The 225,003-nt window shown below is 33.8% G+C and overlaps 18 protein-coding genes across 32 annotated transcripts; 8 read left to right on the top strand and 10 right to left on the bottom strand.

Annotated features, from left to right (window-relative positions):
• Positions 1–6,953: 6,953 nt before the first annotated feature.
• LOC106710641 (facilitated trehalose transporter Tret1) lies at positions 6,954–29,305 on the top strand. 2 transcript variants are annotated; one of them, XM_014502763.2, is made up of 7 exons: positions 6,954–6,990; positions 17,886–18,069; positions 21,563–21,698; positions 25,997–26,205; positions 26,475–26,741; positions 27,771–27,992; positions 28,102–29,305. In XM_014502763.2, the coding sequence occupies exons 1-7, from the start codon at positions 6,971–6,973 to the stop codon at positions 28,627–28,629; spliced, it is 1,566 nt and encodes a 521-aa protein (XP_014358249.2). In that variant the 5' UTR covers positions 6,954–6,970; the 3' UTR covers positions 28,630–29,305. The 2 variants fall into 2 exon arrangements, with proteins under 2 accessions (XP_014358249.2, XP_014358248.2); XM_014502762.2 differs by lacking the exon at positions 6,954–6,990 and adding an exon at positions 14,373–14,495.
• A 919-nt stretch (positions 29,306–30,224) lies between these two features.
• LOC106710527 (general transcription factor IIH subunit 2) lies at positions 30,225–34,178 on the bottom strand. The gene is made up of 8 exons (XM_045680650.1): positions 33,989–34,178; positions 33,713–33,914; positions 33,493–33,632; positions 32,520–32,682; positions 31,848–32,122; positions 31,363–31,494; positions 30,751–30,859; positions 30,225–30,410 (listed from the first exon to the last, which is right to left on the bottom strand). The coding sequence occupies exons 1-8, from the start codon at positions 34,048–34,050 to the stop codon at positions 30,279–30,281; spliced, it is 1,215 nt and encodes a 404-aa protein (XP_045536606.1). The 5' UTR covers positions 34,051–34,178; the 3' UTR covers positions 30,225–30,278.
• A 1,789-nt stretch (positions 34,179–35,967) lies between these two features.
• LOC106710574 (SUMO-conjugating enzyme UBC9-A) lies at positions 35,968–37,750 on the bottom strand. Of its 2 annotated transcripts, none has more exons than XM_014502662.2 (5): positions 37,660–37,750; positions 37,497–37,565; positions 37,342–37,425; positions 36,740–37,002; positions 35,968–36,075 (listed from the first exon to the last, which is right to left on the bottom strand). In XM_014502662.2, exons 2-5 carry the CDS (start codon positions 37,560–37,562, stop codon positions 36,009–36,011), a joined length of 480 nt encoding a protein of 159 aa, XP_014358148.1. In that variant the 5' UTR covers positions 37,563–37,565; positions 37,660–37,750; the 3' UTR covers positions 35,968–36,008. The 2 variants fall into 2 exon arrangements, with proteins under 2 accessions (XP_014358148.1, XP_014358146.1); XM_014502660.2 differs by having other exon boundaries at positions 37,630–37,736.
• Positions 37,751–44,495: 6,745 nt separating this feature from the next.
• LOC106710642 lies at positions 44,496–53,348 on the top strand. 3 transcript variants are annotated; one of them, XM_045680552.1, is made up of 21 exons: positions 44,496–44,574; positions 44,982–45,089; positions 45,194–45,327; positions 45,608–45,802; positions 46,017–46,109; positions 46,367–46,474; positions 46,826–47,022; positions 47,236–47,368; positions 47,525–47,607; positions 47,717–47,871; positions 48,147–48,302; positions 48,587–48,765; positions 48,923–49,078; positions 49,210–49,335; positions 49,482–49,712; positions 50,012–50,101; positions 50,207–50,347; positions 50,597–50,746; positions 50,948–51,107; positions 51,564–52,002; positions 53,318–53,348. In XM_045680552.1, the coding sequence occupies exons 2-20, from the start codon at positions 44,999–45,001 to the stop codon at positions 51,668–51,670; spliced, it is 2,685 nt and encodes an 894-aa protein (XP_045536508.1). In that variant the 5' UTR covers positions 44,496–44,574; positions 44,982–44,998; the 3' UTR covers positions 51,671–52,002; positions 53,318–53,348. The 3 variants fall into 3 exon arrangements, with proteins under 3 accessions (XP_045536508.1, XP_045536510.1, XP_045536509.1); XM_045680553.1 differs by lacking the exon at positions 44,496–44,574 and adding an exon at positions 44,811–44,907; XM_045680554.1 differs by lacking the exon at positions 48,147–48,302.
• Positions 53,349–58,349: 5,001 nt separating this feature from the next.
• Positions 58,350–59,008, top strand: LOC106710602 (BET1 homolog). The gene is made up of 2 exons (XM_014502694.2): positions 58,350–58,478; positions 58,580–59,008. The coding sequence occupies exon 2, from the start codon at positions 58,616–58,618 to the stop codon at positions 58,952–58,954; it is 339 nt and encodes a 112-aa protein (XP_014358180.1). The 5' UTR covers positions 58,350–58,478; positions 58,580–58,615; the 3' UTR covers positions 58,955–59,008.
• Positions 59,009–61,904: 2,896 nt separating this feature from the next.
• LOC106707353 (zinc finger protein 358) lies at positions 61,905–71,785 on the bottom strand. Of its 2 annotated transcripts, XM_045680534.1 has the most exons (17): positions 71,633–71,785; positions 70,732–70,806; positions 70,196–70,261; positions 67,506–67,678; positions 67,042–67,129; positions 66,146–66,359; positions 65,795–65,874; positions 65,318–65,548; positions 64,995–65,142; positions 64,515–64,665; positions 64,021–64,194; positions 63,768–63,844; positions 63,504–63,641; positions 63,310–63,417; positions 63,069–63,184; positions 62,709–62,993; positions 61,905–62,625 (listed from the first exon to the last, which is right to left on the bottom strand). In XM_045680534.1, exons 2-17 carry the CDS (start codon positions 70,783–70,785, stop codon positions 62,383–62,385), a joined length of 2,346 nt encoding a protein of 781 aa, XP_045536490.1. In that variant the 5' UTR covers positions 70,786–70,806; positions 71,633–71,785; the 3' UTR covers positions 61,905–62,382. The 2 variants fall into 2 exon arrangements, with proteins under 2 accessions (XP_045536490.1, XP_045536491.1); XM_045680535.1 differs by lacking the exon at positions 70,196–70,261.
• A 316-nt stretch (positions 71,786–72,101) lies between these two features.
• LOC106710580 (conserved oligomeric Golgi complex subunit 8) lies at positions 72,102–75,287 on the top strand. The gene is made up of 7 exons (XM_045680637.1): positions 72,102–72,275; positions 72,641–72,947; positions 73,057–73,222; positions 73,595–73,690; positions 73,780–73,963; positions 74,053–74,216; positions 74,586–75,287. The coding sequence occupies exons 1-7, from the start codon at positions 72,221–72,223 to the stop codon at positions 75,276–75,278; spliced, it is 1,665 nt and encodes a 554-aa protein (XP_045536593.1). The 5' UTR covers positions 72,102–72,220; the 3' UTR covers positions 75,279–75,287.
• A 253-nt stretch (positions 75,288–75,540) lies between these two features.
• Positions 75,541–87,126, bottom strand: LOC106710525 (DNA repair protein RAD50). The gene is made up of 22 exons (XM_045680815.1): positions 86,714–87,126; positions 86,222–86,405; positions 84,404–84,589; positions 84,089–84,302; positions 83,922–84,013; positions 83,550–83,759; positions 82,990–83,156; positions 82,491–82,639; positions 82,180–82,294; positions 81,697–81,933; positions 81,087–81,245; positions 80,796–80,909; positions 80,325–80,522; positions 79,471–79,617; positions 78,842–79,057; positions 78,256–78,416; positions 77,798–78,032; positions 77,096–77,302; positions 76,632–76,828; positions 76,430–76,534; positions 76,186–76,302; positions 75,541–75,895 (listed from the first exon to the last, which is right to left on the bottom strand). Exons 1-22 carry the CDS (start codon positions 86,966–86,968, stop codon positions 75,649–75,651), a joined length of 3,912 nt encoding a protein of 1,303 aa, XP_045536771.1. The 5' UTR covers positions 86,969–87,126; the 3' UTR covers positions 75,541–75,648.
• A 344-nt stretch (positions 87,127–87,470) lies between these two features.
• LOC106710633 (transmembrane protein 47) lies at positions 87,471–108,610 on the top strand. Of its 4 annotated transcripts, none has more exons than XM_014502753.2 (7): positions 87,471–87,630; positions 89,102–89,172; positions 102,574–102,770; positions 103,581–103,720; positions 104,080–104,142; positions 104,262–104,392; positions 107,792–108,610. In XM_014502753.2, exons 2-7 carry the CDS (start codon positions 89,104–89,106, stop codon positions 107,822–107,824), a joined length of 633 nt encoding a protein of 210 aa, XP_014358239.1. In that variant the 5' UTR covers positions 87,471–87,630; positions 89,102–89,103; the 3' UTR covers positions 107,825–108,610. The 4 variants fall into 4 exon arrangements, with proteins under 4 accessions (XP_014358239.1, XP_045536549.1, XP_014358238.1 ...); XM_045680593.1 differs by lacking the exon at positions 107,792–108,610 and adding an exon at positions 105,410–105,486; XM_014502752.2 differs by lacking the exon at positions 107,792–108,610 and having other exon boundaries at positions 104,262–104,607.
• LOC106710524 lies at positions 89,614–90,489 on the top strand. The gene has a single exon (XM_014502606.2). The coding sequence runs from the start codon at positions 89,674–89,676 to the stop codon at positions 90,379–90,381; it is 708 nt and encodes a 235-aa protein (XP_014358092.2). The 5' UTR covers positions 89,614–89,673; the 3' UTR covers positions 90,382–90,489.
• A 1,556-nt stretch (positions 108,611–110,166) lies between the features above and the next one.
• Positions 110,167–117,681, bottom strand: LOC106710569 (replication protein A 70 kDa DNA-binding subunit). Of its 3 annotated transcripts, XM_045680572.1 has the most exons (11): positions 117,483–117,681; positions 117,110–117,351; positions 116,260–116,508; positions 115,399–115,561; positions 114,742–114,946; positions 113,989–114,101; positions 113,263–113,334; positions 111,792–111,946; positions 111,069–111,327; positions 110,628–110,822; positions 110,167–110,286 (listed from the first exon to the last, which is right to left on the bottom strand). In XM_045680572.1, the coding sequence occupies exons 1-11, from the start codon at positions 117,513–117,515 to the stop codon at positions 110,176–110,178; spliced, it is 1,797 nt and encodes a 598-aa protein (XP_045536528.1). In that variant the 5' UTR covers positions 117,516–117,681; the 3' UTR covers positions 110,167–110,175. The 3 variants fall into 3 exon arrangements, with proteins under 3 accessions (XP_045536528.1, XP_045536529.1, XP_045536530.1); XM_045680573.1 differs by lacking the exons at positions 117,110–117,351; positions 117,483–117,681 and adding an exon at positions 116,836–116,911; XM_045680574.1 differs by lacking the exons at positions 117,110–117,351; positions 117,483–117,681 and adding an exon at positions 116,686–116,729.
• Positions 117,682–118,311: 630 nt separating this feature from the next.
• Positions 118,312–129,102, bottom strand: LOC106710637 (glutathione hydrolase 1 proenzyme). 2 transcript variants are annotated; one of them, XM_014502757.2, is made up of 9 exons: positions 129,027–129,102; positions 122,674–122,844; positions 122,006–122,413; positions 121,143–121,343; positions 120,667–120,922; positions 120,058–120,248; positions 119,520–119,760; positions 119,082–119,195; positions 118,312–118,806 (listed from the first exon to the last, which is right to left on the bottom strand). In XM_014502757.2, exons 1-9 carry the CDS (start codon positions 129,032–129,034, stop codon positions 118,651–118,653), a joined length of 1,746 nt encoding a protein of 581 aa, XP_014358243.1. In that variant the 5' UTR covers positions 129,035–129,102; the 3' UTR covers positions 118,312–118,650. The 2 variants fall into 2 exon arrangements, with proteins under 2 accessions (XP_014358243.1, XP_014358244.1); XM_014502758.2 differs by having other exon boundaries at positions 129,032–129,052.
• Positions 129,103–130,284: 1,182 nt separating this feature from the next.
• LOC106717962 (protein singed wings 2) lies at positions 130,285–178,403 on the top strand. 3 transcript variants are annotated; one of them, XM_045680783.1, is made up of 9 exons: positions 130,285–130,443; positions 168,940–169,129; positions 169,540–169,699; positions 172,321–172,483; positions 173,218–173,375; positions 176,227–176,400; positions 176,845–177,003; positions 177,686–177,886; positions 178,112–178,403. In XM_045680783.1, exons 2-9 carry the CDS (start codon positions 168,993–168,995, stop codon positions 178,298–178,300), a joined length of 1,341 nt encoding a protein of 446 aa, XP_045536739.1. In that variant the 5' UTR covers positions 130,285–130,443; positions 168,940–168,992; the 3' UTR covers positions 178,301–178,403. The 3 variants fall into 3 exon arrangements, with proteins under 3 accessions (XP_045536739.1, XP_014367436.2, XP_014367437.2); XM_014511950.2 differs by lacking the exon at positions 130,285–130,443 and adding an exon at positions 163,641–163,734; XM_014511951.2 differs by lacking the exon at positions 130,285–130,443 and adding an exon at positions 166,769–166,946.
• On the bottom strand, positions 131,544–133,401 carry LOC106710599 (SREBP regulating gene protein). Its single transcript, XM_014502691.2, has 4 exons — positions 133,148–133,401; positions 132,911–133,058; positions 132,652–132,803; positions 131,544–131,881 (listed from the first exon to the last, which is right to left on the bottom strand). The coding sequence occupies exons 1-4, from the start codon at positions 133,325–133,327 to the stop codon at positions 131,681–131,683; spliced, it is 681 nt and encodes a 226-aa protein (XP_014358177.1). The 5' UTR covers positions 133,328–133,401; the 3' UTR covers positions 131,544–131,680.
• Positions 135,291–147,172, bottom strand: LOC106710575 (GATA zinc finger domain-containing protein 14). Its single transcript, XM_045680782.1, has 6 exons — positions 146,983–147,172; positions 142,698–142,743; positions 141,497–142,620; positions 140,924–141,409; positions 140,729–140,844; positions 135,291–135,413 (listed from the first exon to the last, which is right to left on the bottom strand). Exons 2-5 carry the CDS (start codon positions 142,723–142,725, stop codon positions 140,800–140,802), a joined length of 1,683 nt encoding a protein of 560 aa, XP_045536738.1. The 5' UTR covers positions 142,726–142,743; positions 146,983–147,172; the 3' UTR covers positions 135,291–135,413; positions 140,729–140,799.
• Positions 135,920–139,121, top strand: LOC123721588. Its single transcript, XM_045680701.1, has 2 exons — positions 135,920–136,166; positions 138,331–139,121. Exons 1-2 carry the CDS (start codon positions 135,944–135,946, stop codon positions 139,119–139,121), a joined length of 1,014 nt encoding a protein of 337 aa, XP_045536657.1. The 5' UTR covers positions 135,920–135,943.
• Positions 157,414–163,622, bottom strand: LOC106717963. Its single transcript, XM_014511952.2, has 4 exons — positions 163,471–163,622; positions 158,121–159,194; positions 157,865–158,038; positions 157,414–157,539 (listed from the first exon to the last, which is right to left on the bottom strand). Exons 2-4 carry the CDS (start codon positions 159,186–159,188, stop codon positions 157,453–157,455), a joined length of 1,329 nt encoding a protein of 442 aa, XP_014367438.2. The 5' UTR covers positions 159,189–159,194; positions 163,471–163,622; the 3' UTR covers positions 157,414–157,452.
• Positions 178,404–185,591: 7,188 nt separating the features above from the next.
• LOC106717828 lies at positions 185,592–189,297 on the bottom strand. 2 transcript variants are annotated; one of them, XM_014511750.2, is made up of 4 exons: positions 189,047–189,297; positions 188,477–188,655; positions 187,409–187,636; positions 185,592–186,693 (listed from the first exon to the last, which is right to left on the bottom strand). In XM_014511750.2, exons 1-4 carry the CDS (start codon positions 189,145–189,147, stop codon positions 185,624–185,626), a joined length of 1,578 nt encoding a protein of 525 aa, XP_014367236.2. In that variant the 5' UTR covers positions 189,148–189,297; the 3' UTR covers positions 185,592–185,623. The 2 variants fall into 2 exon arrangements, with proteins under 2 accessions (XP_014367236.2, XP_014367237.2); XM_014511751.2 differs by having other exon boundaries at positions 188,477–188,587.
• Positions 189,298–225,003: the final 35,706 nt, after the last annotated feature.

The raw sequence follows: 225,003 nt of genomic DNA, 5'->3' as shown, positions 1-225,003 counted from the left end.
ACAACTTATATAACAAAGAGTTGTAATATGCCATATTCCAGGCGCCGTGTCAATTAGCTTCCAGCTGTTTGGGGTCGTTCGATGCCGTTATTGATACTTGTATATTTCGGGGAAGTAGGCCAGACGAGTACTAAAGCATTCTTTATTAATGACGATACCTTTATTCTTTTGTTTACTGTTAACCATATGTTTCCTCAAAACCGCCACAACTGTCTTTCCATGCAAATCAATATTTGTATGTTACTTCTCTCGTTCCTAAACCTTTGATTTGAATATAGCTACATTTTTGTAGGGAGTTCTGCACTCAGACCGTGATCTCGCCTTATTATGGTGGGTCTCAGTAGCTGTGGTTTGGTGTCGCACGGTGAAGCTAAAAGGAAACCAGGGCCGGTCCTTGATGCAGGGCGTACCGACGTGGGTTTTGCTAAGTCCGCTTTGGTAGAGTGCTGTGGTCTATTCCAACATAACATGTTAATACATTTTTGAAAACAAATTACTGATATGGATCTGAATACCCAAAAGAACTAGATGCAAATTATATTCACTTTAACAATAGCGCTGTCCTCAAAATAAAACTCATCAATAAAACAGCAAAACATTCTCGATACGAATTGATTCGAAACAGTCAAGTGCGGGTTCACGCAGCTTCCAGAATGTTCTAACTACTAACAGACAACAAAGGTCTGTTGTTAAGGTATTATACGAGTATATTCTTTATCGCATCAAATTACAATAAATGTATATTAAAATACTGTAGTCATTATATGTTTTTAAACTTTTATTTTTAGTAATATGTTTCTTGGTTCTTTAAAAAAACACAGTTAAAATTCTACACATATCTGAATTGTAGAATTCCCAAGATTTTGGGTGTTTAAGGAATTGCATTTCGAAATAAACGACCTAAAAAAAATATCTAGTATTTCCCTACTTATTTAAAGTCAAATAATACTTCAACATCTTATAATAATTTTTGTAAGAAATAAATGGAAATAAGTGTCAACGTCTCAAGGTTCACAAGTGACGGCATCTGGAGAATCGATACGTCTAGAAACCTGCTATGAATTTTATATTCTGTTGTGTTGGGACTTTAGTAATTCGAGACGTCGTTCATTTATCGAATTCTCTCGAAGTTCAAAGCTCACACACACTACACTCTTTAAAGTTATTGTGTGTTGTGTAAGTTACATTACAAAGCTTTCTTCAAAGAATTCTTTTCTAGTATAATTTTATACATTAATTTAAATAATATCAAACAAATAAAATTAATAACATACGTTAAGAATTGTAAAGCGCCTGTTGCAATATAAATTGCAATGTAAAAACAAAGAAAAATTAAACGCAACTAATCCTAAAGGGCAGTTCAGAATCGCATCAGCATGTGACCAACTTAATACAATACAACTCACGCTTTGATCCCGAAGGGTAGGCGAAAATTACGGATTTTAATTAGGCGCAATCCTAACATTTACATTGTGATTCTATGAAATTCGTTGTGCAGGTACTAATTTAGTAGGTTAGACTTGATAAACTACGAGACATAAAGCAGTCCTTGGCGTATAGGAAGACAATTAGCTTATCTGACGTGCATTTATTTCAAATTACGAGTTATCTCGGCGTTTGGTATTCCGACGCAGTTTTCTGAAAGAGAAATGAGTTGAGTCGTTATTCCACGCGAACTGGCTAAACAGCCCTAGTGCAAGCGGACCGCAGATTTTATACGAGAAAGTTCTCGTAGCTTCGCCGACTGCACAGGAGGATAACCGGATATATGAGAAGGCGTTTCCACAAATTAAACCATTAGCTTTATTCATTAGATGTGTCATATAACATCTATGTTAATCTAGTGTCAACACTAGATTAACAATTAAAATGAAAATCCCATAATATAGTTTTTTATAACAAAGTATGCCAAAGGATTTCTAGCTTTGTGGCGCCCGTGTGTAAATATTATTTCATGCATTAAAATATATGAAACATTGAGATGTTAACCTACTTTTAAAACGATCTCATGTTTATTTTTTAAGATGATAATATTTTAGGCCAAACTGTCGTAATTATCTTTACTTCCGTAATACACGTGTATTAAATACTAAACAAACGATTGAATTTTAACCGTTAAGAAAAACATTTAACTAATAATAGTTATAAAAATAAAATATGTCATATCAGTATAGTAAAGTCAATGTACTAGCGGAGAACTCTAATCACCTTGAGATTTAAATATTGCGTATTGCTGACCCAGTATTAAACTAGCCTCCAACCGGACCGCAGTAATATTTTCACGAACCAACTTCGTGGTTGTTAGACGGTGGTTATTAGACAACTGGTTTCTGAGCTGACTGTTCGATAAACTAGCAAAAGCACACACTAGTAATGAAATTCGATAGTAACACCTTGTTAAATTACTTTTTAAGGAAACAAAGAAGTCGTAAAAGAAGTTATATAACCGTGTTAACATCAATGTGCCGAAATATACCGATCAAATAATTGCACTTTGAGTCGCCATACACGGATTGTTTCAACAGTCGGTAGCTTCAATTGTTCGAGGTACGGACGGCAGCAGATTTTATCAGCAACTGCAGACTGCGGTCCGTGTATGACAAACGTCCACTGTTGATCGTCCAAAACCAACCGCTTTAAGATGTCAGTGTCGAAAACGAGAAGCAGTTCATATATAGGAAACCTTATAATAGAAAAAATAATGAATAGTTTAATTAATTTATTCATATACCCTGGAAAATTCGTTTCTATTGGCTCAGCTATCATCAATAGCTGAAAGAAATAGACATTGAATAAAAAATCTGTAGATCGGACCTCGGTTTTTGTTGCAGTGGGCTATTAGTCCGTTGCGGATGTCTATCAAACTTCAATTATTTATTTTCTTCTTTGCAGTTTTATCAATTGTGCGTTAAGAGCGAATCGACTGCTTCCCAGTAATCTACAACTGTAGACTACATCTGTGACAAATTACCGAGGCGTTATAAGTTAAATTGATAAGATCCTGTTAACCTTACTATATTAAAGAACAACATAAAAGTAACCAGTACATACTTTCAGAAAAAAACCTTGACAAGCTTGTTATTATATCCTAGATAATAGGCAACGAAAGCCGACAAGCAGCAAAATACTGTTTCTATTCCTTCCGAGTTCCCCCTACCAACGTGCAACGCGGAAACAATACAAGTAAAAATGCATAGGCAGGTATAAATTAAGAGAGGTTGTAGTCTATATAATATTTACCATTCACTTCATTGTATTATATGATTCATAATTTATAACAGCTTGTCATTAACTATGAGCCCATGTTTTTGCTGATCGTTGCTGGGTGGGCCCACTGCCGATGAAGGTAAGTGTGCGCAAAAGTCGGCCTCTCCCACCGATACCTAAAATTGTATTGTTTGAGCATGTTGTATAAAATTGTGATGTACAATGATGTTTGGATAGCACTGTATCCAACTTATAGCTACATCAATCAAGTTAATTCGCAAGACCAGGATTATTTCTTGTATAAATAAAGTCATCACTTCTGACATTAAAAACTGCATTAGAATATTTTAAATAACCACAAAAACATGTACAATATATATAATTATAAGCATGGAATCCATTCTCTTAGAAAGGAAGAGGTTACACATTAGATGTGGTACAGGTATTTTGACAGCGAAGTGGGTAAGAATGTGTGTTGTGGTAAGAAAAACTCTAAAAATTGATACGTACATAAGTCTACATAAATGTAACAAAAACGATGTTTTCTAGTACAATTCCGGCATTAGAGGTCGATCTTGCAACATCCTTAACAATCGATCCATGTCTAAATCAATCAAATTGATTCGTTTCCGGAATAAACTTACTGTCTACACTTCTGGTTGTCAACACAATGTTTGAGATGTGCTATCATACACATGTAGAGTGTTTAATGATGTTTGTTTTCCTATCTTGTGTAGTTTTTATTTTTATGAATGATAACTGAGGTGTAAATAAAGTAAACAGTTACAATTAAAGGTAACAAACCTTGCAGTAGTTAGATTTGTTAAATTAATTGATTGCTTCATTGTTACTTTGACCTAAAGGAGATAAATAAAAATAAGGCAATAAAATATTCATTTCGTTGTTTCTGGGTGAAATTTCTAAATCTTTATTAAAAATTTAATTTTACATATACATTTTTGGTTCATGTTCATTTCATCTTTTCATAAATATTAAGGTTAACGCGCATTCGTCCACTCCTCGTCCACCAGGCACCGCCCCACCGACGGCACGGCAGCGAGGCGGTGCGGTACGGTACCGTGCATGGTAGACGAAGAAGAGACGAATGAGCATTTACCTTTAATTTATTACAAAAAATAGGTATATCAATAAACATAGACACACACAGAGCCAAGTTACTAATTGTAGTCTGCGTCAATGTGAGTGTATTATACTTTTTTTACTGATTTACATTCAGTTCATTTTAATATATCAAATAAGATTCATTTATTTATTGCGACATAAATTTTTGAAATAAAACGAGTAAAGTTGTATTATACTGAATACCTAACATGTTGTAAACAAGTATGTAATAAACAACAACATGTTTTCAAAGTTTATTGAAATGTTATAGGCAGAATATTGAAGTACATTAAAATAAGAATATTTTATAAATTTTACATAATGTTTATGCGGAACAGCAATGTTAACGCAGGCCTACTACGCAATTAGAAACAGATTTTACCTGGTTAATATTGTAAGTTGGTTTAGGAAAACTAAAGGAGAGTCGCTAGAGGGATTGTGCGGAGAATCACATGCTGGGACATATATGTTCAACAGTAGACTAACACAAACTGATGATGTATGTGTACAAAGAAAAATGTTTTCTAGATTATTTGCCTCTTTTGTGACATAAAATATTTTGTTTGTAACTATGATCACTTCATGGTCGAATGATATTTCAAATGCCCATCTGCAATCTGCGGATAGTACAAGATGACCTTTAAAAACGCATTACACGTGGTGTTTGCGAGTTCTAATGATACATACAAATGTAGGGACCGTATAGATTAGGTTACAGTTTTCCTACATCTTTAAATATTATAAATTTTGGATAAGGTAAACTCGGTAAGTACTGTACGGAAGTCCTTCTACAGATCTCGTTCAATTTTTACTTCGTTATCTTTGTGGAAAAACAACAAAAAATAGATTTTTTTGTAACTTCCGTCATATTTGATACAATGTTAATTACTCTTCGTAGCATTGCCTAAACTCCAGTCTAGGATTGGTAGGTAATTAGATAATAAATTGGAAATCAGTTATCGTCGACAGTTTAAGACCATGAACGTTCTGTACATTTGCATAATTATATTGTAGGGAAAGTTGCTTTTGCTACCGTTTTTAGTGCCTACGAAATGTTTAATGAAACTCGCGTTATCGCAGCTGCGGGTTGAATGAATTATTTGGATTACAACTCTAATAAGCAATTGTTTAAAATGAACGTTTTACTTTTACAATTGCAATTCCATAGATTTCGTTTGTATCGAGATAATAAGAGATTTTAAATACGAAGGTCCCCTTTAGGTAGTAACAAAAGAAAACTTAAGGCCGAGACTTTTCTTACAAAAGGCTCGGCCTTTATTCAATCATCTCTTTATTTTAGAGTCAACTATAAACATTGCCAACTGCTTATGTTCCGTCAGAAGACAAAAAAGCCTTGTTTAACTACCGGTATAACTAAATACATAATTTCTTAATAAAAGTTAACTCCAGGCCATAGATATAGAAAGCTACTACATTACACTAACCTTTAAGTAAACACCCGTGATATTGTCGTATTATTTATATTAGAAAGTAACTTATAAATGCATATAAACCTAAAAAAAAAAAAAATGAACTTTTAAGAAAGTAATATTCATGTTTTATCTTGTGTTTTGATGCACCTTGGAATGTTATTACAAATGTGGTTCGTTTAACTTTCATCTTTTATGTGACTAATGTTTGCTGCTTGTATTGATAAGTTTTTAAGGTGCAATATCTCTTATCGTTTTGCTAACCCATTACACTTGCGAACAATGTTCATTGAAAGATTTATATACATACATTACTGTTTTGAAACAAGGATAAAGGCGCAGCGAATGTTAAATATTATTGATCGACAACATAGTAAATAATCTAATTTGTACGCTAATTATTAGAGAAACTATAAAGGTACCTACATTGTGCATGAATTTTTAATATGTAGACCACATACATTTTATCTCATTTTGGCCTCGATCTCACAACCCGAACCGTACTAGATAAATGCCGTTCAGTAATATGTAGGTAATAATTTAGATTTTTTAATGAATAAGCAGAAAGCAGACAATCAAGCAAATGATACAATATTAAAGAGACCTAAGTTAGCCATACAATCCACAAAAAAAAACAGAACACTTGTTTTCCTTTAACTTGCATTCATTTCAATGTTTGGTAGAGAAAATTTGTTCAGGTTTAACCACAGCTCACTTACCAGACAACATTCAATTTTTTTCCATATTCTAGTGTGTATGAGATAGTGGTAAGTTCTCAAAAAATATAAAGAGCAAATGTGCCTTTACCACTTGAGGAAGTAAAATAGTTTTATTCAAGCTAAAAATTTCATAGTTGCGTGTTATCAATATTAGGGCCATACAGATGTCGATAATATCCCAGTCTGGCAGTTCAAGGTCTCTGGAAGTACGAATGACGTCACAAAACCTAACCCGCGACGAACCGCCGCTTCAACCGACGTACGGTCGCATCGCACTACACGCCTTCAGCCAGTCGCTTTTGCCGCTCCTCAGCAGTACTACACGAACCAAACATAACCTAGAACAATGTTTTAATAAATCGTGAATTTACTTTTAATAGATTTATTATTTAAATTATTAGTAAAATAATTTGATAATAGTTAATTCAAAGTGGAAGAACGTGTGTCTATTTATTGTATTTATAACCCATAAAACCAGTGTTTTAAACTAAAATGAAGGATAAGAATATGAGGTGAGTTGCTTTGCAATTTTACATTTTGTTTTTTGACATTTAAAGTAACAAAGTGATTGACCTTCGAAGACGATTTCAATTTAATTATACATTGCCTCTACACTGCATTTTTTACGATAAGAATTTCTATAATATGTTAATTTAAAACCACTTGGCTAACTATAACACCATCGCTGTTGCTTTGTTGAAGTAATTAGGTCAATTAAAAATAGTGCCTGTATCTAGCAGATTAATAACGTTAGTTTAAAATAAATAATTAACTACTTTTCAATAAATTAAATACGAACTAGGCAGGTAATTATAATGATATGTTTAAATCATAATGCAAAACGATTAAAAAGTAAAATTAAATAAACGTGAACATATTTAAAAATAAAATAATATGTCTCAATACCTACGGACGCAAAGTATGACAAGAGGAAAACTCGACTAGTCGGAAGATAAATAAGTTAAATGCAGACCTCGGATCGAATCCCAGGTAAAACCAGCTTAATTTTTTTTTACAGTTACTTATCTTTCTTATTCTTCAAAGTAAAAAGTTGCAAATTATGATCGAAGTGTTTCTGAAGTGCCTGCCGCCACTTCTCTCCAGTTCAAGCGCTTTACGGAGAGGTTGCAATATTGATAAAGTGAACACGCGAATTAATACCATAGAATTTCATCAGTTTTGATCAAATCTAATTACATTACGACCGAATTTAAGGAGTAAGGTGTTATCCACTTTATATTCCTCATGTCATGCATTTCGTCTGGTTTATAACATTGTTAATTACCTGTCGCTTTTTATATAAGCATTTGTGTCAAGGCACATTTGCTTTAGATTAGTGCAATCATGTGTTGAGGTATCGAGATGTTGATTTTTGTTGAAGCCAGCTGAGCGACGGACAAAAATTATGAGCGCATTGCCATTGTCGTATACTGTAGAGCCGGCATTTGAATACATCCTTTCATAACAACTATACACTCAAGAGATGTAAGAAGATTAATCATAAAACGGTCAGCAATTTTGTTCATACAGTAAGCTAGTTAATTTATTTATTTTTAGCCGACTTCAAAAAGAAGGTTATCAATTCGACTCTTTTTTTTCTATGTGTGTTACCGCGAAACTCCGCCCCCGGTGGTCCGATTTTGATAAAAATTATTTTAATCGAAAGGAAGTGCTTGCAGATGGGTCCCATTTTTTTTTTTAATAACTAGAAGACTAGTAGATTTTTTAGTAAATACATAATTTTAATAATTGAAATTTAATATAAAACGTTATAAATACTTAAAATCTTTTCTATAAAGTCAGCTGAATGCTAGTTATGTATAAAGTAGTGAAAGAAGTTTGTTTTAGATGATACAGGTCTAATCCACTTTCTCTCGTTTCTATTTTATATCGGACAATATTACCCATATTTTTGGCGGGTAATTCTGTATGTTTATATGTATGACCAACAACAGCCAACACGGCGTGACAGATTTTAATGTTGTATGAAGGGTGTTCTTTTCTTCATTCTATTCGTATACTCCAAATAATGCAGTGAAAAAGTCAATCTGGCTTGTGGGTTTTCAAATTGATGGTGTGTTATTTTAAATTGCTGTTGATGATCACTACATCAGTTATTACATCATATTATGAAATCGTGTCTAAACTATGTCACAATTGCTCTTGCAATTTTTGAAGACCTAGTTCTATGACGGAGATGTTCTCACGCTTACGTTTAATCAATTTTTTTTCGAGTTCAAGGAAACATCGATTGATAACTTATCAGTTAGAATCAATACGAAATCACTTATATCCATATGACAGATATTAAACGGTTTTTGTTCCGTCATTTTAAAAGTTAAATGCCAAGGATTTTTGGTACATAAAATTACTTTATTCCTATTATTATTCCAAATATATTTTTACATCAAACTGACTCGATGTTTTCAAAATTAGATCAACAAAACGCTCTTAAGTACTAAAAATTTATTCTTATTTTCAGAGAATGGCCTATTTCTCGATAAGCTAAACTCGATACAAATCTAAATTCTTCGCCTATGCCTATTTATTGAAGCATCATACACGTAATTTTAATAAGTCACGTGTTTATTTAATTATCACTGTCAAATTTTTTGTATTCTTTTCACTTAACTGCGGCAAAATAAAAAATATACACAGACCAAGTCAACTTGTCTTTTCTTAGTACGATGAAGGCGCGATAAGATAGTAGGTTGTGATGTTTTGGTTTGTGCCCGTGTATCGTCAAGTACTCGTACAGTGTCAAGGATGACCGGAGGTTAGAATACAAAAATATGTTATTATTTTCCTTTTCATGGATAATGAGAAAAATAGAAATAAGTTTTGTTAATTATCAGCTATGACAATTCACAGTAAAACAAATAATTATATTTGATACCGTAAGATACCGTTGTAATTAAAAAAAAAACATTATATTTACCTTGAAAGAGTCAACCACAAGTAAAAATTCGGCAGGTGAACCCTTATATCGATCCAAAAACTTATGCATGTAATTTACATTCGGTACAAATGAACTTGTCACACTGATGTATATTATGCATAAAACTTTTAAAAACAATTAACATGTCATAATTGTACAATTTAAGTTTAACATAAGAACTAAACGAATTACTTCTAGTTTTCCTACCTCTCCTAGCTAGAAAATTATTTTTTAATTAATTCACAGCTATGCAGGATTGTTTGCTAAGTTTTCCTTCACTGCCGAGATATGTAAGAACTGTAAACTGTATAAAAGATAATTGACATTGAAACAGTTGATGAAAAGTAAACTAATAAATCTTCATATAAGTAAAATACTAATAAATCTAAGTTAAGGAATAGCTTCTTTTTGATTTAATAAAATAGCAAGCCTTTTTACGTAAGATTAGAAAGTCTCAGCGGCAATATTGTGACCTACATCCTGCCTCTCACACCACAAATAAACTCATATTGATCGCTTCAAAATTGCTCCAATTCTTGTATAAATCATCGATCCTGATTCAAGAATGCAATATATATGTACTGTTTAACAATGGAATCGCCATAGCCAGGGTCATTCATTTTAAAAGACGTACAAAATGAAAATAAAATATTCAATGTTTTTTATTTTCCACATATTCTTCAGTTTTTTGTTAATGTCATTGACAATACTTGGTTTTTAAGCAACCCCAAAGACATATGTCTTTCGGAATTTACGAGTTTCAAGCAAAAGTGGTACTTAATTGCGAATTGTCTGGCAAATTCGCATTCAAACCTAGTTTATTCATGTGTCAATATTTTAGCCTATTCCTTCATATTTTACGACAAAAATATTGATACTGAATGTGACTACATACATTTTCAATTAACTAACTTGAATATTACTAGGATATAAGCTCGATTTCGACGGTCGAAATAACTGCAATTCACCACAATAAGTTAAGATAAAGAAAACGGCAAAGAAATTCCAAATCATTTCTATTGAGTCATTTCCATTTGTGAAGAAAATATTTGAGTAACTTTTTGTTCATAATGTTTGCTATTTAGAACGTTGGTATGCATTGCTTATACTCGTAATTTAACACTTCGTATACCGTTGATTGCACACTATCGAATGCCATGTGAAAGTCACGTTTTGTGTTATCTTTACTCATCCTTATCTTTTTATTTATAGTCTTATAGCTGTCGCACGCGACTCCGTCTGCGCGGAATTTAAAAAAAAACATAGTAGGCTATGTATTCTTCCAGACTATGTTCTACATCTACATCTATGCCAAATTTCATCAAGATCCGTTCAGCCGTTTCGGATATACCTTCAACCAAACATCCTTCCATCCATCCAAACATTCGCATTTATAATATTAGTAAGATCCATCCATGGTAAAGTAATATTAATTTTCTTTTTTTTTATCAAAAGTGTTTTAAAACATTGGCACGGCACGTATCTACAAAAGTAACATAATATCATATACGTTATCGCTTACTGTTGCCATCGTAAATTGAAATGAATGTTTTACTTCTACATCTCATTATAATTACGAAAACTCAAATCGAAAACGATCTTTGTCTATCTGTTCTATATAAACGAGTTAGTTAGTCTTCTTAGTTATAAACGAGTCTACTTTTTTGTCTGTCAAAGTCACAATTTTAACTTTTTTTTAGCTTTATATCTTTTCACATTCTTAATCCTTTCTGTAACCTCCCACGACGGTTACAAAATCAATAATTGTATACATATTATCACTGCCACATTTTATTTCGATTCGACCTCGCCTTTACCTAAAATGTACAACGTTACACAATGAAGAATACGACATTACCAAATTCGATTATTGTCTCATTTAGCGTGAGTTTCCACTGCGAAACACATGTACAAAAACATATTGCCATCGCGTTCAATCTCTTCGACAAAATAGAGCTAATAATAAAAAAAAATAGGATGACCAAATTAGTAAACTGTCCCGTCCCAGCTTCGCGTTGGTAGATAGACTTAAAACATATTCGATTGTTGAAAGAAGGACATTTTGATTTATTTCAATATTGTTAAAATTCAAATCTTTTCTTCTTATATAGTATATAAGTATAAAAGTCATGAGATTCTATTTTTTTTTATTTGGACAGGTCTGTTCCACCTTTAGAGAAACGACAATAGGCTATTATGTATTCACTGAGTCGAGTCGAATACAAACCGCCACTTACGTATGTAATTCATTGTGATTCTGTATGTCATATATATTTTAAAATTCTGTTAGGTACACTTTGTGCTGTGTCATGGTACGAAGTTTTTCCATTTTTACGAAAAATATCTAATATATAAAATTCTCGTGTCACAGTTTTCGTTCCCGTACTCCTCCGAAACGGCTTGACCGATTCTCATGAAATTTTGTGAGCATATTCAGTAGGTCTGAGAATCGGCCAACATCTATTTTTCATTTTGTTTTTTTTTGTTTTTTTAACTGCGCGCGGACGGAGTCGCGGGCGACGGCTAGTGTAATATAAAATTAATAAATATCAGTTAAAATAGTACACTAAAAAGTAACAGATAAAAATACAATAAAAATTTTTGCATATGTATTAAAACTTAATAACTTTTCATAATTTGTGTTGACAAACGGGTTCTGATTTATATAAATGTCATCCTCACCGTGCTATAAAATCTTACTTCTTACAAATATCAATGCAAAAGTTTGGATGTATCGTTTGTTACAAGGTTATTACAGGTATCAGAATGGTTCAACTTCCTAAAATTTGACACAGATTAAGCACATAGTCTGGTAGAACAAACATTGGCTCGTTTTCTTTTGAATACCGCGCGACAACTAGTATGAAATAAAAAAAGTAGCTAATAAATTCTTCATGGTCGTTACAAAATCAACAGTCTAGCTTCCCAATACTTATTGCCATTTAAGGTTATTTCCTAATCAATTCCACACGGTCATTCTAACTTCGAAAGTTTCAAACTTGTAAAAAAAGTGTAAACTTTTTTTTAATTATTCGCCTAACAAAAACTGTTTTAACAAATAATTAAATAAAATGATAATCAAAAAATAAATGTTTTTGGGAATTAAATGTTATATAGTTAAGGATGACTGCATCTGGTTAGCAACCTCCGTCTAATGATGAATAATGATAAGGCATTTTTAGGATCAAAGTCCAAAAGGAAAACTCGCGACTAGTATAAACGACTCATGCTAGGGTTGCCACCTTTTTGATTCGTTCTACGGACTTGAAATTTACATGTTTTGGGTCAGAGAAGGTGTAATGACTCCACTGAATGTTTTTTTTCGATGTCCGCCTAGATATCAAGGATTGACAAGTCATTGGTTCTTGTTTTTTGCTTACTGTTTTCGCTATATTTATTAAAAGTTACCCTAATGACAAGTCCTGAGTCTGATGATGTCTAAACTTGTGCTTGTAAGAAAAATTCATGATTGAAAAACATAACAGTTAATCTATTTATAGTAGTTAGTCGTCGTTTAACTTATGAGTGGAATTTAATCACTGTCAGCGCTTTTTTTATAATTTGCAATATGTTTGCTCATTTATAATTGCAATAAAGCACGTTGTAAATTAAATGCATAAACCATTTATTATTAAAATGAACAAAGAATTTACTCATAAATATTTTTAAAATTCACTTAGCAGGAATAAGTAAACTAAAGAAGCAAATATATAGTCTAGGACTATCTATTTATAGATTCTATTAAGAAATTGAGTGTCAATATAAAATAGGGACTTAGGACTCTTGGAACATTATGATAATCAATTTGGTATTGCACTAAAAGAGGGTAATGTTAATAATGTTAATGTAACCAAATACAACAATCACAAATTCACAATTCACATTAAAAAAAACTATATAAGAAACCTCCTTCCCTATTAGCTATCTTCAGCAGTAAAACATTGTTACGGACTAGGATATTTATTTAAAAAACAAATATTCACTGGGGATTTAGATTAGATGGTACTCATAGATATTTAGGAATATCAAGAGCGGACATCGTGAACTAAGCTTATCTTCTCGTACGCAGAAACCACTAGTTCTATCTTTGTTGTCTAGTTTGACACGCCGTCTCGCCACTTTATATTGTTGTTATTAAACATTTCACACAATTGTTATGAGCTTCTGTTAATTAATGTTATAAAACAAAAAAAAAATAAAACTTATATTTTATTTACATACATATTTTAATGATTTATTTTAAATAACGTGTATCTTAAATATATAAGCCACATATAGAAAATTAATTTCGGTTTTATCGATGTCTTTATTACCATTTATATTCTATCCAAATAATGTTTTACAGATTTTATAATACTTTTAAGTCACCATTTATATTATTTGACTATTTTCACAATAGATATCTAATGTTGAAATGATTAAACTGTCTAAGGAAAAGTAGGCCTCATGTTCTCTTTAAATCTACATCTATCTATATATATAAATATGTAGTAGGAGTCGATAATACTTTGCTATCGTAACTTAAGCTACGACAAGCAGAACCTGAACAAAATGTAATAACTAGAAAAAAACAACAAAACAACTGCTACTCGCTAATGAGTTACGAATAATAAAAAAACTAATTAAAACTGTAATGAGAAAAATTATTACGACTTCGAAACGTGTGGTTTGCCTCCATACGTAATTAGATATACAGGTAAATAGTTTAGTTTTAACAATGTTAATAATTGAATGTTACAATATTCGTCCTTCTAAAAACCAAATTATTTCACACAGCTGTTTTAAATATCATTAATATTAAAACTTATTCAATAATCAGAGTGAATCAGAGTAACTTATATAGGGCAAGTCCACACTTTACATTGTCATAATTATATGTAAACAAACAGATTTACCGATGCATTGGGTTAAGGGTTACTCTGATAGTCACACTTTACTCGTCAGTCACTCTGTGGGTCCCTAAGGAGTACGTAGGGTTCGGTTTTTTAGAAATTAATAAGCTTGTGTAAACATGGTGTTATTGATATTTGGCTATGCGTTATCTTATCAACGGAGACTTCGAATCGAGAAGATTCAAAGGTAAGGGGATACATTTGGTTTAAATTATTTGCATTTACTTATAAAACGTGGTAACCGCTGACTCGTTGCGTTGTTGTGTCAATTTGATCTGAAAAATATGTCATATGGGTATTGTTCTTTATAAATTTAAGGCATTGCACTCTTCATAAACCTTGTAGTAAGGAGCAGTGAATACCAGATGCCGATAGCATTCTGACAAAATTTGTCCTTAAATTAACATTACATGAGTTTTCCTTAAGCAATTCAAGACAGTTCAAGTTAATTTTTGCATTATTGCTTACATCAACCTTGCAAAAGTTTTTCCCCCTGGTCTGCAATTGTAAAGTTTTAACCAAACTAAAGAGCACCTTGATATAACTGACTCTACAGTTAAAAACCCTCTTTTTCCTTGTTAAAATAGACAAATACAGATCCAGTTGAGTGTCAACAAAGTAGATGAGGATAACAGGATTTCCTTGTGGTGACAAATTTTTGCATCTTTGAGTCAAATATATAAACAAACATATTTAGAACTGTAACAACTGTATACTTAAAAGTCACCAAAGTCTACTTATGTAAGTCGCCGGCATTCTTTATTTAATACTAGCTTTTACCCGCGACTCCGTCCGCGCAGAATAAAAAACAGAAAACGGGGTAAAAATTATCCTATGTCCGTTTCCTGGTTCTAAGCTACCTGCTCACCAATTTTCAGTCAAATCGATTCAGCCGTTCTTGAGTTATAAATAGTGTAACTAACATAACTTTCTTTTATATATAGATAGATTGTTGTCATAAATTGTTTAATTGAATTAATATTATATAATTTACTAGCTGTAGCTCATACCTTAGCATGCGCTTTTACGAAGGGAAAGGATCTTTGAATAAAAAAAAATGGGGACAATATTTAAACCCAAGATTCAACAACAGTAGCGTGAAAAGAATGTACCAGAAATTTTATGTAATCAAAAAAAAACACTAACAATAATAAAAACGTTTTTTTAATTAACATGGCTTAAGTTAACCTTTTTTTGATTTCAAGGTCTTTATTTTCATGTACGTTGTTTCTTATATCGAACAAAAACCGTAACTTTTTTGTATCTTATATTAAATATAGGACATTATACGATATTCGCAAGACGTCTTTCACAGGATGCTATCAGCAAGCTTCCTTATCACAGCGAAAATAACCTCTACCAACTGATAGCGGGGTAATAATAAAATCAGTCAATGTACTTCTCTTGAGACCTTCTGAAAACTTTCAAGGACTTTTTCATATACAAGATGTTCACACAACATTTAAATGTAACTGTAAAATATTTAAAAAAAAATCAATTGAGTAAGAAATCCAAAAACATTTCCAACACTTGTATTGCTGTAACCCATTTCAAATCATCACAATTCTTACTTGACTAAGTTGTTACTAGTAAATTTTTGACATAACCGTGTTTTTTGAGATACAATATTTTCGAATTTCAAGGTGACAAAGGCACATTCAGTAAAATTCTAATCTTATTACGCAAATACGATTAGAATTGGGGATCATAAGAAAACATCATTGGAAAAAATGCTCAAGCATTGCCAAGCGTATTGGAGTTATTTAAAGATTTGGCTCGTCTAACTCAAGGTCAATGGCAGAATACATAATACACTGAAATAGTTGAAAAAGTTGCTCCGAGGACGTACGTGTAACTGATAAAAACAACCGTTTCCGTTTAGATTTAATATTTATATTTTTATATATTATATTTTATATTTTCACACTGTATTGTTGACTAAAGGATCGATTAATCACTGTATTGATTGAAAACGTATAATTTGATACTTAATTTATTATTAAAACTTTACACCATTTCAATAGCTACACCATATTCATGTTTGCTGACAACTGGACCAAAGTTCATAATTTAAATTGAGACATCAGTTTACACATGTAATACTAGTGTGAGCATTTGTGTTTAAACGTTTTCAAATTTGTACAGTCATGCTCGAACGTTTTGATGCGGAGGCGTTATTGATTACTCCCATTGCATAAATTGGCATCACCACAATGAATTAACAACTTTCTTGTGGCTGTTTACTGTTAGCATGCTGACGCAACTAAAGTTACATTGTGAGATAAGACAGCAAAGTTTGTACTGTTAATTTTGTGCTCGTAGTTTCAAGAAAATAAAGACTATAGTAACCTTGTAGAAGTAAATTATTGTAACGTTCGCCAAAATCGTCTGCGAACGGTCGGAAAAAACCTACATAAACTTTATAAGTAAATTACCCCAACATATAGGACTCTTGTACTTTAAATTATACTTTAAAGCTATATGTTTTTTTGTAAATTAGCGTAAATTACCTAACATTAATACAAAGGACCAGAATAAAAAGTATTATAATATTTTTTTCACAACATTACAAATAGGTACATTTATTAACGTCTAGTTTAACCTTGCAAGCACGTTATTAATTTGGATATGGTAACATTACCTAAGAAATTTATTTTTCCTTAATTTTTACAATTTGTCACTAACTTTCAGTCGTGACTTGCAAAAAACACCAAAAAAACTCTTTCTCGAAACTACCTCTTCAACTAAAACAAGAAATTGCAAAATTTATTCCTTAATTACAAGATTTTTAAACATGATAATAGACAAAGTAGAAGTAATTTTTTTAATGTTATTTTATGGGTATGCATTACAAGACGTGTTAAGAAGAATATTTTTTGACTCTTGTTTACTATAGGTATATTATCGGAGGCCAGCTTTAGGTCGAAGCGGCACTCTAATTAGTTTTCCATTTGTGTAATAATTAAAATAACTTATATATGCTTATCCCTAAGGTTTATGTGCTTTAGCGTAAAGTTTGTACTACGAACTACAAGTAAGGTTCGTATATTTTTCCATAACAAAGAACTTTCAGAGAGGGCATTGCACTTTAGCTGAATCGAGTGATCAAGTTTTTGTATAAACGGTTATTCACCTTAAACTGTATTTTAACTCCGCGAGTCAATTTCGCTCCGTAGTAGGTACGATAAGTGAACTACTTTCGTACTCTGATACATTGCAGGAGTTAAATAAGGGTTTCACGGCAAAAACATTTAATTTAAAGGGTTAACTTGATGTTTTATGATCGACAGTAAACAAACCGCCTAGGCACTTGTGGCAATGTGCAATGTGCTACTAATAAAAATATTTGGTCTTAGGTTTCAAATAAAACAATGAGTAGGGTCAATGAAACAGCTTTTTTCCGAACTTTTATCTGCAATCAGTCTTTTTAGTTTAAGTAGATGTGAGGAATGATTAATATTTTTAAAACAAAAATTATATTTAGGTAATCTGAATCGAAAAAATAATGTTTACGCAAATATTTTTTGTAAATTTTATTATATGTCGATTTTAAATTTACATGTTATTTTTTGTTCAGCGATGGAGCTCACGAAGCGATGTTGGCGGAGAGTCGGAAGCCGCAAGTCAAGAGCAAACAGACCCACAGTCAGGAAGAATATGAGGCACTACAGAGTTTTCTACGCAGTATTAGTTCCACCGCAACACTACCGCCCTATGTCAAAGGAGAAACTTACTCTTCTATGCGAGGCGTCTTCAACCAGGTATGATTCCACAAGTAAATATATTTATTGATATCTTCTTCTTCAGCCTATCTCCTACTTCTATGCTGAGTGTAAGGCTCCTTATTAGTACTATCCGTCTTACTGCTTATTCGACCTTTTTATTTCTTTTAAGTTAAGAGCCCTACAATCTTTGTTCACATTCCATTCTCATAGTTAATTACACGTGCAACTTGATCCTGTAAGTCAAGGCGACTTCTATTTAGCCTCACCAATTTAGTTTAGTGTTCGTTCTGCTGCCGCTATACAATCAATTCTAATAGAACAACTACTATTCTAGAATTGAGACAAATGATTCCTTTAAAAAAATAATAATACTCGTTTTTAATTATTCACGCGTTGTAATTCTTTGGACTGAAATGCGATAGACACTTTTCTTAACTTTTTATACTACGCCTTGGTTTCCACAGCCCAAAAGAACATTCTCTTTCCTCTTATTCCCTTTGTTATCAATATATTCTGATACGAATGTTTCGGTAGTGGAAACCTACGGTTAGGTTAACCTTATGCTATACGTAAAACATAAACCACTTTCTTTTCCGTGTTTCGAACTCTTCTACGAAAATCTCATTTATCTGTCCGTCGTCTTGCACCTCGAACAACGAAGAGAATAAACAAAAGTAAATATAGTGTTTCAAGAGAAGATTGTATACGTGAATTTGCTGAGGTCATCAGCGTATGAAACAATGTTTATAGCTATTACTAGCTTTTGTTCGCGACTTCGTCTGAGTAGAATGAAAAAAATGTGAAATGTGTGCAAAATTTCAATAAAATAAGTTGAACCGTTGCGGAGTTACCGAGTAAATAAATGAATCAAACATATCCGACGGGAACCATACACATTCCCGGGATCGTAGGTAGCTTATATGTTCTTTCACACTGTCTACATCTATAACAAATTTCATCGAGATCCGTTGAGCCGTTCTGGATCCAAGCATTCGTATTTATAATATTAGTAAGATTAGTAAAATATACGTATATATATGATATACATGAGATTTGTAAGTTTGACTGATCAAGAAAACAAATGACAAACGTAGCGTGACAATTGAATATTTTATCGGCACAAATGACGTGGGCAGATTTGTAATATGTATTATTTCGCAATATTGAACAATAGCAGTCTATTTTGTGATCATTGATAACCTAATGACAAAAAATAATGATGAAAACGACCCTAATTCTTGCAATCAAAATTCATAACTCAAGTTGTTGAGCATTTTTTTTTTTACTTTTTAACTTTACTTTTTTTAAGGAATTTGTAGTTTCATATAACAGTGTTTATAAATTTATTACAAACTATAGATTGCATTCAAGCATTGAACTCTTAAATAATACAAAAAAAAAACTTGAGAGGTGTCAAGGGACACCCGGATGGAACGAAGTTCCTTTCGATTAATTAGTGAAGGAACCAATGTTTATTCTATGAATAAAAAACTTAAGTCTTCACAAGAAGTACATTTTATTTCTATGAATTTTCGTTATATATTGTCACGTCGTTGCCATGGTGAAGTAGCGCTCATTCGTCGTTAACATACTTACTATAGCAAAAAGTGTCGTGACAACTTTTCGTAAGAATTTTTTCCGTCAAGCCCCCTTTCACAACGCGCGATAAGGAACTACGTTCCAAAAGTCAAAGAACACTAACTTTATGGACGTGTATGGCATCAATATTATCCATCACCAATGTCATATTTTTAAATTATCTTAAGATGACATAGAATTATTTATTACTATTGGACCATATGACAAAATGCATGGTTTTCTGGGTATTATTCATATTGCCCTTTTCAATTAAATTAACCTTAACACATGAAGCCTTCCACTTGACTTTATCAGCTTAATCTTGACATTCAGCATACGCCATGCTCACAGCGCGTCAATGTTCTAAGTAATAAATCATATTATGTGAATCATTTTTTATCTGTGCATCTATGTTAAGAATCGAAAAGTATTGCAAGTAATGATTAAATTAAGTGTTGTTGTATTAATTACTAGGTTTTTAAGTGCAAATGCCTTCTATTTAATTAAATTCCTCTTTTACAAAACAAATCCACACTAGTAAAGTGCTAATCGGTTGGTGAAATGCTCAAATTGGTCGATTAAGTCCATATTTTAAATTATAACAAATCTATATAAAACTGTTATTGTATGTTATTTCTTTCAAGAAAGAATTTATTTCATTTATTTAATTTATTTCAAAGACTTCCGCAATCACATACTGTCTTGTTTTACTATTTAATTCATCTGAAGGGCATTACAATTAAGTGTTAAAACACTTGGTTTATATTATATTTCCTACAGCTATATTTACAGGAATTCATTGACCGGTTGGCAAATTAATGAATACAAACTTGACCCTCTTGAGGTTCTTGGCCGATATCGAAATAAATGGAAATCACATTAAAATTATCGTACCGTACCGTTGAATGTTTTAAAATTTTATTTTCGTACTTCGATTGAGTTTTTTTTTAAACATTTTTAATGATTTTTTTTATAAAATTTCTAGAGATAATTCAGTTTTATACGATCTTATAATTCTAAAGTCATAGTGACCTAAGTTTAATTGCTTGTCATTGTTCCTATTATTATAAAAGGGGTATATGAAAACTCTCAGCTGCTAAAATGACGTCTATCCGTAAAAAAATTATAATTGTTTATTATATTATACTTACAATATCATCAACAAGAAAGTTCTCTTTTTAATATTAGGTTAATACGATTTAATTAAACTTTGATCAACAATTGAGGCAGGTTAGTTTTAATAAAAAACAGTTCCTTGTAATTAAGCTTATCACAAAAAAATAATAAAAACTGGTCTGATGTTATCTCTTAAAATGTTTCTTTTATTTACATTGGCCGGGGGCCGTGAAACAATGGCATGATTAATGTAGCACTGAATCAACCTTTGCGAATCGAATTGGAAACTAAACATACTGCTTACATGGTTCTCTCAAAGTAGTTATGTAACTAACTTGTCTTAGAATCGGTTTCGTTCCACTGGTTCTTCTCATAATAAAGATACACACATTCAAGTGGCAATGGCCTAGCTGCTTCGTAACATGAAACATTATTACCTCTACAAGTATTCCCTTTGTTTTTGCCAAACGTGCAATCTGTGATTGTAATAAATTTAAAAAAAAGTTTAACACTTTCCGCTCCATAAACGATCGGATCGGGGAAATACAGCGATCTTAAAAACAATCGGCTCTACTACTGTCTTGTCGACTACTAGCTACTACAATCAGTACTATATTTTGTGTAGCCTTATCTAATAGAATAAAAATAATATATCTATTCTCTTTGTTCTTTGATATGGTCATCTCTGCATCATCTTTCATCTCTCTTCTCCAATTCGCACGGTCGACACAGATGTTTTGATTATGCTTACTACAAATTACATTAGTCAAGAGTTTACTAAATGATATTTCTTGAAATTCTTTTAAAACCATATAAAGCAGCGTATATTTTTCAGTGCCTCATCACATGCGCAGTATTAGTGCTGGCGGCCGGCGCTGGTCATCCGATCGGTTTCTCCGCGGTGGCGCTGCCGCAGCTTCAAAATGAGAACTCCAGCATGAGGATAGACGAGGAAATGGGCTCGTGGATTGGTAAGTACACAACTCTCATTAATTATTAAGCCAAGAAAGGTGACTGTCAAATTCTTAATGGTCACAAATAGGACCCTTGATCCAAACTTTATATGAGAAATCTACATGCACTAAGGCACTGGCAAAGAAGTGGCAGTAACAATAATAAAATATTGCTTATAAATCTGAACATAATTTGGTATGACAAGATTAAATCGAGCCTAAGTAAAAGTTTTATAGGAAAACCTGTTTGGCACAACATCAGGCTTAGCAATATATAATTGCCTCCGACCGTTAGTTGCTATACGAATAACATACAAAAACATTTTCGCAAGAATGGTAATTCCATAATCTTACTTCTTACTAATATTATAAATGCAAATGTTTAGATGGATGGATGGATGGATATTTGTTTCAAGGTATCTCCGGAATGCCTCAACGAATCTTGATGAAATTTGGCACACATGTAGATCATAGTCTGGAAGAATATATAACTTATTACATTTTGTTTTTATAATTCCTCGCGTACGACGTTGCGGGCGACAGCTAGCACGTAAATAAAACAGTCGCTAAGGGAAACCTAGTGTTGTCGATAAATTACGATTCGATTATGTTGAATTTTACATACGTTACGTGCAAATAACTCTTTACTTTATTCCTTACAAAAAGGAGACATAAATAAAGCAATTCTATTGTTTGAACTATAATGACAAAGTTACAATTTATTAAAATTACGCTGACTATCAACTTTATTTGCAAATAACAATTTAATTTGCAATAAATTTAATACAAAAATTGTAGTCTTTATAACTGTTAAAATTTATATCTAGATTAAACTTTAACATACATAGATTTAAATCAAAACATGATAATAAAATGTTTATGAAAATAAAGTTTACACATATAATTAACTAGCTGTGCCCGCGACTTCGTCTTGACTCTTCGGGTAGCATTTTAATTATTTAGGCCAATTTTTTTTACTTAAAATTATAAAACAATTCAACAAAACATATTAAAATTACAAACCATTCACACAAACCTTACATATTCCCATACAAATTTTCATCCCCTATTCCCTGTTATTGTTTTGCACCCGTGAGGGAAAAACTTTTCCAAACTTTTAATGTCATATTTATTTATATGAAATTAACAGCATTATAAATAAGTTATCTGTATAAATAATGATACATCCATACAACTTTTTATTCTCCCCTTTCAACCCATTACAACACGTTTTTCGCATAAAAAGTAGCCTTTGTATGTCCTTTCTCAGTGTTTTTTCTCAGGCTCTAGACTATCTGTGTATCAAATTTTATTTCGCATTAATAATATTAGGTCCTTACATATGAAATTGGCGTTTTGTATGGGAGGAACAAAAAGTCGAATATTTTTTAATATAATATATTTAATTAATCAAAGTATGAACCATTATTTTCTATGCACTGTTGCCATCTCATAGGTAGTTCATTGATCCCTTTACTAAAAAAAACCAGTCGGACGGGAATCAATAAAATCTTTGAAGGCGATTTGGACTGCCCCATCGGAGTTGAATTTTTTCCCTTGCAAGAAGTTATCCAAATTTCGAAAAAAATGGTAAGCTGTTGGAGCAAGGTCCGGGGAGTACGGAGGATGTCTTAGACTTTCCAATTGAAGCTCTTCTAATTTAGTAGCCGTCTGTTGCGCTGTGTGTGGTCTAGCGTTGTCGTGAAGCAGCAGTGGCGTGGAGCGATTGACCAGCCTAGGTTGTTTAGCCGCTAGCTTTTCCATCATGGTTTTCAATTGCTGACAATAGATATCAGCCGTAATAGTCTGGCCAGATTTGAGAAAACTGTAATGAACAATACCGGCACTAGTCCACCAAACGCTTACAAGTAACTTTTTTGGGGTTAATTTTCGCTTGGGGCAGGATTTGGCTGGCTGGCCAGGATCCAACCATTGCGATGAGCGCTTCCGATTATCGTAAAGAACCCATTTTTCATCACAGGTAATGATTCGGTTTAAAATACCTTCATTATTGTGCCGGTTTAGTAATGTAACGCAACAGTCGACGCGCGTTTGCCGGTTTGCTTCAGTCAATTCGCGAGGTACCCACCTTTCAAGCTTTTTAATCTTCCCAATTTGCTTCAAGTGAATTAAAACAGTTTTATCACTAACATCGCAGCCTGCAGCAAACTCGGACGTGGTTTGCGATGGATCCGCTTCCACAATAGCCTTCAACTCTTCATTATCAACTTGAGTCTCAGGCCGTCCACGGGGTTTGTTCTGCAGATCGAAATTTCCAGAACGAAAACGTTGGAACCAAAAACGAACTGTGTTTTCTTTTGCAACACGACCGCCATACACATCATTCACCCTTCGAGTCGTTTCCGCAGCACTAGTGCCACGGCGGAACTCGTACTCGTAAATAATGCGATATTTTAAGTTTTCCATTTTGTAAAATTAGTGACGCAAACAGAAAAAAGCAGAAGAAAAAAAACAAATGAATGACGGTCATCGAACCACAAATACATGAGTCTATAGCTGTACAAATTTGAATTTGGAATTCCTTACCAAAGAGGAGAAATTCGTGATTAAAGTGGCCAGTACGAAAAACGCCAATTTCATATGTAAGGACCTAATATTAGTAAGGATTTTACAAACTATATTCATCGAATTTAATTTGTTTGGGCCTTGGAAACTTTGTTTGGACAAGAATAAAGCCACTTGTTATGAAAATGTTTCTCGAACAAGCCATGAACGCGAAGTCCTTTCAGGACCATTAAAATAATTAACACTGATTAAGACGGTCGTTTGAAACCAAACACTATTCATACGAGAACATTATGAATAACAAATAGCTCTGCAGAATACAGTCACAAGCTTTATAGAGCAAAGCTTCCTATTAAATTTATCTTTATTGTTATTTAAGATAACTATTTTCTTCGTATGTATGAGATAAGGATAAGTTATCTATACTTAATATTATAAAGAGGTAAGATTTGATTGTTTATTTGCATTGTTAAGGCTCCGAAACTATTGAACCTGTTTGAATTCTTAGTTTAGTTTCGTTATTAGATTTTTTTTATTTCACGCGGACGAAGTCGTAAGCAACTGCTAGTGTTTTACAAATATTCTGTCTTTTTCTTTTATTTGCAGCCCCATATTAGAATCGGATCTACTATCGAAATAACTATATTTATATTGTTGTGTTTTTTTTTAATGTTAAAATTATCAATTTTATCTGAATATAAACTTGGTTTAGGTGATTATTAAATCTAACTGTATTTTAACATCAATTTAGTGTGAACAGTTTTGTTATTATCTGTTTGCAAATATGTGTAGACAAAATATGTAATTAGTTTAATCTAAATAAATATGTATTAAACGTAAGATAAATAAATAAATACCTGTGTACAGTATTTGCTTGGATCTAAACGATTGCATCTTTTTTTTTTTTTTATTAACTTTTAAAAAGATGTTGTCATGTTCATATTCTGACTTTCTATAGTTTTACATAATTATTTAAATTCAACAAGTAACAATGGACTTTGAATTCTAACCACAAAGCATGTTACAACAAAAGGTTTGCGATTCAATATAAATTTATTGCCTTTTAAAGGTGTAACATAAAAGTACAAATCCACGTACGTAACGTACAAGTTAATTTGAGACTTATGTCAATTTCAATTCTATTTATATACATTTATGTTATTATTTATTTGTAGTTGCCCGCAGCTTCGCCCGCGGAATATAAAAATCTAGTAAAAAATAAAACGTATGTCACCCGGATATAGTATAGCTTCATAATAGTGGAAGAGTTTTTCATATGGGTTCAGTAGTTTCGGGGCCTATTCAATGCATATACTCAAATCTCTCTTCTTTATAATATTAAATACACAAATTTTACTTCAAAATGACCAGTTTTAATACAAAATACTTTAGTATTACGAATAAAATTACATTACTAAATATTTATTCGCGTTACACAATACGTACTCGTAGGTAACAAGTAACCGTAAATAATTACAATTTTCCGCCATTTTCCGCTATTCTGGTTTCACCGATAAGTTGTTAAAACGAATTAAGAATATTTATAATAATATTTTTATACCATTTAAGGATTATCTTACAAAACATTAACACTAAGAGTTCAATCAAGTCTAGCTAGTTTAGTTTTAAGACTTAAAATGTAGATTTCTCAATTCATCTCTATTAACTATAAAACAGAATATTGGGTGTCTTAACAAATCTCAAAACATAGAGAACATATGATTCCAAGGCATTACATTACGAAACCATGGGTAAAAGTAATTTGATTCAATTATTCTATTTTGTTGCAGCTAGTATACATTCTGCGGCGACACCACTGGGGTCAATGTTATCTGGGCCCATCATGGAGGCGATAGGGCGGCGGCGCACGCTGCAGGCCTCCACTTTCCCGCTGGTGCTGGGCTGGATACTAATCGGTACCGCAATGCACCACGCGTTGCTGCTACTCGGCAGGATCGTGTGCGGCTTCGCTGTTGGCATCATGGCGGCCCCCTCGCAGGTTTGTTGAAATATAAAGACTTGAACACAACTAACTATTATCTGTCTGCTTTAAAGAAATTTGGGTTTAAAATAATTAAAATACACTATTAAAGGTTTTTTTCATTATTTACTTTCAACTCAATTTCTTTAGATCATGTGTCGTATTATCACGAATACATAATTACGAGGTACTTGATTACTGATTTATTTTACTCGTATGGAATTCCTTCGTCTTTCACGATAACCCTACATCTTCATTGAACCTGCATATATTGTCCTTACTTTCAGGTGTATTTAGGAGAAATATCAGAACCTCGTTTACGTGGTTTGCTGATTGGCACACCATTCGTGGCGTACTCTCTCGGAGTACTATATGTGTATGCTCTGGGCGGCGCGCTACCCTGGCGTTCTGTGTCCTTCCTCTGCATCGTGTTGCCATCGCTCGCCTTCGTCGTGCTTTGTCTTTCCCCTGAGAGTCCCACCTGGCTCGCCAGGAAGGGACGCTTCCACGAAGCCATGGCCGCTATGGGCAGACTACGTGGAAACCCAGAGATCGTAAGTAACAGTCGATGTATCTACAGTAAATTTATGCAGCAATGAAAAGTTATATATTTTTAAAGATGCAACACATTGATTAACTATGAATTCTAGTTGCCGTAATTAATCGAATGTGTTTACCCTTAGTTTTAGTTATAATTAAAATGTAATTTAGTAGCTTTTACTGTGTGATTATAAAGTAACAATAGAACCTATATGTTGGAACCAAGTTGCATCATGATTTTAATATTCAAAAAAATGAACAGGTTGGAATTTATACACCCGTACCGTCTCCAATTACCACTCGTCCTCTACTGTGCCTCTTCGTTATAACTATATCCTATTACCAGTGAAACACCATTCAAGACAATGTATTAAGTTCAAATTTCATAACTAAAGTGTAAACATTGTAATTTCGAGAACATATTTCAATGAGCGACGTAATATCTTGTGTTTACTGAGCATGCATTGGTTCGCGTTGCTCCGCCAATCTGCCTTAACGAGCTCAATAGGAGGTCACTTGACAGCTGAGGTGAAGATGCGAACGCACGCGCTTCGTTCAACGGTCATTTGTTCACGAACATTAATCATTCTTCATTCTTTATTGTCTCTGCATTTGAATACTAACGATTGTATATTGTATCAATTATATAAAAAAAACTCGTACATTTACATTGTTTTTAAATCATTTTATATCTCGGCTCTTAAAAACATGAACAACATTACTAAATTACTTAATTAATTAATTATGATGTCTCACGAAAGTTTAAACAATTTAACATTACTAAAGTAAGAGCTAGAATGGTTAAAATATCAGCCTAACTATGATATCTGACTTTTAGATTCCCTTTTTTGTTGTCCTTTTAAGTTGTAATTCTTGTAGTTCCAAACTGTTTGACAGATTTTAAAGAAATAGGTGTCATTGAATTATTCTTATTCTTATTATAATTATACTCTCGAACGGATTTATTTGTCTCTACAACTTCCAAGTACTAAAAGTGGACTCGCTACGAGATACCATTGAACTTTGCTCTTTGTACGATTCAGGCGCAAAGGGAGCTCCACGAACTGATATCGGCGCGGGAGAAAGAGAAGGCATGTGGCGAGGAGACTATTCGGTTCTTCGCGACAGTGTCGAGGGCGCCCGTGCTCAAGCCGCTGCTGCTCATCAACGCGTTCAACATGCTGCAGATCCTGTCCGGTAGCTACATCGTCATATTCTACGCCGTCGACATCGTCAAAGAGGCTGGCGGCTCACTCAGCCCTCACGTAAGTTACCTACAAAGAATTGTTGTCTTTGATCTCTATATTAAAAATAATTTTCTGTCTCAGTCTACTATTAATATGTAATAACGCATGTATTGTTTTGTAATTATAGATGGTAGCAAACGCGAGCGCATGTACAAGACTCGGCGTGACCGTGATAGCCTGCATCTTGCTGCTGAAGATAACGCGTCGCTCCCTCGTGATGGTGTCCGGCGTTGGCACAGCGGTGTGCACTCTCGCCCTCGCCTTCCTGCTGTACCAGGACGCGGGTTCCGGCATCATAACGCCCGTACTCATCCTGGGCTACGTAGCCTTTAATACTCTAGGCTTCTTCTTACTTCCCGGCCTCATGATCGGAGAACTCCTCCCCACCAAAGTCCGTGGTCTCTGTGGCGGTTACATATTCTGCGTGTTCAATGCGGTCCTTTTCGGTTTTACCAAACTTTATCCAGTTATGAAGAACTCGGTCGGTATGTCAGGTGTATTCGCGCTCTTCGGGTTCGCCGCGACTCTGGCCACGGTCGTTCTATTCCTCCTCCTTCCAGAAACCAAAGGAAAATCCCTTCTCCAAATAGAACAGTATTACCAGAAACCCAACATACTTTGGGTGACGCGCAAAAAAACAACCGACGGTCAATAAGTTTAAGTATTAAGTTATAATAAGTATAATAAGTGTGTTAGGCTAACACAAAGCGTTGTCTCACCGCCCTGTTGCAACTTAGATTAAATAGTTCAAATTAAAAGGGCAAAATAGCTATTCAATAGTCCATATAGTGTAACGTAGTCTTCTATGAGTACAAACAGTTTTTTTACTTCCAAACTGTAACAAACAGAAACTAAACTGAAGCCGACAGTTATGTGGTTTTCAATACCTAATGTTTACCAAACTATTTATTACTTCACACGATTTTCTAAGAAAGGAACTGAGATATGGTGCTTTTAATAACACTTTGGCGATTTTAATTTTGGATTGTTATACCTTTATTATATATTAAAAAAATCTTGGTCAAAAAAAGCGACATTAACAAAACTAAATTTTTCATATTCCCGATACCGAAAATATGGCGGCAAAAATAATTGTTGTTATACTATGAACAGGACCAGTTTGTTAAAACGAATGAAAAATATTTTAGATTGCATTTTTTTACCGTTATTTACAACTCAATATATAAAATGTTTTAAATTATTAAAGTCGCAAAATATTAGGCCAATTTTAATGAGTGTCAATGCAAATTAATTAACAATATAGTTCTTAATGATAAACTAGAAATCGGATTACAGAAAAAAGATACTTTGAATATACGGATGTTATTTATCACACTTGGAAAGAATCTTGTCTAATTCAAGTGTTGAAATTGGCCTAGCATATTGATACAGAAATATTCATAACGTGTATATAATAGATATTCACGATTTTTTGTCAAAATGTTACAATAATATTGTTATTTTATTATCATGTTGTAACAAATATATTGTTATTGTAGTGATCTACAATTTTAGGCGAATTGCAATTGTTGCAATGAGATTTTTATCTGTGATTTTTACGATGACCATAGACATAGACAAATCAGTGTAGGTGCTTTTCGAACCGTGCATTTTGTGTAATAAGCTAATATTTTTATAGGCACGCATTGACCTTACAAATTGTGATATAAATAAATAACTAAAATAAATATATTATTTTTATTTCTCTCAGTCCAATACATTCAATAACCAAATAAAAAAAAATTCATCGTCGCACAGATGGCATAATCTACCGCATCTCTGAAGAAACTCTAGAATTTTCTAGACTTTTACACAGGTTGTCAACCTTTGTATAATATTTTTTTTATATCAAACGGTGGCAAACGAGCAAACGGTCACCTGGATTCGCCGAAATAGCGAGGCGACGGTTGCCCATAGACATCCGCAAATGCAGATGCGTTGCCTACCTTTAATCAAGGGTGAAGGGGACGCACAAAAAGAGAATAGTTCCCCTTCCTATGCGTCCCCTCTGTCATCAAATCCACTTCCTCTTCCCATTCTTTCCTTATAAGAAAAGGGTGGGACTAAGAATATGCCTCCGGCACCACACTCATCAGACTGTACTTGGAATTACTTCCACTTGAGGTCTGTCTTCTGTGTGGTCGTGTATTACACTGAGCGAGGCTAATTCGTGCAACTGAAGTTGTGGCTGGCGTCTACCACTGCTAAAATATTTATGATAATTACAAATAAGAAACATATTTAGCAGTTTATATTATTTATTTATCTATTAACATAATGAGTTGTCAATGTGGTGAAGTGTGGTCACCGCTGTTCTGGCAAACGCTGGTAGAGATGCGGTCTGGAGGCGCAGCCGGGGCACACGTGTAGTGAGCTCGCCACCACGCCCTCGCACTCCCAGCAGTAGTACTCACTGCAGCGCTTGCAGCGGAATATCTGAACAATGATAACCTTTTAAATGCTAATGATAAATAATTTCGGCAATTTTTTTTAAGTATCCAAGTTGACATCTAACCGATAAGAAAGCTGTGTTCCTTGTTATAACTACTCATGAGGTTTTTTTTTTTGCTTGTCTGTGGGTTTGTATGTATGTGTATACTTTATGACACCCTATGGTTTAAACAACGGAACCGATTTTGTCGTGTGAGGTGTCATTAGATTCCTCTACTTCCCTGGAGTGTCGTAGAAATACAACGGTTTATGTAACAAATTAGGTTTTTTATTTATTTTTTTAGTTTAAATTAATTTTATGGAATAAGGTAAAAAATTATCAAACCTGTTTATCAAGATCGGTGAAACTTCTTATACAAGCAAAACAAGATTGTGCTTGACCTTCGTTAATCAATTCTTCATATGGCTCCACAGGGAATAGATGGTGATAAGATCTGGTGGTAACGAAAACATTTATTTCATAAAATTTACTAATCTATACGCAATATTTACAAAAAAATATGTGCAATAGTTAATCTATAAGTAGTCATGTTCTTTAACTGTGGCAGTTGCAAGGTTAAGTCATATATACCTGGTATCAGACAAAACATTGAAGTGTCAATTCCTTCTTGGCAAATAAGGCTGTATGGCTTATTTCCTTAGCCTGCTCTGTCGAGCGAATAATAAAAATAACTTCGTGTCAAATAAATTTCTTTCTTTTAATGTGTTTCCTCATCCATGAAGATTATTGCCTCAAATTACCTTCTCTAACATACAATATGCATAATTTACACTTCCAACATTCACCTTAATTAGGTCCCTAAACTGTGACACTATTTTGGTCTATCATAATACCAATAGAAAATACATATATAAACTATGCAATTACACTATCAATCTTTACATTGATTTCGTCCTCCAAATGTGACAGTAAACAAAAATGTGTCAAATGTTGTACCTGGCTAAATGCGGTGCAGAGGCGAGTGTGAGTCCGCAGGTGCGGCACTGTGCCGGCAGCGAGCAGTACTTACTGCGGCACTGCGGGCAAAGGTGCCCCTCCCCGCCCACACCTTCCCCCTCTTCCAAATGACTGATGAACAATAAGAAAAATTACGATAACTCTACATCCTATGATTGCAAATACATAAAAAACCCCTATATTCTTAATCATATCTCGTCAACACATATGTACAAACTATTTGGCAATTTGGATCTACATTGATACTACAAGAAATTTGAACTAATCGCTAAGTGATTCCATCTCTGATTATGCTGAAGAATACAATAACATACTTTTAAAAGAAGAATAATTTAGTCCAACAGGTACATAAAATCAGTCAATACAAGTCTGTTATTATCATAATTGACGAAAAAAGTATTATTTGTTGAATATATTTTACCGCAATTTTAACGCAAGGTTATTAGTTAAAGTAAGAAACATACCACATACAAACTGTTATCGGTGGGTCAGCATTACCACTCGGATCAGACTGAGTGTTAGGTGGAGGTGTGTGTGGAAATCCCATTTTGACAAGTCCTGCGTCAAGCGCTCGCGCCCGTGGAGGTGGCGACGTATGCTCTAACAGTAGTGAACGATAGTGTACATCATCTAATACAACACCATACTCCCCTCCAGTGTCTTGACACAACTTTTTGCATATCCTTACTTCAGCTGCCAAACCTATCACTGAACATCTTATTCCATCTGTTTTTAGACCCTGTAAACATTATAATAAGGAAATATGATATAAAATCTAATATATAAAATTCTCGTGTCACAGTTTTCGTTCCCATACTCCTCCGAAACGGCTTGACCGATTCTCATGAAATTTTGTGAGCATATTCAGTAGGTCTGAGAATCGGCCAACATCTATTTTTCATTTTTTTTTTTTAACTGCGCGCGGACGGAGTCGCGGGCGACAGCTAGTTAACCTATAATAATAGATGATAATTCAGGTTTGATAATTAACACATTCCACAACATTAACTCATGGCAAGTTCACTTATATACAAAAAAATATAGTGGCACAAAGTGTGTTAAGAGAACTGCTAGCTAGTTAATTTCCTTTAACTACAAAATTATATATTGTGACAATAAATATAAATAGGATGCACCTGTATAGTAGGTACAATGTCTCCTGGATCACATGTGGTGAGAGATGCAAACAAAACAAGTAATTCCCTAGAGGCATGGCCGGGCAACGGCCTGAGGATTCTGCCAGCTAACTCCAGTGTGTTTTGTAAGGATGGTTCTCCCACCAGTGCCAAATTTGACAAGCTGTAATAAGAAGATTCTTAAACAATATATAATTTTTATAAATAAAAAAAATAAATTACAACTTATGACAATGAAAGTTAATTTGTGAGTGCAAAAAGATTACTTTTAGAATACACTATTACAGTCATTTATTATTAACTAGCGACCCGCCCCGGCTTCGCACGGGTGCAATGCAAAATATACCTACTACATAAATACCTACTACTACAGAATAAATGCACAATTTATTTAAGGTACTTAAATGGATAAGGATTAATGCTGTATTGTTTAAAATCACTTCGTAAAAGAATAAAAATGGTTATGCTGGGTTATCCCTAAGAGATAGACATATACCATCGCGGACTTTTTTGTTGAACTTTTTAAGGTGAACAATACTGTAGTACATTATTTTGGTCTATCTCGTAGGGTTCAGCCAGCGTTTGCAATATAAGCGCAAAAAAACGTGCTTATTTACGACATCACATTAGAAAACTTTAAATTTATCAGTGTTTCTCTACTATATTATGAATTTATTATACATACAAACCTTCCTTAAGAATCACTCTATCTATTAAAAAAAACCGCGTCAAAATCCGTTGCGTAGTTTTAAAGATCTAAGCATACATATGGACATACAGCTAAAGCGACTTTGTTTTATACTATGTATTGATGATGAAAGCATAATTTTATTTTTAAATTGTGAAAAAAAATATACAAAATTTTATGATATTAACAACTGAAATTAAATAATTATAATATTCTGTTATATTTGTACACTAAATAATAATTTTGTTAGACTAAATCATGAAATGAACTTTTGTATTAATTTACCTCTGCACAGCTTTAATATGCTTCCTAATGTTTCCTGATAGTTCTGTTATTCTATCGGCTCTTTTATTCTTCATTGCTATTATTCCTAACTGACTTAATGGATTTTGGTCAAAGAATTCTTCAACAAACTTTTCAAGAAGCTGTAATACAAGAATGCTTCATCGTAGTTTTAAACAGATACTGTTTGGCCTGTGCAAAGTCCAGAAAATAAAATTTATACCTTCAATGTGCACAGAAATCGTATAGGTTTGAGATCAGGGCAATTCATAGCCTCCGAACAATCAATCGCCACAAGTAAATGCCTCATCATACCCAGTCGTACCGGGCCTTTTCTGGGCACTGCAGATTTGCGGGCAGCTTTCTGCGCGAATTCCGCCACAAGACCCTCCACCAAGCCATCTTCGTCTTCCTTAATAGCCTCCCTTTATACACAAGAAACATTATAAGCATTTAACAATAAAGATTTTATTTGTATATCAGCTAAAGTTATACATACCAAGTTTTCTCATAACCTGTTTCCCATCTGTATTCTTTTGGATCTTGCTCATCATCAGCCATGATCTTTACTATTTATATTATTGGTATAGGTTTTCTTTGTATTTCTATCTATAAAGTCACATAGATTTATAAATTATTGCTTATTCAAATAAATTATTTTGCAGTACGTCCCAATCTCAAACCAAACATTGAATTGACATTTGACTTTTTTTTTAATTTATTAAGGCATTTTTGACATTTGACAACAAGCAGTGTTGCCGATGAAAATTTTTGTCCGGTCGTGTACATTTAGTAAATAACGCCGTTTGTGAATGAAAGATCAACGGGCCGTAGCACTACTTCAAAAGAATACATTTTTCAAAATTCGTCAAATCGCGGTATTTGAACTTTTTCACTTCACAGTCCTAACGATTTAAAATTAAATTTCTAAAACAAAATCAATTGATTATTGCAAATATCTAAAAGCCGTAAATTTTACTACGGCCATAGGGTTGCGGCTGTAGGCAGTAGATTTTGTTGGCCTGCAAGCTGTAAAACTTGTGCATAGAATACGGCAGTTGCCGTAGCATTGGCAACATTGTCTGACCCTAAAAACCTAAAAAAAGCAACCAATGCCTTAAAAAAAAGCATCTTGTCAAATATGTAAAACATGATAGATATGACTAAAAGCCTACTATCAAAGAACAAAAAAACATAATGCATAAAACAAAGGAGAAGTAGATTTGACGGCGGAGGGTACGCATAGGAAAGGGAAACATGTATTCTCTTCCTGTGCTTCCCCTCCTCCGTCAATTTAAGGTGGGCAACGCATCTGAATTTGTCTATGGGCAGCGATCGCTTCGATATTTCGGCAAATTCAAGTGGCCGCTTACTCGTTTCCCACCTAATATAAAAAGATTCAAATACCAACGTATTAGTTTTAAAGAGATCTTTTCAAAAAGCTTTTTACTTAAAGTAAAGAATACGCCTTAGAAGGACGCGAATTATAGTTAAGTTCAGAAAAAAAATTTCAGCAGTAACCTGATGGCAGAACCTCCCTCTACCCTTTGTCTGCAGCCCATGCGCAATTGTATAGGTAGGCACTGGTCATAAACATATGATTAACTCTATTCTTGTTTGGATCATTGTATTGTAAAATCAGGATGGAAATAGGGAAAGTTTTACATCTCATACTTAAGGGTCATTCCAAATCAGGACCTAAGTATTGACATAAGAATGGATAATAATTTTGTCTCTTAATAGAGCTTACAAGCAAAAATGTTTTAAAATTGCACAAGTCAAAAGGAATCTTCATTAGTGGCGATTGTTTAATAAAAAAAAAATGTATCATTAAAAATTTATTGATTGATGACATTACTAACATAAAATACAAAAATAGTATTAAGATAATGATGCAGATTCTTAATGTTTATTTCAATGTTAATATATGTTGACATAACTGTTTACAATTTTAAAATAACTAGTGTTGAGTTAAATATAAATTTTGTTTAATCCCCACATACAAGTTTCATAAACTTACAATTTATTTTATCAATGCTTTTTAGATCACAAATGCAAAATGTAGACATTTAACAAGCCTATATCTGGTCAAATCATGTTTTGTGAACATCAAGTAGTACTTACAAATTAAACAAGATCCTTACAATTGGAATTTTTTAATTTTTTTAAGGATAATATGTCAAACTATTTACTGTAGCTTGTTAATATTCTATCAACTTCAATAAATATTTCAACAAATTAACCTATATTATACCTATGGTTACATTTTTGCAAGAAGATTTGAGAAAATTATTTCTATATTCTAAGAAATGATTTCTACACTGAGAGTTTTTGGTTCGGGTTGATGTTCCACATTAACCAATTATTAATTTTAAATTATGAACCTTAAACCTAACTTAAACCATAGGCAGACATCTTTATATTAACCATTATCTTGGTGATGTTTTACAACCTTCTCAAACCTCTTGTGGTGTTTTCTTCTAGTAACCGTAGTGCCTAAGTTTACAAAAATACTTCATTTATTCCGTGGCAGCCATAGCACGCGCCTGCGCTCGCACACGTTTGTCGTATTCTAGCCGATTTTGACTGCAAATACAAGAAAAGGATGTATGAGACACTGATAGTAAAAATTCAGACTTTCCCCAAATTTTAACTAAAGAAAAGTATTATTGATTTGTTTATTTTATATTAACACTTTATTGACCGGTCATGAGTTAACTCGTGTTTTTATAGCCGAATGTTGCTGACCGGCCACAAATAAACTCGTGATGCGCTTTGTTTTTCGCATCACTGTTGTTTTCACTGTTGGCGACCATACAGTGCAATTGTTAGCCAGTATAACACAAACTGATTCTGTCGCTTATAAGACCCGCCAAAGCTTTTGGTGTTAAACATATTTAATTATTAAAAAAACGATGACGGAACATAGTGAAGAAACTTTCAATGAATTATACGCGTATTCTTTATCTGATTGATTTTCAGTATAATTGCTGGTCAACAATGTGTTAAAATGCAGTAATTATCACAGCTTAATTTCAGATGATTGTTAACCTCCATTGATTAGAATTGTATATAAACAAATGGCACCACAGAGCTCTATTAATCTTGCTTAAAATCTGAAGAGTTATTCTTAAACATATCAAGTTTAAGCCTATGTGGCCTATCATTTCTTTAGCATATATAGTTCACTCAATTACCTTGCCTAGTACTTCAAGATCTAAATATTTACATATAGATTCAAAGCACTTACCAATAAATTGTATATGCTTCAGCTTGTGCAGGATCTTTTACATTAGGTTCATTTAACAGATCTTGAATACCAAGCAATATTTGTTTAATTGTAATAGCAGGACGCCAATCTTTTTCTTCATCAAGTAATGAAAGACACACTGTGCCTGAGGGGTACACATTTGGGTGAAACAGAGGAGGTTCAAATTTGCACTTTGGAGGAGTGGAAGGATAATCATCTTTGAAGATCATCCTTAATTTGTATAAACCTCCTTCCCAGGGTGTCTGAAAATAGCATTTTCACTGTAATGTTGCAAAAATCTTGACTTTAGATTTTCAATTTCACTTCTAGATCATTTTAATTTAAGTTAATATTACTTTAATTTATAATTGCAAATTACATTAAATAATGAAATGAAGCAGTGTTTATGAACAATTGACAATTTCTTAAATATTTAATTACAATTCTATGATGAATTAAGTTATTTATTTCCAAGAAAGTGTTATTGGAAGGTATTTTCGAAATGTTAGCATATGCATGCAATCAATTCGAACCAAGCCTTCAAAAGCATACGTAGTATTGTAATTACTGCGGAATGTTTCTAGAACCATTAAGTTACAAACCCCTTTTTTTCCGGGGATCGCACATTCCCAAGTCATGAGATTTAAAGACCCATCGGGATTTTTCATAGGCCTTGCCACAAACCCCTGCAAGCGAATAATAGTATTAAGGTCAGACACTAAATTAAAATAACACACTAAGTTATGACTGCACATACAAAGGGATGGTCCTTGCGCCAAGCTTTTCTTTCCTCAGCTAACCGTGCACTGGCTATGCCCGACATTATCTGAAACAGAGACGAATAGATAAATAAGAAGTAATGTAAAAACTAGGTATAATATTTTTCTAACCGGTACAATATTATGAGAAAAGACACCAACGAGTCAATAAGTATTAAAAATAATTTGCAAAGGACGAATAAAATAAAGCGTCCCACGATGCGTCAAAGCAACAAAGATACAGAATAAAAATGGTACATTTGCTATTAAAAGTATGGTAACATTTTTTACCAGTGAAAAATGTATGAAAAATGAGAAAGCACCTCGTTTATACAGATAACAAAACTAAAAATGAAAGAATGGAATGGACATGATAAGGATGAAATTGCTTAAATTAGAAACAATTAAAACTAAGCTTTCGTTCAAGTAGCGATATTAAAAAACCCACTCTGACAGAAAAAATCTATAATTTTTTTTATTTAATTAATAAAGGTATTTAATTAGGGAATTATCTAACAATACTATCATACTTACCTAATTTTATTTTATATCAATTTAAATTTAAATTAAATTTTTTGATCCCACAGACAAATTATGTTATATAATTTTGTGGGACATAGTTCTATTTTAGGTTTTTATTGTATTCTAAATAAATAAGTAAATAAATAAATAAATAAATAATAAATAATAAAACATAAATGTAACTTTTGGCAGTATATTCGATCGAAGTTCGTCAAAACGGCCATATCTTGTCTTAGCCAAAATGTAAGTCAGCTTCGCGCATTTTATGTTTTTTTTTTCTTATTTAACTTAAAAGTATTAGTCTGACCAGAAATATAAAAATCCTCGTAATATTTTAAGGGGCAGCGGTTATTGACCACCAACAGAGGGCGTTCATTAGCAATGAAATTGCAACATGCATCATAGCATGAAAGGACATCCGCTAGAGGGCGCTATTATCGATCGAAACGAAGTAAAACATAATCCGCCTTATTACAAAAAATCTCAACAACTCTGGTTTAAACCCGAACTACGTAGTCTAGCTTAATCTCTAAAACCATGGTCTAAATGAATCCGTATTACACAAGTCTATGACACGGTAATAATAATACCGTAAGTGAGAGAGATACAGTTATACACAATTCCTGTGACGTGACAAAGACAGGGATAACTATCTTCCGTCCCTTTCTGCGTACCAGGGTTTGGGCTTTGTTTGGAACAAAGGTTGTCCCCTACAAACAACCTAGGTTGTCCCTAACAAAGTTTGACATTCGTGCTATTTTTCGAAAATTGTGAGTACTTAGTCGCTGTAATTGTGCAAAAATATTTTGATATTACAGTTTTAGTAAGGTAAAGTTTATAAAACATGGTATACTGCTGTATCGTCGGTTGTAAAAGCCGTAGTGAGCGAAAAGAGAAAAACATAACCTTTCACTCGTAAGTACTGAAACTACGCACTTATTCACATGTATTCATACAAAATAAGGAAGAAAATACAAACTAGTTGTTCTTTACAGTCTTTGTAATAACTAATATGTTAAAATACGGGTAAAATCAGCTAAAATAAAATAGTATTTTTCGAACATTATGCGCCCAAACGCAGATGTCATTTGTGTCAAATAATATACTGTAGATCTGGGAAACAAGCGGCCATATTAAACTTCTTTTCAAATTGGTTGGTTATTACCCGTAAAAATAATACCACCATCTTGTTGTAAAAATTACCCTGAATTTAGGGGAAATAAATTATAGTATGTATAATGTATATAAATGAAACAATTCACATTTTTTATACTATTTTCAACAGATTTCAAAAGGAGTTTTTAATTCTGGTATATGCTGTGTTTTTAAATATTTGATACTTTCTTATCCCGTTGATTTTAAAGAGTATGCTTTTTAATTTGTCCCATGTAAATTTTGTTTCTTAGAAATTACAATCAAAATAGTTTAATATTAAGTAGTTTTACATGTAGTGTTCACTGTAATGATATACAGAGTAATTTAAAATTATATGACTATAATATTGGTATGTTTTTTGTAGCTTTTTATGAAGACTTAGGGCTTCGTGCATATCGAAGAAAAATAGGACATCGTTTGAATGCTCGTCTAATGGACCTAAGACTGAAGAGATGCCGCGCTTTGTTGAAGCGGTACGCGGGAAAAAAATATCGGGAAATTCTTTTTTTGGAGTCACTCAAGACATCCTTGATTAAGGCAGCCGCCGATATTGACATGGACCTCGTTCGTGCTGTGATAGACGACTGGCCGAGCAGATTGAAGGCCTGTATTCAAAATCACGGATGTCATTTTGAATAAACTTTAGTGTCATAAGAATCTATGTTTTGTTAAGTTCATTTTGGTATATAAATGGTCACATAATGAATAAACTTGTTTCAATTATTTTATATTAAACATGTAACAGAATTTATGACCTGACTAAGTATTACTAAAAAAATCTGTTTATGTAATCTTAGTCACATAAACAAAAATTACGCATTGTTTTTTATATTTATTACAATTATTAATTACAATATAATTGGGAATAGATAAATTGGTATATATTAAATTATATCGTAATTATTCATTTTCGGGACAAAACAAATAACTGGTAACCCCAATCCTTTTACTTATATATAGGTATAGTCTATAGTACTCTCTATCTGTCCCTTACGGGTGAACGCGCATGCCATATCTATATAATTCTTCATCTGAGGTATTACACAAGTCTATGACACGGTAATAATAATACCGTGAGTGAGAGAGATACAGTTATACACAATTCCTGTGACGTGACAAAGACAGGGATAACTATCTTCCGTCCCTTTCTGCGTACCAGGGTTTGGGCTTTGTTTGGAACAAAGGTTGTCCCCTACAAACAACCTAGGTTGTCCCTAACAAAGTTTGACATTCGTGCTATTTTTCGAAAATTGTGAGTACTTAGTGGCTGTAATTGTGCAAAAATATTTTGATATTACAGTTTTAGTAAGGTAAAGTTTATAAAACATGGTATACTGCTGTATCGTCGGTTGTAAAAGCCGTAGTGAGCGAAAAGAGAAAAACATAACCTTTCACTCGTAAGTACTGAAACTACGCACTTATTCACATGTATTCATACAAAATAAGGAAGAAAATACAAACTAGTTGTTCTTTACAGTCTTTGTAATAACTAATATGTTAAAATACGGGTAAAATCAGCTAAAATAAAATAGTATTTTTCGAACATTATGCGCCCAAACGCAGATGTCATTTGTGTCAAATAATATACTGTAGATCTGGGAAACAAGCGGCCATATTAAACTTCTTTTCAAATTGGTTGGTTATTACCCGTAAAAATAATACCACCATCTTGTTGTAAAAATTACCCTGAATTTAGGGGAAATAAATTATAGTATGTATAATGTATATAAATGAAACAATTCACATTTTTTATACTATTTTCAACAGATTTCAAAAGGAGTTTTTAATTCTGGTATATGCTGTGTTTTTAAATATTTGATACTTTCTTATCCCGTTGATTTTAAAGAGTATGCTTTTTAATTTGTCCCATGTAAATTTTGTTTCTTAGAAATTACAATCAAAATAGTTTAATATTAAGTAGTTTTACATGTAGTGTTCACTGTAATGATATACAGAGTAATTTAAAATTATATGACTATAATATTGGTATGTTTTTTGTAGCTTTTTATGAAGACTTAGGGCTTCGTGCATATCGAAGAAAAATAGGACATCGTTTGAATGCTCGTCTAATGGACCTAAGACTGAAGAGATGCCGCGCTTTGTTGAAGCGGTACGCGGGAAAAAAATATCGGGAAATTCTTTTTTTGGAGTCACTCAAGACATCCTTGATTAAGGCAGCCGCCGATATTGACATGGACCTCGTTCGTGCTGTGATAGACAACTGGCCGAGCAGATTGAAGGCCTGTATTCAAAATCACGGATGTCATTTTGAATAAACTTTAGTGTCATAAGAATCTATGTTTTGTTAAGTTCATTTTGGTAAATAAATGGTCACATAATGAATAAACTTGTTTCAATTATTTTATATTAAACATGTGACAGAATTTATGACCTGACTAAGTATTACTAAAAAAAATCTGTTTACGTAATCTTAGTCACATAAACAAAAATTACGCATTGTTTTTATATTTATTACGTTTATTAATAACAATTTAATTGGGAATATATAAATTGGTCTATATTAAATTATATCGTAATTATTCATTTTCGGGACAAAACAAATAACTGGTAACCCCAATCCTTTTACTTATATATAGGTATAGTCTATAGTACTCTCTATCTGTCCCTTACGGGTGAACGCGCATGTCATATCTATATAATTCTTCATCTGAGGTATTACAAAACGTAGACCAAACCAGAACTTCATAAACTAAGAATTTGAACCACGGACAATCGCTTATGACAGATAATCATTCGCTCACTAAATGTCATTCGATAATAAACGTTCCGTTTCTGCGAAAGTTGTAACATCTGGCTATCTTTTATCGGGTATGTATATAAAATGGAATAGAATAAAGCACGTCAAACGGAATTCTTTTGAAAGTGCCCGCCCCACGCGATCTTTGTTTTTACGTGTGTAATTAATTGTCAATAAACTAATTGAAAATGGATCAACGATATGCAAAATGATCTGCAAATTGGACTTCTGAGAAGAAAGTAAATAATTAATTACCTACTACTTAATTTACTACTACGTTTAAAAACTATCTTTGATCCGGAAGAATTATTTTATTTTTAATATTTTAGGAAATATTGCGTCAATTAGTCGCGTTACTTTTTCCATCCACTATTTTTTCCGCAAAACGTTTGGTAAATCGGTACTTTTGTCTTAAATCTTCATTCGACAATTCGACGAAAGGATCCAAACGAACTCGACGTTTATTAGGTTGACGTGACATTTCTAATATCTCCATTGTTTCAATATCTTCAATGTCTTCCATGTCCATTAAATTAACCAAATCAGATTTTTAACAAAAACCCGATAAGGCACAAAACTCGTAACTAAGCGGATAGCAAATTCAAATGAATAACCTTTAATTTGACACTTCTGACATAAGTCTAAATCTGTGGTCTAAATAGTTAAACCTGGGAACGCAATGGTTTAAAGTTGTTACCATAGATAGTCCAGGTTTAACGTTAAACTACGTTTTGTAATATGAATTTTAAATAAACCACTTCGAATGTAGGTTTAAACCAGGTTTTATAGTTAGACCACGTTTTGTAATAAGGCGGAATATGTATGCAAAACGTTTTTACTTACGAATATATTAATATTCTACAATCATTTAGCTATAGATATATCAAATGTAAATACAAAAATATAAGACCTACACTTTTCGAGCGACATAACTTCGCTTTCCTTTACATATTTGTAAAGCAATTAAAACTCTAAACTGTTGCATGAAAGCTTAAAATCGCTTGAACTATACGCTAATATGTTTTAATTCGTTAATTTTATTTTTGTGTGGCAATTAACATTTATTCTGTAATAATAACAAATTTTCTATTTCAGACCCTCAAAACAGACGAATAGCACTTAGACTTCCCGGGACTATTTTCACTCCCCTTAACTGATCAGCAGTTGTTATAGAAAAAGTCTTTTCAAGAAAGTGATAATTTAGTCGCTACGTTGTTGCCTTTTTAACGGTATTACAGGCACAACGCGTGAGGTGTGGGATATTATTACTGATCATTCAGAGTTAATCGGATGAAGTTCTGCTAAAAATAATTTAAACTTTGTTGTATGTAGTACTTGCATCACAATACAGCACGCGTATTCATATCATACTACGCTGTAATCGACGGCATTCAAGTCTTTGTGATATTAAAAACCTTGAAGAGAAAAGGAAGTTTAAGAATGAGTGATCATTGCCTGCCCCACTGAGTTTCGGGCGTGATTAATTTCTAAATTTTTTCTTTAACAACTAGGTATTAAAAATCGTATACAAAAATATGACTGAGGTACGCATAGGCTATGACAAAAATTGCGACCTTAATGTCTGTATCGTTTACAAATGTACGGAAGAAATAAGACACTTCGTATTTAGTCTTATAACCACAACCAAATCTATGACACATAAATACATAAATGGCCAGCTGTCATGTAATATTGGAAGACATAGTTACATTAAAGCGCTTTTTATGATAATCGATATGGTTATTTATATATTTAAATCGTATACATTTTTTTATATTTTATCTAAATTATAATGTCTGACCATTAATCTAACCAATGTGACAAAACTATATAGGTATCGATGGTCGGTAATGTCTAAGTTACGAGACATTGATATAACAAATCCCAAAAGTACTTGGGTATCGGTAATGGTATAATTATAACACCGTATATGTTTTTTTTAAATTTTCAACCAAAAAAGAGATTTCTGTTTCATAAACATAGCGTAATATAATTGGCATATATTATATAAATTTAGCGACAATGAGCAATTTTTTCGCCAATATCTGATCTTCGATAAGTGATCGAAATAACGCCTAAGAAGAAGAAGTCAGAATTTGCTTATCAGTTTCTAATTATTAAAATTTTTGATAAAGAGTTTCTATAAATAGTATTTTTCTACATTCAATCAACCAAATATATAAAAATCTTTTAATAAAAACAACTTTTGTAACATATGTCAAATATCTTAAGCCGTAGAATAGAAAACTAATGAATTGAATTTGTTTTTACCGAATAAAACGGTAAATAAAGCTTTTCTACAAAGAAATTTTACATGTCGGCATAAAATGTCGGCTTAATCGAATAGCGGTGAACTGCTTCGGCAAACCATTAACAGCAAGTCTGTTACGATATGCCTAATTGGTTGCTATTTTGTCATTGGTAGAAAACAAGCAACTTTCATCACCTATTGGCTGGTTAGCACATGTGATGCAAAGAGAACAAGAATTGTCGGCGTTCGCTAGAGGGCGTAATGATTTTGACGGTGAATGCTTTTTTTCTCTCATAAAGTATTTGGTGCTTGCATTAGGTGTTCCGTTTTTCGTTGTGTTTGCGAAGTGATATAATTTATTTAAAAAAAATATAATTTTGACATTGTTTTGGTAAGTCCTAAATGTAACTAAATAGGAAGAATGACTTTAGCGTGGTTTATTAAGACATCGATAAGTAGCATCTAAATTTATAACAGCTTGTTATAATGTAAAGCATAATGCTAAGCGTCGCTGCCTTGTGTCACAGATAGAAATTTCAATTAAATGAGTGAATTGTTTTAAGTTATTGGAATGTTTATGTCTGAGGTGGAATGATCTTATTTTTTTAAAATTTTTAAATATTGAATATCGTAGGTTTAAATTTTCCTTTATAAATAAATTGGTATGTTGAACAATACACGCATTTAATGAGTTGGCGGGAAGTTGCCGGCCAAGATTAGCAAGGTTATATTTGTGATATCTATCAACAATAATATTCTGATTTCATTCCATTATTTGACTCATTGAAACTTTTATAGGTTATCAGAATAGTAAAATGACAACCGTAGAAGAAGGCGAATCGCCTTCTGCAGAAGTTGCGGCGGGAAATCCTGACGAATTAGCAAAAAATCCGACTGCGTTGAAAGGTGATTACTAGCGAATGACCTAATTAAAATAATGAAAATCTAAATGGAAGTTTTAAATGTAATTTTAAGCTTTAATTTGTTAATTGATACATTACATATTACAGAGGCTCATGAGGAGATGGCCACTCTTGATGTACTGGTTTGTGGACAGTGTCACTCTGCATTCCACTTTTATGAAGAGTTCAAAGAGCATAAAGATGCTAATAATTGTGTTGGGAAGTCTCCAGTAAGAGATAGTGTAAGTGTATAGCATTTATCTCATCTTTAGTAGTTTCAGTAGCTATATATTTCTTCATGATCAATATTTGTTGTTGCTATTTCAATGATAAACAAAATATAAGAATAGGCAAAGAATACTTTGGGTAATGATAAAATAATGATGTATTAAACATGTTAATATTATATGTTATTGTTATAAATTTTAATTTTTTACTAATGAAAGAAATAGTTGAATTGATAACTAGGAAATTTGATTTATGTATTGATAGTGATTGTCATAATAAAAATTATTTTTTTAGAATGAAAGCAAAGCTCAAGTATGGGCTTTTCTATTGTGGAAGTGTTCTTCGGCAAGGGATGGATCCACATCAAATGCGGACAACAGCTGGAAACTATATCAGCAGTGGTGTCGCATGCCGGAGGCTCAACGAACAGCATGGATCACAGCTGGCTCTAATGTGCAGGCTTTGTCTAAGTTTGCACACGCTAAAGTTGTAAGTTATTGCAAAAACTTCAATGTTTTCTTATGACTAGTTAGACATTCAAATTTGGATAAATGTGTTTTATAAACAATAAAATTGTGGGTTTCTTCAGCATAAAAATAATGTCCACTCTCTCATTAGCTCTGAAAAAACTAAGTTTTTTTTGGCATTGAATGTGTTAAGCTAATGGATACAACTATCAATAAATAACTTGTTTATATTTTAGATGGAAGTAAAGACTGAAGATCAACTAGTGCCAGTCCAAACTCCCACCACAGAAGTTAAAAAAAGAGGTAGACCAAGAAAAATACCTAAAGTGGTAAGACCATTTAAATCCAAAAATTGATATAGTATCACAAGTCACAATTTAGCCAACTTATTTTTATAGTTTTTTACAAAGCATAATTTTGAAGATTTTCTGCATAATATTTATAAATTCCAAAATGTTTAGATGTAAAATTTGAAGATTATAATTTTTTTATTTTAGGTTCTTTGTTTCTAATTTATTAAATTAACATATAATCAAATTGGGTGTTATTTTGCGATGAAAAATTTGTATCATAATGAAACTTGCAGGAAGACTCTGAAGCGCTGCCATCTGGTGAAGAAAGTGATGACTTTAAATCTAACCCCGCTCACAGAGCCATGAATAAATCAGTTACATTCCAAACACCAAGGCCAAAGGTTAAATCATTTTTGTAACATCCCAGTCATACAAATGCACAACACCACAGCTTCATGAGATTACCAAGACTATAACCAGTACACTACAATTTTCTTCACCATTTAAATTTAATACAGCTTAATACAAATGTGGTTGGAAATGTGAAATAAAAATGATTATTTTCAATACAATATGTCTTAGAACTTTATACACAATTTTGTGATGTTAAACAGGAATTTGTAGGACCACCAAGTATTGTCGATTTTCGATATGTAATGCATTATTCATAAAGAAATAGATGCTCATGCATTAATTTCATCTTTATATTAAAGTATTTTAACTAAACTATTTATGATTTTTTGTTTTTTTAGGACTTCTCAGACAAAGAGTCTGTACGTAACGCGCAGGAGCGAGTGCCACCAGAGGAGAGGATAGCGCGGCGCACGGAGCGCGAGGGAGCAGATCCCGCGGAGGCTGGCGAGTACGTTGTAGAGAAGATCCTCGCCAAACGATTCAACCCGCGCCGGAAACAGTATGAATACTTACTCAAGTGGGAAGGATATCCACAGTAAGTACAAATTTATTTACACACAAACTGCTATTTCCTACGTAAAAGCTAAGTGCTACTGTTAATGTTTGTAAAAAAATTCGATCATTCAATTAGAAGAATGAGTTTATTTCTCCTAATAAAAGGTAGATATTTGATGTACTATGGCATTATACCCTACATAAACATTGAACATGTTTTTCCTAAGTATGATATTTGTTTTAATAAATATAGTGAGCAAAACACATGGGAGCCAGTAGAGAATATGGAGACATGTAAACATCTTCTGGAAGCGTTTGAGAAGCAGCTCGCGAGACAGAAGGAACTGAAGGCCCTCAGGGCTCAACAGCAACAGCATCCTGTGCAGGTAAATTAAAAGTGTAACTCTGCGTTTCATTAAAAAACTGACAAAGTTTATCAGTGACGTTTTAGTTTACATTTGTGTATAAAATATTTAAGATACTTGTAACATTTTTAATATCAATTTTTAAATCAAGATCAACTAATTTTATATTTTTTTTAGGTTAAACAAATTAGCACACCTTTGCCACAAATTGTCAAGCAGGTTGTTAAAAAATCTGACAGCCCCATGATTTCTTCTTCTGGGTAAGAAATAAAATATTTATTAAACATAATATCTACACATATTTACTTTGTGGTAATTATTGTGTAAAGTGCAAATATTATTGGTATCTTTATCAATTATACTTTTCAGTCGCCTACAAAGAACAAGTAAAGTGCGTGCACTGGATCAGGTGAAGGCGTGGTGCGGCGCAGAGGACGAGCCCGCCGCTAAGAAGATAAAGAAGGAACTGTCCAGCGAAGAGGAGGACTATTCCGACGCAGAATCGCCCAGGAGTAACATGCAAAGTAATTAATATTTATCCTTATAAATATTAACATTGGTAGTTGCCTGTAATTCTATTTCAGTTCTGTACAGTCAAAGAATTAAATTCGCTTCCCATTTAAGATCGAATATCTTAAAACAAACTGTCACACAAAAGCTATAATTAGGAACATACATTTGTTCCTATGATAAGTTTGATTTCATTGTAATGGGTATGGAATTAATTTCCTCGACTGTACACAACATGAAATAAGATTAGAGATAGAACGAGGTTGTATATGATTCTCGGCGATTTCAGCTGAGAAGAGAGTACTGAATGGGAATGGTATGGAATCACCAAAGTCATCATTAGACCCTGAACTTGTGAAGTCACTCGGGCTCAGTGGCAAGGGCATGCCGAATATAAAGGGGGTTATACAAGTTGATCCGAAACATATGCCGAATCTTACCACAGGTAAATACGGCACTTTTATTGTTTTAACTGTGTGGTTTGACATTTAGAAATGTTCATAGTACACAATACAATTGAATAAGTAATAATATTCAAGCAGAAAAGAATTGAGCGTGTCTATCTGGGAAATATGTACTTCTTTAATATCATTTAATTCGTGTTTTTGTTTTATTTTGCACTCAATTTTCTTGTAATAATCTGCCCCCCCTAAAAAGGTGACTATTGTTCTTGGTTTTCCACACAAGTTATGTTCACACACATAAGTTAAACACCACTCTTCTTTTTAGGTATTTACATAATGTCGAAAAGTTCAGGCATAATGAAGATTGATTCACCTGGAAAACTAGGTCCCGGCCTGAACATTGACCAAGATGTGATCCGAAAACAAATATTAGCAGCTAAGCAGAAAAAGCTTGAAGAAAGTAAAAAGAATGCGTCACCGATGAGAACACCTCTCTCTGCACAGGCATGTTCAGTGTTAATTATATCAACAAAAATAATTTTAACATTTCGTCTCATTGCAAAAGAAATTACCTAAATATCTTATATTGCTATGTCCATCCCTTAGAAACTAAAATATGGCAGTATTTTATTTATTTACGGAGCGATGTTTCTCTTCTTAGCCTAAACGAACATACTCAGCAAGCGGACAACAAGTTACAGAAAAGACCATTATTACACCGTCAGGACAGAAGATTATTCAGCGCACAATACAGCGGCCGTTCGGACAGTCTGAGGGCAAATCGCCCGTCACTATCCTTAACAAAAAGCTGGCGCAGGTAACAATAACTTCTTAAAATGAAACTTTATTTAATGTTGACACAACTAAGCCTAAGTTAGGTGTTTACAAAAAAATTAGTATTTCCGACAGTCTGTATTCTAATAATGATGTTTTTGTGTGCTATGACAGGGTGACAGTTTGTTGCGGCGCGGCGGGTCTATGCGTGGTCGCGGTCGGGGCGGGTATTCTGTGTCTACGGCCGGTGGCAACATCGTGCGTATTCGTGATAAAACTACGTCCTTTGACTTTGACAAGGTGTCTATTTATTTCACTAAATAAATTAATAGTGGTAGAGCTTCACTTCTCTATGATAGTTGAATTGTTAATCATGAAATCTTGGGAAATTGCCTTGATTTTACTTGTTTATCATTCTTCATTACTTTACTTACATTATTTTTCAGTCGGACGCATCTTCGGAATCATCGGACGGCATAGAGGATCCGTTCCCAAGTGATCTTGGTCCCTTACCATCGCCGAGTCCGGAGCGCGAGTTGACCCTTTGTCCATTAACGGGCAAACGATTGGCGCGCGCAGAAGGCGAGCCTACACCTCCGCCGACACCACCCCCACCGCCCACCCCGCCGCCCGCCACCACTCCGCCACCCCATCATAATGCTACTATGCTTATGAAGGTTAGAATACTTACTATACATATTCTGTTTATTTAAAAAGTTATAATTCATTAGCCCCGCTCACTAACATCTCTTCGCGACGACTAACAACTCTTTGTCGATGTACTTTGACCTCGCCAATCTTTAACAGCTGCCTTTGCTACATGCTAATGTTACAAAGGCGTTCCTTGCTGTTCCCGCAAATTGTTTGCCCCCTTATCTTATAAAAAAACTCGAGACATTTTTAAGAGTGATTTTTACCAATACATACTTGTAATTAGCGACAATAAATCATAGCAATGTTTATGTTGTATATGCAGGTGGAGATGTCTCCGGGAGGCACGACAGGGATGTTGGTGCAAGGAGACGGAGCACAGCCATCCTTACCTGTGCTCACAGATGAAGATGGAGTAAGTTATATGTACTAATTAAATTAAACAACCTATATAAAACAAAAGTTATCTTACAAATAATATTAGACTATGTGATTGTATAATATATGCGTGTATTAACAGACAGAAGTAAAGATCGAGGCGAGTGCGGTGAAACAACTTCTAGAAGAAGGCGTGGGTGTTGACGACGGCGAGGAAGTGGGCCTGCTGCACGCTGGACACCCACCAATCATGATCCGCGGTGAAGATGGGGTTCTCTATCAAGTAAGTTAATCATTTGAAATTATTTTGGTTTGTTCTTAGTATTAAGATTGGTAATAAAATTTAGAACTCAAGTTTTCGTTAAATATTTTTAAAGTATACAAATTATTTTGGTTCATAACAGTAAATAAAACTTTTAGTGCATATCTATAATGTAACTGTAAGGGAAACTTACTCAACAAGTTGAAAAGCAATTCAAAACAAGAAAAAAGTTAAATATTTAGCTATGAAAATTCTTTTATTATGTAATAGGTCGCCGGTGAGAACGAGGACGGGCAAACAGTGCTGGTGGCGGCGCAGGGGGTAGAGGGTGTGGAGGGTGTGGAAGGCGCAGTTGAGGGCGAGGAGCGCGGGGACGGCGAGGGCGAGGGTGTCATGTATGTCACCAGGGAAGAGGGACAGGTCAGATACATTCAAACTCTATTTTCTCTTAATAATAACTCAATTTGTAAATTAGAAGAGTTACAACTAATCTAATATTTCAGCTAAATATGCTCAATTTCTTAATGAGCGTTTCCGGTTATAGTAAATTTGGAGTAAAATTCTATGTTTTTTATGTTTAATAATTTATTTGATAAATACAATGTGAGTGTATGTATGCAGGACATGCTGTCGATTGACTCGAGTCAGTTGGCGCAGCTGCTGCCGGGAGGCGAGGCGGGCGGCGCGCTGCAGCAAGTTGCCGTGCAGATGGAGAGCGAGTCGGGCGAGGACTCCACGCAAGTCATCGCGCAGCTCGTGCAGGCCGACCTGCCTTCGCCAGGTAAGTACACAGTTCCCACTGACGTTGAATAGATATTCACAGCCCAGAACATTTTTTATCTTACATAAACATAAAAAATAAAACTATTATTATTATATAACAATATTTTCAACTTCCAGTTTTTTTTGTTAGGTTGTCCTTCGACATAGGCCTCTCCTAGATTCCTCCTCACTTCCCTGTCCCGGGCTAATCTTCTCCACCCCTTCGGTTGATCATCTTCCCATCTCTTGTCTTTTCCCCACTGACGTTAGCTACAAATAGATTGTTGTTGACCCATAATATGCACCATGGCTCTATATTGTGACATCTCATAGCTCCCAAATGGAACAAACGTGTCCTTTCGACAAGAGATATTTATACTGGTGACCATTTGAACCACCAATCAGTGCCTGACTTTTAAGTAACTTCATAACATATTTAATTGATATACCATATTTTTCTATCTATTGTTATTAGGTGGCACACGGCGTGTAGTTTTGTTATTACCTGACGGCACACTCACAATGGCGGAGCTGGACAAGGAACAGTACGAGACTATAACGGGGGCCAGCAAGCCGGAATGAGGTTCGGATGACATTATGAAATGTTTCCTAATGGCCTAGTGTCCCTCAGTGCATAATGTGTTTACTGTGTGTGAACATGGATAAGATGTTTTTAAGTGGACGGAGTTTGGAATAATTGTAATTGTGCTATAGATGGTTCAACTTAATTTGGCGCGCTGTGTTTGACGATTGACAGGTATGACTTTGTGGTTTATATTTTGGTCATATTTAGCACCACGCGACAATATGACTTAAACTATCTATACGACTGTTTGGTTTGTAAGAATAATTTAATTTAAATTTTTAATATAAATGACTAAAACTTAACTCGGTACACTCATATTTTTATGAGTGTACCTAGTCTTGCCATATATTCTGTCCCTAGCTAAAACATGTCTATCTCAAAAATAAATTAGCTAAAAGTAATGAAATACAACACAGTTATTCTTTATTAACTATTTAAAGGAACAAATAAGAAATTAACTCAATATGACTAGTTTTGGCTTCACACATGTCTTCAATCAATCCGGACACTTGTCTATCGCCGCACGCACCGTTTCCAAAGGTATCGAAGCCTCTCCTGCCAGCAAATAACGTTTCAACAACTTGATACTGTGGTGAGGTTTCGAGCAGGCTATCTCTCTAAAACTGTCCACAGTTGTTAATCCCTAGGGCTGAGGTCTGAACTGCCCGAGGGCAATCTTCACACGCGATAAAACCCGGCAAATTGTCCTTTAGCCACTGCTGAGTGGTTCGTGCTTTATGTGCCGGGGCCGAGTCCTGTTGAAAGATCCAATGCTCATTGGAAAACATTGTTTGAGTGAGTAGCTTCACAACAGGCTCCAAAATGTCACTCAGGTAGTTTGCCATCTTCGTTTTTATGCCATTTTGGCAAAAATGGAGGTCAGTGACCCCTTCGTACGACACGCCCCACCAAACCATGACTGATGCCGGGTGATGGCCTCTTTTCACCTTGGCAACCTTCTCCAAAGCCTCCTGAGAGCTGTGAGCATAGACCCTGTCATTTTGACGGTTGTATTTCTCTTCTACCGTGAAAATTTTCTCATCGGAAAACAGGATTCTTCGGTACCTGCCTTTAGCGTGCTGTTGAAACGGCTATTTCGCTCTGGTCGCTCTTATGATTCGTAAAGCAACTGTCAAGCGATATCGTGTACTTCATAGATAAGCGACAAGTCTAAGGTCTTCTTTAGTCATGCGAGAGATGGTTCTCGGTGGAATTTTCATCTCCCTAGACAAGATTTTCTGCTTGCGGAGAGGATTTCTTCAGATTCGCTCAGCGACAGCTTTGATCACCGCTGGCGTCCTGGAATTACGCTGGCTGCCGCTCCTGGGCCTGTCATCGATAGAGGACATCTCACTGAACCTTTTGATAGTAAGGTACACGAATTTCATTGAGATTCGAAGCGATTGTAACAGATTGAATATCTCGCTCGAAGTTTTACTGCACTTATGTAGAGCTGTTACAGCGATTTGATTGTCTTTGCCACCCCACTCCATGATGATTTCTTGGATGAATACCATCAAGTGAGGGTTTTCTAGGAGAATGAAACCTGCTAATGTCACATGAAAAAAAAAAAATTGAAATGACATTCCATTTTCGAAAAATTTTAATACAAAACTTTGGGACAGTATTTATGGCTAGACTAGGTAAATTTAATGTTATATTTATTAAAAACAGCACTAGAAATGTGTTAACAACAATATAAAAGGACTTAAATTCATGTATCAATTTTTATGACAGATATTTTGTAGTGCAAATATAATCCTGACAAGTGCTCATGTTTCGATGTATAAGTAATGAACTTGTACACTTATGTGTTTAAAAATTTTGAGTTTCCATAGCCAAACACTCGTAAAAAAACATAATGTTCTTGTTTGAGTGTGACAATGATGGTAACTCACAAAAGTAGTTTTTCTTTTAGTGAATCTTTAAAAACTATGTCGGTGTTGGTGATTGAGAATACAATTCGATGGGTACCGGGAATAAAGCCGCAATCGTAAAAATGAAAATGTTCAGGAAAAAATATTTAATGAAATTATGGAATAACTATAAAACCACTGAATATCTTAAAATAAATTATATGTCACCTTGTTCGTTATTTTTTGCCTAAAGTACTGTTGCAGTTACAAGATTGTATATTTTATCCAAATAGGAAAAAATCGGTAAAGATCATATTGCTACTATTTATGTCGAAAGGTTGTTCCCATAATAGTCACTTACAGCTTTGTTCCACGAAAAAAAAAATTAATGTTGATACAGTAATAATATGTTACAGCTTTTTTCAGTGTATTATAGGATACACGATGGATACAGTAACCATAGTTTGTGTTCTTATTCCTTGAACTTGATGAGCGTTTTGTGGACGGTATTCATATTTTACTGTATATTCATCGTTGTATGTTTTTTTTTAATCTTTTATATTTGCGTGAATATCTTATTTTTATTGACAGTGCTTTTATTATTATTATTTTTTTACTAGAAATATAAGAATGGATCATTTAAAGTGGTAGAAATAAAGAGCATTATGTTATTATTAAACAATCATTTTTTATTGAATCAAAGTAGCATAATTAAAATGACAAATTCGTGACTTTATAAGACTTTTTTACTTATATTATCCATGAAAATTAAGAATTCCTAATAAAAAAGGTACTTATGCTTAACTTTAAAACTTGTGCTATTTAAATTAAATTATTTTATAAAATGTACCTACTCTAATTATAATAAACTAAGACTAGTTTATTAGGAACTGTAGGAAATAAACTCATCTAAACCAACATTCGTATTATCTTAACATAATAAAAAATTGGGTACCAAAATATTTAAAGCAAAATCACGTCTAAAGACTTGACTCTTGTAGCGGATCCTGTACCTCAGCAGCTTCGTGGGTTCCACATGCCAAAGATTTATAGAAATCGTGATAATATTGTGGAATATCATGACTGTTACAAAGACTCAGTAGATCAGAGTACAGAGCTTTCAACACAGGAACCGGTTCGTTGTAAGCTACTTGTAATTCAGGAAGAGTTGCAGATTCAGCTGTAGAATACGTAGAAACAACGTCTAAACGTGTAAATTTCTCTAAGATGTCACCATTATGTTTTACTCGTATTTCGGTGTTAATAAATATATATTATCTGCGACATTTAAGTACATGTCATTTACTAAGAAAGCCATCGCAACTGCTAAGGCACAGGCACAAGATAAATTATATGAATCCCTGAACAGCCCGCCGGGACAAAAACGCCTGTTCCGTATAGCAAGAGAGAGAGAAAGGAATGCAAGAGATGTAAACCACATCAAGTGTATTAAAGACGATGAAGGAAATGTATTGGCGGATGATAATGATATTAAAAAGCATACGATAGGGTTCCGAGGAAGGTTTTGTGGTGGGCTTTGAAAGTGAAAGGAGTGCCTGGGAAATACCTGCAGCTTATTCGTGCTATGTATTGTCGAGCCAATACACACATCCAGTCCGCTGTTGGCGATAGTGACAGGTTTGGTGTCTCGGTAGGCCTACACCAGGGTTCGGCTTTAAGTCCGTATCTCTTCCTCCTGGTAATGGATGCGCTAACATCAGACATACAGGAGGAAGCACCCTGGTGTATGCTTTATGCTGATGACATCGTGCTTGTCGGGGAGGATGAATGCGAGGTGCAGAGCAGGTTGGAAAAATGGCGAGATAAATTGGAGAGAGCTGGTCTTAAAATCAGCAGAACCAAAACTGGACATTTGTTCTGCGATTTTGGTGGTCCGACCAGCTTTTCTCCAATCGCTTTAAATGGTGTTGACCTACCAACCTGCTCCGATTTTAAGTACCTCGGTTCACTCGTCCAATACGATGGTGGTGTTGACCGGGATGTGAAAAGCCGAATAAATGCAGATTGGATGAAATGGCGACATGTCACCGGTGTGACTTGTGATCCAAGAATGCCAACCAAGCTTAAGGGACAGATCTACAAGTCAATCGTAAGACCTGTCTTATTGTACGGATCTGAATGTTGGGCCACCAAGGTTTCGGATGAAAGAAGATTGCATGTAGCTGAGATGCGTATGCTAAGATGGATGTGTGGTGTGACAAGAAAAGATAAAGTTAAGAATGTGCATATCAGAGGAAGTTTGAAAGTAGCGCCAGTTATCGAGAAATTGAGGAGCAGAAGGTTAGCGTGGTTTGGACATGTTATGCGGAGGGATGATAATCATATAAACAAAAAAGTAATGAGATTGAATGTGGATGGCTATAAAGGTAGAGGAAGACCAAAGAAAGTATGGATGGATTGTGTGAAAGAGGATATGCGTAAGAAGGGGGTAAATTCAGATATGACGTCTGATAGAGATGTATGGAGGAGTAGTACATACTGTGCCAACCCTCCATAGGGATAAGGGCAGGTTGATGATGATGATGATTTAAGTACATGTCATTTGTAAAATATCAGAAAACAAAAATTTTGACACAGGTACATTAATTCGAATCATGAACAGATGACTATAAAATTGTAAAATAATTATTGTAGATTATTATCTTCAGTAATACAAATAAAATAACTATAGTTTGGTAGTCTTGTGCGTGAATTAATATTTGCTGCCATTGAGTAACGACTCAACGATAGTTTAGTAGGTACAGCAATGTTTAGTGCGAATCTGTTAACATCAAAGTAGGTACAGTAATGTATAGTGCGTTTAATGTTTACATGTTTTATTCCCTGGAAGAAAGCCGTAATTACAATTGCTGGTCTAAAATTGAAACAAAAATTTCACTTTCAACATAACCGTATTGTTCCAGTAATATTTTTCTAAACGTTTACCAGGAACAAACAATTAATGTACAAAGTGATTTTTCTATTTTTGTCATTTTTCATCAGAATTAAGTAAAAAAAATATATAAGGTGTATTTAGGTCCGTAGATACCGAATCTGACTTAACCCGAAGACTGTCGCAATATCCATTGCGACATTATTCCAACTACCCATCGAATTGTATATATGATAGTATTCATTTAGTTTTTAATAACATTTTCAATAGTGACTTGAATCACACTTTGTGTAAACAGTCAGTGTTGCAAGTAGTAGCATTTTTTTTTTGTTATTTACATAATAGTAATAGACAAGGTGTAATAAAACACCTCTACATACAAACATATCTTGGTACATCTTGAACATGTTGTTAAATGTCATTTTTTATCTCGAGGGGTGAAAGGCTATTTGTTTTAAGCGACATTTTTTGAGATATTGACATATATATATATATTCAAAATCAGAAAAATTCCCTGATTCTGAATATATATATAAGTCAATATCGCAAAAAATGTCGCTTAAAACAAATAGCCTTTCACCCCTCGATCTAGTTTTGTGGTTTTTACTTGCATTATTGTGTATGATGTTTCAAATCAAGACTTATTTCCAAAATATGTGTGAAATTCAAATTTTTTACAAGGAAATAAAGCTGTATGTATTATATAGATCAAAAGTACTGATTGTTAAATATGTTTGCGATGAAATAAATTATTCTAATGGCGTTATTTACCTGCGTTATTTTCTTTACAATAACTTTGTAAGTCTTGATTTGAAATAAACTAAGGATTCAAATTACTTGTCACGCCGACTGTAAAATACGACATGTGTATTATATAATTAGTTTATCACAATAGGATATAATTAGTTTAACATTGTCTATATTATGAGCAAAATATTGTAAATATTAAAACTGCACATTTTATCTTTCGTGTTCGATCTTTTATTTAATGCTATAAGTTGGAAACACTCGTTAAATACAATCATAACAGGTAACACTGAACCACTCACGTGGGATTGGCAAACAAGATTTTGTAAACCTTAAAATTTTGGCTTTAAAAGTTTACGGCCGGCCGCCTACCTGTCACCAACCCTACTTCGGAGGAATTTCATAAAATTAAATACAATATAAACTAAATAATTCAATATTCTAAAAAAACATCTCGAGTAAAAATGAGTAAGATAGCATTATAAATAGAAAAAACATTAAGCCCTTGTCGCTAGTAGTTGCTGATCACCACATACTTCAAAGGTACTGTTATTCTTTACTACCTCTATATTGATAATCGTCTTGCATTGACTTTTCAAAACATAAATTCAAAGTCTAAGCCCCCTTTTGTCCACTTTGTTATTTTTTTTTATTGGATGACTCCACCATACCTACCATTAAAGTGTGACTACACATGCCCATAAAATGGAGCAGTAGCTGGCATAGGCATGTTACTGGTACGTGTCTGTCACTGGTGCAATACGGATACTTTTTCAAGTTACTTGCACAACTGTTACTTTGAAGATTGATAACATTTGAAGTTCGTTTTTGTAGCCCCCTCGTGTTCTTTACTTGCATGCCAGTTAGCGTTTATACATGCCTGAAGCTTACACGCAAGTATGCCATCTACAGGCATGTGTATTCGCGGCTTTACTTTTTAAAGAAAAAAAAGGTCAGAAGAAGTAATTTAACTTAAAAGATTAAATCTATGAATTATAGTTATAGATGAGCATTACAAATGTCGAATAGCAAAATATTTTGACGATTTAAATCCTAAAACACTAATAATTAGTTTTGCACAAAAAAATTACTAGTGGCAAAAAGTTTTCGTTTCTTGGTGTATGTAAAAATAAGCGTGAATCTTTGCCACTTATCATTATCAGATGACTTTGACAGTGACAATTTGACAGTTTACGATTTCGTGTGTCGTGTCATATTTGTCTTAATTTTAAAGTGAAATTTTAATAAAAACATTTATTTATCAGTCTTTAGTCTCGCTTACCATTTAACTATCTGTGGCTATATTTTGTAAGTTTTTCTAAGTCATGAAATTGGCGTTTCCTGTACAAAATATTACTAAATCAATTAGGCGTATTAGCTAACACAACAATTTTTCACTTGCACAACAGTTTCATCAATCTTTCAATACGGCGGGGCGAAGCAATATGAGAAGAGCACGGGACGGCTATCAATATCAGCCCATACCAAGGGTTGCGACTGAAGATGTCTTGGAACATGAAAATGAAAGAATGGCAGAGGAACTTAGCGGAAAAATCAGTACATTAAAACATATGTCTATAGAAATTGGTAATGAAGTGAGAATACAAGATAAGATTTTACGCGGACTCGACGATGATGTTGATAGAAGTTCGGGGTTCTTGGGCAAAACTATGGGCAGAGTATTAAAAATGGGAAAGGGAAATCATAATTATTATATATTTTATTTATTTTTATTCTCCATATTTGTGTTTTTCTTGCTTTATATTGTTTTGAAATTTAGATGATTTCCTTAATCCATTTCATTCTGTACTATGTATAAATGTTTTTACTTTGAAATCAGATTGTTCATTCCGGTTAAAAAGATGTATTGTACATAATTCATATTTTTTTAAAATTGATGTCGGAGGTGTTGATTAAATTGACAATTTATTTGTAAGTGCAAATTGTCTTATTATTATCTTCGATGTTTTTTTTTACCAATTACCTACTTAACTATAAACATAAATCATTAACATTTACATAATTTGGAAAGCCAGGAATATAAAACATCAAGTTAATGTAACCAATTTATGTAGTTATATAAATAAGGAAATTATCATGTTTCTGTCACAAATAAATTCCAATAGTTTTTAATAGTTGTATTATGTACTGAAATACATTTGACCTTGGTTGGAATTAATACATTAAATAAAACAAGGATAGTACAAAATTACATTTTTATAAGATTGAAAGTTTTTACATTCACAACTTTAAACCATACATATCTTTTAAAACACTACAGTAATCATTACCTACAGCTTGTCTATCTACTGAGATGTATAAATTACAGGATCTGTTAAGGGATTTAGAGCAACTTCGAGCTGTGTCTATGAGAAATGCAACAATGCCACAAGCTTTCTGCAAACTATTTTTATTACAGTATCCATTTAAATTATCCAAAATTATTGTATTAGGAATGCTTTGCCATTCTGGTAAAGTCGAAATGCTTTCGATAAGTGATTCTATAGTTTTTGTGTAGAGAAAACTTATCATTTTCATATAATGCCGATTCACAGAATTGAGATCTTGTGATAATTCAGGTAATTCATTTAATTCTTCTTGCAGTATGTAAAACACTTTTCCATTTTTTGCATTTGATAATGCTACTTCGAAAAGTTTTTTTCGATTTGTCTGTAATTGTTCAAAAATAAATTCACAGTTAACATCTGTCATAGTTGTTGTTAACCACTCATTTCCATAATTTTATATTATATAGTTATTTAATGAATAGAACTTGTTATTGTTTACTCATTGTTATTGTGCCGAATTATTGTCAATTATTATGCTGTGAATGCTGATTGAAAAACTTCGCAATAATTTGAAGGGAAGGTCGTTTAAATTTTGGTCTCTGATTATTCAAGGTATGTGTTTAATTAAAAACTTAAAATGATTACTTAAACTTGTAACATAACCTCTTTGACAACAAATCCAGCTACTCACCTTTCGCAGTGTTGTCATATCATAAAAACAAGTCAGTGACAAGAGTAACATCATGTCACAAAAATGCTTGGAGCACAAAAGTAATACCCGCCCAAAAAGAAATTTTCTTAAAGAAAGCAATATGCATATTATGCGTCTATTTCTACGATTAAAAAACAAATGATCTCTCCTGTTATTCCAAGCAAGTAGTCACAATGGAGTGGACAAAATGTAGTCGCGTTCGTTCTCGATAATATAGTTTTCCGTATCTTTACAAAATAAACAAGTAGGGAGCTCTAACTGTTCACGATTACTAGTAACAGTGTCACCGAGTGCGAATGATCCACACACAATACTTATCGCAAACATGTCACTGTTTTTTTCTATATTTCGACAGTGGAATATCAATAAAACTATTCAATTTAACGATAGATCTGTTTATTATTATTAAATATAGAGAAATTTACATTTGGTTACAGCTAGCTACATTATGAAAATAAACTACAAATCATATAATTTTTAGTAATAAATGTCGATATTTATACTGAATATATAAAATACTGCCAAAACAAAGATTCGGAACTTAATAAAGGTCATCATTTAAAACCTTGAACAAGTATTAGGGAATGTCGTATTAAACTTTTTAGTAATAGCCATTTTTTTAACTTCTGCCTTCTGTAAAAATATGGCACAAATTAACTTGATAGTTTTTTATCTTGTTGCATTTTTTACGTTAGTGGAAATTTCAAGGTATTTTCGAAGAACTGCTTTCTCAGTTTTCATGCAAATGACTTCATCAAAATTTAGTTGCAAACTTGCACTTTTCCCGTCGAAATACTACAAATGTTTCTTTGCTTTTTTTACAAACTTTAAAATCTAAATACCTTACAGCCCAATATTTACAAACAATACTTTGCTTTCAGTATGGTTTTCAACTGCAGTTGCAGTATTGACACATTATCCATATTATGCAAGTACAGTAAGATAGTAGCGGTATAATAAACACTTACTGGCGCCAGTGAGCCAAAACATGCAATACCTGGACAGATCTAGTGTCCTACTGTACTGGCATAAATCGGGCATCTTCAGATAACCAGAGACAATATGTGTCGCAAGTGTCACAGACCCACATTCACATTAAAATATATCCAAAACACACAAGCTACAACAATGCATTGTTTCTTTATTATAAAATAATATTATTTATAAAGTTTATTTACATGTTTACATTAAACTTTTATCTTTACAATGAACTAATCGATAAATCAGTCAATTAGCGTATTACAACAGAATAACCACCTTTCAAAGGACAGCAATAACAATTATTATTATTTTCATAATTATATTATTTAATATAAATACATAGTTGGCTCAAAGATCAACAAAGTCAATTAAATGATTTCTCAGTAAAATTTGTATCGATTTTTTGCCAATTTTATCTATTTCTTTAGAATTTTAACTTTTTTTATCAAAATAATAAAATTAACAGGAGAAGAAAGGGTCACTTGCAAAATATTTGTTTTTGTTTATTTTACAAGATTCTCGCACGATGTGTATAGGATTATTTTTGTTTGGTTCATAGAATACATAAAAAAACCGGCTATTTATAAATTTCTAAAGTTTAAACCCAGAATACTAGAACTCATTAGATTGTAATATTATGTTAAATATAGTTTAACCGATGGTTAGACAGTTACGGTTAAAATTATAATTTGATTCCTAATTTTTTACAAAATCATTTATTTACACGAATTAAAAGTTTTTAATTGCATATTATATTCAAATATGTACATTTATATAAGAACCATCTTAAATACTGTCTTAATACAAATTTTGCGATTGAACGATTCGAGTAATTATTACCACATTCACATGACCATGTTCTCTAAAAAAAAAAAATTAAATAAGCGTCCAAATTAGGTAAGTGTATTAACAAAATTAAAATGCGTGTCTTATTCGTATAAATACCCGAGTGAGATGTATTTACACCACACACTAATACAGGGATAGCGAACCAAGGACACGAGGCACAATGACGAGCCAACACAAATAACCCGTACGCTGCGGAATGTTCCTTATAATAGTAAAAATTACTTGATGGCACGTCTCTGACAAACAAACATTCCTTGATAAAGTACTCGACACGTAAAGGTTCGCCATCACTGCACTATTATATTAAGATATGTACCCACAAGTGTGTTTAAACACCGGCGAGATTTCTACAATTCCGTGTGCGTAGTCGAGAGCTCGTGCGTCAAATGTGTACGGGCACGTGAAGCAGCAGCGCATCGCGGTCTTCAAATTCCAGGGAGCACATCTCGCACTTGTACGGTCCGGCCGGGGAGTTGGGAGAGTGCTGTGAGCGCGGGGACAACGTGTCGGGGGAGGCGGGGGACGCGTGCGCCATGCCCGGCGAGGGGGGTGACGGCGGCGAGGCGGGCATGGCGATTGCACGCAGGTCGTCAGCCGGCTGCCTTGGCGATTTGCGACCGCGCACCTGTCACAATCAAGAATATTTATTAATAAAGAATCGAAATCTAATTTGTTTTAACAAATTATTAAATTATATTATATACTAACTTGTTTAGTCCTGGGTCTGGCTTCTTCGGTGTGTATCATGCGGGGGCGGGGAGGGGGTTGGGCCGCGCGGCGACGTCGACGACGCGGAGGGGGTGGGACGCGACGCGGCGGGGAGGCGAGACGACGCGGTGGTGGTGAGGGTGGGGGCGAGGTCCGCGACGGAGAGCGGGATGCACCCGAGGCGGCGGAGGGGGAGGAAGCACGCTCCTGCTCCTCCCACTCGCGTTTCGGCGACACCAGTTCAGTTTTCAATTTCCGCCGCCGCTTGTACTTCCGAGGTCCGTTCTGTGAATATTTAATTACAATTATCATACAATCAAACTTAGACGTTGAAAATCAACAAGTGATGTAAATGCTCGCCTGCGGCTGCCGCTTGAGGGCGGTGTTGGCGTCGCAGTGCTGTATGAGATGCTGCACCAGCTCCACGCTGGAATGGAGAGTGCGATCACAAACCACGCACATGTACACGTTGCTGCCTATCAACCAAAAAATATTTTTAACACGAATTATGTGATTAAAAAAATTATTATGTGATTAAAAAAAATTATTATGTGATTAAAATATTTTATGTGTCGTGTTAGTTTGTGCGATGTATTAGTACCGTTGGTTCGTTTGTTGGGAGCGGAGTGGTGGGAGCGAACATGTTCTCGCAACACGACGCGTTGGTTGAAAGCGCGCGGGCAGACCGCACATCCGTATGGCTTCTCACCTGCAATATAAAAGCATAATATTATTTTAAAGGAAGGCGCATATAAAGATGCGTTTAAGTCATTGAGATGTGTATTTATGTAATACCGGTGTGTATACGCTCGTGTTTGCGCAGAGTGCCGCCGTCCGCGAAAGCCTTCCAGCAGAAGCGGCAGGCGTACGGCCGCTCTCCTGTGTGAATACGCACGTGGATCTGTTGCGAGCTGCGCGAACCGAACACCTTGCCTGAAAACATACAAATAAATCAACTGAATCAATCAACTAATCAAATGAAATAAGCAAAAGTAATTCACTTTTGCTTATTTCATTAAACTCGAGTGAATATGCAATATAAATATGTTACTTGCTTACCGCACTCTTTACAGGGAAACTGTCTCGAGTTATTAGATGATGCCGTACTAGTTTTGCCGCGACCCATTCTTTTTAATCTGAAAAGGGACCAAAATTCAAAATTCTATTGACAATTTAAAAAATAAATTTTACTTAACGGAAAATCCACCACTGAATATGTGAATAAATGTAAAAGCAATCGTAAGAAATTCTCTATCTATATGGGAAGATAGTGATCTCGATAAGTTTCTGTAAGAATGCTTGGACCTTATACCTGGTGGCATTGGGCCGGTGTCGCTCCGCATGGCCCTCGGCATGAGCCAGCAGCTGCAGAGGATCGGCGAAGGTCTCTCCGCACACATCGCACGCGTGCTCGCCCCACCCCCAAGCGCCCCCTCCCCCTCCCCCACCACCACCAGCACTGCTCGTACTATCGTGCCGCTTGTAACTGTCAAATTTGTACATATTATTCATCCTTACATTATTGTAACAGTTGACTTCGTACATAAAGATTTATAAAAATATCTAGTAATAAACATAGCCCATGTCACTTGGAGATAGTGTAAGCTTCCTAACAAGCCTTAAAGGTAAAGAAATAAAGATAAACCCGCACCCCAGGACCCAAAAATAATTAGGGGGAACGAGAGGGCGGCATAGAGCCACCCAAAAAAAAAAACAAGCTTTAAAGGACACTTATTTCTTTCTCTGTTGTACAAGAAACTTTTTTGGCAAAGACCTCTTACTGTCTTCTTTCTTAAAACTACATACTTATGAGCGGCAGCAACGTGACGGCGTAACAAGTCGACACGTTGGAAGGCGACTCCGCAGTCCTGGCAGCGCAGCTCTGGCCCGCGAGCTTCGTACCCAGTGCGCTCCCCACTTGACTCCATTGACGACATGCGGTAGTCGTAGTCATCGTCTACACAAAAATATAACCTTGTTAAATACAAACTTAATTCAAGATGTCATTGTGAATCCAAGATGGCAGCTTTTAGAAAATGGCGTACGACATAGATGTACAATCCCTCACCATGAGTATCAAATAAAATGCCTTGACTAATAGAACAAACTGGTCCGATACAAAACAAGAAAATTAATCTTTAAAAATAAATTGCTAAAAGTAGGTATTTAAATAAAAAATATATTTTCATTTTACTTGCATATATATACCACAATAGTATTTCACTAATTTGGTGGAAGTCTTTTTTCGGACAATTCTCTTTAAAAGATATATTAAGGTAGGTGTACCTGAGTTGGAAAGTTCGTATGAGGGATCACGTCGTGCGCGAGGTGCAGCGTGCGGGTGTTTGTGAGCGGCGTGAGCGGCGAGTGCCTCTCGGGACCAGTACAGTTCGCCGCAATCTCCGCACTCCACTGGTGAATCGCCGCCGTGGATCTGCAGAATACATTGTATTAACCACATTAATCTTACTAATATTATAAATGAGAATATTTGGATGGATGGATGGATGTTTGTTTGAAGGTATCTCTAAAACGGCTTAACGGATCTCGATGAAATTTGTTTTTTAATTCAGCAAGAAAAAGCTAGTAATATGTATAAAAGAACTTACTCTAGAATGTGACTGTAGCGCTTTTTCTCTCGCGAAGCCGACCCCACAATGGCGACATACAAAGGGTCGCGAAGGGTCGGTGGGTGGTAGTGGCGAGGGTGGGGAGGGCGGTGAGGGCTCTGGGGGTGGGTCCGGCTCCGAGGGCGGGGAGGGGGAGCGCCGTACGGGAGTGCGCGCGCGTCTCTGCCATTGCTGTGTCCTCGCTGACGTCATGTTTTCCCACACACCATTCTACAACATAAGGTCTGAATTATAAGGTAAATATTAGACAACTTCAGCTGTAACATTGTCAAGCAATAAAAAACGTCACGTCACAGTAATATCATGTTATGACACGAGACTCCGTTTCTTTATGCTGACTTGGATACTAGACTTTCATTAGTCTCTAACAGTTTGCAACAATAGCTATGATCAAGCAATGTCACTGTTAATGGTAAAATTTTTGGAGTTATTATGCGAAAAAAAATTAAGATTTACCTCTTCTGGTTCTGGATTTTTTTTTCGTCGTCCCCTTTTTTTCTTTGGCTTTAATAGTGGACTGTTATTAATAACATCATCTGGAAAAGAAAACTTAAATACTTTATTTATATTAAACAACTTTATGAGGACAACTTAAGTAATATAACAATACCCGTAAAACACTTTCTGAAATGAATAAGTCTAGCATCACAGTTAGCTTTGTTTTATGAAACAAACAGTATTAAAGTATATAAAATACGAGGTACAAAAACTATAAAACATTTTCAATCTTTCAAGTTGTTAAGGGGCCGTACTCAGTGTAGATTAAACGACCAAACCAAACGACCTTGAGTTATTAGGTTTACTCACCATAATCCATAGTGTCGTGGTTGTCAGGCACAAAGGCATGCACCTTCAGATGGTTCATGAGGTCACACTTGCGCACATACCGCACACCGCACAGGTTACACGCATGCGGCCGGTCGTTCTGGTGCGCCACCATGTGGTTCATCAAGGCCGCCTTCTTGCGGAACCGGCGCGAACAGAAGTCGCAAGGCCAGGGCCGCATCGCTGTGTATTGGTCCTATACAACACATACAAATTACTATAATCATATAGAAGGATATGCTGTTATCCAGTCATAAACTCCAATATTGTATTTCTCTAAAAAATACAGAGAAATGTTCTTTTATTAATAGATTTTAACCCTTTGACCGATGGTGATTGATAGTATGGATGTAATAATGGTTTTAAAAAGTATGGTTTAATAGGTATTGTTGTTATTTATTTGTCAAGGTTTATTTGAAGTTTTTTTTTAATTCTTATTTTCCACTCAAGAGTACACCCTCCCAAGGTTGGAATATATTCTTGTGTTCCACAATTTAAAAGTTTTTCTTATACGCTAGAAGTACATACATAATTGTAAGACCCAGACAGCAGTCATCTAAAGTGATATGATACTATTGTCTGACCGCTGCCTGGAGATTTTAATGGTTAGACCCATAGTTAGTGTTTATATGTGATATCTTGTATCTTTTATTACGCAGTATTAGTAGCTTTCAGACATCTCTATAGCTGTAGAATCTGAACATCTACCTATATGACTATTTTCATATCTGATTTGTTGCAAATGCACAGCTTCCTATCGTTAAGTTTATGTCTTAAAATAAGATAAATTTATCACTAAAAGTACTATTCTATTTATTACATCAAATATCATTTACTAAAAATAATATTGATTGTTTTGTTAAAACAATTGTGCTCACCTGATCAGTTGGTAACGGAACATCAATGTCATTTTCAACTTTCACATCTGACACATTATGTACTAATTGCTCCATAGGGACTTCCACTCTGAAAATATAACACAAATATACAGTTACATTGTATTTAAATTAGAAATATATCATTAAAAATCACAGCCATGACCATAGTTACATATAAATAACAACAATAAGAGAGGCATTGGTGTTGATGACAAAGGAGTAGTAAGGAATAAAATTGTTTACAATAAAAAAAACATAACAGGAAAGTCTACAAAAGATCACAACAATGTGAAAAAGTCAGACAATTTGGATTTAGGTTCTGCAGTACTAAGAAATCATAGAAACTACCCTTAAGCATTTGCAGTATATGACAGTAACACCTTATTGCCTTTTCAGATAATTTTACACTATACATGGTCCCCCCCATCTCAAAAGAAAGTTTTGTTGATGATTTGGAAATTTACCGTTCCTGTCCTCCAGCTAGAACCCAGTCATCAGTTATAACCTCTTCAGTAACACATTCAACATTCAATTCATCTGGCAATACTGGTTCTGCATAACCAACTACATCTTGTGATAGATACATAAGATTTTCTGCCGCCATTTGATCTGTATCAGCTATTATCTCTTCTGATGTCTGGAAATAAAAAAATGGTATGTTCATGTTTTGAGAAATTTAGATTAAACAAATTTGGTGTTAATGGTGGTATAACAAATATTAGATTTATGTGTTTTATTTCTGTTATGTAGCATTGATATGCTATCAGGCTTTTTACTTTTTGCTTTTCTAGTTGTTGCATAGCATTGTAAGGTGAGTTACACTATTTATAACTCACGAACGGCTGAATCGATTAGACTGAAAATAGGTGGGCAGGTAGCTTAGGCTGAAATTTATAGTCGGTACTTGGACTTTGCTTAGACTTATCTTACGAGTTTGAAATTTATAGTCATATGCTAAGCTTAGCTTAGACGTTTGCTTAGCAAATGCTAAGTCACCAAAATCGTTGACTTAGCGAAATCTGACACGTTTCTCGACTACTTTTAAATTCGTATAATATATGCATCCGTAATTGCAGATATTGCCTACATATAATCGATGGAGGGACAGAAAGGGTATATTTCCCCTTCCTAGGCATCCACTCCTCCGTCAAATCCTCTTCCCCTTCCCATCCTTTCCTTATAAGAAAAGGGTGGAATAATGAAGAGGACTAAACATAGGCCTCAGATACGCCCATTCATCAGACGAAACTAGGAATTACTTCCATTTCCGCTTGTCTTCTGTGTGGTCGTGGTATTTCACCGGGCGAGCCGACCCATTCGTGCAAAAGATAGTGTTGTTTTGAGTTTTTTATATATTTTGAATTCACCTGATGACCACTCCGTTTCCAAGGATTTTGTACCTGCCTACTCTTACAAATACTTCTTACTCGCTCCAAAGGATTTCAATTTTGCTTACGACATGGATTGCTACAATAAAATAAACAAACAAAAACCATATTCTGAACATTTACGAAGAAATATATTTATTAATATTTATTTATTAAGAAAAATATTGTTCAGGCCATGCAGGTTGTTAGTGCTACCTAATTCTTCGAATTGCGTATGTAGGTGGATAGGGAAACGTATAAATTGCGGTAGAAGTTGACTCAATTTTCTTGAAACTTTATTTATGATGTACGGTGTAGGTTGGCTTAAGCCTAGTAAATCACCACAAACAGTCTACAACAGAAAGGAGAAAATTAGTACAGAGTTAATGAACATTGTCCATACGTATTTTATACAGGGCTCTCTTGTATTCACGTTTAGCTGATATACTCGTAGGTAAACATCTATGGTGTAAATGTAACAAATATTGGGTTCCAAGCTTGTTAATTTTATCTATTCAAGACAATATCCAATTTGTCCGTTCAATAAAATCCATTCGAAAATCTTTGTTTGTTCGTTAGCCAAATCCAAATGAAAGATAAAGTATGGAAAGTCCGTAAGAATACGGGTCCAAGGTAAACATCAAAGGATGGAATCTTTATATGTCCAGGTAGATAAGGCAAATTCCAGAAGAAATGCATAATATGATAGAAAAGATATTAACCTCAACAATAACAAAATCTATTTTATTTTGTTGTTATGGGTTTGACGTTGTCATTTACTTTGTCAAGTCAAATAATCTCGTTCCGTTCTACCGTATACCTAACCATAATTTTACAAAAGTGTTAATTTGAAAATGTTAATTTCGTCGTTTTGCTTATAATTTCGATAGCAAATTATAAATAAATGCAATTATTCGATTAAATTAATAAGTTAAATGATATATGGATCATGTATTTTAAATATATTTTTTCTAAATACTGAGAAGTACCAAGAAGATATTGTGCGAATAGAAACTTTGTAAAACTCTGTTGCTTAGCAAAATCACTGTTGCCACCTCGGCTACTTCAAAATGTGCTTAAAGACCTGTTATAATATGCCTAAATATACTATCTTTTTAAAAAGTCCTCCAAGTATTAAATGTGGCCTATTAAAGTGGATCTGCTATAATCGTTGTTATGAATGCCGAACTAAATTTTATTAAAAAATATATAATGATTACCTTGTGATTTTTTGAATACGTCTAAAATGCATCATGTTCATTTTAAATTCCATTTATATCTATATAAGTTAATATGGTAATAAAAATAATGATATATACTAAATGAAGAAAAATGCGCTAAACGTAATAAAAATCTGCCTAATTTTGCATAAAATATGCTAAATTGGCAACACTGACAAAATCTCAGCCCAGAACGACTATAAATTCGAATCTGAGATAACTTTAAGCAAATGCTTAGATGAGTTTGCCATAAGATAAACCTAAGTCAAGTCGGAGCTAAGTCCGAGTACCGACTATAAATTTCAGCCTTAGAACCAGGAAACGGACATAGGATAATTTTTACCCCGTTTTCTATTTTTTATTCCGCGCGAATGGAGTCGCGGGTAAAAGCTAGTAGTAATTAAAAAGCAAATCTAATAAGCAAACAAAAGTAATAATGATTAGTGTTATTGCAAATACATAAATAGTATGATAAATCCTTCATTCATGTTCGTAAAAGTTTTGTTACAAGCAAAGTATCCCAAACTACATGCCACCTTATTGTGTGATCAAATGTAAAATACACACCATTGCTGAATAGCTTTGTACACTATCAAGGTTGCACATTGTGTCATTTTCATGTTTGGGGGAGTTCTGAAAGGTTTTATAGCATTAAAACTAAATTAAAATCAATACCAATTCTCAAGAAACAAAGTACCAGATATTTTCAGTCATTTCAACAGTTGGTTCAACTGTATAAATATTCATGGTTCTGTTAATGTTCAAAAGTATAACCAAAACTATAAAACAATGAATGCACCTCACAAGTTGTTGCAAAATTGCAATTTTTACATCCATACATTTAAAATATAGCATATACTAGTAAAGTCACCTTCTATAGTATGTGACAAATTTATTACTTTATGGTTATAGAACTGGCTAGCAATATTTTTATTCTATGGTAACCACTACATCCAATGATGGTAAATATATATTCAAAATACTCAAAACAAAAACTAGGTAATAAAAACTTAATCATTTTGTACGAAAAAAATAATAATAGCAACATAACATAGCTTAATTAATTTATTTCAAATTTTATAAAACAATCCAATGCTTATTACCTTTATCACAACCTCCTCCCAATGGAGGTTGAAATCAACTCCTGATGGCTCCATTGCGGCTGTCTTGGACAGCAACTGTAATAATGAAATTTGTCATTAATGTTTCACTTTAACAAGCAAGGTTTTAGAACCCTGCCTTGCATAAAATGTAATGAGGCTACCAACCTAGAATTATACACTTTGGTGCTTTACTTAAGCTATTTTTTTGTATACTAAATTAAATTTGTGTTTAAGATTACAAGTCATCAGTTTTCTTATGCCAATAAGTACCTAAACATAATCAACAAAATCAAATTATTTTTTCTTTCTACTATAACAAATACCGCGGTTAGAACTATTTCCATATTCTTATTTATTTACTACTGAAAATCGTTAAATACAAAATGTATATGTGTAAGTGTAAATTATTAAAAACGAAACTTATTAATGGAAATGTGAAATAACAACGATTAACATTAAAATAGTACATTTAAATATGTCAAAGAATTTTAACATCTAACATCAAGCAAATCAAAACATCAACATAACCTTATCTAACGAAACACAATTCTGTTATAAGCAGGCAAGTTTTTATAGTATAAAAGTTTTCTAGCATGGATCAATTAATCCATATTACTGATTGCGATGCATTTATCACAGAAAAGTTTTACAAAAATGGTGTCAAGAGTTGTACTTTCATAGGTTAGAAGTGTCAAAACGAAAAGTTAAAATACATACACAAATTTTTAATAATCCTAACAGTAATTATTGAGCCATCTAATGACAAAAAACTGTATAAAATTTTAAGTACATTTTATAATTATACACCTTCATGACGCAATCACAGAAGTTACCAATAGTTCAACATGGATGAAAACATAGGGCATAACCATAGTATTGATAGAATTCACAAATTACATACCGCGCCGAAAATAATTTGCCTATGTGATGTTTCCCATTGGTTTCACGAGATATTTCCAGCTATTTTTATAATATTTGGTTATTAAGCAAATGGTAATCTTGAACTAATATTCCTTCGTTTCTATAAAAATTTTCATTTACACAATACAGATTATCAAAGAGTAAATTATAGATTATGCACACGGAACGTTACGGGTTAGCGGTTAGTCAGCCCTTCTTTTACTGTACACTATATTTTTTTAAATCTATCCTTAATTTAGATAAGGCAATACAAAACATATGGTATGGATCTAAAATGGGTCAGCTTGGTTCAGACTTTTAAATAGTCCATTGTATTGTCGTAACGAAATTAAATGATACAGATTTTTTACGACCTACTTTAAGCTATTGCTATTTTACTCTTTGATAGAAAACCATAAACAAGACTTTATGTCAAAAGTCTAACGCTGTCAATGTCATCGACCACAAAATACGACTCGCTTTGGAGTATCTTATAATTTGCATTTCGTATTTTCGCATGCACATAAGTAATAGATAATCACGAATTACACATTTTATTACAGTTAAATTAGCCAATACAGGTACTCAAATGGCTCAAGAATTGAGAGAGTTATGTCAACTATTATTCCCAAATTCAACGAATGGTACGTTGTTTATATTAATAATTTTTTTGCCAAAGCAGTTTGGTGTAGTAAATTTAATATTTTTCAATTTCGTTTAGTCGAGTCATCAGTTCTGAGACTCGCGACAACAATTGTTTATATGTTTTTGTGGGCCCTAACAAGGGCCGGGTCGACCTGTTACCACGTCACGCAAACCAGAAGTGAAATAAAAATATTCCGCTTTTCGTCTGATCACTAAGGTGCTAGAAGCAAAATCTAGTTCTAATCCTCTTTCGACCCTTTTAAACAAAGGAAAATTTGTTTCCGCATAGTTGTCTAGTGAAGATAGGCAATGTGCAACTCATTTGCTTGATACAGATGTTTATTTTTATCATTAATTTCTGCAGAAACCCCAGAATACTTCAGTGACATTACTGATTATATTAAAAAGCTTGGATCACAAAATTGGGAGCACATTAGGAATGAACCGGAGAGATTATCTGATGAAATGAAACATTTAACAGAGCAGACTCAAGAGCTGGCATTTACAAATTGTAAAACCTTTGTGGAGACAGCAGAGATTTCTCGTACCATTATGAAAGATTTGGGGAAATCTAAAGAATCTTTGGATGTTTTTCTTAACACTATGCCTGATTTTGTACAAGAATTAGAAAAATTTTCTATGAATGTTGGAAACATTGTGGAAGATAAAAAGTAAGTTGAAAATACATCTATTATATTATAAAATGACTTTTATTAAATTGATTTATTGTCTGTTACATTGCATGTTTTTATTTACATTATGAAATATTGTTATTTTTAGACGCTATAGCAGTATTCGTCATCAAAGTGATAAATTGTTGGAATTACTAGAACTACCTTCGTTAATGCGTGAAGCACTTAATGCAGAAGATTATGAGAGTGCTTTGGATATTTTCACATTTGTTCGTAATCTATCAAAAAGGTACTCTGAGATACCAATTGTTCAGGTACATTATCTTATTAATTCTATAAAGTTATTTTTAACTTATCTTACTAATATTATAAACTAGATTTTACCTGCGACTCCGTGGGCACGGAATAAAAAAAATGCACACAAGATAAAAAAGTTCCTATGTCCGTCTCCTAGTTCTAAGCTACCTCCCCATCAATTTTCAGCTAAATCAGTTCGACCGATCTTGAGTTATAAATAGTGTAACTAACACGACTTTTTTTTATATATATAGATAGATGTGAAAGTTTAGATGTATGAATGGATGGATGTTTCTTAAAAGTTATCCAGAACAGATTTTCAATTACGTTCAGACAGAGTTGTGGGCAACAGCTAGTATTATAATAAACATAGAATTGCTAATTTTCAGAATACAACATCAGAAATAATGACATTGTGGTATGAAACTTTATATCACTTGTACAATCAGTTACATTATGATTTACCTTTGCCGCAATGTTTGCAAGTAAGTCATATTTATAGTTTTATAAAGGTTAAACTTAAAACTAATGGAGTTTTAGATGACTGTATAAGAAAATTATTCTATTTCTTTAGATCCTAGGCTATTTAAGAAGGGCTAACACAGTCCTTAAATCTACCGAAGAAGACCATAGTAAATTATCAGTGGGTAGTAAAATACCAAGCCATACAATAATGACTGATGGCTTACATTTGCACTTTTTAAAAGCGAGAAATGCTTGGTTTGAAAAAGCCTTAGAAGATGCCAAGAGTAGTGAATGTAAGTATCTCCTGAAATGTTTACAATAATGATAGTTCTCGACATCTAACAAAAAGTGTGTGTTTTACTGTTATTATATTTTGTTGCAGCATCAGAGAGATTGTTAAGAAAAATTGTTGAGTTACACAGAATACATCTGTTTAATGTTTTAACTCAGCATAAATCAATATTCTTATCAGATGCTCAAGAATCTAAAGTGCGTGATCACGAACTCAGTGGTACAAGTGCTTTGTCATGTTGGCTGAAACAAAAGGTACATTAAATTATATTAAAGTACTAGCTGTCGCCCGAGACTACGTCCGCGCGCAGTTAAAAAAAAAAATGAAAAATAGATGTTGGCCGATTCTCAGACCTACTGAATATGCTCACAAAATTTCATGAGAATCGGTCAAGCCGTTTCGGAGGAGTACGGGAACGAAAACTGTGACGCGAGAATTTTATATATTAGATAAAAATTTATAACATACTTAAGCTAGAATGATGTTTCTTTAATACTTACTCTTTCCCGTAGTGGAATAGTTGGTTGTAACTCAAATAATCTTGATTGATTGATAATTGTACTATATTTCATGTACATACAAACTTCTATTTTAATGAAAACAAAATAATAACTTTATTTTAGGTTGAAAAATTAACCCAAATGCTGAATCAAGATTTAAAGAAGGAAGATGAGTCTAGTTTTGAGTCCCTTTTGAATCAATGTATGTATCTTTGTCTCTCATTTGGCAGAGTTGGTGCAGATTTACGTTGTGTACTGACACCACTGTTTCGAAACAATATCATGGCTCAGTTTCACTATAATCTTGATAAAGTGGACAATCAATTTGAGAATCAAATGAGAACTTATAAAGTACCAACAATAAAGAATTTACCAAGACCGGTTAACGAGAATATGATATCAGGACCACCTGAAAATTTATTAGATTACTATCCATTAGCGGAATATTGTAATGGAATGTTATCGACTTTAAATTCTTTCCGAGTAACGGCACCATTGAATATAGTTAAAGATGTGTACAACGAATATAGAAAATCACTGGGAAAATCAGTACAAATTTTACTAACATTTTATAACAGGGAGCAACAAGCATTTACAGAAGTTGAAAGACAGAATTTTATTTCGTTTTGTATTTGCTTTACTGAAGACTTGGTTCCTTATATAACAAAGTGCCTCTCACAGTCATTTCCCCCGACGCAAATTTGTGAACTATTAGGGGTGACTTTGACTGTATTGCAAGAGAGCAAATTGCTGCAAATTGATCAAATGGAAATTTGCAAACCGTTGAATAGTATTACAGGTTTATTCTCGAGTTAATTTTTTTTTTGTCTTTTATGAGCAATAATTTAAGACAAACTTCAATAATTTAAAAAAAATGTATAAAATGTCTTTATATGTATGTTTATGTTAGTTGTTTATAAATAAGTCATGAAATATATTTAAATACAGGAACTACCTGATCGAGAATATAGACTTTAGATTTACTCATAAACAGCTTGATCCCTTAAAAACTGTTTAAGAATTTATGGTTATTTAAAGAAAAACAAAACATATAAAAGATTATATTTATTAATATATAAAAATGTAATGCTTAACTTTAAAAAATTTCGTAAGGCACAGCCTTCTTTACAGCTATTTGACATTCGAGATAGGGATGACTGTAGGATTTTGAGTAAAAAAATATGCATTATGTGAATCTTATCTTTTTGATTCTGGATTTTCCTTCTTCATTTCTAGATACTTCATAAAAATGTGTGACCTTGTCAATACTGCCCAAGGACTCGATGAATTCTCTATCATGGGTGATGATGATGAACATGAAATTCTTTTGCGCCATTCTTTCCAAAACGATTTCACCGAGAGCCTCGCAAAGACTTTTAACATTCTCTTGATCCAAATTTGTTGTTGGCTCATCTAATGCTAAGATACCGAACCTGAAATAAAAGTAAGTAAAGTAATCTTACCGAACAAATTTATAAAACCTTAACATAAAATTACAGACGGAAGAAAATAGAGAAATAATTTAGTTATCCTGTATGTGAGGTATTTAGGAAAGCATATCTAACAATATACAATCGAACCTGGATAAGCAAGAGTCCAAGGGACCGCGATTTTCTCGAGTTATGGAGGTCATCTGTCAGGACAGGACAGTGACTATCGCTTATAGAGATTTCTCGCTTATCTATATACGACTGTATAGAATTATATATAAGTTAAAAAGTACCTTGTGCTAAATGTCTCGGCCAGCGCCAAACGTATGATGAGACAGGCCAACACTTTCTGTCCAGCGCTGCAACGACCGCGCATGTCGATCTCCACGCCGTTCTTACATTGCACCACTCTGTTACATATTTTATTAGTAAATACAATAACAAACAAGATTAAGTCTAAAAACAAAACGAAAGCTATGGATTTATAGTATGTTTTGAATTAAATTTGAATGTCACACTGTCATAAATATTTTGTACCTGTAATCATATTTCCTGCGATCCGAGTCAGAAGTTGCGCTGCCTTCTGTTTTAATTTCAATATAGTCAATATCATTACCTCTGTAAATTTTTCTCCACATTTCTCTGTGAAAGGTTTAATTAAAAATTATTACATCCTGTATATAAGAATGTGCCAAAGTTATAAAGTTAAATATTCTATAAACAAATAAACATAACACACCTTATAATTAGATTAATATTTTCCATTTTCTCTTTATGAAACTCCATAAGGCACTTCTCTAAGGCAACGGAATAATCTTTAATATCTTTCTCTAGAGCTTTAATAACATGTAAATCGTAGTATTTTTCCCTGTACTGTTTCTCTATACCCTCGTTCACAGCTTTCTTCAGTTCCATTTTACATTGTTTCAATCTTTCCTACAATATTAAAAATTTTTCATTTTTCCAAGTTTTTAAACACAAAAATCAAATAATTCAGTAATTCGGTCACTTATAAAAGAATTGTTAATTTAGGCCACAGTATGTATAATTATGTTAATTAAGGATTTTACAAATTAAAAAAAAAATTGATTCGTAATATTTTCATACATATTTTACGATAGTGGAAATTAAATATATTTTATGAGTGATATGTTGTTTATTGTTTTTTTTTTCTTTTAGCCGGTTATTTATAGAAAATCTTACTTTGTATCCACGCAGTAGACCTTCAGTTTGTAACTTTTCTATAAATAAATCCTCATGTTTTGCCATTAGCGGTTCCTTCTCAGCGATCATGTCCATGTTGACTCCGCTCAGCTTTTCATTGAGAGCTGCTAACTCACTCTCACTGTTAGCAATTTCAGTTTGAGCTTTACGTAGCTTTAAGTTATCTTCCAAGTTGCGTTTATATATCTGAAATATTAATATTACACATATAGAATTACTATAATATAAAAAGACAGATTTTTTATTCATGCAAAGAAAAGTTTCTGAATTGCATATTTCATATCAAAGAATTAGGTAGAGTTAGTAAAATATATTTATTTTAACCAGCTTTAGCACGCGACTTCATCTGCACGGAACCTTTACAATATTAATAATCAGCCTTCCAGACTATGTTCTATATCTATGCAAAATTTAATTGAAATCCTAACCTCAATAACAAAAACATCAAATAAAGAAATAGCAAAATTAGTCCAACCTTCCCGTGATGCCCTGACCAAGGAAAACAAGAATTTTATGTACAATTTTTTGTTCTTTTTTTTGTTTTGCAATTTTTGTTGAAATTTGTACTTGTCAGTTGATTTATGACAGTGGTCACTAAGGCCCATTAAAACATAAACGAAAGCACATTATAATTTATAACGTACTATAAATCCAGATGGTATAATTTAATATTCAACTTACATCTTGTTTGGCGAGTTCATCTTTCAAGCTATCAATTTTCTTAGTAAGAGTATCTCTGTCTACCATTATCTGTTTCTGTTTGTCCATCAGCCGTTCATTTGCTTCTTTTATTTTATCCATTTCAGCTTGAACATTTCTCTCTTTGTGTTGCTTGATCTCCATTTCAATAGATTTCACTTTATCAAATGCATTTTTAATTTTAGTTATATAATCGTTTTTGACGTCGATCGCCGCCCTATTATGTATCAAAAATATTTTATTAAATAATTTTATATACTATATAAGATATTAGCAGTTGCCCGTGACTTCGTCCGTAAGATTTTTCAATGTAAACAATCAAATCTTTCCTGTATATAAAATTATTATAGATAAAATGATAATGTCTTTGTACAACAATTTTTTTATTGATGTTGCGGCTGAAGAAATCAAACGGTAATATTAAATTAATATTTACTCACCTGTTTTTCTTAACACATTCAGTCTTAATTTTTTCCTTTTCTTTCAAATCTAATTCCAAAGGCGCTGTTGCATCTTGCAGTTCTTTTAATTCAACCAGAGCTTTCTCTCTGTTAGATTCTAATTGTTTCAGATTTTCTTGTAAATTCACTAACTCTTGGACCTGCAGGAGGTTTCGTTTAAAGTTTTAATCAATTCAAAATTCAACTATTCTATTCTTAAGAAACATTATTTAGAATCAAAATGAAATCTTCACAACTTAACTAAAACTGAAATATATAATAATAGACTAGCTGCCCCACGCGACTCCGTCTGTGCGGAATTAAAAAAAAACATAATAAGTAGCCTATGTATTCTTCCACACTTATGATCTACATCTATGCCAAATTTCATCAAGATTTGATAAGCTGTTCTCGAGATACATTCAAACAAACATCCATCCATCCAAACATTTGCATTTATAATATTAGTAAGATTATATAAGGTTATTATTAACCACATTTACAAATAATAGACAAGGTTTAAAAGTCTATCGGTGAAAATGAATGACGTCCATTCTTAAGTACACTATTATTAGTAGAATCTTACCTTTTTCTGCACATTAAGATGTTCCTCTTTAAGTTTGTTCTTCTTTTCGGCCATGGTCTGTAACTTCTTAGCATGCTGGTTGAGTTTTGTTTGTGATTGCTTTATTTGGGACCTTAAAGAGGTGATTTGTTGTCTCAATGCATTCTTCTTTGTTGTCGCTTCATCTAAGCTAATATCAATTACCATGTCAGAGCACTCAGCTTTGATTGCTTCTAGCTGTTAAATATGAATATACATGATCATTGTTACTCTATTTAAAACAATATTCCAAAAAAAAGTAGAACCTTTTATTGCTAACTAGCTTTTACCCGCGACTCAGTCCGCGCGAAATAAAAAAATGCACACAAGATAAAAAAGTTCCTATGTACGTCTCCTAGTTCTAAGCTACCTCCCCATCAATTTTCAGCTAAATTAGTTGGACCGATCTTAAGTTATAAATAGTGTAACTAACACGACTTTCTTTTATATATATAGATAGATTACATTGATGAAGAATCTTAGTACTTATTCCTTTCACTTTATACCCTTTTTCGCGCTATTTCTATGAAGAAATGACGATAGTGTGCAGTAAGTCGTCTAGTAGAAGTAAGTACGCATACAAAAGGAACATTTTATAGTTGTTTACTTACATCTTTAGTTGCCGTGGTAACTTCGTTAGTGTATCGATCCAGTAGCGGCATGTCACTCAGTATCTGTCTAGCGTTTTGCAGCTTCTGTTCCGGTTCCATTATTGTCATTGATAGTTCTTCCGATTCTTCTGTTAATTTTGCTATTTGCTATGAAACCAATAAATATTACTTATATATAAAAATCAATAGTTTGATTGAACTAATCTACTCGGACAAAAATAATCTGATTTCATAAACTCTTTCCAGGGTGATAGATATAATAATGGAAGATTTTAGGCCGTTTACGCATAAGTCAAGAGCGTCGGTGGCTCAGGGGTTAAGCACTTGACTTGCAATCATGGCCCTGAGTTCGAATCCCGCCATGTACCAATGTGTTTTTCGATTCTCAATTTACATATGTACAAGTATCCGACGTTCTTACGGTGAAGGAAAACACACACAGAAGTTCAAAGATATGTGTGAAGTCAACCAACCCGCACTTGGCCAGTGTGGTTGACTATGGCCTAGTCACCCCTAACTTGGGGTAGGTACCGAGCCCCCCCCCCTTCAGGCGGGGCCACGGAAGAAAGCTAAAGCGTTCCCGTGGCGCCCGCCATAATGCGTTAGAGGGCAGTCAGGTTTTAGTGGGTATTCCGGCCACCTTCTGTGACCGGCGAGTCCCACACTCCCTACGTCATTGCACAGCCCGGCGTAGGCGTGCGTAAACGCATTTCCTGACTTTAAAAAAAAAAAAAAAAAAAAAAAAGGTACCGAGCCCCTCAGTGGGAACGTATTGTGAGCTGATGATATGTGTCAAGCAAAACAAGTAGTGAATAGTGTCAAAGTTAGTTTTAAAGTGGTTTTTAATGTCTCACCGTATCAACGTCTTTCAAGCGGGTTTCAAGTTGAGGTACATCTTTCTCTTTCAAGGTCTTTATTTTTTCATTCAAAGACTTCATACTGAGCAAATCATCCCTCTTTGCTGATGTTCTCTGTAACTCTTCTGATACTTTTTCTTGTTTAGCCGGCACATTCATTACTTGTGTGGTCAATTGTGATATTAAATCTGACGCCTATAAAATACATGGTAAATCTATAAATTATTTCATATACAGTAACTAAATTTGTAAAATTGAATTCTTTCTAGTAACCTTCATTTCCGTTAGATTACACAATCCATACGAATGTACGAAAATTTCATTCTCTAAACAACATAAATAATATGTTTTTACATGGGAGCCTACGTTTATCAACAATTATGTTCGTACCACTATTTTTATGAATGGAACCGAAAAAAAATTAGGTAAATATTGAATGGTTAAGTAATTACAAAATGAATGACTTACTTCTGAATCAGAATCAAATCCTCGATTACACAGGGGACAACAACTGTTGTCTTTGAGTTGATTTTTATATTTTGTGAATATAAACATTGATGATTGGAGCATATTTTGTTCTTCCTGGAAAGAATTAAAAAAATATAAATCAATTTCATTTTGTACATTGATCACTATAAATGTATTTATTAGCCTTAATTATTAATGTAATATGCTATTTTTTTATAAGTAATTAAATAAGGAATTACAATAACATTCTTAATTTATTTTAACTGTGAAGATATATCTAGTGATATTAACCTGCAACTTTTCAACAGTAGTATTTAGTTTGTTGAGCGTGGCCTCGTAAGTCTGAGTGCCGCAAGCCTTGAACATCTGATCTTCGGCTTCGGTCAGCTCATTGCGGCGCTCCGTCAACAGCTCGCGCACGTGTTTCCTTTCAGTTTCCAAACTTGTTAGCTATAAAGAAAAATAAAATTGTACATTTTAATATTTCATTACCATTATTTACAATCTAGGTATCTCATTATATTACTGTGAGATTAATTTATTAAAAGATTTTATAATAACAGATGGATCTATTTGATATTTAACATACTGTAAATCCAAGATGGCCGCCACAAAACTGTCAGATCCAATAACATCCATTTAAATGGAAAAGCCACACTATTTGTTTGATTTATTTTAAACTGACTTTTACCCGCGACTTCGTCCGCGCGGAATAAAAAAAATGCACACATGGTAAAAAATTTCCTATGTCCGTCTCCTAGTTCTAAGCTACCTCTCCATCAATTTTCAGCTAAATCAGTTTGACCGATCTTGAGTTATAAATAGTGTAACTAAAACGACTTTCTTTTATATATATAGATAGATTAAATAAAATAAGGATAAAATCTTTAAATTTACTTACACTTGTATCTTTTTCTTTAAGTTTCTTTTTAACAGAATCAACTTCGGTACGTAATTCGTATTCCAATTTGTTAATGGCCATTGCATAACCCTTGTCCGGCATTTCACCGAGCAGTTCACTGATAACACTACGGTGTTTGTTCTTCAGTACATTCATCTGTTTCTCTTTTTGTTTTAAAGAATCTTCTATCATATCACGCTCTTTTAACTTGGCGCTTTGCTTTTGTAATTGATTGATCTGAAAATTTACATTGCAATAATATGTATAATTATATCGTAAAAAGAAGTATTCAATAGTCACTTCACCACAAGTATATCATAAAGTGACAGAAATTTAAAAACTTGAACTTTAAAAAAAACACCGCTGATGGTCTTATTGCGACCCTTTTATCAATCAGAAGGGTCCAAAGTGTTTCAATTGTTTGTGCATGTCAATATTTTTTTTCAAAAATACATAGTAATTAATTATGACATAATTATATACCTTTTCATTTAACTCTTCAAGTTCTTGTTCACTCTTCTCCATCGTAGCTTCATCTTCATTAATCGATTTTTGACATTCCTCCGTATTCAACTCGTTTACAACTTCCTGATAATCTCTAAAAAAATAATTTAAGATTTTTAATAAAATAGTCATATTACTGATTAGTGGGTTTTTCATGTTTCCGAATTAAACAAATGTTTGATTGCAATTCAATTTAAGTTTAAAAGTTAAAAATGAAATTTAAGTTTTTCTATTGAATATATTTTTGAGGACACACTTTGTATTTTTTTTTTTTAATAAATTTCACTTACTCTTCAGCTGTAGTCATTTTCTTTTCCAAAAATTCTAATCGAACTTTAGACTTGTTTGTGTCGGTGATTCCTTTTTCCACTTTAGTTATTTCTTTTTTTACATTTTGTATTTCAGATTCTTTGTTACTTATTTTTTGCTTGTGACGAGACTGAAATTGAAAATATTAGGTTAATATCAATAGTGATTATTGGGGTTTACATATTTGTTAAATTAAATGTAATAGAAATTAATTATTTATTTTAAATTAAAAACACCACCACATTATCAGATTATTAGCTATTTTATCTTACTAATAATATAGATTAGATGTTGAAGATGGCTGAATGGATGATAAGTTGTTGTTATTAGGTATCTCCAGAACAAGTAAGCAGATCTCACTGAAATTTGTTATAGATGTAGAACATAGTCCGGAAGAATTTGGAAGCTACTAATTTGTTTTTTTTTTTAATTCCTTGCGGATGGAGTATCGAGGGACAGCTAGTAGATAAAAAAACATACCAAAGCATCACGACATGTGTCTACATCTGCCTGTAATTTATTCTCTTCAGTATCAGCTTCTCTCTTTTTATCACTCAGCTCTGTTTGCAGGCTTTTTATTTTGTCCTTTATAGCTTCTTCTGCTTTCACAGCATCTTCACTGCTTTCAATGTTCTCTATTTCTATTTCTAGAAAATAAATTGTAAAATAACAGGTAAAGAAACTACAAGAAGATCAAGGTTACAATGTTAGATTAAAGTTATTATGACATACGATAAAAGATTATGAGCTTTCTCAATTTATAATTGTACCAGGCAAATTGAAAGCTCAGTCAACTTGATTGGACAATTTGATCCAAACCCATCATCATCATCAACCTGCCCTTATTCCTATGGAGGGTCGGCACAGTATGTGCAACTACTCCATACATCTCTATCAGCCGTCATATCTGAATTTACCCCCTTCTTACTCATATCCTCTTTCACACAAACCAAACCAACTTCAATAATTTATAAACTTTAAATGAGACATTAAATTTGGCATTGATTCTTTCAGTTCATATACAAGTATATTTCTATTACCAGCAAGCTTTGCAGTATTTGCTATCATAGTATTCTTCTTATCAATTTTATCTTGGTTTTGACTTTCCAAAAGTATTAATTCTTTAAACTTCATTTCGTTTGATGTTTTTTCATTGGCAATTTTTTCCTCTTCTATATTGAATTTATTATTTTGCTTGTACGAATTATCTAAGTCTTCCTTCTTAGTTTTGGCAGTTGTCGCGTAATTGGCTAAAAATTTTAAAAAATATATCTTTAAACTAGACATAACAGTTATTTAAATGCATTAACACCCTTCCTTCAATCAGTAGCGGAAATTTATCTGGTATTATTATAAACTACCAAGAAGAATGTTTTTTTTTTTTAATAAAAAAATGCACAATTTTATCTTACATATATTTTTCTCCAACTCAGCTTGTGATCCTTCAAATAAGTTGGTTATGGCACTTTTCAATTCTTGTTCTTGAGTTGTGAAATGCTCTAATCTAGAAACAATAATAAAATTTAATTTTTTCTTTAATTTATTTTCATCATATAGTAAATTATAGTCAGTCTGTTACTTTGTTTTAATTTTTTCTCTCTTCGTTTCTATTGTCACTAAATTCTTCTGCAATGTTTCTATGGCTTTAATCTTTTCTGATAGTGGTTTAATTTCTTGTTCAAGTTCAGCCACCCTGATTTCAGCTTCGGAGATTTTTGATTCAGTATTTACAACATCTAATTTTTTCTTATCCAAATTTTCTTTTTTGTCTGTTAAATTTGCCACTTTCTGCTCTGAAAAATTAAAAGCATTAGTAATTTTTTCATATAAAAAAATTTATATTTTATGACATTTATCACTTTTAAAGTATGAATTAAAAATTATGTAAGTTTACCTAATACTTTTATTTCAGTTTCATATTCTTTCCTTATTTTTCTTAACCGATCAAAGCAGTCACTGTATTTATCTGCTTCAAATATTTCATCAAAACGTTCCTTTACTTTTTTCCCTTCATCTAGCGGCCAGCTGGAATCTTCTTGATGGCAAAATATTACTGAATTCATTATTGCTTTTGATACTCCTGTAAATATACAAAAGAAAACAAAATTATACAACTTTTAAATTGACTTATCAATTATAGCAACAAAAACCAAAGATCCTGACTGAATGCTGCATAATAGTTCTATATTTCAAATAGTATATAGGTTAGTGAAGTTTGGGAGCTAAAGATATAAGATGTTTTTCCGGTCTATATAGGACATTTTAATTGCTTAAATTTAAATGGTATAATTATATAAGAGTAAGTAATCCTTACTAATATTATAAATGCGAAAGTAACTCTGTCTGTCTGTCTGTCTGTCTTGCTTTCACGTCAAAACTACTGAACCGATTTAAATGAAATTTGGTACACAGATAGTCTAGAGCCTGAGAAAGGACATAGGCTATATTTTCACGCGAAAAAGGGGTTGTAAGGGGTTGAAAGTGGGGGTGAAAGTTTGTATGGAATTATCGTCATTATTGCAGTTACAAGCTTGAAACTTATTTTTAAGGCAGCTAATTTGATATAAATAAATATGAAATAATTTTTTTGTAAAAAATTTACCCCCAAGGGTGCTAAATAACAATAGGGGATGAAATTTTGTTTGGCAATATGTGAGGTTTTGGTGAATGTTTTGTTTAATATTTTTTGCTGTTACCCTTACCAATATTTAGTCTAGAGCCTGAGGATGGACATAGGCTACATTTTAACGCGAAAAAGGGGTTGTAAGGGGTTGAAAGTGGGGGTGAAAGTTTGTATGGAATTATCGTCATTATTGCAGTTAGAAGCTTGAAACTTATTTTTAAGGCAGCTAATTTGATATAAATAAATATGAATAATTTTTTTGTAATAATTTTACCCCCAAGGGTCTAAATAACAATAGGGGATGAAATTTTGTTCGGCAATATGTGAGGTTTTGGTGAATGTTTTGTTTAATATGTTTTGCTGTTACCCTTACCAATATTTATTCTAGAGCCTGAGGAAGGATATAGGCTACATTTTAACGCGTAAAAGGGGTTGTAAGGGGTTGAAAGTGGGGGTGAAAGTTTGTATGGAATTATCGTCATTTTTACAGTTAGAAGCTAAAATCTTATTTTAAAGGCAGCTAATTTGATATAAATAATTATGAAATTAATTATTTGTAAAAATTTTACCCCCAAGGGCGCTAAATAAAAATAGGGGATGAAACTTTGTTTGGCAATATGTGAGGTTTTGGTGAATGTTTTGTTTAATATGTTTTGCTATTACCCTTACCAATATTTAGTCAAGAGCCTGAGGAAGGACATAGGGCACATTTTAACGCGATAAAGGGTTTGTAAGGGGTTGAAAGTGGTGGTGGAAATTTGTATGGAAGTATCGTCATTTTTACAGTTACAAGTTTAAAACTTATTTTTGTGGCTGCTAATTTGATATAAATAAATATGAAATTCATCGTTTGAAAAACTGTTACCCTCAAGGTTGCTAAATAAAAAAGGGGATGAAATTTTGTTTGGGAATATTTTAGACATTTGGCGCGGTCCTGGCACACCTCTCTCTATGTTCTTCTACATCCATACATCAAATAATAGCACGTCGGTTAAGTAAAATAATTAGCCTTAAAAAATTCTATCCGAAGACAGAATTTCACGCGGACGAAGTCGCGGGCACAGCTAGTAAATAATAAATGATAATTACCTAATTGTTCATACATCATGGAGTCTAAATCTGCACATCTTGATGAAATGTCCTTAGTTTTTCCTTTCTCATCAATTACTGAGAGAAATGAATCTAATGTCTGAAATTTACTTTTCTTCTTCTGTAGCGCTGTCACTCTCATAGATCTTGCAATTTCCAGTTGTTCATCTTTTGCATTTACAATCTATTGCATAAGATTAAAAATGTTTTTAAAATAAAAGTTATTATATGTTATATTAAGAGAGCTCAAAATGATTTTTCTTAAAACATTCCAATATTTGACATTAAAGTTTCATTGTGGCTACTTACTACCAAGTTTCTACTTTTATCTCCATTTTTATTTAAAATACACCTTAAAAATGTTTTTTACATGTAACTTTTGTTTAAAAAATTATTTGAATATTTTTATACATCTATAATATTTTAGTACAGATGTGTCTTGAGCATATTTAATATTAAAGGTAGGGGTTGATTGAGGAAATGTTTTCTTACCTTTAATTTAACTTGTCCTAAAACTTCTGTTGTTCTGTTAACTTTAGCATCGTGGACAAAACAATCGTTACGACTACCCGGGGGCATCTGTCCAGTAAGAGCATAGCGTACACATTCTATAATAGTTGTTTTTCCACAACCATTCTGTCCCAAAATTAATGTTAAAGGCCTTTCAAAAGATATACGTTGTTCGTCATTGTCTTCTGGCCCAAAACTTCTTATACCCCTGACAGCAAGCGATTTTATGCCAGCCATACTTCTTTATTTAAATACTACTATCATTAGCAGTCCTAAGTTTATATGACAAACAAAACATTCCTTGCAAATACCAAAGTTTATAAAAGCTTCCGCGCCGCCGCCGAAAACGAAACGCCGAAAGACATTTAATTTTGAAAGATGTGACAAACTGAACTAACAAACATTGACATTTGACAAATAAAACTGCAGATTATGCATTTAAGATAAAAAAGCACAGAAAATAAAGGGACAACTTTCAAAAAAATTGTAAAATTAAATAAAAAAAATAATCTTAATGCTGTATGCAAGAATATAGAATAATATAATAAATTACTTATAAAATACACTTTCTATAATTTTCATAAAAAAGTAATAAAAGCAAGTTAATGCTTGCATTCACTGCATCTGCTGTGGCCGTAGAAAACAAATCTTGTCATTCTATCACTAGTATAGTAGTATAGTATCATTCATTCAGGTCTCGTTCGCGTCAATTTTTTATTTAGCTTGGATCTTGGATGATTAGTTGTGTTCAAAAATTACAATTTGTGAATTAAATGTTTATTGTCTTCGTTTGTGTAAGTGTATTGCATTCGACGTAGTAGAATTTATGCGGTTGTGCTGAAGTACAAAAAATATAGATTTGAGTTCAAAATCAATAACATTAACAGTACTGTTTACATGTGAGTATTGTACATTGTTCAAAATAATAATTTATCGTGGGATTTATAATCGTTCCTTTTTTGAAGGCATTCGGTGTGTTTTTAAAAAACATACACGAGAATGCGAAAATATTAACAGTAACACTTATTGTAATAGATGTCTTTTGTTTACATAAGTCCATTAATCAATCGCTCAAAAGATATTTATTGAAAATAATATAACTTATGACGAATCTATTGTCCATGCATTATTCAAAAGACATATGGTATCTACTCGTTTTAAGCTATATTGGATATTCTAATTTTGTTGTATTTACTACTAATAATAGTTTACCACATAATTAATTTAAATTCAACCTTAGTAAATGTATTTGCACTCGGTTTTTGTACCACATAAAATTGTTGTATTTTTCACACATTTTGTAACATAAAATACTTTGATGGTGATTCAAGTAAAGGATTATGGCCAAATCCAACAATAACTGTAATTAGGCTTATTTTTAAATATCATTTTTAATCTTTAACAATATATGAATTGCAAAAGCAATTGAAAAACCTGACCAACCTGACCTGGGTTATTTTAAGACCTAGGTCTAAGTGCTATGTTTGTGTCCTAGATTATGAATATTTTATTACAAGGGATTTTGATTTAACAAGGTGGTGTCTGCATTTGTTTTCTTTAGCTCACAGTTATCAATGACTTAATTAGGTTGTGATTGTATAATTCCTTTCTTCTTTGACCTTAATGCAAGATAATATTGATTTTTCTTTTTAAAATTAACAATAATATGGAATATTATATTAAGATTTGCATTGTAATGTATGCTAGCTTCAAATTGTTATAAAATATAATATGATTTATAATGTTTTATTTCGTCTTATGGTAAACTAAATACAGTTATACCTGGATATGAAACATATAAGTGAGAGTCATGGTCAATCCCTACGGATGCCCTCCATAAGCGAGAAATTTGGGTTAGAGATAAACGAGAAAAATATTACAGGAATCCTGAAATGTGTCAGATAATATTAAAATAAAATAATAAAACTGCATAATATTTACAATGATTTACTAAAATTTATTTAGTTGTAACCTTGTAAATAACAATGCTGCATAAACATTTTCGTTAAAAAGAACCTTAAGACTGAGGAGTTAAAGTTGAAATTGTATTAATCGACACTATGCTAAATAACTGTTATGGTGTAACATGATCATGACAAATCCTACCCTGTCCTTGAAAGATGATATCATGCTTCCGAATTAGGTTTAAAACAAACTATTGTGTATTTATTTATCTGTGTATATTTATATTTTGTTGTTTATCAATTTTTCCTTTAAAATAACAACATTAAAATATAATTTTAGAATACTAAATATTAAAAACCATTGTGATTTATGAAGAGAAAGCTATTTAACAGACTTTATAAATTTTGCACTACCCATGTGCAATAACACCAAATAGACAACAAAATAACAGTTATTGTGTTTTAGGAATGGGAACGTCTGACAATATGGCGTCTACTACGATGATCGAGACAGTCACGATAACTCGCCCGCTGAAGGTAAGTCTCAAGTAATATCAATTAATACTATATTCATGTTACATTGACTTATGGTTTATTGTTGTGTTATAAATTGCGCAGTATATATATATATACTTCCATATGTTTTCACATCTCCAGTGCCATGTTTGTACGTAACTTTTTCCTCGTATTTCTCCAGCGGCATTTTCTCACTAAACGATTTAATCGCTCGGAGCTTACATTTTATTTAAACTTCGGCGGAAAGCTTTTCTATTAATGGAAGATTTTTAAATAGGTATACAACCAGTTCTTAGTTTACAACTGCATATTTCAGTTAAATATAAAAACAGTAAAAAATGGTCTAAGTTAACCCTAAGCGAAGAATTCTCGTACCTTAGGATACGATATCATTTATCCAATTATGAAATACCCTTGTACGGAGTATGTTTTATTATCTCTTGTGAATACTGACAAGTGCACAATGCGCGCTATTGGATTAGCAAATGAGTTCGCGCGCCGGCAGTCAGCACCGGACTTGTGATGCAGCCGCACGGAAACCTCTCCGCCAGCTGTCTCTGGCAGCCGGGCGAGCTGGCGCGTCGCATGTTGGGCGAGCGCCCCGCGCCCGTTCCGCCCACGCGGGACCTCTGGCCCAAGCCGGAGCATCCCATGAGCATTAGTACCCTGCACGTCGCCTATCTGCAAGACGAACCGCCGCCGAGACGTGCCTCCTCGCTCCAGGAACAACCTTACCTTCCAACCACGGTGGAAGATGACTGCGAATACAGGCCGCGCCTGTGCACCATCGGTACGAATACCGACCCGCCGCCAACAATATTCGATAGACTCCGACAAATCATAAAAAAACAACACATTGACCCGGTCGAAAGCTCGCCGCCCGGAAGACTTAGGATAGTGGCGCGAGACGAAGCTTTAGAAATAAAAGACGAGGAGAATGCGGCTCAGAGAGCATTGCGAGGAATCAAGAAAGCGATTTCTGGTGCAAAGTGCCGCATCACTCCCGGATCAGAGAGCGTGGAGAGTCCTAAAATTGTGTTCGATACGCCAAAACCTGGGGATAGGATGATGACTACGTTTGGCGCTCGCCCGAGAAGACGGTGGTGCCGGGTTCCCTCGCGGTACGAGATTGTGCGGCGGCTGCGGGAGCTGGGCGCCTGCTGCGCGCGAGCGCCGCGCCCCCCGCCGCGTCGCACTCCCCAGCCGCCTCTGCAGATTACTCAGGTGTAGCTCGGGAATCACACACGCTGCAAACAGACGCTATAGTGTTACAGTTGGAACGCTATTTATTATTTGTGTAGAAGCGATGGCAGTAGCGCGTCGGCTAATAAATTCATGGATCGCAATCTGCGTTTTGTTGGCGGTCGGAGGGCGGAGGCGCGTCGCGGCAGCGGGCGGGCGGCGGCGGGCGGCGACCGGGCGGCAGTCTCGCGCCAGGCGCCGCGTATGTCGCTCCCTCGCACGAGCACAGCTTCCGCCCTTCGGCCGCGTCTGCACACCCATCCTCACTCTCTATCCCGCTTATATTCCTTCGATTGCAAACGAACCAAATTCTCGTACTGCAAGACATATTTATTTATTAAATTCCGAAAGAGTAAGAGGTGATTTTGTCCTCGTGTCGTAAAACCAGCGCGACCCAATGCGCAATACCCGCAAAGGACGGATTCAGTCGAAATTTTTCAGTACTGAACCTAACTTCTTTGACTTTATCGCGTGGATTTCAACCAAAACACTGTTTCCTGGAACAATAAGTGCAATTGTTCGTATCCTAAAATATTATTTGACAGACATTCGTGACATCCCCAAACAATTTACCTTTAGGCCGTATCATCATTGCGATTTCACCGAAATATACGAAGAACTTTCACTTTTAGCTCACCCGTAATATTTGTGTTCTGATTTCACTTTATATTTTTGAAGCATATGAAGCTTAGTTTGTTCCGTATTTAATTTTGTTGCTTTATAAGTGGTATTGGAATAATAAACAGTAATAGTAAACAATTACCAAAACATATGGTTTCCATACGGAAAGTAAGCGCAGTTTCTCTGTTGTAAATAAATTACGTTGTCAGATACAGAGCGTGAACGTTCAGAGTTTATTTACTCTTTCTATTATTGGATTACACATTGCCTACTGTTTGTCTCATGTTACCATTCGTAAAGTACTACTTCATTGTTTGATTGTAAGGATTTTCGGTCAGTGCACCCGTATGCTAGACCTTTAGAATATAGAGGAGTCATTTGAGTTTGAACTGGAGTTAGTTCGTACAATACGTGTGAAAGAGAATAGAGAAGATTTGTTATGCTAGAACAAAGTAAATTATGACCTTTTAAAGTAATTTTGGACAATATATGTGATCATTACGTAGTAACCTATGCTGTTGCTTGACATTATTAGAATTAATTATCGTTTCATCCCTTGTTAGGAAAGTGTTTAGGTTTCCGTTGACTGCTGATATTACCTTTTTAGACATTATTATTTCGTGATAAATATTATAGTAAGAAATTAAATGAATTAGTCTTCGAAATTTTTATAGATTAATGAGAAATAGACACTATACACTACACTACACTACACTATATAGTTCGTATAATCACAAAAATATTTGTTCGTCTTTGGTGTCTTGTAGGCGTTTTACATATTCTATATCGAATCTCGAGATTGAGATAAAACGAATAGTTTATCTTCTTTGTACTGCAAAATAAATAACAATATACCGTAACATGTATGTAATTTAAAAGTACTTTAACGAATCACAACGGCATAAAAGTGGTTCATATTCGCTCGGTTTGTATTTGATTCGCATCGCATCGTAAAACGATGTGAGTTTTCAATTTGATGGAATGAAATTATTTTTTGTATTGATGGCTAACAGCTAACAGTACATATCTATGTGAATTGGTTTAAAAATATGTTTGGAAATTACAATTGAATTTTATGATAAATTAAGATGACTTATCTGTATTCTAATTCTAAAAATTCTAATTCAGATAGATTTCTTCATCTTTACATTAAGTTAAACTTTGTTTTCATCTTGAATCAAGATGAACGATACTGATGATAATTTCAGAAATCAAATTACAACAAAGGGCCCGCGGTAAACATTTATTTAATTAGAACAAAGGAATATCGATATTGTACTTAATATTTAAAAATCTCATTAAAAATGAAACTCTGTTTTTTTTTTTAAAATAAAAACTTCATTATTTAAAAAAAATGATACAGTGTCTGATGTCTGTCTATATGATACACAAAATCGCTATTATTAATTACTTTACAAAAACCTCACAGGGTTAAGTAGTAACTAGTATTTATATTTTGCACGGCCGGTCGATTCGAATCTTTTGGTTATATGTAGAGCTATGAATAGAACCTCGTGGGTTAAATCTTGATAATACTTTTGATGAGCACCATGAACCACTAAAGCACAATTTTCTAGATTTATGCTTTAGTTTTCTTTAAAAGCCAACGTGCTATATGGCATAAGTGTGTATTATCCGCGATACTGTGGAATGAAAAAGGGTAAGGCATAAAAATCGTGGGCAAAGAGAGCTTTAAAGTTGAGTAAAATTAAGTGTAATAAAAACACGGGCGTGAAGCTGAATTAATTGATTTTACCGAGCGCTGCCTCTCTTAATGTAAACTAGTCATAACTAACGAGCTCAAACTTTTCTTGGAGGCTTTTGGTATTTCACTACAAAATGTTACGTTCTTAAATGAATATTCAATATTAACAAGCTGTTTTATGACACTAGATAGTTTTTATGCGCTATATTTTTTATACTATGTAATAATATTACTGACGTAAATCTTATTGATACAAAAATATATTTATTATTAGCTGACTTTTTACTTACTGTAATGGAAACTTTTATAAACAACAGTCTTCAATCCTAATTTAGGGTAGACTTGAGCTCGTCCAATTCGTCGCTTGTACACTTAATATATGTCAGTCTTCTGAAATCTTGTAATAAAATTCAATTAATATCAGAAAATTGTCGTTGTATTCGAAAGACCTTAATTTTTGTTGAACGTTGTTGATATGTGACCTCATTCCGCGGCAGTTTTCCCCGCGATCACTGTAAACCTTTGCCGCTATGACCTAATTCGTGGAAAACTACGTGCACTGGCTATTTGAATTCCGTATCATTGCATCTGAAATGAACGTATTTAGCCGTCGGGCTGTATACTCTGTAATTGTGTGTATACTGTATTGTTATGTTTATCAATGATTGTTAAACGGATATAGCTGAAATAGATAGACAGTTAAAATCAGTTATAGTGACATTGTCCCGGCAATATTTAGTTATAATTAGCCGTCGCCCGCGTCTTCGAAGAAATAAAAAAAGTGGCCTTTAATATGGCACCGTCACAGTCCCGTCAAAATCCGTCCACCGATTCCGGAGATTACCCGGAAACGCGGCCTTGCGGACAGAAATACAGAGAGACAGATAGACAAAAATTTCAAAAACTACTTTTTCGTAAATATATCACGTGTACGAAATATAATTTCTTTCTGTCGATGTTATATAAACAGACACTACAATTTTATTAATATGTAAGATAAGCGATAGTCTTTATATTTGCAAGGCTGAGACATTCAACCAGTATCTACAGTTTTGATCGCCATTATTGGTGTCTATCCCATCGCCATCCTCTTTATATAGATAAATAGATAGATAAGCCTTTATTCACTGACCAGATTTTTTTTTTACTTAAATTATTATCTTACATAAAACTTAACAAAGCAATTATAAGTATAAACAAAATTTTCAGCTTCCAGTTTCTTTGTCAGGTTGTCCTTCGACATAGGCCTCCCCTAGATTCTTCCACACTTCCCTGTCCCGGGCTAATCTTCTCCACCCCTTCGGTAGATCATCTTCCCATCTCTTTACTTGACGTCGTCTTTGTCTTTTCCCATCCTCTTTATATAGCTTTATATCAAATGCTCATATATAAATTTAATAAAACTAATGGTCGTTTCCTTAAAAATAGCTTTGTGCAATTCTCGACGTTAATTTTAATTGCGCCAAACTTATTACTTTACGTTCAACCTGCAATCTCCAAAAGGGTACAAAGTTTTCGCTTCACGTATTTATATGATGTTGACATTATCATAAAAATTATCAGTATATTATGTTATCAGTCCTAAATAAATGCAAATATTATATAACTTAAGAGTTATCGAAAAAATCTACTGTATGAATAGTCATTCTAAATACTTTTTGGTTTTAGAATGAAAGGATTAATATTAGGTCCTTACATATGAAATTGGCGTTTTGTATGGGAGGAACAAAAAGTCGAATATTTTTTAATATAATATATTTAATTAATCAAAGTATGAACCATTATTTTCTATGCACTTTTACCATCTCATAGATAGTTCATTGATCCCTTTACTAAAAAAAAAAAACAGTCGGACGGGAATCAATAAAATCTTTGAAGGCGATTTGGACTGCCCCATCGGAGTTGAATTTTTTCCCTTGCAAGAAGTTATCCAAATTTCGAAAAAATGGTTATCTGTTGGAGCAAGGTCCGGGGAGTACGGAGGATGTCTTAGACTTTCCAATTGAAGCTCTTCTAATTTAGTAGCCGTCTGTTGCGCAGTGTGTAGTCTAGCGTTGTCGTGAAGCAGCAGTGGCGTGGAGCGATTGACCAGCCTAAGTTGTTTAGCCGCTAGCTTTTCCATCATGGTTTGCAATTGCTGACAATAGATATCAGCCGTAATAGTCTGGCCAGATTTGAGAAAACTGTAATGAACAATACCGGCACTAGTCCACCAAACGCTTATAAGTAACTTTTTTGGGGTTAATTTTCGCTTGGGGCAGGATTTGGCTGGCTGGCCAGGATCCAACCATTGCGCTGAGCGCTTCCGATTATCGTAAAGAACCCATTTTTCATCACAGGTAATGATTCGGTTTAAAATACCTTCATTATTGTGCCGGTTTAGTAATGTAACGCAACAGTCGACGCGCGTTTGCCGGTTTGCTTCAGTCAATTCGTGAGGTACCCACCTTTCAAGCTTTTTAATCTTCCCAATTTGCTTCAAGTGAATTAAAACAGTTTTATCACTAACATCGCAGCCTGCAGCTAACTCGGACGTGGTTTGCGATGGATCCGCTTCCACAATAGCCTTCAACTCTTCATTATCAACTTGAGTCTCAGGCCGTCCACGGGGCTTGTTCTGCAGATCGAAATTTCCAGAACGAAAACGTTGGAACCAAAAACGAACTGTGTTTTCTTTTGCAACACGACCGCAATACACATCATTCACCCTTCGAGTCGTTTCCGCAGCACTAGTGCTACGGCGGAACTCGTATTCGTAAATAATGCGATATGTTAAGTTTTCAATTTTGTAAAATGAGTGACGCAAACAGAAAAAAACAGAAGAAAAAAAACAAATGAATGACGGTCATCGAACCACAAATACATGAGTCTATAGCTGTACAAATTTGAACTTGGAATCCCTTACCAAAGAGGAGAAATTCGTGATTAAAGTGGCCAGTACAAAAAACGCCAATTTCATATGTAAGGACCTAATATTAATATAATTGTCATTTGAAGAAAAATGTCTGTTAGCTTGTGGCCTTGTGTATTATGTTACTGTGTGGCCTATATAATAGCCTCGAGTGTTTCTCTCTTTGTTGAATATAATTTCGCAAACAATGCCAAATTAATACGTTCTATTTAAATATAAATCATTATTTCTAAAATGAGTTTCAAGAACGATGTTTTATATAACTTTTATTCATTAGTCAAGAGTAGTTTTTTTTAATGCATTGAAACTAAAGTTTTACTTTATGCTGCATTTATTTATTTTTTTATTATTTAGTCTCGCAATATCACAGTAATCTCATAAACCCATTAATTAAATAAAAATTGTAACATTTATTATCCATTGGATATAATAAATCATACATTAGATTGTCATCGAATTCGAATACGTAAAGTAGTAGTACCTATGTCGAAATACTCATAAATATTATTGTCACAACAGAAATTGTGCAGCTTGCCAAGATTTCTGTCTGCGGGCGATGTTTATTTCCTGCCAAAGATAAACTTGCATGAACTTTCAACCACTCTAGTTTCATTTGCATACAACACCTATCTTACTTCTAAATAGTGCTACGAACAAAACAATTGCAACCTTTATTCATGAGACTTTTTGTTAAGAAATACTCAAGATATTTTATTTCTTACAGTAAATTTACCCGTTTTCACTAAACTTACGATACTCTTGGTGTAATGAATAGTCCCAGAAAACTCTTTTTTAGGCATGCTTTAAAAAATCTTTGTATGGTAATACGTTTTTAACACTCGCGTTAATATAAAACTGCTATTCATTCTATTTCATTTTGGAACTCGTATTCTTGTTTTAACAAAAGGCTGTGCTCGTAGCTCGGAGCTTTACTTGCATTCGAAGTAACAAAAAGTCTATCTAGGACATCATATAAGTGTTAGTGAGTAACCTGTATTTTTCAGTTGAAAGTGTTTAAAGGACTATTGCAGTGCATTTGTCTATAAGTTCTGTTGTGTACGCTTTAAAAGCTTGACTATAAAACATCGTGTAGCGCATATTTTTTCGTGGTGAGGTTCGTTGTAACGTTGTGTACCACGTTGTATTGTGGTGTATCGCGTTGTAAAGTGGTGTAGCGCGGTATATTGTTGTTTAGCGCATTATAACGAGGTGTAGTGTGGTATATCGTGGCGTAGAGCTAGCTCGCTCGTAGTCGTAGCGCGCGGCGGCGGGCGCATGCAGGGGCGCGCGGGAGCGGGCGCGGGCGGGCTCCGCTCTCAGCCGCGCGCCCTGCCGCCACCGGTGCTGCCGCCGCCGCCGCAGTTCGCCACAGACAACGAAGACATGCCGGCCAATCAGATAGCACAGGTTACTTCTGAAGTTATTTTTACAGATAAATATACTTTGTTTAAACTTTCATGAGATATAATAATTAATTAATTAAGAACAGCTTAACTAACGTGTGATCGTCCGGTGACGACACCGACTAGACGACGAGACGCGACGCGACCGCGAAGTCTTCTTAAGTAATTGTAGAAGAAAGTGTTCTTTCATCTATAATTTGTAACCATGTTGATGTGAAGTTTTAACAGTAGTAGATCCCGCAACAACAATATTATTGGGTGCATGAATGGGAAGGGTAGTGGATTTGGCAAAGGAGGGGACGCGTAGGAAGGGGAAATATATTTTTCTGTGTATCCCCTCCGTTGGTTACAGGTAAGTAGCGCATCTGTAATTGCAGATGTCTATGGGAATTTATCACTTCCTTTGCCACCTTATAATATAGATAACGTCGGAATTAGATATCTAACATTAAAATACGAACAACTTTTGAAAAACCAAGATGTAATCATTGTTAATAGTGGGTTGGCTGTGTTCGTGAACAATCACGATACTAAGGGCTTTTGTCTTATAGTAAAAATGTTTGGATTTTTAATGCGCGTTTTTTATATTAAATGTCAACTTAGTTAAGGAATATGCACCTAATCTTAAGTTAAATGCTAAAAAATACTTTACTTTTAAGTTGAATAGTCCACTGAGATCGTCGTCGTAAGTCGTAAGCTCTAAAGTTTCATCAGCCGGGACCTTGGATCGATGCGTCTGTCGCGTATTTTATTATTAGCCTGTCTCCACACTATCGCCCCATCGCCACGCAGACGGTGTTTTCTCATACGTTTCAAAATGATCAATTCGCATTTGTATTAAAGATTCATATTAACCGTTAAAATCAGTTGATAAGAAAAATTTGCTTTTGAAAAACAGGCGGTTATAAAGGTACGAAATAAATGATAAAAGCTTATAGGCAAAAAGTATATGGGTAAAGTAGTAATGAAAATAGCTAACCTAAATGTCAATACGAACAAAGATTCGAGCAATAAAATATATTCAGTGTCGTGACCCTTCAAACGTCGAAGTTGTTGCCCGTGACTTCCCACGTGACTCAAGCTTTATGATTTGATGAATGAAATCCCTCTTTAATGCGCTTCAACTTCCGTTGTTAACAGAACGCACGGTAATATAGCCAATCGTGATCCGACCAAAGTTAATTCGACTTACGACACTTTAATATCATGTTTTTTTTTCTTACACAAAATCAGACAAATGTTTACAATATTACGAACCAAATAGTACCATGCCATGATCGTTGGCTATGATCTTATAGTGGTAAAAATACTTATTTTTATTTTAGGCTTAAAAAAAATACACAGTTGTGGTATTTAGCAACCGTTATAGGAATGTAAAGAGATATTGCCATTAGGGCGCGTCGTAAACATTTAGTATTGGTCAAGATTCAGACGAGATGGTGATAAGGTTCGTAACAGCTGACGGCGGCCTGGCGATCGATGTAGACGACACGCGCCGACACCCTCCAACCCCCGCGACACCCCCTGAGACGCTCGCCTCACTTTCACGTCTGCACCCCCGACACTCCGGCCCCCAACACTTACACTTACCTTTGATTGTTACTCAAGCTGTAGGGTTCCTTTCAATAGTGTACACCATTGTAAGACTTACACCGGTGAGGCTATTGTTCAAGACTTGTTTTACAAGACAAAGTAATACAATATGTAAGTCCACGTATTGTACGCTAATCTTTTAACTTTTTTACAAAAACAAATCAGTGAGAATTGGTGAAGGTAGATACCAGTAGCCAAACTAATGATTACGTAAGAATTAGAAAGTAAAAGATAAAAGCTTTCAGAAACATCAAGCACGAATATCAAAAATGTGGGCATGCCCATGACCCAAATGATTTTCACGGTTAGCACTTAAACCGTAATGAGTCACGCCTCGAGTCTTACACACATACATGGGTCATGAAACAGCGCCTTAAGGAAAGACCTTGCCTTTTATGTTATACTTGACTTACAGATAAGGTAAAGAATACTCGATGTTAAGGTGTGATATCCACATTCGATTGAGCTCTGGGTTAAAACGAGAGGTGTAATAATAATGAAAATTTAAAAATGCTGTTTGCATTTCTAGCTCTAAGCAATGAGAAAAGTAGGCGAATATTAGGAATCTATTATAATAATTTTAAGGTGGACATGTATAAAAAAGTCTAGAGTTAAATTTTATATAGCACTAGCTGCTTCTCGTGACTTTGTTAAAGTTGAATTAAAAAAGTAAGCCAAAGTTTCGTTATTAGTAATGCAACATCGTGTGTACGAAATATGATTTTTTTTTATGTTACAAACACTGTCGATTTTATTACTTGTATTTTTAATAACTGGAGCTGTTATAGTATAGTGATTGGCATAACAGTATGACATAAGTTTGCGAGTGTAATGATGGTTTAATAAAGTCTAGCAAGTACATGTTATGGGGACATTGTGTCGCAATGCCTAGTTTTACTCCAGCGAGTCATAATACACGAGTACCGAGCCTCAGGATGACGGAGCGATGTGGGAACATTTTCCTCCTTTGTCTTGTGACGTTCTTTGTCAACTACGCGAACTAACTTTTTACTCCCAGTTATAATGGAAAAGTCGCGCTGGAAATAGATTTACAGAACAGCGCGCTACGACAAATATGATTTTAAAATTTTAAATTACTTTTGCCATTTTTATTATGTGTTGACAAACGAAATTAGTGGTAATTGTTTGACGAGTTGTAAGTATCGTTAACGTAAAGCGAGTAAAACACGAAAGGAAAAGCAAAAACCAGAAGTTGAATTCATTCTTCAGATAAATATAAAAGTACATGAATACATTCTTTTCAATTGGGATAAAACTAAAAATAATACAACGTAATACCTGAACAATTTTTTTATCACTATGCCTGGCTATCGTTATCAATGTCCTCTGAGATTACATGCAATCGCAATGCAAACGTTCTGTATCTGTACGTGAGGGCATTGTATTTAATAGAGGATAGCGCCGATCATATTCACTGCATGAATACATTTGTATTGGTATTAACAGTTTAGATGCAGTCCGCCTTGAGCAATGTATTACGTGACTGATAAAATACTTTATTATTTATGAACGTTTTATCAGACAGGATTCAATTTCACGAATATTTTAACCCAATTCAATATAGATATTACTACATTTTGTGCATTTGTGCATTGATCTATTTAATATGATTGTTTAAAGGAAGATAAGATGGAAAAAGGCAGATAAAATGTCGACCAAAGTTTAGTCGACTTTCTATTATGTGAAGTTCTAAAACAGTATAAATTAAAACATCATATGTATTAATGTTACTTAACGCTAAGTTCAAACTAATCGAAAAGTAATTAATACGTGATGCATAGCTTAACTAAGCCACGGTCTCGTAACCTGACCGAGATTATGTATACGCTTACAATATCGATTTTGATTCCAATCAACTCTATATGCGCGTACATTTTGCTGCATTCATATTGTTGAATGCACAGATGTATCAAAGCGGAAGAGGCGAGAGAGGTCAGCGGAGACTTCGCCAAATGGAAGTTCTTAGTCACTGCCTATTTGTCTTGGTTACGGGCTTGAGTTCTATTCTTTCTGTTGTCATAATAAGATGCCCGATGATTTGTTTGAGCGTGCTAAACCTTGTTAACAAGTATCTACATTATATATTTTAACACTGGTAGATTCCGCATAAAAAAATTGTTCGGTGCAAGAAAGGCCGCCACGTTGTGGAATGGTCTGTCCTCGGCGGTATTTCCAAACCGCTACGACTTAGGGTCCTTCAAGAAGCGAGCGTATCACCATCTCAAAGGCCGGCAACGCATCTGCGATTCCTCTGGTATTGCAGATGTCCATGGGCGTCGATGAACACCTTGGTGTTCGTTTGCCCCCTTCTCTTATAAAAAAAAAGGCTCGGGTCGACCAGTGCAATACAACGACTACGTAGAAGAAAGCCGTAAAGTGGGAAGCAATTCTGTTTCGTATGATGAGTGTGCGTACCGGAGGTCTAATTTTAGTCCACGTTCCCTTCCCACCCTTTTCTTGCTTGGGAATGATGGGGACGGGAAGTAGATTTGACGGAGGAGGGGACGCATAGGAAGGGAAAACATCCTTTTTCTCCGCATCCCCTCCTCCGTTGATTAAAGGTAGGCAACGCATTTGTAATTGCAGGTGTCCATGGGCAGAGGTCGGAGTTTAAGAGGTGTAAAATTTTATAATTTGTTAAAATTAGCACATGATTGTTAAGCAATCTGCGCTACTTACATTATTTATATTCGTACTTTTGTTTTAGATAACCAGGTTAAGCTTTAGTTTACAAAATAAAGTTGGTATGATAAATATAAAAAAAATTCTTTAACCCACTTTTTCTCCGCTCTGCTGTAATTTTGTACGGTTTTATTAAGGTTCGTGAGGGAGCTACAACGTAGATTGTTTAAAGTAATGTCGGATGTTGAAATTAGAAGCTTGGATAAGCTTACTTTGCAACCGTTTATGTGTAATGGGGTAAAAGTTTTTATCCTAAATGAATATAAAGTCAAATTTTTCTCAAAATATAAGATTGTTAATTTTTTGTGTCTATGTATATATAAATAATGTATATGTAAATAATGACTATAAATTATATTTAGCCAACTTCTATTTTACTTTGTCCGATTTGTTCAGAGCAACGGTTTTTTTTATACATATAATAAAGACAAAGGTATTCTTTACTTTCAGTTGAAAATATTTAATGCTATCTATACTATGTACTATGTACTGCGCTTGAAATCACAACAAGAACTGTAAACTGTCTATGTCGTTTTGTAGACTTTTCGAACAACTTCTCTCAATGTCATAATCGGAGAACACCGACTCCGGAAAGTTGACCCAATTCTTAGTTGTTTGGAAACATTTGTCTAGCGAAAAACTTGACATATGCATTGTCATCATTGACATTATATGCACAATTTTTTTGTTTCTCCAGCAATCAATTGTTTTGTCCTACTTCGCTCGAAGGCACGGCTCAGATTTAACCGGGTCAACCATTACTAAGTTCCTACAGCTTAAGGCTTTGAATTTTTAATGATCCCGTTTATTTAGAATACGACCAGAAAATGTATTCTTATATTTTAAGAAGTAATTAGTAGTAGCTTTTTGAAGAAGAGTTTAATTTTAAATTAATGTATGTGACCATCCGTAGGTGGAGCATAACAATAGTAATTTATTTTTATCGTTTGGGATTTTTTTTAAATAACTGCCTATTACACGATCTTACAGAAATTTGAAGAAGATGTGCAAAAGGACTAATTAAAGCATTCTGTGTTTATATGCCTACAATACCATAACTCAAATAACGCATTAAGACTATCCGATAAAGGCCAGATTTGCAGTTAAAGATTAAGAAAAAAATTATAGATTGCACTTTGTATACTTGTAGATTACTAATCATCAATTATATATGAACAGCTACAGACTAACGAAGTCTAATACAACATTTGTTCAACTCTTAACATATGTCTATATGTTTGCAGGTGATCGCACTGATCTGCGGGTTGTTGGTTGTCGTGCTGATGGTGTTAGGGCTAGCGTCAGCGGACTGGCTGATGGCGGCGGGCTGGCGGCAGGGGCTCTTCATGCACTGCATCGATCCGGACGCGCCCACACCGCTACCTTTCGATATAGTCGCCCAGCCAGGATGTTATGCAGCGAGACCCGCATCGTACATTAAGTAAGAACCTTTGTTACTGATAGCTTCGTTTCTAGCTCATTCAATGCTTAAGTTTTGTGAATAAACAAACGTCAACCTCCATACAGCGTGGACGTTACACTTTTTCATATTTTCATCTGGATTGTTCTTGTGTGGAAATTATGAGTTTACGTGAAGTGACTTTGTTGATATTATTTTGCTAATGTTAGAAAAAAATGTGTTTTAGGAAATATTTTCGAATTTACGAATTTTCGTGTCGATTTTGCCGTTTGACCATTGTGTACAATATTGCTTTGATTTGGAACAAGGGATAATTTTATTGCATTTTCACTCGAATTACTTCCACGAAAATTTAAACATGAATAATCGTTAAACATATATTAATATATTGATAAACTGGCTGTTAATAACTCAATTTATCGTTATTACGTTATCGATTTATCAATTACCGGGTTTCGCATAATTTTATACTTTCATTCATTTTATCGAAATAATAAAGTTCTCAAGTTAGCATAAATATTTTCAATGATCATTGCTAACATTTAGTGTCAATTTTTCAAGTGGTTGCGGATAGCCTGAAATTCAGTAGCAACGGAATTAAATGGAAATTCTCGAAGGAGCCTCGACCTACATTTTAATGGAAACTAAAATGTTTTTAAATTTTTAAAAATTATTTCTTTTGACGCCATGTTAATATAGCTGTATATTTAATTAGAATATGGAAATTATATCAAGTATCGTTGCTATTTTAAGATGGAAGCTAAAAATCACAATATTTCCTAAATTTTGCGTCAGTTTATTGTTTTTTAAACTGATGTTGTGTGTGTTTAGGGCGGCGGCGGGGCTGTGTGTGGCGACACTAGCGGCGGACGTGTGCGGCGCGCTGCTCACCGGGCTCGGTCTGCGCTCTGCGGACCACCGCACCAAGTTCCGATACTATCGCTTCGCTGTACTCGCTATGGCTCTCGCATGTATGTTGTATGAATTAAAAAAAAATATACACGGTCCAGTAGTTTTCGATTTTATACGTTACATACAAAAATACAAATCTTTCCTCTTCATAATATTAAGTATGGGAAGTATGTTAAAACATTTTTGAGGTCACCCTTAACTTTAGACTACGAGGTTCTCTGTGGGGACATATTTGAACTGATGACGAAATTTTGATGATTGTATTGTTGTTTTTAATAATGCTGCTTAAAGTCATTTACATTAACAAATTCTTAACTAGATTTTTCGAATGAGAGTAAATGGGAATGGAACCCAAAGTAAGGAAGTTAAAATGTTCCATTTACAACATGCATGTACAATTTTTTTTTCATGTTTTCAGTGATGTGCATCTTGATTGCGCTGGTGATTTACCCTGTATGCTTTGCTGCGGAATTGAATCTGGGTAAGTTATGGAATTAAAAAAGAACGATATTACCATTAATATGCTTATTGTTTTGGTTTGTGACGAAGGATAATATTGTTTCTTGGATGGTTATGTTAAGTTTTGAGTTCTCGGTGTAGGTAACAGATCGGTGTGGGAGTTTGGTTGGGCGTACGGAGTGGGTTGGGGCGCCGCCATCTTTCTTTTCGGCGCAGTCGTGTTGTTGTTGTGCGACAAGGAGAGCGAGGAGCTCTACTATAAGGAACGAAAAGTGAGTACAAACAATACCAACACTTACGACACATTGATATAGTCGACACAGTTATTGGCCCGTTTTGATTTGTCAAGATAATAATTGATTTATAGTCCTACAAAGTTATCTGGCCCGGTAAGTGTGGCATATCAAATATTTAGGCCTTGAGAATAAAATACTAGACCGAAGAGACGGCTACTTTAGTTTCACTTATACTGGGCTAGATAATTTAGTGGCACTACATGATTTGTTTTTTTTACTGTAACTAGTTTTAAAAATGTATGATAATTTTATAAGATTAGCATGAATACAATTCTAGTGTGAAATGTTATTTTTATATTAATTTGATGTTAAATGTATGTAGTTTTGAAGTATTGAATTTATTTTATGTGGGGATCTATTTCATTTGCAAATATTATGACATCAGTACTTTGAATTGTGTGTGAGAAACATTTGTCATTTTTAATATGTCCTCTTGTTTGTTTTCTATATGTTACTTTTTACCCTGGGTTAGTAAAATTTTTGCTGGCTTATTGTAGTAAAGATCATTCATTTTCCGTGCATGTGCTTTATTTTACAGCAAGTTATTTCGCTAATTCCATCTAGCTTGTAGATTGTTTCTAGTCCCCTGTATGAATATCAATTTGCTTTAACATCTTCCATAGCATGAACTAACCTAAACATCAATCTGCACATACATTTTTGATAGCATGAACAATAAATAATAGTTTCGTACAGACTGACTACTGATTGCAATTGTATAAATTCTTATTTTATATTTATACCTAAACTAACTATCGTCCGCGACTACGACCGAGCGGGATTCAAAAAATCTTAATAAGTAGCCAATGTAATCTTCTAGACTATGTTCTAAATCTGTGTCAAATTTCATTAAGATCCGTTGAGGCATTCCAGAGATACCTTGAAACAAACATCCATCCATCTAAACTTTCGTATTAATAATTTCGACAATAAATGAATGAGAGGAGTAGTGGAGATGAGGTAGTGTCGGGCTAAGGCGCGCGTTGTTCGCAGGTGGTGAGCGCGGAGGGCGGCGCGCGCCCCTAGGGCCGCGGGCGCCTGCCCGACCTGGTGCCGTGAGCGCGCTAGCGGCCCTCCGCGCGCCGCGCACGCCCACGCCCACGCCCACGCCCCTCCCCAACACACGCCCCCCCGCCCCATAGCGCGCTGGGTGTGACGCATGCGCACATTGCCCACTAGCGCCGCGCCCCACACCACACACACAACACATTCACATAAGCGAATAGTGGACGTTTTATCTTCGGACTAAAAGTCAATTATCGTCAATTGCTATTGGATTCAAAAACTTGATACAAATTTTTAGTAATTCGGTAAGATTTTATGATGAATTTTACGAAATGTTGTTGTTGACGTCTCGATAGGAAAAAAACATCATTTTGAGGTTTTGCCTAAACCCTTGATAATATAGTATTCACTATGATATGTGTCTGTGTGTGTGTATGTGTGTGCGAGGGCGCGCGGTGTCGGGGCGCAGCCAGTTGGAGCTCTACAATTTTTCGTTGACATTTTTGTTAACAATTATTTAATAATTCCGGTATTTTGTTTTCGTTCGCTCGATTCAAAATTAAAATCTTTTGTCACGCTCGCTCTTAAGTTATAAAATCGCAATTAATCATTTTAATTAATGATTATTATTTGGATTTTTAGATTATTTGACTGATAAAATATTAAGTCTGATTTACTTTATGTATGTTAGTTAGTGGCGGATGATTTACCTCATTTTCGAGGTACGATAACTGAGAAAAGTATATTAACATAAAAATCGAAGACCGAAATTCGCAAACATCTGCTGTTAGTATTTGTTATAAAGTTTCGGTTTAGTTATTAAGGTAATGTTAGAAGCGATTGAGTTAGTAAGTTTGTGTAGCTGGTCCCCCGCTCCCCGCCCCGCCGGCCCGCGGGCGGGCTGGAGGGCGGGCTGGAGGGCGGGGCGGCGGCAGACATCTCGGACGCGATCCAAAGAGCGTTTTTTATTATTTATTCGCTTATAATTTATCTTATGTTACGTTGGTTAGTGTTAGTTAGAGCGTAGAGGCTTGTGCGTGCTTGTGTGTGGGCGAGTGGGCGAGTGGGCGGGGCGTGTGGGCGAGTGGGCGAGTGGGCGGGCGGTGGGCGGCGCGACGCGGCTGCGGAGGCGGGCAGGCGACCTCTCGCTCTGCGATACATTCGCGTTTAGTTCTGACTGGAGCCGAGTGTCGCACAACTAGTATAGTGTCGACGTGTGGACTTTCCCATCGGGCTATGACTTCTGACCTAGTACTAAGTGTAAAGTTACCTCTGATATGTCCCGCGGGTACATCGCAAACTGCGTCTATATATTTATATAATGAATTCGATTATATCAATGTATGTATTCGTTGCTTGTGGTTTGTTCTCTCCTTCAGACATGTTCTAGAATATCATTCCATTATAAGTGTTATGGTATAAAAAGCTTTTTTTTTTGGGAATTGAAAATTGAATTGTTCTAAATGTAAACAAGATATTTTCTTATTATATTTTATGATATAGTGAAATGTGTAATTTATTAACAATATGAATGATGATATTTTGTAACATCTGCCTCTGGGTGATAAATATTTATACAAACAATTCAATGTTCTCGGTTGTATGTAAGTTGTATGTACTGGTTGTATGTGTATGTTGACTCACTGCCGATGTCTTCTCATCACACGTTGGTTGCGGATTTAATTCCATACTTTATAAACTACATGTATTTTTATGTGATAATTATGTAGCTATTTGATGTATTATGTAAAATGCTATACTCTAATAATATAGGCCTCTACTATATCTCAAAACGATACGCCTATTATTATAAAGTGATTCAGTAATTAGCGTAATGTATAGTTTATTTTTGTAGTGACCTTATTTATTATGTATTACGAATAAGTTTTTTGACAAAGATTTAAATACATAATTTACTGACAGAATCTTTTTTTATCTCGTTTTATGATACAAATTGAATCTCATAGACGATTATTGCAATGTTTCGTTATTCATATGACATTGATTTTTATAAGAGCAAAAATTCCTTGAAGTCTAGGCCTAAATTTGACTTTAAAAGTATTTTGTTTGAATAAAGAGGTTGTGCGTGTACGCAACACATGAGTGAATCATCTTAAGATAAATCTTAAGACAATTGTGTTATTCACTCGTTCAACTAATTGAACATTTTACATGATCAATTATTAATAACTAAAAAGACAGAATTGTGCTTTATATCTATGCTAATTTGTCCTTAGAACATTCTTTAATTATTTTATAATCAAATGTTTAAGATCGTAAACATTGATTTTTATTTATTTATATTGTTGGTTAATACGTTGTATTTAAATCTTTGATGAATGTGTAAGGTTTATTTGTAAATGCATGCAGAAGGTGAGCCCGGCCGCGGCGAGGCTCATGTAGACGACACGCTCTCCGCCGCCGCCGCGCCAACCGACTCCCACATACACTACGATACTAACCTCCGACAAACTTATTCATCCCACTTTCCTCTATACATGGACAGGCTATAAGCACTGCTATTTTGTGCCTATTTGATTTTCACCATTTTGGCACTGACAGTACCGGATGGTAGCAGTTTTAAGGATTCTAACTAATAATAAAGACAGAATTAACTGTAAGTAATATCAACGGGCATGTTTAAGTCTGAACAAAGCAAAATTTTCAAGTTACGGCCTATCCATATATAGAGATCAGTATCTGACTCGTTGGCAATTAGTGACACTAAATTACAACTGCTCACTGGCGCCATACTGTCTAATGACATAAAGTGTCACAAGATCTTTGTCGGATTGTGTAGACAAACTTACCTGACCCAATGGATATTAGTAAAACTAAATTAGTACACCTTATTTAAAAATGTCACAAGATACTTTTTAGAATGTAGTTGTCTTGTCCTGTGTGTCATGCCTAAGATAAGTAGGTTTTAATTTTTTTTTTTTTGAGATAAATGCGCCTGTCATCGGGTCAGATCGGTTTGTCGTAATATCTATGTTATTTTATAGGTTTTTGAATGTATTGTGAATAGAATTGAGATTTTGTGATTGCTGTGTAATAGTTTTAAGGTTGGCATCTATGAATATACTCGCACAGATGTTTCAAACAGCGACAAAACTTGTATTTTTTTTCAAATCAAATGTATGAAGCAAGTTAAATACAAGTTATTTATAACTTAAATAGTAAATCACACTGCCATGTATTAAATAATCAAATTTTAATTGATTTTATCCGATTTTTAAATTATATTCACGTTATAATATTAAATGTAAGTGTAAATTTTAAATAGCAATCACCCCGTGTTACACTGAACAGTGTATTTATTAGCTAGTTATTTTCTTGCACTTTACATTTGTAAATTCTTTGACAATTGTAATAGTTTAAATATAAATTTGTATTTTTGAATCATGTCAATATTGATTGTTCTGTGAAAATGGAATTGTAATGGCCGGTATACAATGAAATGTTACGTGTTTGTCAAACTATTTGACATTGTTTGACGATTTTATCTATATTTCAAATGTTTGATCAAACTAACTAACGCTCTATAGCTTCGTTATAATTTACTCGCATCTTTACTATCTTTTATAACCATGGAACGTATTTGAAAAGGTGAAGGTTTTAAACGGTTGTAAGATTTTTAATTTTAACAAGGTTAATTTTTTTTACTCTGGGATTTGTGATCAAAATTTGGATAAGCGAGAGTTTAACGGATCGTGTTATTTTTCTCATTAGTAGAGGTTTCTAAAGGGTTTTTCAACAAGAACTTTGTTTTCTAAAACAAAATAAAACGAAGAGTTTAGAAGTTTAGATGAAGATGATTCAAATTTTTATTGTATTACGAAGAGAAAAGTATGGCAATTATGAATGAAAAATGATATCTGGCAAATGTCAACCACGACCACGCTGACAGATGTCGATTCTTTCATCAAAAAAAATGTCCCAATCACTCCTCCAGACCGCATAGTTGTCCGAAAATATCACGAATTTTACGAAACGTAACTTTAACAGAACCACCATTTTCATAGTGGATTTTAATGCGATTTTCGAGCGAAATTGAATTCATTGTAGCAATTGCCAAAGCATCTACTACGAATAGGTCAAAAAACTAAATGTCAAAACTGTCATGTTGTTGGTGTGGCCCCAATTGAAAAACAAAGTTCTTGTTGAAAAACCCTTTACTCACTTTATCTTATCAAGTTTCTCCCTTATGGAGGTCGTTCATCGGCAATGGACATTGACTCTCGCTTATTCAGGTTCGACTGTATTATCAAAAGATAATTTAAGTATATGTAATTGGAAATTTATTTTTTTGCGTCACTGGAAATCTTTGCTGTTTTTATCACCTGCAGTATTATGCGTATTGTAACGAAGTTATGTTTAAATCTGCTATTGTCAGTTTCTATATTAAATTGTCCATTTCGTAGCCAAATTATGAGTCATATCAATGAGATTGAATAAAATAATTAGTGAGTAAATTGTTGTTTTATTTCTGTATCTAGTCGTGATAAATTAGTGTTGGATTAATTACAATTTCAGAGCTTCGTGAAAATAAATAAATCCTGCTTTATATGATTCACAAAGTTTGTTAAAATAAAACAATAACATAGGAAAACGTATTTTTAATTACAATAAATTTAGAACGTAATGAGTGAAATACTTTCATAATATTTTTTTTGTTTCTCAAATACAAGTAATAAATGGAAATTATAAATTATCACTAATTGACAATAACATGAAAGAATTTATTTTAAAAGTTACAATTCGACTCCGCTCAGAGCTTTGATACTTTTAACGAGTCGTGCGTTCGCGTCTTTGTAGTCGACGGGAGTCGCGCTCATCACTGTAGTTTTTAATCGAGCTTCATCCTGAAATTTAATTAAAAATAAAGCATTTAAAAAATCTTTTTATAGACTAATGTCACAAACAGCTTAAAAACTCTGTCATCTATCCTAGTAGGTGAAGTTCTACCTAACTTTAAAGATTTAACTTTAAGACCTTATTTTTATGCAGTATGAATACAATACAAAGCCAATAGTATAGTACTTTCTTCATTTACACTGCTGCTCTTTTGCAACAGTCGCCTTATACTTTGATATGATTTAAATTTTTTTTATTGTTCCTAACGAGACTATAATTAATTCAGACATGAAGACTAATAGAGATGTAAGGGACAGATAATAAAACTGTAGTCGATCAGTTTACTCACACTGTAGGTCTCCATCTTGGTGCGGAATTTGAACACGAAAGTTTTAAACTTAACTTCCTCAAATAGCTGGCTGTATGCGGCCTTGTCGTACTCAAACATCTGTCCGATCTCAGCTGCCGTCTTACCGAGTATACTCTCCGCTGCCTCATTGAACGCTGTCACACGCTGGTCTCCCGTCGGGTCAGAAACATTCGCCTGAGTACATCAATTAACAATAAATATTGTATTTTCATATATTATAAAGTGTTTGAATTCGTGTAATATTAAGAGCTGGCAAGATATCTGAAAAATATTATACTAGTACTAGATACTATATAATAACAAATTCTATAAAATTAAGGAGAAAAAATGGTAAGCGATCGACCGATTTACTTGAATAATGGTCTACATTAATCATTGTTACGTCATAATAACATAATAAAACTCCAGCGTTATACTCACGCCTAGCAGCAGCCGGTACTTATAGTTAGGGTACTCTCGATTGCACTTCTCGCAGCGGTAGAGGCCGTTCTCCTGATCGATCAGCTTCTTGTTGCATTGCTCCTGGGGACAGGCTTTGTACACCGCATTGTCTGAGAATGTGAAGGTGAGAGCTCCGAGCAGACAGAAGTAGTCCCCGCGCTCGCCCGCGCCCAGCTGCCGCGCCTCCGCCTCCGCGAACGTCACCCACTCTCCGCTACCACCACCGTATGCTCCACTCCTGAAAAATACAAACTAGCTGATACCCGCAACTTTGACCAATAACTTAGCTAGTTATAATAATTAACAACCAAATTACACACATAATTGAAAAATATTATAATTAGTTTAATAGTTTTTTTTTGCTTCGATGCACTTCAAGAAATAATGGAGTTGTGGGAAACTGCACCCTTATCGTATGTCATCAACCAGCCCTTATCCCTATGGAGGGTCGGCATAGTATGTACTACTCCTCCATACATCTCTATCAGCCGTCATATCTGAATTTACCCCCTTCTTACACATATCCTCTTTCACACAATCTATCCATACTTTCTTTGGTCTCCCTTTACTTTTACAGCCATCCACATTCAATCTCTTAATACTTTCAAATTATTACAAATTCTGGTATTGTATTTATACAAAAAATTCTGAAGGTAGATATCTATCTACCTAGATAAATGATAGTGATCTAGTGATACAGACCTGGCTGAGATATTGACTATGTCACAGTCAGCACCGCCATTGTCATACCAGCCGCGCAGTCGATGTGTCTCCGGAAGATCTGGATTGAGACGCACCATCGTACTGGAGAGACAAGACAAGGATTTGCTGCCGTTGAACTCTGTTAGACGAGCACCCTGGAATATATAAGAAAATAAATCTGTCAATAAAAAAACTAAAAGATCCGACTGAAGAATAAAGCCGCGTTCACATTTGCCTGACGTGTTGTGTCGTGATGCGTCAGAAAGGTATCGGTCTCATACAATTAAAGCCGCGTTCACATTTGCCTGACGTGTTGTGTCGTGATGCGTCAGAAAGGTATCGGTCTCATACAATTAAAGCCGCGTTCACATTTGCCTGACGTGTTGTGTCGTGATGCGTCAGAAAGGTATCGGTCTCATACAATTAAAGCCGCGTTCACATTTGCCTGACGTGTTGTGTCGTGATGCGTCAGAAAGGTATCGGTCTCATACAATTAAAGCCGCGTTCACATTTGCCTGACGTGTTGTGTCGTGATGCGTCAGAAAGGTATCGGTCTCATACAATTAAAGCCGCGTTCACATTTGCCTGACGTGTTGTGTTGTGATGCGTCAGAAAGGTATCGGTCTCATACAATTAATATGGTTGCGTGCACACTTCTCTGACGCAGTGTGTCGTGATGGCTTGTGTCGTGTCGCGTCAGTAGCGATCCCGGTCCGCGTCAGTTGGGTGAGGTGCGGGGGACGGCGCAGCGACACGACACAGCGGGTCGGACTAGTGTGCACGCGCACGTGTCGTGTTGTGACGCGTCAGAAGGTATGGACGACGAGCTGATCGAGTACGTACGACAATATAAAGCGATTTATGATACAAAATGTAAACAATATAAGGATCAACCTATTAAAACTAAACTATCTTTTTGTATTTACTGGATGTATCCAATATCTTCTTCTCTTTTTTTGTTTTATTAGAAGTGTTGTGTGTAGAAGTGTCTTCATAATCTGAATCCGAATCGGATGATTCATGAAAAAACATTGCGAATGTGTAAACTCTCCGAGAGCTATAACGAAACTGATTAAAAATGCGTCATAACGCGTCACATAGATGTGAACAGTAGCCATCACGACAGAAAGCATCAAGACACGACACGTCAGGCAAATGTGAATGCGGCTTAAGAATCGAATAAAATGCCATTAGTAAAAATTGGATCAGTCGTTTTTGTTACAGGCCTTTACAATGAAACTTACATACATACAAAATACATACAACCCTTCTGAGTCAGTCAGGTGGGTTGTATGGGTAGATTGGATGAATCAAATGGATTTCTATTTGAAGCAGTCCTGATACATTACTCTTGTCTGAACCAAGAGCAAGATTTAAATGCATTAAAAGTAAACAAAATGATCTAAGTATCAATTTAATGTTCATTCATTCATCTATTTGAGACAAAAATATTTTTTAGTTTTTTTTTTACCTTAGCTGCTATTACTGGATTAGTACTACCATCAAACTTCTCAGCTTCATTGCCCCACAATGTAAGAGTAATCTGAAAAAAAAAAAAAAATTTAAGGTCACAGTACTAGGCTAACATTTTTTAAATATTATCTTACTAATATTATAAATATGAATGTTTAGATGGATGGATGTTTGTTTTAAGATATCTCCAAAACGACTTAACGGATCTTGATGAAATTTGGCATACATGTAGAACATAGTCTGGAAGAACACATAGGCTACTTATTAAGTTTTTTTTTTAATTCCGAGCGGACGGAGTCGTGGCGACAGCTAGTTAACTATATTGTTGAATTTAATGGTTCATTCACATACTATGTTACAGTGAAAAAGTGGCAAACGATCAAACGGTCACCTGCATTCGCCGAAATAACGAAGCAAATGCAGATGCGTTGCCTACCTTTAATCAACGGAGGAGGGGACACACAGAAAGAGGACATTTCCCCTTCCCATGCGTCCCCTCTTGCGCCAAATCCACTTCTCTTTCTCATCCTTTCCTAATAAGAAAAGATTGTGAAGGGGAAGAGGACTAAAATGGACTTGGACATACAATATGTTAATGTTACAAAACTCTTGTTAAACATGTTTTGTTGTGATTCACGTTCACACCGCAAACATGTTTCTTATTATAGGAACAATATTCATAGTACTGCTGTAAAGAGATGTAAGTTTATTTTTGAATACTAACCGCACCACCTGATGAGTCGACAAGTGTCACTTCTCGTTTCTTCAGTAACCTGCCCGTACTTTTAGCTGTTAATTCCTGCACATCCGCTGCACTCTTACATACACCAATCATATCTAGAAATCATAATTTTACTGTGACACTTAGTGAAGATATTTCTAAATTAAAATCTACACAAGATCACTTAAAGACTTTGAGTGCGAAAGAAATACAAAGTAACCTAAGTTCATCATAATCAGCTAACTATACGTCCCCACTGAGAGGCTCGGAACCTACCCTTACTTAGGGGTGACTAGGTCATAGTCAACCACGCTGGCCAAGTGCGGGTTGACTTCACACATATCATTGAATTTCTTCTCAGATATGTGCACGTTGCACCTTTGCATGTTTTCCTTCACCGTAAGAACGTCGGATAAATGTACGTATGTAAATTGAAACTCGAAAAACACATTGGTACATTGGGATTCGAACCCAGGTCCTGCAGATTGCAATTCAAGTACTTAACTCCTGAGCCACCGACGCTCACGTAACCATTAATATAGGCTTATTCAAGGGTGTGCTTACATCTAGTATAGTTTTTTTTAACCAGAATTAGGCTACTAAAGTCACTCTTTTAGTTAGGTTTGGTTTGTATGTAGTTTCATTTTTTATTTAGGACTACATATAAAGTTAATAAAAAGAACTGGTTTCTAACATAATGCTGACAACTGCAATTATTATTTGTCACAATTTTTTTGACGTAAAATAAAAAATTACCTAGCAATGAATCAGGACTCCTGTTGGCTATTTCACTGATTGGTACAAAATCAAACTTCACAGAGGGTACTGTTGATGCATCCTCTACACATTCAGAGACAACTGTGTCTGCGGTAAATGTCATTTCATAATCATTCTTCAAACTTGTGAATTGTTTGTTTGCGGGCTTCAGAATACATCTGCTTATGTAGTATACTTTATCAACCTGAAATATACTGGATGTTAAGTCAAAATAGTTAATTGATCTGTGAGTTTTCACTGTTGAAAACGTAAAGTTTTCTCTTTCATTATTTTTGTAATGACGGACAAGGAAGACGAAGTTTGTCTATCAAAAGTAGAAAACAGTTTAAACAATGTTTAAATTAAAATAAATAAGTTTGTTATGAAACAATGAAATATAGTGGTTACTAAAGTGAAAACTAGTGGTTGCTCTCATTTTCCTAAGCGCAGAATTAAAAAGTATCCTATTTCCACACGCATCAGATACCTTCCTATCAGAGTCCCATCAAAATTGGTCCAGCTGTTTCAGAGATTACCCGGTACAAATGCGGTCTTACGGACAGACAGAAAAAATTGTTTTTTTTTTTCATTATTAGCAACCCAATTAAATCTATATTTACAAATATTTTTTTAATATATGTAGATTAATCCAGTTACCTCAATCATGTCGTAAAATTTATCACATTCATTTTTAAATGCTGTGGCTCTAATCTCCCCGCTGTCATCACACAAGTCCATACTAAACAGTTTGCCTTCACCTCTAGCATTGCTCCATGTGCGGATCGCCGACTTGTTCATTACACGAGCTTTTATGACCCATCTGGAACCAAAGATTGTGTCATTTTTAAATTATTACTAGCTTTTACCCGCAACTCCGTCCGCGCAGAATAAAAAATAGAAAACGGGGTAAAAATTATCCTATGTTCTGGTTCTAAGCTACCTGCCCACCAATTTTCAGTCAAATCGATTCAGTCGTTCTTGAGTTATAAATGGTGTAACTAACACGACTTTCTTTTATATATATAGATTAACTAACTGTCGCCTTCGACTCGGTCCGCGCAGATTAAAAAAAAACATAATAAGTAGCCTATGTGTTCTTCCAGACTGTGATCTACATCTATGCCAAATTTCATCAAGATCTGTTGAACTGTTTTGGAGATACCTTCAAACAAACATCCAACCATCCAATCCATTTACAATATTAGTAAGATGTAGTTGGTTAACCAGGCTTATATGAATTGATATATGGATATTAACTACTATTATAAATGGAATCTTATTTTTATAAGTACTTATATTGCTGCGCATTGTACCTTAATTTTTTCCACTTTTGAGTGGTGTAAACATAACTTACTATCAAAATTCCATAATTTAATACCAACAATAATTTCAGTACTTCAACCTTTCCCCTTTACACAATTTTTTTACATTATTTAAGGCCTATATATATTTAAACATTCATATCTTCATTAAAGTCTTCTTATCTAGTTTATTAGTAATTTATTCTTGTTTACTTACTTATTTTGATATGGACTAAGACTTGCTATGGGATGCGTCATTTGTGATGATAGCATACTTGAGTCTAACTGTTGGTTGAAAGTGGGTTTGACGATGGGAGCTGGTCTTGGATTCGCTTGAGGCGCTGGTGTCACGGCTTGTGCTGGCGCATGTGCCGAGTCCTCCGTCCATGTTTGGGGATTACCCAGCTTCTTGCCAACTTCTGAGCCAGGCGCTAAGATTGTGATTTCTAGCAATATCATAACTCTCCTGAAATAGTTAAGTTTTGCTGTTTATTATAAGAAATAATTTATGAATGCTTAAAATATATACATATATATAATAAGTAGATGTAAGAAAATATGTTCTTTGTTATAATACTGTATTTTAATTGTACACTTTTTTATTACACAAGTTTAAATATTAATATTTTTTTTTTAATATTACCAAGGGTTTCTGAGACCAAAATCTCTGTATAACACCTAGTCATCTCTGTCAGTGCTTTGACAAAATAGAGATAACAATATATTTTAAATTGTGATTTTTAGTCTCAGACCCACTGTCAATAGTTTATTATATAAATTTAAAAGTACCCACTAGCGTACAATATCTTATAATATTGAAATAAACTGTATTGTTTTGGTATAGAGTGAAATACAAGCAAATGCTTTATTTGTTTAACTACTAAAATTCATTATCCACACCACAGAAAGAATTAGGAAATTAGGATGTGTCATACATAAACTGGTTTAAACATGAAAAGTTTTGTTTGAAACTGTTTTCATATAAGGCCATACTTCCTTATTTATGAGATTGCTTGTAAACTTGCAATGTTTAAAAGCACTACTTAATACAATAATATAATACTTACTTTTCAGCATTAGGCTTTATTATTGAAGTGATAAAGCGGTCTACTTGGACAACAGAGTAGTCTGACAGTTCGCCGGTTTTCAGTTTGTCGTTCAATTGTGTCGCGAGCATAGCAAAGCTCAAAGAATGTTTGCCATCTGATACCAATAATCTAAATCTCTCGTTAGCGCCACTACCTTGTATCTTTTTGTTGCCGAGTATCTGCATTACCGGTTTATCATAACGACCGCCATTCATTATGACCTGTAAATAGGAGTTTATTTATGATATTCAAGTCACCTTTGAGTAATACTACCAGCAGAAATAAGGACTATGCTTTTAACGAAAATCAGTAATAACAATACATGTTATTTCATTTCGTTACAATAACATACCTCCAGGGCCCCTTCAGATAATTTGTAACTCATAATTTTTTAACTCTAATCACCGAAAATCATGAAACTATAATAAAAACGTTTGTCCTGTCTTTGTAATTATTCACTGGAGCTAGTAAATAAATAATGTCCTCTTTCTTTTAAAATAAAAATCTTACAATTATAAACACGACAAACTTGGCGCGAATTGCGTTTTTAATTTGATTGACTTTTGACATCTTTATAGATAATATATATTTTCTTGTAGGTTGGAAAAGTCATAGACTAAAATATAAAAAGTAACAAAGATGACATTTTATTTTTTCCGCTTAAAATCTTCAAATAAGTCCCTATGGTACGTGGCGCCAGGGATAAATTGTCAATTTTAATAAGTAAAAATTTTGTCAAATCATTTTTTTTTGTAATACAGGGATCATGATGTTCATGGTTAAAAGGTAATTTATTTATTGGTCAAGCAAAAAATTTGATCGTTTAATAGGCGTCTGGAAGCTAACCTGTATTCAAGTTCTGTTTAAAGAGTTATAATTTGCGATATGTATCTACCGCAGTCCACCATCTGGTCACAAGCGGAATTGAAAAACCCAAAGAAAGAAAGAACCAAGGAACGAAATACCAGAAACATTTATTTAATAAAAATAAAATTTATGAAAAATAAACCATTAATTTATTTTTATTTATACTAAATAACATCGACATCACAATGACACAACAATTACAATCACAGTGAAATATTATTTACAATCAAAACCCATAGTATATGTCAACAATTTATTTAATTACCAACAAATTTATATATTTACTAAATCACACAGCTTATTTTAACTACAATTAAAATTTAAGTAGGGATCCAGTATAAATACCCTGTTTCAAAAGTTGTATTAAGCCAGTTGTAGATTATATATAACTAAAACACTCTCTTAGGTATTTCTCACAGAGATTCCCCTTAATTGTCAAAACATTAAAAAAAACCTTAAAATAATGTATGCTTGATATTCTTAATCATCAAAAAACTTAATGGTCATTTTTAAGTAGGTAAAAGTATATTTTTTTTTAAAATGAGAAATGCAGTTATCGACCGACACAAGTATTAAAATTTAAATTCATAAACTGAACAATTTATTTGATAAGTGCGGTCGCTAAGTTCTAAAATAAAAATAATTTATCATATTTAGAAGCCATCCGTGCTTCCAATTCTCCGGCGATCAGTCTGCGGTACCAACTCGCCTTTGGTATTCCGAGCAGCAGCTACCATTGCTGCGAAGCCGGCCGTCGGCCCCCTGGCCGTGGTCGCGTGCCCTCTGGCCTGCAGTGATTCTATTATACTCTAAAAAAATTATAAATCAGAAATTAATTATTAATAAATAGAAATCAAGAAGTCCGACTGACTGTCAGGGAAATAATACGAATAATACCTAAAACATCAACATTAGTAGTATCTAGGCTATAGGCGAGATAAAAGATTTTTGATGCTTGAATTGGATTGACCGCCCACGAATTAAATAAATAAGCAATCAATCTAGTTAGCCATAAAATATTGCCTGGCCCATGAATTTTCTTGTAAACTTCTTATCTACATTAACAAAGTATAAAACATTTTACCGCATCAAAGTCTGCTTCGTATTCGATTTCCATGGGTACAAGTTGATGATGTAACCGCGGCCGCTGCATCACCTCTGGCAGCTCCGCGCCTTCCACTATTGTATGCATCACCGCCTAAATAAAAAAATACATAATACCGAATTGGAACGAAGTCGCGGACTACAAATAGTGTTTTATAATTTGTTTAAGTGTAATTGGATTAAAAGATTTCTAGATTACATTTCTGTTAACTTCTGTTTTAATAGCGTGTTATTAAAAAATAGCATCCGGTTGTGATTCATCGTAATTCCGACCGATTTTAAATAGATATTGGCTGCGTCGAAGCTAATTTTAAGTTTTGTTCCATAGAATATCAACTTTTTTTAATCAATTTCTTTGCATTTAGTGGACTTGGCACAATTTTTTACTTGTTTATAGTGAAACGTAGTGAGCACTTACTAAGGCAACCTGTGTGGTGATCTTTGTGCCGCCGGCGGCACCGAGCACGATGCGTGCTACACCGTCGCGAGACACGACAATGCTGGGCACCATTGAGCTGAGCGGCTGCAGGCCCGGCGCCAGCATGTTGGCCGGTGATGGCGGCAGGCCGTAAGCGGACTCGCGGTTTGGTATCGCGAAGTCGTCCATCTCGTTGTTCAACATTATACCGAGACTGCGCGATCGCCTCTGCGAGCCCCAACTGAGTAACATTAATCATTTCTTATTCAACATCATTAAGCTTACACAGTGCTAGGGCTCCATTGTATAGCTATTTCGGCACGTCCGAAGAGAAAAACTATTTCACAAAAAAGTGGTACGAACGACTTTGCTCTTCAGCTATTAACTTGTAATTTGTACCATCATTTATCGAAACACAGTCTGAGAATTAAAAAACCTGCATTGTGAGACAATTCTTCAAAATAGGTGGGAAAAAAACTTCCTCGTCTTTACTCGAATTAATTGTAAGTGAGAAGCTAATTTATTTGTTTGAATGTACATGTAGTTGATGGTGCTGGTGGCGGAGACGGCGCTGCCGTCAGGCGCGATGACGACGACGTGCGCGGTGCCGTGGTCGTCCGCGCCCTCGAACAGCGCGCCGTAGTGCTGCCAGTCGGAGAACGTGCGCGTATCGTCCACCAGCTCGCGGTGAGACTCCGCCCACCCGCGTGACGACAGGTTGCGTTCCAACTGCAAAACGTCAACAACCTATAGTCAAATTCAATGGAAATGCGAAATTTTATTTACACATTTCTCTGGCTGAGAATGTCTTTTATTGTCGATGGATTTATTTTGGCAAGTTGTAGTGCTTAAAATTAATGTTGAATTAATTGATACAAACGTGTCTGAGTTAATAAGTCTATGATTACAGCCTTATAAAGGAAGATTGTTCAGATAGGTTTGTTGTAATTTCTTAATTTTATTGAATTCGACTATACATACGAGAAAACTTTTACGAGGTTATTTCATTAACTACACGTAGAATAAAAAAAATCTATGAACTAGTTAAAATTGAATTGAAAATATACATACGAAGGTCCAATTATAATAGATCCCCAGGCGATTGCAATTATTGGGTAAAGGTGGAATAATATATGTATTAAGTTACCTGAGGGATGGAATGAGGCAGGTTAAAGCGCGAAGGGTCGCCGAGGCCTGTTCGCTTCGCGTATGCGTACTTGAACGTCTCTACTATACGGTGCCAGTAGAGGTTGGACTCGACCGGGGCTTCCGTATCGGCGCCCACCCATCCTCGCAGCATGTTCAGTATGAAGGCCAGCACCGAACCGGAACCCGGCAGTGGCGTCGTATATAGAGTGTAATCGTCCGATATGGGCACTTCGATCGGTTCTTGCCATTCCGCCCTAAATGTTATTTTTAATATAAAATCGTTATCTCTAAGCGGAATAACTTATAGACTATACTGTCAAATTGTGAACAATGCCAAAATGTTAATGTAAAAAGGATGTACACGTTCTTGCTAGTTGATTATGAGTTCTTTATCTTAATGGCTATATTTATTATCTATTTTATTTTACTTCATAATAAAATGAAATCTATGAGGTGGTTTAAATTTTTTTTCACCTGTACTCGAACAAGTCTTCCTCGGTTACGATACCACCAAATCCTTGAATGTCTTCTACGAGCGCGGCCGTAAGGGAGCCGTTGTGTATCGCCTCCGGGCCCTCTTCCGCTATAATATCCAGCGTCCGCGCTAACGTCGGCTCCCGGATCATGTCGCCCTCGTTCCAAACCTCCCCCGTCTCTGGGTTCACGTACAATTCCCTATAATAGATTAATGGGTGAGTGAATAATTATCACTTCCTTATTAGCGGGTTCATTATTATGTAAGTGATTCCCTACGTTCCGGTAAGACCCAGTGAGAGTAAGCGATGGTGGAAAGTAAAGTTAAGGGTTAACAAGTTGAGGTATGTTGCAACAGAGTCCACCGAAACAAGTAAAGTCAGTTGGAAGGGGCCTAGGAGAAAAAAGTTTGATAATATTTGATTTAGGATTTAGGTGCTCCTTTTACTATTTTTTGTCGTTGTTTGTATAGTTGGACCACATGACAAGTACCATTATAAAGAATGATTCTATTTCGACCGTAACCAATACCGTGTCCATACCATAAAAAAACGTCCATGACAAAGCAATGAATGATTTTTTTGCCATTTCGTCACGCGTTAGTTGTTATCAAACTTTGTCGTTAGTTTAGAGATAAACTGTTCTATTTCTATATACTTACTCAAATGTAAGAATTGTCCGTTTATCACATAATTGGAGCAAAGCAATCAAAGTCTTAAATATTTTTTTCAAATTCTAGAAGTTTAATAATATTTTTTTTAATAACAAAAAAATTCTTTAGAAATAAAAATGTTGAACGGCTGGCAGCGGGAACATACAAAACTAGGTCAAGTGATGTAATAATTAGCTGAAAAGAAGTGTACCTCATAGAGGGTTCCGCCTTGATCCTGTCGCTGTAGGAGTGCAGCACGCGGCCCATGTAATTGTTGACGCGGTGGCCGGTGCGGCAGAGGTTCGCCGCGGGGCGCACCAATTCGCTCCACGGCAGCCGCCCGTATTCCCGATACAGCTCGCCGTAGCCGCGAAGCTCGCCGGGCACGGCTATCGCCAGCCCGCCCACCGTCGACGACTTGTTGTCGTACATGTCTTCGTAGGTGGCGGCGGGCGCCCGTTCGCGCGCGTTCAACACCCGCACCCGGCCCGTGCTCGCGTCGTACACCGTGGCCAGGAAGCCGCCCCCCAGGCCCATGCATTGCGCACAGCCCAGACCCTCGCAGAACAGGGTCGCTATCGCCGCATCGACCGCTGAACCGTTCTTCTCTAATATCTTACTGGAATACCGTAATAATGATAACAAACACGTAAATTTACATAATATTGTTCTAAAATTATAAACACAATTTACTATAATTTTTTTAAATAAGTTATAACCATTCCATTGAAGATAGTAAGTAGCTGTACATTAGATTCTAACATATAACCCAGAGTTTTATTACATTTTTAGACAAAAGGAAACAAAATTTAAAACCGAAATAAAGTTCGTTGGACACGGGCCATTGAAGCTAATGTAAAAATTGCATAAGTTACTAACCGTCCAATCGAAGCGCATTCGTAGCCATTAGCGGCGACAGCGGCTTGCGTGTAGCGCGGGGCCGGGCGGTCGCTGGTGTTCCACGGCTGGAGCACCAGCAGGGCGACCAGCGCGCCGACCACTCCCACCGCCAACACGCTGACCACTACACAGCGCCGCGACCGCCACACACTACCGCCAAATATTTACTTTTACCACACGATATCAGTAAAACCTCATCCCCTTGTCGATCATCACCCTTGAATTAATTATTAATTGATAAATATACATATGAAATTTAACAGAATTCCGACCCAATATTTTGTTTGGGAGCAAGAGATTTTGTCTGTCAATGCGTCGTAATAAGTGACAGGCTGTAAATTTGTCATATTTAATGGCTGCTTGGATTGTCTTCACACTTGTAAATTCACTTTTACTAAAATTAATCTATTATAGCTTTTTCTTTAATGTTTAACACTAAACAGAAATCGTTGTACAATTTTAGTATGATTTAACTACATTTTATTTGTTTTTCTATGTAAATGATGTACTATCTCAAAGAACCTTTTGCTACACCTCATGCCAGTAGTAAAATAGAAAAACGTAACATAAGTATCTATCTATATCTTATACATACATATATATCTTATATATATATATAAAAGAAAGTCGTGTTAGTTACACCATTTATAACTCAAGAACGGCTGAATCGATTTGACTGAAAATTGGTGGGTAGGTAGCTTAGAACCAGGAAACGGACATAGGATAATTTTTACTCCGTTTTCTAATTTTTTTTATTCCACGCGGACGGAGTCGCGGGTAAAAGCTAGTAAGTAATAAAAATAAGTATAATAAAGCTATATATGCTGCGTTTCATTTACAAGTGGTTTTTGATTACATGAGTACTATTAGTACAATCTTTTGACCTCTATATTGACAATAATGTACCAATTATGTTATAGCAAATTGGGAACAAGGTTAAAGATCGTGCAGATCAGTAATTTTTGTAACTTGTGACATAAAAAATAAATTCGATAACCTTTTTTTAAAACTATCAAGATAATGAATGCAACTTACTTACATACTAGAATTACCTAATTAATGATTTTAACGACAGTATTCACGAGTTTGACATAACAGTGGAAATAATATAAAAAGTAATTTAGCTTGACAATGCATTGGTTCTTTAGATATTGCGGACGTTCATAGGCATCGGATCAATTAATCCAAATTAAAAAAACGATCCGGTACTCCTTTGCCTCTTTCTACTATAAAACACGGTTATAAAAACTTTGTAGTCAAAGAACTCTTTAAAAAAGTTTTCTAATTCATCGTAACTTCAAAATATTGGCAGCAATCTTTTTCGCATTACATTATTGGCTTAAATGAAATATTAAGAGAACAAGTTCTCTACGCAATCCATTAAATTATACTGCGAAATATGTTGTTTACAAACATAGTAACAATGGTTTAAATCGCGTTTCTAATTGCTAATGCGTATTCATTTCTCATACACCTAACTGTTTTCTATGAGAAACATTTAAACCACTATTATAACTTACTCAAATGAAATATTTGTAACCAAAATGTTGCGAAGCACTATTTTACAATGCGCTCTATTTACGAGATTACAAATATTTTGATTATTGCTGTGATAATATACATACTCGTACTGCTTGTTTCTTGTAATACTATAAACCGATAGTTGTTTAAGCCTGGCATGCGTTGTACCAAAATCAATTTATAGCTAGTTAAAAGTCTAAATAACGCAAATTATATCAAATTATGACACAGTGTAAAATATTTTCTAAAAACCCTACCAGAATTTCATCAAAGTCTACCAAAAACTAATAGATTGTTTCAGGAAAGGCATAGAAGACACAAGTAAAATGTAAAATTTCGTTGTGGTCGGTGTCATATTATGCACTCTCGCTTGTAAGGATATGCGTAAGTACTCTTTCAGAGTGCCGGCGGGCGCGGGTGCTAGCGCGGGCGCGTGTAAATCAAAATGTATGCAGACGCCATTTGCGTTCACAGTGCTCCCGCGAGCTGCGCGTCTTCATGAGGCGGGCGCGGGCGCGCGTGGCGCGGGAGTATCTAATGGCTCAGTCCGCCCGTATCGTTCACAGTGATATAGCGTCTGTTAGGCGACTACGCGTGTGGTTCTAAACCATTTTGATTCACCCGCCGAAGCGTCGTCAATCGTCATGGATATCAATACTGAAGAATTTATATCTGCAGTACAACATCGCACTGCTATTTGGCAAAGCAAACATCTGCAACATTTAATAGTAATAAATCAGCGTATAATACATAAAATTCTCCAAAGTTTTCTCTTGTGCAATGACACTCCTAGCTCGATCGCCACTGTGAATACGCAGACGCCAAGACCCGAGCGCCCGCGCCCGCCACCGCACCCGCTAGTGCAGTCTGAATAGTACCATACTCTCCCATACATATCATATATATTAGTCGCCAAATTTATTCCTTTCTTATGGTGCTGTGCCGACTATTTGTACGAATAAGTACAGGTTGATGATAGACGACATAATTACAAATGTGAGTTTTATTCATATAGATAGATAGTTACATTTATGTAATAGTTTCTAACCACAACGAGCGTCATAAAATTCAGATACACTCAGTATAGCTTCCTTTATTTCTGAGATGAAATCAACAGTTGAAGGTATCAAATTGTATCTATACGATGAACATAACCAAGAATAATGACTCGTTAAAACGGCTAGGTGGTTAGAATAAAGGCTCATTATCTCGACACTCGTTAACTATTGTGGAAATTGCTATAGAAGTAAAAAGACTATTGTTATGTAATTTAAAGCGTGATGTGTAGCATATTAGAAGCTAGCAACGTAAAAAACGTTGCGTTGTATGTAACTAAGTTGGCACGTGGTTTAGAATATTGTATCAATGCCTCCGGGTTGTTGGTCATTAGACCATTGTTATTAAATAAATTGCAAAAAGTTATCTTCCAAAATGAACTGACTAACAAGACTAGGCATTTCGGCGGAGTCTCGTGAATGCCGGGTTGTTTTCTTAGACACTTAGATCTTTATTTAATGTGGACTAATTCCTTCATACAGACTGATTTAAGATCTTGCGGAGTTAGTTAAAAGTTTAAGCCGCTTATCTTATAACAATGAACAATAAAGTATTGTTTGCAACAGCAATAGCTGTTCCATTGTTCCAACAATATTAATATAATTTAATATTACATATTTACAGAAAATCACACTTCAGTAAAAACAATGAAAGTCCGGCGCTAAATTAAGTGATAAAAAGTTGTAAAGACTACGTCCGAAACTAATCATATTACTTTACCAACAAACAGCTGCATAAATACGTCATTTTACCAATTCATATTTTATAGAACAGTTTTTATCTATTACTTTCCTACGACATATTTAGATAAATACATCGGAATGCAGACAAGTCTGTCAAGATAAACGTTTAGTTGAACGAGATCTAAGTGAAAACTTGACTCATAAAATACATTCACTCTATCTATAAGATTGGTTTTATGTGAGAAATAGCAATCTAAAAAACTGGTTATGTAATTTTAAATGATCAAAACTGTTAAGGATCCCATGCCAATTGGCCGATTCTAAACTAAAGTTATAGAAAACAAAGAAATAGTTATGAAAGTTACTAGCTGTTGCCTGAGGCTTTTTGCGCGGAATTTAAAAAAAGCTTATGTAGCCTTTGCGCTATTGCACTCTATTCTGATTCAAATTTTATCCATCTAAGCTTTCGCACTTATATTAGTAAAAAGATTTTATGAGTTTATAAGATCTGTGTGCGCACATTTACATATCTTCAACATCAGCATGATTTTACTTGTTACGTCGTCATATTTATCAGGCTCAAGATAAATAACACAGCGGTATTTAAATTGTAACGTTAATGTGTTCAAATCTTCTATCTTTATCAAACAGTTGATAAAGTTGGTAGCGTATCGTGTACGATAAATCCGATTTAATACTTTGATAAGTTTGTGATATCGTGAGAAACATTTTTAAGATATCTTAATAATAACATATAAAATATATATGTAGTCTTTAAAAAACATTGTATACTGATCATCAAAATTTGTAATACACTTTTAACATTTCAATTTCTCCCAAAGTGTTGTTGCATTGTAGTGAAACATTTTTCTAAGTAAATCTAAAGATGTTACAAATTATATTAAAAAGTTTTTTTTTATGGCTATAACATTCAATAGCTTTTAATATTACTTGCACTTGAGTGTAGTTACAAAACAAACATTGACAAAGCACTTTTACAGCAATTATTATATTATTCAGTGTATTAAAGACATTATTAATTTATTTAATGTGATTTAATTATTACATTTTGCTTTTCAAAAAAAAGAAGCAATTTATCTTTTAAGGAATCAGCTTAGTATTAACTAATTGTTATTAAGCGATCAATTTAATCGAATCAATATCATTATAATTAATTATTAAAAGATAATTAACCAATTTAATCTACTTTGAACTAGGTTGACATTGGTATCCTACTAGTTGAAAATCTTTTGCAAAGATAGCAAAAAAAAAAACAATTGCGTATTTGAACAATAATAACAAATTAGGAATTCAATAAGTTTATTACTAAATTTAATCTTCATTTAATCTTATCATGAAGTAAAACAAATAGGTATTTATATATTTGTGGATAATTATACGTTTAACTTATTTCTTACTATTTTTATTTAAGCCGGTTACACACGTTTAGTTATAACTGAACAGTCGGACTGTTCAGTCATAACTGAAGATGTAACCAGTGTTAGGTATTGCGGAAATTCTAATTTAAAAGCAACGCAAATAATTAAATCACATGTAATGTTTTATGCTTTGTAATAGCAAATATTAGCAGTTTTATATATGTAAAACTTTACCATGTTATATGTGTTAAAATTTCTGACAAAATTTAATTTCGCGGATCTTATAATTGAACAGGTTTTGAATATAATGTCATTGCCCCTGTATACCTTCGTGTGACCTTATCATATTGATAGTATAAGTGGATACAAGAATTGCCACTTAATTCGCAACTGATTAAAAGTACACATTGCAGTTAAAATTAGCTTAATCCTTGTTCTATCCTAAGAATTATCGTGGCTTATCCTAAACAAAATTATTCATGGTGGCAAATGATCATTCTCTTAAGAAAAATGAATAATGATTGATGAACATTTAAAATTACTTATCGAAAGAATAATAAGATCAGAATTTACATTGTTTGAAAAATATTCTTCATGCCTCGATTACGCGAGTGTGAATACACGTGTTTTTATACACTGTCAGTGTCCGGCTGTAGCAATTTCATACGAAGGAAGGAAGTTATTGTTTATATAAAGTGATCTTGGTTTAAGAGCGTCGCCAGCCGATAATCTAGGCTAGATCTGGGGGGCAGGGGGGAAGGCAGGTTGTGATTTTTTATTCCAAAGGTAATGTTTATCTTGCTTAGCTAGGGAATAGGAAAAACTGACAAGTAGTTTTTGAGTTATTTCTGTGGATGTATAGGGATTGTAATTATTTTTGTATATCTTACTTAGATTTTTATCTATTTTATATTTTTTCAGTTCTCGAGGGACATCTCGAGAGCCCTCCTTGCCTCCGTTGACGACGCCTATGTCTTGGGTATTTAATTTTCTAGGATTAATAAATAACGTGTTAAGTTAAGCTTTTGGGCGCCAAAAATCGCCACATGTTTGACTTACCATCACGCTGAGAATCAAACGCTTGACTTTTAGACCATGTAATCAATGCAGCCATCATTGTGCCATATTTATGATGTTTTAAACTTATTTAAAATTCAAACATCGTACCTAGAGTGCTATTTAATCTTTTAAATACGGTTTGTGGACATAAATTTTTTAAAATACAGATTCAATTATTTTACAAATTTAATGCATATTTAGATCAACTAATTTTCTTTCTATATCTATTGTACTTCGAACTAGATAAGTATTTTTACATTTAACTATTTTTTTTTTTTAGAATTATTGTTAGATTATATATTTGTTTTTAATGGAACGAATGAGTGTTGTAAATTAAAATTACCTTGTACAATTAAAAATACATTTAGTAAAATAGATTATGGTAAAGGAAAAATAAATCAATGTAAAAATAATAGTGTAAGCGTTTGAACGTGATGTCATAAAACTGGTCTGTCTGTATTATTCTTACGAAGGCTGTTAAAATTTCAACAAATAAACATTTTAAATTATTTTCTCAACACAAAATTAAAACATAAATAAAATTCACAAAACTAAATAACACTCACATCACTGTCACTAAAGATCACAATAATAAAAGAAAATAAAACATAAATACTTTCGTATTGGAGCTCACCTAACCATTGTGAGTAGACGACGATTTGTACCGAGAGTCGAATACCGACTAAATTAAATCCATTGCGCTTACGCAAAATTCTATGAAAGGCCAGGCACGTTTTAGTTGGCTGGTTAGAAAACACTACCAATGAGTACGTTCATTTTTTAGGTAGGTATTAGTAAACGAAACGAGTGTAAAATGTTCGTTGTAATGAGACAGTTTTTATATAAATTGAATAGAAAGTTTTTTTTTTATCAAAGGAGGTAAACAAGCAGCGGGTCGCCTTTGGACCTCCTAAACACAAGAGAAACAGGAAATGCGTTGCCGGCCTTTAAAGAATGAATACGCGCTTTTCTTAAAGGACCCTAAGTCATAAGTCGCAACTGGAACTGTGGAGGTGACTTCTCAAATTAAATAAGACTATTGTAAAAAAGTATTTTAATACAAAATTAGTTACTTATTACAAATTCTATAAATCTATATAACATTACATTAAGTATAACCCTGAATCTGGTAACATTAATACATGAATACACTTTTCGATTCAGTCGTTTTATATTTTTAAATAACGGTACATATTTTTTATTCATAACACAACATACAGTAAATGGTCCGTCTATGTTGCTAATATTGATAGTCACTTAATACCCCTTTACCCTATAGAAAACTCGATTCTTTTTTAAATATTTGAAAATTATCGGCTAATTTTTTTAATTGTTACTTTTGTATACTTTGCGACATTCAGAAATATAATATTTTTTTAAACAAAAAAAACAAAATTTTATTATAATAAAAAGTATGTTAAAATGTTACTGGGTCTAATTAAATTTGGTTTCATAATAATACAAAAGTTATACATAAATGAAATTTATGGTTACGAATTAGGTTTACAAAAGTATACTACTTACGTCAGTCAAACTTTCATCTCATCTATATTCATTCTTCATAAAATTAGAAAGTAACATCATGTCGATAAACTTAAATATCGACATTGGTTTTTCTAAAATATAGATTCTAGCTAAGTTCGTCATTGTCACCGATACTAGCTAAGTATAATTGACAAATAATTTTGTTATAAAAATTAATTGTTATATCTAATTTATTAAATTTAACGTTTTAAAATCTATAACTATTTTTGGTGTTTTATTTTAGATATATCGATATATTTTTTAAAAGCAATCGCGAAGCACTACAAATTAAGCACGCAGCAGAAGACAAATTATAATTTAGTGGCTTTTACCCGCGACTCCGTCCGCGCGTAAATAAAATAAAAAATTATGAGGACCCTATGACATAACTTCCGGAGATACCTTCAAACAAACATCCATCCATCTATCTGAACTTTTGCATAACGAATTTCTACGTATAATATTAAAAAAAGTTGGAAAGTGTAGCTATCTTTGAAAGTATTTGAAGTTACAAAGTTGAAGAAATGGTAAGAATTAAATATTTTTTTATTTGTATATCTAGGCTGCGCGCAAATAAGTGCCTATAAAATTATCCAAACACACTAAAGACATTTACAAGTTGAATAACAACGTTAGTAAATCTTAAAAATAAATGCGTAATAGTCTCAAGGCCACCGTTACTTATCAGAATGAATTTTAAATTAGGAATAGCGTTATAATAACGTAATATACAGATTTGTAGCACATTACAAGTCAATAAACAACAAATTCCACTAAACAATAGCCTTCTTCGCATAATACTAATGATATGAGAATTATTTTTTTATTTCCCACACAGAAATAGAATACTCTAGAAATATATAATCTGTTCCAAAAAAACCTACTTTGTAAAACAATAATTCCATTTTTTTACACTAAATTTCGACTATGCATAGACATTTATACAATTTCACTTTTATCAGATATTTACAGAAATTTAGGGCCTTCTATAGTAATTTGTTTGTGTACAAAGTTTAGGTCTCAACATGAACTGGATTATATATATAACTATACGATAAAATGTTCCATAATATCATACCTTTGCTATATATTATGTACATAAGATTTTATATATACTCATATGAAACAAGCAAAGCTGTTCATAATGCTTTTTCTAAATTCAATAAGTCTATGTTTTGTTCTTATTTTGTTCTTCAATACGAAACTTAGCACCATGAATAATGGATAGCACACATTATACTTTTAAAATATCAAGATTTTCCCATATTTTTATTAAATGTTTATTCTATGTATTCATACTAAAATTTTATATATATAATTACAACAACTTGTTTACATAACAATTGTTTTACAAGATTATATCTGCTTTATTATTATATTAAATATTTTAAGAGCACAATTTCAGATATAAAATACGACATACGTTTTTTTTATTAATTTTAAATATATATAATTTAAAATTCTACATAACAATTGAAATCATTCAATTACTTATAACTATGAAAATGTAAACATACCTTTGTGAGTTTAATTAAATATTAATTTAATTTTTTAAAATAATTTTACTAAGACACCTTAGAGAGAATATTAATAGTTAACTTAAAAAATAAAAAATTCAACTGCACCTAAGACATTCCAAGACGTCAGAATGGAATGACACCTCTATTTTCAAATTCTATCAAATTACAAATATTATTGATGAAGTCATCAAATCTTGAGTGGATAGAATCAGCCAGGTATAACATTGTCACTAACTTTGTTAACTTAGTCAGGTGTTCTGGTTCCGGGTGGTTCGTCACCGAAGCAATGCTTATGCGCGGGATCCTTGTACGAGTTCTCATGAAGGACGCTATGCGAACTCGTACGGCATTTTGTCAAGCATAGCTCATAGTCATCGGTCAATGAACGGAACAATACATTCTCTTCTGCTGATAGTTTAGATAGTACCAACTCGAGCATGTCTCTCTGAAAATTATTATTTCCTTTTAAATCATGTTATGAAATACTCCAAAATATATAAAAAATGAATCTCTACTTCCCCTGGTTATCACAACACATGTGTGCAGATGGAAAAAGTTTGCTAATCCTTTTCTTGAATTTATTTTTGTCAGGAGAATTTATATAATGTTTAGTTAGTATTAAATTCACACAAAGTCATGGGCAACAGCCAGTAAATCCTTATTAATATTATAATTGTGAAAGTAAAGCTGTCTGTTTCACTTTCACGTTGTAACTACTGAAGCAATTTAAACGAAATTTGGTACACACATAGTCAAGAGCCTGACAAAGGACAAACTCCACTTTCTAATGCAAAAAAGGGTTGTAAGGGGTTGAAAGTGGGGTGGAAATATGTACGGAAGTGACGTCATTTTTACAGTTAGAAGCTTGAAACTTATTTTTTATGCTGTTAATATGATATAAAGTTTTACCCTTTAAGATTCAAAATAACAATTGGGAATAGGGGATGAAAGTTTGTATGACAATATGTAAGGTTTATGTGAATGTTTTGTAAGTTTTGTTTTATGTTTATTAATAATTATGTTTTGTTACAATATATTATAATTTTAAGTAAAATAATTAGCCTCAGCCTTTAAAAATTATACCAAAGACAGTATTTCAAGGACAAAGTCGGCGCACACCTATATGTTATAAAACTGTAATTGTAGTAGAAAAAGACACAGATGCTTTTAATATGCCATTGCGCTATGTTTGTATTGTATTGCTCTTGTACTCACTTTGCTAGGATCCAGGCAGCAGGAGACACAGTACTCATAAATAACACAACAGTTGTTGTCTTTACACGATTCACAACTGTATCTAGTTGTTTTCTCTACATCAGCATTGCAACACCCATTTTTTAATATGTCACTTCGTTGACAAACATAACCTAAATAACAAGTTATATTAAGCAAATATGCCAATTATTTGAAGTACATATAACATACACATTGATTAGAAATATATAGGGTATTAAATTTAGTTCATTGTACTTACCTCTATCATCTACAACAACAGACTTTCCTTGGACAGAATTTCTGCAAATTTTTGTATCATTTGTATCATTGTGTTCTTGAAGGGTTCTCCAAATAAATGGCTTTTGCTCAATTGATACATCTTGGTATACAATATTTTTATTGCTCCCCTGTAATGAAATAATTCAAATGTCAAGCTTTTCATATAATTCGAAGTAAAAAATTTCATGAAACATATATTGTTTATTATCATACTTGCCTCTCTTAAGAAACTTACGATACAGTAAGTTAGTGAAGATGCAAATATGATGCCCAATACTAATCTCCTTCTAATAAATCGAACTAAGGCTGCATACCACATTTTAAAAACAATGTATTTGCTCTTTAAATTAGAGCAGAAACTAAAATTGTATGAAAAATAGAAAATAAATGATAACATTTTTGCGTACACTACTAAATCAGCGGTATTTTTGTTGTTAACATTTTATACTCAGTATCACATTCTGGTTATTACTAAAATTAATTGTTACAATATGACTTTAAGTACTTTCAATAAAGAAACATTTAATATTTTTTAAATGTATAATTGCAGTGCAATTTGCAATACAATACAATTCCAATTCTTATAACAAATGTCAAAGTCAAGTCAATAAGTCAACTGTCAAGTCTCTTTCGTCTGTCACCTTCGTGATTTCATGATCTGTAATGGTATAGTATAGAGTATGTAAAGTAATGTTAAATTAGGGGTGACTAGGCCATAGTCAACCACACAGGCCCAGAGCGGGTTGACTTCACACATATCATTTAATTTTTTCTCAGATATGTGCAGGCAGCATCACTATGATTTCCTTCTGCTCGGATCCGAGGGGGAGGCGCCGCTACTAATAGCTCTGCCCACTCGGATCCGAGTGGTCAGCAGTGAATGAATTAATAAAGAAATATATTTATAAAATGGTTATAATATTTAAAAGCCTCCGTTTGTCAACACGTATTTTAACTTATTGCAGCACAGTAAAAACACATACATTGAAGGGTAAAGGACACCGATATCCAATGCCTTAATAAATTAAAAACGAATACAAGCTGTTTTTACCAAAAAAAATGTAAATACGTTTTTTTTCATATTATTTACACTTCTGTTTCCGCATCCGCTTCCGTTTCCGTTTCTGCTAAAATTTATTTTTGACATCTGTTTCCGTTTCTGGTTCCGCTAAGACACTCCCGTTGCATCAAGCCGCATTCACATTTGTCTGACGTGTTGTGTCGTGATAATGCTTTCTGTCGTGATGGCTACTGTTCACATCTATATGACGCGTTATGACGCATTTTTAATCAGTTCCGTTATAGCTCTCAGAGAGTTTACACATTCGCAATGTTTTTTCATGAAGCATACGATTCAGATTATGAAGAAGATATGCAGTTATTGGCACTGGCAACACTTCTAATAAAACAAAGAAAGAGAAGAAGATATTGGATACATCCAGTAAATACAAAAAGAGAGACTAAAGGCGAGTTTCATTGTCTCGTTAAAGAGCTTGAGAGTGATGCTGAAAAATTTCATCAGTATTTTAGAATGTCTAACTTCTGACGCGTCACAACACAACAAAATGATGCGTGCACACTAGTCCGACCCGCTGTGTCGTGTCGCTGCGCCGTCCCCCGCACCTCACCCAACTGACGCGGACCGGGATCGCTTCTGACGCGACACAACACAAGCCATCACAACACACTGCGTCAGAGAAGTGTGCACGCAACCATATTAATTGTATGAGACCGATACCTTTCTGATGCATCACGACACAACACGTCAGACAAATGTGAATGCGGCTTCACTAATTAAGACTGCCTATATGTTCTATACGCGAGGCGTGACGAATGAAACGCAGGGTTGTGCAGAGTGTGGTTCCGCTTGCTCTCGTGAATGGAATAATTTATCTCGAGCAGTAACATATTTTTATGCTAAAGATTTGTGGCGTGGCAGGAATGTGGAATGTGGATACAAAAAATGTTTCGGGTGGTTCGCACGGGAAAAGGTCGACGGGTACTTAACTTAAAATTCCTCATTCGATGGCACTTGACTGATGGAATATGTAGGCAGCTACAAAACCATAAGCCACACTTAAAAGAATTTTTAAATAACTTTGAATTTTTTAAAACTAAAAATACATAAAGAAACAAGAATAGAAAAAAGAAAAAATTGCTAAAAATATTTTTTGATCGTAATTTTTATTATTTTTTTTTATTTACAATTTCTATCAAAAGCATTTTAATTTTATCATACTTCTTACTAATATTATAAATACAAAATTTAGATGGATGTTTAAATTTCGCACAGATGTCGAACATAGTCTAGAAAAGCACATAGGTTACTTATTAAGTATTTTTTTAAAATTCTGCACGAACGGTGTCGCGGGCGACAAGTAGTTAATAATAAAATAAAATTTAACATGTGAAGGTTGAACGTTACTTATTCAAGTGTTTGAAGTGGTCAAGTCCATTCCATTTTGACGTATTTCCTTTAGAATCTGGAAGAGATAATAATTTAATATTAAACAACTTGACCGTAACTGGAAGCTTTATTATGAGAGAGCATTTCCGTTTCCGTCGAATTTCTACCAGTTTTTCGTACTTTCAAGGGATGTTTCCGGCTAAGTGGCGCCACCTGGCGGTTGGCCGCCATTTTAGTTTCTTTAAAATATGACGTGCCATTTTGGATCATTGGCGTTTGAGTTCCCGTCGAAGCAACAACTACGCAGCAAGTCTCTCTCTGCGAACGTTGTTAATTTTAAAAGTGGTTAAAATACAAAAATTTTTTAAAATAAAATAATAAATTACTACAAGAAAAGTAAGTAAGTGACAACAATTATAATACTACAGTTGTAAGTGATTAAAATTGTGTATGATTTTTAACGGTTTTTGCCGTTCGTTTCAAATATGTTGTGTAGTTATTTTCAATATAACCACATATTTACCAGTTAATAATTTTAAATCGTACTCTTTTAAATATAGGTATAATGAAGTCTAAAAGATAGTCTAACAAAATTCGTTTGCAGTAATGAATGAGAAGACCTTAACACCTGAGCCACAGGCTGTGGCCGGTCCTAGTGGAGAGGCCAACAAGCGGAGACGCAGCAGCTCCAGTAACAGCAGCAACAGCAGTTCTACAAGCTCATCCTCGTCGGACAACAAACGAAGGTGGTCCTGTCGCCACAAGCATAAGAAAAGTAAGCGTGGCAAGCATTCAAAACAATTGATGGACAAGTTATTCAAGGAAATGGGTGAGCTTCGAAAAATCGTTACTTTTAATAATTTTAACACTGCATGTAATGACAACGTGTCAATTCATACCGGAAGTGACGAACTTTATCAGCAGCTTGATCAAGATTATAATGAAATAAATTCAGAACACGATGACTCTAATCCAAATTTGGTTTTTGATATCGAAACTAAACTAAAAGAACCATCCATTCCAAAAACATCTGAAGGTTTCTTAAAAAAGTTATTGGAAGTACAGCGATTAGGTAGCGCCTCATGGTCCGACGTTAGATATGCGGAAACACAAAAGCTGTATAATCATACTCCAGGTTTTACAGACCTTGAAATAAACGAGGAGGTAAAAACATTCGATACCTCACGTCACCTCGCTTACGCTGATAAATCATATGCCGCCATTACATACTGCATACTCAAACAAAAAGAGTCTATGCAGGAAGCCATTCATGGTCTACTTTCATGGGCTAAGAATACAAATAATCTTGACTTCGACAATTTGAGTAGCAAGGTTGACCAACTATTTTGTAAAGGCGATTTTTGCAAAGTTTCATCCGACCTCTTACAATTGGTTTGTGGCCATAGAGCTGAAAGCATTGAAATGCGCCGCGAATCAATAACAAGTCAGGTTAGAGATCCTTTGGTCAAAGCGGCTTTGAACAGAATACCACCATCTACATCTTACATATTTGATTCAGAACCTTTTACATCGACGCTCGAAAAAGCCGGTGGGGTCCGCAAAGCATTTTGGCCTCTAAAAAGTGATGGTTCTCAGCAAGCAAAATCTAACCAATCTAATAGCCGCCCCTCGCGGGGGCATGGCGCACGTAGATCGGTAGTTTCATCGCGTGGAACTCAACATAGCTACCATGAACCATGCTCACAAATGCATGCTTATAACTCACCCTCGCGGGGTGTATGCCACAATGTTAACTACCCTCCTAGAAGTCACCCAACATCGAATAACAACAATGGGCGTGGTTCATTTCACAACCGAGGCTCGCGGCCCGATCGTGGAGGTAACAAAGGACGTGCAAATACACAAAGAGGTTCCAGAGGAACTCAAAATAGATCTAATAGACAATGACTCGAGACGGTTTCGGGCAGGTCAGTTAGCGCAATATCATCAGCAATGGAAGAAAATGGAGGCACCAGAAATCATAATAAAACTAATCCAAGGGTATCGCATACCATTTTTTCAAAAGCCACCCCTTGTATACCCACAAATAATGAAAGGCCCCTTTCAAACTCATTTCTCAGAAGAAATGTCAGCAATTGTAGAGAAGATGAAAAAACAGGGTATTTTAGAAGTAGCACTGCTCTCACCGAGCTTCGTTTCTCCTCTGTTCCTGGTGCCCAAGCCGGACGGATCAGCCCGACCTATATTCAATCTCAAAGCGCTCAACAAATACATACTGACCAAACCGTTCCACCTAATAAACATGCACCGCGTGCCAGACTTTCTACAACCTCAGGATTGGATGTGCAAGATAGATTTATCTCAGGCGTATTTTCACCTCAAAGTAAACAAGTCACAAAGACGCTTCCTTCGGATCGTTTACAATCAAGAATTGCTAGAGATGACTTGCCTACCATTTGGCCTCAGCACAGCTCCGAAAACATTTTCAATTCTCACAAATTGGGTGGCTCATGCATTACGAGAAAAATGGAACATAAGAGTTCTAGTCTACCTAGACGATTTTTTGATAGCACATCAAAGCGCACACACACTTCAAGACCACGTCAAGCTCGCAATACAAACTCTGCAGAGCTTAGGCTGGCAAATCAATTTCGAAAAATCAGTTCTAAGTCCCCAGAGGAGCATAATTTATCTAGGGATACAATGGAGACCCTGGCTCAATCAAAAAGTTCTTCCAAAGGAAAAGGCAGTCACCATCGTTACAAAAGTAAGTCTGATTTTAGAGCAAAGAAAAGCAAGTGTAAAAGAACTACAAAAAACAATAGGGCTATTAAATTTTGCAAGTTTTGTTGTACCACGAGGTCGACTTCACCATCGACAAATGTTAATGTTCCTGAACTCGCTGCCCAAAACGTCGCAGAAAGCCTATCATCTGCCAGAAAATGTCATCAAGGAACTGGAATGGTGGAAAGCGAACTGCCAATTGTCAACACCTTTACATTACCCTCCTCCAATTCATTTTCTGGCAACAGATGCTTCAGACCTAGCTTGGGGGGCACAACTGAAAGACCTAGCGATCTGGGGAAGCTGGTCCCAAGAAGAACAACGGCTACACTCGAATCAGAAAGAGATGCTGGCCATTTTACACGCCCTCCAGACCCATGTTCATTTATTGAAGCACAGCTCGCTGCTCATACAGTGCGACAACAAGACTGCAGTCGCTCAATTACGGAAAGAAGGAGGTACGAAATCCATATCACTAATGAACATAACTTACCAAATTTTGAAATTATTAGACCATCACAAAATACACTTCAGCATTCACTATATTCCGGGCAAGTACAACAATCATGCCGACCACCTTTCGCGTCACCGTCAACCTCCAGAGTGGCACCTACTACCGACCTGTGCGGAAATGGTGTTTGCGAAATGGGGTACTCCAGTGATAGATTTATTCGCTTCGAAAACTGCTCACGTAGTGTACAATTATGTCTCTCGGGATTTGAACGATCACCAAGCTCTCTTTCACGATGCGTTCAGTGTTCCATGGGACTATCCACTTGCGTGGGTATTTCCCCCGCCGTTCTTAATCCCCAAAGTTCTGGCACACCTGAATCAGTCAACAGGAATATTCTTGATAGTAGTTCCACGGTGGGAGAGAGTGTTTTGGCGCGCAGACCTCAAAGCCCGATCCCTCGAAGCCCCGTTCACTCTGAACAATTTGCACAATCGTCTGATCGACACATCAACGGGGCTTCCACCGCAGAAAGTAGAATCCATGACGCTCGAAGTTTGGAGATGTGGGGGTGGACTGAAGCTATAAAATCATGGAACATTGATCAGCTATCATTGCTTAAAAACTCTTGGCGTAAATCAACCTTAAAAACTTACGAGGTGGCTTGGAAACGTTGGACTTTATGGTGTAAGGATAAAAACGTTAACCCGAAAAACCCCACTGGTGCGCAACTAGCACAATTTTTATCAGATTTATATTTAATACATAAATTATCGTATAACACTATACTACTACATAAGTCAGTAGTTTCTACCTTATGTAATTCAGAAACATCGAGTCAGTTAAGCTCACATGTTCTTGTAAAGCACATCTGTAAATCGATCGCTCTTAAAGTTCCAAAGATTTCCAAAGCACCTATTTGGGATGTTAGTAAATTATCTTCCTTTTTAGCCAACTACACTATAGACATAAATAATGTATATCAGACTTCACGGCATACAGCACTCTTATTACTATTGTGTTCAGGAAGGCGTGTACATGACCTCACCTTGCTTAGAGTAGATCCTGAGCATTTTGTTATGGCTGAACATAGTGTAGTATTTTGGCCGGAATTTGGTTCAAAAACTGACAATAATGATTACAGACAGTCTGGTTGGAAATTGATTTCAAACACAAATAATCGTAATCTGAATCCTGTATTTTGGGTAGAGAAGACTGTAGCATTGCTAAATGAAAGACGTGATACTGCAAAATCATTTAAACTTTTTATTACAGTAAGAGGGATTGCAAAACCCGCTTCACGAACAGTTATTTCAGGCTGGATAAAGACTCTATTTAAGGAAGCTGGCATAACAGCCACGCCAGGAAGTGTTCGGTCAGCTGTAGCCTCCAAAAATTGTCTGGAGAATACTCCAATTGATGAAATCCTGACTCGTGGAAACTGGCGATCAGCTAATACATTTCACAAGTTCTATAGACGAGAAGTAATGAAAACACAAGATTCTCAAAATGTAGCACAATTATTCACACCGGCGAACTAATTAATGATTATTTATTAATAAAATTGATTGAAAGAAATAAAAAATTCCTGATTAATATATAGATAGTATTTTTCATTTTCATCCTAACTCACATTGGCGTTTATAAGCATAATATAAACCTTTTACAGTGGCGTCACCAGGCGATAACAAACAGATCTCATAATAAAGCTTCCAGTTACGGTCAAGTTGTTTAATAGTAGCGTTTTACCTGAAATAAAACGCATATTAAAATACTTACCTAACTGGAAGCTTTCACTTTAATTCTGCCTGGTGTAAACAAAGCCAATGATCCAAAATGGCACGTCATATTTTAAAGAAACTAAAATGGCGGCCAACCGCCAGGTGGCGCCACTTAGCCGGAAACATCCCTTGAAAGTACGAAAAACTGGTAGAAATTCGACGGAAACGGAAATGCTCTCTCATAATAAAGCTTCCAGTTAGGTAAGTATTTTAATATGCGTTTTATTTCAGGTAAAACGCTACTATTATCTAATAATTAACAACTTTAAAATAAAAATGTTTGAACAAGGCGATTTAATTACACGAAAATAAAAATCTGCAGCTCATTTGCGTGTTCCGGGTGCTTATAAAGCAGTCAACATTAAATAAAATCTTAAAACTATATTAATACCGTTTAAATTATTTATAGCATACCATTTTTTTAATAGCAAGAATAAAACGATCTTTATTTATATTATAGTCTAAATGTTCGGCACCCACGTTTGTTAAATGTTGAACCAATTTGGACGATCTTGGAAGGCGGCAAGGTTCTGTAAATGTTTAATTTATTAAATCGACTGTAAAATACACTTCACTGTTGTAAAACATGCAAAATAAATTAAAAAGTACCATTTGTGGAGGTGAAGGATTGTACGTAACTGGTGTCATGAAACTAATGTCTCTTGAAATGGTGTTTTGAAGCATGTACTGCTGATTGGTTTGTTGTCTTCGATCCATCATATAGTTGTTGCAATAATTTTGTTGATAACCAGGTAATGTATTAGTAAAATTACGGTTTTCATAATTTTGATTAATATGACTATTTACGGTAATCATACCGCAATGTAAGTTTGTTGTTTGAGTTACATTACTTGTCCTAGTATTATACTGTAGAGGCATACTGGAGGGATAATTTGCCATATTGCCTAAAGTAGTATTTTGAGCTGGAAGAATATTTTGATTAATTTTTTCTACTTCATATTGGCTCGCTGTAGTGTTTTTATTATTGTGCGTTACAGCATTGTTTGTACTATATGTTGGTAAAAAATTAAGTTTGCTGCTTTGATTTGAAGCTCTTTGTCCTGTCTTAGAACTTTGAGGGTAGAGGGCAGAGTTCTGTAAGAAATTTGTAATATATTAGTTGAACAATCAGTTAATGAAATTATTAACTGATTTCGTTTTTGCAAATAGGTAATAAATTACCATCTGATCCATTAGAGCTTGGAAGGAAAGAGAACTCTTGCCATTTTCTCTTGACATGGTATCTTGTTCTTGATTTGCGCGGTTGTTGACAGTTGTACTGTTATGTTGGGATGAAATTCTATTACTAGTATCTAATTTTGCATGTCTTCTAATTAAAGGATTTGCATCATTTGTTGCACAGGATTTTGGTATTGACTTATAAAACGAATTTTCTAGGTTATTCATATTGCTTAAGTTAACATTGTTAAAGCTTTTGCTTTGGCTTGCATAATGTTTTTGTGAATTACTTTGCGTGTCAGCCTGCAGAGGATTCTTTAATTCACTGCTGGACGTGGTGTTTATAGATGTAGAAGATACGTTTAGTTCTGGCATTGACGTTTCATTTCGGCAATTTGTACGTTTATTACTGTCATCTTTCTGCAAAGCTGTATGTAAGTATAGTGCATCAACGCTTAGAATTACTTCATTTCCTTTCTGTCCAGCTGAAAATATTGTGACTTTGCTTTCTTTTGAAACATTTACTTGATTGGATTTTCTTTTTAAATTGTTGGAAACCTTTTGGGTTTTATCGAATTTACTTTGAGCTGAAATGTTATCTATCATTTCTTCAGTCCAAAATATTAAATCATTGCAGAGCCCTTCTACATATTTGGAGTCGATTTTTACTTTTGATATCTCAATTACTTTTTGTACCAAAAATTGTCTAAGACGTTCATTTGTTTTGTGTGGTAACAGTAATCGAATTGCCACTTCAAATGACCGCCTATAATTTTGAGATTTAGTATGGATATAATTAAATTTTAATATATGAACTGCTTCCTTTTCGTTTCGCTTAAGGCATTGTATATACTTATTGTATGCTTCAACTATGTTAGACATATTTTGTGCTACTTTGAGTAGCATATTATAATTATCTGTTTCTTCATATTTTGCGTATTCTGATGTAGCTGTAGCAGCCTTTCTTGAAGGGGTTGGTTTCAACGGATCTACTTCTTGATTTGGCATATTTTGAACATTTCTTTCACCGATATTAATCTCTTTCACTTTTTCTTCATCTTCTTCATAAATAACAGTTACGGTGACTGGTTTCACGAAGTTATATTTATTCATAAGCGTCGTGGTATCTGCAAAAATAAAGTTCATAGAAATTAATATGCTGGATTACCTAAATCTAATTGCTATTTTATTTATTTCAATGTACCTTTTTCGGAAGTCTGTTGAATATCCATAATGATTTTTTATATTACCTGAAAAAATGAAAGCAATTTTTTAGCTAATACTTAAGTATAAGTTAAAATGTAAATATATACATGGAAAATTTTTGTTTTGTTTTAAAATTAAGTAAAAAATATATTTCCGCAATTACAAATCACACTTAGCAGTGGAAGCGTCCACTTAGTTGTAATTAGATGGTCAGAAGGGGTTGGTATGACGTCCTCATATTATATTAATAAGGGCGTCGCCTACCTATGATAAAGGCGGGAGGGCTAGTAATAAAAAAAACTTTATTCCAATCAGTATGTGGTCAATTTTTTTTTTATAAAAATCTGATATGTATCTTAGCATTTTGAAGTTATTTACAAATTCATTTTACTCTCTACACAGTAGGTATTTGCAATAAAAAGTACATATCAGTGTATCTTATAACAAAAATATATAACTGTTGAATTCTCAGAATAAGACAAACAAGATAATGAAACAAAATTCTAAGAAGGAACAATAAGCGAACTTCATGACAATACGTCCATACTTTATAGGGTACCATAAAGTTTCCTATTTCTGTTTAATATTGTCCTTTACTACATGTGCGGCTGCTCTTTGTTTCCGGGCAAAAAATTTTCGGATTATTATAAAACTGACTTAGCGATGTTTTCGTTACAGAATCACTAATACTTTCTCTAGCTGCTAGCTATTTACTAACCAACTGATTTTACTACTAGAGGTATTTTATACGCAGACTTCTTCAAGTGGACTACTCTACTTCAACGGATTTACTACCGGACTGACGTAACTACCGAATACGTTTTAAGAAAAAGTAAACAGTACATTTGGTACTGTACATAGTACTTCTATGTAAATACATAACATCATCACATTAGGTAAACGTAGAGAGTTTGAACTGTACATTTATTATTAATTACTGATAATAATTAATAATTATGATAAGTAAATATAATTATAGAAATTAACAAGAATGTACAAATTTTGCCTGTCGTATGCCTAATTGTAGTCCCTTTTCCCTTCCCATGCTTTTCTTAAAAGGAATAGATAAGCAGAGGACGTCGATTTGGTGGAGGATGAATTGGAAGAATCCACATTCTGTGCGTCCCCTTTTTTGTCGATTAAGGCAATGCATCAGCACATGTAAACAAAATTAAGGGTAAACAAAAATAGTGTAAATATTACAATGTCATCATTTAACTATCATTATCTTTATAATACTAACTAGCTGTCGCCCGCGACTCCGTCCGCGCGCAGTTAAAAAAAAACTAAATGGGGGGGGGGGTTATGAAAAGTAGATGTTGGCCGATTCTCAGACCTACTGAATATGCTCACGAAATTTCATGAGAATCGGTCAAGCCGTTTCGGAGGAGTACGGGAACGAAAACTGTGACACGAGAATTTTATATATTAGAAGAAATATAGGTAATGAGTGTGTAAACTTTAATTACTCGTTTCTTAATACAAATAGTAATTTCTAACAGCTTGTGTGTCGCTAATAGTGATGCATTACAGCGGTACATTCTGGCAAATTTGTCATACTTTTCGTAACAAAAGCTTTAATTCACAGTTATTTATAAAAAAAATATAACCTGATTCTACTAGAAATAAAAAATATGTGGAAAACTTTAAACAAACTGATATAGTTAGAATATATTCCTACTTGAGGCATGTGTGAAAAAAGATACGGATAAATAGATTGAACGGATGAATATATTACTAATGGGTTATCAAATGTTATCCGGTGTATTTACTGTGGAATTTCGCGCGAATGAGGCACAAAGTGTAATATTTAATATTTTATAAGTTAATTAAAATATACATAACACACCAAAGATAATTATTGTGAGTCATTATATTAAATATCTCCCAAAAATGTAAACAATTCAATTAATTTTTATTTTTTAACATACATTTAATATGAAGTACATATATCCGATACAATAATTTTTTTTTTACTTTATTTGTACTGTTGGGTATTTATTAGTATTTTAATTTAACAATTAATAAAAAATAAATTGATTTTATTTAAAAAACAAATTGAAGTTATTGAGAAAAAAAAAAAACTTACCTCATGTACGTTAAATCAATCCAGTTTTCAACATTTGGTATTGACTTTTTTTAATAACTTAATGAACTTATATATTTTTATAACGACGACGGGTGTAAAACAGTAAATCATAAAAATATTAATTTGTAAAACAAAAATTATATTTAAAACACGACAGATAGTGTCGGCGTTTAGTAACAGAATGGCGAATGAATGGAATGTTGTTCATTTGTTTACACTTCTTCCTGTTGGTCTGTTGGTGTGCTGTAACGAATGATAAGTCTGTACCTACGTGTTTAGCTCGAGCAATAAATAGAGACGTGCTTTTTTTAAGGTCGGTCCAAGACAGAAAATCGGGTTAAATATTTAATTCGATTAAACAAACATGGTAACAAAATATGTATAAAACAACATAAAAAATAATAAACACTTCTACTGACGTCTGATTACAATGGCTGTTAATGAAAGATTAATATATTCTGGCCGCATTTTATGCTGGAAAAAATCTATTACGAGCCTCCCCTCGACATACACATATATTTATAGGATAAGGTCATCAAGACCACCTGATAATGAAGACAAATAATTGGAATCCATAGCATCGATTCGATTTGAAAATCGATTATCTACGAAACAATATTTAAAAAGATAAAATCGAATTAGCTCCTCGATCTGTTACATTGTAAGGGATCCATAAAAATAAAAAAGTCGCTTAAAATCACGAGAAAGGGGGAGTCTAATTGTTCGTACCAACGAACATAATTGTAGCCATCGATGTCAACTACGTAAAACTCCCAGAATGCGACAAACAACTATGTGCTAGATATTAAAGCTGACTAAGCGCCCTAGAAGACGTGAGCAACTAGACAACTGGTGCAACAAATGAACAGATCATCATTTCCAACTAGTATAAAAGATTTTTACTTCCTAAAATAGATCATTCTGGTCGAATGGAATCAAGGTGCTTTTACTCTTCTTGCCACTGTGCCCTTCCTTGTGCCTTGGGCACGCCGTGGATCATTGCCGGCCACCCTATTGCCGTACCCCCCCCCCCCCTCTCAACCCTCCTTGTGCCTTGATCTTGCTGTTGAATATTGCTAGCATACACCATAATCATTTCATGTACAGTACCCGAAACATACTCTGTGAATACTGGGGCTCAATCATCGTATGTTGATACCGGGTGCACACTAATACAATGATATTACGAGTATTTATTTTCTGACTGATGATGTTCGCTTGATTTATGAGAATTAGTAGAGTTAGAAGATTCAGTGGATATAGTAGATCTTGTGGGGAAACCGAGAGTTTGGGGCTGGCTACCCTGTTCGTAGGTTTTGTTAAAACTAATTGTTTGGGTATGTTCTTCGGTTTGAACGCATACATCTCTAAATTGTCTCCGATGGACTGTTTTATTATCTAGAGATGCACTTTGTTTTAACATATTGTTTCGGTGGTATTCTAGAGTTGGAGGTTGTTTAAGTTCTCGATCAATTCGGAAGTCTCTGGGCAGACAGCGATTCCCGACGAGTTGCCCATCTCGTTGGTCGCCGACCAGTTTAAATTGTTAACATTAGTGGATGGTGTCGTTTGAAAGAGTTGGTTTTTGTTTCTAAGGTTATTGTTGTAAGCTCTTATGTGGTACAATTGAGAGACGTGGGGAGTTTGTTTTAAATAGTGTTTTTTTTATTAGTGCTTGAATTGATTGTAATTCCATGTTTAGGTGCGCGAGAGTTTTCGTTTGCGAAAATTTTTGGATTAGAAATTTTTTTAATTCCGCCCAGTTAAGAAATTGTTTGGCATGTACGTCTGCAGAATAGGGGCCAGTTATTTTATTTAGGGCAAAAACTAGTACTATCGGTTGTTGGGTGATAGTCGCTAGGTTAAATGCGGCGTCACACGACCGTATGTATCTGTATATATCGTTGTTATTTTTTGTATCGAAATCTGGGATAAGTTGTAGAAGGGTCCTTATCGGCATTTCTATCCCTTTATGATCTACACAAACGTAATTGCTTTTTGACATGTTGAATACAAAAAATAGTACAAGAATAACTAGGGTAAAATATACGAGAAATGGCAATAGTAAAATACACTAGAAATGGTAATAGTAAAATATACGAGAAATAGCCATAGTTAAATACACGAGGAATGGTAGAAATATAGGATTTGGATATAGTATATGGTGAAACAGAGCAAAGTTTTAGCCACTTACTACAATAATGCAATATAAACTGCGTGCTTCATTATAAGGTCCGGCGAAGTATTTATTTAAAACCTTCAGTTTCCGTGTCTGCTTCGTCTTTTGGCGATTTGTTTCCTTTTCCGGAGCCTACACGTTATTACTTCGACTTTCTTATGCACTTATCCTACCGACTGCGCCAAATTTATTATATGGCCAAGTGACAAAAACTTTTAAATAAAATAATTTATTTTACTAGGATACAATTTCATGTTAACAGTAGTACGTCGAAACAGTGAGTGAGTCGATCCTATTTAGACATCGAATATATATAAAGGGTATCGTGTGAACAACACTCTTAAATGACGCATTCACAGGTTTAAAATGGTACTTTATCAATACTTAAACAAATATATGTTAAGGGTATCGTGTGAACAAAACTCTTAAATGTCCTATTGACAGGTTTAAACAAGTTATTAGGAAATGGTACTTATCAATACTTAAACAAATATATATTAGCTAATTTATGTGGGAACTGTAAATACAATGTTACGAGAATAACAAAATAATTTACGATAAAGGGATGTTGAGGAATTTATGTGGTAGGTTCTTATATACTAGTATTAGTAATCTTACATGATATTACATAACAAAATGGAGTAAATAGTATATATATAGTGGTCATTATATAACACCGTTATAAACGTTTCATAACCTTTTTTTATGAATAGGACCGTTAATGTTTTGCATTATGTGTTTTTAGTATTACTTAGTTCAACGCTATGACTGATTTTTTGAAAATTCATCTGTTAAAGGTTTAAAATTTGTATGGAGATATGTCGATGCTTATTATTTATTTATTTATAATACGTTGTTAACCATGGGATTAGAACTAAGTCCCATAAAACTATTTGAAATAATTTGACTGCAGGATCAAAAAATAACTTTAAATTTCAATTAAAGTATAAATCGCGGCACTTAAGTTGAACTATGACCTGGTATGATGCGCAGTAACACATTTTCGGGTCTCAATCGAAGTGCGGTATGAGGTGCGCTGCGAGGGGCAGCGCGTAACCATAGCAATGTGGCGACGCTAGACTGCAATAAGTCCACTCTGTCCCTCGCTACCCGCGCACTCACCGCGCGGCCCTGGAGTACAATCGCGTACACGAAGTTTTCAACTCTTTGACATTTATAATTCAGTCGATTGCGTGATCATTTTATTTAATTTAAAAAAAATGACTCGACCACAACCAACTTTAAGGAGACAGGGGAGAAGAATGATATTTGATGTTTATAATAATTTTTTAAAAGAAAATATTATAACTGATTCTCTGAATAAAACTGCATATCCTGCTTCTGTATTTAAAAAAATATATTTAAATACGACGAATTCCTGGTTTTTCCTCTAAGATTTTTGAATTTTACAGGCAACTGTGGAGCATGTGTCTAACCTTTTTGTCCATAATTGTACCTGCGCAAACGACCGCCATTTTAGTTCAACTAACATGCCGCGATCTATACCTAATGTAAAAGTAAGTTAAATTAAGTTCAATTTAAAGAAAGTAAAAATTAAATAAGTTTGGAGAAAAGATGTGAATAACTTTAAAATTGACATTAATACTTTTCAGAACAGATGATTAACTAAGTTATTAAATCGTTTAAACTTTCGCGAGCCATTGTAATAAATTGCCGTATATGTGATTCACCACTGAACGTTACTGAACTGAATATCACTTCTACATCAAGAATGGATATGTGTAATGAGAAAAGATTTTGTTGGCGAAGTAGTTACCAACGCGTTACACGTGCCGTCCTTGAACTCGCATCGCAACACGTTTAACAGTTCAAGGAATTAGCGTCGGTTCAATGTTTAAGATTGTGCCGCCACAGCGGGCCGCTAAAGGGCGGGTTTCTTTGTAAATCCTTTGTCAACCTACACCGAAAGATGCGGCGTTGTTTTAACTTGAGCCCGCTAAAGAGCGATGCGGCACAGGGTTACGTTTGCTGGAGCCGCGGCGAACTTGTATAAATAGCTATTGTTACTTATCAAAATTGTCCAATCGTTTGGGAGCAATAGAGGCGTTAGTATCTCCGATCAAGAAGAACTTTCGTTTAATACAGTACACTACAGATATGATTGTTTGTTTGTATTGATTGATTTGAAAAAATTTTCACTGTTGGCAAGCTACACTATCTCCGGATAACATACTTAGCTACATTTATTACAATATTTTTCTTAAATTGCGCGCTTGAAATCTCGGGCAACTGCTAGTTAATACTAATTTTGTAAAAAAGTTAATGCAAATATTTTTGTTACACAATTCATTAAAATCGATTGATTCATATTTGTCAAGGAAGGGATAATACTTAGCGACTTTTCTCTACCGTGACTGATATCGTACTGATTGTTTTTAACTATTAAATCTTTTAACAGACATCAAGAACTTCGAAGAGCTATGGGAATATATTAACACTAGCATTGTGAGGGGGAGATTTGTAGGCTCAAATAGCAAGTACCCAATGCCAGTGAATTCTTAATTAATCTTTGCACACTAACTGTCATGTCTTCCCACGCTGTAATTGTCGAACACATTTTTGTATGTTGATTAATAAAAGTGTAAGTCTAAATGCGTTTTTGTTTTTCGATCCAACAGGCAAAGGTCATATTATTCAAGTTATGCAGTGTAATCTTATCGCGAACGGCTAGTCGACGGTAATTACCAAGAATTTCTTGTAACAAGATCTACGGGATTGATATTTGACTCTAAAATACCGTCAGTTTTAATGACGCATTCATAAAGCGTCATTAAAACTGACGGTTTCATAAACAATGCTTATATCACCGTCGTGACTCTTGGATTAATACATCATAATATGTGGTCTCTATTTTGTAAAGAGATTGAAAGAGACAACAACATAAGTGTCATTAAAATCAAAACCCATTGACAACTTGCAACTATAAATATCGGGAACATGGAAGTTAGGTGAGTAAAGGCGTCCACTTGTGTTTTTGCCGTGTGGTTAAGGAATGAAAGTTTGTTTAGATTGATATAGTCAAACGAGTTGACATGAACTAGATTTGACTCCCATGTAGAGTGTTTTGTTCGAACAGTGCTTGAAAGGAACCTGATCCGAGCGAATTCGACGTTGCAGTGTGAAGAAAGAAAAACATTATTGTCACACACACACGCATCAAACATAAATAATAATAAATGCAGTGTGTCATAGTGTGTGTAAGTTTTTACGATAACAGCTTGCACTGGTCCAAAGGTCACATATATTGATTTAAGGCTCACCACTGTTAAGATTATTATTTATTGCTGGGTACGTGATATAATTTGACCTCTGGTTACAAAGCTTGCTTTCATTAGTCTCGCGGCGAAAAAACTTAAGTGCGCTTTTAGCCTTATAGTGATGTTGATTATAATATTAACGGATATTCTTAATAATGACTACAAATTGTGCAACTATTAAAGTAACATACTTAGGTAAGCGTTCTTTTTGATATAGAAATTAAATTGACACTTATTTCATGATAAAACCCTTGTAGTATGGAAAAGAAAACTTTTAAATAAAGGTATTTTTGTCAATATTGTTGCATTTTTCGCGTCTGCCTTACTTGTATTAGGTCCTTACATATGAAATTGGCGTTTTTCGTACTGGCCACTTTAATCACGAATTTCTCCTCTTTGGTAAGGAATTCCAAATTCAAATTTGTATAGCTATAGACTCATGTATTTGTGGTTCGATGACCGTCATTCATTTGTTTTTTTCTTCTGTTTTTTTCTGTTTGCGTCACTCATTTTACAAAATGGAAAACTTAAAATATCGCATTATTTACGAGTACGAGTTCCGCCGTGGCACTAGTGCTGCGGAAACGACTCGAAGGGTGAATGATGTGTATGGCGGTCGTGTTGCAAAAGAAAACTCAGTTCGTTTTTGGTTCCAACGTTCTCGTTCTGGAAATTTCGATCTGCAGAACAAGCCCCGTGGACGGCCTGAGACTCAAGTTGATAATGAAAAGTTGAAGGCTATTGTGGTAGCGGATCCATCGCAAACCACGTCCGAGTTAGCTGCAGGCTGCGATGTTAGTGATAAAACTGTTTTAATTCACTTGAAGCAAATTGGGAAGATTAAAAAGCTTGAAAGGTGGGTACCTCACGAATTGACTGAAGCAAACCGGCAAACGCGCGTCGACTGTTGCGTTACATTACTAAACCGGCACAATAATGAAGGTATTTTAAACCGAATCATTACCTGTGATGAAAAATGGGTTCTTTACGATAATCGGAAGCGCTCAGCGCAATGGATGGATGGATGGATCCAGGCCAGCCAGCCAAATCCTGCCCCAAGCGAAAATTAACCCCAAAAAAGTTACTTGTAAGCGTTCGGTGGACTAGTGCCGGTATTGTTCATTACAGTTTTCTCAAATCTGGCCAGACTATTACGGCGGATGTCTATAGTCAGCAATTGCAAACCATGATGGAAAAGCTAGCGGCTAAACAACCTAGGCTGGTCAATCGCTCCACGCCACTGCTGCTTCACGACAACGCTAGACCACACACTGCGCAACAGACGGCTACTAAATTAGAAGAGCTTCAATTGGAAAGTCTAAGGCATCCTCCGTACTCCCCTGACCTTGCTCCAACAGATTACCATTTTTTTCGAAATTTGGATAACTTCTTGCAAGGGAAAAAATTCAACTCCGATGGGGCAGTCCAAATCGCCTTCAAAGATTTTATTGATTCCCGTCCGACTGGTTTTTTTAGTAAAGGGATCAATGAACTACCTATGAGAAGGCAAAAGTGCATATAAAATAATGGTTCATACTTTGATTAATTAAATATATTATATTAAAAAATATTCGACTTTTTGTTCCTCCCATACAAAACGCCAATTTCATATGTAAGGACCTAATATTAGTGAGTTCTTTTGGCACATCGCCGTGGCGGCACAACACAAACGGACTTTGTCGGGGTCAGTGAGATCCTTTGTCAAATACCGTCTTGCTGCGAGCGGGCTCCTTTGATACGCACCGCTAGACGAAAGGCCTTGAACGTGTCGTGGTCGTGGTTGTGCGCTTAGCCTCGTATCGTATACTAAATCGCCAAAAACCCTTTTCAAATTGTTGTCCTTATAGAATGGATAATTGTCGGTAACAACAATAGATTGTTCTTTATGTATATTAGTTATGATGATAACCCGACTGTGACATCTACTGAATATACCTACCTTTATCTAAAAAATTACCAGCAGAGCGATGTTTATGTAATTTTCTTAAAGGTTCTCTTCATATTGTGTTGCTGCTTTACGCAAAATCACTGTATCTATTTGCATGTTTTTCCTGTCGAGGATTTTCCATAAAAATTTTTTTCCTGTTTTCCCTTTTAATCTCGTTACTTTTTGAAATGTCTTGAATGACGTGTCTTGATACTCGTCCTTTATCATTTCTAGGTTGTTGGTTTTAAATTCTGCCTTGGCTCGCTCGAATCGTTGTTTTATCGGTTCATGAAATACTAAAATTCGGGCGATATTGATGTAGTTTTTGATCCTTTCCGAGTATTGTTTTGTGCATATAAATACAATGCCTTCAGGCGTTCTTGTAAGCACTTCCATAGCTTCTGATTCCGTGAAAGTACTGTTTTGGCATAAAAGTAGTTTAATATCTGTATTTCGGTCATAAGAAGTGCTATTTTTTCGATTGTCATACTTGTTATTTTTTTTCCGTCCGCATAGAACTTGCCAGTCTTTGCGTGGTATTTTACTTCCGTCCCAAAGTTGTTGACGTATGCTGCGCTCATCGGCTTCATCAATTGCATCCACCATTCTTGACTGTTCTTCTTGTAATGTTAAGCTTTCATCTCTAAATATTGGATTTCCCCCTTCGGGACACTCAGCCTCGTAGTTTTCCGTTGTCCATTTATCGTACCCGACCATTCGGGAATGATCGGCGCACTTTCAAGCCTCGATATGTTCGTCGCTGAAAATGTCTTGTAATATTTGGCGATCATTCCCGGAATAAAGAAACTCGTGTAAACATGACAAGCAGTTAATGCTTGTTGTTTTGTTGGTTCCTTCTCGAATAATTCTTCCCAGTCGAGAGTTAAATCCCCACTGTTTATTAGCACTGATGTATATGATGTGCCAATGCCGTCTTCTTGTTCCTTGATGCAAAGCGATGAGTTTGTAAGGTCCGTTTTTAACTGTTGACCAAAGGTGGGCATTAACTCGTTAATACGTTAATTAAATTTTAAGTTAAATTCAAAAAGTGTTAACACTCTTGTTAACTTTCGTTAAATTCTACTTCCGTTAATTTAGTCCGTTAATTGTTACAATAGAAATAGACACTTATTGACGTGTTATCATTTTATTTAAATTATGCATCAGGCTAAATTCGTAAGTTCGGCTATGTTGAGTTTAAAGACAATAAAAATATTAAAAAACAAATCGTTTATGGTTCATTTGAAAAAGCGTACAAATAGGCTTTTTTCATTGCATAGATAAGAAACATACAATGAAAAATAAATTTTAAAATTCGAAAGACGAAATGTGCACGCAATAAACGTTCCTCAAAAACAAAAGGGGTGCAGATTTATGTGTTTATTACCGTCGTTTGTTTTTTTGGGCTTCTTTATATTTAACAAAAAATAATTTTACATTTAAAAAATATGAACAATAGATCAAATGGACAGCCGCACAGAGAATGCGATAATGAACTCGATGGATTTATGGCCCCAAACCTTCTAATGGTTGGGGATGCACGTGCGCTGCACAAAGACAATAGCAAAGATAATTTGTTTGTTTACAAAAAAAAAGTTAGAATACAACGAGAAAAAGGGAAGAAAAAGATAGAATAATACGAGTATGTTAGTGAAACAATATTAAATGGTGACATAGTAAAATTATTATGTGAAATGTCGCCATAAGTGACCTTTACAAAAAACATCAATTTTTACGTGTATTGAAAGTTTTTAATTTAATTCAAAACATAATCTTACTCATTGACTACAACGATTTTATAGGTGATAAGAAAGAGAGAAGACCTCACCCGTGATCGGTTTGGCTGTGCCGTGATTTTGTTATGGTCCGGGAGCCAGCGACAGATTTTCATGACCAAGTCCCTCCCAATCGAAAATTCGTAAAATGCATAAGGGACTTATACTATGAATACTCGCGACCGTCAGCTGCGACTCCGTGGGTGGGGTGGGCAGTGGCAGCCTCCCACACATGGAGAAAAAAAATTTTTTTTCAGTCTATTTTTTTTGGCTGATTAAGACCATACATTTGACAAGTAAATTCTTGAATTTTGCGAAATAACTTATCCTTGTTCATCAATGGCTCTGACATTTGTACAAAACACTCCATAAAAGCTTCAGCTAGCTGTAAGTCAAGGGAAAAGTCGTCAGCTGATAAGTTTCATTAGGTCATAGATGCTGTTGCGTTACACCTTTCAAGGTACCAGCTGACAAACTTTCCACCGAGATACAGCAAGCTGACATTAATTTTCATTCATAGTAGCATATAAATGTAAACGATCACCAGGTAAATTTTTAGTTGAGAGGAAATCAATGAAAAAAAAATATTTTTTTTCATGTTAAGGAGCCAGCTGACGTATAATCCACCGTGTTATGGTCAGCTGACTATGTTTTTCTTTCAAAATACTAAATAAACTACACTCTGATAAATTTTCAAATGAGAGGAAATAACTGAATTTTTTTTTTCCATATTTGGGAGGCTGCCACTGCCCACCCCACCCACGTATTCACAGCTGACGGTCGCGAGTATTCATAGTATAAGTCCCTTATGCATTTTACGAAGTTTCGCTTGAGAGGAAATAATTGACCGAAAATGCACCTGGCTCCCGGGCTATTACGGGTATGTCGTGTGACGTATACTCTATACACTGAGAATAATTTAACTTGATTTAATATGTAACAATAGATCGGACTGTATATCACTAGATGCTAGAAGTTATCGATAGGATCACAGTTGTATAGTTTGATACGTTGCGATTTTTCACTGGATTGGTTTTATAGTTTATTTATCAATTTTATAATAAGTTCCTTCTGATGTTAGAAGTTTTATAAATAAATCTATAATAATAAATAGAAAGTAAGTAAAAAATGATAAACCTGTTCGTGGGTCCTTAGCTAAAATAAAATAAAAAAATATTACCAAATTATACGTAAAATGAAATGTTCAATTGTTGGAGCAATTTTTATTAATACGGGTGCACATAGTAACCGATAAATGTTAATACTGCAAAAAAGTTTTGATAGTTTTATTTTGAGTATTACTTACATGTCTAACTGTTAAATAGAAAAATTGTGTTGTCTCAATTTAGTTAGCTCTCCAATTCCTTGACGTCGGATTGTCGATAAAAAATTGACTGAAAATATCAATTGTCCATCATTGCAGTGTAGTATTTAAGTGTGTGTAACTAGTGCATGCATGCTATATCATGTGTGTTGTACAGGCAGTAGTACATCGCCCCAATCGTTTAAGTTTTATTTGAGTATATAAAAAAGGCCGGCAACGCATCTGCGATTCCTCTGGTATTGCAAATGTCCATGGGCGTCGATAAACACCTTGGTGTTCCCGCTGCTCGTTTGCCCCCTCTTCTCTAATAATAAAAAAAAAAAAACTCTAGATAGGATTAGCGCTCGCCCGAGATTTCGGAAGCGCAGTAAAAATAGCCTTATTTCTATTGATAGTCTCGACAAAATCGGTCCATACGATTCGGAGTTTATTCATATGGCCATTTGCCCACTTGCGCTTCATTATATAAACAAAAATTAACTTTAACTTGCGTTAAATTTTCATAAATTAAACGCTTTAACGAAGTATATCACACCTGAATGAATGAGGTTTAATGAGGTAAGTAGATGTTTATGTCCTAAAATGGCATGTCTCTCCGGTGTTATTTCAAATCATTTTGTATTATAGTTAAAAAAAACTTGTGAGCCGTCATGGGACGCCTGGCAGATGTGAAACATCGTGTGTGTACAAGTAATATGCATAAAATATTAAATAAATAAATAAATGACAAGTGAATGAATGAATGAAGGAAGGAAGGAATTAATGAATTAATGAATGAAGGAATGAATGAATGAATGAATGAATGAATGAAGGAAGGAATGAATGAATGTATGAATGAATGAATGAAGGAATGAATGAATGAATGTATGAATGAAGGAAGGAATGAATGAATGAATGAATGAATGAATGAAGGAATGAATGAATGTATGAAGGAAGGAATGAATGAATGAATGAAGGAATGAATGAATGAAGGAAGGAATGAATGAATGAAGGAATGAATGAATGAATGTATGAATGAATGAATGAATGAATGAAGGAATGAATGAATGAATGAAGGAAGGAATGAATGAATGAAGGAAGGAATGAATGAATGAATGAAGGAATGAATGAATGAATGAAGGAAGGAATGAATGAATAATAATATATATACATATATATATATGTATACCTCAGTATAGCTTGGCGACCCGTCGCCACGGCAAGCGTCGCCACGCCAACGATTCGGTTTACAAGTGATCCTATAGATGTTTCACATCAAAAATTAAAAACTAATGGAAAGACGCAGTGCGGGTAGGTAACAAAAATCATAGGTCTCGTGAATCAATATGGAAATCTGTGACTATCCTTAGAGGTTTCTAGTGTAGAGGGTTTTTGAAATAATAATAATGTTTATTTAATCTACAAAGATCCATATTATTATACTAGGGTTATTAAAGGCTTAATAAGTAATGTTAGTAACAACAATGAAGAGAAAAAATAAAATAAACTATAAACTATTTGTGACTGGGATATGGTTGTTACTCAGCGTATACAAGAATACGCTAGTCTACATGTTTATGTATCCATAATGTTAGTGTCATGATTATGATGTATCAAAAGATTTTATTTCACAATTTTTAAAACTTCATTTGCCAAGCATCAAGATGCAGTGTCGTCATTTTATTATGCATTGTAATCCCTATTCGAACTTCATCGGTGTTATATTAGCGTAATTGTATATTGTGTTCCTAATTCGTTATTACTCCCATAGCATCTCTAACCGTGCTACAAGACGTGAGCCACCTTAGGACTGCATTAACACTTTTCCAATGACACTCAACCACGATCCCACATGGTGTAAATTCACCTATTCACTCTAGTCTTGAAGGCCACTACGTCTCATACGTTTCGTACATTTGGTCGGAAAAACTGATATTGGCAACTTGTTCCAATGTTTTGCAGTGCACACAAGGAACGACGATTCACACGTCTACCAATACATATGTAAATACCTTGATTTATTTTAACATTTGTGAAATTTTCCGATTTGATTTTGGTAAAATAAAACACAATTTTGTAATTATAACTTCATAATCAACTTTTTTATAAGATAGATAAAATGTTAGTTTAAAACATTCATTTTCAACATTCACTAGATAGTGTTATAAACTCTAACCCAAAAACAATGAATTTTAAAGTAAATCATCTAATGTTTTCATAGTTGGAAGCGAGAGCGTTACTTGTGGGACTGTTTTGGCACCTTAATCTGTGGGTAGTCCAATGTATATTCTGGAAGAGAAAATTACATTTAGGAAATTAGTTTTAACGCTACATTTATAATTTTAAGTTTTTGCTATTGCTCCTCATATTTAAAATTAAAAGAACATTTAAAACACGAGATATTAATAACACACAAATATATGTGACATACGCTTTTGTATCGTCATCATCAATTATTTCAAAATATATAAGAGATTTTTTGGTGAACTTTACGCCCGATATAAATTATAATACATATTTTGTCGTTGACAATACTAAGGCGCGTGTCAAAAAAAATCGTGCTAGGGTGGTCCTAGTGCAGCAAATTGTAACACTTTAAGAAAAATGTAATTACCTGACACACGAAGCTGCAATAGAAATATTTAAAACAACCCAAGCATAGTAGATCCGTTTGTTTTCCGCATACTTGGCACCAACCTACTCTCCTGTTACTTGAAATGTTTGGTATTGGCGTGTTTTGTGTTGATGTGGACGTCGGCCAAGGTGATGGATCTTGGTAATTTGTGTTCTGAAAGAAATTTCTTTTAAGTATTTGTTTATTATATAAATTTAATATAATGTTTAAATATAGAAGTGCTCCAAAAAATTACCGTTGATTCTTGTGGAGAAAATAATATATCCGGACTCGTAAAGCCGCTATCTCTTGAAATGGAACTTCGAGATACATCTTGACCGTCGTATCTATTTTTTTCTAAATGTGAAGAATTATCTACTGAACTTTGTGAAATATTTGTTTGCATCGTTTTTTGATACTCAATTGTTGAATGACCTCTGATACTTAAATAATATTGTTGTTCTTGCATACTTAGAGGATTTAAACCGTTGATTTCATTCAAATAATTTTCATGAGGATTGTGGTATGTTGTCAAATTTGGTGGAGAATATACCATACTACTAAGATTACTGACAAATGAAGGACAGCTATTTCCTCCTTCGGTGCTTTGTGTTTCAATTTGGCAAATTTTTTTTCTAAGCATTTCTCTTAAAGCATTTGTATCTTCAGTGGATGTATGACTTCTTTTTCTAAGACCAGAATTTAAATTTGATTGCATCATATCCAATCCTAGGTTTTTTGGTGCTTCAACGTCTTTTTCCTCTCTTCCTAATTGAGCTTCTGTCCATGCTATTAAATCAGTATAAAGCAATCTAACAATAGAATACATGTTATTATTTACCTTTGCTTTCTGTAAAATTTCCACTACAATAGTCTCGGTGAAGATTTCATTACTTTTTTGCGGTAAAAGTAATGATTTTGCTACCGTCATGGATCTTTTAAAAAGCAAATATTTCATTTCTATATATTTACTTTTAAACCTCTGTACCTCTGCTGTGCTTAGTGTTTTATAAACTTGTTGGAACTTGAATCGAGCCCCTATAATAGCAGCCATGTTTTCTATGACTACTTTTAAAGTGTCACTATGAACAATACTATTGATTCCTTTAAATGCTTCTACTTGCGCTTGTTCACCTAAATTACTTCCTACAGTAGTATATGACATATTTCCCCATTGCCTTCTTTCAACTTGGGCATTTTTGTTCTGCGTCATTATGCCTTCACTTGTTTCTTCATCGTCATCATAAATTATCTTTACATTAATAGGCGCATTAAAATTATACTCTTCCATATTTAAGATAGTATCTGTTTGGATGGCTTCCATTTGAACCTGAAATTTAATTGAGGTTATTACTAGCATTCATAACTATTAGCTAAACTTGTTAAAATATTATCTTGTCGGTACGGATAAGATTGCGTTACAGATTCCACACTTTATTCATTTAAATTGTCTCACTTTACTGTGTTTTTCTTCTTTATTTATAAAACAGTTCATTGGAGATAAATCTGTAAAGATATTAATCAAGTGCTGATACTTTCATGGTGGATGGCTATCTTATCATTCGAGATCCAGTCTCATAGAACGATATATTAAAAAAGTTCAGATCTAACATTAAATAAGGGAAATTAGGACATGTACCTAATGTTATTGATAAAGTATGTGATTTGTATGACATAGCACAACACGTCGTTTGAGGTCATATTTTATGTCTTTTCAAGACGTCTTAAAGCGTTTATTCTCTTACGATTCGAGTCGATATAGGTTTCATAAGCATGCATAACACGTATCGCAGCATTAAACGTGCCAAGGCATTATACGTGCTGTGGAGTTACACGAGGGACGAGAACCAAAATGATGGTGGCGGCAGTACGGATGGTCTACTCGGCGAGTGATAATAATAATAATGCTAAAATCTGCTATTCGCACTTGCACTGGTTCCAAAAACTTGGGGGTTAATATAAAAACAGCAGCACAGGCTGATGCGGGAGCGAGCGTATTCAAGTCACACGTACGTCACACAACACAACCGTCGGGTCTGCGGCGGTGTCATGGCTTGCTCATGTTCGCCTCAAGGGAGGTTGGTGGTCGTGGTGGGGGAGAGGTTTTAATAGCGCTTACATTTCGCCGGTTCTCTATGGTTACTAGTTGTTAGGTTTTAAATAAAAGTCAGAATTAAAGATTGATTCGTATTAAATTATGTTTAGGCTTTATTACCACTAATGTATAGGTTGCAATTTTCTATAACAATATATGATATATAAATATTAAAGGTACTAAATAAGTACTACGGTAGCGCTTTATTAAATACAGTGTTGTGCAACTACAACTGTATCATATTAATTCAATTTGGAACAGTTGGTCTCAGTAAAAAAGTAATACGCCTGATATAATAAGGTTCTTGCTTAGGCAGCACTTCAATAAGTGCAAAAAAAATTCGTAGAAAATCAGTATCGCTTATTAATTTCTTGGATGGAAGGAAGAATAAATGTAGAAAAAGACAATTTACCAATAATTTTCATTGGTACTAACTTAAAAGACACGTTTGTTACTAACGAAAAATTTAGAAATCTGCAATAGAATTTGAAGCGAAAGTGAAGAGGCACAAAACTACAGTTGATATGGATTTATGTCCCCAACATGACTAAATCGCACGTTGAGTGTGCAATGGTGGTACTGGTAATCAAAACGATCCAAACAGTTGCTTGCTATCTTGCTATCTTGCACAGTACGTGAAACCGTTTTGTGGTCGATTTGTACGCGCGTAGGACAAAGGCACTGCTTCGACAGCCCTTACAGATAAATAAGCTTTAAGATGCAAAAAAAAGGCCAGTGGCGATGTTCCGTCTTAATGATTAATAGACACCTGAGACTGAGACTATAAAGCAGAAATGTTGATCATTAGGATACTACTTAAATAGAGTAGAATCTCGAATGTCTAGGAAAAGCAAAAAACTTCTTCTTTGTTCGGAGTTTACAAACTCTATTTATACCACTCACGCCGCGAGTTAAGCAAGAACTATACTTCCTGTGCCGCTAAGTTTTTTAGCAGACATGAGTAAAATAACGCCCCGTCTTTCGACGTAGGCCGCCAAAGGAGCAACAAAGGATTTGCGGCCCGCTATGGCGGCATAGGATAAACGCTGAAGGATCCAGGCAGGGTCAGTGAACTGTGGATGCACGGGCGACGGCACAGCGGTGGCGGCGCGGAGCGACGAGAACAAACTATAGTCCAGTCGCGGAGCACGAAGAATTTCGTACATTGAACTCGCATTACCTGTCTCTGTCACTCCCGCGTAAATACAATGAGTCTCGCTAGCACAGAAACAAAGGCCGCCGTCCTCAGGAATTGTAAACCTTTTATTGGAGACTATAAGTTTAATTTTTAATAAGAGGAATCGAAATTAGCTAGACTAGATGATAATGTTGACAAAACTGGTGATTCTTTTGTAATAAATGTGACAGGCATGAGGTCTTCGGAAAAGTTTTTTTTTTTTATATGAGAAGGGGGCAAACGAGCAACGGACCGAGAATTATTTGATCCGACGCCCATGGACATCCGCAACGCCAGAAGAATCGCAGATGCGTTGCCGGCCTTTAAGGAAGGTATACGTTCTTTTCTTGAAGGTCCCTAAGTCGTAACTGTTTGGAAATACCGCCGAGGACAGAGTATTCCACAACGCGGCTGTGCGAGGTAGAAAGTTTCGTGAAAACCTCGTCGTTGTGGAATGCCACCCATCGAGATGGTAGCGATGAAATTTGGCGCTCTGTCGACTCGTGCGATGACGGCACTCGGCGGCAGGTATGGTTCCAAACAATTCTTCGGAACACTCCCCATGGTAAAGGCGGTAGAAGATACAAAGGGAACTGACATCCCTTCGCAAAGCCAGTGAGTCAAGCCAATCGGTAAGACCCCGGTCATTGACGATTCGAGTGGCACGTCGTTGTACGCGGTCAAAAGGAAGAAGCTGGTATTTAGGAGCTCCAGCCCAGAGATGCGAGCAGTATTCCATATGTGGCCGAACCTGCGCGTTGTATAACTGTAAGCGATGGGCTGGCGTGAAATACTGCTTCGCTCTCCCTAGGACACCAAGCTTCTTAGAGGCCAGCTTGGCCTTACTCCTACTACCTTACTCTTACAGTTACTCCGAAACAGAGGAATCGGATTCTGATTTTTGATTTTTTTATTATTAGATACTTGTCTAGATTTTTATTACTTGTATTATTAAATCTAAATAAATAATTTATATAATGATAATAACTATATTTTATAAGTTGGTAAATTTTCTTTCTCCTTCAAATAATTCATGTAAACCGCACTAAATACAAAAATGTTTGTAACCTCTGTCAGTAGGTAAAGAGGTCATTGTACGAAATAATATTAAATATTATTAAAATAAAATACATATACATATGTATACCTCAGTATAGCGTGGCGACCCGTCGCCACTGCAAGCGTTGCCACGCCAACAATTCGGTTTACAAGTGAGCCTATAGATGTTTCACATCAAAAAAAACTATGTAAAATGTTAAGCCTCTCTTACCACGATAAATGAACGGCAGCGGGTCTGAAACGGCGCTGACTCCGACGTAGGTATAAACGTAAGTTGAACTGTTTCCGATTAGGTTCTAAAATTTTACAATTAACTTCTATTTAAAAACGCGAAACTATACAAAACATAAACTTTCTTTCATAATTTCAGTATTAGAATATATTATATTAGAATCCGTCACTATGTAAAAGTCAAAACATTGTCACAAGTGTAAATAATAAAAATAATTTCAAACTGCATAATGGACCACAGACCTCTTCTACACATGGACAGGCTAAGAATAGTAATATTTTGTGCCTATTTGATTTCGCCATTTTAGCGCTAACGTTTGCGATTGGTAGCGGTGCGGTGGTAAGAATTCGAACTATTATAGAGATAGAATTTACTGATAATTATAAAGGGGGGCTCGTGAGTCAAAGAACCGGAAGCGCGCTCCTGACTTGCTAACTAAATATATAATTCATATTAAAAATTCAGTTTTAGCCAAAACATTTACATTAAGATCATATCTTACTAATATTATAAATGCGAAAGGTTGGTCGTATGTATGTATGGATGTTTATTAGAAATATCTCAAGAACGGCACTTTAGGGGCGCACTTAAGGGCGAGTCGCCACTGGAATTAACTTTGAGAAGCGTCAACAGGCGCATTTAAGTTGAAAGAATTTAAGTCAAAAGCTGCATTACCAAGATATGATCTATCCATCCATAGAGATCAAAGTAGGGGATTCATTGAACCCGATACAAATTTTAGATTATTGTATTAGTTTAGATTATATAGACCTCGAACCATTCTATGGGGTCCTAGAATAGGCTACCAAAAAACAAACAAAGATAACTTTTATTTATACTAACTTTCACAAAAATAGCAAGCAAAATAATAAAAAAATAGATCATTAGAGAAGCTACATACAGAAGATGAAAAACATTATGTTAAACTGCGTACAATGTAATTTTGTTTATGCCTACTGCACATACCTACTACCTACGATGAGGATAATATGCCTATTATTTAGCAAAAGTTCTCAAAATGTATTGAAGACGACAGTACTTACGAAAATTAATGAATCCAACAATATCTTTTATAACACAGTCTCATAATTCACAAACTTAAGAATATTTTTTTCGTTAATGCTGACAAAAGTTTACTTCAGTTTACTCTTCACAAACTAAGACATTACTACACATCACACCCCAAGCATGATTCAAACAACACTGACGTTGCGGTGCCGGTGCCGGGTGCCGGGTGCCGGGTGAGGGCCGAATGCTGCTCCCGCCCCACTGCCCCGCACGTTTGCAAGCGCGGCGCTTTCGAAATGGTATATATGCAACTTGTTATTAGACTAATGGGTTATCAAATCAAGGGGTGAAAGGCTATTTGTTTTACGCGACATTTTTTTGCGATATTGACTTATATATATATATTCAGAATCAGAAAAATTCCCTGATTCTGAATATACATATATATGATAATATCGCAAAAAATGTCGCTTAAAACAAATAGCCTTTCACCCCTCGAAATATTATCCGGTGTATTTACTGTGGAATTTCGCGCGAAGTGGGGAAGGGGCTGGGCGGGTCTAGGTTTTACTATACATACATACATACTATTTCGTAACAACTGTAATAACCGTTAGCCTAGCCAGTATTCGAAATACAGTATAGTATAGGTACAACATCGTCCACATAAGTAAGTGATAAGGCATAAGAAATAGGAACATTAATTAATAACAAAGCCACAGTAAACAATGATCAAATCGTCTCGCTTAAACCTGAAGGTTTATAAGGTGATTATAGTCATTAGTTTAGGGCGTATATATAAGCAGCGGTTGCAAAAAATAAACCTCATTTCAAAACGAGACTGCCCCTCATTCATCCCAATAGCGCACTACGCTCCACACAAGTATAACACGCCTGAAATGTGAAAACACCTTTTAATCTCAGTACCACATTTCAAGGCATCGCATTTATTGTTTCTGTTCATTGATAGAATAGTGTATAGCGTGTTGTTAAATTATTAACAACTAGCTTTTACCCGCGAATCCGTCCGCGCGGAATAATCGATTTAGCCGTTCTTTAGTTATAAATAGTGTAACTAAGACGACTTTCTTTTATGTGTATAGATTTTCCGTATAGACTTTCTAATCTGAAAAAGGAATTTCTTTTTTTTGAGTTTATGGGAGTCATTCAGAAGAGTCATTCAGAGTTCGTAAAAGGGGTAAGCTATTTAATATTGCCTCAAAGAATCGTGTAGGTCGTTATAGATAAGAGCGTAAAATTCCAGCCCCCTGGGTCATAAATACGAGTTAAAGTTTAAGGCCAAAAACAATAGAACAAAAATCTCCAAGACGACGATCCTTAATTTTTTATTTTTTATTACTTATTTTATTTGTTTATGAGTTGAGCGATGGTTGCGACTCGCAAACAAAGAAGGCAAATTGTAATAATAGTAGGACGGTATAAAGTTGTGAAAGGATTAATGTTTATTACGGTAACGGGAAAATCTTTTTTATGTAATGTAAATAATACAAAAGGAGGACGTTGAAGAAAAAAAATGTAAAAGAAATATATGTCTGCTTCAATTGTGGGAAATGCTAACTAACCAAAAGAGCGGTCAAGTTTTTGGGAAGTTATGGAATATTTGGACAAATATCATTAACCATTTCACCACTGACAAAGCTCTCACGGAGTGTTCCAACGAGCATCTGTCGTTCGTCTGACAACACGATGCCGCGCAAAGGTGAGCTTTGTTAAAGCGCTGCGCTTGCCTTCTTTTATTGCATTTGTCGGCGTAGTTTTATTGCGACCGCTATCTGGCAAGCGTTTGTTCCTCTTCAGGAAACCATCAGGAGGCCTTTGTTTGCGATTGTGGCGAATGGCAGAATTATTGCGCGGACCACATTCACAACCTAGCGCGGATTAAATCATAACTATGATCGCTTGTAAAAAACAGGGGGCACTAGTATTGTTTTAGTGCGCAAGACCCTATGTTAGCCAAGATAAAGTGGCACCCAAAAAGCCGACACCGATATCCTTTTGTTTGTTAACCAGCTGTTTTGGACCTTCACATGGCTTATCGCGGGCTCTGTCCCTGGACCAACTATACTGATGAGGCTCCTACCACGAGCTGAAGGAGAATATACTCTCGGTCTCGAGATAGACATCTAAGTTCTTCCTTGTCTTGTCACGACTCAAAGTTATGTTATTGAGCACGGTGCCCTTAGGGTAAGCAACATAAAGAGGCGCGCAGAAACGTTGACATGGAATACCGAGTCCCACCGAAGCCAGCTGATTAAAAATATGTTGAACACTTCCACAGAAAAGGATGCCATGTATCCATCGAGATACTTCGAGAAGCTACTAGAAATACTGCCAGATAAAAATTTTCGAAGTCTTGGATTCTTGTATTCAGCGTACTCATTAAAATACTATTCGACGAAGTTTTTGTAGTGTTTACTAGACGTAATTAAATTTTAAGACATTATTGTGTTTGTAATGCGTTGTTTATGTTGCAGTAAAAACCACGTTTCTATTTGTATTGTTCGAAAAATTAATGGTTTGCTAAATCTGGTAATTATATGTCAATTTTTTTTTGGAACTAAGCGTATTTTAAAAAATATATATGTGCGTAATTTTTTAATGAATAATACGCTGTAATAAATCGAATTGCACCTAACTTTTTAATAATATCTGTATCTAATTATTTATCTTTAACCGACAGTATGTCATAACGTAAAATTTACAACGTTTATTCAATTTTAGGCTCGTGTTGTTTTATGATTAACAGTATCAAGATACGGTTAACATCTTTATTGGTTCAGAGTAAATATATGCACAAAATTATTACTTATATCGTTGTTAAACGAAAACTAATTGCATATAGTTTTTGATTTGCAATATCAACGTCAGTTGTTTATATTATAATTCGGAACAAAGCATTCGTTTTTACATTGATTTTTTAAGAACATTATGTCGGAATACATAATAAATTTTTCATCAAGTATTATATTGTAAGAACAACGAAAAAAAAAATCAAGTTTACTTGTATCACTATAAATCTAAAAACACCTATAATTAAATGTCTTCTGGACAAAGACTTACCTAAACTTAACCTTTATCTTTAGTTTTAATTTAAATTAAAATAACGTAAATTGTTAAATTGTGGTTAGATTTGTAAACATTGTTGTACCGTCATTCTTCTATATCTCTGTTTGAGATTTTCATTTTCAGAGACTCGGATCTTCAGTCACGGTTGGCGTGTCGGCCTCGCACTACGTTATCACTCGGGGTGGAAAAACGAGATTTTTCGCGAAAAACTTATCATTGTCATACAATATTTTACACATAAAATAGTTAAAGAACGAAGAAGAGAGAAGTAGTTGTCTATTGTGATGTACAATAGATGGTGGTCTGTGATTGTGATAAAATTGTTTTCTATTAATGAGTTTATTCGATTAATTTTTGTCATTTTAAATTGTGGTGTTTGATGCACTTAAACTATAGACTTTTTATCAAAAAATGAAGCTAACAAGTATGTATTAGACTTTAAAATTCAATAAATAATTTTAGGAAATTACGCTCTGGTATTATAATAATATCTTTTATTGATTGTGCCCCAAAATACTACAGTATTGACTGCATGTTTTTAATTAGTTAATTGATAAAATTTCGAACAACTATTTCTAGATTAAATGCATTTATTAAAAGACATATTTTTAAATAACATTGTAACGAAACCTTGCATATAATTTCCCGATTTACTGGTAATCTCCAGACCGGTGCAAAATATCCACTTCATAGATGTAGAGATACTATATTAGATATAGTAGGATGTAAATAGATAAGCGAATAATCGCATGTCAAAATGAATGTTAATACTTGATAACGCTCTTTTCTGACGGTAAAACAATTTTTATATTGATTCAGTAGTTCAACTGTTTACGCATTATTAACCAAACAAATATCTATTTCATGTATAACTAGCAGTTGCACGCGACTTCATCCGCGCGGAATTAGAAAAAAAAATCTAATAAATGTCACATGGAGTTAGTGTAGCTTCACAACAGTGAAATAATTTTTCAAATCGGTTCATTAGTTTTTGAGCCTATTCAATAGCAAACAAACAAACAATCAATTAAATCTTTCCTCTATAGATAGTATATTTTTTGTTAGTCAAATATTACCTACGTTGCCTATTCCTTTGATCTTTTTGATAGCAGCAAAAATAATCTAGAAATATCCGTACTGATGAATGTTAATTTAAACAGGATATTTTGTTTATTTAAAGAGCGGGATTCAATATCTCTTTGTTATTTATATTTATATATGTAAATTCTTTTAGTAATGCAGCTCTTACTGTGCTTTACTTTATTATATAACTAAGTTTTGAATTAAAATAAACCATATTAGTAACCTATGTGTTCTTCCAGCCTATGTTCTATATCTAGATCATATTTCAGCGTGATCAGTTTAGTTATTCTGAATATACGTAGTAACAAACATCCATCCATCTAAACTTTCAGTGATTATATTGATGACTCAAACATGTCTGTTTTTAATAACATTACAGCCTTATGAAGGTGAAATTGTTACTAAGTTTGTAATAATTATGTCATTTTTCATCATATGTATAATCAGTTAAAAATAACTATATTGGCAACAAAATATTTGTTAAATAAAATTGCTATTCTTGATATAAATGATGGTTGCCGAGTACAATTAATCCGATTCAAATAACTTCGTCACGAACTTATTTAGAATAATATTTCGAGACAACATAAATATTAGACGTAAGTGTTAATACAATTATGGTCACTTTAAAAGTTCCATGTTTAGAAACAAGTTGATGCGGATGTGGCGATACCTTTGAAAATATACACTTTATTTACAACATCCATCAACGTTTGTATAAACATCCATCCAATCATTCGCATTTATAATATTAGTAAGATTGGGGTGAACATATAGTTTAATAATCTTAATATGGTATTAAATAATGCATTCTGATGTCTAGTGTTTGTTTTTGAACAACATATTTATTACCGTCCAACATTTTGGGAGATTATCAAGAACAAGCACGGACTTGCGGAAGACGGTTAGACAGGCATTCATGCAAACAGACAAAACTTTTAAAAATAGCTTTTTCGTTAAAAGCAACGCAAATACATCATATATACGAAATATTATTATTTTTTAGGTTTAAAAGTTAAACCTCTTTCCCATCCCACCATTTTCTTATAAGGAGAGAATGGGAAGGGACAGTGAATGTGACTCATAGGAAACTGAAATATTCTCTTTCTCTGCGTCCCCACCTCGGTCGGATAAATGTAGAAAACTCATCTGCAATTGCGTATATTAATGGGCAGCGGACGCTTCGCTATTTCGGCGAATCAGGTGGCCGCTTGCTCGTTTGACACCTTATAATATAAAAAAACCCACCTTACTTGTGTGTATTTATTTTTCGCTAACTTTATGTAAGTATTTACTTTCTTAGTTGTAACTGTAACTTATTCTTTTTTTTCCAGTGTACGAGGCGGTAGTTATATTCGTATTATTTCAACTAAGTACACCAATTGTAATGCAGAGAAGAAGGAACGAAATTATATCAAGAGATTGTTCGCTGTACGAGTTTACGAAAACAGCAAATTGTGTTTCGAACCACAACCGGCTGTTTTGTAAAGGAGGGTTTACAAGCGAGTGGGTTAATGCGGCAAAGTAAGTTTGTTTACGTTATTGTAACCTGTACTTAAGATAAACACTCATATATGGAATAACTTTATGTAATCAGTTAAGCGTTAAATTTAATGTAAAAGATCAACAAAGAATTTTATTACTTCAGTAATTGTTTTACTAATAAGCGGGTAATGTTTTTCGTGAAATGTAATATAACATTTTTGGTATAGATAAAGTATTAAGGTGTATATAACGAAAAAAGTTGTAACTTAAAGAAGTAGATGCCTTGTAGACGTAACATGTTACGGTGCCTTCCTATGGAGATCCCGATACCCAACACAGTTGCACTGTAACTCTGGTTTTCGACAGATTGAAGGTTCCCTTCCCCTCTCGAGTAATAAACGTGTGACATGATGTAAAGGTTTAATACGAATTATATGACTTTTTGCTAGGTATGAAATAACACATTTAAAAGTTTTGGAATGGCCGGGGCCGTGTTTGGACGTGGCGCGATTGCAGCATCACTTTCCCGCGTTGCGAGCTCTGGAGATCGTCAACTGTTCGTTGTTAACGAAGTTCAAAGGACGCTTTGTAGACTCCAGTAAGATTGAGGTTATTGCTATTTTAAACCTTTAAACGAAGCACTTCAAGTTCAAAATTGCTTTGTCGAAACGATGTTTCAATTGTTCGATAAATTGCAAAAAAAAAACAATGTATAGAACAACAGCCGCGTAGCATATGGTCAAAAATTATTTTTTAAGAGGCTCTTGTATTGGGTTCAAGTTGTGAGATTTCTTGCAAAACCTTTACAAGTGTTAATGTGAAAAAATTTATTGTTAAGGCATGTTACAAGGGTGTTTAAACGGCTTTGTTTTGGGGTTTGAGTGGTCTCGTTCAGCTGTAAGTAATATAAACTAAAAATAATCAATTTCTTATTTTAAAGTGATAGATATTTTACAATTGAAAATCCTTTAATATTTCTAGGCATTGCGGTTGTCACATTGATGTATCCCGACAAAAGTCTATAGTCTGCGTGTTTAATTGAGATAATTAGAAAACCCTGAGTTACAAATTCAAAGAATGTGTCAAAATCTGTATTGTTTTATAATCCACTTGCTTTGTTAGGTTTAAGCTATAGATTTAAATTAGGTTTTGATAACATCTAAGTGGATTTTATGAAAAAAATATTTTAAAAAACCCAAAAAGATTTTTTTCAATGAATTTTTAAATCTTATGCTTTTTAAAGCACTCCTCAGGCGAAGACTAGATTTAGTCATGCTTCGACAGATAGGCCCAAATTTGCGGCCGAGTAAGCTTTTAACTACTTAGTTTTAACCAACTTTATAAATAGTTACGTTTATTTTGATTGAACTGTTAATTTTATTTACGCCTATTACGTTTGCGGGAACGAATACTTACTTTTTTTCTACTTTTTTCTATAACTTTAACGCTATTTTATAAAAAATGTTATGAATACGAAATGTTTAATAATGTCTTGGTAACAACTCAAGAGGAAAGTAATCAATATTTCCTTTCACAGTTTTCCGATCTTGTAGGGATGAAATAGGTGTCCCTCATTCCCGTACTTTAGCTTCCTCAGGGTTTTACGTGCTTTGATTAAATAGACTTACTTTTATATTACAAGTGTAATATTTTCACTATTTTTATTTGCATCTAATTTACCGAACAACCGAACATTACACAAGTACGCCCTCTTTGTATTTTCATACTAATTGAGGACTAGTTTGGCCTTTATGTAATTATCTCGAGCTATATACCACCAACATATTCTCGTGTTCACTTCCAATAGAATTATACGAGTTACATTTTTACGAAATCGAGCCCCTAACCGTTGGTTTCTGAGACCAAAATCTCTGTATGAAGCATATCATCATCCCTCTTATTATATCATTATCAAGCAGAGATAACAGTATGTTTTAAACGGGTATTTTGATCACAGATAGTAAGTAGAGAAGAATGAAAAAAGAGCTTATCTTAGGGATTTGAAATAGATTGGCGTGACTGGTGAGATATGTCACTGCCGATTAATTACTTTTAAATCAAATATGCATATATATATTGTGACAACCCTTAAACATATTTTATTGTGTACAATAGGATACTGTAATATTGTAGATCTGAGGTGTCAAACTTGATATTTACTCGTATATTAGGTACTCTACATTTCTAACTTGTCTACTTGCCTTGATTTTGTAAGATTGCCTTATATATCATTTTTGCTTATTATTTAATACAAGCTTTTACCCGCGACTTCGTCCGCGCGGAATAAAAAAAATGCACACAAAATAAAAAAGTTCCTATGTCCGTCTCTTAGTTCTAAGTTACCTCCCCATCAATTTTTAGCTAAATCAGTTCGACCGATCTTGAGTTATAAATAGTGTACTCCGTCCGCGCGGAATAAAAAAATAGAAAACGGGGTAAAAATTATCCTATGTCCGTTTCCTGGTTCTAAGCTACCTGCCCACCAATTTTCAGTCAAATCGATTCAGCCGTTCTTGAGTTATAAATGGTGTAACTAACACAACTTTCTTTTATATATATAGATAAGATTAAAGTGAAATTACGAATTAACAAAAATAACAGAAAAATTGTGAACCTCCTCCGTTTTGAAGTCGGTTAAAATTGGAGGTCGGAACGATAATGAGGAGGTTATACATAATCATTTTTATTTTGTAAATACAAAAACTATTGATCTTACTGTTTTTTTTTAAATTCAACAACGCAAAACGTCCAATTAAAATTAAAGTTAAAAGTTACGTTTTTAATTGGATAAGACAAGCTTTTGAAAGTCAAAAAAGTCATCTGATTTTCTTTTAAGTCTTATTAATTTATAAACGAAAATTGAAGGTTAATATTTAAAACTCCTTTATAATGAAATACATTTTGTCTACAGCAAAGTTTGTTTCTTGAAAACGTATCTCTCAAATTTCAGTTTCTATGGAGATTTTCTATTTAAAGGGGATTTATATTCATAAAGTTTCATCGTCGTTCACTCTAAATATCTGTAATGTTTACGAGATTTATAATTCACAAACATAAAACGAGAACTGGTTTCTGTAATTAGAGCAAAATTATTTGACTACTTACAATTTTTCAAAATGTAATAAGCAGAAAATTTTATATATTTCATATGTATTTGCTCTTCGTATTTCATTTCTTAATTTTATTAGAGACATTCATGATGGGTTTTTTAAATTCGATTTTTTATACAGAAAATCGGTTTACATGGATTGAATTCTCTTTGGGAAGTTCCTGCAGACCTGGTATCAAGGATGTCTGAACTACGGGAGTTGGATTTAAGAGGCAATGAATTGAGACATATCCGCGGTGCTATGATAACGGGCCCTCCGTTGTTACAGCGGGTTCATCTTAGCAGTGAGTACATTATATATGTGTTTTTATAATGATCAAATGTTATTTTTTCACATCACAAGGTGGAAAACGAGCAAGCGGTCACTTAAATTCGCCGAAATAGCGAAGCGACCGCTGCCCATAGGCATCTGCAATTTTAGATGCTTTGCCTACCTTTAATCGACGTAGCAGGGGATACACAGAAAGAAGATATTACCCCTTCCTATGCGTGCCCTTAATTGCCAAATCCACTTCCCTTGCTATACTTTCCTTAGAAGAAAAGGGTGGGAAGGGAGAGGGGGTTAAATTATGCCTCCAGCACGCACATTCACGTCTATCTTCTGTGTGTTCGTGGTATTTCGCCGGTACATTCGTCCAACTGATGTTGTTGCTGGCGTCTACGACTGTTACTTACTGTTATGTCAAAAATCTTAATGTCACCGTCTTTAACACGTTTCCAATCATATTTACATAATATATAAGAAGAACCTTTACAATCTTCTTCTTATAGTGCCATCTTCTTTTGAACAATCATTAGAGCAACTTGCACTCTTGTAACTGGCTGAAAAGCAGATCCGTGATTTTTTACAACCACTTGCTAATGTTCGGAGACAGGATATTCATTTTCGCCATATAATAATCAATTTAAAACAACATTGTTTAATTTTATCTTGTCCTGAAAACTGTCTTAATAACGTTTTATTAATTCAATTTATTTTTATTTTATATGTTTAATATGGTTAAACATTTTGTTTCAGATAATAAATGGGACTGTAGCGACAGTGGATTAGACTGGCTGGCAATAGAACAAGATAATAGTACAGTTAAGACACGTATAGTCGATTATTATCAGTTAATTTGCAATCAAAGGCTTTATAAGGGAAAACCTCTTCATAAAGTCATGGATATCATAAAGGTAACTCTCCTTTGTTTTGATTTGTGTCGTTAACGTATAACTCGACCACTTTAAACTAGTTTAATGGAGTTCTGACTTATATAGCAGACCATGATATAATTACAATTAAATTTTATGAAATCCAATTACCTCATATGAATATAATAGTTTCCTTTTGGCAAATATAATTCCATAATTCCGCTTGACACTGAGACAACTGATAAAGTTATGAGTAGGATCGAAAGAGATAAATTAGGTTTTTGGAAGAGGTAGTAGTCGTAAATCATAAGAGTATTTATAAAAATAGGGGATCAAAATCAACCGGCGACAGTGTTAATTTCCTGTTATAACGTGATCGCCTTCAATCGCCTTCGATCGTCTACTAAAGACTGAATAAGCGTTTACAAAGCTAAGGCGCACCATTTTTCGAGTACTTCACATCAAGGGGGATCGTGATCAAGCACGATATCGTTACCACAATCCAAATTTGCCGTTATATGTAATCCACCAAGTCAACTTTTTATCAACTCAAAGTCTCTGGTAAGCCTAAGCAAGCAATAGTTCTTTTAACAAAGAGTACAAAGAGCCTGCACATATCGAAGTCGCAGCAATAAATATTTATGATAGTCCGATAAGATATGGAATGCTATGTTAATTTGATTAATAAGGAGCAATGAACGAACTCTTATTATTTTCTCTTGTTTTTACAAGGCTTGGGGCTATTTACAATGTTGGCTAAATTTTAGGCCTCCACCCCTTCCCATCCTTTTCTAATAAGAAACAGATGAGGGAATAGGATTTGACGTGGGAGGGTTTGTATAAATAAAATAAAATAAAAATAAAATAAAATAAAATAAAAAAAAAATAAAATAAAAAGCTTTATTGATTCCTTACAAATTATGCATATATACTACTTGTAACAATAATTATTACTTATTTAGTCTAAAACTACAAAGTATGTAATAAACTACTAAACATTATTTTTAATCAGTTGTAAGGACCGCCAATAGCGGTAAAAGCCTCCTCCATGTTTTGCCATCCAATTCTGTCTCTAGCTAGTCTACTCCATGTTTTTCCTACTAAGTTTGTTATGTCATCGTCCCACCTCTTTCTTGGCCTACCTCTTCTTCGTTTTTTGTGTATTGGGTACCAGTTTGTGACTATTTTCGTCCATCTGTCGTCCTTCGTTCTCTGTACATGTCCCGCCCATTTCCATTTCATTTTTAATGCGTGTCTTACTCCATCCGCAGCTTTCGTTTGTCTTCTTATTTGAGTGTTACTTATTCTATCTTTCAATTTATAACCTGCATAGCTTCTTTCAATGGCGCGTTGGCATATTTTAGTTTATACAGAGAGGATTTTGATAGAGGCCAGGTTTGGCAGGCGTAAGTGAGGCATGGTAGCAAGCAAGCATGGGAGGGTTTGTATAGTAAAGGGAAATGTCCTTTTTCTGTACATGCTCTTTCTTATATCTTAAGGTGACAAACGAAAAAGCTGCCACCTGAAATAGCAAAGTGACCGCTGCCAATTACCATCGACAATTGCAGATGCTTTGCCTACTTTTATCTACAGAGGAAGAGAATATTTCCTCTTTGTATGCGTCCCCTCCATCTCTAAATTCACTTCCACATTCCATCCCTTCCTTATAGGAAAAGGATGGGAAGGAATAGAGGACTAAAATTAGGCCTTCGGCGCGCACACTCATCTGACGATACGCTTAATTACTGCCGCTTCACATATGTCTTCTATGTGGTCGTGGTAATTCAGTCACGCCGGCCCATTCGTGCAACTGATGGCTTTTTGCAGGCCATTCTTCTCTCGACCTCTACCACTGAAAAATCTCTCTCCTGTCCTTTAAGGGTAGGCATTTTCATCTGCTACTTTCTCACTTATTGCTAAGGTCATAGGTACTGTTCTTCCACACATCTTTATCGGTCATTATATCTGATTTCCCTCCTTTCTTACTCATATCATTTTATCCCTCCGTACTTTCTTTGGTTTTCCTCCATCTTTGTAGAGTATTAATACAAAAATAAAGGGGTTTGTACTCAGAACTTTATACACTAATCGGATAGTCATTAGTGTGTCCTTCGTTGTATTTGTTCATAACAATGTTTCACAAAGCAAGGACGCGTCGTTTCATCGGACATAGCATTTGATGACGTCACAGTTTACTGATCATTACGCAAATGGTTTTATTTTTAGGTTTATTGAAGCGTCGTTATCGGAAAATTAGCGTACTTAAGTTTATTGTCATACATTATGTGCAATGCGTCCGGCACGACTGAAATAGTATCGACTATTTACAGGAAATATAAATATAGTAAAGCTACGGAATATAAATCATATTTTCTTACAAAACAAGACCCAGATACCTCTGGGTTATATCGTAATGTTTATGTTGTAGATAGACATGAATTATTTTATATTTTCTAATCAATTTAAGTAAAGGATAGGATATATATTTTGGTATGGATTAATTTATTAGACAAATAAATAAAAATGAACATTGAGAAAATAATAAAAATACGTCCGGTAAAATTTGGACCACCGTATCAACACTATATTGTACATTTGTTACATCTCACTAGGGACCAAGGTTCGTAATTAGGTGTCGGTTGCCTTTACCTACACTACATAATGCAATACATATTACATTTAACTACGTTATAAGGATTTACTGATTATAAATTTTCCCCCAAAACCCGGCAATTTAAATATACGATGCAAAAAATAATATATACCTACATAGAAATTGAGAACCTCCTTCTCTTTAATGTCAATTATAAAGGGCTCCCAACCAATTTTTTCTGTCGTATTAATTTATTTTTATAGGAAATATTTTTTTATGTGTCTTATATTAATTTTTAAGATGGTGCGTCAGACATGTCCGGAGCCGTGTGCTTGCGCGATGACCCATGTAGTATCTGATTTGGAAGGGGCTGTGATTCCGATGATCACGGTCGACTGCTCCAATAGACATTTAGAAGTGCCGCCGGCAACGTTGCCTCCCGGAACTACCACCTTAAGGCTCGAAAATAATAAGGTAATTTCATTCAATTAGGTACTGTTTTTCGTAGAACAGAGAAGAAAAGGAGCTTCAATTAAAATACAAATGAAGATAAAAACAAACAGTAGTATTTGTTGTATCTTTTTATTTTTTTTATCTGTAGCGCTACCTTTTCAATACAAATAAAAAATACAAAGGTCATAATAAAAAAAATTGTGTTCACACCTTTAGTGTATCTTCACAAATATTAACACTTCACACATAATAGAAACGTACTAAAAATCTATTGTATTTTTTTAAAGGAACTTACGTATTTAATAATTGTTTGTAGTCAGTGTCAGTAGTCACCAACACAGAATCACTTGGTGATTATCGACTAAATTTGTCTTTAACGTTTGACTAAGTTTTTCCAATGAAAGTATCATAGTTATGTAATAGAAAATACATTGAAGACTTTTTAAACATTTGATTTTATTCCAGATAAATACTATAAGAATGATAATCCAGAATCCCCAATATAAGAAGCTTGCTGACTTGTATCTTGACAATAACAGTATATCTGCAGTTAAAGAGTTGGAAGGTTCAGAATGGTTTGGTACATTCCGTGTCCTGAGCTTACGCGGCAATTTGTTAAAGCAGGTAAATTATTTTCACACTTACATATTTTACTAATATTATAAATGCGAATGGTTGGATGGATAGATGGATGTTTATTTGAAGGTTTTTCCGTAACGGCTCAACGGATAGGCTACTTAAATTGTTTAAACTTTCGTGAGACATCATAATTAATTAATTAAGAAACGGCATAACTCACGTTTTGATCGTCCGGTGGCGGCACCGACACTCGCCCTGAAGATGGACCCCCGATGGGTCCGAAACTAGTCGGTGCCGCCACCGGACGATCAAAACGTGAGTTATGCCGTTTCTTAATTAATGGATAGGCTACTTGTTCAGTTTTTTTAATTCCGCGCGGACGTAGTCACGTGCGAAAGCTATTCTATGCAAGTTTCAGGTTTAAATGAGTACACATTCGAAATAACACTTCTTGTAATTTATTACAGTAAATGTTGTTTTAGTTTTTAAGTATCATAGTTTACGTCGCCATAAAATAAAGAATAATTATTTAACAAATTCTTATAAATAATTGTATGAAAAATTCTTTGTATCAATAATTTTCCGGGTTAACAAAGTGATTACAAATTAGAAGGGAGAATTGATTATTTAAAGTATTTCTTCCAGCCTTCTTTAAATAGGTACATTTAAAATAATTTAAAAGTACTCATATAACAAAATTTTTAAATTTACATTTATTTTAAATCAGATTCCAGTGTACGCATTCGATAAGGCGATACAAGTCAACAATAATATAATGCACGTAATGCTTGGCCACAATCCTTGGAGATGCGATTGTCACTTCATACCAAGGTTCCAAGCTTTGCTGCTCAAATACAAGAGAGTTATACGCGACCAACATGACATTAAATGCCCGAAGTCTGACGATAAAACCATTTCACTTGTCCAGGTAACCAACTAGATCAATTTATGCCGATTATTTTAAACAAACTATTGGTTAAAGGTTTTTTGAAGGTAACATTCTAGATATTACATAAAAAAAACACTAAACAATGTATTAAAACAGTATAGGAGGGAATTTAATATTTGTCTAGACTTGGTTTCGTGATCGAAATTCCTTTCGAACAAAAACGAGAAATTAAAAACTATAGAAATATTAATCATTCTGTTACAGATCAGCACAATATCCTTAGGCCACGTGTGCAGTAAAGGAGGACAAGTGGAGATGCCTATAAGCTATATTAATATAGTAAATTTAATACTCATGGCCCTTATAATGTTAATTCTCGGTAGATTTATTTATGACTGGCACACATTCAAAACGACTGGTAAATTACCTTGGCTGTCTTCAATATTACCTTAGATTATATATAAAGAGATTCATTTATATTAAATGATATCGGAATATATTAAAATTCTCAAAGCTGTAGCTGAGAGTATCTCTCGCAGTTATTTACGCACAGATTGGTTTTGCGTAAAATATTGTTGTTGGTTATTGAAGTGAATTATTGCGTGAATTAGCAAACCGTGGTAATGCTAATAAGGTTTATTGAACTAACAATATAAGATTTAAATATAATTCAGTCTGACATTAAAGTTTGTTTATATTGTAAAATGGAACTTTAACTTATCACACATATTTTGTGTGTATTATATCCAAGTGTTCCCTTTATTTGGTAATATACACACAGGTTGTGAAATATATTTACAAAATTTCCAGTAAGGTATACATGGTAATAGGCAATTAGGTCTGTACTCACTCGAAATGATTAAACTTAAATCTTTTTGGAGTCGAAATCTTGTAAGGGAGCGCTTGGCCTAAGTGCTCAAAAATTTATTGTCAGTTCTTACAAGAAAGCAGTCTTGTTTATATTGGTTTTAAAGTTTAATTTACCTTTTGTTGTAATTTTCAAGCTTAACTTAGTGATAACAATTATAACCTTGACTCGATGCGTGAGGTGACCTCGATATAAATGAAAGGAACTAAGTGGTATTTACTTCAATTTGTTAAAATATATATCTTCTGTGTAATTTGTTCAGACGAAAAAGTTTGTGTGTACAAACTTGTTATACGCTACATACAAAGGTGGGCATTAACTCGTTAATCCGTTAATCGTTAATTAACGAAGTTAACATTTTGCTTAACGGATTAACTTTTAAGTTAAATTCAAAAAGTGTTAACGCTCTTGTTAACTTCCGTTAAATTCTACTTCCGTTAATTTAGTCCGTTAATTGTTATAATAGACACTCATTGACGTGTTGTCATTTTATTTAAATTATGCATCAGGCTACATTCGTAAGTTCGGCTATGTTCGGGGACCGTCGGCGAGTCGAATGGTGACTGAGAACAAGCGAGTGCGAGTGTTAAGCCGCATTCACATTTGCCTGACGTGTCGTGTCGTGATGCTTTCTGTCGTGATGGCTACTGTTCACATCTATGTGACGCGTTATGACGCATTTTTAATCAGTTCCGTTATACCTCTCGGAGAGTTTACACATTCGCAATGTTTTTTCATGAATCATCCGATTCGGATTCAGATTATGAAGAAGATATGCAGTTATTGGCACTGGCAACACTTCTAATAAAACAAAAAAAGAGAAGAAGATATTGGATACATCCAGTAAATACAAAAAGATAGTTTAGTTTTAATAGATTGATCCTTATATTGTTTACATTTTGTATCATAAATCGCTTTATATTGTCGTACGTACTCGATCAGCTCGTCGTCCATACCTTCTGACGCGTCACAACACGACACGTGCGCGTGCACACTTGTCCGACCCGCTGTGTCGTGTCGCTGCGCCGTCCCCCGCACCTCACCCAACTGACGCGGACCGGGATCGCTACTGACGCGACACGACACAAGCCATCACGACACACTGCGTCAGAGAAGTGTGCACGCAACCATATTAATTGTATGAGACCGATACCTTTCTGACGCATCACGACACAACACGTCAGGCAAATGTGAACGCGGCTTTATGCAGGTTATACAATACACCGAGAAGCCGGGAAAAAACGTGAACAAAAGAGTACCACAGAATCCTTGTTAGAAAATAGTGACGATTTAACCAAACTTACCTCTATCAAATATTGCGAAGTTTAGGTACTTGACACCTTCAAAGTTTATTAATTTTTTCACATTTACACAAATATCTCGAAAAATCTATATTACATTTTATTCACATTAAAACTGGTTTTCATTTATTTAACATCACTTTTTTTTAGAACAAGATTTTGTTATAAAATCAACATAAGGTTCGAAAGCACTCAATTCTAAATACAATAATTATACACTTTGTCTTATACGTGAAACGCAAAATCTAGTAAAAAAGATAAACACTGCGTTGAATTGCAATCAAAATAATCAAGTGTGAATTACTCTTCAACGTCGTAACTAAATTACAACTAAACTTTGTTGGCGACGAAAATGTTTATTTTAATATTGAAGTTTAAAGACAACAAAAAATATTAAAAAAAATCGTTTATGATTCATTTGAAAAAGCGTACAAATAGGATTTTTTTGTCATTGCGTAGATAAGAAACAAACAATGAAAAATAAATTTACAAATACGAAAGACGAAATGTGCACGCAATAAACATTCCTCAAAAACAAAAGGGATTTAGGTGTTTATTACCGTCGTTTGTTTTTTTGGGGCTTCTTCATAGTCAACGAAAAATAATTTTAACAACACCAAAAATATAAACAAAGGATCAAATGGACAGCCGCACAGAGAATGCGATAACGAACTCGATGGATTTATGGCCCCAACCCTTCTAATGGTCGGCGATGCACGTGCGCTGCACAAAGACCATAGCGAAGATAATTTGTTTTTTAAAAAAAAAGTATACGACAAAACGAGAAAGAATGAGGAAAAAGATAAAATAATTATATTGGTGAAATAATGTTAAATTGTGTTATACTAAAATTATTATATGAAATGTCGACACAAGTGAACCTTTACAATAACATAAAAAACAATCTCAAACAAAATGCACTAAAAAGGAACAAAATAATGTCATGAAAACCCTCTAAACTCTAAAGAAAGTTCTCTTCTTTCTTGTAACATGCCTATATTGTATAATAATTGTTATTTCGCAGTCGGTGTCGGCCGAAGTAAATAGGTGACATTTTATAATTGAGATGTATTAGACATACTTACGTTTATGTCCCTTCTTACTGCATTTTGTTTGAGATTGTTTTTTTATGAAGTCGGCTATTTTTTTTTCTTAATTTTTATTTTTTATTTCCCGGTATTTAAGTGAATTTGAAGTTCAATTACAAATTTCCTTAATACGTATGAGGACAGAAATAAGACAAATAAAGAAAGGGACTTTCCTATTTAATATGTATGTACTTCAATTCAAAAACTAATTTAGCATGCAGCAGATAATCCTTTAAACAAAGAAATAATTATTGAAATCGGTATACAAATTGCCGCATTAGCATTTTTCGAATGCGCGTAGTTTTTAATCATTTGATATCTTCCAAACATCTCAAAATTATATAGTTTGAAAGGCTAATGTAATCTGCATTTAATACTCTAGCCTTAAAACATATCTATTTGAATAAGAAATAAGAATATAATATAATAGCGCCGTAAGCTTACGACACTGTTTTTCGTGTGCATTTTAATCGACGTTTGTTCACAATAACATGGTTATTGTGAGAAAACCATAAATGATATATGTACATAAAAATGATGTTTGGAGTAATTATAGATCCTTTAATTTGCTAAATAAAAGTCCTTGATGGCATATGTAGGTCCTATAGTTTAGCCTACGTAAGCGCTGAAAGCAAAAATGTTTTCGCAACAAATTTTGAAGCTAAATTCAAATTCTACTAGTCTTCTAGTTATTTAAAAAAAACAATAGATAACATATATCAATAGATCGGACGATATATCATTTAATGCTAGAAGTTATAGATGGCATCTCAGTTGTATAGTTTGATGCGTTGATATGTATAACTGGATTGCTTATATAGTTTATTTATCAATGTTAAAATATGTTCCCTCTGATATTATAAGTTTTATTAATAAATCTATATTAATAAATAAAAAGTAAGTAAAAAATGATAAGTCTGTTCGTGGGTCCTTACTCCTTAGGTAAAATAAAATAAAAATATTACCAAATTACACATAAAATTAAATGTTCAATTGTTGGAGCATAAGCAAATGAATATCCGAGTTCAAATAGTAAGAGATAATTGAAAATACTACACAAAAGTTTTGATTGTTTTCTTTTGAATATTACCATGTCTCACTGTTTAGTAGAAAATTTGTGTTGTCTAAATTTAGTTAGCTCTCTAATTCTGTGACGTCGGATTGTCGATAAAAAAATTGACTGAAAAGGTCAATTGTCCATCATTGTCAGTGAAGTATATAAGTGTGTGTAACTAGTGCATGCTATGTCATTAATATCGTACAGGCAGTAGCACATCACCCCAATCGTCAAAATTTTATTTGAGTGTACTATATAACTAATTTATAGATAGGATTAGCGCTCGCTCGAGATTTCGTAAGCGCAGTAAAAAAAATAGCCTAAGTTCTATTGAAAGTCTCGACAAAATCGGTCTATATGATTCGGAGATTATTCGTATGGCCATTTCCCGCTTACGCCTTATACTCGTAATATAAACAAAAATTAACTTTAACTTGCGTTAAATTTTGTTAAATTAAACGCTTTAACGATTAACGAAGTTAAATTTTTATTAACGAATAACGAAGTTAACTTTTTGATTAACTGTGCCCACCTATGGCTACACAATTTTCTAACAGAAAATAGTCTTTACATACGATGCATGAAAAATAGAACTCGTAAAAAATTCATATGAAAACTAATTTACGGCGAAAAAAGATTATGCGATAAAAGTTATGAAGCCTCGAAAAACTAAGTTGGGTTAGCGATTATTTTTTTACGGTTTTTCTAAGATTTCGATTTAATTTTGAAAATTAAAAGATGATTGCTTCTATTTGGTAAACGAAACCTTTGCTTTTTTTACGGGTACGCAATTTGATTTGCTAACACCTGGTTGTAAGTAGATAAATAAACACTAATGTAATGCAAATACAAATACCGAGCCCTCGCACAAACAATTTTCACAAGTTTCTGATTGATATCGCCTTATATTCATTGTTCTGTTTGCTAAGTCACTATTTCATTAAAGCCTTAAGTATAATACTTTGTTTTTTTTTTTTATAAACATTTGTACAAAGGTGGGCATTAACTCGTTAATCCGTTAATCGTTAATTAACGAAGTTAACATTTTCCTTAACGGATTAACTTTTAAGTTAAATTCAAAAAGTGTTAACGCTCTTGTTAACTTCCGTTAAATTCTACTTCCGTTAATTTAGTCCGTTAATTGTTACAATAGACACTTATTGACGTGTTGTCATTTTATTTAAATTATGCATCAGGCTACATTCGTAAGTTCGGCTATGTTCGGCGACCGTCGGCGAGTCGAATGGTGAACGAGAACGAGAGAGAACGAGAACGAGCGAGTGTGATGCATGTTATACAATACACCAAGCGGCCGGGATAGACGTGATCAAAAGCGTACCACAGAATCCTTGTTAGAAAATAGTGACGATTTAAACAAACTTACCTCTATCAACTATTGCGAAGTTTAGGCGCTAGACACCTTCAAAGTTTATTAATTATTTCACATTTACACAAATATCTCGAAAAGTCTTTATTACATTTTATTCACATTAAAACTGGTTTTCATTTATTTAACATCACTTTTTTTAGAACAAGACTTTGTTGTTATAAAATCAACATAAGGTTCGAAAACACTTTACTTTTAATACAATAATTGTTATACGTGAGACGAGAAAATCTATTAAAAAAGATAAACTCTGCATTGAATTGCAATCAAAATAATCGAGTGTACATTACTCTTCAACGTCGTACCTAAAATACAACTAAACTTTGTTGCAGACAAAAATTTTTATTTTAATGTTGGAGTTTAAAGACAACAAAAAATGTAAAAAAAAATAGTTTATGGTTCATTTGAAAAAGCGTACAAATAGGATTTTTTTGTCATTGCGTAGATAAGAAACAAACAATGAAAAATAAATTTAAAAATTCGAAAGACGAAATGTGTACGCAATAAACGTTCCGCAAAAACAAAAGGGATTTAGGTGTTTATTACCGTCGTTTGTTTTTTTGGGGCTTCTTCATGGTCAACGAAAAATAATTTTAACAACAACAAAAATATGAACAAAGGATCAAATGGACAGCCGCACAGAGAATGCGATAACGAACTCGATGGTTTATGGCCCCAACCCTTCTAATGGTCGGGGATGCACGTGCGCTGCGCAAAGACAATAGCGAAGATAATTTGTTTGTTTACAAAAAAAGTATACGACAAAACGAGAAAGAATGAGGAAAAAGATAAAATAATTATGTTAGTGAAATAATGTTAAACTGTGTTATACTAAATTTAATATATGAAATGTCGCCACAAGTGACCTTTACAAAAAGACATCGATTTTTTTACGTATATCGAAAGTTTATTTTAAAATTAATCGAATGTCGTTGAAAATAATTCAAAATATATTCTTACTAATTAACTATAACGATTTTATAGGTGATAAGAAAGAGAGAAGACATCACCCGCGATCGGTTGTTTTCGTTATGTCGTGTAACTTATGTTCTATACACTGAGAGTAATTTAACTTGATTTAACATATAACAATAGATCGGACGATAGATCATTAGATGATAGAAGTTATCGAAGGCATCTCAGTTGTATGTTTTTATGCGTTGAGATGTATCACTGGATTGGTTATATAGTTTATTTATCAATGTTATAATAAGTTTCCTCTGATGTTAGAAGTTTTATTAATAAATCTATATTAATAAATAAAAAGTACGTAAAAAATGATAAGTCTGTTCGTGGGTCCTTAGCTAAAATAAAATAAAAAAATATTACCAAATTATACATAAAATTAAATGTTCAGTTGTTGGAGTATGAGCAAATGAATATCCGGTTGCAAATAGTAACAGATAAATGTAAATACTGCACAAAAGTTTTGATTGTTTTCTTTTGAATATTATCACATGTCTTACTGTTTAATAGATAATTTGTTTTGTCTAAATTTAGTTAGCTCTTTAATTCCGTGACGTCCTATTGTCGATAAAAAAATTGACTGAAAAAGTCAATTGTCCATCATTGTCAGTGAAGTATATAAGTGTGTGTAACTAGTGCATGCTATGTCATTATTATGGTACAGGCATTAGTACATCGCTCCTATTGTCTAAATTTTATTTTAGTATATTATATAACTAAACTATAGATAGGATTAGCGATCTCCCGAGATTTCGTAAGCGCAGTAAAAAAATAGCCTAAGTTCTATTGAAAGTCTCGACAAAATCGGTCCATACGATTCGGATGGCCATTTCCCGCTTGCGCCTTATACTCGTAATATAAACAAAAATTAACTTTAACTGTTAACTTTAACTTGCGTTAAATTTTGGTAAATTAAACGCTTTAACGATTAACGAAGTTAAATTTTTATTTAACGAATTAACGATTAACGAAGTTAACTTTTTGATTAACTGTGCCCACCTATGCATTTGTACATATTAGTATCGCAAATTGTGATATAGGTATATTTTTATTGAAATAAAATTAATTAAAGCACTTTAATTTTCATTTAATCAGCATTTATTTTTATTTTAGGATTTTATTACTAAATCATCTATTAAATCACCCACTGCGAAGCTTAAATCATTTTTCTTCTTTCTCTTTTGCTTGGTTATTTCTTTACGTTGGTTTGAAGCATTAACACGTTTCATGTCATTTCTTATTAAAGTAAACTTATTAACGTACGATTCGGTGCCATTTTTAACATGTTCCATTCCATCTTGTATTAAAGCAAATTTATAGGGTGATTCAATAGCACCGTTATCATCTTCCATTCCATCTTGTATTAAAGTGAATTCACAGGGTGATTCAGTGTCCCTGTTAACATGTTCCAATTCGGCCTGAATTAAAGTATATTCATTGGATGATTCCGAGGCACTGTTAACATGTTCCATTCCATCTTCAACTAAAGTAAATTCACAGGGTGATTCTCTTTCACTGATATCATGTTCACTTCCATCTTGCACTGAATTAAACTCGTAAGGCGAGTCAGCTGCATGGACCGTGTTAGATTGTTCCATGCCATCTTGACCTGAAGTAAACTCCTCAGCCGGGTCAGAGGCAGTAATGCTGGTAATATTTTCAACTGGAAGTCCAGATTTCTCACTTAAAGCACTACGCCATGAACGTATCATACGTGGATGTGGTAACGCCAAATTAAATTTCTTTCTAACAAAATCATATGCATGTGGTGAAAGAGCATAAAGTGTTAATGAAAAAGATTTTAATTCTTTAGGATATCCGGCATGGCTTACATTTTTTACAGAATTTAAAAACATCCGTTTAAATAGCTGTGATTTTACATCTTCACCATCTTTTAACATATCAACAAAGGCATCACCAATTTCATTTCTTTTCATTGATTCTTTATTTGTATCTTTCAAAGTAGTGATTTTCTTTCTCAATCGTTTAACATGTTGTGATAAAGCTTTTATACGTTGTCTTGCAATCTTCAAAGTATTTTGCATTTTTTCCATTGCCTTTTTGTATGATGTAGGAGTGTTTGTTTGATAACAATGATCATGTTTGACAGTACCACATACTTGGGACATATCCTTCATCGGAATACTATTCTGGTGTGAATTACAGCTTGCAAACAGACCTAGAAATACAATGCACATGAATCAATAAAAAAAAAAAAAAACAGATAAATTATAAATCATATAATTCCCACTTTATTGTTACTACCATATCTATATACACTATTTATAACTCAAGTTTGGTAGAACTGATTTAGCTGAAAATTGATGGGGAGGTAGCTTAGAACTAGGAGACGGACATAGGAACTTTTTTATCTTGTTTTAATTATAAATTAGCTTTTACCCGCGACTCCATGTAATAAAAAATCAAAACGGGATAAAAAGTCCAAAATGGACTTAGAATACTTTCTACTATTTCTAAGCTATGCACGAATTTTCAGACAAATTTGTTCAGGAGTTCCTGATTTATAAATACTAAAACGAATTTCTTTTATGTATATAGATGTATGTAAAATATATAGATGTTTAGTTAAAAAACATAAAGCCTAACATAGGATGGTCTTATGACTCTGGGGATGACTATAAATCAAATAACTACACTCAAAACCTTAATGGAATGAAACATACATAAAGTAAAACATGAATTTTTGTCAAGGTGATAGAGGCACTACTGTTCTGTTGACTGGGGTGGTGCTAGTAACCTATCATAATTTAATTAGACTTAGCCCACCAGTTCAGATATCTTTGCCAATCTAAAAATTACAGTGGCAATGTTATCTTCCTGATAGCCAGGCAAAAAACATCAATTTAACTTAAAATAACAATAAATAAACTAACATGTACAAGAAATATTATGTTTTTCTTCCATCTCCATTTTTATTGGCCTGCGCAAAGCACACTCAGCCAAAGGATCTTGTTCTACGAGGGTGGATGTTGTTTTAGCACCTAGGCTTTTCAGCTCTTGTAGTCCCTTATTTTTTGAGCGTTGTGACTTACTGCTTTTCAGAGTATCAACATCTTTCATCAAATCATCTTTTTGAAATGATGTACTGGAAGAAGTAGGCCCTGAAAACCATTCATCAAAATAACCATCACAATTTATAAATAATAAGCAAAAAGATTTTTTATTATAAGACAGTAATTTCTTTGCCATATTTATATTTTGCCAGTACAGTAAGACAGTAACTTTAGCTTGATTGGACAGTTTTGATGATAGTGTTCACATGCTGCCAGTTGTAAGTTATCATAAGCTATTGAATCATCTAGACTACTGTGAAAATTTTCAAAATAGCAGTTAAATATGCACTATAAAGCAGTTATTATTATTATTATTACTATAGGCACTGTCAGCTGCATAAATATGTATTCGTTTATAAAGCTTCCAAAACTGGTAATGTCTTTGGTTTCAAAAACATGTTTATGCATATCTATCTATTTCCAACTTTGATTACACATTATTGAGGAATTTATAAGTAACTAACTAGGGTGACGCGGTGACGCAGTGACCCGAAGTGGTCCTTGGCCTCCGACAACAAGTCTCCACTTTCTCCGATCCTGCGCCGTCCCGACCAGTGAGGAATTTATGCATACATATTATTGAAACCAAAAACCTATACAAGTTTCTAAACTTTTATAAATGTCTTTATATTTATGCAGCTAACTGTACATTAATATCTTTTTAAGCCAAAGATAAAGATAATATTTTAGTGAATACTGATATTTAGGTTCATTGCTAGGTCCAGGATGTTGGTTAAAATTATTTGATTGATTGATTAAAATAAATGCGATCATTATATTTCAATCTGTAAGCATTAAAATGGAGTAAATATCAAGCGTAATGCAAACACTATGGTCAAAACAGCCATTCAAGCTGTACTGATATAATGTAAATGAGGCATTACTTACTCATTTTTGGATAAAATATTGTTGGTACACTGCTACGTTTCAATGTGGTACGAGTCTTATGTTTCTCAAAACACTCATCAGTGAAATGTTTGGAACATAAACGATCATTATCTGATGGAGAGAAGTTATCAAGTTTCATATTATTTAACCACCGTTTTAATATCACGCCTTTTGGAAACCTACAAAATAAATAACATCAATGTCTAGCCATGTGTAAATCAGCTCTGAACCAGTTCAAAAGTTCAGCTCACTGAAACTTGAACTATTGAGCTGTATAACTAAATTGGCAGTTCACAGCTCATCGCGATGTACTATAACTATGTGGAGTCTACGAGCCGCAAACTGCCTGTCGCTAGCTTACAGCTTGAATCGGCAATCATAAATCTATGTAGGTACAAACTGAGTTCAGCTGCGAGCTGTGAGCTGATCTGCAGTTCATAAATTTTGGTTGAGTTACCCATGTCTATCATTATACAGCTGACATGTGTAAACGTATGGTCGGTCGATAAGGAAATCATTAATCCTATTGGTATAACTGTTAGTTGATTGATTGATTTTTATTTAACTTACTTGTGCAATGAGATACCACTTCCCTTCTCGTATTGAGTTTTACAAAATATGCATGTAATCATTGTTGTTAAAATCAAAATTTCTGGATTATCAAATACCATGAAACAGCTGTTCTACACAATGTTAGACATTCTTATACTAGACTAGACTAGATCTTACATATAGAAAACTTAAAAATAGAAGAGAAAAGTTTGTTTTCGACCAAAACTGCAAAACGCCGGCCATTTGCATTTGTGTTTGTGTCAAAATTAGTTCTTAAAAAAATCAAGAGGGGCGCTGGGAATCGGCACAGCACTGACATCTATAATCCACTAGTGTCTACTTTTCTATTATCTATGTAGTGCCTATTTGATTTTCGCCATTGTGGCGCTGATGGCAGCTATTGTTAACTATATTATGTAATTAACTCTCAGAAAAATCAACAGGCGCGATTAGGATATCTAAAATGGTGAGGGAAGCGCTCCTATTGCGGTTGGTTCTGTCAGAATATATATATAACTTTCTTAGACATAAAAAGACAGAATATAAGAAAAAAATGACATGACAGTTACAGCTACAGTAGAACTCTTTCTACTTGTCCCTTACTACTTGTATTTACCCCTTTCAATGTCACAAGAACCTCTGTTCTTGTGACATTGAAAGGGGGACGCTAGTGAGCTGTTAAAATTTAGTTTGACTTATGCCCATCGTTTCAGATAGCATTTTCGGTTTATGTAGTTATTTTAAGTACGGTTTAATGGACTGAACATAAAATCTTACATCCACACGTATATTTATTTTAACTCCCTCTTGTGAATTAAAACGAAATTTTGTGGAGGAAGGTAAAGTAATAATGGCTTCATTAATATTTCACAGATGGCGCTGTTGTATATTTTGTTTGTTCAATTTTATAATAATTGATTATTGACGGCAGTTTTGCAAAAAATTATTTACGGCTGAACCAGCACTGTAAACTACGAATATTTCTATTGCTGTTGCAATCCTTTGATCGGTTAAAACATTACTTTAGTAAACAAAAGTGGTTAGAGATCGATTATTGGGTTCGGTCGTACGAAGGTTATGCTGATTTTAGTCATGCTGACCGCAGCCAGGCAACCAAGATATAATGAATTTTTAAGAAACGTTTTAGAACAATGCGTAGCTATCAGGTTACCTAAAACTAGTTTAACGTTCAATTCCTTCATAATTTTACATCATTGCATATTGTTGAAATAAAAATAAAAAAAAACAGTGGAAATTTGAAACATTACGTGACACATCATGACTACTGTGGCTTTGTGGTATAATCTGCCCATAGTGGTATTTTCAAACTTGTTTAAAAATAAGCTTACCCTCTCCTGAAAAGCCTGGTAATTTAATTCGTTATTAAGATTTTCACTAACAAGTTCATATAAATAGAAAAAGTACTGAAGCAAAATAAAAAAATGAACAGTGAAGAACAGTAGAAATAGTTAATGGTTTTTTTGCTTTTTCTATTAGATAAAAAGTTATTAAAGAAAACCAGCGCTCTTCAAACACGAACTGAGAATGTAGTAAGAAATGTTGGCAGCTTATAAAGAGAGTTATCAAATAAAAATGCTAACAATGTTTTGTGGGAGGAAAATAAAAGTAAAAATATCTTTTCAATGAAGTTGTCGAGGAAGTATTTAATACTACACATTGAATACGGACACCAATAATATGAACTTGTTTCCGTCATTGGAACTAAATCACTTGCTATTTCCGGTTGGTAGAAGCGGTTGAATTTATCGGCAAAAACATTATTACATTTAACACTTGCGACGAATATATTTCAATTACTGTTTAAGTTCACATTCGAAATACAGGTGGTTAATTCGTAAGAAAAAAAAACGCTTGAATGTCGAAACTAGACATTCTCTTGGTGTTAGTAGAATATTGGTGTAAGATTCTTAAGAAAAGAGGACAGTTTTACCATGAAAGCTCATATGGAATATGTACATAGTATGAACATATGCGTGGTTTTCCATAACTGTAACATTTGTGCAAAGCCATATTGCTAACTTTACCTACATCGATTTTCCAAGACTGCGGTGATAAGCGTATATTTTTGCTTCGCTTTTTGTGTTAATATTTTCCATCGAGTAGTAATTTGAACTAATTGAATTTCAATTTAAACATACATATACAACCTTTTTAGTTAAAAGCGGACAGTTCCGAACAAAAGGAGCTAATCGAAAACTGCGATGAAACAAAGGCACTTTGCTCACATAGCGTTTGCAATTTATTTCTTTTGCTTTTATTTTCCATTCCCGTTAGCCTGGACGTGCATTGAATATTGGTAGGGGTTGGAATTTTTTTTACGGAATATTCAATGTAATTGGTGGTATTGAAATACTAAACTTCGTTGATAAAGTTTTGAAAGAAGTATACTAGATTTAGTACGCACGTAAGAGGAAGCAGTTATAAATCTAGCTATAACTTATATCACTTACTGCCTTACAGAATCGTAAAATAATCATTATGAGAGTTTCTTTGTATGATAAATCTCCACTAAGGGTCTGTTGACACTTAATGATCTTCAGGTCATAACCTAAAGTAGTGATATACAGAGTAAAGTCATATTAACACAGTCCTTGCATACAGATGTTTGTATTGAATGTACTATGTCCAGGATAAATATATAAAAATAATATTGTTCAAGATAAAGTTGAAATGTATTTGATGTTTTCTTTGCGTGAAGGCTGTCTCATATAATTGAATTGTTTCCCTGACGTCTGATGCGATGTCAACGAAATAAAAGCTCTTGTGCTCCAGATTTCACGGAACAAATAATTCAGCTTACTATCAGAGAATAACAACAATTGGTATATTTCATATCATTCTAGTTAATTGTGCATAAGATAATATATTGTTAATAAAGTAACAATTTTAACAAACATAATATAAATGTTTTTTTCCATCATTGTAGTTAAGATTATTTACAAATTATAAGTTCTCAATCTTACTAATATATTATAAATACAACAGATTAGATGGATGTTTGTTAGAAGGTATTTTCACAACGGCTTAACTGTACAACACATAGGATACTAATTAAGTTTTTTTTAAATTCTGCGCGGACGGTGTCAGGTGCTTATACAATTACTAAACATAAAATAAGTCAAAATAAATATAGTAATTTTTCGTAATATTACGATTTTCAATAAGACAATATGCGTGGAGCATAATCGAAGTGTGGAAGGTAATTTTCTCTGTCTGTGAGTCCCCTCAAAAAACAAGACAAAGTGGCAGCTCACAGGTTGCCACCTTACGATAAAAAAATCGATTGTAAATTGAAATAGGAGAATTGGTTTATGCCAAAAACAAACAAATTTACATTGAACGACAACATACAATATGACAGACAGAATCTAGGTCATGTTTACAATTTAACGTTATTACAAAATACAGTACTACTCGTATTCCTGTGCTACGCTTTTGAAATCTGATATAATGAATCAGTAGATTTACACAGCAAATGCATGGATGGTCTTATTCATTCGACGAAGAATAACAACTACACGTGTTAGTTTCCACAGTTGAAATATTAATACCAAAACGTATTATTATCTCTGTTTTTTCAAAGATATGACATAGACTAGCGCTGTAAAATTAATAAAAAAAAAGCGGTGAAGCTATGATATTTCACATAGAGCTGAATACTGTTACGTTTGTTCGGAACATCATTATATAAGTGAACTCTGAAAAGTTTCCATCGATCCCGCATTTGGAAAAAAAAATCAAGATCAAAGGTCAAGGGATTTTAATATTTAATGCGACTAGGCTAGACGGCTCATAATTTAATTCTATGATAAAACTTTCATACCTAATACTAATACGTTTCATACACTTTCCTAATGATTTAAAAGTGCAATCTTGTACAGTTGAATGATTCAAAAGATAAGCCTGATAAATGCATCATTGTAACTTAGTGTTATATAAAACTAGCTTTTACCCTCGACTCCGTCCGCGCGGAATAAAAAATAGAAAACGGGGTAAAAAATATCCTATGTGCGTTTCCTGGTTCTAAGCTACCTGCCCACCAATTTTCAGTCAAATCGATTCAGCCGTTCTTGAGTTATAAATAGTGTAACTAACACGACTTTCTTTTATATATATAGATGTCTCTTCCAGATTTACGTGACAGGAAGACAAATAATACGTCAATTTGTAAATGTTCCGTTCACTGAACGTAAATGATGACAATATGTAGGGCGATGTGTCAGACTGGGACGAGCAATGGCAACATGAGTAGCTATACAGTTTAAATTATTTTTTGTTAAACATACAAGAATTAAGAAATTAAAAACAGAAACTAAAATTCTGCTGTCCGGCTGATCAAGTAAAACCAAGTGTCATAGCTTGTATAGATACTATCATTATAACTATCATATAGGTGATAACGACTTTTTCAGAACCAGAAAAAGTCGGCGAAAGTCGAAATCTTTTATTTTAAATCACATTCGGAGACCTTCGTAAAGATTAGCAACGTTTGTTTTTATGCAAGTTTAAGTTCATAATAAAATACACAAGCTGTTGTTATTCAGTTCGGATTAAATCACGTTTTAGTTATGCCCTAATTCCACTAAATTGTTATACGCTTCTAGTTTGCGGCGTTAATTAAAGGAGAGTGTCAGCACAACAAGCTATCTCGACCATTTCGTATGAGCGTACACGCTAATATATCTTGATGCAGATTTATTCAACACTAGTTGTCGCCCGCGGCTTGGTTACGGTACGCGATGTAATATAGGGTATTGCATAGGCACACGGTAGGGTATTACATCGGAACATAACACACTTCGGAGAAGAAGACGAGTCGAATGACATCTCACTCGTCAATATCGGTTCGGTCGTTGAACGTCACAAAGGGATTTACATACATACAAATCTAGATACATAAAAAATACTTATATACGCCCGAATAACATTACACACTTTGTCAGTTAAAAACAAAAAAGGATCTTTTTTTAAATTTCATCTGTGTAATTTTTGAAAGTAGAAGCAGCTATTGTATGCTAAAGCCGCTGTTTTGTAAATGCTAAAATTTAATAGGTCGTAAACAGTGAGACGAGCGTAAAAAGTGCAATTTTATCCAATGGCTGGACATCACCCTAGTGGACCAGATAAAAGTTAATTTACCGAAGCTTAGCGTTTTACGAGACTACTTTATGTACATTAGTATCATAAAAACAACAATAGCTTAGTGGCTACTAATATTAGCAAACATACAATTGTGTGTGTGTATGTGATTTTCAACTAAAATAATACATTAGTGAGCAACAGTAATAATTACTGACTCTTTATTGACTTTGCGTTTTAAATGATGATACATGAAAATCGTCATGTGAGTAACAAACAACGTAACGCGACGCGATTATCAAACGCCAATATATGCACGTGTAGCCGACGTTAACGCCTTTATCAGGCATGCCTTTTTACAATTAATTAATCAGCAAAGGACATAATAATTTATTTTATCTTTTGCGCATAACTTAAATACCTAGCAATGATTTAATGAAACCAGTAAGTATAATAATGATTTCATATAAATATCTACGCATTTACTAAGGAATAAATCTGAAAACATAAGGGAATAGCTTCATATGAAATGGAATACCGTTTCATTCATCATACTTTTTACTTTCGTATGTAAGTTTGCGACGTCGCGGAACAGAAGTCATCTCGGGGGAACATTACGATATCGTAAAAATGTATAAGTGACAGAAATATAAGTGGAATGAAACTTTTAGAACAAATCCTTGTCACTATTTATATGAATGTTTTATGAACAGTAACTATGAGTATATTTAAAGTTTAGTAATTGGGACTTAAGCCCCCTATACACGGTTTTAACTGAACAGTCCAAGAGTAAAATTACAACTACAGTTTAACTGACCGCTTAAATGAGGTTTAGGATAAGCGCCATCTGCGACCGTTGTCCCCCCTGTCCCCTCAGTCACAAAAAAATAACTGGCGTTACAATTTTGGCTCTAAACTGTATTATCTGTACAGTTCGATTGTTTAGTTAAACTGAAGTTGTATAGTGGGCTTAACAAATCAATTTCCATTCTTAAAGATTATGCGTCAGTTATTTTATAGTACGGGTTATAAGAGATCGTTGCCTATATATATCAGAATTAAGTTAGCAAGTTGCAGAAGCAAACAGATTAAACCTGTTTTTTTATCATACATTAAAAATGAATTATCTGAACAAAAGAAAACATGTCAGTGGGAAATGCATTGCGACGCTACATTTTACTCACATCAATAAAAAAAGATATCCTGTCTTTTATTTAAAAAACGGGTTTATATTTATCAGGACAGGAATTAATATTTTAAATCCTATAAAATGAAACGCTCGTCCACTAGAATATCGTGATTGTTTTCAGTATGAAAAATTTCCATCGTATAAAATGAACAGATTTATACTCAGCTATTTTTTTTTTATAAAATTTCAAGTCTTGACGATTTATTTGCAAATTAATTGCGATAGGAGATTAAAGAGTTTTGTGTAATTTATTGATAATTATCTATTTCGTCGAAAATATTCTAGAGGTTATTTATATTGCCGGTTTAATTTATTACTAGCGCCCTGGTAGAGATTTATACGGCGTCCTTCTTTTTTACCATGCCTTTGGAGGGTTAACAAGGTTACGTGAGACTGTGTAATTCGTAGATCTGTGTTGCTCCTTTCAGTTCTACGTGTTGAGCCTTAAGTATGTATATTGCGAAAACAACTCATGTTATATGAAGCTTTATTTCAGCAACATAGGTGACTTTAAAACAAATAGTTCTTAAAGTACACGGTACATAAACAACCGCGGATTGCATGAACATTTAATCTAGTTATCTAACTAGAAACATTAAGCGGTACAAGCACGTTAGTTCAGTAATTTCACTAATCTTTAAAACGACAAGTATTAAAGTTTATTATAACTTCTTAGACCCAATGACGCCACAACCCCATGACCCCACAACGACTCAAAATCCAAGATATTGGTTATTAAAGAAGCGTGAATACCTCATAAGCTTTGGTGTTACATTTAAAAGCTTTGATTAAATAATTACTAGTACTTAATAGATGGTCAAAATGTTAATTTATTTGCGTGTTGTACCGATTTTTCGTAAATTATATGTTAAAAACAAATAAATAACGTTATTTTCGACATAACAAAAGATTTACGAAAGGAAAATCTCCGTTGCCGGTATATTTTATCCCGTCCCTTATCATACATTATCAATCAATGAGATTACATTAACATGTACCCCATTTTCTGGGCTGCGTCTAATACCTCGCACTCAGTGATATATGAAGCACGGTTGGCATTTTACTTAATACCCTACGAGAGCTAGCAATTAATTAAGAGCCACCCTCTTCACTAAGCAGGTATCGTTTACAAAATCACTTACGTTCATTAGGCGACACAAATTTGGAATACTTAACTAGTTTTCTCTTTCATTGTTATATAACCATCTCATTTATCTTTTTGAATAGTTGGAAATAGTTTAACATATTTATAGCTGTGCTTAGAATCATTTAAGTCTCTTTAGCTGTCCCTTAGTGCAAATATGTTTATGACTAGTGACTTTCCGTTCCCTTATACATCGATACATCGGTCATTTGATACATCGGATATGGATAACAATTTGTATTTAATTTGAAAGTAATTAAAAATCATAATACTAAAGAAATTAAAGATAGTTCGGTTATTACTAATAGTCGTAAACCACTCTAACTCTGTGCCATGCCAAACATGCCAAGTTCTTTATATTTTATTTATGTGTGTGTGTGTGTATATATGTCTTGATTCTAGAAGTTTTTTATTTGACAAAAATGTGTACAAAAGAGAACTCGTAGCATAAAATTTTACATTTTAGCTAGCTTGCCATAAATTAAATTAATTAATAATACTGAGACGGGAGGGGACACCTGTGGACTAGACAACTAAAATGTGTCCGTGTCGACGCAAGCTGTACACTATTTTACATATGTATACGAAATGTCTCATATAAAATAACTTGCTCTTATGAATTTTTCACAAAAGCGTATCTAATATTTTTTTTAAACACGACACAGCGTCATGAGTCCAAAACACAAATGTACATGTTAAATTAAATTGGCATAAATTTTAATTTCTTAACACCGTGGCAAAAATTGACCAGGAAGATTAAAGTCTCCACGAACTCATAGAAAACTGACGTGCACTATAACCTTATCTTTATATATATAAAAGAAAGTCGTGTTAGTTACACTATTTATAACTCAAGAACGGAATTTTGAATTTGACTGAAACTGATTTGACTGAAAATTGGTGGGCAGGTAGCTTAGAACCAGGAAACGGACATAGGATAATTTTTACCCCGTTTTCTATTTATTTTTTATTCCGCGCGGACGGAGTCGCGGGTAAAAGCTAGTAATACATAAATCACGATGTTTTCTGCACAAGTGTCTTTTAAATCTGTTTTCGTTTTTCGTCTATACCAAGTTAGCGAGTCATAGGTAATTTAGGTAATTTATGTATTTATTCAAATTATTAAGCAATAGAATAAAACTTTAATATTATATGAAGATATTTTGTGGTAGCATAGCATTCGAAATGTAGTGTTACGTGTTTTGAATGTTTAAAATGTGAATACCAGTGGAGTAGTTTGCGGTTTCCAAATATTTGGGTGCAACAAAATTGTATAATATTTCAGGCAAAAGCTTCATTCTCTATATAACTTTATTAACTACTAAATAAATAATTGAATAATCAAATCTACTACTCGAGTGATTCAGGGGTTAAAATAGCTAGCTTTTAAATCTGCAAACATAATAGGTAGGTAATGCAATAAAAATAGATAGGTTATTGCAGAAATATTATATATGATAAAGTTAAAGACAAAATTTATTTGCTATATATTATAATCCTAAATAGTGATTAATTAACAGTTTATTTTTCGGTGATTAATTAACAGTGGATAATTGATCAGCTCGCCAGGTGCAATACCACGACCATATAGAAGACAAGCGTGAAATGGCCGCGTTTCATCTGCCTGATTGTAGTCCTCTTTCCCTTCCCCACCCGTTTCTTATAAGGAGCTGATGGAAGGGGAGCCAAGGAGGGAATGCATAGGCCGGAGAAATATTCTCTTTCTGTGCGTCCCTTCCTCTGTTCTTTAAAGGTAGGCAATTGCAATTGGAGTTGTCCATGGGCAGCGGTCGCGTTTCTATTTCAGCGAATTGAGGTGGCCGTTTGCTCGTTATTGCTTGCCACCCTATCATAAACAAGTGGTCCTGCAATTTAAATTTAATATTACTGAATTTTGTACATTTGCCATCCTGTTTTAATGTCTCTGACTAATGTTAGTTAATCTATTTGTAGTACGAAGTACAGTATATCGTTGGAACGTATGTACAATGTTATTGTATCTTGCCTTGATTTTGTTTATTTCCTTCAAAGGATAAGTCAAGTTCACCGGTCAGTTGGGTGAGCGCCAAGAAGTTTAAATCTGTTCAATGTTTTAGTTAGGTTTTAGATTCGAGATGAACTCATTTTATGGTTATAATAGTTATTATACTGTAGTAAGTTCTTCTGATGTAAAATCAATAAAAAGTTGCATAAAATTCTACTTTTATGTGTGATTTTATTCGTAGTTTAATGTAATCCACGAATTAAAGTATCGAATGTGTCTGTTAGTATGAAATCATACATTTCTCATATAAAACAAGAATGTAACACAAATTCAGGAATTTAATATTCATTTAGTTGAGTAACAGCACAATGGTAGGCGTATTATTATTTGTTATATTGTATTCAAATTGAAATGGAAATGAAGTTTTTATATATTCATTAAAAATAATTTGAAAAAATAAAGCTCTTAAGTATGTAATATAATCCATATTTTATTTACGAGTAGACTTATGACATAAGTTCCTTCGATCTTTGTCTAAAAGTAAAAAAAAAAAATTAAAACTTTATTCAAAGATTTGATTTATAAAAATTTTGATTAATTAAAGAAAATCTCCACAATTTTTTATCCACAAAATGACATACATTTCAATTTTAAAAAGAAATATGTAAGGTACGATAAAAAGCCTTCATCTTCGTTATAAAGTCAACATATTTTACACGAAACGTGGCTATTATTTATTCGTTCGTAATATTTCAAAATTACTCTACGTATTTTAGTATTTCATTAAGCGAAGTCAATTTTGGCTGGTCCTGGGAAGCCAGGAGAACGTACGTTGGGTAATATTTCACAGAAATAACGACTCGCGACCGACTCTCCCCAGTGAATGAAAAAACGATGTTGTAGCCCACAAGAAAAAAATATGTTGTTAAAAAATTACGGTACGAAACTTTTTTTTTGAAATTATCTTTTGGATGCCTCCTGACAATTTTGGCTTGCAAATAATCTTTTAAAAATATCATTTTGGAATAGTTTATTTAAGTATAATTTTAGATACATACCTACATATTGAGAGACTTTTTGTGAATTATGTGAGGAAACATTTATAAATATTTTTTTACGAAGGCTAGTTAATTTAAAAATAGTTTACAGATCGGAAAGTATTGGTTAAACAATAAATAATTTTCCTATTGTACTTTCTGTGGTAAGAGAAAGTTTTAAATACGAGTAATAGATGCAAGAGGCAAAGTGTTAATTTTTATGAGATCACAAGAATAAATTGAGAGTTCGGTAAACTTTGCTAATATTTTCACGATGAAACTTCATAAGTATGAAATTCCTTGGAACGTACGCGGATGGCAACTTCCTTATAACTCTCAAGTTAACTAAAAGTGCATTATAACTTCTACCTGCCGTAATCGAAGCGGTAACGTTAAAATAAGCAAGATTTTTTAATAATATCATATACCTAGCACATTTTACATCAAATTATTTTTAAGATTTTATTCACATAAATTTGCTAACACACATCTATATATTAGTACGACAAGTGTTACATTATAAACTACATCTGTACATTTTTAAATTAAACTTACTTGGACTTGAATAAATGGTAAAATAAAACCAGCCCCAGAAACATTAAAACGCAAAAAAATTCTATGAGGTTTAAAATAAGTCAGAGATTCTGTCTTTATTTTTTATAAGTGTTTATAATAATAATCTTAGTCCATTTGCAGCAGGAGTGAGAGACTATTCATCACGGGCGTTCTTACGGCTCCATTACGCGGCAGACAATTACTCTATCTTAAATATCCCGCTTTGTACTTTGTCATAAGTCAAGGAAGACTTTGATGGATGTACATCATACAATTTCTAAGTGGAAAATAAACTTATACATGACGATTAAAGTGAAGCTCTTTAATCTGTCGCTTTTTAAACATCCAATTAAACGCACTAGATACATTTCATGGACGTACCTCTTTTGCTTGTTTATTATCCATCCGTATTTCTGACTCTCTGAAATCATCAGTACAGAAAAAAAGATAAATAAATAAAATACCCGGAACAAATGGGGCCTTGCGGACAGACATAGAGACAGACAGACAAAAATAAAAAATAAATGTTTTTCCTTATTAGCTACGAAAATACATTATGTGTTCAAAAGATGACTTTTTTTTCGATATCATATACAGACACTCCAATTTTATTAATATGTATATATCAATTTTCTATACACTTTTTCCTCTCAACTATCGTTAATTCTACATGTTTCCTTTTCTATTGGTTAAAGTTTGATTTTTACGACATTTTAGTTTGATATGTAGATAGCAGTTTATATGTGTGAAGCAATCAGCTAACGCTATGCATATCGGTCTACCCAGCACTACATGCAGTGACATTGATTTATACCAAACGAAAGCAACGCTATCCACTGATTACATTGCCTACAAATCTACATACGAAGATGCAACTACTTCTAATATTGTTATCCCTTTAGTTTATGTATGAGCATTCCATTTAAATGCAATTAAATGCATTCAAAACTTGGACAGTCATGTTTCTTCTAAAATATAATTTATTTTCTTCCTTATTTGTTTTTCTTTCCTTTAAAAGACAGTAACGTATCTGTAGTTCCTTTAATGTAGAGTGGCATTGCGTACAAAGGTAAAGTCATAAGTTCATAAAAAGGATAAAATAATGTACAATTTAAAAGTATAGTCACAATTTTACCGTACATTTTTAGATCGGAAAATTCGTATAAAAATTTAAAAAATTTCATTTTATAAAAGTTTCTATCACGCTTGCCAAACGTGTTCACGGCGACATAAGAAACGTGACTAGAAAAATGAATTTAAGTTTTTGCCAAGGTTAAATTTAATTCCGTCGGATTTGTTCTGATATCTACGTACATTTCATTTTAGGTAGGGGATTGATTACTAAACTGACTTATTTATTTTTGAAAGGGTAAATCTGTTTTAAGATTGTGCTCTACGTCATGGACGTATTTTGAATCTTATATCAATGAAAACCTTTAACAATGTTACCTATTTTATATGATATATGTAGGTATTTTTGATTATTTAAAAAAAAACATTGTGAGGTGGTGTGTCCAAACAAGAGAAACCGATTTTCCTTACGATATAAGAGTTTAATGTTATGTATAACATTTAATAAAGTGATAAGTGTTTATAGAAGTTGAAAAAGGCGATATTCTATACACGGGCAAGTCAAAATTGGCTTTCTGCCAACGTTTCAATAGATAACGTGATTTTCCAAGTGCGCCAACACGTGTAGAGCATTTCGTCTCTTCCCTTACGACGACGGGCGGCTAGCGTCTGGCGGCTGGCTGGCCTCCAGTTTGTTACTGCATAGTCTACAGCCTTGTTCTCACTTCCCATACACCTTTAGGATGCCAATGTATATGTAGTTTTAGTCTGACAGGACTGTTGTGACAATGGGATCACTGAGGGACTACTTTAGGTCGGTGCGCCACTCTAGTTTTTTTACCATTTAAAATTTAGATCGCTCTTTAGTTATAGAGGTTGTAGTTGTAAATAGTGCCTTACAGTGGAAATCCACTTTCGTGAAAATTGTATTAATAGAAAGAATAATGTCTGTTTTTTCAAAGATAATGAAAGAAATGCAAATAGATTTGTATACAAGTGTATTACAGTGGAAACGTACAGTTACGAAATAAGCGTTTGCAGCTTAGCTCATCGTTATTTTTTTAAGAACGCAGGAGACAAGGAGTTGCACCCTCTTTTAATCTGATTGCCAGACTGGTTGAGCCGACTGATGACTGGGATTACTGGTTCCTCCACTCAGACAACACTCGGTGTTTTGCAGTACCTTTTTAAAGTGTTGTTTAATTATTATGTAACTATTTAAAACTTTGTTTATACGTATGTATGTATGGGAATATTAATTTAGAACGAATTTGATATGAACTGTTGTAATGTGATTGTAACTTATCAGCATCAGTCGTTTGCATAAGTATTCTCGTATTATAGCTTTCTCTCATTAAATGTACATTAATTCATACTTAAATACTTATAAACAGTTACTTAAATTAGAGTTGTGATGAACCATTAGCATTTCATGTGATACACGAGATATATCATATTTGTTATGTTAGTTTTATTTTTTCATTTCATAACACATGTGCGACGCATAAATTTCGTCTCACGAGTTCAAATTAGAATTTTAATCGCCGGACACTACGATATGGTGCTCTAGAATTTATTTAGTTTCAAATTAAATTTTATTTGATAAAAATTGTGGCACCATATTTTCCAAAGTGCATTTATAAATCACATATAAGATAACTGTCACGTAATCTATTCAATTATATTATATTAAAATAAATAAATAAATAATAATTTGCGAACATGATGTATTTGGATGCTTAGAGTGAAACTCCAATTTTTCGAATTTGTGTCTGTCAGTCCTCAAGTCCCCGTTTGTTCCGGTATTATAATATGTTTCATTGTTTTTTTCTTTTTTACGTCAAGTATGAGTGTGGAGGGGTACACCGGTAGAGGTAGGCCTAGGAAGAGATGGATGGATTGCGTGAAAGATGACATGATCAATGATGACAACAATGGAGATGACGGCAGACAGATTCATTTTGAAGACAGAAACCTGGGACATGGTCAAGGAGATGGTGGTTTTTTCTGCTTACATGAGATTTTATTTAATTAAATAAAACTGAAGCAAATTATTCAAAACTATTGTTTATCGAATAAACAATATTGTAGTAACAATATAGTAATTATCTAAGGAAGTAACAATAAAATAGACTTAAAAAAATTAATCATCTTCAGCCTACATTTTTATGGAACTTGTTAACTTTGTAGCATAAAATATTGTCTTAAATGTAAATGATTTTTTATTAAGCTTTTGGTTTTCAATTATTGTTTCATTCGTGTATTTCTTATCTTTCAATTTATTCACCCCTTCTTTACGTGTCGCTGTACGAGTATGATTATCAAATAAACTCTCGCATTCAAAATGTTTGCGCCACACCAACGATGTTTTCCAGCGGTAATTATAAAGTATGTTTGTTTTACGCAATTTTGGTAATGAAAGTTCATTTGTTCGTTCAACTTACAACCATAACGTGTAAAACTTTATATTTATGGTTGTTAATTATTGTTTTGTATATCAGAAAGTAAATTGAATTTGATCAAAGCTCGAGTGTGTGTGTGTGTGTGTGAATAGTATATATGAAAGTTGTTTAACCATTGAGAATTTGATTGCCGGATATTGTAGTGATTAATAGCAATGTTTAAAAAATAAAAAAAGGAAAATTCCAATATGAGAAGATTAGAACGAATAATTTAATTAATGCTCTAGGTCGATGGTGTTATATTTAACTTTGCTAGTCATTTTCATATCGTGCGAATATTACACATTGAACACTAACTACAGTAAAATTACTGACCCAAATAGGTCATAGCTTTCAATGACGTGATATGAATAGTACTAGATTATACGCATCGTTTTGTTATGTTCATTTATATTGTTTTTAAATATCATAGTAAAAAGAATCAAAAATAAAAAAAAACACGTTCTTGGGAAACGAACCTAGGACCACCAAATTATTCTAAATTACTCCTTAACCCTCATTGGGTTAGGTTAGCTTGGGAAGTAAGCTAACGCGTTTCCCGTGGCCCCGCCGTAACGCGTCAGAGGGCAGTCTGGTTTTAGTGGGTATTCCGGTCGCCTTCTGCGGCCGGCGAGTCCCAAACTCCCTACGCCGGGCTGTGCAATGCGTAAATGCATTTCCTGACTATATAAAAAAAGGTTAGTTTAAAAGGATTTAAAAACATAGTATTCATTAAAAAAATTGCCACCTATATTTTCCGAAGAAAAAATTATAACTCATCTCATCTACTACTATTTCTGGTTAAATTTGTTGTCATAAAGTGAATATACAACCGGGAAATATGTATTATGAACGAGTTTGAAGACATGTGGTATACACATACACATAGAGAACAGAGTCTGTTGTAATCCCGAAACAAATAATTAATGTATCCGCAGATATCGGTTTGAGAGACTTCAGCTGAGCCACGTTTAGAATATTGCGCATATGCTACATGAATTCAATATAGGTTGGACAAAATGTCATCTTACTAATATTATAAATGCGAAAGTTTAGATGGATGGAAGGATGTATGTTTGTTAGAAGGTATATCCGGAACAGCTCGACGTATCTTGATGTAATATGGCATAGATGTAGAACATACCCTTGAAGAACACATAGGCTACTTATTAAGTTTTTTTTAAGTTCCACGTGGACGGAGTCGGGCGACAGCTAGTAATATAAATAGATAGAATTTATACATTTTAAATTACATTATGTATGACTTATTCCTATAAAAAGGCTGTGAACGTATTGTTCAATTTCTTCAATATGGTGAATAGAATAGGACAGTGGGAAGACTAATAAAATATCAAACTTTAAGCTTTGTATGACAGTAAAATATGATAAGTCATACAACTATCATTTGGATCATTGGTATTTGAATATAATGTAGCTTTTGAATGTCCATTCATATCTGTTTCTTATTAAGCTAGGCAATACTTTTCGCGGGATTGATCATACTACAGTACATACTGAGAACTCTTTAAGTAGTTTATCAATATCTACTTTGTACTGAGAAGGCAGGGAATCCTTGCTAATTCTTACTAATCTTACTTCTTACTAATAATATAAACGCGAGGGTTTAGATGGATGAATGGATATATGTTTGAAGGTATCTCCGGAACACCTCAATGGATCGTGATGAAATTTGGCACAGATGTAGAACATAGTCTGGAAGAACACATAGGCTACATATAAAGTTTTTTTAATTTCCGCGCAGACGAAGTCGCGTGCAAAAGCTAGTATTTAATATAGAAAGAAATAGTTTTAAAAACAACATGAAATTCTGTGGAAGGATAAGAATAAACAGCTCACACTTGAAAATGGTTTCAGTTGTTGAGGTTACAAGGTATAATGAAACTGACATAATTTACCTCTAGTTTTATCTGTCAAAAACCAATGTACAAAAACATATTGTCATTGCTCTTATTCTTTTTGAAATAATAGAGATAACACTAGTTTTAGTACAGGTTACGATAGTTAAGACGTTTTAAATACCTCCACAAAACAGCGAAAATCATTAGACTTAGTAGTCGTGAAAAAAGAGAATTAATCATATTAGTTCGCTTGTAAAACTAATTCAATTTGTAAATAGAGTAACTAAACATAACGATTATACGAAATCTAAGGCTCGGAATCTCTTATGTGCTTAGGCAGTAGAGACTTAACTACAAAGGATCCACTTATTGGAATAACGAGCATCTCTACAAAGCGTGCTTAAGCGTCCCTCTTTTACCTTAATCCTGGATACTGAGAAAACTTGACAGCGTCATGGCGTTGTAATTAGTTTTGTTATATTAACTTAATACAAAGAATATATATGAAATATGCAATTTTTTAGTTAAAAACTAACGAGCCGGACGGACTACTCGGGGACAAGAACCTACGGAAGAATATACGAGTCGCATGACAGTTGCAAGTATGTTTTTTACAAATTTTGGTAATTTTTTTTAAGCATTTTTTATTTTTAAGTTGTTAGTTAAAATTAAATATATGGAATATATAATTTTATATATTTATTAAATGTAAGGTTTTTTTTATCATTTAGTGTAAGAGCCGACGTTCCATTTCTTTTCAGTTGCCGGACAATACAGTTGGAGAGCAGTAAAAGCGTAGTATTATATCATTTCTCAGTAACAATGCGTCTCATGAACTCAAATGTGTACCGAGGACTCGATGTCTGGAAGATGTGACAAGCTTAAAAGAAAATTTCTTAACGTAATTGTACCATTGTTGTGGCTATAATGGAAAAAGGTACGCTTTCGTGGGTTGAATAACAAGGAAGGATGTTTGAGTGAGTGAGTTTAACGCCAAATTTAAAGCATTTTTGACACAAACATTTTTCAAAAACTGTCCTTATTGTTAAAACAAGAACTCAATTAATTAATTAGTAATTTACTACAAATAAGCAGCAAAAACCATTTACTAGCACTAAGTAACGACGCACAATATTTGTGTCTCGTTTTTTGACTGATGGATAATACTTTCTTTGGATTCTTTTTTTAAAAATAAAAAACAACTTTTTACTAAAAGAAATTGTAGGAATTTCAAGAACACATCATCGTCATCATTTTATTACAAAGTTTATATATTCGACGATAACTTGTGTAAATTTGTATAACAACAGAGGTACCAAGTTCGCCTTTATTTGTGTCCTTATTTTACTTCAGGGAGAAGAGAAAGTTGTAATGTGTTTGAGCGAATTTATAGAAATGAGAAAGGTTCCGTTGTAAATTTGTTGCTTCGTAAGACTTTTGAGGTAAAGTATCAAATTTATTACATTTCATATTTATAGTTTAAGATGAACAAACTTTTTTATTACATTTCTTTATACATATTAATTATGTTTCTAAATCTATGATTTCAAAATGGTATTAACGATCTGAAACACCAAGATTTTCAATCTTACTAATATTATAAATGCCAATGTTTAGATGGACGGATGTTTGGATGGATATTTGTTTTAGAAAAGCGTGAAAGGCGCTTTAGCAGCTAGCTGAAACATTTAATACCAAGAAAAAAATACCGCTCGATTAGAGATCCGCTTTTTTAAATCGTCTAGAGAGTAAAGTGGAATAAAATTGTATTTACGTGAACGTTTCTTTGCGTAGTATATTTTATTTGATCAATTAAACATGCCGCGAGCCGACATCGTCTATTCCACGATACATAAAGTTTTATGCGATGTTTATTTACCATTTGCTTACGGTCTTGGTTTTATCTTATTTTAGTCGGTGGAAAAACTTTATGCAGGTACGTGACCGAAGATTTATAAATGTCTGTTTAAAAAGAATTATTATTTTTGAATGACTGATTTCAAAATAATCATATTCTGGTTTTGATTTCAGCTATGTATTTTTGTCGTGTCTAACCGATGCAAGTAAAAATATTCGTGCTATAGGTAGCCTGCTATTTTAAACCTAATGCAATAATTATTTTATTAATTACACGCTATTAGGCTTTGAGTGAAAAGAAGAGAGCATTTAAAGAGTGGCAGGGTGTGGATGATAATGATAAGGATTTGAAAGAGAATAAAAGGCAGTTATATAAGGAGTGTAAGCGATTTACTAAGAAAGCCATCGCAACTGCTAAGGCACAGGCACAAGATACATTATATGAATCCCTGAACAGCCCGCCGGGACAAAAACGCCTGTTCCGTATAGCAAGAGAGAGAGAAAGGAATGCAAGAGATGTAAACCACATCAAGTGTATTAAAGACGATGAAGGAAATGTATTGACGGATGATAACGATATTAAACAGCGTTGGAAGGATTATTTTGAAAAATTGATGAACGAAGAGAATATTTGGAGTGGAGTGTTGGAAAAAGTGCCGGTTAATATTGGTATGGTGAAAGAGATTAGCGTGGATGAAGTAAAGAAAGCTGTGCAAGGTATGAAGAACGGAAAAGCAGTTGGGCCGGATGGAATACCAGTGGAAGTATGGAAGCTCCTAAAGGCGGACGGATTGGTGTGGCTGACTCTATTCTTCAACAAGTTGTTACAGGAAGAGGTGATTCCAGATGAGTGGTGTAGGAGTTCGCTGGTGCCAATTTTTAAAAACAAGGGTGATGTACAAATCTGTAACAACTATAGAGGAATAAAGCTCATGTCACACAGTATGAAAGCTTGGGAGAGAGTGGTGGACGGAAGAATAAGAGAGGAGAGTGAGGTAACTCGGAACCAATTTGGGTTTACACCAGGACGGGGGACTACCGATGCCATTTTTGCTATTCGCCAACTTTGCGAGAAATATAGGCGTGTGCATAAAAACCTGCACATGGTGTTTGTAGACCTCGAAAAAGCATACGATAGGGTTCCGAGGAAGGTTTTGTGGTGGGCTTTGAAAGTGAAAGGAGTGCCTGGGAAATACCTGCAGCTTATTCGTGCTATGTATTGTCGAGCCAATACACACATCCAGTCCGCTGTTGGCGATAGTGACAGGTTTGGTGTCTCGGTAGGTCTACACCAGGGTTCGGCTTTAAGTCCGTATCTCTTCCTCCTGGTAATGGATGCGCTAACGTCAGACATACAGGAGGAAGCACCCTGGTGTATGCTTTATGCTGATGACATCGTGCTTGTCGGGGAGGATGAATGCGAGGTGCAGAGCAGGTTGGAAAAATGGCGAGATAAATTGGAGAGAGCTGGTCTTAAAATCAGCAGAACCAAAACTGAACATTTATTCTGCGATTTTGGTGGTCCGACCAGCTTTTCTCCAATCGCTTTAAATGGTGTTGACCTACCAACCTGCTCCGATTTTAAGTACCTCGGTTCACTCGTCCAATACGATGGTGGTGTTGACCGGGATGTGAAAAGCCGAATAAATGCAGGTTGGATGAAATGGCGACAGGTCACCGGTGTGACTTGTGATCCAAGAATGCCCCCCAAGCTTAAGGGACAGATCTACAAGTCAATCGTAAGACCTGTCTTATTGTACGGATCTGAATGTTGGGCCACCAAGGTTTCGGATGAAAGAAGATTGCATGTAGCTGAGATGCGTATGCTAAGATGGATGTGTGGTGTGACAAGAAAAGATAAAGTTAAGAATGTGCATATCAGAGGAAGTTTGAAAGTAGCGCCAGTTATCGAGAAATTGAGGAGCAGAAGGTTAGCGTGGTTTGGACATGTTATGCGGAGGGATGATAATCATATAAATAAAAAAGTAATGAGATTGAATGTGGATGGCTATAAAGGTAGAGGAAGACCAAAGAAAGTATGGATGGATTGTGTGAAAGAGGATATGCGTAAGAAGGGGGTAAATTCAGATATGACGGCTGATAGAGATGTATGGAGGAGTAGTACATACTGTGCCGACCCTCCATAGGGATAAGGGCAGGTTGATGATGATGATGATGACGCTGTTAGTTTATAGCAATTAGTAACTAACTACCACTATATATAATACATGAGAGTATAATAATATTATTTTATGTATATATAATGGAGGATCACACATTGAAGAAGGCATTAGAGAAGTGTCCATCAATTGACTGCTTTCGGCTGATGATGAAGATGACATTTTAACAACAAATTGTGAGCTTAATATATATTATTTTTTAATGTTTTATAAAGTCCATAAGAGAGAATTAAATTATTCTTCCACTTCATAATGCCGTGGCATGACAAATGGCTGAAAATGATTTTAATGACTCAAATTGGACATAAAAAGATAATAACGCCGCGCGATTAATTTCCATGTAATTTATGTTCATATTTTTCTTGCGGTTGTTTTAACTTTTTTTTATTCAGAAGGTAAAGTAAAATGAGCCGTTGTTGAGTGAAAAATAACCCATCATACATTTTGTCTGGCCTCGCCGAGCAAACTCAAATTGACTTTGCTTGTGGTGAATTGCGTTGAGAGTTTTAAAAATGTTTAAGTAACATTTTATCCAGATTTAATCGTCTATTTTAATTTAATTTTAATTCACAGTATTCATTGATGCCCATGGTAGAACATTTCCAGAGAGTCTGAATTTGAATATTGTTTAATACTTTGTGATCATATTGTTATTATTTATTTAACGACATATATTTGAGTGTTGTGTAGCGGGTGTTTAATTATAAAAAATTTTCACGCATTTCATTCGACCGGAAAATAACCGATCACGTGCGAGTCAGATTTGCTCACCAACTGCTAAGTAACCTGTAGGCAAATAAGTAAAATTGATTGATATTCGCAATTTCTCCTTTATTTGTGCTATAATACCTTGCTTCGTACCAAATTTCAAGATTCTAGGTTCACGGGAAGTATCCTGTAGTGTCGAAAATTTGTGGATTCTTGGGGCATAAACGGCTGTATCTTTTGGTAGCGTTGCCTTAGAAGTTTAATTTTATTACAGCTCCAAGGGACAGTAGACCTGAGTATTTGATATAAATTCCAGCTTGATACCTGAACGCGTTTCTGAGAAAAAGGCTCTTGACAGACGGATAGATAACAAAGTGATTCTATAAGAGTTCCGTTTTTCCTTTTCAGGTACGGTACCCTAAAAACTAAACTATTTGTATAATATCAAGGCACGAAACCTGCACTGTTTCTGAAACTAACGAGAATTACTCAATGTAATGGCTATCACGCCATGTTTGGAACAATGTTAAAAACTATTCGTATTATTTTACATTAATGTTCTGCACCAAAACGGAACTATTTGTAGTTTCAGCAGTAAGATACCTAATTATTGATAGCACATATTTATAGCCATATTGTTGTATTATATATATAAATATATTCTAAAAATATTAATAGTTAAAAGTAACGTGTTCAATAGGAAGATATAGATATAGGAAGGAAGGATACAGATATTCAATAAATTGTACTTAATAATTTTATGTTAAGCGAAGTTAAATATTCCTTTATTTAAATAGAACGCTTTGTTAGCGAGCAAACGTGCGACGAATTGTTATTTCAAAGAAAAAGTTAAAGTTGTAATATGAATATTTTTAGCCTGACCATGGCTACACCAAAATTAAAAGCGAAACATTTGAATTGGAACTTAGATATCGGTATTAAATATATTAAATATTTAAATTATACTATATTATATAATAATCTCGGAGTTTAATAAATGCATTGATCCATTGGTGATTGGTAGCAGGGAGAAAGAGCACGGAGGCTGCCAATGCAATACTGACGCATGATCGGACGTCCTGATTGATACGAGGTATTAGGTAGTTATATCCTGAGTTGATGAGGGTATAACTTCTACTGTATAAAATCGCCATATATTCAAATTAGCATATAAAGGAAGAGTGTAATATGGTTGTTGTGACTATAATTGTAAAAGAAGTGGTCTTAGGGGAAAAGAAATGATTCTGAGAAAATAAAATGAACTAGATTAGTGATTAATTTATTGATCAATGATTCCATGAATACATGACAAGTATATTTATGGGTATGTGATTGGATTAGGTTTTCTACTAGTTAATACTGACTGAAGTTATTCACGCGAGTGAGTGACGTGACGAGAGTCTTACTTATGTATTTTGTATGTATTATATTACAATTTTGAAGATTTATTTAACATTATCATACATATCTGTAAATATCGTGCTTGTATTTATAGTATAGTCTTAAAAAGGGTTATATTTTTCAATAAATTGTTGCATTAGGGATGAAAAATAAAGAAAATAAAATGAAAACGGTGCATGCGACAAGCGACAAGCTTGCTGGGGCGAGATCACCTGATTGATGGAAGCGATTACTGACTTATGTTTTGCACCGTATAAAATAAATCTTCGCCAGCTTTTGGCGCTTTTGGATTGCTCTTTTTATAACATCGACGTTATTTATATTTGTTTGGATATATTTTTTTTCTTTTTAGTACCAATTCTGACCATTGTTAATTATTAAATACAAGTTTTAAGCTGTTCTTAACCATGTGAAAAAATAAATAACCAATAATTGTCTCAATTTCAGCATCTCGCTGGCCTGATGCCACTCACCACACGTGAGTCGGTGCACAAGGTTTTTTTTAACACTTCAAGTTTTGGTTTAATTTTTACGCCTGTTAACCTGTCGCCAACCCTTGGAAGAAATAAATTAAGATTAAATATCTAATATATAAAATTTCCATGTCACAATGTTAGTTAGTGTCCTCTTTCGAAACAGCTTTACTGATTTTTACCTAATTTTATTTGCGTATTCAGTACGTCTGAGAATCGGCTACTATCTATTTTTCATACCCCTATTAAGTTTTTTTTAACTGCGCGCGGACGGAGTCGCGGGCGACAGCTAGTTTATTTATAAAATTAAGGAAAAAGTGAATATCTAAATATAATATGTTAAATGTATTAGTTATAAACTAAATAACGATGGATAGATATGAACTTAAAAATTACTAGTAAAAAAACTGGGTGTATTTTGTCCTAATTTATTGTAACAAATTGTTATTATAAAATCTTTAAATATTGCAAACTGATACATTAGAATTACAGTCTTATTTTTTAATTTAATATTTAACTATTATTATTTCCTTATAACAATAGTGGCATATGAGCAAGCGATTACCTGTGGCAAAAATAATGAAGAAAATTCTATTTTGATTTATTATGTTTCATTTTAATAAAATATTAAATGATCTTACTTAAGATCTATCAGTGAAACCCATAACAGCTTGCGCAAGCATCTTCTTCGATACTAGAATATCTATCAAGCTTAGAATCGACAGCGATTAAACACAGGATTGCCAGCTTACAGTTCGTTATAAATGCTATCCTTAAACGACGTCCATATAAAGACGGTACATGTTAAAAATGTTCTTAAAACTGTTTAACTAGATAATACTGAGTTTTAAATTTAGACTTACTGGTTTCTGTCATTAAATTTTCAGTACTATCTCTCTGTTAAAAAGTAAGAAATTTTTATTGAATTAGTAAATATTTATTTACTATTTCCGTATGCCTTTATTCTAACGTATGTTACAAAATCCATAGTTATATAAATTACATTGTTAAATATTATACTAAAATCTTTGCAGTAGATCATGTAAAATATGTGCTGTTGTATAATTTTCATATCTTATAAATTTAACTAAAAGTACATTATAACTTGCACTTCAGTGATGCCACGGAGAATATTTAAAGAAGTGCAGTTCCCAACTTTAATCCACTTACAATGAATTTTATATTTTTTTGAACGGAAAAATCTAATTCTACGAGTACACCAAAAAAATGAGGTAGAGCCGTATTCGTAATTTGTAGAGGTTTACGTTAGTACGGTTTGCTATTTTTTAGACACATTTATGAGTCCATCTAATTGCAATTAAAAATAAAACATAAAAAAATACTGTTCCAACCAAAGAACTAATAATTTGGTGAGAATGTTACAAACACTAAAAATGGTATTCATTCTTAACATTTGTTTGCAAAAAATTCAAGTGCATGAATTTTTTGCAAACAAATAAAAAGAAAGTATTTCTTGTGGATCTATTGAGCCCTTTATATCTTTATTTATATCGAGTGAAACATATTCACATATCTTTTGACTTAAATAAATTCATATGTAAGTCGTTACTCCATTTTCTTTTACAAAATGTAATGAATAGAATGTTCTAGAAATGTTATAATGAAAATGAGATGTTATTCAGCCAAGATACGACGTTAATTTATGCTGACCTCTGACATTTTGACACACTAATGTATTAAAACTATGCAATTTTTTAATTACAAAAGCGTAATGTGATAATCTCTTTTAATATATTTAGAAGAAGAACAGAAAATTTAGTTTACAATGCCGAAATACTTGTATAAAACATGTTTTTGTCTTTGTTTTCTGTAAGAGAATAAGAGAGATGGCAACATGTTGTAATGAAAGTACACCTACTGCTTAATTTAAAAATACTGTAAACTGTAAATGCCTCTTCAAGGCAAACAGTGGCTCGTCAGTCACAAAAAAAACAAACTTTAAAAATATATTTGAATGAATTGACTCCAGACAAACGTTTGTAACCACAGACAGTATAGATTGCAAAAATTGCAATGGAGTACAAAATCAATTTATGTCTATATTTTTTTGTTATGTAATAATTTCCATTTATAGAGAGGAAAATTGAAAAGACGTGCCTCCGTAGTCACCTGAGAATTGTACAATTGTTTCTTCTTAGAAATTCACTGGGAAATGCGAACTTCAAATACGACGAATTTATAAATTGTCACGTAAGGCATTTATGATTAGGCTATTATTAAGCGTATTGTACAAAAACCTAAAACAAACTGTGTTGTTTAATTATTGGTAGTAATTATTAACATAAATGGTTTTTGAACGTAAGTAAAAGCAAACATTAAATAATCATAATAACGAAAACTAATATCCTCACTCAGAGTCAGAGTTTTAAAGTAGTATCCGAGAAATCTAAACAGCGGGGTCTACTCTAGAGATTAAGTAACAACTCCTATTATATCAGTTAATAACCATTTGTTTGTAGGCGTAAGTGTTTAATTGTCCTATTATTCCTGTACGTATATAGATGATCCGTTTTGAATAGGACAATAAAATATTATTTACCTTTTCTGTCGATGTAATAAGGTCAGAAAATATATGAATTATTGCTGTAAAAGCAGAGTCGGTGACCTGTTAAGTCATGGTAAAATTACCCGTGGAGCTCGTTAGGGAAAATTCCAAAAGAGGCCTGTAATTTGGTTTCGCGTGTGGTTTTCGAAATCAGGTTAATTTATATAATTTTAGGTACAATTAAAAAAAAACTCATATTTAGTTAACCTCAATAATAATCCAATTCTTAATAAAAAATGATCTTATTGTGTAAATTTTAAGACCACTGACAGTGATTGTAAGTATAGAAAATTTTAAGTTGTTTTAGTAAACTTTAAATAAACTAAAATAAAAATACTTAGATACAATATTGTGAAACTAAACTAAAAGAAAAAAAACTAAAACTAAACTAACTAAAACTAAACTAAACTAAACTAACTAACTAAACTAAACTAAACTTTGGTTTAAGTTTCTTTGAATTTAGACATTTTCATTTGAATACTGACAAGAACACTTTCATTCTTTATTAAAATTGGCAGCTATTGATATATATAAACAAGGGAACTATGTATAACATTGAAGATAAACGTATATATTTTTCATAAAAGAAACGACTCTAGGGAATACCTCTTGTACAACTCTTTGTCGCTCAAATCACTGGAGGATTTTAAAATGTACTTTGAATGTCAAAAAGAAAACTTTTCTAACTAAATATGAATATTTTACCGATATAAGTCTATATATTATGCAGAAGAGAAACAAAACTTATTTAATATCAAGTAATAAAGAAAATGATACTTGTTAGGGAATATAATTTTTTTAAATGAGCCAATTATGTCTATCATTGACAAGACAAATGCTATCTCTTAATACAATAATACAAATAATTATTTTTTTCTATAATTACGGGAATAACGTCTGTCGAGATAATTTAATTAACCGTGAGGTTCATTTGCCGAAACAACTGTTACCAGGTTTTTTAAGCTGTGATTAGGTAGTAAATATCATTTGTGTTAAGTAACACAAATTGGATTCAGGCTAATCAACAATTTCCTTTTTTTTTTCTCTATTTTCTCGGAATCAATTTATTCAAAATAGATTTACGCCAAGTTCACGTTACGTTGACATGGGTAGTGTTTGCAACTCACATTGGATTTACCCCTGTCCGTAAATGTCACTGTTTTAAGCTACGCAAACCGCTCGAAACGTATAACCCTTTTATACTGAAAATCAAAAACATTTCACGTTGCTTTGTGATAGTTTGATGAGCTAAAAATGTCATTTTGTTTGATCCTCGTGAGGGTACAAATAATATTGTTATATTTGTTTAGTTGAGGTTAATATTGCAACATCTTTCTAGCTTTCTTATGTTATGTTAATAATGAGTCATTTATTCTGGCTTATAAGAGCGCGTTTTCAGCGAACAGTTTCATTATAGAGGAATTCTTTATTAAAATCGGTAATTTTTTTATAAAGAAAAAAAAACTTCGTTTACATAAATATAATGATTCTTGTTGTGGCTAATTTATAAAATTTAAGTTTTCGATATTTTGTGTTCTTTACCTCTTATGTTCGTGGGTCATCATGAGTGCTTTTGAGTACAGCAAAGGTCGCGAATTTCGTTTATTAAATTTTTACAAATTAAATGCAAATATTTTTGTCAAATTAGTACAACCGTATACGTATTATTGAACAATTTAATTATAATAAACATTCAATAAGTCTTCAAAAAATGTATTCCTAATAAAATAACAAAAAAAACTGCATAAACACTAAACATAACAAAACTCTTCTTTATCAATCAAACACTAAACCAATTTATTAAATCAGTTTTCTTTAAAAATTTATATTATCATTCTGGACAGTACGTAAAATTGTTTTGGAATGATAATTTTACAAATTACTTGTACATTTTATAAACCTAACATGTTAATTGTGTCATAAATCAGTTTAATTTCCTTTATATTAAAAAATAAATTGACGACATCGAACTTTTTCCTATCTGTAGAACAATAAAATTTATTAATCGATACATTAAATGAGACGTATCTCCCAATAGCTTTTCGTACAGATAATAATTAATGCATTGTAAATATATCGGAGCTCACATTAATTACCTGATAAGAATAACGATACGTGCATTTATTGCTCTAGATATGTTTTAAAGTTGCAATCGTAAAATATTAGATTAATATAGTTTATAACCTACTATTACAACAAAATTACAATTAACAAATTCTTTAAAATGCACAATTTAAATGTTCCGTTAGTTTTTTTATTATTGTTTTAGGTAAAAGAAATCATTTCTTATTAAATAATTTGCTTTGGATATATATTAATTTAGTACATTTAAACTGCATAAAATATAAGAACATTTCCTAGAGAAAACGATCCTTCTAAGAATAGTAAAAAGAAAATGCTTCTGTGCGTCACGAAGCCGTAAAAAGAAATAAGTGACATAAATGTGACCAGAAGTGACTTTTACATACGGATCCTTGTTACGATCTAGTTTAAGATCAAGTACAAGACAGTAAACGAAAGAAATAGAAGCACTTTTTCGTTTACAATATAAAGCCGAGAGTTTAAATAACAGGAATAAAAGTTCCGAGAGCATTTTTTATTTAATTAAATAACAAATTTTAAATTATTATTTCTGGCTTCTTAAGTCATTAATAAAGAACCAATGTCGTTATTTCTTTCTTATTAAATTTTTTAGTAATTACTTCTAGAATAAATTGGGATTTTTGAAGAAAACTAACTACTTATTTTTGACATATACGTGATATATTAGAAATGTACAGAGCATTTTAGCAAATTACAGTAACATGTATTTTTTTTGTGGTTTGTCAGTCAAAGTATAAAAATGTAAAAGCCTTTTCCACGGCTGATAAAATCACGACAGCGCTTCCTTAAGCGATATCAACACGATCGTTAGAGGTAATCTATCCGGCTGTTGACGGAAAAAATATTAATATTTTGTTATACTTTTTTTGCATGAAAAGTGTAATAGTAACTTAGTTAAATGGTAAAAGTTGATGAGTAATCTAATGATTTTTAGATTAATTGGGTGGATTTATTACAGAAAATCATTTAATATAAGTAAGTTAGTTAGTTTGACAAAATCTATATGTATTTCAAATTCGATTCATGTGCAAAACTAACGAGAAACAAAAAGTAAAAAATTCAGTGAATTGCGAACGCGGAGCGAACAAAGTGCCTTTGATTCATCACAGCTATCTATTAGTTATCTTTTTAGTATGCAAGTTTACTATCAGCTTTTTATTTCGAATAACTACAGTATTTTTATTTTGCTAGTTTATGCTTCAAATTTATTTTAGTTCTTAAATTATTAGTTATAAAGTTATTAAATTACTTATTAATTGCTGATTATGGTGTTTTGGATATTCAGAAGTTCTACATAATACTAGATATTATAAAGTGAAATTATAAATGAATTGTGCAAATAACACGTCTCCGCGAGGAATGAAAAAAAAACTTTTAATAAATATGGCCTATATCACAAGAGGAAGAATTTTTCAAATAGGTCTAGTAGTTTCGGAGTCTATTCAATACAAACAATCAAATCTTTCCTCTTTATAATATTAGGATAGATAATGTTTTGTTTGTATTCAAAAAAGTGTTTTTGATGGTTAAATAAAGACGTTTCAAGTTCTCAAGAATAATAAGACATATTATTACAATACAAATTCAAAACTTTTGTTAAAAAGCCTCCTTAAACTTTTTCAATTTCCAGTATGTTACTAATTTTCTTTCGCGTTCATTTTCATTAAGATGCGCTCATTTGTGTCCACGTAGAAATTTTCGATAATCATGCAAGCCTGGTATTTGGGGCTGCGTGAAGCGACGCATGCTAAATAGCCGAGGGGAAAATGGGGGCTCAGAAATATACGCCGTTTGCGCCTGGAATCAAATTAAATCGTGACTAGCAGTTTTTTTTTATATATTTAATAGTGTCTCTGGTAATTTTGGATGGCTTAGCTGGTTTCATACTTGCTTTTAGTTTCTTTTAACATGTACTTTACGCTTTGGTAAAGCCAAAACTATGTACGTAAGGACCTAAGCTGATTAAAATTTTGCATTATAATATTAATGGTTTCTAAAAAATAACTTCGAGGAGAACATTTAAATATTAATACCATGGATTACTTTTGTATAGTTAAATTTACATGACATTTCTTAAATTATATAAAAAATAGCTTATGTAATAAGATTACTTCGAAAAGGCATCTTATTCTATAACAGATCTGTAATTTTTAAGCTCGAAAATTAAATTTGATTATAAAATATATATCTAAGTGTTTCTTCTGAGACTGCCGTCTAACGAGCTCATCAGGATAATTCCAACATGACTTGCCAGGTCAGCGATCCCTCATTGCTTTGCCATCCCCTTTAAACAGCAAGATTAATTGCTAGCGCTTTTTAACATTTGACGTCTCAACAAAATTACCGCTCGGCAATTTGTGCAGTGCAAATATTTAGCTTAGGGAATAAACAACAAACTCCATTTTATTCGCGTTCTATACTAAGAGCAAGGCTACATGAATTTGCTTGTCAGTCAAAGAAATATATTCGCTTCAAACCAACGATCGAATATCGTACATCAAAATTTGACTACAAGAGCTATAATTTAGCATGTAGGCGTGTTTCTATGACACGTTTTAGAACGTATTGTATATTATGAGCAATACCACACCGAAATGGGTAGGAAATAAAGGACCTCGACGACTTATACAAACACCCACTATATCAGTCGGGCAAAATGCATATATTATATTATTGTAGACTAAGTGGCGACAATTCAGTCTCATCTCCTGTTATAATAAGAGGTCTTATAAAGACTTTGAACATTTTTGGTTGTTTTAACTAAGTACTTCGTCTCTTCCAATCTACTCGGCTACAGTAAAGTTATAATGCACTTCTACGTAAGTTGCGATGTATGTAGCGGTTCCCGCGAGCGAACTTATTTCAGGTTATTCTGTACTTTCAAAGTAAAGATTTAAGTTTAAAGCAATTTCAGGTTTTTGTATCTAATATTTTTAAGGTAGACTGACTTTCTAGAACTAACTTTAATATTTATTTGAGTTTTTATTTTTATATCATAAGGTGGCAAACGAGCAAGTGACCACCTGATTCGCTAAAAAGCGAAGCGACCGCTGCCCATAGACACCATTGCAGATGCGTTTCCTGCCTTTAATTATTCGAGGAGGGGACGTACAGAAAGAGAATATTTCCCCTTCCTATCCTCATAACTTGTAAATATTTTTATGAAATAAAATTTTATTGTAGTTACCCAAACCTAACATTCTAACAGTTCTTTCTTATTAAATTTATTGTTTTTTATTTTTATAATAATATATATAATAACGCAACTTATACAATAATTTTGGAGTTAGATTTTCTGTAATCTAAAATTGGCAAACAGCCATAGCATCGATAGCTAGATGCCATGATTTTACAAATAGAAAACATGTGTAGAGTTTGCGTATCGTCTCCATCTATAGTGACAAGATGCTGGCCCTTGTCCAGTCTGATACTACGAATATTTTCCTTTTTGTCAGTATATCGATTGCCTTTCAACATCAAATAAAATACGAGGCTATTTTTAAAGTAATTCTGATTATTTACCTAACATTGTAAACTTGTGCTTTCTTAGTCACTTTTATTTTACTTTCGAAAATTAACAATGTGTATAACTAAATAAATAATTATATTTTGTGTAATTGTAACAATAAAATTGAACCTTAATAATTATGTAAGTGCCTCAATCTACTGCTTCTTGCTTGTTAATGATGTATTTGTTAATTATGTTGCTTGTTACACATTAAAACCTAAGAAACTAGGTCATGTAATTATTTACACGATCACAATATGTGGTAGTAAACTACGGTCCTATTCTAACAGATACTGTTTTAATCTTAAAAGATGAGCCCGATGGATAACTATCTGAGTGCTTTTAATCCTAAAATGTACGAACCTAAACTTATCGGATTATGCCGAGCGCAGTAATTTGTACAGAACAATCACAATAGTAGCTGAATTACATCCAATTACATGATACCACTAACAATGTTGGGAATATTATCGTCAAACTATGAACTATGAAATTACAAGATAGTTCTAATTTTAATAACATTATATACTTTAAAAACAAAATATAGGTTACTCGATTATAGAAAATACATCTAGCTATTGTTGTTTTTCTGTCTATGAAAAAATTATTATAATTAATATCGAGAATGTACAGAACTGAATGAGTGAAATAAAAAATGTTAAAAAAGTTACGAAGCGAAAGTTACTAGCGTCAAAAGTCAAAGAGCCCATGTTAAAAAAAACACCACATTTTTTTCGTTAACAGGAACGTAGACAAATTGTTGCAATGGTTTAGCGAGTTGGTTGGGATGTTCAGATTTTTTCTGCGCGTTATCAGCGGGCGGAAAGGGAACGTCTAACGATTATGTTGATGTCGCATCCGGATGTGTCGTGGTGATTTATCGAGCTTTAGAAAAAAACCTTCCCTTTGCAAACAATGTGTTTATTTGCCCGATCATCTGGTATACAGTAGTAAATTCAATATGTGATGTTGGATTGTACTTTTTCTATATTAAACCATTTTATATGAATAAACTTTTTTATCTTGAATTTCAAGTCAATTACCTATTTCATTAATACTTACAAAGTTTTTCTTTTGGTAGAGATATATGTATTAAGACATTTCCTTCGAATGTGAAGAAACTATTAATTTGCAGACACAAATACAAGAAAGATATTCTCATGCGAGAAGTCATAAGATTTTCCATTAATGGGTATTTTATGATTTTTTTTTATCTTGAGTATAGGGTATTTTTTTTTTCTTGTTTTAATTTCAATTGTTGCAAACTGAATTTATTAAATACAAAACAGATTTATTAGGTGCCAAATGCACAAGGAAAAAATTTGGGTAACAAATTAAATTAGTTAGGATTATTTGATATTATAAAATATCTATGAATGAAGCAAAACAACTAAATATATTTGGAGCGTCCGGTCAATATGGAACAACAGATAATCCTCCAATCATCTATCTAATACATATTTCATGCAACCGTTCAGTCAATCTCAATTTAGACAATCATATCTCTGTACCGTAATCCGTTTCCAGTCAATTGAGTTCGGACCAAATAGGTCGTAATACATTTGTAGGTATAGGAACGCGTTTCGTGTCATTATCTTAAAAGCACAGAGAAAACTATTCCTTCCCTCGATTACGCTCATAACACTAAAGTAGATTTTATTCTTGCGTAAAGAAAATTGAATCATTTATTGTAACAGCATAAAACCGCTTTATCAGATCGGATTTAGATTTTCTTTCTGATATTACTAAAGCTTTTAGTATATGTACGTAGCAAACACTTTTGGTAATTTTTCTTTTGTTTTTATAATTTGTTTCACGAAGTAAATATTTTCTCGATTTCGTCAATCAAATTGTATGCCCTAATCACTTATAGAAAAGTTTTATTATTGGCAAAAGGAAAATCGATTCAGTAATTTTTTAGTTTATCCTGAACAATCACATCATTTGTCACTCGCGACTTAGTCCGCGCGGAATTAAAAGAATACTTAATTTGTACTCTATGTTCGACTATTTTCTAAATTTATACCAAATATCAGCAAGATCCGTTGAGCCGTTCTGGAGATACCTTCCAACAAACGTTGGATGGATCCATCAACCTAGACATTCGCATTTATAATATTGGTAAGATAATTGTTTGTAAAAATATAAGATTATTAAAATAATTGATTTATTTTTATATTGTATTATTAATTTGTTATACCGAAATAATTTTCATGTTCCGTCATTTTCTACGATCAAAATTCTATAATATCAATGTATTCTGTTATCGACAGTGCTTGCAGTAAACAGCTAACGACCAACAATGCCAACCCCTGATATATCACAATGATTTATGACGTTATTTTTGCCGTATTTACTTTTAACCGTAGAACTTCACTGTTTTTGACGAAACAGAAACTAAAATAATATGTATTGTCACTGCAGTGGAATTCTACGGTTTTTCCAAAACATTTTTTTTATATTACAATGTGGCAAACGAGCAAACGGCCACATGAATTCGCCGAAATGGCGAAGCGACCGCTGTCCATAGACATTCGCAATTGCAGATGCGTTGCCTACCCTCAATCGAAAAAGGAGGAGACGCACAAAAAGAGAATATTTTACCTTCCTATGCATCTCCTCCGCCATCAAATCCACCTCCCCTTCCCATCCCTTCCTTATAAGAAAAGGGGTGGTAAGGGAAAAAGAACTAAAATTAGGCCTCCAGCACCACACTCATCAGACGAAACGCGGTATTACTTTCTCTTCACGCCTGTCTTCTGTGTGGTCGTGGTATTTCACCGGGCGAGCCGGCCAATTCGTGCAACTGTTGTTTGTGCAAAATTCAATTAAAAATACCTAAGGTATTAAACAGAACTTTTATTCTACTCTTAACTTTGTTCTCTGTGTGCTTAAATATTAATAGTGATATGTGATGCTCAAAATAGTAATGGAGGTTGCAGGTGCGCTTCGGTAACGATAGAAGATTTATTTTAAAATAACGTAAAATTGGTTACTCTTTGGCATAAAGTACTAATTTTTTAATCAAGTGATACTTGTAATGCAAGTGACTATTCAAACAAAGTTTTTAGTTTCGTCAAGACAATATAAAGATAGTTACGTCTAAATATCAACTGTCGGATAACTTATAAATTTAAATAAAACCTATAACTTATTAAGGTTATAGAGTTAAAAGGTCAGACTTTCAAACGGATTTTGAACAGCTGCCAAAACCAACTAATAAAGTAAATTATATTGATGCTAGAAAATTTCAATCAAAGGAACCTTTTCTGCTGTTGTTAAAGAGATTTTAGTATTCGGTTAGTTGCACACGAGGGCAGCACGGTGATGCAGAATGGTAGAACGATATTGCTATTGCTTGAAAACACATGCTGACAGAACAGTACTGTTTTGGCGGGAAGCGTGCGTTCAATAACCTAACCTTAATAGTAAAAAAAAAAACGACTGACTGAGGAACTAATGGATGAAATAGCGCCATCTATTGGCAGTATTTTAAAACAATGATTATTTTTTTAAAATTTGAATTAAGTAAACTGTAATGTATCACAATTGCTTATTTTAGAGCATACTTGAATCCATCGAAAAATTGATGTAGCAATGTAAAAAAAAGTTATGGAAGGTGGTATTCGAACTAGTTTTTGACTAATTTAGAATTTAATTTGACCTCACACTTCCAAATCGGTTTAGTCGCCCACGTACATAAAGGCAAACGTAAATACGCACGAAAACATTATCCTCTTGTCATCGGGTAAAAAAAGAAGTACCGCATAGTTTTGAGCTCGTGTGAATCTAGCATTATAACTGCTTGTATAGGTAAGTATTGACTACGTTCTAATAATAGTTTTATAGTCGACATTAATTCTTGCTTTATTTACGTCTTATTATTGCTTGAATTGCTGCATTTCACAATGGCGCACAATTGCGCATTTTACGATTTGAACTTTATGAACAATGAAACTAACGGCGCTGCAACTTATTTTAAGTTGATTTCGAGAATATGTAACCATATATTTCAAGTTAATAGAATAGAAAAATAGAAATATACATTTTTACGTTTTAACTTATAAAGTCTTAAAACTATTTTTCAAAATAAGATTGAAGGTGGTACGCTACCTTCTTGAAGGATTCTAAGTCGTAGTATGTACGTATTAGTCGTACATAATACACATGGTATCTATTCAATTTGTTTCTATAACAAGGAATAGTTGTGCTAAAAACGTTGTGTCACAAAGAACAGGAATAGCAAAGGCCTAAATTCTACAGTAACGGAGGTTAATACAGGTTAATATTCATAAAAAAAAAGGTTTTTCATGTTTCGTTTCAAAGTTTTGATTGAATATTGTTACCCCCAAACGGACAATAATATCCACAATAGTTTTAATGACATATTGAGTATTCCAATTCTTGTAAAATTGCATCTTCTAGTTCACCATTCTGGTAGTTTATGAGAAGTATGCACGTACAAAATGACAACTATAAAGAGACAAAAGGTCCACCGACAATAAGTGTCGACGCTGCAAGACTCGGATTATTTATTCAAGTATTGTACATCTGCAGGCTGAATCAGCTAGAACTATTTTTGTCTTCGCTATTTCTTTCAATCAATGTTCTCTCTTATTTTAATGTACGTTACTTAATATATTAAGGAAACACCAAACAATAATTCAGCCTCAAAACATTAATGGGTCAGCTACGGTTACTTTTATAGTTTTTTTTTAAAACCCTACACTTAATGCGCTTATTTTTAAAAAGGTTAAAGGTTCTCTTAAAAAGGTTATGACTTATGTTTTCTTAACAAA

The sequence above is a fragment of the Papilio machaon genome, chromosome 13, assembly GCF_912999745.1.
Source record: "Papilio machaon chromosome 13, ilPapMach1.1, whole genome shotgun sequence".
In the NCBI taxonomy this organism is placed as follows: Eukaryota; Metazoa; Arthropoda; class Insecta; order Lepidoptera; family Papilionidae; genus Papilio; species Papilio machaon.
This window is presented reverse-complemented; position numbering and strand designations above follow the sequence as displayed.

What these genes read in the sequence shown, in the direction of transcription:
- LOC106710642 (XM_045680552.1), top strand. Translation starts at nt 44,999, where the DNA reads ATGACAACCGTAGAAGAAGGCGAATCGCCTTCTGCAGAAGTTGCGGCG. An exon ending in CCCATGATTTCTTCTTCTGG is followed by an intron (nt 47,608 to 47,716) that starts GTAAGAAATAAA and finishes TATACTTTTCAG; the next exon opens with TCGCCTACAAAGAACAAGTA. An exon ending in TATGCCGAATCTTACCACAG is followed by an intron (nt 48,303 to 48,586) that starts GTAAATACGGCA and finishes TCTTCTTTTTAG; the next exon opens with GTATTTACATAATGTCGAAA.
- LOC106707353 (XM_045680534.1), bottom strand. Translation starts at nt 70,785, where the DNA reads ATGGAGCCATCAGGAGTTGATTTCAACCTCCATTGGGAGGAGGTTGTG. An exon ending in CTAGCTGGAGGACAGGAACG is followed by an intron (nt 67,130 to 67,505) that starts GTAAATTTCCAA and finishes TTATATTTTCAG; the next exon opens with AGTGGAAGTCCCTATGGAGC. An exon ending in CCCTCAAGCGGCAGCCGCAG is followed by an intron (nt 62,994 to 63,068) that starts GCGAGCATTTAC and finishes AAATATTCACAG; the next exon opens with AACGGACCTCGGAAGTACAA.
- LOC106710633 (XM_014502752.2), top strand. Translation starts at nt 89,104, where the DNA reads ATGGGAACGTCTGACAATATGGCGTCTACTACGATGATCGAGACAGTC. An exon ending in AGACCCGCATCGTACATTAA is followed by an intron (nt 102,771 to 103,580) that starts GTAAGAACCTTT and finishes GTGTGTGTTTAG; the next exon opens with GGCGGCGGCGGGGCTGTGTG. An exon ending in TGCTGCGGAATTGAATCTGG is followed by an intron (nt 104,143 to 104,261) that starts GTAAGTTATGGA and finishes TTCTCGGTGTAG; the next exon opens with GTAACAGATCGGTGTGGGAG.
- LOC106717962 (XM_014511950.2), top strand. Translation starts at nt 163,680, where the DNA reads ATGCTGCTCCCGCCCCACTGCCCCGCACGTTTGCAAGCGCGGCGCTTT. An exon ending in TAGACTCCAGTAAGATTGAG is followed by an intron (nt 169,700 to 172,320) that starts GTTATTGCTATT and finishes TTTTTTATACAG; the next exon opens with AAAATCGGTTTACATGGATT. An exon ending in GCGGCAATTTGTTAAAGCAG is followed by an intron (nt 177,004 to 177,685) that starts GTAAATTATTTT and finishes ATTTTAAATCAG; the next exon opens with ATTCCAGTGTACGCATTCGA.
- LOC106717828 (XM_014511750.2), bottom strand. Translation starts at nt 189,147, where the DNA reads ATGGTATTTGATAATCCAGAAATTTTGATTTTAACAACAATGATTACA. An exon ending in AGTGGTATCTCATTGCACAA is followed by an intron (nt 188,656 to 189,046) that starts GTAAGTTAAATA and finishes TTTATTTTGTAG; the next exon opens with GTTTCCAAAAGGCGTGATAT. An exon ending in ACATAATATTTCTTGTACAT is followed by an intron (nt 186,694 to 187,408) that starts GTTAGTTTATTT and finishes TTGTATTTCTAG; the next exon opens with GTCTGTTTGCAAGCTGTAAT.
- LOC106710524 (XM_014502606.2), top strand. Translation starts at nt 89,674, where the DNA reads ATGCAGCCGCACGGAAACCTCTCCGCCAGCTGTCTCTGGCAGCCGGGC.
- LOC106710525 (XM_045680815.1), bottom strand. Translation starts at nt 86,968, where the DNA reads ATGGCTGGCATAAAATCGCTTGCTGTCAGGGGTATAAGAAGTTTTGGG. An exon ending in GAATGTGTTAAGAAAAACAG is followed by an intron (nt 78,033 to 78,255) that starts GTGAGTAAATAT and finishes GATACATAATAG; the next exon opens with GGCGGCGATCGACGTCAAAA. An exon ending in ATGAACTCGCCAAACAAGAT is followed by an intron (nt 77,303 to 77,797) that starts GTAAGTTGAATA and finishes TTAATATTTCAG; the next exon opens with ATATATAAACGCAACTTGGA.
- LOC106717963 (XM_014511952.2), bottom strand. Translation starts at nt 159,188, where the DNA reads ATGGAAGCCATCCAAACAGATACTATCTTAAATATGGAAGAGTATAAT. An exon ending in TTTCTCCACAAGAATCAACG is followed by an intron (nt 158,039 to 158,120) that starts GTAATTTTTTGG and finishes AATTTCTTTCAG; the next exon opens with AACACAAATTACCAAGATCC. An exon ending in ATTGCAGCTTCGTGTGTCAG is followed by an intron (nt 157,540 to 157,864) that starts GTAATTACATTT and finishes TTTCTCTTCCAG; the next exon opens with AATATACATTGGACTACCCA.
- LOC123721588 (XM_045680701.1), top strand. Translation starts at nt 135,944, where the DNA reads ATGAATGAGAAGACCTTAACACCTGAGCCACAGGCTGTGGCCGGTCCT. An exon ending in CAAGTTATTCAAGGAAATGG is followed by an intron (nt 136,167 to 138,330) that starts GTGAGCTTCGAA and finishes TTCTGGCAACAG; the next exon opens with ATGCTTCAGACCTAGCTTGG.
- LOC106710574 (XM_014502662.2), bottom strand. Translation starts at nt 37,562, where the DNA reads ATGTCGGGCATAGCCAGTGCACGGTTAGCTGAGGAAAGAAAAGCTTGG. An exon ending in CGATCCCCGGAAAAAAAGGG is followed by an intron (nt 37,003 to 37,341) that starts GTTTGTAACTTA and finishes TGCTATTTTCAG; the next exon opens with ACACCCTGGGAAGGAGGTTT. An exon ending in GAAGCATATACAATTTATTG is followed by an intron (nt 36,076 to 36,739) that starts GTAAGTGCTTTG and finishes TTGTATTTGCAG; the next exon opens with TCAAAATCGGCTAGAATACG.
- LOC106710580 (XM_045680637.1), top strand. Translation starts at nt 72,221, where the DNA reads ATGGCTCAAGAATTGAGAGAGTTATGTCAACTATTATTCCCAAATTCA. An exon ending in CTGAGATACCAATTGTTCAG is followed by an intron (nt 73,223 to 73,594) that starts GTACATTATCTT and finishes GCTAATTTTCAG; the next exon opens with AATACAACATCAGAAATAAT. An exon ending in CATGTTGGCTGAAACAAAAG is followed by an intron (nt 74,217 to 74,585) that starts GTACATTAAATT and finishes ACTTTATTTTAG; the next exon opens with GTTGAAAAATTAACCCAAAT.
- LOC106710527 (XM_045680650.1), bottom strand. Translation starts at nt 34,050, where the DNA reads ATGGCTGATGATGAGCAAGATCCAAAAGAATACAGATGGGAAACAGGT. An exon ending in CATATTAAAGCTGTGCAGAG is followed by an intron (nt 32,683 to 33,492) that starts GTAAATTAATAC and finishes TTCTTATTACAG; the next exon opens with CTTGTCAAATTTGGCACTGG. An exon ending in CCGATAACAGTTTGTATGTG is followed by an intron (nt 31,495 to 31,847) that starts GTATGTTTCTTA and finishes ATTGTTCATCAG; the next exon opens with TCATTTGGAAGAGGGGGAAG.
- LOC106710599 (XM_014502691.2), bottom strand. Translation starts at nt 133,327, where the DNA reads ATGTTATCATTTATTTTCTATTTTTCATACAATTTTAGTTTCTGCTCT. An exon ending in TGTTGTTGTAGATGATAGAG is followed by an intron (nt 132,804 to 132,910) that starts GTAAGTACAATG and finishes CTTGTTATTTAG; the next exon opens with GTTATGTTTGTCAACGAAGT. An exon ending in GCTGCCTGGATCCTAGCAAA is followed by an intron (nt 131,882 to 132,651) that starts GTGAGTACAAGA and finishes AATAATTTTCAG; the next exon opens with AGAGACATGCTCGAGTTGGT.
- LOC106710637 (XM_014502757.2), bottom strand. An exon ending in AAGGCGGAACCCTCTATGAG is followed by an intron (nt 121,344 to 122,005) that starts GTACACTTCTTT and finishes AATCTATTATAG; the next exon opens with GGAATTGTACGTGAACCCAG. An exon ending in TGCCTCATTCCATCCCTCAG is followed by an intron (nt 120,249 to 120,666) that starts GTAACTTAATAC and finishes GACGTTTTGCAG; the next exon opens with TTGGAACGCAACCTGTCGTC.
- LOC106710641 (XM_014502762.2), top strand. Translation starts at nt 14,428, where the DNA reads ATGGTGTTATTGATATTTGGCTATGCGTTATCTTATCAACGGAGACTT. An exon ending in GGAAATGGGCTCGTGGATTG is followed by an intron (nt 21,699 to 25,996) that starts GTAAGTACACAA and finishes ATTTTGTTGCAG; the next exon opens with CTAGTATACATTCTGCGGCG. An exon ending in TACGTGGAAACCCAGAGATC is followed by an intron (nt 26,742 to 27,770) that starts GTAAGTAACAGT and finishes TGTACGATTCAG; the next exon opens with GCGCAAAGGGAGCTCCACGA.
- LOC106710569 (XM_045680572.1), bottom strand. Translation starts at nt 117,515, where the DNA reads ATGAGTTACAAATTATCTGAAGGGGCCCTGGAG. An exon ending in AATTTTACGACATGATTGAG is followed by an intron (nt 114,947 to 115,398) that starts GTAACTGGATTA and finishes AGTATATTTCAG; the next exon opens with GTTGATAAAGTATACTACAT. An exon ending in ATAGTCAATATCTCAGCCAG is followed by an intron (nt 111,328 to 111,791) that starts GTCTGTATCACT and finishes TGTATTTTTCAG; the next exon opens with GAGTGGAGCATACGGTGGTG.
- LOC106710575 (XM_045680782.1), bottom strand. Translation starts at nt 142,725, where the DNA reads ATGGATATTCAACAGACTTCCGAAAAAG. An exon ending in TCAACAGACTTCCGAAAAAG is followed by an intron (nt 142,621 to 142,697) that starts GTACATTGAAAT and finishes TTATTTTTGCAG; the next exon opens with ATACCACGACGCTTATGAAT. An exon ending in ATCCTTCACCTCCACAAATG is followed by an intron (nt 140,845 to 140,923) that starts GTACTTTTTAAT and finishes AAACATTTACAG; the next exon opens with AACCTTGCCGCCTTCCAAGA.
- LOC106710602 (XM_014502694.2), top strand. Translation starts at nt 58,616, where the DNA reads ATGAGAAGAGCACGGGACGGCTATCAATATCAGCCCATACCAAGGGTT.